The 267,142-nt window shown below is 51.2% G+C and overlaps 10 protein-coding genes across 34 annotated transcripts in view; 3 read left to right on the top strand and 7 right to left on the bottom strand.

Moving 5' to 3' along the window:
• Positions 1-24,681: 24,681 nt before the first annotated feature.
• TIMM29 (translocase of inner mitochondrial membrane 29) lies at positions 24,682-26,407 on the bottom strand. Its single transcript, XM_074350778.1, has 2 exons — positions 26,278-26,407; positions 24,682-26,202 (listed from the first exon to the last, which is right to left on the bottom strand). The coding sequence occupies exons 1-2, from the start codon at positions 26,369-26,371 to the stop codon at positions 25,514-25,516; spliced, it is 783 nt and encodes a 260-aa protein (XP_074206879.1). The 5' UTR covers positions 26,372-26,407; the 3' UTR covers positions 24,682-25,513.
• Positions 26,408-26,507: 100 nt separating this feature from the next.
• YIPF2 (Yip1 domain family member 2) lies at positions 26,508-31,809 on the top strand. Of its 3 annotated transcripts, XM_010966880.3 has the most exons (10): positions 26,508-26,608; positions 26,759-26,814; positions 27,216-27,367; positions 27,450-27,530; positions 28,532-28,619; positions 29,883-29,999; positions 30,084-30,250; positions 30,329-30,511; positions 30,599-30,726; positions 30,821-31,809. In XM_010966880.3, exons 2-9 carry the CDS (start codon positions 26,784-26,786, stop codon positions 30,707-30,709), a joined length of 930 nt encoding a protein of 309 aa, XP_010965182.1. In that variant the 5' UTR covers positions 26,508-26,608; positions 26,759-26,783; the 3' UTR covers positions 30,710-30,726; positions 30,821-31,809. The 3 variants fall into 3 exon arrangements, with proteins under 3 accessions (XP_010965182.1, XP_010965181.1, XP_010965183.1); XM_010966879.2 differs by lacking the exon at positions 26,508-26,608 and having other exon boundaries at positions 26,615-26,814; XM_010966881.2 differs by lacking the exon at positions 26,508-26,608 and having other exon boundaries at positions 26,615-26,814; positions 30,804-31,809.
• Positions 30,916-68,935, bottom strand: CARM1 (coactivator associated arginine methyltransferase 1). 3 transcript variants are annotated; one of them, XM_074350772.1, is made up of 16 exons: positions 68,627-68,933; positions 46,356-46,481; positions 44,329-44,435; positions 43,278-43,382; positions 40,963-41,073; positions 39,716-39,893; positions 38,100-38,190; positions 37,834-37,915; positions 34,342-34,427; positions 34,068-34,157; positions 33,450-33,587; positions 33,271-33,360; positions 33,082-33,194; positions 32,852-32,929; positions 32,558-32,626; positions 30,916-32,431 (listed from the first exon to the last, which is right to left on the bottom strand). In XM_074350772.1, exons 1-16 carry the CDS (start codon positions 68,844-68,846, stop codon positions 32,289-32,291), a joined length of 1,827 nt encoding a protein of 608 aa, XP_074206873.1. In that variant the 5' UTR covers positions 68,847-68,933; the 3' UTR covers positions 30,916-32,288. The 3 variants fall into 3 exon arrangements, with proteins under 3 accessions (XP_074206873.1, XP_074206872.1, XP_074206874.1); XM_074350771.1 differs by having other exon boundaries at positions 30,916-32,626; positions 68,627-68,935; XM_074350773.1 differs by lacking the exon at positions 32,558-32,626 and having other exon boundaries at positions 68,627-68,934.
• Positions 68,936-70,304: 1,369 nt separating this feature from the next.
• Positions 70,305-82,833, bottom strand: C22H19orf38 (chromosome 22 C19orf38 homolog). The gene is made up of 7 exons (XM_010966882.3): positions 79,842-82,833; positions 78,531-78,839; positions 76,485-76,577; positions 75,703-75,730; positions 74,904-74,947; positions 73,760-73,794; positions 70,305-70,925 (listed from the first exon to the last, which is right to left on the bottom strand). The coding sequence occupies exons 1-7, from the start codon at positions 79,870-79,872 to the stop codon at positions 70,779-70,781; spliced, it is 687 nt and encodes a 228-aa protein (XP_010965184.1). The 5' UTR covers positions 79,873-82,833; the 3' UTR covers positions 70,305-70,778.
• Positions 82,834-86,580: 3,747 nt separating this feature from the next.
• TMED1 (transmembrane p24 trafficking protein 1) lies at positions 86,581-89,488 on the top strand. 2 transcript variants are annotated; one of them, XM_010966886.3, is made up of 4 exons: positions 86,581-86,883; positions 87,613-87,710; positions 87,904-88,033; positions 88,458-89,488. In XM_010966886.3, the coding sequence occupies exons 1-4, from the start codon at positions 86,701-86,703 to the stop codon at positions 88,674-88,676; spliced, it is 630 nt and encodes a 209-aa protein (XP_010965188.1). In that variant the 5' UTR covers positions 86,581-86,700; the 3' UTR covers positions 88,677-89,488. The 2 variants fall into 2 exon arrangements, with proteins under 2 accessions (XP_010965188.1, XP_010965187.1); XM_010966885.3 differs by having other exon boundaries at positions 86,648-86,883; positions 87,850-88,033.
• DNM2 (dynamin 2) lies at positions 89,235-171,810 on the bottom strand. Of its 11 annotated transcripts, none has more exons than XM_074350763.1 (22): positions 171,481-171,810; positions 142,983-143,056; positions 132,609-132,758; positions 131,055-131,258; positions 129,121-129,219; positions 125,631-125,791; positions 122,642-122,784; positions 118,193-118,328; positions 116,748-116,815; positions 115,983-116,121; positions 113,552-113,638; positions 111,893-111,963; positions 110,472-110,501; positions 108,619-108,670; positions 107,688-107,699; positions 103,910-104,023; positions 98,531-98,640; positions 95,883-95,994; positions 95,173-95,337; positions 92,920-93,152; positions 91,630-91,884; positions 89,235-89,622 (listed from the first exon to the last, which is right to left on the bottom strand). In XM_074350763.1, the coding sequence occupies exons 1-22, from the start codon at positions 171,639-171,641 to the stop codon at positions 89,583-89,585; spliced, it is 2,616 nt and encodes an 871-aa protein (XP_074206864.1). In that variant the 5' UTR covers positions 171,642-171,810; the 3' UTR covers positions 89,235-89,582. The 11 variants fall into 11 exon arrangements, with proteins under 11 accessions (XP_074206864.1, XP_074206870.1, XP_074206861.1 ...); XM_074350760.1 differs by lacking the exon at positions 89,235-89,622 and adding an exon at positions 90,118-91,038; XM_074350759.1 differs by lacking the exon at positions 89,235-89,622 and adding an exon at positions 90,118-91,041 and having other exon boundaries at positions 171,481-171,809.
• A 2,198-nt stretch (positions 171,811-174,008) lies between these two features.
• Positions 174,009-184,064, bottom strand: QTRT1 (queuine tRNA-ribosyltransferase catalytic subunit 1). The gene is made up of 10 exons (XM_010954258.3): positions 183,772-184,064; positions 183,484-183,552; positions 183,250-183,388; positions 177,908-177,986; positions 177,695-177,810; positions 175,022-175,160; positions 174,701-174,776; positions 174,499-174,608; positions 174,323-174,410; positions 174,009-174,236 (listed from the first exon to the last, which is right to left on the bottom strand). The coding sequence occupies exons 1-10, from the start codon at positions 184,012-184,014 to the stop codon at positions 174,084-174,086; spliced, it is 1,212 nt and encodes a 403-aa protein (XP_010952560.2). The 5' UTR covers positions 184,015-184,064; the 3' UTR covers positions 174,009-174,083.
• An 8,661-nt stretch (positions 184,065-192,725) lies between these two features.
• ILF3 (interleukin enhancer binding factor 3) lies at positions 192,726-217,930 on the bottom strand. 5 transcript variants are annotated; one of them, XM_074350755.1, is made up of 20 exons: positions 217,824-217,930; positions 208,305-208,403; positions 207,501-207,730; positions 207,176-207,353; positions 205,146-205,293; positions 203,604-203,695; positions 203,124-203,219; positions 202,379-202,490; positions 201,861-201,958; positions 201,180-201,291; positions 200,967-201,077; positions 200,409-200,608; positions 199,912-200,079; positions 199,366-199,503; positions 199,112-199,288; positions 198,861-199,014; positions 198,661-198,714; positions 194,918-195,283; positions 194,043-194,171; positions 192,726-193,433 (listed from the first exon to the last, which is right to left on the bottom strand). In XM_074350755.1, exons 2-20 carry the CDS (start codon positions 208,305-208,307, stop codon positions 193,297-193,299), a joined length of 2,703 nt encoding a protein of 900 aa, XP_074206856.1. In that variant the 5' UTR covers positions 208,308-208,403; positions 217,824-217,930; the 3' UTR covers positions 192,726-193,296. The 5 variants fall into 5 exon arrangements, with proteins under 5 accessions (XP_074206856.1, XP_074206855.1, XP_074206857.1 ...); XM_074350754.1 differs by lacking the exon at positions 217,824-217,930 and adding an exon at positions 217,736-217,779; XM_074350756.1 differs by lacking the exon at positions 217,824-217,930 and adding an exon at positions 217,736-217,779 and having other exon boundaries at positions 199,366-199,491.
• An 8,188-nt stretch (positions 217,931-226,118) lies between these two features.
• SLC44A2 (solute carrier family 44 member 2 (CTL2 blood group)) lies at positions 226,119-252,496 on the bottom strand. 3 transcript variants are annotated; one of them, XM_074350770.1, is made up of 22 exons: positions 252,344-252,496; positions 238,623-238,671; positions 235,878-235,951; positions 235,671-235,755; positions 235,013-235,097; positions 234,672-234,782; positions 234,523-234,583; positions 234,294-234,417; positions 234,092-234,175; positions 233,886-233,998; positions 232,405-232,536; positions 232,214-232,313; positions 232,036-232,128; positions 231,782-231,866; positions 230,930-231,192; positions 230,750-230,844; positions 229,988-230,091; positions 229,808-229,881; positions 229,652-229,722; positions 229,403-229,491; positions 228,195-228,279; positions 226,119-227,728 (listed from the first exon to the last, which is right to left on the bottom strand). In XM_074350770.1, exons 1-22 carry the CDS (start codon positions 252,372-252,374, stop codon positions 227,607-227,609), a joined length of 2,130 nt encoding a protein of 709 aa, XP_074206871.1. In that variant the 5' UTR covers positions 252,375-252,496; the 3' UTR covers positions 226,119-227,606. The 3 variants fall into 3 exon arrangements, with proteins under 3 accessions (XP_074206871.1, XP_010952557.1, XP_010952558.1); XM_010954255.3 differs by lacking the exon at positions 252,344-252,496 and adding an exon at positions 239,101-239,312; XM_010954256.3 differs by lacking the exon at positions 252,344-252,496 and adding an exon at positions 239,101-239,312 and having other exon boundaries at positions 226,119-227,349.
• A 7,147-nt stretch (positions 252,497-259,643) lies between these two features.
• Positions 259,644-267,142, top strand: part of AP1M2 (adaptor related protein complex 1 subunit mu 2) — an 8,235-nt gene continuing 736 nt past the window's right edge. For 3 of the 4 annotated variants that reach the window (XM_045516188.2, XM_045516187.2, XM_045516186.2), the window contains exons 1-11: positions 259,644-259,800; positions 261,103-261,259; positions 261,448-261,515; positions 262,947-263,077; positions 263,184-263,331; positions 263,426-263,552; positions 264,043-264,191; positions 264,270-264,341; positions 265,718-265,876; positions 266,439-266,564; positions 266,996-267,071. In XM_045516188.2, the coding sequence (XP_045372144.2) occupies positions 259,759-259,800; positions 261,103-261,259; positions 261,448-261,515; positions 262,947-263,077; positions 263,184-263,331; positions 263,426-263,552; positions 264,043-264,191; positions 264,270-264,341; positions 265,718-265,876; positions 266,439-266,564; positions 266,996-267,071 (1,255 nt within the window). In that variant the 5' untranslated portion in view covers positions 259,644-259,758. The remainder of the gene's footprint in view (positions 259,801-261,102; positions 261,260-261,447; positions 261,516-262,946; positions 263,078-263,183; positions 263,332-263,425; positions 263,553-264,042; positions 264,192-264,269; positions 264,342-265,717; positions 265,877-266,438; positions 266,565-266,995; positions 267,072-267,142) is intronic. The other variant, XM_010954251.3, reaches the window with a different exon arrangement.

The following is a 267,142-nucleotide window of genomic DNA, read 5'->3' as shown; positions in this document are numbered from 1 at the left end:
CGCTGCGAAGACCTTTGAGTCAGGACGTGAGAGCAGTGAGGGAGATAGCCTTGTCCAAGTGTGAAGGCCAGGAGCCTCTAGACGGCCTCGTCTCTGTTTTGAAGATATCTGCAGCCCCACCTCATTAAGTCTTGCAACTGGACAAACGCTCCTCCAGGTTAAGCCCCGCAACCTGTGACTGTCCCTATCCCTGCTTCTCTCAGGCTTGCTCTACTTCATTTTTCAAGTCTCAACTGACTCACCACCTCCACCAGCCTTGCCTCCCTTGATCATTGCCTCCTTTAACTTTCCTTCACATTTCTTCGGTACCGTACCTCTTTATTATTGTCTGTCTCCCCAACTCAAGTAAAATGACACAATATTGTCAATTTTAGTCCCTAGTGAATACCAAACATCTAGTGCGGTTTCCCTCTCTGCCACGTGCTAGATATTTAAGAAAAAAATTTTTTAATTAAAAGAATACTAGAGACTGTCCGTTGAGTGTGTATCATACCTGCGTCAGATCTTTGGATTTTTCTAAGCCCAAGGTGAGTCCCTTGCAGCATAGAGCAGCAGATGAGATCTCAGGCTGAAGTAAAAAAAACCTGGATTGAAAACCTGACTCCATTGTTAGTAGCTGGGGGATGCCAGGCAGGGTTTTTGGACTCATCCACATTTCCCTTTCTTCACCTGTAAAATGGAAGCAACAACAGCACTCACCTCCACAGGCTGGTTACGAGGAATCCGTGAAAGCAGGCCACCTGGGACTTCTCAGAAGCTTAGCTCCTGATGTTGGGTAGTGCATAGTAAATGGGCGAGTGGGGTCTGAACTTTGGTCTCTCTCATTCATTCAAGTAGTATTTCTTAAGCGCCCTCAACATGCTAAACACTGAACTGGTCATAGGCCTGCAGTGATGCACGGAGCAAGCAGGGTTCTGGGCCATGGAGCGGACAGTCTAGCTGACTCCCATGTTGATCACACTGATACAAGGTAGGAGAACCTAAGTGCAGTGGAAGAAAAGCCCAGGGTACAATGAGGTCATAACATGGGGCCTTCCTGGGATTGAGGAGTCAGCTAGACCTCTCTGAGGAAGAGGCGTGTATGCCAAGACCCAAAGGAGAAGGGCACTAGATGGAGAAGACAGATGTGCCAAGACCCTGAAGATGCAAACAGCGTGGGAACAGATGACCGCCGTGTGGCTGTGAGGAGGAGGTCAGTGGCGGCAGGGCAACGGTGAGAATCTGGACCTTTTTCTGGAGCACAGTGGGAAGCAGCTGAAGGCCTTTAATCAGGAGAATCTGGCTGCTCTGGCTGCAGGATGGAGATGGCTGGTGGGGCAAGGAGAGAAAGTGGGGAGTCCTTTTCAGCCATTGCACTGGAGAGGAGTGGAGAGGGTGGGGCTTGCACTAGAGGGAAGGCAGTGCAGGTGGAGAGAGATGGAGGTAGAATGGATAGAAATGGAAGAAGTGAACCTGAGAGGTGAGGAAGGAGGGCCCAGTGTAAATGCCAGCTTTCTCTGCAGCCAGGACACTGGGGACATGGACAGTCTGGCAAGGAAGGATCAAGAGTCCTGTTTTAAGGACAAGATGTCTTTAGAAAGGCAGCTATGCTAACCACTGTATCACCAACACAACAAGATGTCTTTAAGGAGCAATCGTATAGACCAGTGGTTTATGGCTGTCCATACACTGAAATCCCAGATTAAGTAAAACTGATGCCTTTAACAGCTATACTTCTGTCTGTGATACACCATGAGTTAATTTTTGTATACGGGATGAGATGAGATCGAAGTTCATTGTTTTCCATAGGGACATGCAGTTGTTCTGGACTGTCTGCTTCCTCGTTGAATTGCTTTGACACTTTTGCCAAAAATCAGTTGACTGAGACAGAAAGTGTGAGTCTGTTTCTGAACTCTGTATTCTGTTCTTTGATCAATACGCCTCCCCTTGTGCTAAGACCACACTGTTTTGATGACTGTGGCTTTGTAGTAAGTCTTGAAAGCGAGTAGTTCTCCAACTTTGTTCTTTTTTAAAATTGTTTTGGTTGCTCTAGATCCTTTGCATTTCTGTGTAAATTTTAGAATCAGCTTGTTAATTTCTACCAGAAACCACGATGGGCTTTTGATTGGGATTGCACTGAATCTGTAGACCAATTTGGGGAAAGATGCCATCTTAACACAGCATCTTAACAATATTAAATCTTTGAATCCAGGAACATGGTGTATCTCTCTGTTTATTTAGGTCTTCTCTACTGTCCATTAAACTTGTTCTTTTCAGGCCTCTGCTACTCCACTGTCCCTGTCGGAGTCACAGGGACCTGTGTGTTGCTGAAGACAGGAGACAGTTCTCATCTTCACCTTCCTGGGCTGTTGGCCACAATTGACACATTCCCTCCTTAGAGCAGTCTCCACACCGCTTCCAGGGCACCACACACTCCTGGGTTTCTTCCCACCCCATCTTCGGCTCCTCTGTGGCTTCTTCCTCTTCACACTGATCTCAGACCTTGGTCCCCTGTCTCTTTCACCCCCTTGGCTTCTGGTCTTGCAACCTTAAAAAGTCATCTACATCCTAGGTATCTACCCAGAAGAACTGAAAACAGGAACTTGAACAAATACTTGTAAATAAATGTTCATTGTCATGCACTGTTAGTAATACCCAAAAGGTGGAAACAGTCCAAAAATCCATGAGCAGATGAGTGGATAAACAAACTGTTGTATGTACATTTGATGGAATGCTTAGCCATAAAAGAGAGCAAAGTCCTAATATGTGCTACAAAGTGGATAAGCCTCGAAACATGCTAAGTAAATGAAGTCAGACTCAAAAGGTCAGATGTCGTGTGAGTCTATTTATTTAAAATGTCCCAAACAGGCAAATCCATACAGACACGGCAGGTTGCCGGGGCTGAGGGCAGGAAGGGAGGAACTGTGTGAAAGGGTTTTATTTGGGGATAATGAAAATATTTTAGAACTAGAGGGAGATGATGCTGACACAATGTCGTGAATGTGCTGAATATGAGTAAATTGTTTATTTTTAAATGTTTAATTTTGTATAATATGAATCTCATGTAATTTTTTTTAATCTACGTGCTAATTATTACCAAATGTTTATCTCCTATCTGGACCTTACCCAGAAAACTGCATATGAGACACCACCATCTGAATATTTAATAGGAGTTAAAGTTTCAGTCCCACCCTCTTTTGCTAAAAACCTTCCAGTGACTCCCATCTTGCCAAAAATAAAAGGGAAAGACCATCAAGACAGACTGGAAGACAAGTTTATACTGTAGAGCACAGGGAACTATATTCAATATCTTGTAACTTACGGTGAAAAAGAATATGAAAACAAATACATGTTCATGTATGCCTGAAGCATTGTGCTGTACACCAGAAATTGACACATTGTAAACTGACCATACTTCAATATATGTGTGTGTGTATGTGTGTATACAAAAAAGAAAAAAAGGAAGGAAATATTTGAAAAGACATCTGATAAAAGATTGTTATCCAAGTATATGAAGAACTCATACAACTCCACAATGAGAAAATGAACAACTGAATTACAAGCACAAAAACCTAAACAGACACCTAACCAAAGATGGCAAATAAGCATATGAAAAAATGTTCGACATGATATGTCATTAGGGAGTTGCAAATTAATACAGCAATGATATACCATACACACCTATTAGAATGGGAGAAATCCAAAACGCTGAAAGTACCAAGTGCTGATGAGAATGCGGAACAACAGGAACTCTCATTCATCGCTGGTGAATGCGAAATGGTTCGGCCAGGTGTCCGTCAGTGGATAACTGTATAAACAAAACATGGGGTAGCCATTCAATGGAACATTATTCAGCCTTAAAAAGGAAGGAAAGTCTGACACGCTCCAATGTGGATGAACCTTGAGGACATGATGCTGAGTGAAATAAGCCAGACCCCAAAGGACAAATACCATATGATTCCACTTACATGACTTGTCAAGAATAGGCAAATTATAATAGAGGTAGGAAGTGAGTACAGGTTACCGGGGCCTGGGGGAGGGGGAACGGGGAGTGAGTGTTTAATATGGACAGAGTTTCAGTTTGGGAAGACGAAAAAGTTTTGAAGATGGATGATGGTGATGTTTGCACAACAGTGTGGATGAACTGAATGCCCCTAATCTATACACTTAAAATGATAAAATTTTTGTTATGTATATTTTACCACAATTTTTAAAAGTGGAGAAAAAACATGTTACCACTGGGGAAAGCTGAGAAAATGTATGAGGAATCTCTATTATTTTTTTTTACAATTGCACGTGAATCAGCAATGATCTTGAGAAAATTTTCCCTTTTAAAAACTGAAATCAATATGCAGATAACCAGTCGATCCAGCAGTATTGTCTGCTTTGGCTGCTGTAGGAGCCTGCTGTGTCTATGGTAGCGTGTCTCCTTCAGATTTTTTTTTTTTAACACAATTGTGAAGATCTTAAATTTTCCGTGTGATAGAAATTCTCATAAACATACTAACGTGAGGTTAAACGAAGCAGAGCTGCAGTCGCTTGCGTTTTCTTCGACGTGTTTAAGCTGCCACCCAGGGAAACCAGTGAGACGCTTAGGGTGATGTTTACGAGGAAAACGGGCTCGAGGCCTGCCGTATTCCTTTGGCTCTTCAGTCTCTCCCGCTCTTGTGCAAGTGTGTTTGTGTGTAATCACACGTCCTGTGGCCCTTCTGGGTCCTGGCCACTGGAGAACCAGCAGGAGCAGCAGTGAGATCGGTCAGTGCCCTATCAGGATGAGGGGACCATCTAAAGTATGTCACCCTCTGTGAAGGCGTAGGAACAACACACAACATTCTGCAGAACTCACTACCCACCCCCTTTTATGCCACGAGCTGTGTGTCCCGAATGCTTATTTAACTTGACCGGGCTTTCGGCGCTTATACGAATTGGGGCAAATGAATAGATGAGCAGATTGGAGAGGATGCAAGCCCCTATCAGTCCTCTTGTAAGAAACGTTGGGTCCCTTCTCTGTTATATCATACCTCAGTTGCTAGAAGAAAATTAAAAGGAAGGCTGTCTTCCCTGCTGGGAGCGACAGTCACGCTGGGTGGCAAGACAATTCAGTACTAATGACTTAATCCCTCACTTGGTTTATTTACCTGTGCTGTGCAACTTCTCCGCCCCTGTGGGCGTTATGTTCTAGATAAATGCACAGAGATTGAACATTAGTGTGTGTGCTGAGTTGCCGAGGGGGCTCAAGCCTGGAGAATTTTCTGGAGGTTCTGAGACCCTATGGGGTGGAACCCTGGAATTTTTTTAAATGAAATGCCCAACATGAGTCTTACCATCAGTGATTTCAGTGGGGCAAATCCACAGACTCCACCTGCTTACCCAACCTGCTTGCTCATACGAAAGGTGAGGGTGCCTCCAACAAGTAATTCACAACTAGTGTGGCCACGTGATTCATTTAAAATGACCATCTTTTTAACTCTAGATTTAAATGTGTACTGGAAAACACATTTTTAATGTGTTTCTCAGAATCCTCTGGAGGGCCTGTTAACACAACGGCCGCTGGGCCCAGCTCACGGAGCGTCTGATTCAGCAGTTCCGGGGCAGGGCCTGAGAACCTGCATTGCCAGGCCCCCAGGTAACGCTGTGTTTGGTGATGAAATCCTCGCGCCAACCCAGCAAGATTCAGGCTGTTGTCATCCTGGTGCCCTTTTCACAAGTGAGGCAGCTGAGCCCAGAGATTTAGAAGCTTGTTGTGGGTCACACATCAGGGGTAGGGGGTTGGGGACAGCAGGCCCTCTCTAAGCACAGCTCTGGTCTGGTCCCTGGGAGGAGCTACCATCCAGGAAGGCAGACTCCTACACCCTTTGGGGCCGAATGCATGTATTACCCGTTTACTTTAAATGCACCCTTGAATGGCTCAGAATGAGGCCCTGACTTTGTCAAGTGGCCCACAAGGCCCTGCCCCCTCCAGCCTCCTCGCTGGTGGTCCTTTCTCTACCTGCTTCAAAACAGCAGCTGTATACACTTAACTGGGGGCCCCTTTTTGTCCTTTGTCCCTTTCTGGTCTCCTGGCATTTGCACACCATTCTGCAGCCTGTATGCTTGCTCTCTGCCTCCCTCCTTGGCTTCCTACACAAGGACTGGGCTTAGATTTAGCTTCTACCCCTGCCCTAGATGGTTAGACACCCTTCCTCTGTTGGAAGAAATAGGGACATTTAGGGGGGAATCCTTTTTCAAAAGTGTTGGAAGGATGAGCTTAGCAAGTCACAGGGTGTTTAATATTAATTAAAGATATGAATATTAGCAACAATAGTTAACACTTGTATCGCACTTCCTGGGTGCCAACTGCTATTCTAAGCCATGAATATGTAAATTTAAATGTAACGGAAATGCCAGTTGGTACAACCACTTTGGAAGACAGTTTGGCAGTTTCTTACAAAACTGAACACACTCCTATCATCCAGCTCCTAGGTATTTACCAAAATGTATTAAAAACTGAAGTCCACATAAAAACCTGCACGTAAGTGTTTCGAGCCGCTTTATTCATAATTGCCAAAACTTAGAAGCAACCAAGATGTCCCTCAATAAATGAATAGATGAACAAACTGTGGTAAATCCAGACAGTGGAATATTAGCACTATAAAGAAACAAGATCAAACCACAGAAAGACATGGAGGAAACTTAAATGCATATTTCTAAGTGCAAGAAGTCAAACTTCAATGGCTACATCCTGTGTGATTCTAACTATATGACATTGTGGAAAAGACGAAACTGGAGATAGAAAAAGGAGACACACCCCCTCCTCCCAGGTTTAGAGGGGGAGGGAGGAAGAGGTAGAGAGCACAGAGGACTTTTAGGGCAGTGAAACCATTCTGTGGGATACAGTCAAGATGGATAGGTGTCATTATACATTGGTCCAAACCCACAGAATGTGCAACACAGAGTGTGGCCCCTCGTGTAAACTGTGGACTCTGGGTGATGGTGGTTTCTCAGTGTAAGTGTATCATTTGCAACAAATATACCAGGCTGGTGGGGGATGTGGACAATGGAGGAGGCTATGCATGTTGCGGGTAAGGGGTCTATGGAATATCTCTGTACCTTCTGCTCAATTTTGCTGTAAGCTTAAAACTGCCCTAAAGAATAAAGCCTACTTTAAAAAATAGAATATACAAAAACATGAGTGAACCCTAATGTAAACTGTAGAATTTAGTTAATAATAATGTATCAGTATTGATTCTATTGTAACAAATATCAATTGTAACAAATGTTAATTGTAACAAATGTTCCCACATCAATGCAAAATGTTAATAATTAGGGGAATTGGAAACTCTGGGGCAGAGGGCTGATGGGGAGAGAAGATTTGTGGGAATTCTGTACTATTTGCTCAGTTTTTCATAAACCTAAAACTGCTCCAAAAAAATAAAGTCTATTTATTTTAAAACCTATATGTCCATGTCTGGAGGGAACTCTAATTTGTAAAGATCCATGCACCCCAATGTTTATAGCAGCACTATATACAATAGCCAAGACATGGAAGCAACATAAATGTCCATCGACAGATGACTGGATAAAGAAGTTGTGGTATATTTATACAATGGAATACTGCTCAGCCATAAGAAATAAAATAATACCATTTGCAGCAACATGGATGAACCTAGAGATCATCATTCTAAGTGAAGTAAGCCAGACAGAGAAAGAAAAATACCATATGATACCACTCACATGTGGAATCTAAAAAAAGAAAAAAGAGGACACTAATGAGCTCATCTACAAAACAGAAACAGACTCGCAGACACAGTAAAGAGTCTTATGGTTACCAGGGGAAAGGAGGAGGAAGGGATAAAGCATTTCACCTGCTTCTGTGGAAAACAATCAGCAGGAGGTATATTTTTGGGTCTGGCCCACATTGGGCCAGTTTTCTCAAGGGTCTGTTAGAAGATGGTCTAAGGCAGGGGTTCTCGGCGGCAGCGTGACTGTGGGGGCATCTTGTGCACGGGAGGCACTGGAAGGTGGTGAGCAGCAACCCTGGCCTCTACCCACTGTTGGTCAGCACTGAGGGCCAGAGCCCAGGCTTGCTCCCGGGGCCACCTCGGGGCTCAGGACTTTTATCTGTTCCCTATAGAAGCTCCCTCATGGCAGGGGGCCCAGTGTCCTGGGTCCCTGGTCGTTCTCTTCTTTTTGGTAATTCCCGGTGACTGACAAGCACAGGGCTGCCTATCCCCCAGTCTGACAACCTCTCAGGTGATGGTTGGCTCGGTGTGAAGGTGGGCTGGGGTTGGGTTGGCATCTCTCTCCTCTGGGTCCACTCTTCTCTGTGCCCACACTCTAGCATCACCCAGGTCCCCACCATCAGGACCCCATCTTTGGTTTAAAAACACCAAGGAAGGGAAGAGGAGGCAGCAGCCTCAACAACCTCCAACTAGGGGTCCGGGATCAGGAACCACTCTTCAGACACGTCGGCCTCCTTCCCTGCCCTCCCTGCTTCCTCTGGGCATGGGTTCTAGGCTGTGGACCACTGACAGAGATCTGTGGACTGATCTGGGGGCAGAGGCTGAGCCAACCCTGGGGTGGGGATGGAGCGGTCTGTATGTCTTGGATGTACAGAACTTGGTCTAGGAGACAAATTAAGTTATGAAAATTCAGTGGCTAGTATTTAATGCTAATCTACTGTTATAAAGTATCCTACATTTATATAACTTCAGAGGCTCATATAGAAAAGGACACCCTTCCTCCGTTGTCCCACATCCAGTTCCAACACCACAGGGGAGGCAGATTTGCATATTTATTTGTCTATTCTGTAGATTTCCAATGTCTGGAATCCCGTTTAAGGTTTTAGGCTGCCTTCAATACTTTTGAAATACAAATATTTCCTATTTTTAACCCCCTCCCAGGTTCCGACCACCAAAAACTGTCTCCAGACTTGACCAGATGTCCCTTGGAGGGCAAAATCATCCCCCATTGAGAAGCACTGATTTAGGGACCTGATTTAGGGTAGCATCTAAACATCTTTTACCTTCTCTTGTTCACGAGAGGATCACAGCAGAAGTGATCGTCCCCCAGCCCCAGGGTTTGTACAGACACACATGTCACCAGTGGAGCCTGCAGCGGGACATGAGTGGGAGAGAGCCAGCTGGCTGTCCCGCCCGGCCCCTCTCCATCCACCTCCTCCCTTTCTTCCACTGACCTCATTCTGCAGTGCGAATTATGCCTGGGAGTGGCATCTGTGAGACTGTGGCAGAACAGGTTGTCCAACCATGAACTGGAGAAACGAAACCCGTCTCTGCCCAAGCCAGTGTTTCTTGAACAGGGTCCAAGCAGAAGCACCTGTCAGCAGGGGGACCTTGGGAAAGGTGCTGTGGGGTGGGGCCTCCTTGGCTCTGCTTCTGCTAGGGAAGCGCTTCACTGTCCTGGGTTCATCTGGGTCTTACTTATCCTTGGGGCTGCTCACCAGGTGTTCTAATGACTTTATAAACCTGAGACACACCTCCAGGAAGGCAGGAACCACCTCTTAAAACTTGGGAGTAACTACCACCCCACACTAGTAGGATGGCTACAAGCAAAAATAATAATAGTAAAAACAAGTGTTGGCAAGGATGTGGAAAAGTTGGAACTCTGGTGCCTGTGGGTAGGAATGTAAAAGGGTGCAGATGCTGTGGGAAATAGTGGGGAGATCCCTTAAAGATTTTGAAAATGGAACTACCATGTGATCCAGCAAATCCCACTTCTGGGTATATATCCAAAAGAACTGAGAGCAGGACTCAAATAGATGTTTGTACACCCATGTTCAAAGCAGCATTATTCATAATAGCCAAGATGTGGAAACAACCCTAGTGTCCATCATCAGATGTATGTGGTCCATCCATACAGTGAAATGTTTTTTCTCACTTCAAAAACCAGAATTTTATAACTGACATAAGCATTTCCATTGCATCAAAAACAACAAAATACCTAGAAATAAATGTAACCACGGAGGTTACCTATACTCTGAAAACTGTAAAACATTGATGAAGGAAATTGAAGATGATACAAAGAAATGGAAAGATATCTTGAGCTCTTGGATTGGAAGAATCAACATTATCAAAATGGCCGTACTGCCCAAAGCAATCCACAGAGCCAACGCAGCTCCTGTCAGAGTACTCGCGACATTCGTCACAGAACTAGAACAAACAATTCTGAAATTTATATGGAACCCTAAAAGACCCCGAATTGCCAAAGCATTATTTTGTAGGTCTTTTTTTTTTTTTTCTTTCTTCTTTTTTTTTTCTCTTTTCTTATGGTTCAATGACTAGAGCAGTTCCTTTAACATTTGTTGTAAAGCTGATTTGGTGGTGCTGAATTCTTTTCGCTTTTTTCTGTGAAGTGTTTGAATTCATCATCAAATCTGAACCAGAGCCTTGCTGGATAGAGTATTCTTGGTTGTAAGTTTTCCCCTTTCATCACTTTAAATGTATCGTGCCACTCCCTTCTGACCTGCAGAGTTTTTTGCTGAAAAATCAGGTGATACCTCATGGGAGGTCCCTTGTATGTTACTTGTTGCTTTTCTCTTGCTAATTTTAATATTTTCTCCTTATCCTTAATTTTTGTCAATTTGATTACTGTGTGCCTTGGTGTGTTCATCTTTGGGCTGATCCTGTGTGGAACTGTCTGCACTTTCTGGACTTGGGTGACTACTTCCTTTCCCAAGTTGGGGAAGTTTTCGGTTATTATCTCTTCAAGAATTTTCTCAAGTCCTTTCTCTCTCTCTCTCTCCTCTTTCTGGGACCTCTATAATGCAAATATTAGAGCTCTTCATGTTGTCCCAGAGTTCTCTTAAACTATCCTCATTTCTTTTCATTCTTTTTTCTGTTCTGCAGTAGTGATTTCCACTAATCTGTCTTCTAGCTCACTGATCCATTCTTCTGCCTCATTTAATCTATTCTTGGTTCCTTCTAGTGTGTTACTCATTTCAGTGATTTTATTCTTCAGCTCTGTTTGGGTATTCTTTATATTTTCCCACTCTTTGCTAAAAACTTCACTCTGTGCATCTATTCTCCTCTTGAGTTCTCTGAACATCTTCACCATCATTACTCCAAACTCTTTCTCAGATAAATTGCCTATCTCCTCATCACTTATTTCTTCTTCTGGGAATTTATCTCTTGCCTTGGCCTGGAAGATATTCCTCTGCCGCCTCATATCGTCTGTTTTTCTATTTGTATTTTTATGTAGGTTAGTCATGTTTCTCAACTTGCAGAGGTGGCCCTCTGTGGGAGATGTCCTATGTGTCCCAGTGGTACACTCTCTTGTCCCCCAAGGGCCAGGATCCAGCTGGTCCCAGTGTAGAGTCTGGCCTGTGTGTGTGGACTCCTTCCACAGGCTTTGGGATTATTGTTTTCTTATTTCTGGTATCTGCCTCCTGGTGGATGAGGCTGGACTAGAGGCTTATGCAAGTTTACTGGCAGGAGGAGCTGGTGCCTGCCCACTACTGGGTGAAACTTGGTCCTGGACCTCTGGTGGGCAGGGCCATGTGTAAAGGTGTTTTGTGGCTCAGGAAGTCTGCTGATGGGTGGGGCTGTGTTCCCACCCAATGTGTTGTTTGGCCTGAGGCTTCCCAGTCCATAAGCCTACAGGCTGTTGGGTGGGGCTGGGTCTCAGTGATAACGATCCAGTCAAGATGTCAGCCTCCAGGAGAGCTCTTGCAGATGAACACTTCCGGGGTGTCCACCACCAGCTTTTGTGTCCCCTGGGTGAGCCACAGATGTCCCCTACCTCCCCAGGAGACCCTCCAAAACCAGCAGGCAGGCCTGGCCCTGGATCCTATGAAATCACTGCCTCGGCCCTTGGACCTGGCATATGCGAGATTCTGTGTGCACTTCCCAAGGGAGTGAAGTCTCTGTCTCCCCATCCCATGGGACTCCTAGAGTTAAGCCCCGCTAGTCTTCAAAGCCAGGTGTCCTGGGGTCTCTTCCTCCTCCCAATGCCGGAACCCCAGGCTGGGGGGCTGACTTGGGGCTCAGAACTCTCACTCTTGTGGGAGGGCCTCTGTGACTTAATTATTCTTCAGCTTGTGGGTCGCCCACCTGTGGGGTGTGGGGCCCGATTATATCGTGAGCACGCCCCTCCTACCGTCCTGCTGTGGTTGTGTCTTTATGTTTCCAGTTGAAGAAGATCTTTTTTTCTAGTTCCAGTCTTTTTTCCCCCATGATTGTTTAGCAGTCAGTTGTGGTTTTTCCATACAGCAGAATATTATTCAGCCTTAAAAAGGAAGGACATTCTGAATCATGCTACACCGTGAATGACGTTATATTTGTCTTTTGAGTCCACATGGTATACGATTCCACATGGTATACGAGGTCCCTAGAGTAGTCAGGTGCAGAAAGTCAGAAAGTAGGGTGGTGGGTGCCAGGGTGTGGGGGAGGAGCAGTTAGTGTTTAATGAGGGCAGAGTTTCCGTTTTGGAAGACAAAGTGAGTTCTGGAGATGGATGGTGGTGATGGCTACACAACAGTGTGAATGTGCTTAATGCCACAGACTGTAACCTTAAAAATGGTTAAGATGGTCAATTTTATGTTCTGCATCCTTTACATCAATTTTTTTTAAAGCTCATAAGCAGTAATAAATCCAAGCCATACAGCTAACGTCTGATGAGTGGATGCAGCCGAGGTCCTTGGGACCCACACCAGGTGGCTGAGCAACCCTGTGCAGAATCTCCAAAGGCGAAGCCTCAGCCAGAGATAATGAAGACTTGACGCTGCTGGGTTATCCAGGCTCCCTGGGGAACCCTGGAGTCGGTGTTCACCGGCTGGAGATGATGACCTCTGTGTTTATGGAAGGCGCATGCGGGCCCCCATCATGATGCTCGCTACCTGCCCATCTGAGATTGGTGCTGCAGCTCACACCAAGGGATGGAAATACGAAAGCACCAGCCCGGCCCTGAGTCACTGCGCAGGCGTGTTAATTACTGCCAGGGGACCTTGCTGATGAGAGCTGGAGGAAGGAAAGCTAGTTTTCCTTTTAACAATCATCTGCTGTCCCTTTGATGTGCTGTTATCAGACACCGCCAAGTTGCCTGCTGTGTCGTCCCAGACTCCCCAAAGTCCTGGCCTTAGGTTTTTTCCCCTACATTTTTAAAACTTCCAAAATAATAAAGTGGAAGAAGCCATGGATTCTATTTCTAGGGCAAGGTGAAGAGAGCATTTCTTGCCATCAGAGCTTCTGGAATCTTCTTAGGCTGGAAGGACTGGGTCAGTGTCTGTACTGAGCTCAGCTGAAGTCCTGAGCATGACTCTCAAGGCCCCCTGCCCTCATCTCCGCCAGTTCCCACCACTCACTCACCCCAGCCACACTGGCCTCCTCACTGTTCCCCCAGCCTGCCAGGCACAATCCTGCCACAGGGCCTTTACACCTGCTGACTTTATGCCTGGAACCTTCTTTCCCCAGATATCCACACCGCTCCTCCCTCAGTTCCTTCAGACCTTTGTTCCAATCTCAACGTCTCTGACTGCCTACTTAGGGTTGCAGCCCCTCCCTCAGCAGTCAGCTTTCCCGGTCCCCCCTTCTCCACAGCACTTACTGCTTTCTTTCTCTGGTTTCCTTATTTACTATGTCAATAGTGTATTCACTGTGCCAACAGTCCATCTCCCTGTAGCTTGTGCCCTGCCCACTAGCACTTGAGCCCCGAGAGAGCGGGGGCCTCCGTGTTCATCAGTGTGTCCCGTGTATCTGTAATAGTGCCTGGTGTGTAGTAGGTGCTCAGAAAACACCAAATAAACGAATTCATCTGAGTCCTGAACCTGTGGGGGTCTGATGCTATCTCTAGGTGGGGAGTGGGGAGCAATGTGGATCTTATCCTTAAAAATGTGGTTGTGCATTTTGACCTGCCCACATTCCCCCCTCCACCCAGGGGCTAGCACAGAGGCTGCCTTCGGTTTCACCCCCATCAGAGCAGTCCCGGGGCTGGGGCAGCTTCCCAGATGGCATCTGTCAAAAGCTATAAAAGCATATGCTACCCATGGCCCTCTGGGACATGTGATAGCAGAAGGGGCGAGCAACAGAACAAAAGCCTGGGGAGAGGAAATGAGGTTGGAATCAAAATGGCACACTAGGAAAAAAACCAAACACCAAAGAAGGCAATAAGGGAGGAATTAAAAACACGAAACATGCAGGTCATATAGAAAAAATAGCCCAACGCATCTCTCCGCAGTGTTTCTGCAGCATTGACCATGGCAAGACCCTGGAGATCTAACATCGAGAAGTCTCCATTGTTCTCAGGGATGTGTTATCCACCAGGCATCTGCGACAGTTCACAGAGATTGTTGCCAACCTGGAAAGCACACCCAAGTTTCAGTGTTCAGAGTTTTACTGGGGTTTCGTTACATAAGAATCTTTGACTGAATGCTTACCTGATGGAATCATTGCCCACGTGGCTCAATCTCCAGCCCTCCTGCCCACTCTCACCCCAACCCCTGGAGGTCAGGCTGAAATCACATGTCTAATTACATGGTTGGTCTTTCTGGCATGGACAGCCGCCACCCTGAGTCATCGAGTTAGCATAAACAATCAAGTGTGTTCCGAGGGGCCCACCAAGAAGAGCCACCACACTGCTGTCACTTGTAGGATCCCCAGGGTATACAGGTTACCTCTCGGGAGCTAGGACAGAGGCCAGGGCTCTCTTTGGTATCTTCACTATACAATGTTACACTTCAGTTTAAAATTTATTAAGATAATAACTCCATATCTAGACCAATTGGAATAAAACTGTGGAACATCAAAAACAAGGAGGCAGCCTTAGGATCAGCCAGAGTAGCAACGACAGAGAAGCAACATCTGAGGCCAGAAGACAATGAATCCTATCTTCAACGAATAAACAAATTTTTAATTTAAAAAAACCAAAGTCCATCTTGGCCCTGAGAACAATTTTCAAGAACATAGTCAAAGGAAGACATTTTCATTCAAATAAAAGCTGAGAGAGTGCCACCAGCAGCCCTTCAAGGGTGTTCTTCAAGCAGAACAAAAAGTGATCCGATACTATATATAAAATAAACAAGATCCTACCTTGTAGCACAGGGAACTATACTTGATATCCTGTAACAAACCATAACAGAAAAGAATATGAAAAAGCTTATATATATATATCTGGATCACTTTGCTGTACAGTAGAAACTAACACAATATTGTAAATCAATTATACATCAATTTTTTAAAAAAACTTAAAAAGTGATCCAAGAGGAAAGGGTGGAGAACCAAGAAGGAATGTTGAGAGAGAAAGAAAGGAAGGAAGGAAGGGAGGGAGGAAGAAAGAAAGAAAGAAAAAGAAAGAAAGAGAGGAAGAAAGAAAGAAAGAAAAGAAAGAAAGAAAGAAAGGTGGTAATTATGGATAAATCTAAATGCATGTTGAGTTTGGAATACTAGTAATAGTGCAGTGTATTTTTGAAGTTGAAAATAAACAGTTTAGAACAACTTTTTCTTAAGTAGTATGGTGGCCATAGTTGAGCAGAGGTTTCTCCAGCCTAGGAGACAGACCAGGTCTCTGATGTCTAGGTTGGAGACATGACACTAGAAACCTGAATGCACAAATCAGTCTATGATCTTCTTGCAGCAAGGCAGAGGGTGTGGCATGAGGCCGAAGCCTGGGAAGGTGTCCTTTGCTAAGATGATGCTTCAGGTGGCACCTGAAGAAGGACTTCATGCCTTAAGGCAAAGGGCAGGACCAGTGGTAGCTGGGGAGAGAGAGCCAGCCTCTCAGCACAGCTGGGTTGTGGGAAAATTAAGAGCTTCCTGGATATCGCATGTCAGAAGTGGTTTTGCAGCTCACCCTCTGCCCTCCCCAGCAGCTGAATTCATGTATCTGGGTGCACTGGGCTGGCTCCATTTGCATTCTGAGCCCAGCCCAGGTGTGTGCAGGGAAGTTTGCTGGGGTTTTTTGTTTTTTTGGGGGTTTTTAGAAGAAAGAAGTTATCTTTCAGCACAGAAGACAGATAGGAACCAACTTGAACAAACCTGTCATCTGAACAAAACAGGTGGCAGGCGATTAAATAATTTTGCTTACTTTTCTGTCGCCTCAAAATAATTTCGAATTTAAAAATATTTTCTCAACAGCACTAATCATCAGGGGAATGCAAATTAAAACCACAGTGAGAGACCACTTCACACGGATTCGGTTGTGGAAAAATTAAAGTGCTTGTGCATTGCGGGTGGGACTGTGAAAGTGATGACAACCACTGTGGAAAACGGTAGGCAGTTCCTCAAAAAATGAAAAATAGAATGACCATATGATCCAGCAATGCCACTTCTGGGTATTTACCTAAAAGAATTAAAGCAGGGACTTGAACAGGTATGTGCCCACCCACATCTGAAGCATCGTTAATTCACAGTGGCCAAAAGATGGAAGCAACTCAATGGCCCATTGATGGACAAATGGATACAGAAAATGTGGTCCATCCATACAATGGAATATTATTCAGCTTTAAAAAGGAAGGAAATTCAATAGATTTTTTTAAAAGTTTCTGCTATATAGCACAGGGGACTATGTTCAATATCTTCTAGTAACCTTTAAAGAAAAAAATATGAAAACATATGTATGTATATGCATGACTGGAACATTGTGCTGTGCACCAGAAATTGACACACTGTAACTGACAGAACTTCAATTAAAAAAAAAAGAAGGAAATTCTGACACATTCTCCAACATGGATGAACCTTGAGGACATCATACTAAGCAAAATAAGCCAGACACAGAAGGACAAAGACTACATGATTCCACTTATATGAGGTCCCCAGAAGAGTAAGATTCACAGAGACAGAAAGTAGGATGGGGGGTTGCCAGGGGCTGGGGGAGGGGGAGGGGGAGTTAGTGCTCAATGGGGACAGAGTTTCATTTTGGAAAGATGGAAAAAGTTATGGGGATGAATGGGAGTGTTGGCTATACAACAATGTAAATGTGTTTAATGCTGCTGAAATTGACCCTCAAAATGGGTAAGATGGTAAATTTATGTTATCTGTACTTTATCCTACTAAAACTAAAAAATTGGTTTCACAGGAGTTTCCAGACTAGGACACTGGTGTGATATTATTATTAACTTAAGGTTTCACACCTCTAGTCTCCTGGACGCTCCTTTTAACTCCCTAACCACTTAACATTTAAGCAGTTGTCTTCTCAGTAGCCATTTCAGGGCACCAGCTTCTAGCTCTCCCACAGCAAAGCAAGAGAAGAGTGGTCTTATGCAGGTAGCTCTGGGTGTGAGGGTTGCAACGAGAAGCCACCAGGTTGAGTATTTAATCCATCTACACCCTGAACAAAAGATGCCTCCTTCCCGCGGCGTCTCAGACTCGCACCGGGAGAGATGGAGCTGGTAAACCTGTGCTGGAAGTGACGTGGCTGTGGGGCCAGCACGTTCTGTCCCTGCCGTCACTCTTCTTTATTAGCTCCCCAACCCACGCTTCCATCTATCTCCACCACGATCAAAACAAAACAAAACAAACCCTGCAAATCTGAAGAAGGCAAAGCTGGCGTGCAAATACGCAGCACAGAAGGCTTCATCCAGAGTCTGGCGAACTCCAGAATCTCTTCCAAGCAAAAATTCCCTGCCTAGAGGTTGCTGACCACAAATATCAAAGGGCAGATGGGAACAATCATGAGGGAGAGCCAGCATCTGCACTGCAGCAGCCGCTTCTTTGAAACCTCTCTTCATCAGATGGGGTGCTGGCTCCCGGAGGGTCCTTTCCCACGATTTGAGCTGCCAGGCCAGATCCTGCCAGGGATCGCCAGCTCCAAGCCAGGCAACAGCTCATCCCTGCCGTCAGCCTTAGCCCTGCTCCTTTTGGGAGACTCTGCCATCACTCCATTTTCAACAATTTCATATCCCTGATTTTTAAAAAATTGTGTTAAACATCTATAACATAAAATTTACCATCTCAACCATTTTTAAGTGTACAGTTGTTCAGTATATTCACAATGTTGTGCAACCGATCCCCAGAACATTTTCATCTTGCAAAAGTGAAACTCTGTCCCCATTAAATGCTAACTCCCTAGCCCCCATTCCCAGCCCCTGGCCCCCATCGTCCTACTTTCTGTCTCCGTGAATCTGACTGCTCTGGGGACCTCATGCAATTGGAAACATACAGTATTTGTCCTTTTGTGAATGGCTCATTTGCTCAGCAAGATGTTCCCAAGGTTCATCCATGTTGGGGCCTGTGTTTGAACTTCTTTTCTTTTGAAGGCTGAATAATATTCCATTTCAAAATACATTTTGTTTGCCCAGTTATTTGCTGATGGATACTGGGGTTGTTTCCGGTGTTGTACATTTGATGGGTTTTGACAAATACAACTCACCATGATTGTATTGTTGAGGAGGAAGAAATTTTCCTCTGCCTTGCTAGGTTCTTCTGGCTGGTCTAAGAATTAGACTGACATGAGACAGATGAACAGGAGGAAATCAAGCAAAGTTTGATAACACATACACACAGGAGAGACCCAGGAAAATTGACTCACTCGCCGAAAGTATTTTAACTGTAGTAGCTTTTATAACACTCTGGAAAGGTAAGTATTATAGGATTATTTCAACACCCAAATGGCTGTTTATGGAAACGTCAGGAGGCTTTCCATAGCGCTGTTCCCTCAGCAGGGCCACCATTAGCTCCCTCCTGAACTCTGGGAGATGCTATTTACCAAAATTTGGTTTACATTTAGCTTTTCAGGGACATATGACCTGAAAAGAAGTATCCAATATGATGCTGCCTGGCTCTCCTTCATTGTCCTTCTCACGTGTAAGTGATCAGAATTGGGTCCACTTGCAAATACAGTTGACACTTGAACAACATGGCTTTGAACTGCTCAGGTTCACTGCTACACAGATTTTTTTTTCAGTAGTAAATACTACAGTACTACACAAGCCGAGGTTGATTTAATCCGAGGATGCAGAACATCGGATACGTGGGAACCACAGATATGGAGAGCTGACTATAAATTATACTTGATTTTTTAAAATTTTATTTTTTATTGAAGTGTAGTTGATTGACAATGTTAGTTTCAGGTGTACAGCCAAGTGATTCGGTTATACGTATACATCTATATACATATATTTTCAGATTATTTTCCATTATAGCTTATCACAAGAAATTAAATGTAGTTCCCTGTGCTATACAGTAGGACGTTGTTTATATGCAATTTTTGACTTCATGGAGGGTTGGCACTCCCAACCCCCTCATTGTTCAAAGGTCAACTGGTATTCTTTTTTTCCTTTTCCATTATAGTTTATTACAAGATATCAAATATAGTTCCTTATGCTATACAGTAGGACTTTGTTGTTTATTTATTTTATATGTAGTACTTTGTATCTACTAATATCAAACTCCTAATTCCTTCCCCTACTTTCCCCTTTGGTAACCACAAGTTTGTTTCTTATGTCTGTGAATCTCTTTCTGTTTTGTAAATAAATTCTTTGTATCAATTTTCTAGATTCCACATATAAATTATATCATATGATGTTTGTTTTTGTCTTACTTCACTTAGTATGATCATCTCTAGGTCCATCCACGTTGTTGCAAATGGTATTATTTCATTCTTTTTATGGCTGAGTAGTATTCCATTGTATATATACACCAAGTCTTCTTTATCCAGTCATCTGTCTATGGACATTTAGGTTGCTTTCAACTGTATTCTTTTTTCTTTTAATTTTTTTCAGGGAAGTAATTAGGTTTATTTGTTCTTTTTATTTATTTCTTGGTGGAGGTACTAGGGATTGAACCCATGCTAGGCAGACACTCTACCACTGAGCTATATCCTTCCCCCATCAGCTGTATCCTTAGCATGCTCTCCTGCAACCTCCTCCAGGTGCTCACCCTGTGAGCATTTCCTTACTCTCAGCTGGCTGTTACCTTATCGATCTGGTGGTGTTGATGATCAACTAAATCATTGTTGTACATGTATTTTTGTTTTCTTTGAATTTTTGCTCTATTTGACGTTGTTTGAACATGTTTTGAAGCTTTTAATAAAAGGCATTATGTCATGTGCAATGACTGTCAACTTGCTTTTAACTTGCCCTGTTATGGTTGAGTCTGGTGTAGACAGGCACGAGGATATGGTTCATTCCTTCTCACTGCCGTAGGGTACCTGCTGTGGCCTGAGTGTGTCCCCCCAGATTCATAAGTTGAAATCCTCATGCCCAGAGGTGATGTTATCAGGTAGTGGGGCCTTTGGAAGGAGTTTAAGTCATAGCATGGAGCCTTCATGAATGGGATTTAGTGCCTTTTAAAGATGCTCCAGACCAAAAAAAAATTTTAATTAAAAAATAAAAAAACAAAAAATTTAAAAAGCAAACAAAATATAAAAGAAATAAAAAAGATAAAAATAAAAAAGAGAAAACAACAACAACAACAACAAAACAAAAAACCAGACACTCCAGAGAGATGCCTTGTCCTTTCCACCAGGTGAGGACACAGCGAGAAGGTCTGCAGCCCCGGAGCCAGCGCTCACCCAGCCCTGCCAGAACTGTGAGCAATGCATTGCTGTTGGTAAACCAGCCAGTCTGTGACACTCTGTCTGGCAGCCCGAGTGGACTAAGACCGCAGCCCAGCATCTGGCCACACCACACTTCATCTGATTCCCACTGATGGAGACAGAATCATTTTCTTTGGACAGTCTTGAGTGCCTCCAGGCGGACCCGGAGCGCCTCTGGGAGACTCGGATGCGTGCTCACGGCAGTTGCAGATGTGCCCACCCCGGGAGCCATCCTTGCATCACTCTGCACTATTGTCCGACGTTCTCCCTGGCAGCTGCACCAGTTCACCCTCCCCACCGCTGTGAGACCTCCCTTTTCTCCACCGCATTACTGACAATTGGTATCGTCAAGCTTTAAAATTTTTGCCCATCTGATGGAAAACTGGCATTTTTGTTGGGATCCCCTTCCTACTTTTCCAAGCTGACTCAGGTCAGCATGACTGCCCAGGTGAGACTAAGAGTAACCATAAGTGTAGCCTCTGGTTTCCACTTAACTAGCGCCATTTCCTCATCCAGGGACTCACGCGGTGCTAGGAACTGAGACCTCCAAGAGCCTATCAACAGCCTCTCAAATACTTAAAGAATACAAATATTAATCACCGAACAAGCTTTTTGAAAAAAAATCTGATTATCTACTTAGCATTCCTTATTATATCCTATCCAATGATATCCTATTATTGGGGTATCTACCAAGTAACTTACTTGGATAGATTTTTTTTATTCCATTTACTTCCTGTATTGTTAAAAAACAAAAATATATATTTAAAAGGCTCTAGGGGAGTGGGGATATAACACAGTGGTAGAGCGAATGCTTAGCATGCACAAGGTCCTGAGTTCAATCGCCAGTACCTCCATTAAAATAAATAAATAAATCTAAGCACCTCCCCCTAAAAACAAACAAACCCAAACATCCATCTTTGGATGAACGAATAAACAAAATGTGGTCCATCCATACAGCCATTCCTTTACATGGTTGAGTGGAATCTTATTCAGCCACGTAAAGGAATGAAGCCCTGACACACTTTGACATAGATCAACCTTGAAAACATGATGCTCAGTAAAAGAAGTCAGACCCAAAAAGTCGTGTGTTGTACGATTCCATTTATATGAAATATCCAGAATTGGTAAATCCATAGAGACAGCAGATTGATGGTTGACAGAGAGGCTGGATGGAAGGGGGTACTGGGTGATACTATTTTGGGGTGATAAAAATGTTCTGGAACTAGACAGATGTGGTGGTCTAAACACCATTGTGTCGTACACCTTAAAATGGCTAAGTTGATGTGAATTTCACCTCAATAAAAACACCAGCAAACAAGCCAACGGACATGCAGTTTTACCCCGGCTGTGTTTCCCTTCGTCAAAGTGAGTCGCATGAGAGAAAAAGGGGTTGGGGGAGGGAACGTCTAAGGCATCTCTGACAGTGGATCCAAGAATTTCTGGGTGCATCCTCGTATGTGTGCAGGCCCTGTGGAAGCTTCTACTTCCCCTGACTCTAGGCTAGCTCCTGGCTGCGTGCCCCTCAGGTCTCACCTGCCCCAGAGGCGGCCGTCGTCATGGGTATCACTCGTTTGTACTAATGACTGGCCATTTGTATCAGCCGTTCCGTTCAGGTCTGCAGCACCATTGAAGCCGCCCTCCGGGAAACCTCAGAAGGGCACATCCGGGGCTTCTCACATAAATGGCAGTGAGTTCTCCAGAAACTCCAGCTGGTGGGTTATATGCAGCAATGACAGCATCCGTAGGATGCCTGTCTCATCAGCTCCAAGTAAGATTGCAAGAACTGAAGCACCAGGCTCCATTTTTTCGGCCCCTGATAATATGATTGAGTCAAGTGTTGATCAAAAATGATAAAACCATTGGATGGAAAGCCGACAGGAAACCTAACAGGGAAGGGGCCAGTCTTGGGCAGCGGGACAACCAGACATGTTGTGCCTCTCTGTGTGCCGCGGTGGTAAGTCCGAGCACCCACTGGGCAGGAACCTGCTGGAACAGTTGAAGGTGATTTTAATCAACCTCTTGAGTAGTGGTTCTCAGACTTGGTTGGTTATTGGCATCACCTAGGGAGATTAAAAACCTATGGTTGCCCGGGACCCAGCCCAGGAATTGACTTAATGGTCTAGAGGGTTAATACTCCCCAGGGGGAGCCAGTGTTGAGTTGATTCTGAGTTAAGAGCTGATCACAAGATCTGCGGGGGATGAGGAACAAACTGGATGACACAGCAAGCTGGCAAATCCAGGAGGGGGGACACACTTCGAGATGACTGAAGCCATTTTTGAAACAGGTCAAAGGTATGTGTGTGTGGGAACTTCTCTAGATTTAAAAGGGAATTAAAAGACATAGTCACCAAATACAATGTGTGGATCTGGTTTGGAGCTGGACTCAAACAAATGAAAGTGTCCAAAGACATTTTGAGACCATCAGGGAGATGTGATCATGGACTGGCATCAGTTTAAGATGAGCTAATGCCGTCAGGGCAGAGCAAGTCTGGAAAAGCCCACCATGCACATCGGGTGATGTGACTGGCCGGACAGCTGCAGGGCCAGGTGAGGGGCCCAGGGCCCAGGACTTAAGGAGGTGCTTCCTCTCAGCGACAGACTCTGCACTTGCTCAACCCCAAGTCTGCCTGCCTCCTTGAATCCTGTGCCCTAGTCCAGGTCCTAGTACCTTGGGGACCTCCACACAACTTCCAGAAAACTAGGGAATTCACAAGCTTCCAGGGTCAACCGGGCAATCCTGCCCCTCCCTGCTGGAAGGAACGGTCTCCGCTCACAAGGTAGATGCAAGTTCCAGGGATGGAGGTGGCCTCGCTGTGCAGCCCTGGCGTCGGCCACCATCTACTTGTCATCTCTAAAGAGCAGTAAACAGAGAGGTGTGCTGACTGCACTGCCTCCACTTCACCGAACAAAAGCAAGCTGGGTTCAGCGATTCCCATCCGGGCAGAGCCGGGAGGAGCCGGAAAGAGCGAGCCGGCTTCTCTGAGCCAAGCCTCTGCCGCCCTCTGCTGGCCGCTCTCAGTACAGCAGCCGGCACTGAGAACAGACCTGGAGGCCAACTCCCAGACTGGCTTAGAAACGATTAAAGCTCATTCATGATAAATTTTAAGGAAAAGAGAAAACTGGAAAATGTTCATATTAGAGTCAGGTGTCTTTTGGCTCCAGGCTCTGTCGGGCCTCCCTTTACTGAGCACTGGCCTGGGGCAGCCTGCTGGGCGGCAGGTGAGACTGAGTAGCCCTGGTCCCTTCACTGCCCAGGTGGAACAGGGCATGGATGTAGCTCTGGCATCTTCCCTGCTCAGCCACACCATGCAGTTCAAGTGCCTGCTGGGTACCAAGTGCTTTCTGGTGGCTTCTGATTTTTCTAACAACCCTGAGCAGATTCCACTCCTGTTTACAGATAAGAAATTTGGTAACCACAAGTTTGTTTTCTATGTCTGTGAGTCTGCTTCTGTTTTGTAAGTTCATTTGTATCCTTTTTTAAGATTCCACATGTGAATGGTATCATATATTTATCTTTGATTTACTTCACTTAGTATGATAATCTCTAGGTCCAAACATGTTGCTGCAAATGGTATTATTTCATTCTTTTTTAAGGCTGAGTAATATTCCCTTGTGTGTGTGTGCGCTTGCAAGCACACGCACACCCCCCACCCCCCAGCTGCAAGTCAGAAGTGGTACTTAATAACTGACTCAATGACAATGTGCAGTTCACTTTTAATACTTCTGATCACGGCGAGGAACAAGTCTCATTGTGATGCCAGTGCATCATAAACCTTTCCCTGCAGTTGGTTAATCTCTCTTGAACAGAGATTTAGGTCCAGAGCCTTCAGCAGGTAACAGTATAGGACCATAATTTACTATCAGTTGTCTTTTATTTTCATTGCATTATGTATGTACGTATGTATGTATGTATGTCTCATCTGTGGCCAGTGATAGCAGTATTTAATTTCTGCCAGGATGTTGTTAGGGTCAAAGACAGTACTTTGATAGATGAGTTTCAGGATTAAGTCACAGCGTTGGAAATTACAGTTTGAATCATGATTCTGCTGCAGCTTTGGAAAAATAATGTATTTTCCCTTTTTCCTTTGTAAAATGGAGATACTAACATAAAATGTTCCCCTGCCCCCAAAATAAGGATATAAAAATTACCATGTGTCCAACTCACCCCACAGTATGAATGGAAGGTCCAAGTACCAAAACTTCAGAGCAAAACAGATAACCATAACGTCACAACAAAGATGGTTGTTTCAGCTCCTGGTTTATTAGCTAGCCACAGGCCACCTAGGTGACAGAGGTAGCCTCATTCCTCTAATACTTTAGTTTTAAAAATATGACTTCTATAACCCAGCTATGTACACCAACATATTCCTTTCCATGGGATTGTGTATTTTTAGGGTTACTGAAGTATAACATCACCAGAAGCTAAGATTCCATATTGACTTCTAGGTCAGAAAATGCTTTATCCCTCCAAGTCACTTTAACATCACTATCAATACACATATGGTAAAAAGCAGGTTGTTTTTGCAAAAAACTTTCCTGTAAAATCCAGTCATACGATTGTCAATCTCCTGGTTTGTATTGCTTATATAGACCATTACCATTTGGGGGAAGCTGGGTGGAGGCTACCCAGCATGCCTCTTATTTTTCCAGTTTCTGCAACTACAATTATTCCAACATTTTAAAAGATGTTACTCGTGGAAATAGAGGATCAACATTTCAAGTTCTTAGGAGAGCTTGGAAATCACCCAGTAACTGTGATACCTCAGTCGGAAACCGTGAAGCCCAGAGAGGAAGGCTTATTTATGCAGAAGGCTCATCACCAGCTATGGCAGATAAACATTACAGGGCATATCGCTCTGCTCTCCCCAACTCCTAGACCAAGGAGGCGCTGCATTAGCGGTTGGCTTACAAGGAATAGATGAGAGGGAGGCCCCCAACTCTGTGAAAACCCAGGGAGAGAACTCCACACATAATTTATGTCAATCACTCTGCACATGAAGCTCGCTCACACCAATTGCACAATCCCAGGCGAACATTCTGTCGGGTCTCAGAGCCCGTTCCCCACCAGGTTTCATCTCGCGACCTCTGATTTCAGCAACGAGTCGGCCTGGCTCAGGGCGAGCTGGTCCTTCTTCTTCTTCTGTAACATCTGCTCCTCCCACAGCGCCTGGTCCACCTGATCGTCGGTGAGCACCACAGGCTTGTATTTCTCGTCGAAGAGCCGCTCGTTGGCCTCCGAGTGCAGCTGATGCGGCCCGACGACGCGCAGATGTGCCGGCAGGTGGAGGAACTCGTCGTCGTTGATGTCGCAGTCGCGCATCCGGGCCCCCAGAACCCACCAGCGGCCCACGAAGCCCACGTCCAGGATCCGACCCGGGAAGTCGATCCAGCGGGGCTGCAAGTAGCGGCAACGGGCCTGGTAGAGGCTGGTTTGGGCGTCGAAGGGCGCCTCGTACACAAGCGAGAAGAGGCCCAGGCTTACGTGGCGCAGGCAGCCTCGACCCCGCAGCCACAGCAGCCGCTGCACGTGCGCTTCCGAGTCGCGGTTGCGTGTGGCGGGAGCCAGCAGCAGAAGGGTCCCCGACGCGTCGAGCAGCGCCTCCTCGAAGGCCGCCTCGCTCGGCGCCAAGGCGCAGCAGGCCGCCGCGCCACCCAGCAGCCCCACGTAGACCGCCGCCCGCCCAGGCCGGGCCCGCGCCGCTGCCGCCGCGTCCCCGCAGGCCTCGGCGTAGTCCCGGAGCAGCGCCCGGGACCAGGCACCTGAGGGGAGAGAAGCGCGATGGGAGCAGCATAAGGCTTTAGCCACCCACCCCGTCGCCTCCCGCCGCTACTCACCTAACCGCGCCCACACGCCAGGCTTTGCCGCCGCAGCATCAACCGCCTCTACCCGGCTTCGGGACCAAAATCTCTTCAGAGCGGCCGCAGCCATCCTCTTCCGGCTTGGTGTCCTCTCTCCGAAGAGAAACGCCAGGTGTGCGAAATAAAAGGCCCGGCGAGTGCCTTCTGGGCAAACGCCAACATTGCCGGAAGTGGTTTCCCATCGGAATGGGATAGAAGACGGACCCACGCCGGATGTTGCTGTCTGGTCCGAGGGGGTTGTCTGTAGCGGGTAGGCGGGTCGCGCAGGCGCAGAGAGCCCGCGCCACGCCAGTTGAAGTAGCCTCAGGTGAGGGGGGCGGGGGTACACCTGTGGGGCAGGAACGGCGAGTTCACGCCCTGCTGGGTGTGGATCCGGCTCGGGGCTGAGAGCTAGCCTCCAGGAGGGCCGCCTAGTGGGGTTGCGGGTGGGCCTGATTGGCCTCTGTCCTCGGAGCAGGATGCAGTGACGCCCCTGAGCGACCATGGCAGCGGCGGATGAGCTGGCCTTCCACGGTGAGTGCAGCCGCGACCTGGCCCGACTCCTCTTACCTACACTGGCCAGAACCTCCCATCCAGGTTCCAACTCAGATCTAACCCGAACCTCGGTCAGCTGTGAGCCTTGCCCCAGGCATGAAACGCACCCCTAACTCGAGTCCCGCTCCAGCCCTTAACTCAGACCTCTAACCCGAGCCTGTACCTCGTCCCAGAACCAGCCCTCAATTGCGGTCCCGTGGTAGGAATGAGGGAACACACCTCCTTACCACTCTCCAAAATTGAGGAAGCTGTGCCCTGCGTTGGGGGAACACTGAGGTGGTCACGGTTAGTCTTGGCTCCCATATGAGCGGTGGGCAAAACCAAATTGTCTTGACACTTACCCCCCAAGTACACCTGTGCCTCGTACTCCTTCTCAACAGAGTTTGAGGAAGCCACCAATCTGCTGGCTCAGACCCCAGATGCGGCCACCACCAGAAGTGATCAGCTGACCCCCCAGGGTCACGTGGCTGTGGTCATGGACTCAGGTGGCAGCTATGGAGCTGAGGACGAGGTGGAGAGTGACAAGGCCGCGGTGAGTCCCATAAGTCTCGTGCCCCGCCTCTTGTCTAGCCCCCATCGCCTCCTACCCCCCACTGAAAGCGCCCCCTGTGCAGCTCCTACAGGAGGAGAAGCAGCAGCCTGGTTTCTGGACCTTTGGCTACTACCAGAGCTTCTTTGACGTGGACACCTCACAGGTGATGCTGGGAAAGGTGTTGGGATGGGGTTTGGAGTCACACTTGGGGTTCAGCCACTTGTCACTGAGCACTTCCTGTGCACCAGGCCCTGGGCAAGTGCTGGCAGTACACTGGCAGGAGGACAAGAACTCCCCGGGCTGGTAGAGGTCACCGTGGCACACTGCAAGGATTATGACGTGACTGGGACTCTTGGGAACACAGGGGACCCACAAGACATGGTGGGTTAGGGAAAGGCCTCCTGGAGGAGGTGAGGAATTTGCTGAGACTTAACGGAGAAGGTAGACTGGGGCAGGCAGAGTGGAGCGAAGCCTAAGTGTTTTCCAGGCCCGGGGAAGAGCACACACAGAGGACCAAAGGTGAGAGAAGAGGCACAAACTTCTGCAGAGGCTGTCACTCAGTCTGGAGAGTGAGGTGGGGCACAGGTGGAGAGAAGCCAGATCACCAAGGGCCTCATGGGCTATGTTGAGGAGTCTGGGTTTTATCCTAAGGGTGCTGGGGAGTCATGGAAGGGTTTAGAGCACGAGAGGATTGAGGAGCATTGAACGTGGATCAGAGGCCCCAGGCTAGGGTGAAAGATGAGGGGAGGGTAAACTAGGGCTGCAGAGTAGAGGTCGTGCTGGGAGATGTGGGAAGAATGAATGCCCAGGAACTGTTGACTGTCCTTATTGGGGTGGGGGAAGAGAGGAAAAAGGGGACTCTAGGGCAACCAAGCTGAGAGGAGGGGGAAGCAAAGAAGGTGGCAGGCTCAGAAGCGTCCTTCAGAGTGGTGGGACACCGGGATACTGAGTGGGGGCTGGCCAGGGGGAGGGGCTCCAGGCCATGGGAATAGCCCATCAAAAACCCAGAGGGGAGAGAGGGAGGAGTCCTTCCTAGCAGAGGGGGAAGAGAGGAGGTGGAGGCCAGCAGGGAAGGAGCATCTAAGAAGCTTGACCCCTTTCCCTTGTGGGTGGTCAGGAGCCCCAAGCAGGCTTCCATCCTCGGCCCCGGCCTTCCCCCTCCAGGTCCTGGACCGGATCAAAGGCTCGCTGCTGCCGCGGCCCGGCCACAACTTTGTACGACACCATCTGCGGAATCGGCCAGACCTGTATGGTAAGTGAGGGTGTGCGTTCAGTTCATTCGATTCTTCATTCAGCAAGTGTGGACTGAGTGCCAGGGCCTGGTACACAACTGAGAACAAAGCAGCATCACTCCTGGAGAATGTGAAACTTAACACTCCATTCAGGGAGAAAGAGCCAAAAAAGGCTGTGGAGGGCGATGGGGCTGGGATGAGCGGCAGAGGGTTTGGACGGTGAGTTGCCATGGGTTGGTCATGGGGGGCCCTGCTGAGGAGGGGAGGGAATGAGCTGGTTGGTGTGGGGTTGGGGCGGGGAGCCCTAGGGGAAGAACACTATGGAAGCGCCCAAAACCCTGTGGCAGAAACACACCTGAACTGCGGGGCAGCACTGTCACTGGACAGCACTGAGCTGCCTGGAGGCCAGAGGTGACAGGACAGACCACACAGGCCTCTAATACTTTCGTGAGAAGGGACGCTAGTTGAGAGCCCTGAGGTGCTCGGGCCTGTAGTGGGTGAGGGCAGAAGCTGGGAGACTAGGGAGGAGGTAGCTGCCATGGCCCAGGCACAGGATGATGGGGCCTGGCCTTGGAGGGGAGAGAGGCGTGGTTGAAGTCTGGCATGTATCATAGATGGAGCCCACAGGATTTGCTGACACACTAGTTGTGGGCTGGGGGCACAAGAGACAAGGATGCTCCCGAGTGTTCTGTCTGCACTGCAAGGAGGGAGCCACTACTTATTAAAGGGACAACCCAGGTTGATTCTAGGGGAGAGACGGGGTGGGGTAGGGTGGGAGACGCCCACATGGAAACGTTGAAGTTAAACCCCAGGCTCATGGCAGAGGCCCGGACCTGAGACATTGGGGGTCGTCAGCACAGAGGTGGCAGAAGACTCAGAAGTGGGACAAAATCACACAAAGGGTGACCACAGGGAGAGGGCTAAGGGGGCCCCGGCTGGCTCCCCACCGTTTAAGAATCTGGGTGTTAATAAAGGTCGAGCTGCTGCTGTTGAGACAAAAGCAAGAGCAGAAAGTTCGGGAACCACATGGAGAGCGTTTCCAGAAGGAGGGGGTTTCAGCTATAACAAAGGCTGTTGAGAGGCCAAGAAAGATGAGGTCTGAGCACCAGCTCTGGATTCAGCCACCAGGTGGTCACTGGTGTGATGCCAGCTTGATGAGTTGGGTCAATGGAGCGCTGGGGGTGGAGGCGGCCTGGGGCTTGGGAAGCAGCTGGGACAAGATGGGACAAGACACCTGTCCTAGGAGCTCCCGCCCTGGGACCCTGACCACACACCGCCCGCAGGTCCCTTCTGGATATGTGCCACACTGGCCTTTGTCTTGGCCATCACCGGCAACCTGACCCTGGTGCTGGCCCAGAGGAGGGACCCGTCCATCCACTACAGCCCCCAGTTCCACAAAGGTAGGCAAGCAGGCAAGGCCTGGTGCCTGGCGGGGCTGGGGGTGCTGTGGGGCCCTGGGGGTGATGCCCTGCTTTGCCCGACAGTGACCGTGGCCGGCATCACCATCTACTGCTACGCGTGGCTGGTGCCGCTGGCGCTGTGGGGCTTCCTGCGGTGGCGCAGGGGCGTCCGGGAGCGTGTGGGGCCTTATACCTTCCTGGAGACTGTGTGCGTCTACGGCTACTCCCTCTTTGTCTTCATCCCCACCGTGGTGAGTGGGGCCCGGGGACGGGTGGGCCCCGGGGACCGCGGAGATGGCCTGGTAGCCAGCTGCCTGTGTCGCACCCAGGTCCTGTGGCTGATTCCTGTCCCATGGCTGCAGTGGCTCTTCGGGGCCCTGGCCCTGGCCCTGTCAGCCGCTGGCCTGGTGTTCACCCTGTGGCCCGTGGTCCGTGAGGACACTAGGCTGGCGGCCACAGTGCTGCTCTCCACCGTGGTGCTGCTCCACGCCCTCCTGGCCATGGGCTGTAAGGTAGGAGTCCGGGGGGTCCTGGGCTGGGCCTCGGGGTCAGGGGCTGGCTCTCTGGCTCAGACGCTGACTTCAGGGGTCTCTGTTCAGTTTTACTTCTTCCAGCCGCTGCCTCTGGAGCACGTGGCGCCTCCCCACCAGGCCACGTCTCAGCCCCCAAACACCCTGCCACCCACGCTGCCAAGGTCCATGGCAACCTAGGATGGCTGGAGCCACAGGTGAGGAAGTGTTTCCAGCTGTGGCTAAGGGGGTCTCCGTCCCCCTCCAAGATTAGAAGTCATGGGGCCACTCCTAGGAGTTTCTCTCTTTCAGGCCCAACGTGAGGGGACGCCCCTGCCTGTCCTGCCCCCGAGATGGTGATTGAAGTCTCCCCTGAAACCTCAAGATCATCCTGCTACTTTCCAGACTTTTCTTACAAAGCAAACACTTTTATTTTCTATGCAAAGGTGATTCAGAGAATTTATATAAAGGCGGGAGAGGGGCAGCACAGGGAGCTTCCGGGGCGGCCATCACCCCATGGGCCGTCTGCCAGGGCGGGTGGCAAAGGGGCCACCCCAGCCTCGGCTGGGCCTGCTCTTTCCGGAGTTAGTGGGCCCTGGGCCTAGCCTGAGCTCCGCCACGTCCGAGTCTGGGGTGTTAGAAATGGGGAGCGGAAGAAAATTGCCTGTGCTGAAACATACATTTCCTTGTTTATTTTGTTTTTTTGTTTTTTTCCTTTTCCTTTTTTTTTTTTTTTTTTGGAGAGGTCCCTGCAAGGCCCCTTCTTTCCCAGGCTGGGGAGGGACCAAAATGCCATCATGGTAGTAGGGACTGGAGCATCTACAAATACTGAAGGGGATACACAGGCCTAACATTAGCTACGAGGAGAAAGGACGCCTTTCATGACAGACCCTTGAGGTTTCTGCGTCTGCCCCAAGTGGCTGACGGTGACCCTTCCCTCCAGGCCCAGGGCCCATGGGGCCACCTGTTCTAGCTCTTGGTGCGGGTTGGGGAGGGGGCCCTGCAGGGGCTCAGGGACAGGACAGCAGCAAGAGGCAGGGGCCGAGGACGGAGGGCCTTCCCGACAGCCCGGTGGGTTGTACATTCAAGTGTGAGGTGAACCCTTTGGTGGGAGGGGGCCGAGGGGCTCCAGAGGCCCGGCCCCACCCCATCCTGAAGACTCGGCAGGGCCTCCCCTCACCACTGAGCCTCTGAGTGGGGGAGAGGGGCTGCTGGCTCGGCCCGGCCGGCCTGATTTCTCAGAGGGTCTGTGGATTGACACTGGTTCTTTTTGTAAAAAAATAAAATTAAAAAAAGCAGCATGTCACGCCCATTGTGACGAAGGCCTGGTAGTTGAAGGGGAGGCCCCACCCAGCCCAGAGGGCCTGCCCACTGGAGACAGGCAATGGGGGCGGCCCAGGGGATGGGCGGGGCAGCAGCTGCCCACCTCCCTCAGGCCAGGCCTGCAGCTGTCAGGCTCAGACACGCCTGGTACAGAAGATGTCAAACCCAGGTCAGGGTGGAGAGGGCAGGAGGGGGCAACAGGGCTCCCACGACATGATCGTGTGTAAAATACGGCAGCGACACGCTCAGGGCCAAGACTGGGGGGAGGGCAGTGGGGTGGGGGCGGCGGCGGCAACGTTGTGTAAAAAAGTGTTCAAGTTCCCATAGCAAAGAGGGCTGTGACCGGGTGTTTGGGCTTCTCCAGCACAGGGGTGAGAGCCGCCTGGGTGGAGGGGTGGGGTGGGTAGGGTCTTCATTTGGTTTCCTGGTGCTGTCAGTCCGTCCCCACCGGGGGGGCCTAGCTCCCGTAGTGCATGGTGTTGGTCGGGATGGACATGGGCGAGGCCATCGAGATGGCAGGGCCGCCCATGGTGAACTGGCTGTTGACCGCGTAGTGGGCACTGGAGCCGCCACCGCTGCTGCCCTGAGCGCCAGAGGACCCTGCGGGGCGAGGCGCGGGCACTGAGGGGCCGGCTCTGCCCTCGCCCGCCCAGACCCAGGCAGAATCAGAGAGAGAGAGCGCGGCGGCGCACACCCCGGGACCCTGCTCCATCCGCCCGCCGTTACCTTGGACAATCCCCGTGCTCATTATGGAGCCCATCCGAGAGTGGGTGTGATTGACAATCCCCGTGTTGGCTGCGCAGCAAGAGGGAGGAAGGAAGGAAGGGAGACGGCGTCACCGCCCCCAGCCTGCCCAGCCTGCCCGGCGTGGTGGGCGCTCAGACTCAGGCGTGGGGAGGAGGGCACGGCGACGGCAGAGCGAGGCAGAGAGGAAGGGAACGGAGGTCCTCAGCCCCCGGAAGAGGAAGAGGTGGTGCTGGAGAAGGACCGAGCCCCACCGCGCCGCCCGCCTGCACTCACCTAAAGGGATCAGGTTGTTGTGGCCCACGCTGGACCCACCAGCGATAACACTGCTCAGGTCGTAGGCGGTCGGCATCCCTGTGCCAGGGAGGGGGATGTCAGGGGCAGGGGACAGTGTCCTGTGCAGGGGTTGGAGGGGCCTGGGCCACCAGCGTTTGCCCAGGGAGCACTGTCAGGGGTGACCAGGAGGTGGCCCCGCCACCCACCCCGCCCGCATGGGGCCAGCTCACCAGCCACGGCCATCCCGCTGCTGAGGTTGTATGTGCTGCCGGTGTTCCACATGTTCTCCGAGGGGGACGTGTAGTGGGAGCCGGGCGGGGGCGAGGGCGTCGTGCCTGTGTATCTGCAGCAGAGACAGACCTGTGGGCAGGGCTGTGGGCCAGGATCGTGCCCCTGCACAGGCCACAGGCCCATCCTACCTGAAGAAAGGGTTTTTTAGGTCCAGGAGGTTACTGGATTTGGAGCCCGTCTGGTCTACCTGGGCCACAATACTGATGTCGTAGCTCTGTCTGCAGAGAAGGCAGGGAGCGGCTGCCCTGAGCTGGCTGCAGGGATGGACAGACCCCTGCCTCCCCCAGCCCCAGGTGGCAGCTCACACCTTTTGTTGGCAATAAGCAGACATGTCCCTGAGAGCGTGTCCCCGGCCTTGGCGAACAGCGGTGACTGGAACAGGCACCGGACCTGGTACCAGTGCGTCAGGGGCTCCGTCGGGGCCGTGGACAGCCACACAGTCATTCTGCCAAAGCAGGGACAGGCATCCACTTGACTGGGCTGGGGCCCCCAGCATGTGCACCTTGAGCTCTCCCCAGGCATCTGCCCCCTCCCCCCCCCCGGGCGGACCCCTGGGGCCCTGGAGCCAAGACAGGCTGGCTGCCCAGAAAGTCTCAGGCACACACCTGAATGCACCCCCCCCACACACACACACGCAGCACCACAGCCATGGGCACCCACTCACCCTGACATACATGCTAAAAGACACAGATCAGGTCCATGAAGAATAGTCACTCAGAACACGGGAGATAACCCCCCCCCCCAAGAGTCTCCTGCTTGAAGGCCAGCTCCCACTGCCTTTTGGAAGGGACAGTGGAGCCTGGAGGAGTCGTGTCCTGCCCTCCCAGCCCCCAGTTTGTCATCTAAGCCAGCCAGACCCAGGAGCCTCAACCGTAGGCAACCTCTGGGGCCTGGGGGCAGGGGCTACATGCCCTGCTGCACTCACATGGAGCCGATGAAAGCAACGTCAAACCAGAAGGCCAGACCATGAACCAGCCCAGAATGCAGCATGTGGAATTTGAATGGGATTTCTATCCTGGAAGGCAAAGGGCAGTGATTGCAAGGGGAGCTGAATAGGGGCTGCCAGGACAGAAGAGGGGTGTCCGGTGTAGCGTGTTGGGTCCCTGCCCACCCTCCCTGTGGCGCTGCCTGAGGGAACCAGCTGCAGCCCCACACTTGGCGGAGTCAGGTTCAGGGGGACAGGGCGTGGGTGCAGGTACCTGTGCAAATCTCCTTCTTTGGCTTCTAAGAAGTTCACCGTGTACTTGACAGACTTGGCCATTAGGATCCGGATGTCAAATGTGTCCTGGGAGAGATCACAGCTGTGAGCTGGCTTCAGCCAGGGAGGCAGCAAGGAAGGGGAGAGCCCTGCCCCTCTTCCTCAAGTCTGGCCATGGCCTCTAGGCATTCAGCTAAAGGCAATTAGGTGGCAGCTCTCAAAATGACAACCACTCATCTGCATTGAAGACTTGGCGGTTCCACTTCTGGGTTTTAACCTACGGATAAATGTGTGCACGTACAAACTTACACACGTAATTACAGATTGCCTATAGTAGTGACACATGGGAAACCGTCAAATTAAACCAACAATGGTCCATCAATAAAAGACTGTATATGAAAAAAAAAAAAGAAGAAGAAGAGGATGTTTATGAACAGATGGGGAAAGATCTCCAAGACAAATTGTTAAGCAAGTTCACAAAAAAAGCAACTTAGAGAACACTGTGCTGACGTCCACTCCCAGCTATGATGGAGATTTTGCATCAGACTAACGCTCCTGCCAAAAACTACACAAGCTGAATAGAAATAAAGGGGGAAAACCCAGTTGTTTGAAAGCCCTGGAGAGCAACCACAGCATCCACAGCTTTGGGGCCAAGATCCTGGAGGGAGATGCTTTTTGGCCTGTGTCTTTGCTCCTGGGGTGGGGCCTTTCAGCGGCCTCCCTGGGTGGGGAAAGCAAAATGGGGGCTCAGGGTTATCAGGAAGGCAGCTAGGACCAAGGGGCCAAAATGCTAAAGAAAAGGGAGATGTGGAAATACAAGGCGGACGTTCTACACGTGCCATTTGCCAGTTCCTGAGCTGCACGTGGGATGGGAGTTAGGGAAACCAAGCAGAAAGCCACTTCTATGCGATTAAAAAACTAAAGAAGGTTCAGCAGCACACTGGTGCTGGGAGGCTGGTACCGCTGAAGACTATGCCCTAAAGCAGCGGTTCTCAAAATGTGGTCCTTTCCAGAACACCCTCAAGGTCAAAACTAGTTTCACAGTAACATGAGATGTTTTCTGCCCTTTTCGTTTATTTATTCACCTGTGATATTACAGGAATCCAACTGTCTTCTATTAAGCTAGACGTTCAAGAGATTTGCAAATTAAAAATGATGCTATTCTTGCTGAAAAGTTTTGGAAAATAGTTTTCTTTTTAAAAATATTTATGTTAAAATGTAATGGGTTTATTATCTTTAAATTACCTGTAAATGTATATTTTTAAATTTCTTGGGTTTAGTTTTTAATACCAATAGATATTGATGGTGTATCAATCAATATAACGCACATGAACAAAAGTTCTTTGGGATCCTACATGTTCAAGAATGTAAAGGGGTCCTGAGACCAAAATGTTTGAGAACCACTGCCTTACAGGGAAGCCAGGAAATACACCAGCCAAGCAGAGTCTGAAATGCAGCCTCCAAATATCTCAAATGCCTCATTGGACCAACGTGATCTGTCCTTATGGCTAATTGCCTGAAGAAACACAAATCCCTGGAAAGAAAAACAACATTCAGGGCCTCTATAATTTTTCATCCTGGTATTCAATGACCAGGCACACCAAGAAACAGGACCCAAGAGCCAAAACCAAGAATAAAGAACAGAAATACACTTAGCGCTTATCCAGATACTAAAAGTGATCCGAGACTTATAATTAGTATGTTCAAGAAAAAAGGTGAAAAGATTTCACAGAGAACTGAAAAAAAAAAAAAGCAAAATGAAATTCTAGAACTGAAATTAAGAATTAGAAAATTGGAGGTGGGTATTGAATGAAGGCAGTCAAGAAGTACTACAAACTTCTAGTTATAAATACTAGGGATGTAATGTACAACCTGATGAATGTAATTAACCCTGCTGTGTATTATATATGAAAGTTGGTAGAGTAAATCCTAAGAGTTCTCATCGCAAAACATTTTTTTCAAAAAAAAAATTCTGATTAGACATAGCAAAGAGGATTGGAATTAAGAGATCAGGAGAAAACATGAAAATTATGCAATTGGGAGGAAAAAGGACAAAACATACAGAAAAGAGTATAAGAATCATCTGAGACGTGGTGAAAAGGTCTAATGTGCACATAATCAGAATCCCAAAGGAAGAAAGAAAACGGGGCGGAGGTACTGTTTAAAGAGATGCTGCCCTAGAGCCTCACGGAACTAGTGAAAGACAATCGAGAGGGGGAAGCCAGTAATACATACTTCAGTAAAACAGAAGATGGAAAGAACAGAGTTAAAAGGAAACAACACTCAGGATAAATAGAAAAATAGCAAGATGCTAGACTTATAGCCATAAAGACCAGTAATTACATTAAACATAAATGGTCTACATATTCTAATTAAAAGATAAAAAACTGTCAATCTGGTTAAAAAACAAAATCCAAATATATGCTGTTTACATGAGATAAACCTTAAGTAGTAAGGTCATAAAAAGGCTGAAAGTAGAAGGATGGAAAAATATGCATCACACAAAGATTAACTGAAGAAAAGCTAAAGGAGATAAAATGCTATCAGAAAAAAACAGACTTTAAGGAAAGAAGTACTACTAGAGATAAAAAATAGACACTTTTGCTAGGGACAAAAGGCTCAATCCAACAGGAAGATATAAAAATAATCCTAAAACGGTACGCATCTAGTAACATAATGTCAAAAAATACAAGGCAAAAACTATCAGAACTAAATGGAAAAATAAATCTACAATCAGCTATAGGAAAAGCAGAAAAAAAACCAGTAGAGTCAGAGAAGACTGTAAATAAATGTCACCTAAGTTACATTAACATAACAATGTACTCAAGTGATTAGTATACATTTTTCTCAAGCACACATGGAATATAAACCACATACTGGGCATAAAGCAACCCTCAACAGATTTCAAAGGACTGAAATCATGCAGTGTATGTTCTCTGAGCACAGAGACGGTGAGACAGAACAATATATTGATTATGCTTACTTCGAGAGAAGAAAAGTTTAAAAAATACACGTAGATATTTGTAAATGCACATTTAAGCATAAGGCTTCTAGAAAGGTACACAGCAAAGGCTGTCTGCCTACAGGAAAGAGAACTGTGTAGCGGGAGACAGAACTGGGGATGCTTTTCACTTTTATCCTCTTTTGGTTTTTGAACCATGGGTCTATACATCAGTTCTAAAATCTCAATGATTAAAATCAATCAAATAAAATCAGTTTACCAAGGATCAGTTCATCTAATAACAGTCCACACGTACTGCGTGCTTAACGTGTGCTTAGCACTCTACATGCGCTGCCAGTTTATTCCCAGCATCCCTGTGTGAGAGCTCCGAGCAGGGGCAGCTCAAGAGAGACCAGAGGGCGGCAGTGGCTCCCCTATCGCTGCACAGCTTGCATAAAGCCTGACAGGAAAGCCCATGCCCCGCTCCTGTCACCCCAGGGGAGGGCCGTGGCCAGTGCTAACTGCAGTAGTGCCCGTGGGGCCCCCACTCACCACCACAGGCTGCCGGAAATACTCATCCACCGCAGCACCTCGGAGGGCTGACAGGTCCACTCCATGGAAGGATGGCTGGTACCTGCAGAGAGTCCCCCCCCACCCCCAGGGCAAGGTCAGCAGCAGCAGGAGACAGGTGGGGCAGCCTGCCTTCTCACCCAGCGGGCCCTCGTCCAGCCCAAGTCTTTCAGATCCTACTGAGGATGAGGAAGGAGAGAGAGGTGGGGCCAGCCCTGAGAAGGCAGGACACCCAGGGGCACACTCACCAGAAGTTGGCCTTGGTGAACTGCTCCATGTAGAGCTGTTCATCCGTGAAGGGTGCGAGGTGGACATCACCAATGGTGGGGAACATGTTTCCTGGGAGTGGGGGCAGGGAGGGGTGCTGGCGTCAGGGTAGGACATCCAGCAGGGCCTGGCAGAGCCTCTAAAGGGCCCCAGGACCCCAACTCTAAGCCTCCCCGGCCTCTCATTCATTCATTCACTCATTCATGCGACACAGGTATGGGAGCGCCTACACTGCCTGTGGCAGCAACACCTGATGGGCAGTCTCACTAAACCTGGGTGGACAGCCGTCCGGGAGGCAGGAGGGCAGGGCAGGGTCCTCCCTCCATGCGACTCAAGGAACAGGCAGATGGGTCAGAGCCAGTGGCAAGGAGAGCCTGGGCTCAGGAGGCCCCGCCTACTCTGGGGAGGCTAGGGCCCCAAGTCACCTGGCCTCCAGATGTGGGCCTCCCTCCCTCCTTTAATTCGAGGCAGGGGGTCCCTGAGGCACTAGGAATCTGCCTTTTCAAGCCTTCCTTCAGCTGCAGCCACTGGGGTGGGGGCAGGGAGGTGCTCACTGGGCCAGAGGCCACAGGCCAGGCCGCCTGCCCAGGAGGAGCTGCGGGCCCCCTGGAGCACCACAGGCAAGTGTCCCCAGCCCTGAAGGCACCTCAAGTCGTGGCCTAGGGGGAGGGTTCCCTTTAATGTCCCCAAAGAGTTTCCTGAGATGGAAGGAAGCCACAGTCACGCGGGCTGGGGGGATAGTCAGCCCCAGGACGCAGCCGTGCAGGCAGCCTGCCCAGTGGGGCAAGTGAGCAGCTGCCCACCGGAGCCCGACTCCCGTCTGTCCTTCCGTCCCATAAGGAGGAGCCCACGGTCTCCTGGCCTGGCCCCCCAACAGGGCAGAACAGGAGGAAAGCAGGTCTCAGACAACCCTCTGGGCAGCCTGGCTTCCCACTCTCACCTGGGATGCAGGACACCTCCCAGAGCAGACCTCGAGGCCAGTCTCCCCACAGCCCGACCCTTTCCTGCCCTCCTTCGAGTGTCACCTGGCCAGGCCCTCTTGAACCAGACCCCAGTGACACAGATAGGCAAGTGTAAACAGTGACCCAGTGACCCAGAAGCACAGACTGGCAGTACAGTGACACAGACAGGAGGCCACAGACACCCTCCAATGCACAAGACGCCCCCCCCTTCCTCCCTGGCTGAGGAGCACAGGGGCCTCTCAGGCTGAGGGCAAGATCTACACTGCTAGGAGTGAAGACGACAGGTCAGCTCCTGCACCGACCACATCCCAGCTGGACACTGTCCCCCACTGGGCACTAAATGGCAGAGGCAGCCCAAAGGCTCTCTGCAGGCCTGAGGGGACCCCTCCATGCCCTGGCTGAGCAAGCTTGCCAGGTGGATGTCTGGCCTTGTTTGGGGCCCAGCCAGCTGGGGTCAGGTTGGGTGGGGAGCAGGGGTGAAGGCCTGCCACTGCTCCGGGAGCTGAATCCCAACTGTGCTCACTGGGCGGCAGGCAGGGGCTCTCCAAAGGGGCCCCAGTGGGTGCACCCTGGCCTCCAGGCCCAGGGAACCCCGCCCAGGCGGCAGTGGCCTGCGCACCGGCAGGGACACTCACCGCCAGGCCTCAGGTACTTCTTGGCGTGGAGGTAGCTCTCGAGCATGCGCTCATTGAAGAGCATGTAGCCCATGGGCTCCGAGATGATGATGTCCACCTGCTCAGGCAGCGAGACCTCCTCCACCTTCCCAGGGATGACCACGATGCGGTCGGTGAGGTTGTTACTTTTCACCAAGACCTAGGGGCAAGCGAGCCACCGGGGTCATGGGGGGTCCCCCAGGGGCAGGCCTCCATCCACACTGGGCCACCAAATTCCCCTCCACCTCCTTTGTCAGCATCCTAACTATGGCCGTGATCAGCCACGGCCCGCTAGGAGTTCACAGCGGCCCCAGCCCCCTCTCAGGGTCTTCCCTCCTGTGGCTCCCCAGCCCCTGATGTCACCATGGGGGTGAGGACAAGTAGGCTTTGCTACAGCCACCAAAGCCAAACTTGGACACACCTTCCAACCCAGTGAGTCCACTGCTCGGAATGTGCCCTACAGAAGTAATCGCGCACAGGAGAGGGGACACGTGTACGGGGCCTTTGGGGCAGCATTCACTTGTGCTGCAGAGACTGAGAAGCAGCCTAAGTGGCTATTGCAGCCTGTGCCTGCAATAGTCCATCCAGGTAAAGGGATGCTCTGTAGCAGCTAGAAAGGGTGAGAAAGATGACACCGATATATCCCAGACAGAAGAGCAAGTCACGGTGCAAGGTGGTGACTGTACGTTCACGGAGGGGCTGGCGGGGTGGATGGCCGAGGCAGCTGGGAGCCAGGGGTGGGGGACAGAAGCACCCTCACGCTTTACCCTTTGTAATTTTAGGTTTTAAACTTTGTGAATGAAGGCTTTGGTGCAAAAAAAAAGCATCAACCAACAAAATGAAATCCTGTTGTTATCTACCTGTCAAGTGGGGCTCAGAGAGGTGGGCTGCGCGCCCGCTTGCCCAGGGCCGAGATCCCACCCTGGTCACTGTGACTGCACACAGCCCCTGAAGCATGAGGCTTTCAGTCTCTGAAGACCCCAAACCGCCCCTGAGCCTGGCGGGCAACCACCAGTCATGGAAGGGAGATCACCCAGGCCTGACAAGCCCCTCCCCTGAAACCACTCAGTTTTGGGGACGAGAGACCAAAGTAGAGAGTGACATCTCCAGTCTCCCCGGATGCCGGGGTCAGGTCTCCGGGTGGCTCCCCACAGGGCTGGCCTCCCCAGGTTGGAGCAGGCCCAGAGCTGGGGGACGAAGACAGGCGGGGTTCCCAGAGGGCCACTGACCTCGGCATGCTGGGCCATGGTGCTGGCCTCCACTGCGTAGATCTTCCTTGCTCCAGCTTGGGCGGCGAAAAACGACAGGATCCCAGAGCCACAGCCAACATCAAGAACGATCTGAGGGAGGAGGGGAGGTGAGAACAAGAGGGTGAAGTGGCGGCAGTCATGATAGACCCACGTGTCACGGGCACTCACTCACTGCAGACCTACCCACTGAGTGCGCTCTGGGCCCTGCTCCCCCTTGACATGGCCAGCTGCCCACAGGCTGCGCTCTGGGAGCCCCCAGGAGCATGTGGGTGCCCCGCAGGGTTTCTATCGGAAGGTGGTAGAAGGGGACTTCCAAGGACAGCTAGGATGTGAAGACCAGTACACACTCTCAGATATGATTCAAGAAAGAAAGGTTTGGGCCATCTATGCAGCATGTGGGAACGCATGTTCACGAGGTAAGGACACCTCCGAGTCCCACAGCACAACTCCTGAGATGCAGGGCCACCCGGCCAGGCCCACAGAGCGGGCAGGAGGTGAGCAGCCCCCGACCCCAGGTCGGGCATCCCTGCAACCTTGGAGGAGCCCCAAGGAAAGCTCCTACACGGCCCCAACACTGCGGCCCACGGGCCTCTGGATCAGCCGGACCGAGGTCCTCCCCAGACACCAGCACGGAGCTGAGAGGTGTTCTTCCAGGGCCTCTGCAGCCCTCACGGGGAGGAATGGGCTGGTGGCAGCACCTCCCGGCTGCGTGCTGAGCCCCGCCTGGGGAAGCAGCCAGTGGCTCAGCTGGGGCAGGTGAGCAGTGCAATCCCTGGGACCAGCCAGTTGCCCGCTCGAGGGCTGCTGGCGCCCACGGCTCAGGCTCTTGAAGAGTCCAGGCTACTGTGTGGTAGATGGTCCCACATTCTGGATTCGTCTGGTTGTTTCCGCAGGAGTGGAATCAGGATAAGTTTTCTGGCAGTGGCATGCCCGCGCTAAAGGAGACCTGCTTGGGCTGCAGTGGCGGGCACAGGGGCAGCGGGGCACCGGTGCTGTCGGGTGGGAGGGTCTCGGGTGCCTCTCAGAGTTCCAGATGAACCAGGACATGGATCTGTGTCCCAGGAGAGCTGGAAGGGGCTTTGCTGAAGGAACGTGGGCTTCCTGGGCCACAGGTGCTGCCCCAGCACGGCCCACGCCAGCCGCGAGGGCACAGGGACGGCCCAGCATGAGCAGGACTCCTCCCAGGCTGCAGGGCTCAGGCCCTGCGCCCAGGGGCTCAGTGACCTGAGGGGATTCTCAGCAATGCTGCAGGGGTGTGACTGAGGTGCCGGACAAGGCGTTCCAGGTGGATCACATGGAAAGTCCCCAGGATATGTCCAGAAAACCACAAGCTTCTACTTGGTTAAAAAGGGAAAACAAACTCTAGGCCACAGGAAGAGCAGGGAATAAACTTTCACCTCTGAATATATAAATTCGGGACTGCTTGGTCTCTTTTTAATCGGGAGTATACAGTTGAGCCTTGAACAACTCAGAGGCTAGGGACACCAACCCCCTACCCAGTAGGAAATCCCCATATACATCTGGACAGCTGGCCCTCTATACCCGCGGGTCCTCGTCCACAGATTCGCCAGCTGTGGGTTGTGCAGCGCTGTAGGACGCATCTACCGAAAACAGTCTGCGGATCAGTGGACCAGTGTGATTCAAACCCAGGCTGTTCAAGGGTCACTGAATGCTACTTGGTAATAGTAAGAAAATTTTAAAAGAAATTGGATAAGTAACCAGGTTACACTCTATTCATGTAACAAAAGTGCATCCTAAGACATAACATTATGTGGGGGAAAGTATTCTGCAGGAAGAGAATATAGAATACAGTCCTATTTTGTATATATATATTCAGAAAAAGATTAAATATGAAATAACCCTAAAATATATACATACTGATATACGCATGAAGAGTAATTTGTTTCTTATTCTTTTTTGGGGGGAAGGTAATTAGGCTTTTATTTACTTATTTTTTAATGGAGGTGCTGGGGATTGAACCCAGGACCTTGTGCTTGCTAGGTGTGCTCTACCACTGAGCTATTCCACTCTCCCCCGCATGGGAAATAATTTGGAAGAGACCTTTACTGTTGGCAGTGGTCGTTTTGGAGGAAAATGAAAGAGGCCTTTCGAGCCTATCTTATCCACACTGGGCTTTTACAAAAAGTAGATTTTGTTTTTGTAATCCAAAAATATTCAAGACAAAAATCAATGAGCAAAGGAAAAAAAAAATTAGAACAACCAAAGCAGTGACGCGGGCACGGAGCTGGGGGGGAAGGGAGGGTGGCAGGGCAGATGCGTGAGGCCCGGCTCACCTTGTCCTTGAAGTCTGTGTGGTTCTGCAGGATGGCGCGCTGGTAGGTGCCCGTCCGCACGTAGTCCTGCATCATGTTCTGCTGCTGGGACAGGTAGCCATAAAACTGGAACAGAGACAGACCAATGGCACAGGGCACGCGGCGCACAGATGGCCGAGGCCCTGGTGGACCCTGCGACAGGAGGGGCCCCTTCGGGTGGAGATCTCCCCGGGGAGGCCGCACCCCTCTGCCGGCCTGGACTCCATGGCCAGCTGCTCTGGGAAAGGGAGCGGGAAGCTAGAGGAGGCATCCCCCAGGAGGGACACCACCACCATCACATCACGGTGGCCAAAGGACACAGCTGGATGACGCCTTGACCTGGAAGCCACCCAGGAGAACTCAAGATATGCCACAGGCGGAGTTCTGGGATCGAGGGCTACCTGCCCCAGCTTAGGGGCCCCAAAGAAGCAGAGAAGCAGATCGAAGAGAACCCTAGAACTCAGAGCGCCAGCGGGTGAGGTGCTGCGGGGTCTCTCTGTAAGACAACAGGCGATCAGGAGGCAGCGTGGCACCTGGGCAGGGGCACAGGCTTTGGCATCAGGCAGACCTGGCTTCCCATCTTGGCTCTGTTGCAAAATAGCTGTGTGACTTGGAGCAAGTCACTTAACCTCTCTGAGCCTCAGTTTTCTCATCTGTAAAATGGGACAACAATAGCACTTACCTCCTAGAGTTGTTGGGAGGGTTCAAGTGCTTCCGTATGTGTAAAAGTGCTTGGACTAGTGCCTGGCAGGCCCTACATGTCTGGGACACCGAAACTGTGCTATCACTACTCAAAATGCCTGTGGTCCCGAGCTTCACCTGCACTCAAATCCTTCCAGCAACCCTCCTAGGCAGACACTGGCATCTCTGTTCCACAGATGAGGAAACTGAGGCCCAGTAAGGAGGAAACCTGCCCGAAGTTACTCAGCAAGTAAAGGGCAGAGCCAGGACGTGAACCCAGGTGGGCTTGCCCTGTGCTGCGCGGCCTCTGGGGGCCACCGGGGGTGGCCTGGCCCGGGCGGGACATACCCACCTGGAAATACTGCACAGCAGAGGACTCCTCCGTGCGCTCGCTGAACACGGACCGCTCCAGGGTGTGGCCCCGGCAGGTTTTCAGGATGTTATAGAAGGAACAGAAATCTGGAAGGGGGAAGCTAGGTCATGCGTGGCTGTCTCAGGGGTGGTGGTGGGGTCTGTCTAGGTGTGCACCCCGACTTTTTCACCTTGAGCACAAGTGATTTGGCAATTTCTTTCTCCCACCTCAAAAAATGTTGAAGTCTAAGGAAACGAAGAAGGGCAGCCAAGCCTGCCACTTGGTGGCTGACACGGGAAAAGGCAGGCCTCCCGCACATGTTCCGCGCGGCTGGTGGGAGGCAGGGGGGGTCCCTGGGCACTGTTTCACCAAAGGGCAGTTCCACCAAAGCCTTTAAAGGGCATGTGCCCGCCAAGCCGGTGTCAAATCCCTAGGATTCACCCCAGCAAATAACCTTAAGTCCACCCTCAGCTCACATCACTGTCCGTGGGTGGCAAGTGGACACAGGGACACCACCACCTCAGTATCCAGTAAGAGGGACTGGATGGACCCCAGAGGACACAGAGAAGCAGGTCAGAGAACCAGCTGCCAGGGGTCTGCAGAACTAGATGTTAACATGGCAAATGAACTACATTTATTAACACAGAATGATGACCACGGAACTGTATAAAGAAAAAAGGCAGAACAAAACCATGAAGCCAGATAGGGTGGTGGGTGCCAAGAGAGGGGATGGGGAGTCAGCATTTCATGGGGACAGAGTTTCTGTTTGGGAAGACGAGAAAGTTCTGGAGATGATGGTGGGGACGGCTGCACAACAGCGTGAATGTGCGTAATGCCCCTGGAGCCACACGCTTAAAGATGGTTGATGGTAAATTTTACATTATGTGTATTTTAACACAATTAATTAAAAGATAATGTCTTAACATACAGTTTGGGAAGTTACAAAAAAGTTCTGGAGATGGATGGTCGTGATGGTTGCATGATGTGAATACACTAATGCCACAGAAATGTACACTGAACAGGGTTACCATGGGGACAGCCTGCTGTGTACACTTTACCACAATTTTAAAAACTGATAGGATGGAAAGGGAAAAGAATACAAAGATGCACAGAGCAGACAAAGACTAGAGGGATTTACAACATCAGCTCTTAGCGATAACCTTGCAGGTGTTTCTGTAACTTATTTTTTTAAACACAATTTGGGTTAATTACGTACGGAAAGAAGGAAACAGAGGGTGGAGCTGGAGTGAAGGGATGCTTCCAGCGGGAGGCAGTCAGCACTCTGGCTGCCTTCTCCCCACCCGGCCTTCACCCAGCTCTGAAGCGGCACCATGTGAGGGCGGGTGGCCCTGAGGGTCTGGGCCGTGGGGAGTCCCCTCCCTCCACTGGGGGCACTGAGATGGGTACGAGGGCTCTGAGGGGCAGGCGGCCTCTCCACCCTTGGCTCTTCTGCCCCAGCCCCGGCACCGACCACCAGGCCCACTGACCGTAGCTCTGTGGGGACCAGGCCTGGTTGCTGGCCCTTCGAGGGGTCTCCAGCCCCAAACAGCTCACCACCTCCCCTGCGGACCCCTACCCGGAGCCACCAGCAGCACTCGCCTGGGGCCCCATTAGCCCTGCTCAGTGACCTTGTGGGCTCCCCAGACAGGCCTGCTTAGAACCCTCTCTGCACTTGAACAAAGCCTCCGCTGGCCCCAGGCTCTCGTCTCCCCCATCCACTGCTGTGGGAGGGCTGTGCCCTGGGCCCCTCCTCACAGCCTCCTCCCGGGGGGAGGGTGTGGCCGGGAGGACAGGACAGGTCTCTCTGAGGAGGGGACACATGAGCTGAGCCCAGAAGGACCCCATGGAGCCGGCAAGGTCTGGGGTGGAGCGTCCAGGCACGAGGACGTACTCTCTCCACGGACACAGTTCTATGTGGGAATTTGATTTGTGATGTCAGTGGAGTATCTGCCGGGTCAGATGGACAGGCTAGGATTTAACCGGGCTCCGGGCGTGCCGCGTGCAGCTGGGACGGAAGGGACACGTACCACTGGGTGTGGCGAACTGGATGAGGACACTGTTGCAGCCCAGGGTGATGATGAAAGACTGCTTGCCCACACGGCTGCATTCCGTCTCACGGGACACCGAGCACTTGAACACGCAGACATCTTCGTCTATGAGAGGAGGGAGGCAGGCTTGAGCCGACAGGTCCCTGGCCAGCTCAGCAAGGCTCCCTGTTGGCTGCCTTTGTTCAAGTCCTGCCCCCGCCACCCTCGCCCTCCCTGCTCACAGCCCCCCAGATTCCTCCAGGTGACGCAGAAGGGCTGGGGAACGAAGGCCCAACTCCTGCAGCTGGGCCTGGGGGGCCCCACTGGGTTCCTGTGACCCTCTGACCCCGCCAGACTTACCCTGTTCTCACTGGTGTCTCCCCAACTCAGTTTCCACTGAGCAACTCGGGCTCTGGCACCAGGACCTGCTCCACGAGGGAACGTCCTGGCAGAGGTGCCCCCGGCCCCACAGTGCCTGGCAGCCCCCACCTCAGCCCTGGTCACCCTATGGACAGCTGTCCTCTCCCACTGGACGGGCTGCATCCTGTGTCCCCGCTGGGGATGCTGATCAGCTACCAGCTGGTCCTCAGCACCGCCGGACAGGCAGGGCCCAAGGCAGCACCTGCATTCACCAGCCCTTCAATGCCACATAGGGGTATCGTCGGCCTTCAGAGCTGAGCGGGAGTGAGTGGGGACAAGAAAGAGGTACTGAGCGGCACCTCTGCCTCCTCCAGCTGAGCCCTCTCCTTCTTGCCAATCCTGTGAGTGTGGCCACAGAAGCTGGAAAGCCAGGCCGGCATCCAGGCCTTGCCCACGTCACTGAGAGAGTCCCCGGGGCTCTCATTTGTCAAGTGGCACTAATGATGGGGCAGGCGCAGGGCCCAGCAGACAAATGCAGGAAGCACTGCCTCCCCGTCCTGCCTCTACCACTGATACCAATCACTCACTCAACAAGCAGGGGGGGCCCACCGCAGGGGAACCATGAACTGTAGCATCACCAGGAACAGGACAAACCGAGTTGACATTGTGGCCCAGATGTGGGGCGGTAGGACGGACACCTTGGTCAAATCACGAGGGGACCACAGACAGTACCTGATCACGGGGCAGTCTGCAAGACAACCTCCCCGATCACCTCCAAACGGCCAAAGTCAGGAAAGATAATAATTGCTGGGAACAATTCTAGAGTGAAGGAGACTAAAGAGGCATGACCGTCAAATGCCAGGTGTGATCCTGGACTGTGGCCTAATGAAAACCGTTCAAAAGCTACAAAGGACAACTGGGGAAACGTGTGAACTGCAGGTGCTACAACTTAAAATGATCTGGATGGGACAACAGCATTACTCTGGAGAATGCCCGTATTACTCAAAGACGCATATGGAAGTAGAGTGAATCCCTGTGATGTCTGCAACTTGCTTTTGACTAGCTCATCAAATACACAGCAACAACAAAATATATTTACAGAGAAGCATGAGTACAAATGTGACAAAATGTTCCCAATTGCCCCATGACAGCCAAAACAATTTTGAAAAAGAACAAAGCTGGAAGACTCACACTCCCTGATCTCAAAACTTACTATCAAGGTACAATAATCAAAACAGGATAGTACCGGCAAATGGAGAGACGTATAGATCATTTATAGTCAGTTGATTTTTAACAAAGGTGCCAAGAACATTCAAGGGGGAGAAAATAGTCTCTTCAACAAATGGTGCTGGGACAACTGGGTCTCTCTGAGCAAAAGAATGAGGCTAGACCCCTACCTCACACCATATACAAAACCAGACTCAAAGGGATCAGTGACCTAAATATAAGAGCAAAAAGTATAAAATGCCTAGAAGAAATTCACAACAGAGGGAGTAAATCTCTAAGACCTTGGATTTGGCAGTGGATTCCTAGATATGACACCAAAAGCAAGAGTATCTAAAGAAAAACTATATAAACTGGCTTTCATCAAAAGCTTTTTATATTGTTGGACAGTATCAAAAAAGTGAAAAGACAATCTACAGAATGGGAGAAAATATTTACAAGTCATATACCTGATAAGGACCTATTGTCCAGAATATATAAAGAACTCTTAACAAAAAGATATTCCAACTCAAAAATGGGCAAAAGACTTGAAGAGATGTTTCTACAAAGATATGCAAATAGCCAGCACATGAAAAGATGCTTGCCATCATTAGTCATTAGGGAAATGCAAATCAAAACCACAGTTAGATGCCTAGCAGGATGGCTATAATTTAAAACAAGAAAGGAGAAAACAACAAATGTTGGCGAGAAATTGAAACCCTCATAACCTTACTGGCGGGAACTTAAAATGGTACAGCCGCTGTGGAAAACGGTTCAGCGGTTCTTCAAAAAGTTAAACACAGAATTACCACTTGACTCAGCAATCCCACTCCTAGGTACAAACCCAAAAAAACTGAAAGGAGGTATTCAAACGAATACTTGTATGCAAATACTCGAAGTGGGACCCCTCACAAGAGCCCAAAAGTAGAAACAATTCAGATGTCCATCAACTAATGACTGGATAAACAAAATATGGTCCATCCATACAACGGAGTATTATTCGGCCATAAAAAGAAATGAAGTCCTGACACACGCCACCACAGGGATGAACATGCTAAGTGACGGGGGCAAGGCACAGGAGTCACAGGGGTACAATCCCATTTGTATGGAATATCCAGAACCAGTAAATCCACAAAGCAAACTGGTGACTCCCAGGGGCTGAGGGCAGGAGAATGGGGAACCACGGTTTAATGGATACAAAGTTTTTTTTTGGATGATAAAAATGTTTTGGAAATAGAGATGATGGTTACCTGCACAGTGCATGTACTAAACGCCACTAAATTGTATGCTTCAAAGTAGTTTGTTTTATGTTATGTGAATTTTACCTCAATAGAAAAAGAAAAATGTCCGCAGTGGGTGAATCTCAGCATGAAGGGTGATTGCTGGGCCCCCTGGTCTCCCCTCGTGTAGTCTCAGTCCTAAGCCTGGAGGAGAGCCCCTGGGGCCCCAGCCTGGGTTCTGCCAGATGGCCTCACACCTCAGGAGCCAGTGCCACCTTCCTGGGGTGGGGGAAGCAGGGCACAGCCAGCCTCCTGACAGCAGGCAAGAGGGAAAACCATAGTGGCAGGCCAGCCCCAGGCTCACAGCCACGCCACACCCACAGGGGACCCAAGACAGGATGCTCCCAAGCCCAGCTATAAGTGGGTCTCAGGAAGGGACCCCAAACCTTGAGGTGGTACCCGGGCCCACTCTTGGGCCAGGAAAGAGCCGATCTGTTGGTTGCTCTTGTGTGGCAGCGAGAAGACCAGGGATGGCCTGTTTACAGAGCAGCCTGGCAACCTGACCAGTTGCCCTAGGCACCCCCTGCAACCTGGCGCCAGGCAGGCGACCACAAGGACCTGTGGCCAAGCGAAGCTTGGCTGCATCCAGAGGGCCCAGGCTTGGGCCAGGGAAGCTGGGGCTGGAGGCCACTTGACCTGTCCCATCACGGGTGGGACAACCAAAGCCCAAGGAGCCAGAGTTTTGTATGTCACAGCTATACCCTCAGGGGCCAGTCCCTGGCACACAGGAGGTGCTTGGTGAATACTTGACAAACCACAAGAAAGCTGGACCAGGCTCCTACCCCTTTTAAAAGCCTCAGAAGTCCAAGCTCTGGCACTGGCAGTCAAGGACCCACATTCATCAGCCCCTCCTCTCTCCAGCCCTTTCCCATGGCCACACTCAACGGGCAGGTCCTCAGTGGGCAGGGCTCCGGGCCTTTGCACATGCTGCTCCCCCTCTTCCCTCCCCCACCACCCCTGCCAGCTGATCGCTGCACCTGGGGCTCAGGCTTGCCAGGTGGAGCAGCGCTGGCAGGCACAGCCTGACTCCTGTTCCCCCCCAGGAGGCAGAGAGCTTCCCCTACCACCACTCCCAGTGAAAGGGCCCAGAGCCCACGGGGCCTGGACTCAGGAATGGCGCAGCCCTGTCCATCAGGCAAGCTCCTAGCAGACTCAAAGGCTGGCACCATCCTCTCAAGTCCCCCCTTTATCAGCGGGTGAGCATGGAAGAGGCAGAATTGGTCTCTGAGCTCTGCCTCCAGAAACCAATCCAGAAAGTACCACCTGTCACCTCAGCCGGTGGATTAGGGGGCTGAGTGCACAGGGCCTGGAGAGGCGGGGGGCAGGAAGCAGGACAGGGGCTGGCAGGCTGGCATGACGCTGTAACTGTGGCAACCACGAAGGGGGCTGCGGGCGGGAGGCAGTGCTGGTGCTGCTCCTCCCAGCAGTGATGGGGCAGGCCCACTGGCTGAACGGGGCAGCGAAAGGGAAACAAGCTTGGCCGGAGGAGTGTTAGTCACGCCACAGCCACCGCAAAGGTGTCTGCCCTGCTCCTGGACGCGGCCTGACACCGGGGGCGGGCCTGCGCATCTGTCCTGCGGAAGCTCTGGGGCCAGAGGACGAGTGGCCAGAATAGCCAGGGACAACTCCACAGGGTCAGCAGCACTCAGGGTGAGTGGGAGCAGCGGGGTGAGTAGAAAACCACCCCATCCGTCTTGCTCCCAGGGGAGCAAGGCCCCTGAGCATCCAAGTTAGGAACACGGAGTTTCCACGGGCAGCCAGGCCCAGCACCACCCTGCTGAGACTGGGATGGGGCTGGGAGGTCAGATCGTGAGGAACAACCTCCCAGGGCCAGGCCCTGTTCCTGCGCTTCCCACGCAGCCCTCACGGCACCCTGTGCTACATCTACCATCACTGCCCACATTGGCTCAGATGAGCAAAGGCGCTCAGACAGGTTAGGCATCTCGCGCAAGGCCACACAGTGAGTGGCCGAGTGGCCAAGTAGATGGGCCCCAGGTCTGCGCTCCCAGCCAGTGTGCACACAGCCTATCAGTGCTCCCTGGAGCAGGCAGCGGCCAACTTGATCTGTCAAGGACCAGACAGTAAATATTTTCAGCTTTTTGGGACATTTAATCTCTGCTGCTGTCCTCAGCTCCACCACAGACTATGTAAAGGAGCGTGGCTATGCACCCATAAAACTTAATTACAGACTCGGCAGTGGAGTGAGCGGAGACACCCTCCCTGTCCCAGAGCGGGTGAGGACAGCCGGGGGGCCAGACGGATGAGGATCCCCAGATGACAGGCACTGCGCCAGGGGAACCGGGGTACTGTGGGAGGCTCGAGATGGCACCTGCCCCAGCCAGGGAAAGAGGCTGGGAACAAATTCTCCAGCAAAAGGAAACAGCACATGGGAAAGCAGAAGAGGGGGGCTGTGATATGGTAATTCATAATAAACATATATTTTGTTCCTGTTCCTGGCACAGAGCTCCTAAAACTTGGAATTTCCCAAGTGGTAAGAAGGATAAAGGTGTCTTTTATGATTCACGTAAGCCCCTTTCAACCGCTCCGGGGTACGTGACTTTTAGAAAGCCCCTAGGGATGGGGCTGGTTGCCAGGGGGACCAATCAAGTAATCAGAGGGTTGGAACTTTCAGTCCCCCTCTCCTCAGTCTCCAAATCCCAATGATTTAATCAGTCATGCCTGCATAATGAAGCCTCCATAGAACCCCAAAAGGACAGAGTTCGGGAGAGCTTCTGCGTTGGTGAACATGTTGGGGTGCCGGGAGGGTGGCACGCCCGACGAGGGCACAGCTGCCCTGCACTGCTTCCCACGCACCTTGCCCTACACACCTCTCAATCTGGCTGTTCCTGAGTTGTATACTCTTATATTAACCAGTAATCTAGGAAGGAAATTGTTTTCCTGAGTTTTGTGAATTGCTGCAGCAAATTAATCGAACTGAACTTGCGATTGGCATCTGAAGCGGGGTGTGTACAGCCTAGTGGGGCTGAGCCCTCAACCTCTGGGATCTGACACCACTTCCAGGTAGACAGTGCCAGAGAACTGCTTGGTGTGCGGGGACACTCCCCAACACCTGGTGATCGTAAGTGCTCAGTGTGAGTCCTGAGAGCAGGCGACACACACAGGAGCAGTGTTTTTCCTTGTAGGAGCCCAGCAGGGAGAATGGGGGTGACTGGGACAGCATGGCTGTGGCCCAGGGAGGTTGCAGAGATAGACTCCCAGGCAAGATAGGCGATTTGTAGGAAGGCTATGGAGGAGCTCAGAGGGACCTGCGGCTCAGGAGTCTGGCTGCCCCCACAGCCAGGGGCAGCACCAGAGGGACCACGTGCTGGAGAGGGCCAGGGCTGCAGGAGCAGGAGAAGAGGGAGGCTGGGAAGCAGGTGGCTGCTCCCTGCCCAGCACTGCGCCAACCTGGATGCCCCTCCTTGTTGGCTCTCTGGACAGCATCACGGGGACCCAGGACAACAGAACCTGGGGGATGCTGAGGCACAGAGGCTCCCTGCTCGCCACCCTCATTCCTGAGCCTAAACCAGGCCCTGGCACCCAGGAGGGCTTCGAAAGAGCTGGCGGCCTCAAGGAGAGGCAGATAAACTCTCTTGGGGACACTCACCAGATGACCTAGGGGACATGCCAACCTCCAGCCATCTCCCAGTCACAGCATCTAATGCAGTGATTTGCTGTACTCTCTCCTCTCTCTCCACCACTTGCAACTCTCCAGTTTCCTAGAAGCTTCTAGAACAAGCCCAAACTCCTTATGGGGCTCACAAGCCCCTTGACACGTGTCCCCCATCCCCAGCTTCCCATCGAGCCATGCTGACCTCACCAGCCTCCAGACCAGGGGCAGGACTTCTGTCCAGCCTCCGTGCTCCTCTGACCCTCCCTGGCATTCCTGCTCTCTTCCCCCGAGTCCCTGCCACCTCCTCCAAGGTTCTCCAGCACTTCCTGGATGAGCCCCGACTGCAGGGTGGCTCCTTATTTAACAGCCGCCTTGCACAGACCCAGGGCTCTGCACGTGGGTGGCCCAGCACCCAGCACCTGGGGATGCCGACCTGCACATCACCCCCAGGGCCTGGCATCAGGGAGGCTGGGCCCCTTCCCTGCGTGCAGGAGGCAGCTGGAGAGGGGGTCCTGGTGCCCGAGCCCTAATGGCGTGCGTGGCCTGGAGAAGGTCACTTAACTACTGAAAGCCGCTGGGCACTGGGTGGCCCCACGGTGACTACTGTGCTCTTTCCCTCTCCCCTCTGCTCTGGAACAAGCAGGGGGTCCTCGGGCCCTTCAGGCTGGACAGATCCAAAGTGTAAGATGAGGAACTTTGCCTCCCAGAGGACAGAGAGGTGGAACGCAAGATAACAAAGCAGCCACCAGCTCAGGGGGAAGAAGCGCGCGCGCGCACGCACACGCACACGCACACGCACACACACGCACAGAGGGCCACATTTCAAGTCCCTGCCTCTCTAGCGGGAAAACTATTACAACCACAAATGTGGAATAATTAAAGCTATTTATCTTGGCTGACTTGGGGGCGGGGGAGAATGCTCGTTCAAATGTGAGGTCTTTTATTAAATCGCCTCATACTGCCAAATAAAACACAGGTTGTTCACCTTCCAGAGGAAAATATTCCACAGGAGAGGAGAGCGGGGTGAGGAGGAGGACGAGGTGTGGAAAAATCAAGGTGTTCCCCTCGGCCCACCCGCCGGCAGCCCTCTGCTCAGGCCATCGGCTCACTGGCGGCCCTCCCTGCAAGCGTGGTGCCAAGTGTGGGCACCAGCAGTGAACAGGCTGGCCAGGCCCGGCCTTCCTGCGCTCCCAGGCGCCACAGGGAGGCAGCCGGCACCAGGGAGAAGACAGGGCAAGCCGGGCTGGAGGGAGCTTTGGGGTCGGCTACACGGGTTGCCTGGTGCAATCCGGACCATAGGCTGCCTTGGGGAGGTGGCAAGCCAGGCCCTGTAGGACGCAGGGCTCACCTTCCTCCAAGGGCCTCCTGTCTCCCAGAGGCCCCAGGTCCCAATGCCCTGGCAGCAGGAACCGGGTTTCCAAACTGTGAGCATCAGGAGCTTCCCTCTGTCCCCGGTGGCATGGCCCCCAGTGTCCAGGTGAGGGGAGAGACCCTTCCCCGCTCATCCAGCAGGAAAGGCCGAGAGGGCAGTGGTTAAAATGATGGGCATCAAGGAAGACCCGGGATCAGTGCCAAACATGCTGCCCTCCAGATGTGTGGCTGCGGGCCTCAGTTTCCTCCTCTGTCCAATGGTGATCACGGCACAGCCCACCACCTGCCTTCATCCCCAACCTCGGAAGCCCCATCTGTGACATGTGGATAAAATGAAGGTAAAACCCTCCCTGCAGTGAGAATTCCCTGAGATAGTGGAGGTAGTAGTAAGGTACCAAGTACTTAATAATCGGGAGCAGCCATTGTTACGGTCTCAGAAGAGAATCCTGCCCCAGGAATCCTAACCCAGCCTGGCTCCCTCTCCGCTGTAACCTAAGCCGGCTCCTCCAGTGCTGTCCTCGGAGACGCTCCGAGCAGCTGCTGCCACACTGCCCAGTCCTGGGGTATTTGAGGACCATGAGGTCACCCTGGGCCCCTCTGGCTTGGCCCTGTCCCGGGTGAATCCCAGACCGGCACCCCTCCCCGAGCACCCAGAGCTCCCGGCACACTGCGGTAGCCCCGGTCTGGGCATCTCTTCCCAGGGCGATCTCTTTGAGACTTCCAACCCAGAAGTGCCCTTGCGGGGCCTTAGTCTATAGCTCTGCTTATAAATGTCTGGAAAGATACACCAGGATACAGGACTGCTCAAAGCAGCAGAAAAGCCTAAATATCCACTGAATGAGTGAATGAAGGTATAGCCGATGAAAAGACATAGATCTCAACCTGGGGACGCTGCCGTGTTAAGACGACTGAGCCGCACTGTCAGGGGCAGACGGTGTAAACCTGAGAGGCGGGGAGCCGGGAGGGGAGGGCCAGGCGCACTGCGTGCCTGGGGCTTGTCTACAAAGAAATACTGAAATGACTTCAGGGGCCGTGTCTGGAAAGGAGGCGTGCTCTTCAGTGGGCACCCCCTCTCCATTGTTTCAACGTGGAGAACCTTGAGCATAGTGGGTTCCTGCGAAGATTTATGCCCGCAAGCCTGTATGCGCCTGAAAAACCGGGCAGGAAAGTCACGCCAGAAGGCAGCGTGGGGGACAGGCCCGGAGCGGGAGGGAGGAAGAGATGGACTTTTCATGTCACACCCTCCTCAGCAGTTTGAATTTCTACCCTGTTCCCCAAAGATAACCCGACCAAAGGCAATCGTGACAGCAGGGGAGGCCTGGCACCCACTCAAGCGGTCTGGGCCCCCTGGGCCCTCTCGGGAGTGAGCAGGGCTGACTAAGAGCCCCGCTCAGACCCTGCTCAGACCCGGCTCCCGAACTGGTCCTGAGCGAACCCTCCCCTTGTCAAGTCCATGGCTTCTCAGCTGGTGACTGTCTCTCCCAGAGCAGGCCAGCACCCAAGCCACCCCCCTCAGTGGGTGTGACGGAGGATGGGCCGCTGGTGGGGCCAGGCCAGGGGACTGGGCCACTGGAGACTTGGGTTTCTTTAAGACCAAGGCAGTCCCTCTCCCCCGGCCAGGGAAGCCACACAGTGAGGTGCAGTTCCCAGAACTCCGGCTCTGGAGTTCGTTAGACCCAGGTTTGAAACCCGGGCTCTGCCACCTGGACCCCCACCTCCCACGGCCACAAGCCTCAGCTTTCAGGTCTAGAAAAATAAAATAATAACGCATCGCTCAACACTGGCATAAGGACTGACATACCCTGTGCCCAGCCCAAGACTCACAGGCATATAGCAGGTGTTCTGAGCACAAAGCACACGTCTCAGGCCCTATGTCCCCAAGGTACTCTGGCCAGAGGCAGAGATTGGAGGTGTCCCAGAGAGAATTCTGGTCACAAGGCCATGCTGGGCTCAAGACTAGACATCGGGCTCCCAGACCAGGCTCCGCACAGGCCTCTCAGACACAGAAGCAGTCACCTGGCTGAGGCTGAGGGCACCAGCTGCATACCGTGCTAGGGAAGGTCTTTTTATTTTAGGTTTCAAAGGGTCCAGGCTGGGTCTTCAGGCTACATCAAAGGGCCCCTCGTGAAGGCTAACCACCAGGGCCAGCTGAACGTGAGGCTACCTCCCGGGGAGGGGACAAGACAGGGGGTCCTTTGCTCTGCGGGCAACATTTAAATTCTTAATGTGGGGGTGGAAGCTCGTGGTGTTTGCTGTATTATCCCTTATTCCTTGGAAAATATTTCACAATAACAGCAGCCCACCCCTTGGCTGGCAGGCTGACCACAGCCTGAAGGGCCCCCACGCCAGAGACACCCAAACTTCCTAAGTCAGCACTGGCTTCAGCGCTTCAGGGGCCAGAGAGGGGGCGTCAGCAGGGACCCTTCTCAAAGGGCTGGTCCCGGGAGGGGGGCGCTGAAGGGGGGGCATCTCTGCCTTCAGGGGCTGGAGGCTTCTGGTCCTGCAGGCCTGGTTGAGGGGGCCCGAAGATGAGTCTAATTGTAGGGTGTGCAGAAGGGCAACCACAAGAGAAGAAGGACCAGACAAAGAAAAGGCTGGGCTTTCCTGAAGAGACCACTAGGGGCCCCAGCTGGGCGGGAGCCAGTACGTGCGAACGTCCCCCCACCCATGCTAATCAGCCCGCAGCCCGGGGCTGTGTGAGCTACAAAGGGAACAGCAGATGTGCGCCGGGTTCCTGGGCCCCTGAAAGCACGGGGGCTTAGCAGATAATTATGGGGGGTGAGGGGGAGCACAGGCAACAAAACCAGCCGCCACAGACCCTCGCTTCACAGACCCTCGCTCCACAGGGCTGGGCTGCCAGCCCCCTCAGCCCGGCCTTTCTTCTCTGGCCGTGACTTTGAGGCTGTTGCTGTATGTGGTACCAGGCAAATGCCTAACACAGTGCAGGGCCTCAGTTAATGCTCCCAACCACCACCTTCTGGGACACCCCCAGCTCAGTCTCAAGAGGGGAAACTGAGGCACTGAGAACTGACATGCTCAGAGTGGCCCAGCCTGGGGACCTGGCAGCTTGTCAAAGACAGCCAAACCTGACCCCAGGCTCCGGGGAGGACAGCAGGCCTGGGAGCTGTGGGGGACCCTGATCAGGGCTTTGGGAAGGACATGGGCTCTGGGCCCAGGCAGACGGAGGCCTGGTTGGTTGACCGTGGATGGCAAGCGCCAACCCCTGAGCCCTCACTACAGGGAGGTGGTGGTGCCTGCCTCCTGAGGCTGGGTGGCGTCACTGAAGGTCTCCACCACCTGTGACAGCAGGAGCTGGGCAGGCAGTGCTCTATGAGGACCAAGGTGGGCAGGGGAGGCCTCAAAGGCTGGGCTGGAATGAGGCCTGTCAAGGAGCAGGAGGAGACCAGGCTCAGGGTGGTGGACCCACTCTGCACACCAGCTTCTGCTGCTGCCAGGGACGGTGTGCTACGCCAGTTAGTGTCTGGGGAACACAAATGTGTTCCCTCTCCGGCCAGCGGAGGGGCCTCAACCCTCAGACCAGGGTGGCTACAGGAAGGCCAAACCGGAAGAGGCTGGAGGACAGGGCAGAGGAGTGATGGAGGGGACGAGCTCAGGGGACTGAGGCCCACTTGGAGCCCCGGCAGAGCCCCATCTGGACAGAAAAGTCTGACTACTGGCCCAGAGGGGGAACAGGATGTCCTGAGGCCCTCCAGGAGTCCCTCCAGCCCTGTCTCCGGGCTCAGAGAACAGGATGTTTGAGTTAGGAGGGCCCCTTCCCGCCCAGCCAGCAGCTGCCTCACCAGATGTGACTCCAGATGTGGCCCAGGCGGGAGGGGACAGAGGCTGCCTGACATTAGGCAGGAATGAGGAAAGACCGGCTTTGGGCTCCACAAGGGCCACTGCCCTGACATGGGACACGGACCAGAAGGGCTGGGAGCTAATTCTCCTTGATGGCACTGACTCCTCACCAGCGCCCGAGGGACCCAGGGCTGAGCTAGGGTGACAAGGCCAAACCGGAGCTCACATCCGACTGCCACCCACCACTGGGTGCCTCAGTTTCCTTGCTTATAAAACGGGAAAATCTGTGGTCATGCTGGCCCCCACGGGACTGGCCTGACAGGCAAGTCAGTGAACGCAAAGTGCCCAGCACGGCTCCCGTCTGCCCCATGTTCATGCTCAGCAAACGTTAGCCTGGCAGGGCCTGGAAGCGCCAATAAGTAGCGCCTGGGGGTGGGGATGGGAGGGAGTTGAGGCCAGGAGTCCCACCAGTATCCCGACCTGGGGCTCATCCAACACTAGGGACGCCAACCTCCAGTCACACCGAGGGCTCAAACCAGAGTCAGGCTCTGCGGAGGGACCTCCAGGACACATAAGAGAAGACTGAAAGCCCCAGCCTGTTCTGCCTTCCCTTCCAGCTCAGGGAAGAACGTGGCAAGTTTTCTGGAATGTCTCTCTTGGGTCTGCAAGAAGCCCCCCAACCTGCCTTTGATTATTTATTCTCAGGCCCCCTGTGGGGGGTGGTCAGGAGAGCATCCCTTTTTCATTAGAGCACTGATCTGCCAGGGTCCCCGCGGCCCACCCACCAGAATCCCACCGGTTCCTGTGTTGTCAGGGAGGATTCTATACACAAAACCATCGCATGAGTAACACATCCAGCAAAAATGAACGCCAGCCACAGGGACACAATTAACGGGGGACCAAATCTGCCAAACAATCTTAAAGAAAACAGTCGAGACCCACTCTCACCAAAGCTGTGGGTGATGAATCGTTTGAAAGAGACAGACAAAAAGAGGGAATAAAAGGGGTTCTCCCCCCAAACAATGCAAGGAGTGGGGGTGGGGCCCCCACTCTGGCCACCAGTCTGGACCTGTTTTCAAGAATGCCCTGCCTAGAATCAGGGGACAGACCCACCTGACCAAACAAAACCCACCCAGAGGCTGGGGGACAGGTTCTAGGTCTCACTTTGGGTGGTGGTTACAAGGCTGCACACAATCGTCACATGCACCTAAGGCCCGGGCACCTGTGTGTGTTGATTAAACAATTAAAATAGGTGATCTAAAGAATAACCCACCCCAAGAGACATGTGAGGGCCACGGAGTCTCCGTTCCAACTCCTGCAGGCCTAGGTGGAGCCTGGTCTCAATTTCCTTGGTTTCAATTTCCTTCATATAACTGGTTTTCAGGGAACAAAAGCGGTGGATGTGAGAGAGTTAGGGACTTGGGATTCTTAAACCAAAAGTCAGAGCTGTGTAGCGTAACAAGCTCAGGGTAGGCGCCATGGTTTCTCTGTGTAGATGTGAGGGGTGCCAACGGCCCCGCCCTGCACTGTTCCCAGGACCCTGAATGCCAAAGCTTCCCAAGCAAGTCCCGGAAGTGAGAAAACAGGAGCGTGAATGCACAAAGTGAGTCATCGGGACCAGGAGGGGCTTGGGCAGGATCGCCAAGGTCACCTCTTATGCCCCTCCTGGCTCTCCCCCTACTTGTCCCAGGCTTTCGTGATCACCCCCACCTGGGACACAGCGCCTCTTCCAGACCACTCAGCACGGGTGGGAGACCAATATCTTACACCATGTTATTCAGCTGCTGGGTTCGCGGGGTTAAGAGCAGCCCTCAAAACCACTCTCCATTTTCCAGGCGGGAACTGAAGGGAGAACTGGGGTCATTTGGCCGGGGTCACCTGTCCAGGGTCACAAGGTCAGGTCAACTCAAGACTCCAGGCCGTATCTATGCCAATCATGACCTCCAGCTGCTTCTGACCCAGAGAAGGCTGCTGCAGACCAGGAGGGGGAAAGCAGAGCATTCCAGCCCAGCAATGTAAAGCAGGCCTGCCCCTGGGCCTGACGAGAGACAGGGACCCAGGAGAGCACAACTGACCCAGAAACAGAGTGGACCCCAGCTTCCCGGGAGAGGCCGGCACCCCAGCTGAGCCACTGCCCCCAGCCCTGGGAGTTCCCTCCTCCCCACCTCAACTCTCTCTGCCTGGTGGCCTTCTACCCTATTCTCTTCAGGTTGGCTCCTGGGCTACACCCCCCCAAAGCGAGGAGAAGGGGTTCCTCGTCCGCTTTCTCTCTGCTCCCCAAGACTCGGAGTGAGCCGGGGCCGGGGATGGTGTCTGATCGTGCAGGGCTGCGCCTACAGGCACCAGCCAAGCCCCTCAGTGAAACCTCCCCACCAACAAGGAAGCTGAGATTCGGGAGGCTGAATCATGCGCCCAGGACTGCCCTGCTAGGAAAGGACGGGGACAGAACTGGGCTTGAGCCCAGGCACAACCACAGGTGTCAGTTCCCTCCCTGGGGAACACTCTGGGAATAAGCGCCAAGCCCCTTGCTGGGGCCTCCCCCCGCTTGCCCGGCTCCAGCCACACTGGCTGCTGGCTGCCCTTGGCCGTGCGGGCCCTCAGAACCAGCTGGTCTTCCCGCCTGCTGAGCAAGACACTATTTTAAGCACTTTACTTCTATGAACTCACAACTCACAGCAACCCTCCAAGGTAGATGCTACAAAGATCCACATCTTACAGCTGAGGAAACTGAGGCAAAGTTTGCCGTCCCACCGACGGTGAGGTGCTCTTCTCCCCATGGCTTTAATGCCCCATTCTGGGTGGGACCAACCCTGACCAGCCCCCCCGCCCCTGCCCCCACTTCCAGCAGCCCTGCCCCCAGCATTCTCAAGCCTCAGCTCATTTTATCTTCTTCAAGGCACTGACCACCAGAGAGTCTGGGTGACTGCTGACTTAGCGCCTGTCACACACACACCCTGAGACCCCCCAGTGTGGTCCCATGTGCTTACCCCCAGCTCTTCAAACACTACCTGGCGCTCGGCGGATGCTCAGTGTATTTTTGCTGTTTAAAGTTAGACAAACGGTTAAGGACCACGATAAAGAGACAGCAAGTCCACTCTGAATACGTGTTTCCAGTGAAAGAATGAAAGCTGAGGTCTCCTCATCTTCAAGGAACTGCTGATGGGCCCTGCCATCATGGGTGAGGTCAGGCCCCCACTCCCTTCCCACCCCACCCTCCCCAGACCTGCCATCTGCCCAGGTCCACCCTCCCCCACCCAGCCCTCAGATGGCTGCTCCTCTGAATCAGAAATCTAGTGACCTCTCCTTGGCCCTCATGTCCATTCAAAGCCACTCCCGTGTCTGGACACACACACACACAGCCTCCACCTCTCCCACTGACCACCCCCATCCCTCACAAGCCAGGGGCATCGACTCCACTCCCCAATCTGGGGCTGTCCTCCAGTGGCTGACAGACTTTCTCAGGTCCCCCTCTGAGGCCAGTCAAAAGCAAGGGAGTCTCTCCCCAGAAAAATGCACAGAGACCCAACAGCAGGGCCACGACCACAGTTTACCAGAACCACATAGAACTAAGCATCTTACAAGTGTTCCCTCCAGAGAGGTCCTGCTGTCACCCCTGTCCTACAGCCAAGGAGGCGTGTCCAAGGTCACAGCTACTGACTCTGGTCCCTCTTCCCTTACGCAAACTGCATACCATTTCAAAGGATCACGGGATACCACCTCAGGGGCCCTCCAAGGACTTCAGGTTGAGAGCCTCAGCTCTGAGCTGCCCAAAGTCCCCCCCAAGCCTCCAGCCTCCATGGGAGCAGCCAGGTCTGGCCTTCCATCCCTCCCTGTCTGGGATGCGTATTTCTCCCCATGTCCTGGCAAACTCACCATCTCCCAGGCTCCCCGGGAAAGGAACCACGCCTGCTGCCGAGAGTTCCCTTGCCTCCCTGACTCTGCTAGATCTGACCTGGTCCCAGGCCTGGCCCCTCAGAATCACCAGTGAGTTCACGCCGTACTCCTACTTCCGCAGAAAGGCCCCGCAAGCCCACCTTATCCAGACCCCCACACCTACTGCCAGTGCCTCCTTGCCAGGTACTACTCGTGGCGCCGACCACTTTCCACCTGTGGTCTCACATACAACCCATTGTGGGTATATGCCAGGCCCTCAGTCCCGGCCTGAAACACATGGGGCCCAGTGTGTTTCAGATGACAAACTCATCAGCTTCGAAAACAGGTAACAAGGTACCGATAACATGAATTATCCTCAGCAGAGTACAGGCAACATCTGTAACCAATCACGGCTTTGCAGGGAAACGTGTGAATAGTCATCCTGAACTGGATCCACTGAGATTATAGTGAGCCCCATGAGGCAGCTCAGCGGGGATTTTGCCCGAGTTTGGGTCAGGTAAGATCTTGCTGTCAAATGAGCAGGAAGTCAGGTCTTCAGAACTCTGGCATTCCAAATTGCCAGTGAGGGCCTGTGGGCCTACACAGGAGAAGGGGAAGGCGAGGAAGGGGAGGGGCTTGGAAGGTGGGCAGTAGGTGGGGCCCAGGGCTGGGAGCCAGGTCAGCTTGGGCTGGGGTAATAGCCCCCAGCTCCACAGGGCTCAAACCCAGCCACCCAGAGGGAGAACAGGGGCCGAAGAAGAGCGTGGGCTTAGGGTAAGAGATGTTTTCCCATAGCCGATGGAAACCCAGGTTCAGAGAAACATCTCTATAAGAAACAAGTCACTGCAAGTGACAGGGCAAATGGCTAGTGGTGCAAGGCCTGTGCTGGGGTAGTGGCAAGGAGAGAGGGGACTCCAGCCAATCGGGGTGCCTGCCCCTTCTGAAGGTGGCACGGCCGCCCAACTCCACCTTGGGGTGTGCAGGCCCAGGGTTGCCGGCTGTTCTGAGTTTTCAGAAGTACAAAGCCAGATTTTAATGTGAAATCACCCGATTTTAAAAACACCGGGAGTCTCCTTTTATTTTAACCACACAGTGGAGCAAACCCTTCCAGCAGGTCACTCATGACCCCTGGCTGTGGGTCATGGCCTTTGCCATCTCGTCCCCAGTGCCCCGGGCAGAATTCCAAAACACAACTCCTGGCCTCTGACACGCTTCAAAAACAGGCTAAGGCGAAACTATTCGGTTACTTTCCTGTTGTGTTCTCTAGTCGGGAAGCTTCCACAGGCTTCTTTCCTTGTTCCTGTCTACACTGTAACCTGCTGCCAGAGAAACCTTCAGAAATACCCTTCTTATCACGTGAGGCCCTCATGAAAAACAGGACGCAGCTCTTGACCACACTGTTACCCATCCTTCAGTTCCTCCATTCCTCACCAGGCTGGTCCCACCTCCCCACCTGAGCATCTTTCCATAAACCAGTAATATCCTTCCCAGAACTCTGGTGGCTACATCCACGTCCTACCTATTGTGGCCAAGGTGACTGCCTCCCAGTGTCCATTCTCCCTTTCTCCCACAGAAAGAGAAACCCTGAAATTAGCTGAGCACAGGGTCACTCAGACTAAAGACTACATTTCCCACGCTCCCTTGCAGCTAGCGGTGGCCACGAGACTGCACTCTAGCCAATGGAATGAAAGCAGAAGCATCCAGGACCAGCTTCTGGGAACCTTCCCTAACAGATACCTGGCAATGCCCTTGGCATCCTTTGTCCCTCCCTTTATCCTGCTATCTGGAAACCAGGGTGTAATAGCTGGACTCCAGCCACCACGTTGATCCACAATGAGAAGACCTCACCCTAGGACCTGCAGGGTCCTGGGTCCAAGGACTTCCTGGAACAGAGCTTCCACACCAGCACTGGTTCGCCAATCTCTAGACTTTAGCACAAGAAACGAAATGTCTTCTTGCTCAAACCACTGCTACACACAGATAAACTGAATCCTAACCATCCTTTCTCACCGAAGCAGTCTGCAGTAAAACAGAGGGTCCACCAGCTGTGAACTCGAGAGCCAGCTCTGCTGCCTGCCAGCAGTGTTATCTGGTCAAGCCCTTTTACCTCTTTTTTCCCAACAATAAAATGGGAGTAGAGTCCCTGACTCCCAGAACTGTTCTAAGGACCAGTGGTAACACACAACAAGGGTCACACCTGTCAGGCTAACTGGCCCGCACAGCCCAGAAAGTGTACTCTATTTGGCCTGAGCAATCAGGACACTTCACAATCAAAACAAACAGACGTACACAAAGGGCTTTTCGGCTTTTCTTAAGCTCTGGCAGATCTGCCAGCCCTGTCTGGGGCTGAGTCCCCGCGTCCTCCTCCTTCTCCTGCTGCTTCATTCATTCACCCCAGGGGTCGGCAATCTTTTACTGTCAAGGGCCAGTAAGTAAGTATTTTAGCTTTTGCTGGACTCTATGCTCTAGAATATTCTTTCTTTGGGTTTCTTTTTTTTTTTCTTTGTCACTAACCCTTCAGAAATGTATAATACTCCTTTTGCTCTCATGGGTTAAAAAATTAGCCGTAGGCTCCACCTGGCCTACAGGCCATCGCCTGCCCACAGGCCTTGATTTATACTATTATCTTTCCCCAGCTGCTCCCACTGTCAAGCATTTGCATCTGTCACCACAAGTGTAATAAGCTGGGCCAGGCACACAGTAAGTGCTCAATAAATGGCAGCAGCCCACAGTGACTGGCAGGCACCAATGAAACATGAATGCCTTTGATGTGACTAACCTTCTGGGTTGTCATCCCTGCTTGACACTGAATGTCCTACAGGCTGGGCACAGGCGGGCTCTTCCAAGCCCTCCTGCCGCCCCCGCAGCTGTCGGGGTGGGGGTACCGGGAGTGGGACTGAAGGGGGTCATGGGGTGCCTGCCTCTGCAGCAGGCTGCCATTCACTACCTTGCTTTTACAGAGGGTTTTTCTCTGGGGTTTCCGTCCCCAGGCAGGGCCCCCCCGAACTGAAATTTAGCCCCCGTCAGAGCCAGCCTTGCTGAGCATCCCTCCCAGCCAGCGGGGCGGGGAGAGGCTAGTGAACCAAGAAAGAAAAGCAGCACAGTCATCTCCAGAAAGGCCGCCGTGGGGCTGAGGAACTGAGAGTCTGTTCTGCTCGCCACCCCACGATGGGCTTCCCCAAGAGCTGCCTCCCTGCAAGGGGAGGGCAGCCCGCGTCCAGGAACACCAGAGGCCGTGCCAAAGCTTCCTCAAGGCCTGGGAAGCCGGCACGTCTGCCCAGAGAAAATGGCCTGGTTTTGGTGGCTGCCATATAGCCAAGGCCATGGACACGGGCCAGGGGGACATCAAGTGGCAAGGAGTGGGGAGGGTTACCTCCCTGCAGGGTGACTGGGACGGGCCCTCCGCAGCTGTCGTCTCTTCCACACAGAGGGTGCAGACGTCCAGGAACTGGCCTCACGTTCTGCCACCCACACTCATCTCCCAGCCCTGCCGCCTGAGACAGAAGTTGCAGCCCAGGGGTCCCTCTCCCTTCTGCCGGGGGCGCGAGGCGGCTGGGCAGCCCTGCAGTGTAAGGGATTCCCTCCTAGAAAAGCCAGCTCTTCACCATTCCACACCATCCACAGCCAGATCTACCCTTTACAGCCCGACTCCTTGCTCCACACCCCGACAGAACACTTCTCCCACATTCCGGGTCCCCAGTGGCATTATTCCCGTCGCAGATGTGCACCCGAGGCTGAGCACAGGTAAGTGTCACTGCAGGTAAGGAAACAGGTGTTGCTGCAGGTGAAATGACTGGTTCGAGGCATCATAGCTTGTGACACACATCAGTCAGACTCCATGTTCAGTACCCTCACCAGCACCCAAGGACACCTCTGGCTCACCTCTCACATGTGAGGCACTGGGAGATCCGTGCAAGTGTCTTGGCCGACCCCTCACCCCACCCCTACACAGAGTCGAATCCCGAGAGAGTCTGGAATCACAGGCAGCTCGCGGGACCCCGCCTCATGAGGGACAGTGAGCAGAACAGGGCTCCTGATGCCTTCTCACCTGGCCAAGGCATTCAGTTCCCAGGAGAGTCCAGGTTGGAAAATGCTGAGGCCAGGGAAGGAAGTTCATCCCAAGAGAAGGCCTAAAGCTCCTCCCAGCAGCGTGGTGCCCCTTCAGTGCCCCTCGCCCACCCAGAGGTCACATCCCCACACGTCCCCCAGGGGCTAGACCATCTCTGACTTCTCCGGGGAGACGGGGAGACTGTCGGCCAGCCCTCCATGCCCAGCATGCCGGGCCTGCTCTCAGATCCAAGACTTTGCACTCCCCCGGCAGGCTTCAGAGCAGTCCCTCCTGGGGTGCCCGCATTCTTCAGGCAGGCTGGGGACCTATGGCTGCCTCGCCCGCCCCCGAGCAGTCCCCTGGCCAACTCTGAGGCCATCGCCCCTCCTGTCATGGGAGCAGGTGCTGCCTCCAAAGAAGTGTTCGTTTATCGAGCAAACATGCTGTGCCACACAGTCACACAGCTGGTGTCATCACCAACTGCCACTGAGGAAACTGAGGCCCAGAGACCCCACAACTACCCGCAAGATACCTGTCTAGCCGATGTCATCGACCCTAAAAATTATGGCTAAGCCCTAACCCCCGGAACCTGTGGCTATGACTTTATTTGGAAAAAGGAGTCTTTATAGACATAATTAAGGACCTCAAGATCAGCCTGGATTTAGGGTGGGCCCCCAATCCAGTGACAGATAACCTGATAGGAAAAGACACAGAGACACAGGGGACAGCCACGTGAAGACAGTGGCAGGGACTGGATTTCTGTTGCCTCAAGTCAAGCAATGCCTGGAGACACAGGAAGCTGGAAGGGTCAAGAAAGGACTCCCCTCTAGAGCCTCTGGAGGAAGTGTGGCCCAGCCGACACCCTGACTTTGGACTTCTGCCCACAAACTGTGAGAGGATACGCTTCTGCTGTTTAAGCCACCCATTCTGTCATGGCAGCCCTGGGAAACTAACACAGCCAGGCTTGGCCAAGTCCAGAACCCACACTCTCAAGCCCACGCCACCGTTACTAGAGCATATAGGGGAAAAAAAATTCAGACCCAAGACTTTATCATCCTAGACTGAGGATCTCAGTCTGAGAAACATGGACTTTCTCCTCTTGACTAATGCTTTAGTTAGAAACACCTGTAAAAGAGAAGGGTCACCTTTGTAACTAATAACAATTTCGAGTACATCCACAAAACAAAAACACAAAAGAAAAAACTCTCCCAGGGAAATACGTTAAGAAGACAGGAGATTATGTGTAGAATATATGGGAAAACCCGGCACTGTCTTCCTAGTAATTCCAAAAAAAGTAAAACAGTTCTAAGAGCAAAAGAAGTTTATTTACCAAGAAAAGACAAATCCCCTTGAACCTCTTTGAGGATCAGCCATGGGACCCTCATTTGACAAGCGTTGCCCAACTTTGTTCTGTACCCAACTAATGCTTGTCAAATGAACGGCCATACTTATGATGTGGGCGGTCCTGCTGGGCTTAAGTGTCTGTCCTGAGCTCCAATGCCCACCTGGGATACCCTTCTCTCTCATCTGGCCCAAGAAGACCCAGCAGAAAAGAGGTGCAACACTGGGGAGATAGACACAGCTCCATCATTTTGGGTTTTCCAAGTTGAGGGGCAGGGAGAATCCTGTGTGTGAACCCACTGCTCCACTGTCTTCCCTTCAGAAAACCCAGTTCCCAAAGTGGAAAAGAATTCACACAGGCCAAAGTCAGTAAAGACCACCTCAGTGACTCCCCAGGGCATCAATGCAAGAAACCGGGAGAGACAAAGCTGAATGTAACCTAATAACAAAACGTGAATGAGGAATAGACACGCAGAGAACGGATAAGAAAGAGTAACAAAAGAATGAAAAAGGATGGACTACAAAGGCGGGGGACCCTTGGCAAACGCGCTTGTGATTTTTTTTTCCCACCGAAATGTCAGTTTTGAAACTAGCTTCTGAAAATGTAACCAGTTTCTCACATCCCCCAGAAGGAAGATCGGACGACAGTGGCGAGAGAGGCGGCAGTGATACCTCTCACTTCGGAGCCGGGCATCAAGAAGGGGCCCTACCCGTACACGTTTCCACGAGGTGCACATCCAGAGGTTCGCACCACCCTCGCATGGGCCCTCTCCCCAGAGAAGTTTCCCACTAGGGGGTCCGCAAAGCCAAGCCCTCCAGATGGGTGGAACGGGGTCCTCCAGGCCACCCCAAGCTGGGCACCACTTTCCAACCGTCCTTAGCAGTCCAGGGGGTCCCTGAGATGGCCTGAGGCTGCCCAGGTCCCTCCCTGCGCCAGGAGGCCACACCCGCCCCCAGACTCCCACGCCCCAGGCCCCCACCCCTCTCACCCAGCCCCCACGCCCCTGGCTTCCTCTGAGTTCTTACCTTTCACTCTCGGCCCCCCACTTCCTGCCCACCCCTCCCAATCTCAGGGCCCACACTACTCCCCCATTTCCCGCTTCCCTCCATACTCCGGGCACCTCACCTCTGGCCACCACGCACGCCCTCTTTTCTCTCTGCCCCTTGACACCGTTCCTGCACACCCCTAACTCGGAGCCCCCCGACACCTAGCTCCCTCGGCTCGGCCACAAGGACCTCGTACCAGGCCCCCAGGGACCAGGGCCCCTCACCCTCGGGACCCTGGGCCCCTCACCGCGGCCGCGATCCTCCCGCCCCGGGCCCCCGCCCTCCCGGCCTCGTGCGCAGCCCGGCCCTCGGCCCAGTCCCGCGGCCCCGCACTCACGGCTGTAGAGGGCGATGCCCGCCGCGTCCGGGCCGGCGCGCACCTCGAGGCGCAGCGCCTGCTGTTCCGCGTGCCGCTGGATCTCGCCGTTCGCGTCGCCGATGGTGAGGAGGCGGGCGCCGGGGAACACGGACACGGCCCCGCAGGGCCCCGCGACACCCGGGCCGGCTGCCCCCGCGCCGCCCACGCCCGGCCCTGCCGCCGCTGCCGCTGCTGCCATCTTAGATCCGGCTCCAGGCCCCGCCGCCGCCGCGCCCGGGCCCAGGCCGCCGCCGCTGCCGCCGCCGCCGCCGCCGCCGCCGCCGCCGCCGCCGCGCAGGCCGAGGCCGAGGCCGAGCCGGGCAGCGCCGCCTGCCGGCCACGCGCCGCCTTGCCGCCACCGCCACTGCGGCCGGGCCCCGTAGCGCAGCGCCCCCTGCCGGTGGCCCTGGGCTCTGGGAGGGAGCACGTTGGGGGGCGGGGCCGGCCCCTCCTCGCCCCGCCCCGCCCCACACGAACGGTCGCGGCTTTGTGAGGTGCCTCCGCCGCCCAGCAACCGCGCGGGTGGGAGCGTACGTCACGAGTGAGGCTCAGCCGCCCGGAAACGCCCCTAGCCCTGGGCCCCGCCCCCAGCGCGACGCGGCTCGAACCGCCGCGCTTTGTAAGGCGGTGAGGCTGCGGAGGTCCAGGAGGGCGGGGCCGGAGCCCGCGTCAGGGGGCGGTACTCGGCCTGTGGACACGCCCCTAGCCCCGCCCCGCGCAAGCGGTCCCGCCGTGTGAGGTGGCTCCCCACCCACGGGAGCGGCGGGGGCGGGCCTGACGCCGGGCCGCTCCGACACGCCTCTGAGACTGGACTCCGCCTCTGGTCCCGCCCGGCTTTGTGAGGAGGCACGCTGAGGGGCGGGGTCCAGCTGCGAGGAGACCCCGCCCCTATGCCGGTCCTGCTCCCTCCCACCCGGTCTTTGTCAGGCTCTCTGTTCTCGAGGAGGGCCGGAGTAAGGGGCGGGACTAGGACGCAGGGACACGCCCCAAGCTGTGGCCCCACCCCCAGGCCGCCGGCTGGAAAAGCAGTTTGAGGGACGACTTGGCCTCTGCACACCTCTGCGACCCCTTTCGGAGCAGTCACCCGCTCCTTCTCTCTTCCCCATCATCTCCATCCCTTTTCTCCAGCGCCCTCCTCCTCTGTCCTTGGCCCTTTACCGTCTTCTCCCCTACAGAAAGTTCTTGGACCCTTCCTTTGGCCCCTTTCGCACCCTACTCACTCCCCCTTCCCCAGTGATGGCTGGCCAGTGAGTGAATCCAGCAGATCAGGACCAAGTGCCCCTTTCCATATGCACACACACACATACATCTTCCCTCCAAGTACTCCCTCCACTGCTTCAGGGCCCCAGTTCTCTCTGGGGGGTTACAAAGGAACTTCCCATCTCCAGTTGCCACTTTTCCCAGGACATTGACTATTTATTCTCCCCAATGTCCCTCTACTCCCACTCCCCATCATTCCACCTCCTGTACTCACCAATGCAAGGACTTTAGCAGAGACCCCACGTAGCAAAGTCCCCCTCCCCGCACCTCCATGGGCCTCCTCAGCACCAGGGCCTGCACCCTGACTGCGTGCAGTTGAGTGGTACTCCTTCCACCCAGTAATCAGTGACTGGACCTCTGAAATCCAGGGCTTGAAGGATTACACTCCATACAAGCCTTGGGAACAGCTCAACACATTATTATTAATAACTTAGGCATGCCAGCAGGGCACACAAACTATATACCCCCCCAGGTACCCATGCTCCCAAAACCCAGTCAGGTTGGCCAAGTCAGGTGTGACAGGGGAAGGAGGAAACCAGAGGGGTGTGCGGAGAGCTCAGACTTTGTAATGACGTAGCTGAGGGTCAGAAGGGATCCTCACATCACCTTCCCTGGTGATCTGAGAAGCTGGGAATCCAAAGAGAGGCTTCCTGCTTCCTGTCCAGCCTCCAGGACAACGCTTGCACCCCCATTCCCACTCCTGCTCCTCTGTAAGGACGGTTCCAAGGCCAAGGGTCCTCTTCATCTCTTCTGTTCACTTCCCTGAGAAAGGAGCAGCCAGAAGTTCCCAAAGTAGCTGGAAGGCCCTCCATAGCCTAGCCAGCTCAGGGAGAGGGCTGAACAGAGGGCACACACAGAGAGAGGGGTCCCCCTAGCAGGCCCGGAATGTGATGAATTCCTGAGGCTCAGGTGAAGATGATGTGGAGGTGGGTCTCTTCCGGGGACCAGAGTTGCCAGGTGTCACAGTAGAGCCTGAGGGACCATCCAGAGTGGCTGCATCTTCTTCTAAAGACATTTTCTTTGTCCATGAAGGAAAAATAGAGAATCAGGTGATTTGGGGTTTCAGAATCTTGGGTTGCCCCATGTTCTGAGCCTGAGACTCCCCAAGTCCATCAGCTCTCATCTCAGCCCCCCTACACACACACACAGACACGTGTGCACACCACAGTTTCAGAGTCCTGATCCTGCCATCTGTCCTGCCTTCCTCTCTGCTGAATAGGGAATCAGACAGCCTGGGTTCAAATCCCAGCTCTACCTCTTCCTAGTGGTGTGATCAACCCCTGTGTGCCTCAGTTCCCTCTTCTGTACAATGAGGGAGAATGCCAGTACCACCCATCCTGGGTTTGCTAGGACTCATACAGATGAAGATTATATGGCATTATTTCTATACAAAATGTCCAAAATAGGCAAATCCATAGAAGAGACAGAAGTAGAATGGTGGGTGTCAAGGCCTGCAGTGGGGGTGGAACAGGGAGTTGGTGTTTAATGGGGTTGTAGTTTGTTTTGCAAGATGAAGTTCTGGGTATGGGTGGTGGTGATGGTTGCACAATAATGTGAATCTACTTAATGCTACAGAATTGTACACTTAAAAATGACCAAAATAGTAAATATCATGTATATTTTACAATGATTTTAAAAAAGAAACTAGAAAAGATCACTAGAATTTACTGTTAAGGAAAAGGAGCACTGTGCATAACAGTGTGGTTAGCATGCTGTCATTTTGTGTTAAAAAGTGTTAGGATATAGACTTGCTATTTTTGCCTTTGCGTCTATTTGCAAGAAGCTCCTAATGGTAGTTACCCATATGTGTATAAAAGGGGGAAACCGGAGGGTGGACAGGGGTTAAGTAATAGAAGAGAACTTTACTATATGTATAATTTTGACATACAGATGTATTTCATATTCAAAATTTTTTAATTAAGAAATATATTTTTTAAGTCACCAGGACTAAGATACTGAGAAATAAGTATTATTTTTCTCCTTGCTTTTCTCTGTTTTCCATTGTTTAATTTTAAATGCCTTAAAAGAGGAGTGGGGAAAGACAGAAATCACCAGGCTGGTGCCTTGAGCGGTTTGGCTTCTCACGGAACGGTTTAGAACTGGCTCTGCCTGCCAGGTTTTTCTTAACAGCTCAGATTTGTTCCCTGAGCTGAGACTTCAGAGAGCTGAACGGGCCGGTGCCAGGCCCCTTGCTTACCACCATCTGTATACCCATGAAGGGGGCCAGTCTCCATCTGCTCTGGCACATCACCGGGTGAGGTGGGCTGTCTCTTTTTCTCTCCAAGCTTGCGCCTCCCCAGGACTCCCCCATACAGCCCCCTCCCACTCATCCACTCCAAAATCAGTGCCGTGTTTCCCATCCGCTGAATCTACCTGACCTGCATCTGTGCGCTTCTTCCACCTCCGCTGCCAACACGCTAGACCAAACTACCCACCACATCTCACGTGTGAACCATCACTGTCGCCTGCGCTCCGGTCTCTTAGCCTATCTGTCCACGGCCCCCACAGCCTATTCTCCTCGCAGACGCGAGAGGGCGCCTGTGAGCACGTAGCTCGGGTCACGTCCCTCCTCTGCTCTGAACCTGCCCTGGCTCCCACTTCACTTGGAGTAAAAGTCAAACTTCTTCGCGGGTCCCCCCTCGACTCCTCAATCCGCTGCACCCAGCTCTACTGGGCTGTGCCAAGGACGTGTCCTGAGACTGGATCCATCCTCCTGCTTTTCGTTTATCTCTCAGACGTCCTGGGTCTCCCATCTAAGTCGGAAGTGAGCTCCCTGGTCACTCCTACCCTACGTGGCATCGTCTGCCTCCCCCTATAGGATTAAGAAACTCTGAGGGATTGAGGGCCTCATCTTGTTCTTGTTCAGATGCCCAGGAAGGCTAGGTTGAACTCATCCAATCCTCACCTTAGCCCTGCTCCCCATCGTGGTGGAGACACACCCGGCCCCGGGCTCCCTGATGACAGTACCAAAGCATCCACTTCTACAAGTGACACCCTGAGGCCACCTGAAGTGGGAGCACCTGCACCCCAGACCTGAGCCCCTCTGCGTGGAGAGGAGCTAGCTGGACTTTCCCTTCATCCATGGTGTCCATGGGTCAGATATCTTTAATTTAGTTTAAAAAAATTAGTAGGTGGAGTTTCTAGTTCAGAAAGAGTGCGCGCTTAGCATGCACAAGGTCCTGGGTTCAATCCCCAGTACCTCTGCTAAAACAAACAAACAAATAAACAAACAAACAAACAAACCTAGTTACCTCCCCCACAAATAAATAAATTTAAGAATGAAGAATAATAATCTGTACCCAAGGCCACCACAAGATGCAACTGTGCAGAGGACTCCCATTGAACTGGATTCAAATCCCAGTCAGGACGCTGTGTGATCTGGGGGAGCAACACCCCTTGCTAAGAGGGGGATGTGTGGTGAGACCCTTACCGCTGAAAGGGAAACCCATGTCTGGGACATCCAGCTGAAGTTTCTAAAACTGAACACAAAGACAAGCTTTTCTTTATACCAAGAGGGGACCACAGTGTGCGTTGGGTTGTCACAAGGCTCTATGACCCCAGAGAAGCCACCAGGTCGCCCTGAGTCCCCTGTCACCATTCTGAGTGCAAGGGCAGCACAGACCCCCAGGGGCCTGCCCACTACCCCACTAGGGCCTCGATAATGCGGCCACTGCCAGTCCCCTGGAATTTTCCAGAGCCAACTCCCAGCTCACAAACAATTCCTGCTTGGTGATTTTCCCAGGTCCCCGAAGCTCAGGAATGGTAGGTCGGCTCAGCCCAGTGGTAGTCCCCCACATTCCCGTGGTCAGGACAGTCAGCAGAAAACCGGGACCGAGAAACGGGACAACTTACCGAGATGGTAAACAAGGTGTTATCGAAGGACATGTCTGGAACAGAAACAGAGAAAGCCAGGCCAGGGGCCAGTTCAAATTTCCTGCTCACTGCCCTCCCCACACACCCACAGGCCCCAAGTCCACCCTGAGGAAGGGCATGGGGTCCATCACCCAACATCCTCTTTGGCCCCTTCCAGCCCATTCTGCAGGGTGAACCATGCACAGCTACAGATTGAACCTCTTCTGATCAGAACTCTCTTTCCAGGGCCTCTGGCTGCCCTCTGGAAAACGGGTGTCTCGTCTCAACTCTCGTTTTCCGGAACACCCCTCAACTCCTCTGCCACCCTTGGCTCTCCCCCTAATCTCCCACTCATCACCCAGCTACTCCCTGCTCCCCTGTCAGCCTCTGATCAAACATCACTTCCCCTGGGGGACCACCCTCCTAGCCCAGACAGGGTCCAGCCCCTGTGGGGTATGAGCTTGTGGACAGAAACCACCTCTGTCTTGGTTATTGTTGGAGCCCGCAGATCTCAGCACATAGTAGGTGCTCAAGAAATGTGTGGGGCAGTGAAGGAAGTACAGAGAATGGAGTTTTTTCTGCCAGGGGGATTTCACAGGGTGGTGGCCTCTCACCCCCTGGTGGCAGTCGGCCGAACTTCAGCTTCTGCACCAGAAGATGGTGCCAGGCACCCAGGTGCCCCGGGGCGTGGACAAGACAGATGCAGTTCGCCCCACCATGGAGCTGATGGTCCAGTGGTGGAGACGAGCATTACACATATAAGCATGCAATGAGTACTTAATTGTGTTTCTACGGAAGAAACTGTGGTGCTGGGGGCATGGTATTAGAAAGAGCAGACCCTGCCTAGGGAGTCAGGGAAGGCTTTCTGGAGGAGGTGACCTTTAGACTGAGACCGCAGGGAAGAAGAGTGTTCTAGGCAGAGGGCAGAGTGAGTGAGAGGCCTGAGGATAGGGCAAGGAGAAGTGAGAGGTGAAACCTGGTCAGTAACCAGGGGAGGAGGGGAAGAGGGAAGAGGGGAAGGGTGTGTTCTCTACTCTAAGGGAAGTGAGCAGCTGAAGAAGAGATTCAATAGTGAGCAGTGAGACCTGATGGTGTTTTGAGGCAATGACCCCCTGGCAGGGGATGGTAACGGGGAGGCACACACCTGTGGTGGCGAAGTTAATCTGGGCCCAGCAGGATTCTCGCTCTCTGCAGAGGCATTTGGGAGAAGATGACGACTTGTCTCCGGCAGGAGTTTTGTTCTGGGAAGCCCTAGGCCCAAACTTGGCCCTTCCTCCCCACCTACCCCTGCATCCTCCTGGAATCCCCTCAGATGGAAATTCTCTTACAGGAGCCCCACCACTAGGTGAAGTCAGGATTTGATCCCCAGGGCTTGCTGGTTCTCGGCCACTAGGCAGCGCAGTATCCACCTCTCTCTCAGAGTGGAGAAACCGAGGCCGGGGCCAGTTGATGGATGCCCAGGAACCAGGGCCACTGCCTACAGGCTACACTGCACAACCCCAGGGGCACCACTCACCTCCCCCTGGTCCCCCACCACCTGTGGATTTCTAGCCCGATTACCCAACACTTTTTGACAGCTGGCAGTAAAGAGATGTAAGGAAGTCTCAGCCTCCTCATCTGTAAAATGGGACTATTCACAGTGCCTGCTTCCGGAGCTGCTGATAGGATCCTGTGGGCTCTGGGCCCAGAGTCTCCGAGCACAGTGCCCGGAACACTGCAGGCGCTGCATAAATGGCACCCTGTTGCTATTAAGAATCACTCCCACCGAAGGACGCTGTTTTGGGGGAGGTTTCCATTCCCCCCTGGGGGAAGTACCCGTCTGTCCCCTCCTATCCCCAGAACCCCATCAGCTCTATCTTTAACATCCATCAGGAACTCCTGCCTTGGGACTGAGTTTTCTTCCCCCCAAACCGCCCTCTGAGGGTCTCCAGGGATGGTCTCACCGTTTCTTCTGCAATTGTTTTACTTTAACTGGGAACAAAAAATAAAAAAATAAAAAAAATAAAAAGCATTTGTTAGATTTTGGTCCTGGTTGCAAAAAGCCAAGAAACCAAAAAGCCCCCGGTACACTTTCAGCCCAGCCTTGCCTTCTCCCCTGGCAAATTTCCCACTCAACAGGAGAGCTGCTGAAGACATTTTTTTTCCCAATTGCATGAGTAATGTGTGTTGGTAAAAACTTCAAACAAGGTACAAGCATGTTAAAAAAAATTTTTTTAAATACTGATTTCAGTAAGTGCCAGGGGCTGAGGGGAGGGAGAATGGGGAATCAATGTTTAATGGGGACAGATTTACAGCTTGGGAAGATGAAAACAGATGGTTGCACAAAGTAAATGTCCTTAATGGCACTGAACTGGACCCTTAAAAAGGATTAAAATGGTAAATTTTATAACATGTATATTTTGCCACAACAAAAATATTTATATTATATATTATAATATATATTTGTTATTACATATATAAGTATATATTTCATAATTATACATTATATATAATATTATGTATTATATAATATATTTATTTATGTTATAATATAAATATACATATATATGTACATATACATACTATATTTAAATTTGCCCTGCCACCACCATCATAGAAATTATGGAGGGTTCTTCAGTGCTAAGTTTTTGGATTAAGAACTCCCAACTGTGTGCCTCCATGCTCCTAAAAATGGTTGTGGGTGGGAGAGCATTTCCACATCCCGGTGGGCTATGCCTGCTGGTACCTTTCCTGACGACCACGGCAACAACCACCAGCCCAGCGAGGAGGAGGAAGGCTCCAGCCAGGCTCAGCGAGAGTGCCAGGATCCAGGTGGGCACTAGAGGAAGATAAGAAAAAGAGTGGGCAGCTCATGGAGTTGTGGGGACGCAGGGAGAAGGTGGGACATCCATCATTCCTCCAGGCTACCTTTGGAGAGCCAGCCCTCCCCCTCTACGCCCTGACCATTTTGCTTTGGTGTAGCTAGACCCTGGGGATGCAGCAAACCTGTGTCTGGCCAATTAGCATATTCTCTCCCCCTGGCCATCGTGATTGGTTCAGGGAAAGGCAGATTACCCCAGCTGAGCCAGTGAAGCTAATTCTGGGCCTTCGGCTAGACCACTGGGAAGAGAAGTCTACTCCTCAGGCCAGTATTACAAATCTGGTAGGATATATACCTGGAGCTCCAAGGTACAATTTTGACACTATGAGAGGGAGGGCCTGCCTGAGAATAAGACAGAGAAGAAAGCAGAGCTGAGAAGTAGCACGTGATTCCTGACATCTTTGAGCACCTGGATCCAGCCATGCCTGAAGTGGGTGCTGTGAACTGATTTCAGTTCAGTGAACCAATGAATCCCCTTTTGTGGCTGAGGCCAGCCTGAGTCAAGTTTTCAGTTACTTGCAACCTGAAGAGTCCTACTAGCTTCAGCCTGGGGAACAGGGGGTCAGACAACACCCAGCCGCAGCCACAGGGTGGGCCCTGGCACCCACACAGAGGTCAGCCGCAGAAGCATGAATCTTCAGCTCCAGGGTTTGCATCTCTGCAAAAGATTCAGCTGCCCCTCCCTAGAGAAAGGGTGGATCTTTCAGGGGAACTGGGAGTAGACGCTGTGACCCCAGCAGAGGTCAGGACTAGCCAGGAGGGGAGAAGCTTACACTGGGTGTTCTCTGTGTTAGCCCTTGTTATTCATTCATCTGGGGCAGGAGGGATGTTGTCACCTCCCCACTCTGAGACCACAGGACCAAGGTGAGAGAAGGGGGCCTTTGATAGTGGAACCTGAGGCTGGGGATGACACAGAGACTGTTCTGTCATCACCACCTGTGGGCCTCCGCAGGCAACAAGGTTGTCTTTGCAGCAGGAAAGTTCTGACTGATGGTGGCGCAAAGGCTCCTCCCTCCCTCCTGCTCCTGGATCCAGAGCCCAGGCCCAGCCCCTCTCCTGGAAAGACCAGAGGAAGTCATGGGCCCTTCCAGGGCTTCTGTATCACTCAGATGAAAAGCCAGGGTCCTTGCTGCAGCCACAAGGCCCCACACAATCCTCCTCACCGCCTCCCTGCCCTTGTCTTCCCACCTCTCCTCCTTGCTCACTATGCTTCAGCTGTGTGGTGTGCTTCCTTGTCCCTCAAACACACCAGGCATACTCCGGCCTCAGGGCCTTTGCACAGCCAGCACCTGGAACACTCCTACTCCAGGACCTTCCATCCTCATCCTTCAGGTCTTTGCTCAAATGTCACCTCCTCAGAGAGGACTTCTCTGGCCACTCTCCTCTCTGTTTAAAAACGACACCCCTCTCAGGCTGTATTTCATCTCTGCCACTTTCCTTGTCCTCAGCTGCCAGACTGAATAATTACCAAACTCCTTATTCATTGTCTGCCCCTATTCCCTCGGAATGTCAACTCTGAAACGGGAGGGACTTTGTTTCATTCACTGCTGAGCCTGTGGGCCCCAGGACGGTACCTGGTGCCTACCAGGGGCTCAGAGATGTTCGGTGGCCAGGAAGGGAGGGTGCAGCAAGGCCTGGAGGTTTAATGCGGGACTTCAGAGTCCAGGAGAATCCCAGCCCTGCCACCTGCGACTGGGTGAGCCAGGCAAGTCTCATCATCGTTTGTCCCTCAGTTTCCTTATCTGGAAAATGGGGAGAATCACTGTACCCATCGCATGGGGTGACTGTGTGGATTAAACAAGGAAAGCGAGTAAGTCCTGGCAAGTTGGGAGCCTGGCTTGTTCTGTGCTGACTTCCAGGTGGAGGGAACAGCACCTACGAAGGCTCAGTGGTGAGAAGATTGAGACTTACCTGGGAAAGAGACGTGCACAGGCTCGCTGAGGTTCGACAGCTGGGGCTGCCTGTGCTCACCGAGCGTACCATACTGGCAGCGGAATGGTCCCCTTGGAGCCTCCCTGCTGCCGCCACTCAGGTTGAAGGTGACCCCGAGCTGGTCTGAGGGGGCCTGCAGGAGCTGCACCACCTGCTCCCCTTGGTACAGTGTGAAATTTGCCCCCCGGAAGTCCCCAGGGGCCACGCACGATATGTGGATGGGGTCCTCTTGGCTGCTGGGGTGGGGAGGCACCAGGAGGATGGACGGCGCTGGGATCGCCAAAGAGCCTGCAAAGCAAAATAAGGGAGGCTGGTGAGTGGGTGGTTAGAGCAGAAGCCACCCTGGCTGTGTAGCCTTGGGCAAGTGGCTCACCCTCTCTGGGCCCTGGTTTTTATGTACAACAGGAGGCTAGCTGTCCCTACCCTACCGTGATGTGGAGGGGATCAAGTGTGCGGCCCATGGTGAGAGATCGCTGCCTCTGAGTCATTTTATTATAATAGCCATGGGTATTACACAGTGACACATATACTCATATTACTACGATCGAGAGCACTGACTACACGTCAGGCCCTGTTTAGGTGCGGGGAGCACGGCTGTGGATGAGGTAGACAGACAAGACATGCCTGCCCCAGGGGAGCTGATGTTCCCAAGAGGAAACAAGGGTGCTGGGAAGGCTGGGTTAGCCGGGGTGGCCACGCAGGGCTTCCCTGGAGAGACAGCACAGGAAGAGTTGGGGTTGAGCATTCCAGGCAGAGGGACCATCTGGACAAAGGCTGGAGGTTGGAAGGGGTGTGGGGTGTTCAAAGAGGCTTAGAAGGGGGTGAATGAGGGGGAGGGGAGGGCAGAGGGGTTCTGTCTTGTTTCCCAGGCTGTGGTGAGGAATAGGATTCGGGGGTACGGCTTCCAGCAGGAGGGACCAGCGTCTCCCCAGCTGGTGAGGTCTACACCAGCCTTCCTTTGCCCAGATTCCCCCGACCCCCCAGCAGATCCTCCTGCTGCCCCAGCCCTGGAGATAGAAGTCTGCAGAGGCCAAGCAGGGCTGAGTCATGGGGCGTGGGTACCGCTGTCTCGGGTCGGGTGGCCTATCTGATACCCTGAATGTGTGGGTAATGAGGCCGGACAAGAGAAACCCGTGCTCCGGGGGCATTTCCAAGGCTCTGGGGCAAATCTGTCGGGGCTCAGCCTCTCCAGCACCTGGTTTCTGTCCCTTACCCCCTGCCCCCAGCACAGGCAAGGTGGGCAGGGGTTGGGGGGACGGGGTAGGGGTAGTGCAGGGGCATCAGGCTCACCGGCTGCAAAGAGCAAGACGGTCCAGGGCATCTCTCCTCCCGCGTTTGGCCGGGAAATCAGGCTGAGGCCAGCGCGGCCCACGGCTCACTGCCAGCTCCTCCTGGGAGGCCAGAGCAAGGAAAGGAGAACCAGGGCTGATTTGAGCCTACTGTTTCCTCACTGGCAGGAAGTTGCACACACACACCCGAGCACTGAAAGGGACTCTTTCCCCTCCCAACCCCTTCCACAGACGCACATCAGACCCTGGCACCTCGCGGCCCCTTTAGAGGCCGAGGCTCTGCAGTTGGGAGGGGAAAATGGACTAGGCTGGTCGGGTGTGTGTTTATGTACGTTCTCCCCCTGAGAGAACTCCTGGGAAGTACGAGGATTGCGGGTTGTTTGGGAAACCCAGGCCCAAGACACCAAATGTGGCCCAATCACTGCTGAAAGTTGAAATGTGGGCTGGAAGTTGGTAGGGCAGGGTGGTTAGGGCTTGGCCTCTGACCTCAGGCAAGATCCGGTCCTTCTTTGAAGCCTCAGCTTGCTGCTCTGCAGAATGGTGCTAAGACTAGTGGACGTTAGCTTCAGAGAACTTGTGGCACCAAGTGCAATGCCTAGTGAAGCCACAGGAAAGAAAAGCCTCGGGAGCTTCATCAGCCAGATGAAAAGAAACACTAGCTCCAGAACTGAGGAAATGACACAGTTTACGGCATAAATTGCCTCCTCTGCATAGCCCAGAAACTTCCAAAGGTCTGTCTTACCAGATTTGCTTTGGTCTCTAAACATTTCTGTTTCAAGTCCAGCAGGTCCACCTGGAGGTTTACACCCAGGAAGGATGTAAGCAAGTTTGGGTACATGAAGCTCATTTCAACCTCAGGGCGTTTGCACATGCCACCCCCACCCCTGTCTGGAACACAATTCTATCAACCTGGTAAAATCCCACTTCTCCTTCAGGTCTCTGTTTAAATATCATTTTTGGGAAATCTTTCCAGATAATCTGGACTTAGAAAAATCCCCTTCCTGAATCCTCCTACAGTGCATTCTAATTTTCTTTGATTGCACCCAGCATGCTTGTATTTTCAAGGAATTTGTCCATTTCATCTAAGTGATCAAACTTATTAGTATAAACTTGTTTATATTCCCTTGTTATCCTTTCTTCCCCTAAATTCTTTAGTTTATTCAATGAAAATATAGTCTACTGGGGGACCACTAAGGTAGAGACCTTGTTATCCTTTTAGTGTCTGTAAGGTCTGTAGCAATGCTTCCTTTTTTGTTCCTGATAATGATAATTTGTGTTTATTCTTTTTTTCTTGATTAGTCTTGCTAGGGGCTAATCAATTTTATTAATCTTCTTTAAGTACCAACTTATGGCTTTGTTCTTTTTCTCTCTTTTCTGTTTTCTATTTCATTGATTTGTGGTCTTATCTTTATTTTATTCTTTCTTCCAGTTACCATGTGTTTCATTGGCTCTTCTTATCCTTGCTTCTTAAGATGGAAGCTTAGGTCATCAATTTTAAACTTTTATCTTCTAACAAGGACTGAAAGCTATACATTTCCATCTAACCACTGCTTTAACTGCATCCCACACATTTTGATATATTGAGATTCATTATCATTAAATTAGAAATATTCTGTTTCCCTTGTGGATTTTTCCTATGACCCATTGGTTATTTAGAAGTGTCACTTAATTTCCAAACATTTGGGTTTGGATAGCTTATTGTTAGTGATTTTTAATTCAATTCCTTTGTGCTCAGAGAATATACTCCATGTAATTTTAATTCCTTGAAATTTAGTGATACTTTTTTTTTAAATGCACCTAAAATGAAAGTGCACTCTGTAGTTGCTTGGTATAATATTCTGTAAATATCAAGTAGATTAGGTCAGGGTGGTTTGCAGAACATGCTTGAATTTACTGAATTCACCCAGGGTGCAGGGAGGGGTCTGCAATGTCTCCTGCAGTTTCCCAGTGCCTACCAGAGTGCTTGGCACACAGTGAACCATATATATTTCTTGAATGTCTGACCTGAAAGCCAAGAACATTCATTCAGTCTATTTTTGTGGCTCTCATACACTCAGTCTATTCCTGGGTGTGTACGAGACAGAGTTAGGAGAGACTCCTGGTTTGTTTTATGCCATCAACTGATTCATGAGTGTCACCAAGGGCTCAGGATTGTGTTGGGTGCAGGGGATGCTGTGGTGAAGGAAACATCTCCTGTACTTGGGAGATCAGAGTTCAGTGAAACAGTCAGACAAGTAGACAATGAGAGTCTGGTTGGTGAAGTGCTGTGATGGAGGCTGTCACCGAGGGGAGTTCTTCACTTAGTTTCAGTGAGTTCAGGGAAGGCTTCTGGGAGGAGGTGATATCTGACTCTAAAAGCCTGAGAAGGAGACGGAGGAAGGACGTTCTAGGTAAAGGGAATAGTATGAGGGAAGGGCCTTGGATGTATGTAAGGACTTCATCCTGGGAGTGTCTAATATGGTGCAGGAATCTATAAACTTGGAATTTTGAATTCAGAAAAACAGCCACATATACCTGTCCTGGTCGGCTGTCACACAGATGATGCCTTGAAGAGACAGGACTGAGGAGTCATGGGAAAGGTAAAGGGGATGCAGTGAGGGATGGTGACTCTCTGGGCTCAGGGGACTGTTAGCAGCCAGGCCTGAAGTTGCTGGGGAGGAGAAAGCAGTCCTGGAACTTGGAGAGAGCTGGAGTGGCAGGCTTGGGTAGAGAGAGGCAGACCAAGAGGGCAGGAGCCAGCGAATGTATACCTAGACTTTCCTCTCCTCCAGCCCTCAGATCTCCTACCAGGGCTGAACCCAACTTGAAATGAGAGGAAATGCAGCCAAGTTGACCTGGCGTGTAGCTATCAGCCTCCCACCCCACCCTGGCCACAGAGCAGTACAGGGAATGGTGGAGAATAGCTCTGGTGGGACCAACACTGCCAAGTACACACCGAATCCTTTGGTTATAATTTCAAGGAATCCCTGACCTCCAGAAGCCACTCTGCCAACTCCCCATAGTCATAAGAACCCCAGGCTAAGATTTTAGGCCAATATGACAAAGGGCAGAGGGACCCTGGACGATGTGGCCTGTGCTGACTGCTCCCATCTCTTCTCTGGCCACTCCCCTCACCCACCCCATTCTCAACTCCCTTCTGCCCCTTGAACTTTGAGTGCCTTTGACCTCAGAGCACTGTTCTTTCTACTTGCTGCTTCTCTCTTCTACTTCAAATCCGAGCATCAATGCCCCCTCCTTGGGGAAGCTTTCCCTGACTCCACCCAGGTGAAATAAGCCTCTCCAGCTACCCACCTAGTGTTTACTTCTTGGCACCTGCGACTACCTGAAATCATTTAGTGGAGCAGGACTAGGATGACAGCTCTGCCAGGACATTGATGGTGTCTGTTTCATTCACAGGGTCACTAAGTACATTTTGTTGAATACTTGGGGAGGGAGAGGAGGGTTTTATTTAATTGAGGGAAACAAGAATTGCCTGTTCACCCCAGACAACAGTGAAAATGATGGAGTCAGTAGCTCGACGGGCCTGTACCTCCACAGAAACGTCACCAAATCGAGCAAAAATAGTAAGAATCATAACAAGGAACTTCTGCATAGCACAGGGAACTATATTCAATTTCTTGTAATAATGTATAATGGAAAAGAATCTGAAAACTGTATATATGTATGTATATGCATAACTGAATCGCTTTGATGTACATGGGAAACTAAAATTGTAAATCAACTACACTTGATAAAAAAACCAGTTTTAAAAATGCTAAGAATCAGCTCTAACCCAACTCTGGGAAACAGCTAAAGGTTTATACCAATTAAAGGAAGGCTGAATCAAGAAAAGGCACCTTGAATGTGGCAGGAAAGCTTTGCGGCGTTTCCTCTGCTCTTTCCTCATCTCCTTCCCCAGCACAGTGGAGGCCTTGAAGACAGCAGCCTGTGTCCCCAGGATGGGGCCCTGGTCCCCCAGTTCCTGAAAGCAGCCCCCATTCTCACAGTTTTGTGTGTGTTCTCACATGTCTGGGGGTTACATGCAGGATTAATTTCAGGTACTTGTCTGTTTAACCGAGAATACATTCCTGGAAAACACTGTCAGGCAAAGGAAGAACCCACCACTCTCTGGGGCACGAAATTACAATTGAGAACAACAGAGATTCCAAAAGCTGGGACAAAAAGCTGGGATGAGAGTTTCTTTGGGTAACTGAGGCATTCAAATCACCCACATATTTATCTTATAGTAACCTACAATGAAAAAGAGTATGAATGGCTGAGATATGCTGTACACCAGAAATTAACACAACATTGTAAACTGACTATACTTAAATTAAAGAAAAGAAAAAAAGTTTAAAAAAACCCTGAATATACTGGGGAATTTAGAAAGCAGTGTGCATGCTCAAGGCAGGACAAATGCTCAGAGAAGACCTGAGAAGACCCTACTGTTTCATCTCTGGCTGATTTCTAAGCTTGGTGTAATCAAGAAGAGAGGGCTAATGCAGAGTTGTAAACACCCAGGTGAAATACTGAAGGTGTGCCCCACCATAGATCAGCAAAGAGTGGGAGAGGTTTTTTATCATTACTTTTTCTTTTCTCCTTTTTCTTTCTATAATATATAAATAATTCTTATAGTTAAACAACAATAAAAACATGCCAATTTAAAAATGGTCAAAAGCCTGAAAGACATTTCTCCAAAGAAGATATATGAATGGCCAATAAGCACATGAAAAGATGCTCAAGATCCTTAGGAAAATGCAAATCAATATCACTATGAGATACAATCTAACACCCATTAGGGTGGCTATACCAAAAATAAAATGGAAAATAACAAGTGTTGATGGGGATGTGGAGAAATTGGAACCCTCATACATGTTTGGTGGGAATGTAAAACGGTGCAGCCACTGTGGGGAAGTTTGGCAGTTCCTCAAGAAGTTAAGCATAGTATTACCATATGACCCAGCAATTTCACTCCTAGGTATACATCCCAAAGAACTGAAGGCAGATACTCAAACAAATACACATACACATGTATTCCTAGCAGCACTATTCACAATAGCCAAAGGTGGAAATGACCCAAGTGTCCATCAACAGATGAATGGATAAACTGTGGTATATCCATACAATGAAATACTATTCAGCCATAAAAAGGAATACTGATAGATGCTATGATGATGAACCTTAAAAACATTATACTAAGTGAAAGAAGCCAGACACAAATGGTCACACATCCCATTTATATGAAATGTCCAGAATTGATAATTCCACAGAGGCAGAGTTGTGGTTGCTAGAAGCTGGGGTGATGGGGGAATGAGGACTATCTGTTTAATGGGTACAAGGTTTCCTTTGGGGTTGATGAAAATGTTTTGGAAGTGGGCAGGAATAGTGGTTGCATAGCATTGTGACTATATTAAATGCCAGTGGGTTGTTCACTTAAAATGGTTAATTTTATGTGATTTTCACCTCATTTTAAAAAATCCACTTAAAAAAGTTATCACCCATTCTCCACAACAACTTCAAAATGTCCAAGTAGTGAGTCTGAATGATAGAAAAACTTGGAATAAAAGGAATAACAAATGTGACCATACATAATCCTTGGCATTACAGAGTGGTTTTACTTCCCTAAGCTCAACAAATGCAAGTAACAGCTGACAGCCACCGAAGAGTAACTGTCACCACCTGCCAACCTGTCTGTCTTCTCTTGACTCAAAATTTCCATCTGAACATTTTTTTTTATCACCAGATTCCATTTCTCCAATGACGTCTTTGCTTATCTGTTTGCTTTCCAGAGGGAGGTCGCCTCCAAGTCCTCCTAAGTCAGACTGAGGGAGAGGTTAACTGGCGGCAAGACCAGTGGAGGGCGATAAACCTGGAATATAATAGATGATATTCACTGAGGGCCTATGATGTGCCAAGCACTAAACAAGCATCATCTCACTTAATCTTCACAACAGCCCAAAGAAGTAGGAGTCAGCAGAGAAAAGCCAAGAAGAGTGTGTGCTTGGGAACCATGTTGCCTAGTTCAAACCACGCCCCATGCTTTACTTGAGGCCATCATTCCTCTGGGCCTCAATTTCCTCATCCGTAAAATGGGGGTGATGCTAGTCCTGCTTCATTGGGTTGTCGTTCTTCTTACCCTGGGCCACTTCAATCATTGTTTACCTGCTGGCCCCCGAGCTTGAGACCCTTGGGGTGCAGGGTGAGGCCGTATCCCTCTACTGACTCTATACAAGAAATGCAGAGCACTCATCAGCCACGCCTCACCTAATTCTCATCACTCCCAATTTACAGGCGAGGAAACTGACAACGTGATGGTTCTAAGGTTCAAAGGTAATGAGAAGTCAGACATGGGACCTGGGGCCAAACTCACACCAGAAACAAGACGAAACCCTCGTTAATATAAGAAGTTTTCCACCTCGTCTGTTTTTTTTAATGTGCCAACACTACGGTTCGCGTGCAGGGCCATGCCCAGCCTCTATTTTCTACCCGCTATACCAAGACTGGATATCCCAAAGGTCGTCGCGCGCGGGGAACTCTGGGAAAACCGCAGGAAGGACCCGGCCGCCTCCACCACAGTTGTCTTAACTTTAGCCTGGGAAGAATGTAGGCTATGGTATTCATTTATGTAATTTTCCCCCACCAGATTTTGAGAGTAGAAGTGGAGGCTTGTCAAAGAAAAAGTCTGTATACGGCCGAGTGTTTTTAGGCACATCAGGCATTCACTCGGGCAGCTAGGCTCTCCGGGGGTCCTTCACGCCTGGCTCCGTGGGCTTCGGACTACGGAAAGAAGCGGCTGCCAATGAGCTCCGCCGAGTAGCAGAGGGGGCAGGGCTAGCCCTTAAAGGAACCACGACCTGTCAGTAGACCAGAGGGTGACCCGGATGATGGCGGCCAGCGCGGCCCTAGCCTTGGCCCTGTGGCTATTACTACCGCCAGTGAGGGTAGGAGGGGCAGGGCCCCCGCCGATCCAGGACGGCGAGTTCACGTTCCTGTTGCCTGCGGGGCGGAAGCAGTGTTTCTATCAGTCTGCGCCGGCCAATGCAAGCCTTGAGACTGAGTACCAGGTAGAGGGTCCCGGGCCGAGGAGCGAGCCGAGCCAGGGAAAGGGGGCGTGGCCAAATAGGCAAGCTTTGCATGTATTAAAGAGGGAAGGGGGAGGAGCCTGTGCGTAGGAGCGCGGGGGCGGAGCCAGGGAGAGCGAGACAGAGGGGGCGGGGATGACGCGTGGGAGCGGAAGGGGTGGGAGTAATGGCAGAAGGCGGAGCTAGAATGAGAGCCTGAGAGGAGGGGCCATCGGGAGAAAAGAGGGAGTCCTTCAGAAGGCAGGAGTCTCGCGAGTGGGCATGGCCAAAAAGGTTGGGTTGATTGAAGGTGTAGAGGGTACTTGACCAGCATGCCGCACCATAAAAGGCGTGGCCAAACTGAGGATTTCTCGGGGGTTGGCCTAAGGGGAAGAGGTGGGGTTCAGTTATCTCCTTTGGGTGTGGCCAAACCGAGGCGTGGTCAGGTAAACGTAGATCAAGGACTTTCGACGCGCGGGGTGTGGGGGGGTGCGTGACCAGATAAAAGAGCTGATCGCTGGGCCGTGGTATCAATACGGGCGGAGCCAGGACAAGCGCAGCCAGAGGGGACCGGGGAGGGTAGGACTCACTTGCAGGTGTAGGTGTCAGAGTTCAGGTAGGCCCCTGGTGGTGGTCTGTATGGGTCTGTGCTGGTTGGTCCAGCCCTGGCCTTCTCTAGCAGGTGTCTTTGGCCTACCCCTAGCCCTCCACCCGCTCTTACCTGCCCCCCAGGTGATCGGAGGTGCTGGGTTGGACGTGGATTTCACGCTGGAGAGCCCTCAGGGAGTGCTGCTGGTCAGCGAGTCCCGCAAGGCAGACGGGGTGCACACGTGAGTTAAGTCCTGCAGGCTGCCCGGGTTCAGTTACAACCCTACCCCTCCCCAGTGGCCTCGGGTTACTACTCTGCCTGCCTGGCGAAGTCCGGCTGGCTGGCCACTGAGGGTCATGTCTGTGTGTCTATCTGCCCAGGGTGGAGCCCACGGAGGCCGGGGACTACAAGCTGTGCTTTGACAATTCCTTTAGCACCATCTCAGAGAAGCTGGTGTTCTTCGAACTCATCTTTGACAGCCTGCAGGATGACGAGGAGTTGGAGGGCTGGGCAGAGGCTGTGGAGCCCGAGGAGATGCTGGATGTCAAGATGGAAGACATCAAGGTGCGCCCAGGTTGAGCTATCTCTGGCATTGGGCCCTGCCCTCTTGCCTTAGCTGGAGTCTCCCTAGGCCTGACCCAGACTTTGTTACATATTGGTGCCTCCAGCTTGATAACGGAACATTTCTAGGTTTACAAACCTGGTTTTAAGGGCTTAAATAACTCATTAAATCTCCATAACCATCTTGTACATAGGTAGTGTGCTCTAATTATACCCTATTTTACAGTTGGAGAAACTGAGGTCCAGAGAGATTAATTAACTTGCTCCTGGTGACACAGCCAGTGAGTGGCAGAGGGAGGATTTAGACTCAGGCAGCCTGGCCACTGAGTCTGTGCTCTGGGCTCTCCCTCCCTCTCCCCTGCAACATGAACTGTCACCCCATTCTACAGGACAAAGGCTTGACCCTGCTTCTCCTTCTGTGCCATAGGAGTCCATCGAGACTACAAGGACCCGGCTCGAGCGCAGCATCCAAATGCTGACTCTGCTGCGAGCCTTTGAGGCACGTGACCGCAACCTGCAAGAGGGTAACCTGGAACGGGTCAACTTTTGGTCAGCCGTGAACGTGGCCGTGTTGCTGCTCGTGGCCGTGCTGCAAGTCTGCACGCTCAAGCGCTTCTTTCAGGACAAGCGCCCAGTGCCTACGTAGCCCCCTGCCACAGAAGAACAGGGGAAAGGAGGGGCAGCAAGGCACATGTGTGTGCAACTTTGAGGAGGGTCCCTTCTCTAACTGAGTTTCCTACGAGAAGGGAGGCTGTGCAGTCTGGGCCTGAGGTGTGGCCCTCATGCAGCTCCTCCCTTTCTGGGGCCAGGCAGGGAACACTGGCTGGCTCACAGGCCTGGGCCCTCCAGGAAGGGTGGCTTAATGGCTGCACCTGTTTTCCTGGAAGTTGTGCATGGGGGGCACTGCAGTGTTTGAATGCAACCCTTGAATTTTCTGGCCCAGCCTCTGTCCCCTACTGTAATTGTGCCTTAGCTGGAGTCTTCCAGCCTGCACCAGCACCGCGCGGTGCGGAGCGGGGCCCAGAAGCAAACTTCCCCTTCCTTTCCCCACTGGCTCTCTGAGGCAGATCACAGTAGGAGGGGGCTTGCTGCTATGGGATCCCATGCCTGCCTTCCTTCTCCTTGTGGCTCCACCCGAGGCCTGTGCTGCTGCTGGGGGTGGCCTGCTCATGCCAGGGTCTGGGAAGGAGACGTGGCTGCAGTGTTCTTGCCAGAACAGTCACTTTATTGACAGGAAGGGGCCTGGCCCCTCGGCCCAGCAGGGGGTGGGCCTGGTGTGAGGTCTGGTAATAGAACTCCAGGATCGGGGCCTGCAGACCACCCGCCCCTCCCGCTCTCCCTGCAGGGGCCCCAGACAGAGCTGAGGGTGGCCCAGCCAAAGCCTGTACAGGAGCCTCACAGAACAAAAGGCGGTCTGGCTTGGGCACCAGAGTCAATAAATTATGGTCAGAAAAATCACAGAGCCTGGTGACTGGGGCTCAGGGACACTGGCCGGGACAGACCTGCCCCCAGGGGGGGCAGCCAGGCAGGCGGGAGGGGTCTCCCACGAAGCTCAGAAGAAAGGTCGGGCAGGAGCCGATGGAGGTGGTCGCCTGGGCACAAGAGAAAAATCAGAAAGCAAAGTTTAACTGTGTCCCCGGCTGGGCCAGAAGGCCTGGGACCCCAAGAGGGCGAAGGGGGAACCTCTGGGGTAAGTCCTCAAGACTGCAGGGGCGGGGAGAGGCCTGACCATTGCAGTTTGAGGTGGAGGGCCAGGATCCCCTCTCCCCTCAGTAATTTGGATGCCCAGCCCAGGCCCCCACCCTGGCCTCCATTAGCAGTGAGGTGGTCAGGGGCTCCAGCCAGGCCTCTGTGGGTGGGGGTAGAATGTGGGGGAATACTTGCTCCCATTCCTGAGGTGTTAAGGAGAGTAAAGGCTCTCCTCGCTAGAAGAAGTGAACCCTCCCAAGAGCAGCGCCCCAGTGAGTGAGGTGTGGGGGAGCCCCTGGTGGGATGGGTAAGGGGAGTCCTTGTGGGAGGCCCTCTGGGGGAAGGCCAGCACCCACGCCCTCAGCCTGAACATCAACACAAAAGGCTCACACAGCAGCCACCAGAAGCGTCTTCCCTTTATTTTAGTTTATTAATAGGATACAGAGCGCAGGCACTTACAGTGGTCAAACTGAGCGAGTGAGAAGATCTACTCACAGAGAGGCCGCCTGGGGCCCACCCCGTAGGGGAGGCCTGGGTGGGAGCCAAGAGGCCCCCAAAGCTTCCCCACCCACTCAGCCCTGAGCCCAGGCCGCCCTGGGGACCCAGGAGGAGGAGGGGACCCTGGGAGGAGAGAGCGAGGTTGGCCGGGGCCGAATGTTTCGGACCTGGCAAAGGCACCTCTGGCAGCCAAGGCTGGGCCGTGCGGTTAATACAGCCAAAGAAGGAATATGTACAACCTGGGCAGGCGGGTGGCGCGGGGCCCACTGGGCCCGGCTCACCACTGGGAGCTCCCACTGCTGAGAAGCAGACACGCTCCTTGTGTCCCCAGCGAGGACTGGGGGCTACAGACACCCTTGGTGCCATTTCTAGAAGGCCTGGTCTACTTAGGCTTTCCTGGCCAGAGAAGCCCCTGAGTGAGTCCCCTGACCCCAGCCTGGATCCCTCATTCAAGATGGCACGCAGGATGCAGGTGCCGCCTCTGCTACCCAAGACCCTATCCCCCAAAGTGCAACACCCCAGCTCCACTCATCCTGGGGCTACAGGGCCCCTCCATTCAGTGCTGTGTCCAGCTGGGGATGGGGGCCAGGCCAGCCCCTACCTGGGGCCGGGGTTAGGGAAGAGTCAGGGGCTGCCTGCAGGGAGCCTGGTCCTGCATGAGGATGGGAGGGCCAGGGGTGGCAGATGGGCCCAGACCACCGAAGCTCCTGCACCGAGGGTGCTCGAGGACCCCTGAGAACATCCCCCCCGCAGCCTAGTCGAGCAGGGATGGCTCGGCTGGGCGGATAATGGTGGGCCGGCTGGGCGCAGCAGGGGGTCTTCTGCTGCAAAGAGAATAAAGACAGACGAGGGGGAGACGGCAGTGAGGCCTGAAGCAGGGCAAGGACAAGGACCCAGGGCCCACCACCCCGCCCCAGGGTGCTGCCTGAGGCTGGATGCTCCTCTGAAGGCTGCCAGGATGCTGGGAATGAGGGCGCCAAGCCCAGGTATCAGTACCCCCACTGCCACTCCCTTGTTCTGTGGCCCTGGGCAAACTGCCCACCCACCCTGGACGTAAGGTTACTCACAGGAGAAGCGGGGAGGAAAGAGCCTGGCCTGCAGGGTGGGGCGAGGCAGGGCAGGGGTGTGCAATGACTTGACATATGTGTCCTCAGAAGGGAAACAGGTCAAAACCAGAAGAAGGGGCTCTGTGTGAGGGGTTGCGAGCTATGTGGTGGGCCCACTTGCTCAGGTAGAGGACGGGCCTGGGAGCCCAGGAGTCACTGTGACTCCACCACTCTGTGAACTTGGCCTCTCTGGGCCTCAGTCTCCCTACCAGCCCAATAGGGATGCCAGTGACTCCTCCACTAACTGCAGGGCGGAAGTGGGAGGTTCTAGAGGCAGACAGCAAGGGGGGGGGGGTCCAGCCTTACCTGGGCACTCCGGGGGGGATGCCAGGTGGAATCCGAGCCGGCCGAGATGGGATCTGAGGTGGGGCCGAGAAGGGGTCATTGTTGGCAAACACTGCAGGATGGGGTCCGGGCCGGGATGGGATGGGGGGTGCTGAGAAGGAGGCTGCTGCTCCCACCGGCACAGGTATCAAGGGTGGCCCCGGGGTGGGGCCCCTCACTGCTGGGGGCCGGCCCGGAGGGTGCACGCTGGACAAAGGTCGGCGCTGCGGAGTGGGGCTGTGGAGGAAGAAGAGGGTGTGAGCTGAAGAAGGTGGGCGGGAGCACTGGCCATGGCAGTGTGGCTGCAGAAGCCTGAGGCGGGGCATGGGGTGCTGGCCACCGTGGCCTCCTCTGTCACATGGGCTGGCACCAGCTACCACCCAGGGAGATGCAGGTGAGTGTCTGGTCCGGGCCAAGGGGCAGCACAGGAGCACTGGGACCCTCCGTCCACCCCTAAGCCCTGAGCCAGGAGTCCAGTGCCTGTCCTTGGCCACAAAGGGCTTCTGTTTCCCTCTGGCCTTACTCCCTCAGGCATTTCCCTCTCACTGGTCCCACCTGGGCCTCCCTACCTCCTCCAATCCATCCCCTGTAGCCAGAGATCTTTCCAGAGCCCAGCCCTGCCAAATGCCTCCAGAGGCTGCAAACTGTCCAGGTGCCCCACAAACTCCCCCCGGGACTGAGCACCTGCTGCCCCATCAGGCTGGATGCTGTGCCCTCTTCCCAAGGAACTCCAAGGCTCCCTGAGGTCTTGGTAGGGCTGGGACCTTCTGAGTTTTCCCTGACTCTCTCCCCCCGCCACCTGCACTGTCACTGCTTAGGTGTCCCTGCCTGATGCTCTGGCTTGCCCATGCCAGGGCCTCACTTCCAGCTCAGCTCTAGGGTGGTCAGGGCAGGGGATGCTGGGTATACTCATGTGTCCCCCCAGATCCTCCCCTGCCCACCGTTCTTAGCTGTGCTTTGTGCTCCAAGGGGCTCACCCCTATGGCTGGGGTCGCTCAGGCCTCTTGCCCTCTTTGGCTTCCATGTGGGCTTAGCCAGGGGAAGGCACAAGGAGACAGGCAGGCCTTAAACTCTTCTCTCTCCCAGTCCCTCCAGGCCTAGGTGGGGTAGCAGCCCCCAATGTGGCTAACCCTGGGTGCTGTGCCATTGTGGTCAGAGCCCTGCATCCGGCCCACCCTGTGTGTGCCCTGACGGACACAAGGGAGGTAGGGGGGAGCTGGGAACCTGCAGGGGGCAGTGTCTGCAGCCTGCTGGTGACCGGGCCTCACAGACCTGTGGCTGCTGCTGCTCTGGAGCCAGGTGTCGTCAACGGGCGGGGGGACAGGCGTGGACACGGTGCTGGTGCTGATGTCCCCGATGATGTTGAGCGCCTCCTTGAGCGCGTGGTACATGCGCAGCATGTCGTCCCGCCGCTGGGCCTGGTCAGCTGACTCCTCCATGAGGCTGCTCTGGTCCGCCGACGAGTACAGGTAGGCCAGCAGCTCGTGGTGGATGAAGGCCTTCGTCTGGGGGCAAGGGGCGGAGAGGTCAGGGCTGGCCACCACCCCGGCCAGGACTCAGCTGGGCACTGTGACTGGCTGCAGGAGCAGCGGCACCCTCGGCGGGGCTCTGTCTTTAACTTAACCGCAGAACGTGGGAGAGGTTTACAACAGGATGCGTTTTCCAGTCGGTTGTCTCTCGGGTCCCTCAGGGGTGCCTGCAAGTATTCTTCCAACCCATTTCATGAGATTCCTATGAAACTTTCTCCTGATATTTTTTCTCTGGCTTTTGTTTAAAAACTGCTAGTTTCTGTTCATTAATTTTATACTTTCTCCCTTCCTGAATCTTCCTGCAGGATATAATAGTTTTTCAGTTACTTTTCTTGGGGTTTCTAGATACACACACTCACACGTACATGACCTTCTAAAAATAGGAACAATTTTTCCTATTTTCCTATCACACCTTTAAATTATTTTTCTTGTCTAATTGCATTGGCTAGTAATGCTACAGAAAGGTTAAATGAAAGTGGAAATGGCCAACTTCTTGATTTTGGAGGAGATGTTTCCAGAGCTTCCTCATTAGGGGCAAGACCGGCTTTGAGACTAAAATATATCAATTCAATGGATATATGATATAACAGAATTCTTTTTCTACAATTGTCTTTTTAAGAATGGATATTGACTTTTCTCAAACTTTCAACATGTGGAAATATGATAATGCTGGATAGTTTTTGATTTGCAAACCATGTAAATGCATTAGCTACTCAAATACTAAGATTTTGAAAAGCTGGTAAAAGGGAAAATAAAATATAACCAAAAGATACAGTGAAAACTCCTTTGTCCACTCTGGCCTCCTTAGGCTCCCTGAGTTTCCTTTCTAGAAAGTAACTGGTCACCAGGTTCTTACATAAATTTCCAGAGATCTCTAGGCATTTCCCCTGTGTTTCTTCACAAATGGAGCTTTCCTGATTATTCTCTTATATCCCATACCTTTTCCACTTAATAATCGAAGTTATTATACACCTGGAGATAGTCCTCAACCTTTTGTTTCTTGGGGTTTTTTTGGGGGGAGGGTTGCAATAGAATGGATATTTATTTAATTGATTATAATAAATGGATAGAGATATCCAATCTTTGGCCATTATAAAACAATGCTGAAAAGAATAACCATGCATGTGCTCAATTTGCACAATGGCAAATGTCTCTGGGAAAAATTTCTGCAAGCAGAATTGCAACTGCTGGGTCAAAGCATACGTGCATTTTACATTGCATATCTGCAGCACACCGTATATCACAAGTACCACCTATATATCAACTGCACCAGGACACCCATGAAACTTAACACTGATCACCAAGGAGGAGACTGAAGAATGTAGTGAAAGGGAAGGGACATGGGATTTCTGCTTTAGACCCTGTCATGTTAAGAGCTTTTCCATAGTCTCAACACAAACCAAACCTGATCTATATAGCTTTCTGAGTGCCTGGTGCTGAGCCCAGGGCCTGGGGTACGAAGCCCCTAAACCCTCCCAGCAGCCCACAGCAGGAGACACTAGTACAGCTGTATTTCACCAAACAGAAGCCTAAAGCCTTGAGAGGCTCGGGAGCCCTGTGGGTGGCAGGTAACACCCTTGGGTGAAGGCAGGCTGGGCTGCAGGCCATCAGGAGACCACTGCTGGGGACAGACTCAGCCTGGGTTTGAATCCCACCTCTCACTCTTCTGAGTGACTCCGGCAGGTTTCTTGACCTGTCTAGGCCTCTGTTTTCCTGTTTATAAAAGGAGGGTGATAGCAGTCCCTCTCCTAGGGTTACTGTAAGGCTGAAAAAATTTAGAGAAACTGCACATGCATGATGTTAGCTTCAACAACCTGATTAAACAGGGTGTAAGCCCTGTGCGCCTGGACCTTCCTGCTTCCCAAGAGAGGCTGGGGATCCTGATTTTATGTTTAAAAGGTGGTGACCCACTCTAGTTTTTAACTTTATACAGATTGTGTTCAGGGCAAATCTGGCAGTGGCTGGCCCTGGGGTCCCTGGAGAGGCAGGCACTCACATTGTTGATCATGAGGTGCATGATGGTCTTTGGCATGAGGTCGCGGATGGACTTGTTGATGATGGCCACGTACGAGTCCACCAGGTTGCGAATGGTTTCCACCTGCCGCTCCAGCTGCGGGTCCATAGAGAAGGTGTTCTCCTGGGCTCCATCCTCGTTTTCTGCCTGCAAGTGGGGAAGGGAGGCAGTGAGGGGTGACTGAGCCTAAGATGAGTGTGGGGAGCCCCATTCGCTGGGGATTGCTTGCCCTATCCCACCCACCACTGACCCCCTGGGGCTAGCCCCTGATGGCCACGTTGGCACCATGTGACCCTGCCTGCCCCTGGCCTAAGCAGTCCGGGCCTGGGGTGGCCACAGCCCAGGCAGGTTAGATCCTCTCATCCAGGGACTGGACCATGTTACTTTGGAGGCCGTGTTCACTCCACCTCAATGACAGGCCAAAAAGAGAGAACAAAGCCAAGAGGGGTCCCAGTCCATGTGTATCCCTGTCCTAGACTTCAGCTGGAGAGCTTTCTGGGTGCTGATGACAAAACCCTCTCCCCTTTCTGCTTTGTTTGTTCAAGAGGGTATAGGCTACTTGCCTTCAAGGCGTTCTGGTAAACACAGCCTGAAATGACCCATCCCTGGAGATGCTGGCCCCCTGTCTTCTCCCAGGTGGAGTCAGCTCAGCTCAAGGTGTGTGGGCTCGGCCAGGCTGGGTGGCCCCTCACCTGGTCCTTCTCAGGGTAGACCCCGGCTCGGAGGAATGAGGCCTTCCAGCTGTCCACATCCTCCTGGGAGTCACAGGCCAGCTCGATCTGCCGCAGGTCTTTGTAGACATTCCTGAGGTGAGAGGGAGGGAGGAAAAGACATGTGCTTGACCCTGCCCACAGGCCCGGCAGGTGCAGTGAGCTGGCGCGCAGGCTCTGGGGTCGGCCTGACAGACCATGATTCACATGGGTCTGGGCCATGTGACCCAGGCACTCAAGACCGGAGGCCCCATGATGGCAGCAGCCCCTGAACCCCATCGGGCCAATGGAGGTGCCATAAGTTCATGCCTATATCACCCAAAACCGTACCAAGAGCAGGGGGTGCTCAGCGAGTCCCTGCATCTAGCAGCATCCACAGTGTTTTATCTGTGGGCTCAGTCACTCCTCACTTTCCCCTGGGAACAGCCCATCCTTCCTTTATGCTCTCCTGTGGGGGCCAAAGGCTGCCAACAACCCCCAAGAAGTGGGCAGTGTCCATGACACCCTCCCCCAGTTGGGAAGCTGGCATGTCTGTTTTCATAGAGGCTGCAGCGACGTCATCCAAAAGAACGTTCTGTGACGGTGCAAACGTTCTCTACCTGCGCTGCCCGACGAGGTGCTTGTTTCTGAGCACCAGGAATGGGATCAGGATGGCCGAGAAAGTGAATTTCAATCAATTTACATTTAAGTAGTCATATGTGGCTAGTGGCTACTGCCTTGGACAGTGAAGATCTAGCTTGGGCCCTGATTAGGTGGGTGGAGCTGTCCAGGGACAGGACCAAGACTCCCAGCAAAGGCTTGTGAAATGCTGGGCAAATATGGGTCTGTGAATGGAAGAAAGGTGCAGAGCCACAAGGCTGGAGGAGAAACAGATGGACACCAACCAGCGCTTATGGACAGTATTCTGTATCTACATGCCAGGACTCATGCCATCCTGTCCCAGAAGGCAGGTGTGGCTGAGACGGCTAAGCTGTTGCAAAGCCTTTGAGTGAGACTTGGGTTTGAGGTTAGGCATAAATGGCCTCATGAGAGTGCTCTGGACAACCGGCAGTCAAGTGAGTGGTTGCCCTGAGCCTTCTGGAAAGAGTTGAGAGTGAGGCTGGGGGGCACGCCTTTGTTGCTCCTCCTCCACCATCCTGCTGCCTGAAACATCATCACGATGGCTGGAGTTTGGGCAGCCATCTTGGACAAAGAGGAGGAAGTCCGAGAAAGAAGGAGGAGGGCCTGGGCCTAGATAACTGTGGAGTTGCTCAGTGTGCCCAGAATAATCAAAGGCTGGGCTTGATTTATGTTAAAAAAAGATAAATAAAATAAAGAAAAAAAACCTTCTATCTTGTTTCCACTACTATCATTCTGGGTTTCCTGGACTCATCCCTAAATGATACATTAGGTAGTATCTTCACCCCCCTGCACTGGGGAATCACAGGGCCAGGGAGGTGGGATGGCTGCCCAACATCACACAGCCAGGAAGAGCTGGCCAGGGGGCCCGTCATATCGCAGAGCCTGGGCTCTCCTGCACACCCTAGGGTTTCTCAGGCAGGGGAGGTGGGGGTGGGGAGCGATGATCATAAACGGGCTATAAAGGTTTCTGGAGCTAGCTGATGGCCAAAGTGGGGCTCAGCATTGTAAGCCAGTCCGGAACAAATATTCCTGCACAAAACAGGTGACTCAGCTGGAAGTGGTGGGCGTGGACGCGCAGTGCGGAAAGTGGTCCTGGGGCTGGCAGGGAGGACGTCAGTGCCTGCCGGCCAGTCATGAAGACCCACCAGGCCCTGGCTGACCTGGGTGGTCCCTCGTTCCCGGATGAGGGTGTGAGTCTGGGCAGGCCCCCTTCCGAGGTCCATGCTCAGCCAAGCCTCCTGCTCTCAGACCTGCTGCCACCTGGGTCTCTTCCTGAGTGACAGAAGTGCCTTTGCTTTTGCTAAGTTTCCCACCAAAGGCACCTTGCGATGGATTGACCGAGAGCCTCTCGGGCCCTTCTCTTCTCTGTCTATACTGGCCCAGAGATCTCATCCCATCTAGACTTTAACACCACCACAAAATGAGGACTCCCCAATTCGCATTCCTACCTGGAGCGCATTCCTGATCACCAGCTCTTGTACCTACCCAGCTGCCTCCTCCACGCCCCATGTGGTATCTCACAGGCCTCTCTCCCTCAGCATGGCCCAAACCTGCCTCAGACTGCCCAGGCCTACTCTGCCTCTGCCCCCTCTATGTCAGCCGATGGCAGCCCTACAAGAGCTCAGAGTCTGCAGTCACGCCTTTCTCGTTCTCACACACACATCTACCAGAGGTTCTACTGGAATCCGCCCTCCCCCACTTCTCTACGTCCCAGGCCCCAGCTGGGTCCAGCCCCACCATCTCCCACCTGGACCTGTGCAGTCGCCGCCCTCATCCTCGCCTCCTCAGTCTGTTCCACTCAAGGCCACCAGAGGGCGCGAGTGAGTACAAGTCAGGTCTGGTCGCTCCTGGGTTCAGAAGCCTCCACTGCTCCTGTATCATTTCATCTTCATCTCAACTCAGAGGGGTGTTCTCTGACCACCCAAGAGAAGCATTTTTCTATTTCTTGACTGACTCCCTTTCTGGAACGTGAGACTCAGGGTAGGGACTGTTCAGAGCAAGCACCTCACCTCTGCTCTGTGTTGAAGATGGCGAAGACGTGCTTGTTGGACATGAAGCCCTTCTCCACGTCGCGGATTTTGAGGTTGTCCAGAGGCAGCATGTACTTCTTCTCTTTCTCCTGAGGGTGGAAGGGGAGGGGTCATCATGGGCTGTTCAACTGGGGACCTGAGGACGCCCTGGGCTGGACTCCACCACAAGCACCACTGCCAACATCGGACACCTCCTGTGGTCCTTGCTTTACTTGAACTCATCCGCCACCACCCCTTGCCCTTGCCCACCTGTCCCAGTCACTATGGCTTCTCTGGACATCTCAGAGGCCAGCTTCTACGCCAGGGCCTTTGCACCTGGAATGCTCCCCACCTCCTCATGCCCACATGGTTCCCTCCTTGCCTCCTTTGTGCAGAGGGACCCTCTGGGCAAGGCCTGCCCTGACCCATCCCAAACGCTCCCTTGACTTTTCCCCTTGGCGCTTCCCCTTACATATACACACCACTAATCTTGCTTATTGATCTAGGCCACCATCTGTCACCCAGACCGACGTGTCAGATCCTAGCTGGCAGGGGCTCCTGTCTGTTTGGTTTACTGCTGACACACATTGGATACTCAAAACTGGCTGGGTCTGACTCTCCCCAGAATCCAACCACTGAGTGAATGAAACCGTTAACTGGACTACATCTTCACAGTGAGCCTGTGAGTGACTCACCAGTATGACTCCAGTTTAGAGGGGGAGACTGAGGCACAAAAGGGCAGGCAGTGAGTAGGGGCAAAGCTGGAAAGTGAGGCCCCCTCGAGCTGATACCTGAGTCCCAAAGCCAGGGTGGCCCTGTTTAGAAAGTGCTAACTAAGGGCCAGCATGGCAGTCCTGATGGCGGTGGGGGAAAAGCAGCTCAGAGAGGGCCCATCTCTCAGCCAAAGGCACAGGCCTGGTGAGTCTCAGAGCTGAGAGTCGAACCCCAGAGCCCAGCACTCACCCACCATTGTAGACTAAGCACATACAATGGACCCCAACAAGTGCACCGTCATTAGTCTTGTGGTGGGGGTGGTGTGCAGTGCATTAACTAGGTTTTCAACATCAGGAAACCAAAGCCCAGCGTCAGGGTCCCCCAACTCCCACGCAACCCACAGTAGCTCAAAGAACCCTCTTGCACATCCCTGTCAGGGAAGCACGGTGCTCAGAGAGGGAGGCTGGCAGCCCAGGGCCACACAGCAGGGACTTCCAAAGCCAGGTCTGTGTGCTGTAAAGCCAGGTTCTCCCCACTGCCCTCCTGGCCTTTTACCTCCTGGGTGTCTTTGGAGGAGGGAGACCTGCCTCCTCACATAGCAGCTTGCTTCCTTCCCCCGTCTTACCCTGTCCTTTGGAAGGCCCCAGAACAAAGTCTGACCTGGCTGTTGCTTCCAAATTCCAGAGCAATCACAGTGGTGGAAGGGAAGGGGGCCAGGGGCTCCCAGCCAGTGGAGCCCCGCTGAGACTTTCAGGACAATGGAATGGGAGGCAGGAGTGAGTGACAGGCTTGGTGCCGGGGCTCAGTCCTGAGTCATTAGGAGCCTGTATGGGCCCGGCCCCTCCCCAGCCATGTGACCTTCAGCAAATCACTTCCTCTCTCTGCCTCAGCTTCCTTAGCTGTCAGAGGTGAGCAGGAGTCTCACCCTCCTGGGGCGAGGTGAGGACAGGCACAACGTGTGAACGTTCTGAGCACGTGCCCATCCCAGAGCTGGTGCTCACGAGGCACCAGGGGGTTTCTTTTGTCTGTCTGTCACCTGTGGGGCTCCAGGGTTGGTCCACCAGGCTCCGGGCAAGGAAGAAGCAAGGCAGAGAGCTCCTCCAGGCCAGGCTGCAGTGAGAAGGAAGAAGAGGAGCACAGTGGCCACAGAAGTGGGAGCCCCCATTCATGCTGCAGACATCGGAGCCCAAGTGGGCCAGGTAACGCAGGGCCCAGGGCCCTCCAAGCTCTCAGTGAAGAGTCTGGGGGGCTTTAGAAGGGGCCAGGGCAGGAGATGACGGCTGGGAAGTCTGTGGAAGAGCCAGTGCTGCCCCCGCCCTATCGAGTCATGAGGCAGGAAGCTTCTAGTCGGCTGGCCAGGCCAAGGAACTGAGTCACAGTCCATTCCGGCCCCGAGTGAGACGCCACATCTGGAACTGTTTATAGTGTGATTCCGCCCAGAGCGCAGCGGCGGTCTTCCTGATGCTGCCGGCATGCACACTCACACACACACACACAGACGCGTGCATGTACCCCGCCCCCGCTCCGACCCCCAAAGAGACCTTCTCCTGCGCACAGAGGCCACGGACCCAAACCCGCCCTCCCGTCCACCCCACCCGCTTCCCCCACCCCCACCGCCTCCTTAGGATTTCCTGAAAACCCACAACTTTCTCCAGATGCGAGCTGGCTCCAGCCCTGCCACGTCAGAAGAGACGGAGCAGATCGGCGCGGGCGGCGCAGGGGCTTCCTCGCCTGCTCGGAGGGGCCGAGGTGCGGTGGCCCTGCTGCTGCCCAAGGGGGCCCACGGGATGGACAGCCGGCCCCGCCAACCCAGTGTTCAGACTACCTGTTCAGGGGGCTCTGAATGTGTACAGTAGTCTGCACATTGGTTAGGCTGGGCTCGGGCAAGCAGCGCGTCGGGATGGGCCCCCCAAACTTGCTGCCACCTCCAGCCCCAGTGAGGCAGACCCGGAGGTGAGTGTCATCGCCCACCACCCTGTTTCCCACGGGGTAGAAACTTGGACAGAAGATTCTGGAATAAAGAAGAAGGGCCTGGGTGGGAAAAGAAGTGCCAGGGAAAGGCAAGGGAGCCCCGACACTGGCGTAGGGGTTGGGAGTCCTGGCCAAATCGCTCCCCTGCGCCTACCCTCCTGTAACCACCTCTTCTTGCTGATTTGTTAAATAAAGAAATGCTGCTGTCTTGCCTCTCTCTGAGGCGTCTCTAAGAAGGCGGCCTGACCCCAGGGGTGGCCACCCACCGTGTGATTCTGAGGGTCCTTGCTAGGATCCTAACTTGGGGGGTGGGGAGGAGGATGGACAGACAGACAGGATTTCGCTCCTGCCCCTCCCGATCTCAGGCTGCTTTGTGTCTGGGGCACGCGCACACAGGGCCCCATTCACGGGTCTGCTGGTTCTCATTACTGCCGGCGGGCGTCCGACCCACCTCTCAACACTTCCCCTGCCTCTGGGCTGGGCCCCAAGAGAGGGTCTGGGGTTCCTGCTTTCAACCCCTAGATGGAAGGAGAAATGAAAGGCCCCTTCTTGAGCTAAAAATGGGGCTCGCCATGGTGCCATGCAGCACACCACCAGGCTGGGCTTTGGGCCCAGAAGCCCCTCTCTAAGTGCCCAAGGCTGTCGCGGGGCCTGGCGTTCCCACCCTGGGAACCCCAAAGTTGCAAACCAGCTTTCGGCTTGCCTGACAGCTGACGCACTGCAGAGCAGACTGGGTTTCAGACTGCGGGGGCGGAAAGAGAGGGAGAGAATGTGACAGCGTCATCCTCACCGCCCCCGTTCACCACGGCCATTTTGAGGAGCAGATCTGGCCACGCAGGTTCCTTGAGGAACGCCTGACCCTGCCCTTCCTCTGTGTCTCAGCCTGGGACGGCTCTGGGGTCCTGGAAACCGTATCCCCTCCCAGTTTAGAAGCAGCCACCCACAACAGGCCCCCTGGGAGACATGGGGCTCCCCAGACATTCCAGGAATGGGTCTTTGGCCTTGTGGAGTGGGGTGGTGATATTTCACCCAGAAACACCCTCCCCTCAGTGGAACTCCTCTGGCCTGGGTGGTGGGGAAAGGTCAGGTGTGGGGCTGAAGTGCCTCAGGTCAGAGAGCGCATGCCTTGCATCAACCATGAGGGGACCCTTCCCCACTCTGTGACATGGGGCAAGTCCCTGCTCAGAGCCTCAGTTTCCTCACCTAATGGAGTGTGAGGATTCACTGAGGAGGAGGAGAATGCCCTCCACATGTGGCCATGGTGGCCTCTCCTCACCAGTGAGCTTGGCACGGGGCAGGGGCTTCTTAAACAGGAAGGCTACGCAGAGGTCCCGACAGAGTTCTCCCTGCCATCTCTCTGAGCCTGGAGGGAAACACACATGGCCGGGCAAAGGCCTGCTGGTCCGGGGACAAGGTCAGCTGCCAGTGAGTCCCAGGTGTGGGGGTCATCCCAAGCCCCTCAAGATGGGACAGCCAGGTGGGGCAGCTCCAGGGGTGACGAAAGAAGCCAGACCTCTCCTCCGAGGGCGTGTGGGCCATGGTGGGGGCTGTGCCGGCCCAGGTGAGTAAAACATACAGTGGCTGTGTGACCAGACTTGGGGACACGTGAGCAGAGCGATGTGTGTGCCTTCCTCGTCAGGTGCCTCTTTCCCTACACTGGGCCACGAGGTGATGGGCATAGGGGCAGCCCTCCTGGACCACAAGGAGCAGCTACGTGTGAAGGCGGCAATGGGAGGTGGAGCCTGGGCCCTGGACAGCCTCACACTCATGGGGATGCAGGCGAAACAGACTGTCTTTGTAAGTGCCTTCATCTGGGGGCCTCTGCCCCAAAGCCAAATCGACAGCCACCTAATAAATACCACCTTGACGACAGGAAGAGCCCGTGGGCCTCTCACAGGGCAATCCAGGAAAGTGAGAGAAACACGGGGCCCGTCACTGGTGACCCACAGAAGCCTGGGGCAGAGTGGCGGCAGCGGGCAGTCACACCAAAGGAGTGGCTTCACTCCCAGGCCGCTGAGTCATGGTAACGTTCTGATAAGAGAACTAAGTGATGAAACGGACCACTCAGGATGGGCTAAGGCAGAGGAGGGACCTGGACCGAAGCGCCCGGGGGTGGGGTGCTCATAGCCCCACCCACAGGCTCCTGGAGAGCCCCGCCCAAGGCGGCGGGCAACCCAGCTCCCTGTACTCATTAACCCTGGTGCTGTTCCCAGAGGCCTCCCTATCCTTGACGGGGACAAGCACATGTAGAACATTCTAAACACAGGCACTGTGACTAAGCACCTCACGGCTGCAAGGGCCATTCTACCTCACTTCGCAGATGGGAAACTGAGGCCCAGAGAGGCCAAGGGCCTGGCTGAGCCTGTGTAAGTTGTAGACAATGGTACCTCAGTGGCCTGGCTGTGAGCCTGAGTCCCTGACCCCAGGCTGTGACTTGGGAGGGTGGGATCAGTTTCGAGCCTGCTGGTGGCTCCCCTCCCCCCACACCCCTTTCCTCCTCAGGGAGCCCAGCCCCCATGAGGGGCTGGGACACAACGCATTGCACCTTCACACACCCCCAAGCCCTGGCTGGTACCATCCTAAGGGTGAGCTCTGGGGAACAGTGGTGCTCGGGAAGCCTTTTCAGAATGAACAAGCAAGTGCGTGAGAGAGAAGCAGGTGTGGGGACCGCCCCACCCCCCGCCAGCTACTCACCTCCTCATCCTTGTACCAGGACAGTGACTCGGCTGTCAGCACGAACCAGTACTCCTTGGAGCCGCCCTTCATCAGACTGATGTTGTTGATGGTCAGCCAGCCCCTGCGGATCACCTGGGGGGGAGGGCGTGGCTCAGCGAGGGACAGCAGCCACCACCCAGCCCTGCCTGCCCCAGTGCGGTGGCCAGCGCCCTTGCCCCCAGCAAAGTGGGAAACCAGGGACCACGGTAGAGACACCTCCAGCCCAAAGCCAAGCAACCCAACTCCACCTTGCCCCAAGCACTTCCAGCCAAAAACCAACGTGGGGCCCTTGGGCAGACAGATGCAGACTCCCTCACAGGACTTGGGGTGATGGGGCACTGGGTCTCCGGGGAGTCCCTCTGCGCTTGGGGTTAGGTTGAATTAGCTCAGGTGGCAAAAGGTAGGCCCAGCTAGAAGGGGCCCAGAGGAGGGGTTCTCAGGCTTGTGGGGGAATGGGCCATGTCACGTGGGATGTGACACTGAAGGAAATACACTTGTCTTGGAGACATTCGGGTACCAGGGACACCCTGGGGCTCTGCCCCTCATGTCCTCTGGAAGGCAGCTGTTGATGGAGGCTTGGAGGAGTTGCCCAGGCAACGGAGTAGCTCCTCCTCTCCTTTCAGGGGCCAGTCGGCAGAGGCTTGACATGCGGCCTCAACTATGCTGCCCAGCTCACTGAGGCAGGCGCTGGGTGGGCACAGGGACCCACTCTGACTGGGAATCCAGGCCAGCCCCCGCCCCAGGGCTCCCCTCCCCATAGGCTTTTTTCAGAATATAAAGATAAAGGGAAACTCCGCCCAGAGAGCTGGGCACAGAGGTTTAAGCCTGGGGGACTTGCCAAGGGTCTTGCCCCACGCTGGCTTCAAGCCAGGTGTCAACACATCTGGGTTCTGAGCTGGGAGACCCACTGGATGGGGCTCATCTGGCAGTGGCTGTCATCTGAACAGGAGGCAGAACCCAGGCCTGCACGGGGCACTCACCTGACAGCTAAATGAAGTCACCCTGGGTGGGGGGCACACTCCCAAGTTCCCTCAGCCATGGAGACACTTGTGGGCCGGAGTCCCCCACCACTCTGGACTGGGGACCCTGGGGCAGCGGGAAGCAAGCGGAGGCACAGGCTCGGACGCTTGGTGCCAAGGCAGCAACAAACTGGGCCAAGCTGCAGAAAGTGGGCTGCGAGGGGCCACGGATGGCTGGGAACGGCTACCACTGCAGCCCCTGGGCGGGGTGGGGCAGGGTACCCAAGATGGGGCTTTGCGGCTGCCTCTGGGGTCTCAGGAGGGACGCTTCATCCTGTCTATCCTGAACCGCCCCCCAGGCCAGCAAATTTTCACAGGGCCACCACCCTCTTGTGGCTAGAAGTAAGCTCTGAGCCTCAGAGACCATGAAGGCAGAGGCAGCCACAGGGTGCCCAGGGACCCCTGTGCGACATAGAAATCCCTACCCAGGTTGGGGACACCATGAGATGCCACCTGGCAGCCCTGGCTAAGGCCAAGGGTATAGACTTCTCCCTCCCTGGGACAACGACAGCATCTGGGACTCTCACGGCGTCAGGGAGCAGGGCGACTGACACCCTGGTTTGCCCAGGATGTTGTGGTTTAGCGCTGAAAGCCCTGGGAAGGAGCCCCCCTGCATCTGGCAACCACGCCCAGCGCCAGAGCTTTGCGGGTGTGGATCCATGCCTGCTTCCTCGCTCCCCCAGGAGCGGGGCAGGGTCTGCCTAGTCTTAGTCCAGGCCCAGAGTGAGTGCTTCTAAACTTCAGTCATTGATCGATAGCTATGGGGCGGGGGAGGCCATGCGTGCTCTGCAGAGGAGAAATTCTCACATGGCAAGGCCTCCACGTTCCCAGGCCCAGCCTAGCTCTCAAGGGGGCAGACGTCTCCCTCCCTCACCTAGGTGGCCTGGTTCGCCTGCCTCCACCCTCGGTTAGTTGAGGTTAGAGCTGGCAGACAGGGGCCCTCATCATGCTCCAGGGCATGGGGCAAAGGGTAGGGGAATGGCCCTTCTGAGTCTCAGGGCAGGATGCTGCCAGTCAGGCCTTGAGAAGCCCAGAGGTCCTTTTGCCCTTGAGCCACTCAGAGAGCTGCCTGCATGAGAGCCCAAAGGGACCCAGAGACAAAAATCCCACCCTGGGGAGGAGCAAACTGCAGGCGACAGACACAGGCGCTGAGTCTAAAGGAAAAGGAGCGATTGGGTCTCCTTGTCTGAAAGCCAGACTTGTGCCCAAGGGGCTGGGCTTAGGAAAGAGGAGGCAGTGGGGGAGGGGCGGGAGAAGGGTAAGTGGGGGAGGGGGGAGATGGAAGAGGCAGGCAGAGCTCCCAGGCTCCAGGCACATGGGGGGGGGGGGCAGGAGAAAGGGCGGCCCAGAAGCAGCAAGGGCAGCAGGCAAGAAGCAACACAGCTGGGCCCGCCTCCTCCCTGGGTGAGGGTCCCGCCTGAGTCTCTTGGGCAGGGACGGAAACCACGGCTGGGAGACCCAAGAGCCACAACCACGTACAAGGCAGGGCTGGGTTTTGTGGCTGGGGGTACGCAATCTGGCTGGAAAAGAAATGACTAAGCCTCTCAGGGTCTGGGGTGTGGAGAGAAGCACGTCCCTGGGCTGTCTGGAGGGTGGAAACCATCCACGTTCAAAGGGGATTAGGGATGACACATGGGGAAAGTGGGGAACATGGGCCCGAGGACAGTCTATTCCTTCCGCCCCTGCCTCCCCTCATGCCAAGCTTGGGCCCTTTTGTATCTTCCATGTCCTGGTATAGGATCAACTCAGCTACTGGAAAGATCCTGGGGTCACAGAAGATCCCTGCCAGATGGCAGCAGTAGGGCCTACCCAGTGCCTCAGTGGCTGGAGGTGGGAGAGCATCCAGCATAATGAGGCCTCTGTCAGGGTAGGTGGCCCAGGCTGTGATCTCCAAAGTGGAGTGCTGGGGCTGAACCCAAATGTGAGCACCTTGAAAAGAGCTCAACTCTAGAACGTGAGCAGTGCCTGCTCCCTGTTAGGCTGGCTGGGCTGGGCTACACACAGAGGAGGTGTTACCTACAACAGGGATGGCAAATACCATTCACCGACACCAGTGGGTAGGAACTGCCTGAAGCACTGTGGTGAGAAAGTGGGCACTGTGGGAAAGGATGCTAGGATCAATGAGTGATGTCTGCCAGAGGCAAATGGACAGGGGCAAGAGGAACAGAACAGCCTAATCCATCTCCACCTGTGCTATGGAGGCAAGAGGACAGTGGCAGCAACAAGGAGAGAGTTCCCTGATCAATTAGTCACATCTGTCATAGGTACAGAAGGGGTGTCATTTGCAAAGCTATTAAGTGGGAAAAAAATGCTAAGATTGATTAGTGATGTCTGCCACGGACACAGGAGGTTCTCCATAGTGGCATCTGCACTGGACACACAGTGGTCGCAGTGGCAAGAACAAGTTCTAGCAGAGCTTGAGTAAAATCTTCCCACCGCCAGGAATGTGAAAGGAGAAAAGCCTGGGGTGTTAGCTGAGTATTTGCCATCCCTGATCTATAGGAAACTAGGTAAATGTGTCAGGAGCAGGCAGTCAGGTTAGTGTCCGTGTCACTTAGCTTACGCCCAGGGCTCCGTGAAGTCCAGCATGTATCAGCCACAGCAGGGGGTTTCTGAGTTAGCTTGATTTTTAGTTGTTCTGTTATTTGGGGGCGGGGGCAGGGAATATTATGGGATGGCAGGGTCTCCACCACTACCAGGTTCTCTAATGTTTGCTTCCACACTAAGTGAGTACTTACCAAGATCTCCCCCTTTGAAAACGCAAAGTTAGGGTTGTGGGTAAATCAAAGAAGAGCAGGCGAAGGAAAAGAGACGTAAGGGACATGAGGGAATGGAGAAAAAGCAGGAAAAGCACAAAAATGAGAAGAGAGAAGAGCAGGGAGAAAAAACAGCAAAAGAAAAAAAATTACATGCTATTAATTATACTCATGGTGTTAATATTTAATTCATTATCATCTCCCGAAACAAAAAAGCAACAACATATGTATTACCCATGGCAAGCGCAAAAAATCATGCAGTGGTTACATTGCTCTTTTCCAGAGGGCTCTGCGATCGTGCAAGATAAACAGCAGAGCCCCCACCCCAACCCCGCCCGATGTGGAGAAGACAGGGGACACCAGCAGAAATTTTTGCAAAGGTAATTTGTTTTCCTAAGAAGGAAAAAAAAAAAAAAAGGCACCTAATACTGGCATATATAAAGCTGCTCATATTTCACAACGTCTCTGGCTAGGGCATGACATCAAGGTAGAAAACCCTGTATATTGCTCTGGCCTTTGGGTACAGGAATCAAAGCACCCCCAGACTCCCAGAACCGCTTGTCACAACCAGCCTCCTGCCTGACCCCCTCGCACCAGCTCCGAGTCTCGGGGCCGGGAACCAAATGTGGCTGCACACACCACAGGGACTGGGCTGGCCTTGTCCTTAGTGTCAAGTTCTAGCCGCGGCTTTTGACGTCAGACAAGGCCTTCTGCGTGTGAGCAATTTGCCCCCTGCATCCTGCTGGGGCTTCCGCTCAAAGAACAGTTTCCCAAAATAGCAAAAACTAAGTGGAACTGAGAGGCTAGAGGGGAGGGGGATGCTATGAGCCAGGCACTATCACTGGACTCAGTGGTCCCCTAGCGCCCTCCCGTCCCCCAGGGTGGAGCTGCGGGCCGCGCAGGGGTGAGCTACCTGGTTGGGAATGGCTCTCTTCTTGTTCAGCTGCGTGTTCCTCTGCTGGGCGCTGAAACCAAAGCACAGAGAGGGCTCATGCGGCAGGGCGCCCAGGGGAACGAGGAGCAAGAGGCCCTCGTGGCTCAGGTGGGGTTCTCTCTCCAATGAGGGTGCCAAGCCTGTCTGCACACAAAGGGCTGCCCCAGGGAAAGAGCGCAGGCCATGGGACAAGAAATCGTATTGAGTTAAACCGTGGCTTTGAGGCCCTGATCTCAGCCACCCCTGAGAGCTAGAGCTAATTCCAGGAGTCCCCGGGTCTCGGAGCCTCCAAGAGGGCCCATGGGAAGCTGGAGTCCCAGGTGCCACCTCCATGCTGGCTTCGGAATAACCTTCAGTGCTTGGGGGTCTAACGTGAGGCTTCTGCCTGCTTTTTCCTCCTACCCCTGACCTGGCACCAGGTCCCGAGGGGTCTGACCACAGGGCTGTCTGGCCTGGGAGGTCAGACTATGGGACAGCTGCTCGCCATGAAACTGCCACTCCTCTTCTCTTGGATGGCTCCTGACCCAGTGCAGAGGACAGTCAAGGTCAACGTGTTTCTACAAGGTCCCTTATCTACCTACAGTCCGAGATCTCTTTTCTTCTTCATCTACGCTGTCTCCTGACTAGTGTGTGCCAAAGTCCCCTGTATCATGTACACAGACACCTGCTCAACTCCCTCCCTCGACTGTCCTAATACATCTTCTACTTGGACTATCGTAACATCACCTGCGAACAACTGATCTCTCCTGTTACTCAGGGGTCATGTTTTCTTTTCTTATCGTACTGTTTTAGCTGGAAATTTGGATCAATATGAAAAGGCAAAGCACCTTGTTTCATTCTTTTACTGACTGCCTCTGGGGTTTTACCTTAAGGTTCAAGTTGGCTGCTGGATCGGGCAGAGTGTGTGTGCGTGTGTGTGTTAAGGAAATAGGCTTCTGTTCATAGATCAGTAAAGGGTGGAACCTTAAGAATGGAAATATAATTTTATCCAGTGAGTTTCCTAAGAGTCACCACATTCACTATAAGAGCTTTTTCTCCAGGCCCTGTTCTTAGTGTTTAGAGGGCAGTGAGAAAGCACCCGAGAACCTCTAAGCACAGGAAGGAGTTTCATCAACAGTGTCTGAAGGAGACAGAGCTACGCCGCTCAGGGCTGGTGATGCTGAGGGCTGGTGAGTACCCAGATGCCCTACTTCCTGGGTTTTACCCATGCCTGGCAGCCCACATGGTTGCCCCTGTCCCGTGCCTGCACCCACTCAGAGATGGCCCACTGCTCCTGCGCATGTGCATGGATGTGTGAGGGGCCAAGTTCAAAGTCTTCCCCCTGGCCTGCAGGTCCTCCTGGCAATGAGGCCTTGAACTCTCACCTCCACCTTGCCTTGGTTTCCCCACACTCCTGCTTCTCAGCCTTCCTTCTCTACCTCTGATGCTCTCTGCCCAACTCTGTCCCTGCCACGTGGCTGTCATGACTTCCTTGGGAAGGTGTCTCCAAACCTCACCCCTCACTCCCCTTTCCCACAGCCTCTCCACCTACCCTCCTTTCCAATTCTCATTTTCCTTAGGACAACTGGCTCAACGACCATGTGTTCTGAGCCTGTGGGTTCTGAAAGCACAAGGCCCAAGTCTGGGGCTTGTTCTCTGTCCTAGTCCAAAGGCCTGGCGCTAGGCATGGCGTTGAGACAGTGTCATGGCTCTTCAGTGGGCCCCTGCAATGTCCCACCCACGGCTGGGGCCTAGGCCCGGGCCGGGTGGAGCCAGGCACCCTGGGCCCCGCCCCCAGCCAGGCATCCCCCATTCACACACCAGGGAAAAGGCACACAGCAGGCAATACCCACCCGGTCACCAGCTGCTCAGTATAGTAACAGCTGGGGGAAGTGGGAAGGCCCAGGAATCCAGAGGAAAGAGTGGAGTGGTCAAAGGAAAAACAGGAGAGATTGTGAGAAGGAACTGTGGATGAAGTGTGAGAAGCAGAGACATCAAGGTGAGGAAAACAGCAGCAAACCGAAGGGGGGACCAGCGTTTTCAGCCCCCATGCCTGGATGCTGAGGGAACAAGAGCAGGAGGGGCGGCCTCCCCAGGCTTGGAGAGCCCACCTGAGAAGTGATCCCCGGCCAGGGCCCCTCAGCCCTCCCCAAGCAGGGACAGTCCAGCCAGGGCCCTCGGCTCATCTGAGCTGGAGGGGCAGCTTCTGACTGTGCCCCACTCATTCTCTCATTCATTCGTTCCACTCACCTACCACATGTCCAGCACAGAAGAGCTGTGTGCACTGATAAATGTCTACCCAGGTAACTACGGGGCCAGCAGAGACCCTGGACGGGGAGGCCCTCTGGCCCAGCATGCTAGCCTGAGACTGGATTCTCCAGGCCCCTCGACAAGGCAGCCTCCCTGTACCCTCAAGGCCAGGCCGCAAGGCTACCCTCTGGATTCCCATGGGCCGTGCACAGCCCCCGCCCCAGCACTGACCACACTGCATCTTAACTGCCTGGCTGCATGTCTGTCCCTGGCACAGGGCCTTCCTTTGAGGATGGGGACCTGGGTCTGTGCTTGCTCAGTGCTGTATCACAGGGCCTGGTGCAGAGAGAGCACACCAGCAGCATTTGCCAAACAAATACCAGGAAGCTGCCTGCCAACGCCTGCCCTTCATCAGCTCCAGCAAGAAGACCTTCATGAGCCATAGGCACAATCTGTGTGACACTCAGGCTCACTGAGGCGGGGGCCCGGGGGCTAATGCCTGAAGCCACCAGCGTTTATATTTACATCCTGCTGAAATCAGAGCTTCCCGCTCCGGCCCCTTATCCGGGTGCTATGGAAGGTTCTGGTTTTACATCTACAGTGTATGGACGGAAGCCAGGCAGATCGTGGAAGCACTTCTGAAAGACCAGCCCGAGATGCTCCGTGAATGGGCCCAGTGCGTATGGGGAGTCTGGGAAAGGCTCTGAGAAGTCCTGCAGGAAAGGAAGCACTGAATGCTAGTTAGTCTCGCTGGTTCTGGAAGCACGTGACCATAGCACTGCCCTTTCCTCCTTAAACTAGCCACTGGGGTGCCCTGTAGGAGGTGTGTTGGGGATAACGAGGATGGGGACTGCTGTTAGCCAAGGCAAGCTTCCAGATACGCAGATGGCTCCATTCTTCTCCCGGACAGAGGCCCCTGTGCCCTGGCCCGGGGGAATCCCAGCTCGACCACCTCCCTCAGGGCCGGGCTCTGAAGGTGGACACTGGTGCCGCCTCACCAGCTGCTATTCTGAAAAGTACATACTTGGCAAATCCAATGAAGTCCTCATGGTTCGTGTTGATGTAGGACTGCTCGATGTCGATCAGGAGAAGAATCTGGGGGGAAGCAGGGTTCACTGTCAGTAAAGCGTGGAGGGAGGGGCAGCTGTGGGAGCACTTCCCGCACCTGCCAGCAGGGGTGGCCCGGAACCACGCTGCTTCCCACGCAGGAGAACAGAGGTCCCCCACCCCTTTCTATACCCTGGGGTACACCTGCATGGGTGCTTCCAAACGTCAAAGCCTCACAGGTAAGCAAGCCTGGGACAACAGAGCAGAACGAAGCAGCCCCATGTGGTGGTCACAAACATGGCCTCTGGGGCGGCCCACTGGGGCTGCAGTCTCTGGCCAGCCTTGTGAGCTTGGGCCTCCTGTTACTGAGGTGTGGAGTGGGGCAACAAGACCCAATGGCAAAGGGTTAAGTAAGTCAGAAATCTGTAGTGTTTAGAGTAGCGCCTGGCATGTTCTAAGGACCTCATTAAAACAGCAAAGGTCATCTGGCCAGGTGAGGACAGTAAAATGAAACACACTGGCACACAAGCACCCACCAACCAGCCGGGATGTCATCTCAGATAAGGGACCGGCCCTCAGTCCCCTGCCCTTCCCGTCACTTCAACTCTCTGAACCCGCAAGCATAAAAGGGGCCAGACACTAGGTTCTTGGGGGATTGTTGGAAAATGCCATGTGCTCCATCCGTGGGAGCGACTGTCACTGGTTTAAAACGCCTGAGTCCTATTGCCCTGGAGCCCTCAGATCAAGCCCGGCAGTGTCGACAGTGGGGCCACCGGGGGCTATGGTGTATCTGGAAGGGACAGTAGCTTCTTGCCAACGACAACAAAGCAGACTGGAATCACTCGAGCTTTTCACAAAACTCCCAGGTTACAGAAGCTACAAGGGAACGGGGTGCAGGCTGACTGGGGGACCCTCCGAGGAGCAAATGACCAGTTCCTCCTGCATCAACATCAAGGGGAGAGGGACTGTTCCAAACAAGGTGTTCTCACAAGTAGGCTTATTTCGGTTCCAGTTTGAACAAACTGCCAGGAGATCAGAGTGGACCACCAGCAGCAGTGACCCAGACCAGGTGTCAAGCCATATGAAGGCAGAATGAGTGACAGCCCTGAGCTGAGTAGGTGACAGCTGAGACCCATGCTGCAGCTGGGTGGGGGCACCCCACTCTCTACCTTGTATGGGCTTGGACAGTCTTCACAAAAAAAACTTAAAACACAAAAAGCTCCCAAACGTGTTCTGGTAGGTGAGAGGATAAACAGGCTGCGGTCCATGTGTACCATTTAACCCTACCAGGCGATCAAGGATGCACTTTGGATGCAGCACAAACATCAGGGATGAATCCCAAGGCACCATGCCAAGCAGAGGGGACAGAGTCAAGAGGCTGCTTGAGCCGGAGTCCATTCACACGACATTCTGGAAAAGGCAGACTGTGCGGACAGGGAGTAGTCCAGTGGTTGCCAGGGCCTGGGAGCTGGGGAGGGACTGACGACAGAGGGACACAAGGATGGGGATCTTGGGGAGTGACAGAACTGTTCCATATATGAGTGAAGTGCTGTATGCATTTGACACTCACATAATTGCACAACCAAGGTTCACTGCAAATAAAACACACCTGAAAGATGAGACAAAAAGCCAGTACCTGGTCCTTGGTTCTCCCCTCCCGTTCCCGGATGTAAGTGGTGACAATTCGTTCTGTCTCTTCTCGCAACCGGGGGTAGGAGCTGAGCTAGGGGGAAATCAGAGTGGCAGCATTGGCTGGGTCCCCGTGGCACAGAAGCAATGTGAACCAAATGGAAAACACAGGGGAAGAGGGGTGACAGGGGGTCCCACCGAGTCCCCACCCCACTCCCATCTCACAGCTGCTTCAGCTGGGAGACAGGAAGGAGATGGTAGGGGGACGGCGGGCCCGAGAGACTGAGAATGCCCACGCGCAAGCAGGGATGCTTTTCAGGAATGCAGTTCAGAGGAGGCAAGTGGCAGAGAAAGCAGGTGACGGCCATCCTCCCACATCCCCATAGCACTGGATGAGCATGAGGACACAGTTTAACTAAAGCCGCTGGGCCACCAGGGCGGGGGCCCCCGCTCAGCACTTGTTCTAGGAGTAGGGGTGCAGCATCCGGGCCGTCTACCTCAGAGGGACCCCCCCCTTGCGGAAAACCCCGATCAACTCTCCTTTGGGATCCACTCCTCCCACACCTCTACTGCCCCAGCCTCCGCAGCAGCAACCAAACCCAACACACAGGAGCCCACCTTCCACGGACTGGGTTAAGTCCACAAGTTGGGGAAAACTGAGCAAGTGGTCAAAATTACTTGTGGAAAACCTCCTAATTGCCCCATGATGTCAGAGTATGGAGGTCTGCCACTGGTGATGTGTTTCACCACGCTGGTGACAGGTTAGAAACCTACTTTCTCAAGGCGTTCCAGGGATGGGCACTGGACTCTCATCCCTGCTGCCTGCTTAGTGAATGCATTTGGCAACAGCAAAGGCTTCTTGTCCCCAACAGTGGCCCAAACGGCAAAGGTGGAATCCGCGTGGGATTGGACCCCCCACCTTGTGTCTGCTGAGGCAAAGTTGAGATGTCACCGTGAAAACATTGGCCCGCGGAAGGGGGTTCCTGCTGAGGCAGAGCTTCCCAGATGCTTGGGTTAAGACTAACAATAGGAAGGAGAAAATGAGGGACAAATGCGTAGGTGATAATAACGAAACCTTCCATTACCTTCTCGGCACACTTTTTAATGACTGTGGCCAGTTCTGAGACCACGAGATCAACACACTTCAGACTCGGCTCTTTGAGTTTTACAATCTGTTTTTTCACAATGGCTTCAAAGGCCATGTCGGGGGTGAAGAGCCCCGTCCTGGGTCATGCGGAGGGCAGGATGAGGCAGAAAGACACCCAGGGGAAGTGCGGGCCACACACGCAGGACGGGAGACAGAGAGAGAAGAAACGAGAGTCAGCTGGTTAGTGACATGCAAGGAGGAGCCTGCGCCCGCATTTGCCCCAGAAGCTGCTTCGGATCAAGAGATGTCCTCGGTCCAAGGGGTGGGCCTGGTCTGGGGTTTACCTGTGAAAGTGCTACGGGTCGGTGTCAGGGTACGGACAACCCAGGGCAGGCGGAGGCCCTTCAGTTCTCTTATTTGTGACAACAGGCTCTGGGACAGTAGTCTCCAAACCACCTATATTTCTTTCTTTCTTTCTTTTCCCAATCTGGGTTTCTTTCCTCTCCTTTTTCCAATCGAAGAAGCTTAAGAAGCAAATGTGGGCTTTTCCAGACTGAGAACAGAAGGATCAAGCAGATATTCTGCCTCAAAGGCCGACCCAGAGCTCCATGGCCATCGTGGACGTGCAAGCGCAAACCGCCCACCGGGAAGCGCTTCAGCTGCTTGGCCAAGGCGTGCCCCCCGGGCAGCGGCCCGTGGAGAGCCGGTGTGTCCTGCCAGGGGGAAGCAGTGGCCTGTGAACACTGGCACAAGGGTGCTGGTGACCTAGGGGATCTGAAGACAGGCTGCCTGGGGGGACAGCACCGCTCCTGAGGCTGAAGGTGGAGGGCAGGGGAGCTGGTGGAGGCCATTAGGGGCTGAGCCTGGGACGGAGCACTCATCATGCTGTTGGTGTCCCGGCCTTTCTCAGCATCTCCGAGACAGAGAAGTGGCTGACCCCAGGAAAGCCTTGAGGGCGCCAGGCATTTTCAAGGGAGGGGTGAGGGGCAGGGAGGCTCAGGGAGCTTGGCCTCCAGCAGGTGACGCGAGGTCCCTCTCCGCTACCCAGAAGACAGCAAAGCGACAGCCCAACAAAACCCCCATCACATGCTAAGCTTGGTATCAGGGTCCCAGGGAGCCCCGTCCACCAGTCTGGAGTCTGGAGGCCTGGTACCCCCAGAGTTGCACCCAGGCCGAAATGCTCCCGCCCCAGCCTCTGGGAAGAGGTCATGTTCTTGGAAACGGAGCCAATCTGGGAAGGAGAGGTAGGGGACTAGCGGGGCAAAGGCTAAACAGCACTGGGAGCCTGATACCAAACCCCCGAAGCCCCGTTTCCACAAGGCCAGGAGTCACCCTGCCGAGGGTCCAATACCTTACTGGTACACTGCCTAACTGTATTGATTAGCTCCTGGATAACCAGGTCGACACATTTCAGACAGGGCTCTTTCAGCTTGACGACCTGCTTTTTCACAATGGCCTCGAATGCCAAGTCCGGGGTGAAGAGCCCGGTCCTAAAAGCATCCGTACCCGGGGGCAGGGGAGATAAGTCAGAGAGAAACAAAGCACGGTCAGCAATTTCACAGGCACCAGCCGGGTTCCCGAGAAAGCCAAGGTCACGGCAAGTCTAGGGGTTTGACGAGGACGCCTGCGTCCACTACCTAGAGCCCCCGGGGGTGACATGAGGACCCCGCGGTGATGCAAGACAGGAGGATGGGAGTGATGATTTTTGCTGGAATACGGTGGGGACCCAGGAGGCTCACGGGGCACCCGAGATGGGGACAAATGCTGGGTTCCTGCGATTGGATCCTGACTCAGCTCTGACTCCCTCCCCACCCCCCAGGGCACTTCTGCAGTGAGCTTTCTTACTTCGCTGACCATGGTGACTGGGTGGTTTAACCAATGTTTAACCCAAGGGCAGTGGACAGCCTGGGGACCTACGACACCCACGCAGAACTAAGCACTTCTACCCTCAAGTGCCCTGGGAGAGCCAGAGGGAGAGACTTGCAGCTACTGAAAACCACCTTGGTGCCCTCTCCAGGTCTCACAATCGGTGCCCAGAGGTCTGGGGAGACTGACTGGCTGCAGGATGGCACCGTGAAGGCAAAGGGAACATGGCAACTCTCCCCGTGGAACTTGCCTGACTCCGTGGATGTTCTTAATGGCGTAGCTGATCTCCCGCCGTAAGTCCTTCTCATCGAACTCCATCTGAGAATAGACAAACCAAACACATGCAAAGAGGTCCCTGGGGCACCCCAATACTAGGCCTGTATTCGGGGAATGTTATCTTCTGTGTACCATTCGTATTCACACGGTAGAATATATATATTTTTTAATTTGTTTATTTTTTGGTGGGGGAGGTAATTCAGTTTGTTTATTTAATTAATTGGAGGTCCTGGGGATTGATCCCAGGACCTTGTGCATGCTAAGCAGGCACTCTACCACTGAGCTATACCCCCACACCTAGAATATTTAATTGGCCAAAAAATTTAAAAACACTAAAACTCGATTTCAGCAAGGATGCTCTGAAACTAACACTCATGCTCGTTTGGAAAGAAAATCAACTCGTAGAAATTTCCTTCTGTGCTATTTGACAGTACAAAGAAAGAACCTCTAAAAACATACCTATATAGACACCAGATAGTTTCAAATGCTCTAGAAATTTATCTTGAGAAATTAATCAAGTATTAGCGACATTCACAAAACTATCCAGAATTGCCGAAAGACATGCAAACACCGTAATGTCCAACAATGGGAGACTGGTTAAATGCATGATGAGACATCCATAAAATAAGATAATATTTTGCGATTCACAATGCAAAAAATGTAATTTGAAAAGATGGCCGCCATATGGAAGGACCAAAGTACCAAGATACATGTTTTTTTTATAATATATATGCACACCCAGGCATGGATGAATGTAAGTGCTGTGTCTGTGGAGATTTTGCCTGCATTTGCACAGGAATGATTCTCCAAGGACACACCCATGTGCTAAACGGCATCATCTGTGGGTATTAGGATTATGGGTGTTTTTCTCCTGTTAGCTTTTGTTCTCCTATTGAAAAGAACTTGACTGGTGTTCACAAGGGTGATATGTGCTCACTGTAAAAAGTGTAAAACTTCAAGCAACTAAAAAAAAAGAAAAAGAAAATCTCCAGTCCTAGCTAGCACCCAGAGCTGACACTTTTGTGAATATCTTTGCAGCTCTGCTCTGCAGACACACACATCTAGATGCGTGTGTACAATTTCATACAAAGGATGCTATAAATATCATCTGTACTTTATGCTGTGCATACTGGCTCCAGAATCTGCTTTTTCCCTTTCAACCACATGCTGGGAACATTTTCTCAAGTGACTTCACCTCTATTTTTTACGTATTCTGCAAAGAATATGTATTGGTTTTTGTCAGAAGAAAAAAATGGGACTCTTCCCATAGCTCTGCTGGAAACCTCTAAGCTGCCCGCTCAGGGAAGGAGGCCCATGGGGATACCTCCCCAGAGCTGTACTCGGCCCACAGCAGGCTTGGGCCTGGAGGCAGGGGAGTGCCTGCCCACTGACAAGAGGTCCCGGCCCGTGGAGCGCTACCTTCACCAGCTCGAAGGGAAACCGCTCATGGAAGATGCGATTGATTCGGGCGCCCCCAGAGAGCTCCAGTGTGTCCACTTGGTCTCCAGAGCCTTCGATCCGCTTTTCGAAGTCCACCCCAAACTGCTGGACCATCCTACCAGGAAAAAGAAAACCCGAACATCAAAGCAGAGCTTCTGGATTATGTCCCGAGTCAAGTCACAGTTTACTTTCCTCTTTTCAGTTTTTAGCAGCGAAATGTATGTGTGGGTCCCCAAAATAAAACAAAATCCAGGAGCTGCCAATGGCAAGTACTTGCCACACATCAGGCCTGCTACAATTCTTCATTCACTGAACTGGGGGTGGGGAGTGGTTATAACTCCCACTTTGGCAAGAGTGAGGTGCGGGGTTTGGCGGGGTGGTAAGGGTCATAGCTTAGCAACCTTCACCCTGAGACTTGGCCTGATCCGTCAGGACCACGACATGAAAAGGCAGCCCCTCCACACAATTCAATTCTACTGGTTCCTGCCAAATTCCCAGTCTGTTAAGGTCCGGACTCCACCACTGATGGGCTGGGAGGCCTTGGACAGGTGGCTCTGTCCTCTGAGCCACAGTTTCTTCATCTGCAAAGTGGGTTGATTGTAACAGCACATCCACACAGGGTCCATGGAAGGATCTAAGGAGTTTCTAGATTTCATCAACTCAAAGAAGCTACCAGCCCTCATTAGTCCGTACACCCATGAAAAAGGAAAATGCTGCCAATTAATAGTAATTCACCTGAATCTTCTGATTTGAGAAATTAAAAGTGCACACATCATTGATGAAATGTGGTAATGCCATGCATGTCCCTTCAGAACCCAGCCCTTAGGAAGTGTCTAAGTGCTGCTGGCTAGTACCGTGACAAGGTGAGCAGCAAAGAACTAAGGTATTTATTAGTGCTCTGGTTTTCTTTAGCATTTCTCACTGCTTCCCCTAATTCCTTGCACTGTCTGCTTTAATAATTTCCCCACTTCCATTCTTCAAATTCTCAATCTCACGTAGTGTGTGGAGTTTCCCCAGAAGGGGAGCTGCTCCAATCGGCAAAAGCCCCCCTCTGGGCCTGCAGTTCTCCAGCACAGGGAAGTCCAGCTCTTACGGGAAAATACGGCTGGATGCCTGCAGGCTGCCAGGGCAGTGAGGCTGGGCCACCAATGAATGGGGTTCTCCCTGAATACCCAGGGGGTCACTCACAGGCTGTCAGATCCTGTGAGTGATCTCCAGATCCCCAGAAGCAATCTGCCCACTGGAAGCAGACAGTGTGCACATCTGACTTCCTTCCCAAAGACACACAACGGCCTATGTTAAATGCTGCACTTGGGCTTGGGACCTTGAATGGTGGCTAAACCAGGGCCAAGGTTGTAAAAGGCTTAGTGCTACAGCAAAGACAGACCACAGAGCGGGAGAGTGGTTCAGGGCCAGGATGGAGACTCCGCCACCTGCCGCCAGCCTCGGAAGGGGAAAGATGCAGCACACATGAGCCCCAGCCTCCCGGGGGCCCTGGAGTCGGAGCTGCACTCGTGGAGCCTCTTTACCAATTGTCATGAGTTGAACAGTGCCCCCCCCCCCAAGTTCACGTTGATGTCCTAACCGCCGGTACCTCACAATGTGACCTTACTGCAGACAGCATCTTTGCAGATGTCATTAGTTAAGATGAGGTCGTATTGGAGGAGGGTGGGCCCCTGAGCCAATGTGACTGGTGTCCTTAGTAAAAGGGGAAATTTGGACACACATTTTAGGGATAACGTTATGTGAAGATAAGACAGAGACCAGGAACCTCAAAGTTGCCAGTAAGCCACCAGAAGCCCTCAGAAGGAACCAAGCTGGCGGACACCTTGATTTTGGACATTCAGCGTACAGAACTATGAGATGACAGCTCTCTAATTTAGTTTAAGCTACCTAGTTCACGGTACACAGGAGCCACAGCAAATGAATACGCCCAAGTACAGGGCAAGGAAAATACCTACAGACGACCAGCAGGCACTAGAGACGGACAGTCCTGAGTTCAGAGCCACAACTGCACGTCTAGGGAACACGCATTCCTGCTCCGAGTTCTAGAAGGAGAGAGTGCCAGATGCAAAGCACAAAAGCCAAGGGACAACGGCTGGTCTGAAAAATTCCCCCAATCACCCAGCTGGGGAAAGAACCTGACAGGGTTTTAAGTGACCTGTGTTCTAGTCACAGGATGGAGCGAGGGGTGAAGGTCATGCTGGTTCCCTGACACAGAGCAACGACTAAGCTGCACCTGGGAGGAGAAAGCCAGGCCCAGAACAATCTATCACGGTAATAATGTTGATAAAAGTAAAAGCAGTGAGCTTTTCCATCACTGGCTCCGAGTGAGACCCATACTGTTCATACTGGGCCCATGTGGGAGCCAGGAGAATGCGCCCAGAAACCAGTCCGTGCTATCAACTCAAATTCAAGTGCTCCTCAAGCCAGCCATCCCTCTTGTAGGAGTCAGCCCTGCAGAAATCCTCGCCTTGTGCTCAACGGTGAACTTGAGAAGCCTCTCCTGAAGCAAAAAAAATACCCGCATGTCCCCTACGGGCAGCCACAGGAAATGCAAGGTTCTCAATGATGCTTCCACCGCCTACAAAATGGCAGAACTGGGGGAAGGTCTGGTGCCACTGCTCTCATTCTCTTGTAAGGCAAGAGCCTGAAGGCGGGAACCAGGGTGCGGGGGGGGGGGTAGGGGGAGTTTTCAAAGCCAACCATTTGTACACGTGAAGGCAGCCATCTTATAACAGAGGCCGAGGAGGATGTCACCCAACAAGCCATTCAAAGGGACGCCCGCTGGCAAGGAAGGGAGAAGCAAAGGCCCCTGCTCGCCGCTGGTTTGTGCGGCCCGCAGCCAGCAGGAGGATCTGGGACCACAGATAAATGCTAAAGCAGGAACAGCAGGCCTCACTGAGGGGCCGCAGATGACAGCCATGCACCCCACTGTGAGGTCAAAACCACCCAGGCAGGGCCGCAGAGCACTGGGGAGAGAGGACACAATGTGTTAGGCCCCAGGGGATGGGGACCGTTTGTGGAGGGTGTTCCCTGGGCAGTCTCGGTCAAGGGCCCCAAGAGCAGCATTTTCACAAGGTTCCCCAATGGCCATGTGATATGATGGCTGCTACTGTCTTCCTTTTAGGGGCGAGGAAAGCAAGGAAGGCCCAGAGACCTCTGGCCACCGGCCTGTGGTCGCCCAGCATGGGCTCTGCAGAAAGCTTTCTGGAATGCGTTGAAGTTGTCTGATTCTCACCCTGGATCCTACCACTGTGAGTGGCCACGTGGCAGAGAGGATGGGGGGACATCAGGTCTATGATGGCCATAGAGGACAGTGTCCCCCTGGTGTGCCTGTGGGAGGGGTCTTGTGCATGGCACCATCTGAACTGCCAAGGAGCTTCCGGATCCCACTCTAGTGCTGAGGGTCCCTGGCAGGGCATAAACCAGGAATGTGGAAGCAGGAGGGGTCCTGGGTAAGAACCCAGGATCGTGGGGCACACCCACTCCTCCACCTCATACCTACTGCTCCATCTCACAGCTGGCAGCTGCAGCAGGGAGCACTTTCTTAGATTCAGGGTGAGGATTCTAAGAAATCAAGCAGAAGTTGCCGACAACTCGACATGGCTCCCTCCCCCATGTCTGTTCTCCCTACAGCAGCCAGAGGGCGCCCGTGAGCATCTGAGTCAGGCCACGTCCTGCCAGTGCTCAGAAACCTCCATGGCTCCTACCTGACTCAGAGCAAAAGCCAAAGTCCTCCCCGTGGCACACAAGGCCCTGCACGCTCCACCCTATTCCCTCCTTGCCTTTACCTCCTCCCACTCTCACCTTGCTCACTCTGCTCCAGCCACATGGGCCTCCTCTAACAGCTGGACACAGTTCTGCCTCAGGGCCTTTGCACTGGCTGGGCCCCATCCCCAGGACCCTGCATGGCCCCCTTCCTCACCTCTTTAGGTCTTTGCCTACCTCACTATCTCAGGGAGGCCTTCACTGACCACTCTATTTTATTTATTCATTTATTTATTTTTTTAATGGAAGTACTGGGGCTTGAATCCAGGACCTCATGCATGGTAAACATGTGCTCTACCTCTGAGCCATATCCTCCCCCCAACCACTATATTTTAAATGGCATCCCCATGTCTACCCTTGCACTCCTTAGCCCCTTTCCCCACTTCAACATTGCACCATTTAGCACACATGATACATGTTCTTATTTACTTATTTTGTTTCCTCCCTCCTCTTCTCCCCTTTCTGAGCACATGGGGTACCTGCCCAGTTTGCTGGGGTAACCCCAGTGCTCCGGACAGGGCCTAGCACCCCGGAGACTCTGGACAAGTCTTTGTGGAACAAAAGGAGGGAAGACTGAGGATGGGCGCCCAGCCTGGCAGCGGGAGCCTGTGGCTGGGTGGAGGCCCCTGTGCGCCAGGCTGGGGGCCGGTCACGTACTGTAGCAGGGCTTTGGTCTTGCGCGTGGGGTCATCGGGCCGAAAGTTCTTGTACTCCTCCACCTCCTTCTCCAGGGACAGCAACTGGCTCTGAAGCTTGCTGCGCAGGGCCGGCAGCGACTCCCGGATGTGATTGGTCAGTTGCTGTGGGAGAGAGGCCAGAGGTCAGAGGTCAGCATGGGCAGGAAGCTAAGAAAGGGCAGGCCGGCTCCGCCTGCCTGAGGGCCCATTCATCGATGTGCCCCCAAGCCCAGCACAGTCTCCAGCCGCAAGAGCTGGAGTCACACTTGCACGAGGGGCAGAGAGATGGGGCACAGCTTGGCCCACAACCATGAGATGCTGCCAGCAGCTCACGAGGCCTTGGAAGGGCAGATCAACTGGGCTGCTCACACCACGGACCACAGGTAACTGTTTGCAAGTACCAGGCAGAGGGACCCAAATGCTGACCCAGAACAGCCTCCCATAAGAGCAAATTGCCACTCAGTGATAAAAGCCTAGGAAGCCACCGCAGGACCCAGGCACGGAAGGACTGCCACATGGACGATGATGCGTCCACACCATGGGACACTGGGTTGGGGGAGGTGCACAGGCACAGGCCAAACTGAGATGGAAACAGCTCACCAAAAAGGGCAGAAAACATACATATGACGTGCTCCCTTCCATAAAGACAGGGAGAAGGTCAGAACATCGTTTCATTTGCTCAAACAGAGTGAGGGATGGGTCACGAGAGAAGGGCAGAACGGAGCAGGCGGGCAGGAAGACCCCTCACTGCCGCCCCCTCTCCTCTGCAGTTCTGCTTCTGAACCACGTGGACTTGTCAATTATTCACAGATTTTAAAAGGAAGCAGTGGTGCAGAAAAGGTTAGGCAGGCAGCCTCAAGATGGGTCAGTGGAGAAAAAGCTGGATACAGAACAGTGGGTAAAGACATTGCTGTTCAGGTGGGAGAAGGGAAGGAAAAGAAAGGCAGGAGGAAGTGGGGAGGGCAGGAGGGGCACTTTGGCCTCTCCAGTGTCTGGACTGTCTCTAGGAGGCCCGGGAAGTGGTGACACTGGCTGCCTCTGGGGAAGGGACCTGTCACAGGGTGGGAGGAAGTGGGACATTCACTATATTTGGACTGTCTTTTTTTTTTTTAACTACAATAAAAAAAGAGAAAAAGAAAATGGCAAAACAAAAGCCATAAAATCAGTTAAAACCCATAAAATCAGCTAAAACCCCAAAAGTGAGGAGCAGCGTTCTGTGACCAACTGTCGTATAATACAAAAGAAATTACAAACTATCCATCAAGCTGGGAAAGAGGTATGAAGGAGACTCACACTCTGTGGCATGCACCAGATGGTCACCCCAAAGTCCCGTGGCCCCACCATGGAAGCTGCAAGTCCCCAAGTGTGGGGATCCACTCCGGTTCCTGAGAGCATCCCGGCCCATTACAGCTGCCCCACTTAGCTCATGGGGCACCAGAGGGGCTGGGGACCACTGCTGCAGGAAGCACCAGGATGTGGGGCCAGGCCCCCCGGAGGCCAGCTGGGCTGCTTGCCTGCAACTCTGAGGAGGCCCCAGACACCTGCGGGGAGTTTTACTTCCCTTCGTCTCCCTCCACCCCCTGCCCAGGCAGACCCCCGCTTCCTTTCCTGGAGGGCCCCTTACTTCCCTCTTCGTTCTCCAGAGCTGCCTTCTGGCCACCCTGCTCCACACCAGCCCTCTTCCCGGGCCCCGTCACTGCCAAGCCCTTGATCGTGTGTTTATCTGAAGACCTGTTCCGAGTCAGTGCCCCCAGTTAGAAATACACCTTCCCCAAGGACAGCGCCTAGCTCCCACGTTGCCACATGGCCACTGCACGCATGAGGGACTCTCAGGTTGTCGTTTTTAGGCCCTGCCCCCATCCAGGGTGCTACCACACAGCATCAAGGGGGAGTTCCTTGCGAGCCCAGGACACTCGAGACAGCTCTAAGAACCTTGCTCCCTGCTACCGTGCAGCTACGTAATCCCACTTTGGGGATTTCACTCCCCGGAGAAACCAACGGACTGGCACATGTGCAAAGTGATGTCGTTAACGGCAGCCTTTTACTGACTAGGAACATGAGAAACCATCCAAGCGGCCCTCCCAAAAGAGCCTGGGTAAACAGACTAGGACCTATGTGTTCAAGGACGACCACACGGTCACGAAAAAGATGGGGAAAGGTTTCTGTTCAGCAAGGACAGAGCCCCAGGAGACATTGCTGAGGGAAAAAAAAAAAAGCCAGGGGGAGGGTACCCACAACTATGTGATCATCTATAGTAAGAAAGGGAGAAATGTGATTCTCAAAAGTCCTTTTAGATTTTATGGACAGAAAGAAACTCAGGCGGTATTAACAGTGGTGACCTAAAGGGAAGTGTGGGGCGCTTCACCACAGACTTTTAAATACTGGTTTTGTTTATGAACCTTGTGAATATACTACCTGTGGGAAAAAAGAGTAAGAGAAAAGCAATGAAATACTCGAGTTGCTGGCACTGGATATGTCCTGCATTTCATGCAGCACATGCAATGAGCACTTAGCTGCCAGCCTGAGGGGCAGGGATGGTGATAACTCCCAATTGATGGACAGGGGAGGGAGGCTCAGAAAGGCTGGGCTAAGCTTTGGATTCAAGAAAGTCAGGCCCTAAAGTCCTCTTGCTTACCTACCATCTAGTGCCACCAGCCTCTCTGCCTTGGTTCAGGTGAGGCATTCATAACCCAGGTCATCAGTGTCAGGAACTGTAGGCAAACTTCTGGGTATGTGACTAAATAATTACAGTGGTAATTAAAATAACAGTAACCATAGTAGTGATGGGAATAAGAGTACTACTGGTACCAACTTCCTGAACACCCACTCTTCACCAGGTCCTGAGTCCAATGTCAGCTGAACCTCTTTTGCTAAAACAGGTGTTGCTCTAGACCAAGGCCAGTGCCACTGTGGACTGCAGCTGTTGTGCAGTGCGCAGCCTGAACAACTGCACAGAACCTTCACTGTACCTGGTTCAGAGTCTTCTGCAGGTGTGGGGTGCCCATGCGGTCAGCCATGTGCCGGTAGGCCGGGTGGGAGAGGAAGAACTTCCTCTCGGCCGCCAGTGCTGCGCGGATGTCCTTCTTGCCCTCGATGTCCTTCTGGCTGCGGTTCACAACGCCAATGTAGCCTGTGGGGAGAGAGAGTCAGGGCAGGGCAGTGCAGGCCAGCCAAGATGCCCAGACACCACTACGAACCAGCCACGAGGCCGGGCAAGGTGCCAGTGGAGACAGGGATCCTGCCCTACAAGTCACTCACAGACTGGATGACAAGCCATATGCATGACTCGAAAGCAACACAGAGGATGCAGAACATAGTCCCAAAAAGCAACATAAGTGCTGGGAAGAAGGAGATACCACATCTGGCCTGGCATGAGGGGCTGGAGAGAGAAAAGCTTTAGAGAAGATGAAATCCACAGACTGAGCTTTAAAGACAAAAAACAATTTTAGAGAGAAGGGCAATGGGGGATGGCTAATCTTGCTGGTACTAATAACTATTCTGAAGCTACTATATTTGAAGAAGTTGGGTTTGTCAGGTCATGTAGGTCCAGAGAGATGCATGGAACAGAAGAGAAAGTCCAAAACCACATCCACTAACTAAGACTCAAATCCAGTGGAGGAAAGCTGGATTATCCAAGGGTCACTGTTGGCAAAGAAACCCAGTTGGGGGTGCCCGCCAAGATGAACTCTCAACAATTCATAGATTTACACATAAAACATAAAACTAGAAATACTTGAAGAAAACATGGGTGACTTTTCAAAATTACTGTATTTGTGTTCCAGTCTTCTGAATGGAAATAAGAAAGTTACTGGTGACGACGTTAGACGTGAGACTTGGGGGAAGAGGGGCAGAGAGACAGCTTCCGGTACCATTCTGCAATGTTTTTAAGCATGAAAAACTGTTTTTAGGATAAAAACGCCAGTTTGAAGAAAAGAGCTACAATATTTAGACATAAGGGAATTGGAAGAGGAAGAGGGAAGGAGATGGAATTAAAAAAGCCAGAACACAGGGCAGCCCACAGTACAGGGGTACAGATGGGAGTCGTGGGAAACAGAGAACTTAGCCCTTAGTGGCCCACCCGTGGCGGGTGCTCAGTACAAATGTGGCTATTGTTATTCACACAATTAAAGTTGGAAAGTAGATTGGGCATAGGTGGCAAAAGGCCTGAAGTCATAAACACACGTATGAACCCCCTTCTCTTAGTGGGGGTCATTCGACGTTTTGGGGGGCGGAGGGGGAGTGGCACTGGCTGTTTCTTGTCAAGTCTTGTGTGGATCTGACTTTCTGTCCTCTCCGTGACTGTCATCATGGCCATTTCACAGATGAGGGAATCGAGGCACACCAAGGAGGGGCCCCTTGCCCAAGGTCTCGGAGAGGATCAGGAGAACCCAGATCTGTGGGAAGCCCAAACTCACAACCGCCTGGGTAATAGGGAGCAGAAAGAAACAGCAGGGGTAGAGACAGTGTCTGCTTTGGTTTGTGTTTCCTTTGAAGGAGCAGGGGTCCTGAGTCTTTCGTAAGCCAAGAAAAAGGATCCAGTTGGAGGGATTTGGAAAGCCATGGGGCGAAGGAGGAAACAGAAAGCCTGAGGTTGTAAGTCAGGACCAAGCGTGCAAGGGAGCGGGGAGAGGATGAGTCATTGTTCTTGGAAACAGACAGGGGGGCAGAGGAGGGAAGACGAGCACAAGTGTGAGTGGAGGAAGGAAGCTGAGAGGGCCAACACAGCCACCTAACTCAGGGGGCAACGCTGAGCCCAGCTAGGGTCACTCGCGGTCTAAGATGCTGGCCGAAGACAAGTGCAGGGAGTGCAGGGTTGGGGTGACTGTGGAGGGCACGGGGGTGGGGGTGGGGTCCTGCTTTCCTCTTTAGCACTGAGCCTTCCTGCCTAAACCTCCAAACATGGGCTCGCTCTTCAGCCCCTGATCCCCGCAGCCAAACGGAATTTTGGGTTTTGCCCCTGACCTTGCTCTGTCCTGATCCAGGGCTACCCCTTGCTGCTCATGTCCCCGCAGAGAGGGGGGCAGGTGGAAACCAGGGTCTGACCATTTTCCCACACCTGGGGTGTCACAGGCACCCCAGGAGCAAAAGAAATGACCTAAATGATGCTGGCAAGGCCCGAGGGCCAAAAAGGGCTTACACTGCGAGCAGATCCCAGACAGGAGGACAGGGAAAGGGAAACAGTCACAGAAGAAATGGCCTAAAGAACAAATAAAAACCTCACTGGATACTCAACACTGCGCCACTGTGAAAAACGGGAATTGACCTAAGTGTCCAACAAACGGGGACTGGGTACTGGCCCATGCACCCCCATATGAAGGACCCCGCAGGACTTTTAAAGTCATTTTGAAGAGGGTTTGCCTCTCATGGGGATATATTCTGCTAAGTGAAATGGTAAAGCAGGTCACAAGGTGGCATGGCACTGGAGACGATGGCGTCCAAACCAGCTTTGTGAGCTGGTGCAAGGGATCTAGCCTCTCTGTGCCTCAGTCATTTCATCCATAAAATGGGGATAACAGAGCCACTGCTTTGGATCATTATCGGGATTAAACAGGTTCTTCCACGCCAAGAGCACAGAACAGTGCCTGATATGTAATAGATACTTAATGTTTGCTAGTCTCATCTTTTGAAAATAAAGTTCCTTAGGCTACTCCTGTCAGAAGGTCTGAACCTGAACCTGAGTCTAACTGGGCTCCCGTCTAGGTCTAATGTCCCCTCACAGGGAACTACAACTGGCCAGATCCTGAGTGTGCGACACGATCTGGTTTCTTCCACAAACAGGCCATAGAGACAAAGCAGCTGGAGGGGGAGCTGTTTGCACAGAAACTTAGGTATTTATGTGCAAAACGATATGCTGCCTAGGATTTGCCCGGGAAGGAGAGGACACCAGGAGTGGGTATGCCAGGGTGGGTGCGGTCAGGGATTGAGGATTAGCTGTGTGTGACAAGCACGGAGGCTGGGCCAGGAGCTCCTCGCACTTTCCCTTCCACTTTCGAGACTGAGAATGTTCCTGATAGAGAGCATGTACGAATGTTAATAAGAGTCAAAATCCCAGGAACTTCTGGGAAGGAGAGCCGCAAGGTAGTAACTAGGGGGAGAAGTCGGCTGTGGACAATTTCAGTTTCCTTTCTCTGGACACCTGTTTATGTTCCCAAGATGAGTAGCTGTTTGCCTGGCAACTGAAAAATGAATGTATACAGATTAGGAGAGACAGATACCTGTGTTCACTTGGGCAGAGAAAAGAGAAGGGTTGACAATGGAACGGAAAAGCAGCTCCTTCTGGGCAGCGGGGAAGGGATGTCACTGAGTGTATCTGTGAGCATTTGCTGAGGTTTCAATAAAAGTAACAAAAACTGTTTTCCAAAGAGAGGTGCACCAGCTCTCCTGCCCCTCCAGCCCACCTGTCTTGCATGACCTCCCCGCCCCCACCGGCCCCCTGACCCCGTGGCCCCCCAGCTGTACCTCTTCTCAAGGGGAGCAGTTTGTTCTCCAGGACGTCCCTGGCATCGGTGCCTTCGTCCATCAGGTCGAGCTTGGTGATGACGCCGATGGTCCGCAGGCCTGAAAGAGCCGAGATCAGAGGGCGCCATGAGGAAGCAGCACGGGCTGGCGACCCTGGGCCAAGTGGGGTCCCCCCACTTCCACGCCATGTAATCAGGGACAAGCCATAACATCACCTGCCTGGACCCTAGTTTCCCTCAGGTCAAATGAAGACAGTAACACAACAGTCTCAGGGGGTGGTCCATGAGGATAAGCCTGGCACGGGGCAAATGTTCAACCAATAAACGCGGACCACCACCGTCACTGGTACGATCAGCACCAGCGTTTTGCTGCTGCAGTGTCAGAGAGTAACCTCATGGAACTTGAACCCCAGGTCAGAATCTCCATGCTGTGCTCTCTGGGTTGCGTGCAAAGTCCCAATGTAATGTGCAAACCCACGACGACTGTTTCTAGGGTAACTTCTCACCTGAATGGCCAAAATTCCACTCTGGAACCCATGGAATCCCTCCTTGCTGCAGTTTGCCCAGAATCAAGGGAACCCTGCCGATCAGCTGCCCCTGCCGATCAGCTGTCCCCGCCGGTGCCTGAGGGGCCCTCTGTGCTAGCTGTGTGTGTGTGTGTGTCGGTGCCTGAGGGGCCCTCTGTGCTAGCCGTGTGTGTGTGCGCACGCTGTGTGCTAGCCGTGTGTGTGTGTAAGTACATACGTACGTACAGAGGGAAGCCTAGGGAGACCCCTGGTGGGTGCTAAGGTGGGTGTTACAGGGGTGATGGCCATGCTCTACGTGAAGCCCCTCCTGGCTCACGCTCTGCAGAGAGAGTGGGCGCTGGCATCACCTTTCTGGAGGGTAAAGGAGCCACCACCATGAATACCCACGAAGTTCGTGCCAGGTGTGGAAGGGAGAGGCAGCTCGAAACAGAGAGATTTAACTGGGGAAGGGGTCTAGGGGTATCGACTCTATAGAAAACGTCCACCTCCCCTGTCCTTCCTCTTGGTCACCTGGCTCTAGCCACGCACCAGCCTCCCTGCTGTGTCCTGGGCACCCCAGGCTCAAAGCACACCCCTCTTCTTTAGCACCCACTGTCCGTCTTCCTGAATTTTGCTTCTTTTCATCATTTTGGTCTTGTCTAAAACCTTGTATCTTCAGAGGCTCCTGACCCCCATCCCACCCTGGCCACCCTTAAAGGGTTCTCTTTTCTTCCAGTGCTGTCCACCACCTGAAGTTATCCCAATGGCTTATTTCCTGGCTGGATTCTGTCTCCCATACTAGAAGGGCCCCAGTCAGTTCTGTCCCCAAGGTGGAAACAGAGCCTGGGACATAGCAGGTGCTTAACTGACATTTACTAAAAGAATGGCCAGGGGAAAAGTTTGACCCAGAATGCCCTGAGCCAGAGATGCCACAGTCTCTACTACTCCCTATTGCCCCAACTTGCTCCATTACCTCATCATTCTTTTCCCTTCCCTGCCTGACCCCTGAGCAGTTATGGCGAGATCTCCAGTCCTCTCAGCAGCTCTACAAGTTAGGATTGCTGTTCCCACTCCTGCAGGAGGGACCAAGCCTCAGGGAGGATATGAAACTTCTAGAGGTGGGATTTGGACTCACACTGTACCCAAGGAGGGCTGAGCTTTTCCCAGCCCCCTAAACTAGCTTTCTGTACAGGTGAAGCAGGGACCACCGTGTCCAAGGAGGAATGCCAACTCTCACACAATGGCCTCCTAGGGGAATGCCCCCTCGTCACTGCCGGCCCTCGTGGGAAATGCTGGGTCCCAGGCTTTTTCCCAGGGAGGCCATGTGTCAAAGAGAACGCTAGTGACTTGGAATGAAGGAAGCAGGGCAAGTCGCAGTGCTCCAAGGCACCAGGATGGGGGAGAAGCTGCTGTGGGGCTTGGTGGCTACCTTGTGGGTCGACCTCCTTGGCCAGCTTGAGGGCATCTGAGTTGGCCAGGTCCATGTTGGCGGGGGTGACGGCGAGGATGAGGCTGCTCTCCCGGCTGATGAACTGCAGGATCATGTCCTTGATCTGGTACTCGATGTCTGGGGGCTGGTCCCCTACAGGCACCTTGGTGATGCCCGGGAGGTCGATGAGGGTCAGGTTCAGCACTGGGAAGGAAACCAGAGGGAAAGGCCATCAGAGCCGGGGGAGGGGAGGCATGCACAGCCCTGCAGGGACCTTGCCCCCTTCCCCAAGCACTGGGGGTCAGGCCTTAGGACTTCTCCGGCTGCTCCAACTGGATCCTGACTTTTGACCCAATAGCTCCTTGTAGGATCCCATCCTACAGACACCCTCCCTGCACTCTATTTCAGTGATACAGGTTTCTATTGGTGGGGGAATTAGGTGTTATTTATTTATTTAATGGAGGTACTGGGGATCAAACCCAGGACTTTGTATATGCTAAGCACACACTCTACCACCTGAGCTATACCCCTCTGCCCGGTTTTTTTTTTTTTAACGAAGTGACTCTGTATTTTTTTAAATTGAAGTATAATTGATGTACAATAGTACATAAGTTACAGGTGTACAACACAGTAATGCAGAGGTTATACTCCACAGTTATTATCAGTGTCAGTTTTAAACCTGGACGTTTGCATTTGCAGATTGCAATTGCTCTCAATGGCTAAATAAACTGCAGCTTGTCGATTCAGCCAATACCAAGCAATTATTAAAAACAAAAAGACGACATTCTGGTAAGAAACACACTGAGATGCATTTATACAAAAAAGAGGCATCAACGATTTTTATTTTATGCTACGATGTGAGTAAAAGTGGTGGCCCACACAGAACTGCCTACTTATGCATCATGTATCATTTGAAGAACATAGAATATATCTGTAATATCGGGGGTAGGCTAGGTTTTTGCTTTTATAACTTTTGAATATGAGCCAGGTACAGGCATCATTTGTTCAAAAATTAAAAACATTTAAAAACTCATCACAGAGAACCCACAGTGAGCCGTTAAGAGCTGGCTGGAAGATTCACCAGATGCCATCTCAGTTAGCAATCCCTGCCACCGCGCCAGAGATTGTACACGGTTACAGGCTGCTTGTTCTGTTTAAATGATGCAGTTTTCAGATCAGGACCTTATGCAGAAAAATTTCTGGCTTTCTGGCTCCTTTTAAGGAACAAAAGGACCTGGCTGCCTTGGGCTGGCATCGCTGTGTGGCCATCATTCACTTGGGAGCCAAGCCACAGCTGCCTCTTTGAAAGGAACAGACCAGCTGCATTTCGCCCCTGTCCCCACCACTCCCTACAGTCCTGGCATGCTGTTTTTCTTCGAGCTGCGATTGATTTCTCAGTACCGTGTTCTGATCACAAGTGGGAAGATACAGATCAAGAGGGCTGCCTGCAGGTGAAGGAAAACAGGAGGGGGCATATTCTTTGCGAGAGTGAGGCTGACCTGACCCATGACCACCCGGGACCTGCCCCCACGTGGCAGGCCCCTTGCTGCCTACCATGTGGCGAGTAGACCCGCAGGTTGATGGGCACTGGGGAGATGCCTTTGTTGGTCCCCGTGACCCTGTCGGTCTCCGTTTCGATCTCCTGTCGTACTTCATCAAAGTCTGTAAACTTTTTGGACTTGCAGTGCAAAAACTCGGCATATTCTGAAAAGGGAGGAAAGATGCTCAAAATGAGGAAGAGAAGCGGTCTCACTGTCGGTGGGGAGCAGACAGCCTGGGACATGTGCTTTGTCCAGCAGAGAAAATGAAGACTCAGTCCCAGGCCCTCTAGGAATGTGGGGAGCAACAGATTCATTCTCTTGGCAAGTATCTGAAGGGGTCCTCCTTAGACCGAGCCCCCTTCTAGACCTTGGGGATTCCACAAGGTACAAAACTGGCAAAAACCATAATTCAGGGGAATGGACATTCTCCTGAAGCATTCTGCAAAACTACATGTCATGACATATTATGAGTGAAAAAATAAAACAAAACCACCACCACCAAGGTAGGTGTGACCAGCACTTCCTCTTTTTTTCCCCTCTTTTTCTTCCCCTCTTTTTCTTCATGAATGGAACACAAGAGAAATACAAGCATACATCACCCGGAGCATGGTGATGTACGTTTGATGATGGTGACGGAGCATCTCCCTCGCTGTGGGTCAGTCAAGAGAGACACGAACCGCTGCCCTACTGGGACTCTGAGCCACCAGCGCCCTCCAGTCTCACGAGCTCCCTGGCTTATGTCCGTGGGATTCATTGTCCTCCTTCCCCAAGGCCCTCGTGCACGATGGGGAACAGGACGCCACTGCTGACCTCGCTAAAGCCCATCTCACTGTCTCTCCTCTGCCCCGTGATTGTTCATGGGGCCCCCTTGACCTAGATGTGAACCCCTCAGGAGACATGTTTTCTGGCCTCTTCAGGGCTTCTGAGCCCAGGGTGTCGGAAAGCTGTCATTAACACTGAGATGAAGGGTAATTTTAAAAGTGACTAAAAGTTCTGGTCCTACCATTAAGCTAGAGAAATCCAAAGCACAGATACAGATAAAGCGGGAATTAAAAAACATTCATCACAGGCGCTGAGTCTATAGGCATTTATTGTATGGTTCCTCGACTTCCATAGGTTTGAATTTTCATAGTAAATATTGGAGAGGGGGGACCTTCTAGGCCCAGAGATCACGGCTTCTGTAGTGATGACAGAAAAAATGGAAGTAAGTCTCGCTGACCAACAGCCTAAAAAACTGGCCCACAGCAGAGACGCAGAGGTGTGCACTGCAGCTCTGTATCTAAGAGTGAAATAGTCTCGATGTCCACCAGGAGGAGACCTGGCTACAGAAATCACAGCACAGACAAACCAGCTGCCTCCAAAGGATGCAGAAAGAGCCCTGCGACTGGGAAAGGCCAGGCAGGACTAGAATCTCTACCCAGAGGAGTTAACACAGCGTAAAGAAATGAATGCAAGGAGGTTTGCCATCCCACCACCAGACCTTAACAAACTGTGGCCAATAGTCAGCCCTTGCTTCTGGCCAGGACCTGCACATGGTCCCCTTTGCACCTCACGAGTGAGCACCTTAGCAGGTAGGCATCTCCATAAAGCCCGTATCACAGATGAGGACACTGAGGTCAGAGAGTTCGTGAAGCGATCTGGCTCAAGGTCAATGGTGGGGCTGGGGTTTGGAATTCAGAGGTTATCTGTCTCCAGGAAGTGATTCTCAAGTCACATGCCCTTTGTGAGGCCACAGGAAGGCTCTGCACCTCTCTGAACCTCCACTGCAGGGCTCAGGGGGACTCTGTGGGCTCAGGTCACTGAGGATCTTGTCCGATATGGGCACTGGCCACTCAGGAGCAGGGCAGTGAGGACACTGGCTGGAGGGTGCAGGATCAACCACCCCACCCCCATCAGCTGACCCAGTTCCCAAAGACAGTCATGCTCCAGCCCTCCACAGGGACAAGAGGAAATACTCAGCTGCTCTTCCTGCAGCAGTCACCAAAAATGGAACAGTCCCCCACCCCCCAAAGCAAACCTCAGCTCTCTTCCGGTTCAAGGCCCTGGGCTCAGCACTTGTAAGATACCACCCTCCTTCCAGGACTGTAGGGGAATGTAGGATGAGACAGGGGCTGGGTACCAGGACACAGGCCCTGCTCCTCCAAACCTGCCAGGACTCACCTCCTCCTCCTCCAAGGCCAGCCTGCCTGCTGCCTCTTCCAGGGAGCCTTCACTGACTCCACACCACCTGGCACCCCATCCTACTTTTTGGGCCTCATCCCCTGTCAGAACCAGATTACCCTGGATCGTGTTTATGGGACCAGAACCTGCCAGCTGAGGCCTTCCAGAGCCCAGTGTGCTGGCAGCCTTCCCTTCTGCTAAGCCCTTTATGCGAGTGAAAGATGCGCGGGAGACGGCGCTGTAAAGCCACACCTTCTTCCCCAGAGGGTCAGTGGACAGCAGAAACCATACCCTCTGTGCCCAAGAGGAAGGTCCAGGAGCCAGCCAGGCCCACCCTCACCGCCTGCGGTCTTTACTGGGCTCTTCACTTTGGAAACGTGCTAGATTCCAGGGTCACATCAAGGTAAGAAAGCTTCCACCAACCATGCTTGCCCACCGCCCCCAAGAACTGACCCCTCTTAAAGCCAGACCTTGGCCTCCTCTACTTGAAACCCTCCACAGCTCCCACCTCAACCCAGTAAAAGCCATGTGCCGCAGAGCCCTGCAAAATTTCCACCCCCTACCCCCAACTTTGGACCTCAGTTCACTCCCCTCCAGCTACACTGGCTCCCCTGGTTTCTCATACTCCCAGCCCCCTATTCCTGCCTCAGGGCCTTTGCATTGGCTCTCCCCTCTGACTATAGACACCCTTACGGCCCCTTCCCTCTCCTCCTCAGGTTTCTGCTTGAGTGTCACCTTCTCCTTTGTGAGACCTGCCCTGACCCCTAAGTGAGATGACAAACCTCTTCAGTCTCTTTCCCCACTCCCTTATGATATTCCAAGCACTCGCCACCTTCTAATATAGTTTACCTTATGATTCTGCATATTTTCTCTGATCCCCATGAGAAGGTCCACCCTACGGGGCAGGGATCTGAATCCGTGCTGTTTTGTGTTCCAGGGAGGGGCACAGTGAGCTCACAGTAAGTGCTTCATAATTATGAGCACAACTGAATGGCTCTGCCAGCAAGGTAATACGGCTCCTACTTCAGCTTTTGAGGTGGCCTAGCACCCCCAAGGCCACCAAGCTGGATATGTGGGAGGCTGGACAGGAATAGGGTCTGGTGGGGACACCTGCTGCCTTCCCCTCCCCACCTCCATCCCAAAGCACTTCCTGACAACACAGGCCCAGCCTGGAGCCGGGCTCTGAAGGGGAAGATGGACACAGCACAGGCGAGGCACAGCAGGTGCCAGAGGTGCTCAGAAAGGAGACCTAACATACCAGGAAGCGGAAGGTGCCTCCTGGAGGGGTGGCCTGTCCGACTCAACCCTGGTACCCCCCAATGTGAAGGAGGCAGGCAAGGGCAGGGGTGGGCAGTGGGCCCGTGCCTGCAATGACCACTCTGAAGTGGGGTCAGTGAACACACTTGTGGTTTACTTCTAGAAGGAGGTTCTGCCCTCCACCCAGGACTTGCTCCCTGCCTTCCTCAGGTCTCGGCTGAGGCCCCCACTGAGCACATGGGCTCCAGCAGGGCCACCACCCGGCCCTGTCGCGGCTCTCCACACACCAACATACCATGTGCTCGTGTGTCCCCTGCTAAAGGCAAAGTTAGTTGCAAGAGAAGGACTATAGGGGAATTGGTTTTGGTCTCTGCTCTCCCTGGTTGCCGCTTAATGAAACGGAATTACCAAGTGGCCTGCTACAAAGCATCAGGTGCTTAAGTCTAGGAGGACACCCCCAACCCCGTGACTCCCACGTGGGTCCCCACGGTGCTCAACAGCCAAGCCCCCACCTCAAGCAACCCCCGGGCATGCTCTTCAAGACGGTGCTCTCAGAAGGGAGGTGACAAGCGCAGGCCGCCACCTTCTGGGGGTCAGGCACAAGGAAGCAGCCCCATGGCAGAGGCCACGGCTCCCTCAGCCTGACTTCTCGTGGGGTCTCTGGGCCATCCTGGTTTTTGTTTTTGTTTTTATTGAAGTACTGTTGATTTACAACGATGTGTTAGTTTCTGGTGTACAGCAAAGTGATTCAGTCATATATCCATTCTTTTTCAGATTCTTTTCCATTACAGGTCATTACAAGAAATTGAATATAGTTCCCTGTGCTAGGACTCTATTGTTTATCTACTTTATATATAGTAGTTAGTACCTGTTAATTTTCAGCTCCTAATTCACAAAACACAAACAGACTCACAGACATAGAAAACAAACTTATGGTTACCAAAGCAAAAGGGTCGGGGGAGGGATAAATTCAGAGCTTGGACCCTCCTGTTTTAAAGGGCTCAAGGAGGCACAGTCAGCTCACCCTCCCTACCCTAAAGGCAGACCAGGCCACGTGCCCCTTAGCATTTCTTAAGAATCACCAAGTATCAAGGTTCTGGTGGGACCACTTGCCTTCAGCCCTGCCCCTCAGGTGTGGAGAGGGCAAGTTGGGCACCACAGCATGGGGAGGGGACAGGAAGAGAGGGACATGGGAGTACCTAGCCATGCCCACAGTGGAACAGGACAACACAGAACCCAGCATTAAGGGTTATGTGATAAAGCAATCGAATTCCATAGTGCCTGGGCCACAGAGGGCGTGCAACTTCCGAGGCTGTCTGGGGTCTCAGTGCTTTGAATGGGGTTTGGGGAGGTTCTGCCCTGATCTTTGTGGACATATTCCATGCTTTATCCACTCTCAACCCAGCAAAGAACAGAAGACCCAGGGTGACCCCTGGCAGCAGAGATGGGGTCTGCCTTCTCCAATCTGTCAACGAATGTGCTGGTCTGGTCGATACGATCCAGGAGGACCAACCTGGGGCTCAAACACCCTTGGGAGACCCCAAGGACCACATAATCAAAGGGACCTGAACTTGAGGGACTTCCAGAGCTTTTAGTCGACCAGAAAGGGGGCAAAACATGTGGCATTTCTCGTGTTTGAATCCGTTTGGTTCCCCAGATTTGAGACAATCCTTGAATACCTCCCATTCTAGGATGCCACCGGGAAGATGTGACACTGCGATTTACAACAAGAAGTATGTACCTGGTCTTCCCTCCACTTCTGACCCAGAGCTTCTAAAATCCTTGCAATGTTCCAGTGATAGGAGTGATAAAGGAGTCTTGATATTCACAGGCCCCTTTCAACCACACCTGAGTTTATGTTAGTGCGGTAACTTGGAAAGCACCTGAGGATGGGGGAGTTGGTTGTCAGGGAAACCAAGGATGTGATTAGAAGGTTGGAACTTTCAGTCCCTTGACCTTCGGGGCTAGAGGCTGAATCAAGCACTAAAGGGAATGATTTAATCAACATTCCTACCTGATAAAGGCTCCATAAAACTCCAAAAGGATGGGGTTCAGAGAACTTCTAGGTTGGTGAGCAGGTGCAGGGGCTGGGGAGAGCGGCGAGTTCAAAGAGGGCATGGAAATTCCGCAGCCCTTTCCCTATGCCATCTGGCTCTTCCTGAGTTACATACATTCTTTTATAATAAAATGGGAATCCGGGGAGTAAAAGGTTTTTCTGAGTTCTATGGGCCATCTAGAAAATTGACCAAACCCAAGAAGGGGCTCACAGGAACCTCTGATCGACAGCTGGTCGGTCAGAAGCACAAGTGACAGCCCTGGCATCTGAAGGAGGTGGGGGTACAGCCTGGTGGGACTGAGCCCTTAAGCTGCGGGATTTGATGCTGCCTCCAGGCAGGCAGTGTCAGAACTGAGTTAACTTGAAGGACCCCCAATCAGTGTCCACTGGGAATTGGATAACTGCTGGGAGATGTGGGGAAAAACACACACCAGAGAAGATGACAGCCCCAGGCTGCCCCCCCAGCTGGCCCCCACCTGACCCTCACCAGCTCCCAGCTTGGTTTCCTCATGGAGACACAAGGCCGTGCCCCGCCTGCTGCAGGGTCTATAGGTTTTATAGAACGGGGGCCCTGCCAGGCCCAGGCTCTCAGGAAAGGTGCAGCATGCACAGTTGCAGATAATCCCACCTCAGGGGCACAGCAGCAGCCCTTATGGCATGCCAGGCACCAGCCCCAAGCTGATGGGGCCTGTACAGCATGGGAGGCCCTGGGCCGGGCATGGGGGAGAGTAAGGGACAAAGCGATCGGCAGCCCTGCTCTGGGGGCACTGATGTTGAAGCAGGGGGAGAGAGAGACCATCAGAAACACAAAAGAACAGGACATTGTCTCATAACACACGCTGCAGAGGAACTAACGCAGCAGGGCTGGCAGTGGGGCTTGGGGTGGGGCTGACCCGCGGGAAGAGGAGGAGGAGGAGGACGGGGCCTGGTGTTCCAGGCAGGAACCAGAGTGAGGGCGAAGGTCCGGAGGCGGGAACAACCCAGTTGGTCTGGAGGATGAGATCTGGGCACCAGGAGGAGGTGAGGTCCCAGAGGCCACGAAGCCTCAAGAAGAAGGCCGAGAGCCAAGTCCTGACACCTCCTCTCTGGCTCCTGTGAGCCCCGGCCAAAGTCAAGGCTGGGAGGGGAGCCTTAGGAGGCCTGACTGTCCACATTCCACACAAGAACAGTCTCCAGCACCCAGGGTTTACAAGGCCTAGGAGTGGCTCCCAAGGAGGAGCAGGTTCACCCATGAGCCACCAAACTTCCTGGTGGCTGTGGTCTGAGGTAATTTTTAAACCAAGCCGATTAGTAATGGCTCACAGAGACCCGCCTGGATGGGGAGAAGCTGGGTGCCCCTAGGCAATGCAGGAGTCAGAGAGTTAGGGCCCCGTAGTACTAGGGACACCAGACCCCACAGGATGTGACGGCCACACCACAGCCTCATGGGGTACCACAGGGGGTGCCAGGGCCACAAGGGTGTCACCACTCTCACCCCCATTTAACAGATGAGGAGGCCAAGGCACAGAGGGAAGCCACTTGCCTGAGGCCCCAGATAGGTAGGGGTGGCAGCCTGGCTCTGGAGTCCTGTCCCTGAGAGCCAGCTGAACAGTCCAGTCTCTAGCAGCAATGCAGCCCCGCTTAGCCCCAGCCCTCACTGCACCCTGTGCTGTGCTCAGCTTCCCCACTCTTACAAGCAGGGCGTCTTCCCCAGCCCAGGGGCCTCGGTCATCCATATCTGGGTTCCCCACCATGAGGTCACTCCAGACTGCCCTCACCCCCACTGTGACACCGCCCTGGGCCAGGCCCCATCACCTCTCACCTGGTGCCAGGCTAACTTCTCCCTGGCCTCCCCGCCCACACTCCTGTCCCTGCCTGTCCCTCCTCCACAAGGCAGCCAGTGGGCTAAGGCAGTCTCTCCATACCCTTAATGCCACTTGGGATCCTAATCCCTGAATTCCCTCACCACACCTGCCAGGATGTGCTACCTCCCACTTGACCGCTCCCCAGCCTCACCTCGCAGCTTCACAACACAGTTGTTGCCCTGCCTAGAACGTCCTCCCTGGGCCCCTGGCCCAAAGCGGACCCAACGCGCGATATACTATCCCACAATGGCCTGAGCTTCACCCTCCTAGCCCGACCATAGCAACCTCATGTCTGCCGCATCCAGTAGGCTGAACTCAGGGAGGGCCAAGACCCTCAGCATGCTCACACTGCCTCCCTGGCTTTTGGTCGAGGCCCAGCAAAAATCTACTTGGGGCATTAAGAGACTGGGAATGCCATGGCCAGGCCAGGAAGGGGGGGAGTATGCAAGCTGGGACACAGCAAGGAAAGCTTCCATGTAGGACACCCTGGACCCTGCTCCCCCATCGCTCCCCCCCAGCACCAGCCCAGCAAGATCCAACTACGTCTCCATCTCCACGGATGCCACTCCACCCTCGCCTGCCTCAGGGTACCTGCTCCCACCTCCTCTTGGGTCCCTCTGCCCCAGCGCAGCTCCCTGTGGTCTCTCCTCCACCAGTGGCCACAGAATCTGGTCAAATCACACCTTGGCCTAAGGCCACACCCCTAAGAATGCGTTTAAAACTTTCAAGATTACCGTCCTGTGTGCCCTCAGGCAAGTGGCTTGGAAGTCTGCTCCCTCCTCTGTAAAACAGGGTGGCAGGAATGGAGATTTCAACATCAATCCAGGTTAGGCACTGGGTAGATGTGCACCCACAGTTCCTGCCCTCAGTGTTCCCACTGGGCTGTCACTTGTCATGCGCTTCTCCTCCCTTCCCCCATACCCAAGGAATTTCAGTTCCTCCACGGTGGGCCTCACACTTCAGGGTCTTCACACATAGCACTCTCTGCTAGGAAAGAGAGCTCCCCCTGCCCAGACACACCCGGAAACACCTGTCAGCCTCAGCTGTAACATCACCTCCTCAGACAAGCCCAGTGATACCCCCACCCCTCCAGGACGCAGTTAGTCACCCTCCCCCCCCCACCACACACACTCCCATGTGGTGAAGGTCATGCCTACGTGTCTCCCTTCTGGACTCACCCCAAGTCTCCCCCTGTATTGTCCCCCAGCACTGACAGGAGTGCCAAGAGAGAAGGTGACAGGTGGTGGCAGAGGCCCTGGACCAGCTCGCGGCATGCAGTAAGTGCTCACTGGACCACCACTGGGTGACAGCCACTGTGGAGGTGATGGGGGAGCCCTCCCGCTATGACAACACCAGAGACCTTCTAGTGCTGGAAGCCAGCCAACCTGTTCTCCCAGCAAGCTGTCTCCAAACAGACCAGCAGCAAGCACAGAACACTGGAATGGCACCACTCAGCAAGGGGCTGGAGTGTGCCAGGCACTGTTCTACAGGTTCTACGTGTACAGAGTAACACGGTCTTCACGGCAACCCACAAAGGCGGTACTATTATTATCTTCACTGTCCAGACAGGAAACACGGCTGTGACCAGCAGTCCTTCCCCAGGGACCAGACAGCCAGTAAGCCACAGAATCAGGATCTGAATCTGGGCAGTATTAGCTCCCAGACCCCACCCACCAGGGCAGAGGTTTTCCCAGTGTGGCCAGGGCCCAAAAGCATCAGCATCACCTGGAAATTCATTAAAAATGCAGATTCTTACTCCCTACCTCCTACCAACAGACTGAATGGAAAACAAAAACCCAACAGGACAAGCCCTACATGACTGTGATCTCGCTGGCATCTGAAAACCACGGCTCTGTCACTGCCCTTCCTGGCACAGCTGACTGGACACCGGAACCCAGAAACCCAGAGGAGGCAGCCCATCACCTTTCCCCTGGCCTATGATATGGCAGAGCTCACAAAGGGGATGTACTGGACCAATCAGCTGCTGTCTCTCACTAGTGCCACGCCCCCCCCCCCCCACCCCGCAGGTGCGTTGGGCAAAGTCTGAAGATGAAGGCAAGAGGGTGCGGCTAGGGCCAGCTCAGAGTGTAGTCGGAGGCCTGATCCAGCCTGGGCGCCCACTAGAAAGGCAGGTAACCTGGCTAAGCCTCAGTTTCCCTGTCTGTGAAATGGGAGAGTATGTCAGCTGCCTTCCCAGCGTGGGGGTGTTTAACATGACCTGTGGTGCTGCTGGCACACACCCAGCGCTGAACAGATCAGTGCTGATACTTCAGGTCAGTGGGGAAGCAGCACAGACACCCCTGGGGGCCCTGGAGAAAAGAAAGGCCCCCTCCCCAACAGCTCCCCCCTCCCCTTCCAGCTTCTGACTTGAGATGCTTTCCAAGGAGGCTTGACTGGGTTTCATGCTGGGAAATATGCCCATTATTTTTTCAGATTTGTGTGGGAAGAACAGAAATAAACCGAAAGGACAGTAAAAAAATCTGTATGTGGGCCATTCTATATTCAACAGGCCGAGTCTCTTCCAAAAGTCAATGTTGTAGTCAAAAAGGAAATGGTGGGAATGCTGCTCTGATGAAAAGAGGAGACTGGACAATGAAGGATAACATGGATTGATCGGAGCAGCTGCAGAACCAGCCAGGGAAGATATGCAGGGGACAATTGGCAACATGCTTATGGACTGGGCATTAGATAACATGCAGGAATGACTTTTCTTGGGTGTGGTCTATGAGTGTAAGAGAGTGTTTTTACTGCAAGGGGAGGTGCACTGAAGCATTTTTGGCTGACATATCACAATGTCTGCTACTGATTTTGAAAGCGTTCAGCAGAAACATGTCATCTTCAATAGAGCAAGAAACATGGCACCTGGTGGCCTGGTCACAGCTGAGGACGCTAGGGGTGGGTGGAGGTGGAATCAACGAACTGTGCTTCAACTTCCCAGCACATGTGGGAAATGTGAACCCAAACCCAAATGGCAGCCCAAGACCCGAGGCTCATCATAAGCCCCCTGGCTCCTGTGGGGCACTGCATCCACGACCGTTTCCGGTTGCAGCTGTGAGCCTCCCCATCGTACCTGTTTTTGAGTAGATGAGCTGCAGAATGAGAGGCCGCCGAGTGACAATTCCTGAACCTCGGGGAAGGAAGTCCCTGTGGGAGGGGAAAGGGACAGAAATTACTCACGAGGCCGGCTTGTGGGGGCAGGAAGTGTGACCACATATGGTGGAGCAATCCCCTCTTGCAATCTGGGTGACCTCAGCAAAGACACCAACCCCAGCAAGGCACCAGGAAACACTCTGGCCTTGGAGGGTTCTGAGGCCAAGGAGGGGCAGTGGAGGGACTGGATTGAAGGTTGGTGACAAATGGAACCATTTCCCTCTGGCTGGCTATGCTCCAGTCCCAGCATGCCTGAGGGGCCCTTTCCTTGACAAATATTTGGAACATCTCCCCCAGGCCCAAAAGAGATCAGTACATTTTTTACATACACTTTTAAGATTAATATAATGCCATATGTCTGATATAGAGACTCAAATAAAAGAAAAGTACTTAATGACAAAATGTGATGTGTTTCATGTCCCAGAAAGGCAAATCGATAGAGGCAGGAAGTGGATCAGTGGTTGCCCCGGGGGTGGGAAAGAAAGTGGGGGAGCTTTCTGGGGTGATGGAAATGTTCTAAAACTGCACTGCAGTAATGTTTACTAACACTTACTATAAATTTACTAAAAACCCACAGCATTTGAAATGAGTGAATTTCCTAGCACGTAAATGATCCCTCAATAAAACTGTTTTATCGTTTAAAAAATCCTATGTACTTCACTGTGGAAATACTCAGGCACTGCCTGCACTGACCTACACTAACATGCCTACAGTCACGCAAAGTGGGAAGACCGGAAGCCACCCTGGACCACTAAGCAAGGAAAGCAAAAGAGCGGGGGTCCAGGTGGGCACAGAAGTAGAAGAGGCATTTTCAGAGATCACTAACGCCATGCAAAGGATTCTTCATTGTTTTGTGTAAAATGGAGAAAGGTTCTAGACTCAGGGAATTTTAAACAAGGTTTGCACCCAGATAAATGTTTAGATTATGTGGTATTTGTGCAGAACTTGGGCAGGTGCGTCTCGCAGAGGCAAGCATCCTTGGTGCTATCTTGCTCCCCAGTACTGTGACAACCAGTGTTTCACGGGCCCCCCTGTGTCTGGAACCTCTGATGGGGACTCTGAGGAGCCCCAGAGGAGGTTGCTGGTCCTCAGTATGGGCTGGGAGCCAGAACCCCTGAGAACCAGTTATCCCAATGGGCGGATAAGGGAGGAGGCGCACCCTCACCACACATCACACACTAGGGGATGCGAGCCCCACTGGCCTTTGGGCGCTCCCACCACACTTATACAGCACCTCCTCTGGCTGGGCACGAGGACGTAGTGGTGACCACACGCACAGTAGGCTGGCCTGCAAGATGAGGAGCCCTCCACAGGCTGCATGGCTCTGGAGGTCCCATGGGAGCATGGCTAGTAAACAGAGTAGACAGGACCCAGGATGGGTGGCAGTGAGCAGAGAAGGCAGTCAGGAGGCAACCGTGCTGGTCAAGGCAAGTGACAACAGGGGCTGGATTGGGGGATGGCAGGCACAGAGGGCAGTCAACAGACATTGGACAGAGTCAAGAGGAGTTTCAGAGCCAGCCGGCCATGATGAGGGGACAGGTCGCATGGAGAACCTCAGAGGAAGGGAAGGGCCAAAACAGAGGGAAGAATGCTGCAAGGCACATACACGAGCCCCCGTGGGGTGAAGCCCGCTGCCCCTGGCAGCAGTCAACCTTCCACACCTCGGGTGCTACCCACAGGGCCACGTTCCTGATGATGACAAAGCACCCAGAGGCCACAATGGCCCTGCTCAGAGCACTTCCCACCCACTTCACATAGCACAACATACCCTGAGTGTGACTCCCATTCTCCCATTTGGCAGATAAGGAGATTGAGGAGCAGGGAGGATTCGTGACCTGGCCAAGGTCACGAGCCTGTCCTACTCAAGTACCACTCACATCTATTGAGCACGTGGAAGGTGCTGGGGAGACAAGCACAGAAATCCTGACGGGGACCACATGAGACAGGGGGGTGGGGGCCAAAGGAGACACACTCTGGGGGTAAGAGGGCTTGGGGGCCAGATGGTCAGAGAAGGCCTCTCTGAGAAGGGAAAACAAAGGACCTTTATGTAATTGGGTGCGGAGTGGGCAGGGCTGGGAAACAGCAAGGGGCCACGTGCAGGTCACCAGACCCCGAAGTCAGCTTTTCACCACCGCCCCTTCACAGCGCACGCAGCAGCCCTGCAGAACACCTGGAGCACAGGTGGCCTTGGTCCTGGCTCCCTGGGGCCCTTGGCCACCTGGCTCACAGGCAGAGACCCAGGAGGCAGGGACAGGAGACAACTGTGCATCAGAGATGAGGCAGTTCAGAAACCATGGGCGCCGGTCTCCGGCACTGAATCACCAACAGCAGCATTGACCGTGTGCAGGCCCTTCCCAAGAATCTCCCACTCCACCTCTTCCATGTGAGTGGAATGTTTGTCAACGACCAAACAAGACAGGAGCAGTGTGGAAGTAGAATCCCCAGGGTCCCACCGACGTGGCTCCTCCTCGCTGCTGTGCGTCATCAGAGACTCCCTTTCCTTGCTGACCCACTCTCCACTGCAAGGACGGACCACAGTTTGTTCATCTGCTTACTAACTGATGGGGTTTGGGAGTCTTCCCTGTTGGGGAACAAATAAAGCTGCTATGAACATTTGCATGCATGCCTTTGGTTGACATACGCCCTTGTTTCTCTTGCTGAGTCATAAGGTAGACCTGACCTTGATCAGGCAAAACTCGTCTCTGTTGATAGGTATCAGAGCAGTTGGTTCCCTCTGGGGGAACAGAAGAATTTTCTGGCATGAAGACAAGGCCCTCTATCTTGATCTGACCAGTACACACATTTATTTCAAAAATGAAGGTATACACTTAAGATTAGGACAATGTACCATATCTAAATTAAATCTCAAGAAGGTCACAAGTACAAACAAGTCCAGGAAGAAATGTACATGAAGACTCAGATACACAAGCAGAGAGAGAAGACGCCGTTAAAATTTTCCCAAGGGGGAAGGACATAGCTCAGTGGTAGAGTGTGTGCCTAGCATGCACGAGGTCCTAGGTTCAATCCCCAGTACCTCCATTAAAATAAATACATAAATAAAATAAAACCCAGTTACCTCCCTCTTCCCCTAGCCCCTCCCCCCAAAAAAAGAAAAGAAAAGAAAATTTGCCCATGGAAACAGCACAATCCTGCTAGTTTCCCGGTAAGAAGAAAAGTTCAGATCCAAAGAACTTTAAAGCCCCTGGGGGAGACTTAACTAAATAAATGATGGCCCATCTACGTCACTGTGCAGCCACACACACAAAAATGCTCTTTATCTCCTGACACAGAACGGAACTTCCTTCTGGGTGTACTTAGTGATGAAAACAAAAGGTGCAGAAGAGCGTGTGTCTGTGTTTTGCAACTGAAGAAAATAAAAAGCCTCAAAACAGAGCCCAGGGAGGCTGGGGCCCGCTGGGAGGGAGAGTCATTGCGTGTCCCGGAACATCTTTGAATTCTGCATCATCCACATGGATTACTGACTCCAAAAAAATCATTTGTTTTAGAGTAGCTAACAGTTGTTGAGAGTTCCCTGTATGCCAGGCAGAAAGCTGAGATCTTTCTGTGGATTTAACCCATTTAATTATGACAAGATCCAAAGAGGTGGGTCTGTGAGCTCCATTTTATGGATGTAACCAGGCCCAGAGGTTGGGCACCTGCCCAGTCACTCAAGTCCAGGAGTGGCAGGGGTGTGGACTGAAAACCAAGGGTCTGAGCCTCTGACCACCAGGCCCACTGGCCTCTGGGCCTGTCTGTCCGCTGTGGAAGCCGCAGGCATCTCCCTGGCCAGGACCACGCTTTCCGCCACTGGCGTTGGCACGTGCTGTCCTATGACTGCTCTGGGTGTGTGTGGGGGCCCAGGCCCCGTAAGCACATTGGTGACACCACAGACAACAGACAAGGAGAGCCTCAGAAGAACACGAGGGCCAGCGTGATGCCCAAGAGAACTCCAAAAGCTCTGGGCCCTCGCAGGGGAAAGTGGCTTTCTGGGGCTGGGATGCGGTGGCAAGTGGGACCTTGCACACCAGGCCTGGGAGTGCCAGGAGCCCTGGGATTCGCCCAATTGTGTTTCCAGAAGCTCCCAGACTGTTGAGTAAAAAGAGCAGCACCACCTACCCTTGGTCTGGACAGCAGCCCCCCCCAGAAATCTCTGAGGGGTTCAGTGAGGAGGGGACTGTCCAGCTGTGCCACCCAAAGGGCTTCCTGGCATACGGCAGCAGAAATACTCTTGGGGCTTTCCTGGCGTGGATGTTGGAAAGAAACTGCCTCCCCTAGACAGCTCTGCCCAGACACAGAGTGTCTACTTATCTGGAGGCAACTTTCAAGCCTCAGTCATCTACTTCCTCCTCCTCCACCCCACCCACACTCCCCAAGTCACCAAGTCCCTCCCTCTGACTCAAGGTGCCCAACTCCTTCCTCTCTCTTCCCTGCTGCCACAAGGGCCACTGTGCACCCAGGCTGCCCTGAATACTGTGTGCCCTTGGGCCAACTTCCCTACCTCTCTGATCTGCGTTTCCCAGTCAGTAATGGGGAAACTCCTCCCACCTCAGAGCGCAGCTGGGTACCAGACAAACAGGAACCCTAGGACTCCCCGCTGCTCTGGCTTGAATGACACCTCTCTAGGGAGATTTCTTCCACTCTCATTCACATCTCCAACCCCTCATATCTCCCTCCTGCACCTCATTTTTCTCCAAAGCACTAACCCTCTAAATGTTACCTACCTGCCCCTTTCTGCCCCTCCCCGTCATGTCAGCTCCCCAGAACAGGATCTGGGGTTTATTCTGCTCCCTGACACACAGTAGGTGCTCAATAAGTGTTAACTATGATAATTTCTGCTCAATTTCTGGTCTCTAATCCATTGGGCCCAGGCCTGGCCCCGGGCCTCTGACCCATCCTCCTCCCAAGTTATATGTGTTTATCCTCCTAAAACAGAGACCAGGGCCTCCAAGCCTTCCTAATGCAGAGGCCACATGCCCAATTCCAGGACTGGCAGGGTCCCCCCCGCCCATACCATGAACCCCAGTGCTGTCCCATCCCTAGCTGCCGCCCCCAACCTCAGCCTCTGGATCTCCCTTGCACTTCTGGCCTCCAAGCCTTTGCAAGGGCTGTTCCCTCTGCCAGTAAACCCTCCCCTCAGGCTCTGCCCTCCTACCTGCGGGCAGATGTGGTGGACTGCACCCCGCCCTCCTAAATGTAAGCCCCTTCCCACTCCCACCAACGTGGCCTCCAGTGGAGGTCTAGTCCTGTGACAGGACTTTACCCGGACTGGTCACCCCTGGCTCCCCAGCACCTAGAACAGTGCCTGCCATACAGCAGGTGCTCATTAACTATTTGTACGAGGGACAGGAGGAGGAATGTGGACTCTGGAGCCAGACAGCCTGGACTCAAAGCCCAGATCTGCTCCCACCCTGGGCAGGTCTCTGTCCTCTATGGGAACTAGATCGGCCATCTGTGGGACAGGATGCCACCCATCCACCAGGATGCGTGACCTGGCATGAGTCACTCCATACTCTTGGAGCCTCAGTCTCCAGGCTTAACATGGGCCACCTCCCCCTAGAAGGTGATGAGGGCTCTGGGAAAGGCAGCAGGGGCAGGGAGGGAAGGGCCTGGCAGGAGGCAGCACCATGGGCCAGTCAGAACTGCAGGCTGTTTGTTTACTGTCTTCTGAGCAGAGCACAAAGCCTCTCCAGGAACCCTTTGACTTCCAGCCCCCAGGAGGGTGGAGAATGCAGGAACAAAGGAGATCAAAACCCCAGGAGAGGGGAAACATACAGATAGGCCAGCAGAGGACAAGTCAGCCACCCTCACTGGAGCAGCCTGAGGGCAGAAGGCAAGGCAAGCACCCTTGATTGGGATGCCTTCCTCATCATCACAGACTCGAGGGCTCACCTAAAGCCTTGGTGTGGCTGGAAGACCTCCAGCCACAGGAAGAGCCCCTGGGCCAGAGCCCCACGCCCAGCCTGCTCTCTCAGGCTCTGACAAGAACCCATAAAGGGAACAGTGGCCGCCTGCCCAGCCCAGCTCCAACCCCATCTTGGGTAACATCTCGGCAAACCCGGTAACCCCCAAACACCTGGGCGGCCTTTGTAGTTTTGCTAAAACAGAAATAGAGGTAGTCACTCAGTCTCCAGGGCCTCAACATTCAGCCTGTGCACACTCCATCGGTCCTAGCCCCAGTCCTGCTTCTTTATCCTCTCCCCTTCTCAACACCATCCAACAGTAACCATTGGTAGCCCAGAGCCCAGCCTGCACTCAGTGTCCCTAGGCAGGTGCCGCTGTGTCCTTGTGGTCACCCCAAGGGCCAGGCAGGGTGGTTACGCCCTGACTCAGACCACAGACCAGGGGATCCTCCTGCCTCTCACCCCCAACCCTGCTCAGCAAGTCCTGCTGGGTCCACCTCCACGCAGCCTGAACAGGCCCATTTCTCTCCACGTCCAAGGCCTTGGGCCTGGCCCACCAGCACTTGCCTGGACCAGCACAATGGATGCCTATGGACACCAAGTCAGGGCATGGTCCCCTCTGTTCAGAGCCCTCCCAGGCTCCTATCTCACTCAGGTTAAAAGCTCAAGTCCTCCCTGCAGCCCACACAGCCCTCCCCACATGATCTTCCCAGTCACCTCTCTGCCCTCTCCTCCCCCTACTCTCCCCTCGCTCACTTAGTTCCTGCCACACTGGCCTTCTCCACGTTCCCCAAACACACCAGGCATGGTTCTGCCTCAGGACCTTTGCACTGGCTGCTCCCTGGACCTGGAACCCTCTCCCTGCAGCATTCACAAGGCCAGCTGGCAACTCCTGGTCAAATGGTCTCCTCCCCATCCCCACCCCTGATGTGGAGCTGCTCCCTCTCCATCATACACCGTCCTGCTCAGCTCTCTTCTCATCACTGCCATCTTCTAGTGGTCTGCCCCTTCCCACCCAGCTAGCCATTAGAGTGGCAGCCTCACTGGGACTGGCGGGTTCTCAGGTCTCTCCCCAGATCCCAACACAGAGCTAGTCATGAAGCAGGTGTTCAATACTTGCAGGATGAAGGACCGAACCTGCCATTGTACAGATGAGGCAACTGAGGACAATGGGACAGGTCATGGGCACCTCACTGCCTTTCACAATCTCACACCGGGGTGACACCCTTCACAAAATCCCCAGCAGGCGCTTCCCTGCTCAGGAATCCTGCAGGTTACAGAGCCAGCCCCGCCCTGGGCACTCAGCCAGAGTGTCACCTGCTCCATGGTCTCATATGGCAACCAGGCCAGGAGCAAAAGCAGGAAGTGGCCCTGGGCACCTGGCAGCCCTGACTCTGGGCCTCTCAGACCCAGGCTGGAATCCAGGGGCTGCCATTTCCTTTCTGGACACTCTGTGCAGGTCAGGTCACATCTTTTTGTCTCAGTTTCCTCATCTGTTAAATGAGGACAATGTCACCTGCCTTATAAGGTAGTTTGAAGGGTTTAGAAAAGTTCTTACCATGGTGCCCAAAAGAGACCACCTGCCCCAGACAATCAAAGGAAAACTAGACACAATATGAATCAGATCACATCCCTCCTCTGATCCAAAGTGCTCCCCGTGACCTCCGAGACCCTGAGTAATCACCCTATTACCTCCCTGCCCTCACTCCCACCTCTATCTTGCTCACGACCTTCGGCCACACTGGTGGTTAAGGTACAGCTAGCAGGCCAAACTTACTCCTGCCTCAGGGCCTTTGCACATGCTCAATCCTTTTCTGCCTGGAATGACCGTCTCCTCTGAGCCTTTCCACAATCCCGGCTTCCTTTGGTCACTCAAGTCTCAACTCACCTCCTCTCAGAGGCCTGACTGTCCTCTACTGACCCTCCCTGCCCCATGTCACCCGGGCTTCACTCTCCTGAGTGAGTTTGCAAGGACGGCCACTCCCTGAGGCAGTGCTTTTCAGAGTGAAACTGGTTAACCACCTAGAGGTCCATCAGCAGGGAACTGGCTAATCAACCTTGGAACTGGCCCAGGGAGCAATCCAGGCTAAAGCGCTGATAGCAAAGTGTGACATGCAGAACACTGCGTGTCCTCCAATTTTTATTCCCTGCCTTTGTGGGGACAGTAAGTTTGGAGGTGACACCCTGAGTCCTTCACAGAGGTTGTCTATGGAGTGAGTCTGGGAAACTTTCTGTTCTATAATCTCCAATGCGATATGGATTTTGGTCTTTTAAATTTTTTCAAATAACTTTTATAACATGCAAGTATTAATTTGTAACTTTTCGGTTGTACCAAGGCCCCAAAGCAACTGGTCAGCCAGTCTGCATTTCCAAAGGTGATAGGGAAACCACCAGTATTTTGGGAGCCGAGCTCTCAACCCCACCCTCCTGGGGGCTCCACAGAAACCACCCATGGCTCTGCTATGTGACCTTGGCAGCAAGGTCACTGACATCCTGGGCCCGGTGTCCTCATCTGTGAAACCAGATGTGGTGGGAGCAGGTGGAGACAGTGCAGGTGCCAGGGAGGTAGTGAGCGCTCACCGCGTCTCTATAGCCAGTGAATGGTGGTCAGCCCCACGTGTATTTCTAGCTTTTCGTATGTGATCGCCCAGAGGGGCCCAACTGAACCTGGGCGCAGGATGCTCGTAAATACATAGAAAGGAAAGCCAGGCAGGGCACCGCCCTATTCTCAGCATTCCAGAACCATCCTCCTTGCAGGATTCCTTCCAAGCAAGAGTGTGGGCATTGGCCTCCGGGAACAAGTGCATCTCTCCCCTCCTTCCCAGAGCCTCTCTCAGCACGATGGGGTGTCAGGCTATGAGGAACTGTCAAAGCAGACAGGGGCACAGGGGCACACAAGACAGGACGGCCTTCCTGCCTTTCCCGGGGTCATCTCTTTCCCATCCCCGAAGCCCATCTCTTAGCAAATCCTGTCGCTACCGTCATCATAACCAGATACATCCCCTTCTACCCTACTCAGTCCCAACACGCTTAGTCTAAGTTCCCTCAGTCACAGCCACACTCCCCCACCCCCATCTCCCTGCTCCTGCCCCATGTGTTCTCAGCCCAGCAGCCAGGGAGAGCTTTCCAAACCAGAAGTCAGATCCCGCTGCACAAGTGCTTAAGGCCCACCTGTAGCTTCCAGCACACTTGGGTCAAGGTCAGCGTCCTCCTGGCAGCCCACAAGGCCCTGCCTGCAACAGCAGCCTGTCACACTCTGCCATTCCCTGCTGGCTCCCTCCACAAGCCCCTGCTGGCTGATGCCTCCACCTGGGCTCCTCTGCCACCAGACACCCCTGCAGTGTCCTCTACTCTGCCTTTGGACACTGGATGGATGGCCACCTTGTGAGAGGTGACCACCACCTCAGGCTGGGCTCTGTGCTCTCTTCATGCTTCCTTCCTGCTTACTGGTCTCTTCCTAGGCCATAAGCTCTACGGAGACAGGAATTCCTGTCTGCTTTGTTCACTGCCGATGTCTGGCACACAGCAGGTGCTCAACAAATGATTGCTGAGGAGTGAACAGCAAGAGCGGCTGGCATTCCCGGGGTACACATGACACACAAGTGCTGCACTGAGCTCTGTGCATGCAAGTCCCACATCACTCACGGCATGCTTACCAACCCCATTTGTCAGCTGGGGAAACCGAGGCGAGAGAGGTTAGGTTACCCGAACCTAAGTCACACCCCTTCCCCAACCAGCAAGGCACCAATCCATCAATTGGCCTTGTTCCTGTCCCTACTACCGGGCACCATCCCAGTTTACCACACTATATATCCGGGAATGAAGACAGAAAGGAGCCCGTGAATGCTGAAGGCAGGATGGCTGGTTGTGGCTGGTGAGCTGACCACGATGGCAGAGAACACAGAGTCTGCAGCCGGACAGCTCAGCCACAGCCTTGCTGTGTGACCTGGATAAGGGTTGTCACTTCCTCTGACCGCAGTTTCTCCTGGGGTCATAACAGTGCCTACCCCATCAGGTCACTGGCAGGACGAGAAAAACAAGTCACATGAAGCCCAGTGCCCGGCACGTACAGTGCACGAGGGTGGTGAGCCTGGTGGGAGCTGTCTCCCCCGGCTCCACAGACCCTTCTCCTTGGCAAGATGATTCTAAATCCACTCCCTCTCCAACACAGCTACCCCTTCCAGGGGTCAGCCCTGGGCCTAGCAGGCACACAAGCCCGTGGACCCCCAAGGCTCTGTCAAGAGGTGAAAAATAGAAACAACCTAAAAGCTCACGCAAGAGAGTGACTGGATTTAGTGGGACCAAGGAATACTACATAGCCATAAAGAAAGCAAAGGGCTAGGGAAATACAGCCAAATCAACAATACTAGCTGGAGATGCCAAAACCCTACCTTCAATAATGAATAGAACACTGGACAAAAGATCAACAAGGAAGCAGAAATCGGGAACAATACCATAAACCAACAAGACCTAACAGACAGGTACAGAGCACTCCACCCAGCAAGAGCAGAATACACAGTCTTATCAAGGGCACACGGAACACTTCCCGGGATAGGCCATATTTGAGGTCATAAAACAAGACCAAATAATTGTGGAAGGGTGGAATTAAATCATACAAAGTATGTTCTCTGATCACAATGGAAGGGAGTGAGAAATCAGTAACCGCAGGTATGGAGATAAAGGGAACCCTTCTACATTGCTGGTGGGAATATATATTGGTGCAGCCACTATGGAGGACAGTATAGAGGTTCCTTAAAAAAACTAAAAATAGAGTTGCCATATATCCCACTCCTGGGCATATAACTGGAAAAGATGAAAACGCTAATTTGAAAAGATACATGCATCCCAATGTTCATAGCAGCACTGTTCACAATAGCCAAGACATGGAAGCAACCTAAATGTTCATCAACAGATGGTTGGATAAAGAAAATATGGTGCATATATACACAATGGAATACTACTCAGCCATAGAAAAGAATGAAATAATGCCACAACATGGATGGACCTAGAGATTATCATACTAAGTGAAGTAAATTAGAAAAAGACAAATACCATATATCACTAATATGCGGAATCTAAAATAAAGAATACAAATGAACTTATTTACAAAACAGAAACAGACTCACAGACAGAAAACAAACTAAAGGAGAGAGAGAGGCAGGGATAGATTAGGTTTGGGATTAGCAGACACAAACTGCTATATATAAAATAGATAAACAAGGTCCTACTTATATAGCACAGGGAACTATACTCAGTATCTTTTAATAAACTATAATAAAAAGAATATATCTGTCTGTTTAACAATCATTTTGCTGTACATCTGAAATTAACAGAACATTGTAAATCAACTATACTTCAGTAAGAAAAAAAAGAAAGGAGGGAAGGAAGGAATCAGTAACAGAAGGAAAGTTTGGGAAATTCACAAGTATTTGCAAATTAAACAACACATTCCTAAATAATCAATGAGTCAAAGAAGAAATCACCAGGGGAATTAGAAAATACTTTGAGATGAATGAAATGAAAGCGTAATATACCAAGTGGTATAGGATACAGCGGAAGCAGTACACAGAGGGAAATTTATAGATGTCAGCACCTATCTTAAAGAAGAAGATTGAGGTTTTTATATATCAATTATACCTCAATAAAGCTTTATAAAATTTTTTAAATTAAAAATAATTTTAAATTTTTTCTAAAAGAAGAAGAAGGATTTCAAATCAAAAATTAATCTTCCACTTAAGAATCTGAAAAAAGAAAAGCAAACCAAACCCAAAGTGAACAGAAAGAAAATAAACACTAGAGAGGAAATAAAAGAAATAGAGAGAATAGAAAAATAGAGAGTCAGTAAGACCAAAGTTGGTTCTTTGAAAAGATTCACAAAACTGACAAACTTAGCTACATTAACTAAGGAAAAAAGAGAGAAGATTCAAACTACTAAAATCAGGAATAAGAAGAGGGGATGTTACTGTCAACCTTTCATAAATAAAAAGGATTATAAAGAAATACTATGTCAACAAATTAAATAACCTAGATGAAACGGACAAATTTCTAGAGACACAAACTACTGAACTGACTCAAAAAAAAAAATAGAAATATGAATTGACCTATGACAAGAGATTGAATTTCTGCTCAAAAACTTTCCCACAAAGAAAAGCCTGGCCCAAATGGCTTCACTGGTGAGTTCTAACAAACAGGTAAAGAATTAATACTGATCTTTCAGAACCTTGTCCCCCAAACAGGAACATTTCCTAACTCATTCTGAGGCCAGTATTACCCTGATACCAAAGCTAGACAACAACATCACAAGAAAACAACAAACTGGTACCTCTTATGAATAAAGACGCACACACACAAAATCCACAACAAAATAGTAGTAAACAGAATCCAGTAACATAAAAAAGGATTATGTGTTATAGTCAAATGAGATTTATTCCAAGAATGGTGGTTCAAAAATGGGAAAATCAGTCAAAACGATGCACCACATTAACAGAGTAAATGACAAAACTGTATGATTGTCTCAACAGATGTAGAAAAGGCACCTGACAAAATCCAACACGCTTTCATGATAAAAACACTCAACAAACTAGGAATAGAAGAGAACCTTCTCACCTTGATAAAGGGCATCTAGACAAAACCCACAGCTAACCTCACACCTATTGGTGAAACGCTGAAAGGTCTCCCTCTAAGATCAGGAGCAAGACGAGGATGTCCACCCTCACCTCTGTTCGACATGGTACTAGGGGCCTCGCCAGAGAAGGCAGGCAGAAAAAGAAGCAAAGCTATCCCATGCAAGAAGGAAAACCATTCACAGATGACGTGATCGTGTCTACAGAAAATGCTAGGGAATCTCAAAATTAAAAAATAAAAAAATTAGAGATAACAAATGAGTTCAGCAAGGTTGCAGGATACAAGATCCATAAACAAAAATCAGTTATAGTATTACACACCAGCAGTGAACAATCTAAAAATGAAATTAAGGGAGAAATTCCACTTACAGTATCATCAAAAAGAATAAAACCCTTAGGAACAAATTTAACAAAAGGAGCACAAAACTTTTACACTGAAAACTAAAAGACATTGTTGAAAGAAATTAAAACCCTAAATAAATGAACACATCTTATGTTCACAGATTGGAAGACTTAATACTGTTAAGATGACAATATTCCCCAAACTGATCTAGAGACTCAATGCAATCCTCCTCAAAATCCCAACAGCATTTTCTGCAGTAATGAATAAGTTGATCCTAAAATTCAGATGGAAATGCAGGGGACTCAGAACAGCCAAAACAAGCCTGAAAAAGAACAAAGCTGGAAAACTCACACTTCCCAATTTCGAAACTTACTACAGGCACAGAAATGAAGACTGTGCGGTACTGGCATTAGGGTAGACATAAAACATCAATGGGACAGATTTGAAAGTCCAGAAACATACTCTTGCATTTATAGCCAAGTGATTTCTAACCCAAGATGCCAAAACTATTCAATGAGTAAAGAATGTTCTTTTCAACAAATGGTGCTGGGACAAACTGGAAAGCTACAAGCAAAAGCATGAAGTTGGACCTCTACCTCATACCATATATAAAAGTTAACTCAAAATGTACCAGGGATGAGGGGTGAGTATAGCTCATGGTAGAGCACATGCTTAGTATGGACAAGGTCTTGGGTTCAATCCACAGTACTTCCATTAACAAACAAACAAGGGATAAATTTGGGAGTTTGAGATTTACAAATGTTAGCCACTACATATAAAAATAGATTTTTAAAAAGTTTCTTTTGTATAGCACAGGGAACTATGTTCAGTATCTTGTAATAACCTTTAATGAAAAATATATGAAAACAAATGTATGTATGTATATGTATGATTGGGACACGCTGCTGTATACCAGAAATCGATACATTGTAATTGACTGTACTTCAATTAAAAAAAAAGTGGAAAAAATTGATCAGGGACCTAAATGTAAGAGCTAAAACTGTAAAATATTTAAAAGAAAATATAAGAGTAAATATGACCTTCCTGGTTTCTTGGGTAGAACACCAAAAGTGTAAGTGGCAGAAGGAAAAAAAGATAGGCTTGGTTTTGATACCAGATGTAAAGAACTTGTACAAATCAACAATAAAAAGACAAATAACCCAATTTAAAAATGCACTAAGGATCTGAACAGACATTTCAAAAGAAGACATCTCCAAAGAAGATATACAGATGGGCAATAAACACACAAAAAGTCATCATTAGTCATTAGGGAAATTAGGGGAAAAAAATCAGAATGAGCAAAACACCACATCAACACCCATTAGGAAGCTGAATTCAACAAGACAGATAACAAGGAGTGTTAAGAAGGATGTGGAGAAACCAAACCCCACTACAGTGCCGGTGAGATTAAAATGCAGCCGCCATGGAAAACTGGGGGTTTCTCAATGTTAAACATAAGGACTACCAAATGACTCAGCAAGTTCCCTCCCAGGTAGAGACCCAGAATAAATGAAAAATTTGTAGAGCAGCACTATTCCTGACAGCCACAAAGTGGAAACGACCCACATGTCCCTCAACTGAGGAATGGATAAATAAAAGGTGGCATGGCTATACAATGGAATATTATTTGGCCATCAAAAGGAAGAAAGTTCTGATAGATATGGATGAACCGTGAACACATTATGCAAAGTGAAAGAAGCCAGACACAAAAAGCCACAGAGTGTATGATTTCATTCATACGAAATGTCCAGAACAGGCAAATTCATAGACAGAAAGCAGATAAGCTGTTGCCAGGACCCAGGGGTGGGGAGGGACTGCTGAATGAATACAGAGTTTCTTTCTGGGGAATGAAAATGTTCTGCAATTAGATGGTGGTGATCTTGAACAACTCTGAAGATACTAGAATCAGCTGGACAGTACACTCTAAAAGGATGAATTTTATGGCCTGTGAATTGTATTTCAATAAAGATGTTATTTTAGAACAAAAGCACAAGAGCAATCCATGTACCAACAAGGCCCATCATCCATCTTTAGGATAAAAACTCCTGCAAACCCACAGAAACCCTCGCAGGAAGGCTCCGGCCTCTGACCACTGCCCGTCCTCATCCTGTCCTCCTGCAGCCTCATCCCCTGTGACCCTGACCTTAGCGAGAATCTCCATTTCCATGGTGAGTCTGACTAGTGTGTGCCTCCCTGATCTGGCCTAACTCCAAGAGATGACCGGGTCTGTTGGGCCCCAGCTGAGTGGCGGCCCTGGTCACAGTTTGGCACAGAACAGGCTCAGCTACCTGTGCTGAGAGCTTCCGGCTCAGTAATTGAGACGCAGAGGGGTGAGTTTACACACAGAGAGAGATGAGTTTCTAGAGCATCTAATACACGCCAGGCACCGTGCAAGGGACAGAGGCACACCCAGGAGTAAGGCCCCACCATCAGGGCACTCACCTACCTCCGGGTGGAGGTGGACAATAAACCAAATAGACAGGTGGGACAAGGGCATGGAGTGGCAAGTGATTCCAAGAAAAATCAAGCAGGGACAGAGGATGGAGTAGTAAGTGTGGGGACATTGTAGCTGAGTAGCCAGGGAGGGCCTCTTGAGGAGACATCTGAGCAGAGGCTGACAGAGCTGATGAATGAGCCACAGGGCTATCAGAGGTAAGCAGCTTTCCAGGCGGGGGTGGGGGGACACGTGCAGAGGCCCGGGGGTGGGGCTGTGCTTAACACATCTGGGGAACAGTGAGGAGCCCAGTGTGGGTCAAAGAGCAAGTGAGAGAGGAGCAGGGGGAGAGGTGATGGAGCTGGGGGAGAGGGGTAAGAAGATCACGCAGGGCCTTCTGGGTGACAGTGAGGACTTTAGTTTTTATACTGAGGGAGCTAGGAGCTATGGAGGATTGTGAGCAGAGGAGGAGCATGTTCTTAAGAGGCTCCGTCTGACCACTGTAGGGAGAACAGCCTGCGGTGTGGGAGCAGTGAGGTCAGAAGATGCAAGATGGAGCAGGAGGCGACTGCACTGGTCCAGGTGAGCGCTGATGTTAGAGGGAGTATAATACAGTTACAAAAACTAATAGCAAAGCTCTGCCTATACCAACACACAAATTTTTGTGGAAATCAACAAGCTGACTCTAAAATTTACATGTAAAGGCAAAGAAAGTAGACTGGCCAAAACAATTTCCAAAAAGAACAAAGAAGATGCGCTGGCCTGATTTCAAGACTGACTATAAAGCTACAGTAATAAAGAAATGTGGTTCTGGCCAAAGGACAGACACATTGATCAATGTGGGAGAACAGAGTCCAGAACGGACCCACACAAACACCGTCAACTGATTTCTGACACAGGCAACTCAATGGAAAAGGATGGTCTTTTCAATACATGGTATGGGGACAACTGGACACTCATACGCAAAAAAAAATCATAAACCTCAATCTATATCTCACAAGTCTTACAAAAATTAACTCAGAATGTATCACATTTATAAGGCACACAGAAACTTGCATGTGAATGTTGATATCAGCATTATTCATAATCGCCAAGGACTGGGACACCCTAGCATCCTTCAGAGGAGGGAACAGTTCAACAGACGGTGGACCAGATACACCATGAAGCAATCCTCAGCAACAAAAAGGACTGAACTACTGAGGCACCTGGACTGGATGGCTCTCAAAGTGTTATGCAGAGTGAAACAAGCCAGACTCAAAAGACTACTTGAGTACACTGACATATCCCAGGAAAGGCAAAACCATAGCATGGAGAATCCATCGGTAGGTCCTGGGGAAGGCGGGGGCAGCAGTGACTGCAAAAGGGCACGGGAATTTTGGAGGGTGATGGCAGTGTGCTCTATGCCGATTGTGGTGACAGTTACACAACTCTTTGTGTGTTTACTATATGTAGATTACATCTCGAGGGTGGGGGAAAAAAACCCCACGAATGAGCATGCTCTCCGTGCTGATACACTAAGATCTTCAAGAAGTACTGTTAAGTGACAACCTCGTTGTTCAGAACAGGGTGTAAAGCTGGACAGGAGAGGGGAGAATCCACACACATTCGTATCTGCCTCTGTTTGCACTGAGAAACCACGAGGACACAGGAGACTAGCGAGAACGGTCAGCCACGGCTGTAGGAGCAGGTGGGCAGGAAGCAGGCTTCTCTTTCCATCCTCTCAGATACTTTTGAACTTGCTGCCATGTTGGACATATTACCTATTCAAACAATTATATTAAAAAGGACCCTCGATGTTTCCAAAGGATAGCGTAGAAAAGGAGAAAAAGAGTAACTCTGCAGCAAGGAAAGCTGACAGATGCCACCTCAATCAAAAGACCATGGTCAACATGACCCACAATAAGCCGGGTGGGTATCATGGACACCTGACAGGGTGTGACGAGAAGGCACCTCATCTTCATGGTCTCCTTCTCCAAAACCCGTTGCCCCAGTCTAATCACGAGAAAATGCCAGATAAACCCAAACCGAAGGACACTATAAAACAGCAAGATTATGAAAGGCAGGCCGTGGCGCTGTCATGATGGGTGGAGACTAAGGAGATGTGACAATTCAACGCAGTGTGCGGTCCTGGAAGGGGTCCTGGGGTAGAAAAAGGACATAATAGGGAAAACTGGGGAGGTCTGAATAAAGCCTTGCTTTCGTTAATAACAATATTACGCCAAGGTGAATTTCTTAGTTGGGAGAAATGTACCAAGGCAAGGTAAGATGTTAACATTAGGGAGAGAAGAGTGTACGGGAGCTCTCTGTACTATCCTCGTAACTTTTCTGTAAATTTAAAGCTTATTTATTTTCTGTGAATCTAAAATGATTCCAAAATTAAAACTTTCTTAAAAACAAAACAAAGGCAAAAACCCCTCGAGACAATAAATAGTTAAGAACCTGGCATGAGGTGGACACCTTGTGAGGCTTTGGACTTTGAAAGTGAGGCTTTGGACTTTGAAAAGACAGACTTAATCATGGCAGTTGGGGAAGAGGTGTGGGTACAGGGGAAGTTCACATATAGAAATATAGAAAAACGATATGCCAAGAGTCACAAGCTCATGAAGGTGGTCCCAAGCAAAGGGCACTAGGCACCTCCACCTTACTCTTCCTAAAGGAGAGAATTTTATTTTACAATGAGTCAATGGTCCAATAACACTCAGTTAAAAATCACGCCAGCACAACATTTTGCACTTAGTGTGGGGAATGTATTCCAGGTGGGGCCTCCCCACCTCAGAAAGTGGCCTGCTCTGAGCTCCCTGGTGACCTGTGCCAGGCGGTGCCACTGGGAGATGTCACCAGGGCAGAAGCCGCAGGAGGCGGGCCTCCGTCTGAATGGCTTCCGCCCCGATGAGGGGAACTGAGTGTTGCAAGACAAGAGGACATGCCAGCCCCAACCACAGGCAGCCTCCCTGGAGCTGAGTTGGCGGCTCACCACCTCCGGTCACAGGCCCCCAATCGTGATTTATAGATTTCTGGGATGCCATCGCCCTGCTAATAAGAAAAGAAAAACTTCTAAGGGCATCATCCTCAAAGCCACTGGTTCCCTGGCTGCAGGGCAGCTGGGGCCCTTGTAGGTAAGGAGGCTGTGATCCTCCAGAAGGATCATAGCCATCAGCACAGAAGACACAGGGCCCATGGCTGGGACAGAAGGGACTGTGTCCCTGACCCACCACAAGGCTTCCTCCAGGGTTGGCCGTGCCGTGCCAGGGTGTATCACTCAGCAGGCAGGCGTAACCCCAGCTGGGACTGTTCCTGCCTGCTCTGCTCGCTCGCCTGCCTGCCAGTCCCTGTAGACTCTTATCACTGGGAAAATGTGTCATGGGGCAGAGTCTCCAGGGCTCTTTCTCCTCCATGAGGAGGAGGGTTTATTGGGGCCTGGATGACTCTGCTGGCAACGTGCCTACACCTCACGGGTCTGTGGTCCAAGCAGGTTCAAGGTTAGCCACAGGGTCTCCTGTGATAAACAGAGCAGCGGTTCTCTGTGCTGTGGCACATGCCCGGAACCCCGCCCTGGGGAGGTTTAGGTTGGTCTGCAGAGGGGTCTGGAACTGGGCACTAGTATTTCATGACATCTCCCCCAACAGGTACTAATGGGCTGCCAAGACTGCGAAGCCACGAGCCCAGCAGCTTCCTTTCCTTGGTTCTGAGCACTTGGGCATCCATGGGCGGGGGAAGGCGGGCTGCCTTCAAACATCGAGCCCCTGTTGCAGGAGTGCTCAAGTGCCTGGACAGAGCAGAGCCACTCCTGCCAGGGCCACCTGGCACCCAGGCAAGAAGCAAGAGTCAGAGCGGGCACCTCCTTGGAAGCCGTGTGGACCCTTGGTCACCAGAGCCCGGGGAAGGACCCTGCTCAGCCCCATCTCATAGCCAGGAGGCCAGTCCAGAGAGACACCCATGCCTGGCCAGCCTCGTGGTCTTGGCCCGTTACTGGTATTACTCCATGCTGGGAGCAAACCACAGCCCTCCCTATAAAGAAGACACACTTGCCTCTGTCCTCCCTGGAGCACCCCCAAGCCCCTCTTCTGTTCACAGGGTGGGCTGCAAGCCTCCTAAGACAAGTCCCGGGGCTGTCCTCTGGCCTCCTTCTCAGTGCACATCTGTGCAGTGAAATTAATCCAATTCTCGTTTCTAGGTACAATCATGCAGCAAATACATGGTGCCCCTACTATGTGCCAGGATGGCGAGGAACACTCTAAGATCCCTGCCCTTGAGGATCCATCGTTTGGGGAGTGGGGAGGAAGCAACACAAAATAGTTTCATGTCCTAATGAGAGCTCTGACGAAAACACATCTCCATCTAAGCACTGGGACCCTGTGTGAACCAGGGTAGGTCAGGGTGAGCCTCTCAGAGGGATGAGGGTGGAGCAGGGGCCCGAGAAGAGAGGGGCAGGTTGTGCGGAGCTCTGGACAAAGAGGAAATGCAGAGGAAGGAAGAGAAAGACTCTGGGTAGGAATGAGCTCAGGGGGTTCAGGGGCAGCCGTGTCTGGCGGGATGAGCATGGCGGAGCGGGGAGCAGGTGAGGGCAGGGAGGTGTTGAGGGCCACAAAGGACTGACTGGGACTTTCACCCCAAGTGAGGTGAGAGCCACACAGTGTGGTGGGCAGAAGAGGGACATGCCCTGACTCGGGTGTTCACGGGTACTCTGTGAACGCCACAGGGGTGAGAGCAGGTGCCAGGGAACCAGGGCAGAGGCAACTGCATTGGCCCAGACCATGGAAGAGATCAGGAGAGGGTGAAGTGTGGTGAGGACATGCTGATGTGGGGGCATCGGGAGGGACTGACCAATCCCAAATCCACCCCTACAACCCAGGTGAAGCAGCTGCTGGGCAGCAGCCTGGCTACCACACACAGGGAGGTGAAGCCCACATACCCAGTGCTGGCCACCAATCTCCCCATGTCCTCCTCACTCACATTCTGCACTGGTGTCCCATGTCTGTAGGCAAATCCTGAGGCTGGATGACTGGAAACAGCTCAGCATACATCACCAAGAGGCTGGTGAATGAACAAAGGTGCCTTTGTACTGTGGAGTACTATGCAGTTGTGAAAAAGACAAGAGAGACTCCTTTGGATGACAGGGCATGAGCCTTGAGCCGGGGCCCACAGCCAGGCAGGATGAGCACAAGGGAACAAGTTCAGTGGTCACCTGTCTGCTTCCAGGCAGCTCCTGCCTGTCCTCACCGAGGCAGGAAGATGTACTGCCTCCTCCAAGAAGCATTCCCTGTCCACCATTCCTGCCCCAAGGCTCCCTATCAGGGCCTCCATCTTCCACATGCCTCCACTCACTTCTCACTGGAAGGTGCCCCCTGAGAAGAGAAGGACCTCTTGGGCCTTGCTCACTGTGACATCCCCATTTAAACCAGCCTCTGCTGCTCACTTTGACTGCACCACCCTGCACCAGGGAAAAATATGGTAGAGTGACCAAGTGGGTGAGGATGGAGCTGAGAGGCCCCCACCTGCCTGCCCCATTTCTGACCCTCAACTGTCTCATTTGTACAATGGGATTGACCCCAGGTGACAGTACTCAGTGCCTGGCATGCGGCGAGTGTGTCAAAGACACGGAAAGTCCATTCAGTGCAAGACCAGAGCCACCCCCCAATCACCACTGAAAGGGGCAACTCGAGCTGCTGAGCTGTGGCAGCAGGGACCCCAACAGGCACTGCAGGGACCCCACAAGGGTTTAGGTTATTCCCCAACACCTGGCCTTGTTCCAGAAACTTCTGAGGCCACTGAGAGGTACAAGCACAGCACAGGAGGAGTTAACACTAGACCCTGAAGCCAGGCCACGGGGAAAAGGAAAACCCAATGAAGCCAGGGGTAAGGGCGCTACTCCAGGGACAGGCCAGCAGGCCCAGGGGGGAGGCCTCCATGATGGCTGAGGCCCTGGGTTCAAGTCTGGCCCCTTGGGCAAGCCCCTGTGACTCAGTTTCTTCATCAGCAAACGGAGATCAAGCACTGGCCTCAAAGTGGGCAAGGTGCCTTGTGCCTCGGCCCCAGCAAGGATCATGACTCCTGCAACAACCCCCGTGGGCCCCCTGCCTTCACTCTCATCCCTCAGGGACAGTCTGGAAGCCCCGAGCAGCAGTTATAAACATTCCAACAGAAGGACCTTCTAGGATGTGTTGAGTGGCTGGAAAACAAGTTGCCAAACGATATCATCAAGGTGGGACCAGTTCTGGAAAACATACCAAAAAAGAAGCAACCCGAACCATGCTGTGAATTTTCTACAGGTACCGACCTGCACTACCTACATCAACACATGAGAGGGTCTGGCAGGACAGACCCCAAACTGGCAATGTTGTTTCCACATGGAGCTGGAAGGGAGGGACAGGGTGGGCAGTGCGTTCTTCCTCATCTGTCACGGTGTCCCTTTTTACAAGAACGCTGTTCTCAGTGTTCTATATGTGACTGAAAATCGAGGAAAAGCAGGCCTCTGACAGGCAGCTTCCTGACTGCTGGGTGCCCATCGGTCTTGCCTTCACTTGCCTCAGTCCCCTTTCCACATCTGAAGGGGGCACCTGCGGAGCCCTCTGTTCCTACACATCCCTCTGCCTGGGGCACTCTTCTCCCGGGGCCTTCGAGGGCCTGGTTCCATAGCAGGGCTCACCCTGACCGCCTGGTCTGAAGCAGTCCCCGCCCAGCCCCTCTCTTGCTCCACCCACCATTTTCACTGCACTTCTCCATCTTCAGAATGTTGTTGCTCATTTAATCATTCTCCTGATCTCCGTCCATCTCGGTCCCCAGCACCCAGCACAGAGTACGGACTACTTAAGACCTGCTGTCAGACACATGGCTGATAACCACTAAGGACCCTGAAAGTCAGAAGTCGCTGCATCCACCCCCAGGGTACAAGTGCCAGAGTGTCCACTACCGACCCCACTGCCGAAAGCCACGGACACAACTTCCCAACCCCACCATCCCCGGGCATTGGGCTCTGGAGGAGACGGGCCCAGCTCAGGCCCCGCTCCTGCAACCCTCTCTGTGTGACTTCAATCCAGCCCCCCCGGGCCTCAGTTTCCTTACCTGTAAAGCAGGGACTGCTGGGACCACCCGGGCAGATTTTAGACCTGAGTCCCTGGGGCACAGCACAGGGCGATTCTCCACAAACATCAGTTCTTACTGTGTCATAAACACCCAGCAGCAGGTGAAACCCAGAGGGCCACCCAGCCCCCTGCCCAAGGCGAAGGGGCTCCAAGGGGGAAAAATCCCCAGCACTGAGCAGGGACCGCGCTGCCAGTACTAACAGGAACCCCAAATGTACCTGGAAGCAGGACTCATTTCTCTCCAGGGCCATTCTGCTTAAAGGTAGAGCAATTTTTTTCTTTATTCGGATCGTAGCTAATGGCCTATAAATACCTCATTATTGGCTTGCATTTTTCACACAAGCTTTAACACAATAAGGGCTTAATTACAGCATGCGGTTGGCAACCTCAGAAAATTAAGGGTTAGATGCTGTCCCCATTTTTTTATGCAGTCGAGGAGCCTGTAATTTTGGCATTTTCATTCAAATCGGGCAAAAGCTTGGCAGATGCGGCTCTGAGCCAAATGCAAACACGAGAGAGAGAGAGAGAGAGAGAGAGAGAGAGAGAGAGAGAGAGATGGAGATAGGGTTCCACTCAGTGACAGCCCCTTCCGCCCCTGCTACCTTTGAAAACTCCAAATCTAGAACTGTCCATGAGGCCGTCCTCTGCCCTCACCCACAATCAATCGGACTTACAACCAGGGGATTTCAATGTGTGTACCTAGCGAGGGCCATTATCCCCAGACAAATAACTCTGAAAAGCATTTGGGCAGCCCAGAGCTGAGCTCTGGAGAAATCTGTCTTCCTGGTTACAAACATAATCCCAAAACGAAAAAAAAAAACAAACCAAGAATCACGTGGGGAGACAACCCATGTGGGGGGTTCGGGGCCGTACATCTTTCCAGGCTTTTGACTACGAAAATACAACCGTTTTGAATAAGGTGGGGTCACACGTCCACTTGGTCCAGGCCCTAGCAGGTCTCACGGCTTTCTGGGTCATTAAATCCTCTTCTAGATCACTCTGGGGAGCTATTTCCTAGCTGGCTGTCGGGACACATTGTTTGCCTAGCCAATTCGCTACTGTTAGGCCTTTTTACTCCCAATTTCCCACCATCACACACTAAATGAGCGTAAAAACTCTCAGGGCCAAATATTTGTTCTCAGCCACCATTCCCACTTAGAAACAGCAGGAGCAGGCTCCCACTAGCATTTCAGGACCTGGTTCACCAGCTGGTTCCGGCTGCATCCCAGAGCTGAAACTACATCGATGGGCACTCAATGAGTGTTTGTGCTAAAGTGAGGTGTTACTTACAGCAATAAAGTAATCATGAACTCCTTCTCTTTAAGGAGAAAGAAATTAACAGGGGATCTTCAGCGTCCTGACCAAGGGCTATACAAATGCACCAATCTGATATTTCACAAGGATTATAGCTCATTTGATGCTTAACCCGCTCCCAAGAGAGAGGGACCATCACGACCCCCATTTTCCCGACAAGGAAACTGAGATCCAAGAAGTGAGGCCATTCAAGGTGATGGGCGGCAACGCCACCACAGCCACATTCCCACAGGCTCCTCCAGACTCCCCCTGCTCCGGGTGGCCCGGGTTCTACAGAACACACAGAAAAGGCACTTCGGCTTTACCCAAAAGGAAGGACAATGGGAATAGGAGCTGTCATTTCCAAGATCTGTTGAGGGACAAAGCAACCCAAAGGGCAGCCCATGTGCCCACCCTCAGTGCGGCAAGGACATGAGCCAATGGTCACCTGACTCGCATTCATCCAGCGCCCACTGTGTGCCTGGGGGCAGCCCCATGAGACAGCCACATCCCCTCAAGGACACATCACTGAAGACCGAACGGAAACGCAGCTGGAGATGGTGGAGTCCGTGAGCAGCTGCTTCTTGTTAAAAGAAGAACAGCATCAGGCTGGACATGTGTCCGCAGGTACTACTCACTGAGAACATGGAGGTAAAGCTGCAAATCAAAGGCAAGAGCGCTCACCTTGCCCAGGCCCAGCGGGAGAGTAACAGGGCCACCGGCAGCTTTCCCTCTACTCAGGGCCCTCCCTGGTCCCCAAGGCTTGGCGTGGCCGGCACCCCACCCTACCCCATTATCTACCCAGCTTCCACTCCCCCTACTCTCCCACTATACTGTCCTCCAGGCACACTCTCAACTCAGGGCCTTTGCACTGGCTGTTCACACAATCTGGGATGCTCTTCCCCCAGATCTCCGCTGGTGGGTCCTCCCTCACTTCCCTAAGGCCTTCCCTGACCTTCCCCATTTAAAACCTTTGAAACTGCAATGTCCCCCTACCCTCTCCATAATCCTGCTCTTTTTTCCCCCGGAAACAGTTATCACCTTCTACCTTGTTTCTTCTTTATCTGCTCCCTGCTGGAAGGCTAGCTCCCCTAGGGCAGGGGTTTTGGTGTCTTGCTCAGGGCTGTGTCTGCAGCCCTACAACAGAACCCTGCACAGAGTGAACTTGCTCAGAAAACATTTTTCAATTAACAAATGAAAAATGCGTGCCATTTTAAGTGCTTTTTCTGCGCCACTCTTCGAAGCCCCCTAAGTGGTCTCATTTAATCCTCACTCCACCCTCAGTGACAGGCAGGGAATGCACTTATCTGCCCTGAGAGATGAAACACACCCAATCTAGTGCCCTGAATGGGGCCCAGGAGTTGATACTGTTAACAGCCCCATTTCCTAGCTGGGAAACTGAGGCTCAGAAAGGAAAGGCTCACAGGATCAAGCCCATGCCTGGGAGGCCTCAATCTCAACTTCAGCCTCTCCCTCCTGCTCTTTTCCCTGAGGAAAAACTTCCAAACCCCTTGCTTCTTGCCAGCTCCCAGAGACTAAGTAACAAGGCACCAGGGAGCCATATCCCCCGCCCACGACCATTGGCCGGTCCAGGGTGGGAGAAGACTTGGGTCTTAAACTTAAAGGTTCCCAGGGCCAGGAGCCTCCAGGCCAATATGAGATGGGCCCGAGAAAGCACAAGGGAGGAGTGGGGACTGTGGCAGCTCAAGTGGCCACTCCTAGTCTGATAGGGCAGCCCATGGCTTCTGAGATCTAGGCAGTTGGTGGCAGGAGAGACACAGGCCCAGGGAGGTCAGAATACTATGACTATTAACAGCAGCAGCCACGCGTACCAGGTCCACATACCCAACACCGTTAGTTCACCCAGTCCTGCTAGGAGGGCCTAGTTATCACCCCATTTTCCTTGGCCAAAGTCACCCAGCCAAATGTGTTGGAGCCAGGCCTAGGGCCCAGAGCCTGTGCGCTATGCCACTAAACTCTAAAGATCTTGCGTATTTGCTAGCGCTACCAAAATCCAATTTTGATGTGAGATCTCATTTTTAAATGTTGGCAGCTAATTAAAACAAAACATGTTAAATACCGTACTGATGGGGCAAGCCAGCTTCAGCCCCAGGGTGACCAACCTGCAACACCTGGTACAGGGCTGAGCCATCCGGGCCACTCTCACTCGGACCACATTCTTAGAAAACCCACAAGGGGGAGGCAGGGAAACAGAGCAGCCCATGCTGCCCCCCCAGGCCCAGAACCTTGACACGCTCTTGTTTGTTCCCTGAAACTAGCTGGAAGAGCCTCTGTGTGAGTCCACGGTGCCAGGGAGGAAACGGTCCTCAGCTTCAGCACAGTTCAGCCAAAGTCACGAAAAGAGGGATTCAAAGCGAGGCCCGCCCGACATCCCCCGGTGGCAGGGTTTTGTAGCTGAGAAGCCTTACCCGCACTCCAGAAACAAAGAGCAGTTGGCTCTGAGCACCCCATACCCAGAGAAAGGCCTTTGTACAGCTTTGGTTCTTGAGCCCTGTATTAACGCCCTTAACTACCTAGGTCACACTGTAGGCTCAGGGAGGAGGTTGCCACCAGAGCCAGCTCAGTAGCAGTTGGCAGTGGCCAGACGCCCAGGTGGGTGGGAGGGAAAGGTGAGGGCCAGAGGGACAGAGGAGAGGTGGGGATGGGAGTGAGACCTGGGGTCCCTAACCCAGAGCCCTCAGTCCCTCACTGGACAGCCTCAAGCAAGAATGCACAGCTCTCTGAGCCTTAGTTTTCTGCTCTGGAAAATGGTATCACAGCAGTGCCGGCCACAAAAGGCTTAAATGAAGTCCAGAGGGCATAACTTTAGGGCACTTTAATTCGGACTGGCTTCTGTTGTCGATATGAAAAGAACCAGACTGGGGAATAAAAGCCCCATCCGTGTAGACCTACTGTGTGCCAGGCACCATGCTAAGTACGCACTTTCAACACATCATCCTTGCAACAGTCTTGTTGAGGGTCCATCACCCCATTTTTATGAAGGGAAACTGAGGCTAAGAGAGATCAAACACCCTGTGCAAGGTGACAAGGCAAAGGAAATGAACAGACCTTTGCAGACACCCACTGGAAGCCTGGACAGGCAAGAAGATGGCCAAGCAGGGGGCCCAGAGCCCAACCAAAGGCTCAGCCCAGACCCGGCGGATCCCAAGTCCACACCTTTCTGCCACAGTGGACAGAAGGCAATGTGCCAAAGACAAAGAGGCAAAGGAGGAAATTCATGCTGCTGGGAACAAAACCCCAGGTCTCTGGGAAGGCAAGGGTGGGGATGGGTTCCCAGCTGGGCTCCACTGAGCGCCAGCCTGGTGGCCTTGGGCAAACAGCGAGTCCTTTCTGAGCTAAACCAAGAAAGAACTCAGCCTGGGGCCTGCTAGATGAATGTTACCTCTTAACACTGATAGCAACAACAGTAACAGTAACGGTGACTATGACATTATCATTTGCAGCCAGTCTCAAATGGAGTCCTTCCCAGAATGGAGAAGTGGCCACCCATCTGGGAGGCAGAAGGGCAAGAGATGGGGGAAGGGAGAGGGAAGAACCAACTGCCCTCAATGGCCACAGGAACCATTCTCCTCCTTTAGCTTCCAGAATCCTGGAAAGAGCCCAGAGAGGAATTTGCCCACTGGACAGATGGGCAAACAGACTTCTCAGGGCTGCGCAAGGAAGGCTGTGTCCCAGTTCTTGCCACTGAGGCCTGATCAGGCAAGTTTCTTCCCAGGATCCAAGAAAGGCCCCCAATTTGCAGGTTTTCGCTTGAGGGCTGGCCCCTATGTTCCAGTGCCCCAGAGACATCCCAATATGGGCCAGGAAAGAGTCCTGGAGAAAGTTTCCCCCAGGGTCCTACTTTCAATTGAGAGGAGTTCAGGTCCCATCCTTCAGCTCCCTTCTCCTCTGCATGCTCCCACCACTGCCAGAGGTTGGGTCAGACAGTCAAGGACAGCTAGGGCACTGACAGGCAGCCTAGAAGGACAGACACCAGAATAGACAGACAAAAGGATCCACTAGGAAGAAGGAGCCAGCGTTCACCAAGCACCAAGCTGACGAGTCAGCCCAGGACAGCCAGCCAACAGGGTCCCCTAGGGTCCAGCCAGCCAGTCAGACTAGGGTCCAGCAGAGGCCAGCTGGGGCAAAGCAACAGAAGAATAGCTCAGTGTTAAAGTCTGTGAGGGGCACGGATGGGCAGCCAGACAAGACGGGTCATCCTGAACAGCTCGCCAGGCAGCAGGGGTTTGCCCTGCGGTACTGGACAGATGGACAGCCAAATGATGGTGGCGGAGAAGCCTGTCCAGGACAGAGAGACAGCTAACCAGACGGCAAGAGCTGCTCCAGATAAATGAACAGCCAGCCAGACTGCAGGGGTCGGCCCAATAGATATCTAGGTGACAGGTTTCAGAAAAGGGAGACCTACACCTGGCACACAAGCAACCAGATGGCAGAATTCACCCACTAGAGCTAGGGACCAGAGAGCAGGTGGAGGTCCACTGCCCTTCCTGGCCCACGCCCCCCAACTCGTGAGACGCCCCTGGGGTCTGGGCCGGCTCCCTAGCCTCTGCAGGAAGCCCTCCGCCCAGGACGTCCCACAGGGCCCGCCTCCCTGTCCCCGTCCCCGTCGCGGGCACGCAAGCGCCGCAGTTACGCCGGCGGCGCAGGGCGCGCCATTCCCGGTCCGCCCTCCGCGCCCTAGGCCGCCGCCGCCCGCCAGCCACCGCCGCCGCGCTCGCTCACCGGCCCACGAAGTTCTCGAGCACCGAGCTCTTGCCCGCGCTCTGGCCGCCCACCACGGCGATCTGCGGCAGGTCCAGGTGGCAGCTCTGGCCGATGGAACTGAAGGCATCCTGCAGCTTGTTGACCAGCGGGATCAGCTCTTCCATCCCGCGGTTGCCCATGGCGCCGGCGGCCCCGGCCCGAGCGCCCCGCGCTCCCCGCCCGCCCCTGGCCCTCAACGACGCGGCCCCGCGGCGTCTGCGGCCGTTGCTCCCCGCCTGCCCGGCCCTCGGTGCGACGCCCGCTCCCGGCTCGGCCTCACGGTCGCCGCCTCATCCGGTTCTCAGGCGACACCCGACCCGAGCGACCTCCCGCCCGGGCCCTGGGGCTGCGCCCGAAGCCCTCGCGCCGCCTCCAATTGGTCGGCCGCGCCGTCACTCCTGGACATAAGCCAATGAAAGCGAGGCACGGGCCTACGGCCGAATGAGCCTCCCCACGGGGAACCATCTCTCGGGCTCATTGGAGGCAACAACTGTCGCTGTTGTGCAAGAGCCAATAGAGGCGGGAAGCGAGTTGTCCAGGCCGGGAGGCGGTGTTTCGGGAAAAGCATGTTGGCCCCGCCCATAGGGTGGAGTTCCCGGATGACAAGAACATTCGCCAGTCTTATTGGTAGGAGGACCCGTCAGTCAAGGAAGCTGACCAATGATACTGGGATCGGTTCTTAAACCCTGGTGTGTCACTTGACACTACTTAGTTTCCTAAAAATGTCCTATTGGTTTATATAAATATCACTCTGTTCCATTAGCCAACAAATCAAAAGAGGGTGGGCTCTAACCGCTGAGTCTTGACTCCGATTGAAAACTGTATCTGTCAATCAAAGAATATCCCGTTCTTACTTGTGCTTGTTGAATGTCAGTCTTCTGGAGCAGAGGGTAGGCCGACAGTACTCGCCAACACGCGCCACCTCGTGGTAGGACTCAGTCATGATTGTCACTTGTGAGTTTTGGGGCTGTAAAGAAAACTACAAGTCCCAAAATGCATCTCGGCCCTAGGCTTGCAAATCAGCTCCTTGCGCGGGGTCCCAGTACACTTTGAAGGTGAGGCGCTGTTAGTGGTTCCTAGGGGAGAGGCAGTCTAGCACGCCACCTGGTTCCCACTTTCATTACTATTAAGTCACGCCTCCAGGACCTTGCTAGGCCCACCCCTAGGAATATCTTCTGCTCACGCCTGTCCTGATGCAGCTAACGCTCCAACGCTGTTTCCCTGCCTCTTCAACTTTAGCACATCTTGGGTATTTTTGAGTACACAATTGAAAGGTAACGGATCCTCTCCCCAGGAAAAGACACGCTATTTTGTAGGCAATGTTGGGGGTTCTGGAAACTGGGACTCTTGGCCACTTGGAAAAGAGGCCAGGGATAGGTGGAAGGATTTGAAGACAACTGATTTGATTCCTCTGGACATAGAAGGGCCAAAGAGAAGCAGCCCAGTAAGGAGCCAGGAGCAAAGGAGGTGGGGAAGTGGGCTGACAGGGCACAGTGGTAACAGGAGAATGGAGAAACAGTGAGTAGGAGGATGGCAGAGTGGCCAAAGTTATATGCCTGCTCCATGACCCAAAACCCCAGATCTCAGAGATAGGCAAAAAAAACAATCAACAATGTCTGGCACTGCTACCTTAAGCACAATCACAGAAACCTGGAAACACCCTAACTGCCCATTTATGGAGCTTATTAAATAAATACTATGCAGCAGCTGTAAAAAAAAAAAGACTGAGGAAGTTTTCATGTACTGACATGTAAACAATTTGAGATATACTCAGAGAAAGGGAAAAAAGCAAGGTAGAGAATTGCATGTAAAGGATACTGACATTCATGAAAAAATATGTACATGTGGAAAATTGCTGAAAGAATATATCAGTTGATCAAAGTAGTTGCATTTTTATGATATTTGAATTGTAGATCCTACACATGTGTTACTTTTTCAATTTAAAAAACCTTATCTTCTAAGAGGACCAGCTCTATAATTGGCCATATTTGGATTAGATCCTGAGCCTGTTTATTTGCTGGGTGATAATGACCAAGTGACTTCATTTCTCTGACCTTCAGTTTCCTCATCTGTAAAATGGAGCACTACAAAGTTGCAAGAATTAAAGACACTTGACAATCGTTTAGAACAGTGCCAGGCACAGTGTAACTTCTACTGATAATGAGATTAAGCCATATGTCTGAAGAGTCAGGCAAAGAGCAGGTGTTCTGGGGCCTGACTGCTACTTCCTTGATGGTGACATTGGGCAAGCAACTTCCCCCTCTCTGGACCAATAAAAAGGGGAAGGACCAGAATGCCCACCCCAAGGATGGCTTGGGGTACCGAGCAACAGGAAAGGGATGCAGATCCCACTGTGGGCACTTCCTACATGCTAGGTTTCCAATAGCAGCTGTTGCTATGGTTACTTGCTATTATCTATGGGGGTGGGGGGTGAGGGCTCATGGACCCCAGTAACACTCAGACCAGTAAAGGGACCAAGACAGGCCACCTCCCCAAGAAGACACGGACACATTCTATATTATTTATATAAAAAAAAAATCCTTCAATATCTTACATCCTCTCCCTCCCTCCCCAAAGTGAGGTCAACCCAGTGTGATTCCCACAGAGGCCAGGGCTTCAGTGGCCCAGGCGGGACAGAGGGTGGGGTCCCCATACATGGTGCCCATGAAGTCCCGTACGAAATCAGGGAAGCGCTTCTCCACGATGCTGGCGCGCACGGCACTCATCAGCCGCAGCTGCAGGGCGGAAGTGTCAGCATCAGCCATTCGCACAGGGGAGACCCCCGTCCCCCTTGCCTTACCCATCCCGGCCACAGGCCCACCTGATAGGCAATGTTGTGGACAGTGAGGTGGTGCAGAGCGGCCGTGTTGTCGCTATGGAGCAGTGTGTGCAGGAAGGCTCGGCTGTGCCTGGGGACAGAAGGTGAGGGCTCAGTAGTCCGGGTCCTGCCCCGCTCCCGGCCCTCCCCCTACCCCCCAAGGCTCCGTCCTCCCCTACTTCTGGCAGGTGGGACAGGTACACTCGGGGTCTATGGGGCGGAAGTCTTTCGCGTACTGCTTCTTCTTCAGCTGCAGGTTCCCCGTGGGCACCAGGGCGGAGCCAAAGCGCTGGAGGGTGGGCAGGGGGAGGGCAAGGTGGGTCAGCCAGCTCTTCACCCTGCCCAACCTCACCCCGGTCTTCCTCCTGCCAAAGGCCTCACCGCTGTCCGTGTGGGGAAGACGCAGTCGAACATGTCGCATCCGAGAGCCACGCAGACCACCAGATCGGTGGCATAGCTGGGGGTGGGGCCAAAGGAGGGGGAAGGGGAGAGAACCTCAAGCCCTCCTCACACACCCAGGCCCCCCTCAACCCTCAGCCTCCCCAGGGGTTGACACGCGCAGAACCTCCCAAAGCACAGGGCCATGTCCACCTAAGTCCCCTCCCAGGCAGGGCTGTGTCCTTCCCGCCCCAGACCCCTAGAAACAGGGGTCCCCAGGAATCTAACCCCTAGAGGTTGGGCTGTCTCCCCTCCTCCACATACCCGACCCCCATCAGGTATCGGGGCTTGTCCTTAGGCAGCCTTGAGGTGCTCAGTGCCACCATCCTCCAGAACTGGCTCTTGCTCTCGCCCCCGCTCAGGCCCCCGATGGCAAAGCCTGGCACATCTCTCTTGGTCATCTCTGGGGGTGCAGGGGCAAGGTCAGGGGCCACCGGGCAAAAGGAAATAGAACTTGCCCTCAGAGCACACCCTGTCCAGACCTCCACAGGCCCCCAGAAGGGAGAATGTGAGTGTGAGTGTGAGAGAGAGAGAGAGAGAGAGAGAGAGAGAGAGAGAGAGACTGTGTGTGTGTGTGTGTGTGTGTGCGTGTGCGTGTGTTGGAGCTGCTGGTGATCTCAGCTACATTTATCCAGAGCTGGCTGCATGTGAGGGCCTCTCCTTCAACACTCAGGAGAGGCCCAGGGCCCATGCTCCCCTCACTGAAACCTAAGATGAAGCCAGATGTGTTTCAAAATCCAGAATTTTCCAGATTTTATTCTTTTGTTTGAGGGGGGAGGAGGTGCTAATTTTAAATTTTAAGTTAATTTTTAAATAATTTTAAACCTAATTTAAAATAATAACTTAGGTTTATTTATTTATTAATATCACCTTTTTTTAATGGAGGTACTAGGGATTGAACCCAGGACCTCTTGTATGCTAAGCACAGGCTCTTCCACTGAGCTAAACCCTCCCCCTAAGAATTTCCCTTTTTTTTTTAAGTTTATTTTTGGTGGGGGGAGGGTAATTAGGTTTATTTATTTAATTTTAGAGGCGGTACTGGGTATTAAACCCAGGACTTCCTAACATGCGAAGCATGTGCTCTACCATTTGAGCTATACTCTCCCTCCTCCCAGATTTTAGAACAGCGCACATCCTATCTGGTGAATAACAGCCTGTCATCAAACTCTGTAACATTTCTACAGGAAAATGTGTCAAGACTCATAACTGGGGTAAAGAACCATGGAGGTCTGCTTTTGCCACCAAACGACTTGCAAATTCCAGCAGGTTTCGGATGTTAGAAGTGCGCAATTAGGCTCCAGAATTGCAGAGAAGGGGCTGCAGGTATGCACTGTGGTTGAGGCGTGCAGAGTTTAACCCACTGGCCCTAGGCCACACATGCCAGAGGCTGGATTCGAACCCGAGTCTGGCCTCAAAGCCCAGACTTGTCTCTGGCCCCAGCTGCCCAGTTCAACCCCAGGGAGGCCTCAGCACTGACAGAACAGGCCCAGTTTGGGGCCAGGTTTTGAAGCTGGAGCGAGCAACAGAAACATCGGGGGTTGAGTTGTTCAAATACAGCTTCCCAGGTCTGCCTTGGCCCTGGACTCAGATCCAGTCATGGGGTGAGCGCAGGTGGTTCTGGTGCAGGCGAGCCTCAGAGCACTGAGGGGCGCCACCAGGACCGGTGCTTGTGAAACTGCAGGTGGCCAAGAAATGAGTTTGATGGGGCGAGACCAGGTGGTTTTTTAAATGAAAGAGAATAAAAAATATCAGAGAGGAGCCCATGTATGAAGGTAAACACTTCACAAAGCCTTGGTTTCTACTTTCATATATGTCCACGCATGAAACATACTTCTGACTGTGGGTCTCCATGAAAAAGAGTTACTGGGGGGTGGGGAGGGGCGAGTATAGCTCAGCGGTAGAGCACGTGCTTAGCATGCACGAGGTCCTGGACTCAATCCCCAGTAGCTCCATTAAAAAAATAAAAAGACTTTGGGTCAGGCGTGGGGGACACAGTTTGAGGACAAAAGGAATTATCAACAGAATAATCTTCACAACAGCACACACTGATGCCGGGTGCAGGTGGGACACCTTGAACAAATATTCCCATTTATTCCTCACTCCAACCCCATGACATTGGGAGTATGCTCCGATTTAATAGAGGGTGAAAGCGAGGCTCGGAGAGGCCAAGCCACCAGCTCAAGGGTGCCCAGCCATGAAGCAACAGATCAGAGGTTGGATCCGGCAGACTCCAGAATCCAGAGTCTTGCCCATGACACATCACTGCTTTTGAGCCCCCACCTCTGCCTCCGCTTTGTTTCTATGGCCACAGCCTTGGCTCAGGCCTCATTGTCACTCTCCCCCTAGGCAACTACTCCAGCTTCCTCTTTGGGCCTTCTGCTTCCTATCCTACTGGGATTTTTCTCCCACTCTCCCCCTCAACAGCACTCCATGGCTCCCCAGAACCTTGGTGTGATGTCCCAGGGCCTCCACTGTCAGTACAATTGCCCCTGACAGCATGTCTTACTCCCCAAGAATGGAGTGGCAGTGTACCAGTTAATGCTTAGGTTCTAGAGTCCGAGGTCTGGGTTCAGATCCCAGATCCGCAACATCCAAGCTGTGTGGCTGGGTGTAAGTAACTTAACAGCTCTGGGCCTCAGTTTCCCCTTCAGAAACGTGGTAGTTCCCGCCTTACAGGATGGTTATGAAAACTCGATGGGTCAATCTCTGACCAGCGTTTGGCATACTGCCTGGTGAACACCCCAAAATGGATAGCTATTGTTGTTCTCCAAACACATTCTACTCCACGCTGCCTCAGGGCCTTTGCTTCAACGGCTCTTCCACCTAAGGTGCCCTTTTGCCCATTAACAACCACTCTCTCAGCACCATCGCAAACCAGGCCCACATGGGGCCCCCCCGTGAAGGAAAAGCCCTGGTCATGTTGACAGGTGGCTTTACCTTCAAGGCAGGTGGCCCGGAGATCTGCATCCAGCCCTCCTTGGATGATGGCGAAGAGGTTCTGTTTGTCTGGCTGCCGATGAGCTGCAATGCACCGGTCCAGCCAGCGGACTGATCTGCAAGAGGACCGCAGTCACCAGCCATAGGGGCCTGGTAAGGGGCATGGAGACAAGGCTGCAGGACCAGCACGCCCTCGTCGACACATACACACACCTGCACATGGCCTCTTTCACGCGTGGCCCCGTCACAGTGCTGCTGACCACATCATCCAACTGCATGATGATGTCTGAGCCTGGAGAGTGAGACAGGAGCACAGTCACTGGGAAAGCCCCCCACCCACCCGCAAGGGGACAAGCTGGATCCCAGGAGTCCCTCTCCAGGTCTTGCTGACTCCCACTTAATCCCCTAGTCTGTTTATACAGGAACCAGAGGGAGCTTTTCAAAATGCACATCTGTTCTTGCCACCCCCCAGCTAAAACCATGCCCTGGCACATAGAATAAAATCCCACCTCTGCAAATTCATCCTCCAAGAACAGAATGATGTGTACACAAAGTGATTCATCGTGGTAGGATGGGGAGTAGCAAGACAGGAGTCCAAGTGTCCATCAACAGGGGTCTAGTTGAATGAAGCATGGTCCAGCCCTTAAGGGAATATTCTTTCCCCTAATCCCAAAATCCAGAAATTTCTCAAAATTAAAGGATTTTTCTTATATTTATGGCATATGCAGAAAAACCTGAGACAGTTATAATCTTTTTAAAAACAGAATATAGTTTGAAGATTCATAAGCATAATGCAATAAAAATGAAGTGTATGCCATATCCAGCAACTCCACTTCTGAGTATATACCCAAAGAATTGAAAGCAGGGTCTCAAAGAAATATTTGCCAGCTCATGTTCATAGCAGCATTGTTCACCATAGTCAAAAGATGGAAGCAACCCAAGTGTCCATGGACAGGTGAATAGATAAGCAAAATGTGATACTGACATTCAATGGAATACTATGCAGCCTTGAAAAAGGAAGGAAATTCTGACACATGCTGAATGTGGATGAACCTTGAGGACCCATCATGCTAAGTGAAATAAGCCAGTCACAAAAAGACAAATGTTTTATGTTTCTACTTACATGAAGTGCCTAGAAGAGTCAAATTCATATAGTAGATGGGGAGTGCCAGGGGCTGGGAGAGGGAGAATGAGGGGGTTAGTGTTTCATGGGGACAGTTTCACTTTGGGAAAATGAAAAGAGTTCTGGAGATGGATGGGAGTGCTGGCTGCACAACAATAAGAATGTATTTGATGCCAATGAACTGGACACTGAAAAATAATAAAGATGGTAAATTTTATGTTCTGTGTATTTTACCACAATTTTTTAATTGGAAAAAAAAAAGTCAATTGCAATACCACAAGGCACTTGCCCCAGACTCTACTTAGATATTGTGTAATAAATGGTATATAACTTTTACTATCTTTCTGAAATGTGAAAACTCTGAATTCTGACACCTATCTGGCCATAAGAATTTCAGATTAGAGTTTGTGGATTTATAGGTTAGGAAAGCTCAAGGAAATATGCCAAGATGTGTCATTATAGGGAAAAAGCACAGCGCACAAACTAGCCAAAGATCAGGCGATTTGATAAGCAATAAAGATTTTAACTGCAGTGGACTGAGACACATCGAATACATTTAAACCCCTGAGTTCATGATGATCCTGAAAAAACAACCATCAGTTTGTCATTGCTAGAGGATGCTAAGAAATCAACCCATGAAAACTAGTAAATGAGGGGAAAGAATTAAATCCATTCTTCCTATGTGAACTTAAACTACTTGGTCTCCCAGGAAAAAGTGAGAACAGAATGTTTTCTGTTTACAGAGGTAATCTGGCTAATAAATGAAGAGAGAATGACAGAATTAGAAACGCACCAGTTTGCAATTCCTAGTAATGGTTCCCAGGAGGCAGGTGTTAGGTGCCCCCTGGTGGACATACACACTGTGAGCCCTCTTGCCAAAAGGAACAGGACTCCAATGTGGCTCAAACCTCTAGAACCAAGTACCAACCTACAGGAAATCCAGAGGGTGGAGGAAAACTGTTACGTGACACCCTGGGGATGTGATTAGCAAAATTCAGACCCTGTGAAACACTATAGGGCTAAGGAACCAGTTTCTTCAAGAAGTTAATTGCTTAAAAAAAAATTGGAGGGGGTAGGGTATAGCTCAAATGGTAGAGCGCACGCTTAGCATGCATGAGGTCCTGGGTTCAATCCCCAGTACCTCCTCTAAGAATGAATAAATGAATAAATAAATAAATAAACAAACCTACTTACCCCCCCAAAAAAACTTTAAAAATAAAAATAAATTTAAAAATTGGAGGGAGAAACTATATAATATGTAATTTAATGTAACATATGAAAAGAGACTTAAGAACAACAAAGACCTACTGCATAGCACAGGAAACTATATTCATTTTCTTGTAATAACATATAATGGAAAAGAATCTGAAAAGAAAAAAATATGTATGTATAATGAATCACATTGCTGTACACCTGAAAGTAACATTGTAAATCAACTATGCTTCAAAAACATTTTTGTTTAAAAATAAAATAAAATAAGGGACTTAAGAGATCTTTCAAATAATTGCAGTATTTGCACATTACTTGGATCCTAAAATAGATAGTAAGAAAAATTGACACTTATGAAACAACTGGAACTTTGAACACTGGCCAGATATTTGATGTTAATGAATTACTGTTAATTGTTTTTAGGTGGGATGACAGTACTGTGAATTGTTAAAAAAAAAAAAATCCCATGTTTTTAAGATACAAAATAAATACTTATAGATGAAATGGTAGGGTGCCTGGGATTTGGTTTGATTTAATACAGATGATCTAAGAATATTAAGCTAGAAAAAGAAAACCAAAGCAGAAATAGTTAAAAATTAAAAAATAAACAGGATACAGGGAGAGGGTATAGCTCAGTGGCAGAGCGCATACTTAGCATGCAGGGGGTTCTGGGTTCAATCCCCAGTACCTCCTCTAAAAATAAAGAAATCAACCTAATTGCCTCCCTCCCCATAAAAATAAAAAAAAAAGGTAAACAAAGTAAAAATAAAACTTCAAAAATAAATAAATAAATAAATAAACCTAATTACCTCCCTCCCCAAAAAACAAACAAAACAAACAAGAATAAATGTAAGCTTGCAACTATCAAAAAATCAAATCAATGAAGCATATCTATTAATTGGTATGTTATTTAGCTATAAGATGGAAAAAAGTACCAGTGTATGCTACCTCAAAAACAGTGATGAACCTCAAAAACATTATGCTTGTCCACCAACAGATGACTGGATAAAAAAGCTGTGGTATATTTACACAATGGAATACTACTCAGACATAAAAATGAATAAAATAATGCTATTTGCAGCAACATGGATGGACTTAAAGATCATCATTCTAAGTGATGTAAGCCAGAAAGAGAAAGAAAAATACCATATGATATCACTCATATGTGAAATCTAAAAACAGAAAAAAAGAAGACACTAATGAACTCATCTACAAAACAGAAACAGACTCGCAGACATAGTAAACAATCTTATGGTTACCGGGTGAAAGGAGGTAGGAAAGGATAAATTTGGAAGTTTGAGATTTGCAAATGTTAGCCACTGTATATGAAGAAATTTTTTTAAATTCTTCTGTATAGCACAGGGAACTATATTCAATATCTTGTAATAACCTTTAATGAAAAAGAATATGAAAACAAATATATGTATATATATGCATGACTGGGACACTGAGCTGTACACCAGAAACTGACACATTATAACTGACTATATGTCAATCAAAAAAATTGTGCTAAGTAAAAGAAGCCATTCTCAAAGACCACATATTGTCTGATTTCATCCATGTGAAATGTCTAGAATACACAAATCTATAGAGACAGAAAGGAGATTAGTGAGGGCTGGGTAGTGACTGATAATGGGTATGGGATTTCTTTTGGGGGTATAAAAGTGTCCTGAAATTAGAGTGTGGTGATGCTTGTATAATTCTGTGAATATACTAAAAACCACTGAAGGGTGCATTTTAAATGGGTGAACTGTCTGTGTATCATAAGTCAATAAAGCTGTTTAAAAAAAGAAAGAAATCAATAAAACAGAAAGCTGACAAATGGAGAAAATTAACAAGCCAAAAGCTGGTTTTCGGAAAAGATCAACAAACTCAAAATCAATAAACCCCTACTAGACTGATTGGGAAAGAAGAGATCACAAGTTATCAATATCAGGAATGAAAAAGGAGTCATCACTACAGATTCTATAACATTAAGAGGTTAATAAGAAAAAGACAAAAAAAAGAAAAAAAGAGAGGTTAATAAGAGAATATTATGACCAACTTTATGCCAAGTAAGCTGAAATAAAAGTTCAAGGAATGGCCAAATTCCTTGAAAAATCCAACTTACCAATTCTGACCCAAGATGATAACACAAAATCTGAATAGCCCTATCAACATGTCAAATAAATTGAATCCATCATCAAAAACCTTCCCACAACTGTAGGCCCAGGGGGGTTTAATGGAGAATTCTACGAAACATTTAAAGATGAAATAGCACCAATCTTAGGCAAATTCCAACAGAAAAATTACAGGAGAAGCAATGTGGGCTGGGATATTGATAAAACATAAGGGTTGTGACCTCGTGATTGTTGAAGCCAGGTGACAGGTCAGAAGGGTTGTGTCTGTTTTGGTATACACTTGAAATTTTCCAAAATTAACAAAAATACAAGGTACAGAAGAATGTGCCATAAATGGCATGCTCTCATCATGGAAAAAAATACAATAGATTTGAACTTGCTTGTATTTGAATAAACTCTGAAAGAATATATAAGAAACTCGAAACAGTGGTGACCTGTGGGGGTGAAAGGGATGGACAGAGGATGGGCATTGTTTCCTGCACATGTTTTTACATAGGAAATATATACAAAATGCATTATTGTTCAGTTTTCTTTTCCTTAAAGACAATTCGGGGGGAGGGTACAGCTCCCTGGAAGAGTGTGTGCTTAGCATGCGTGAGGTCCTGGGTTCAATCCCCAGTACCTCCATTAAAACTTTTTTTTCAAGTAATAATAAAATAAAATAAAGGACAATTCAAAACTCATGAGTCCCTGCAGGATCTGCCCCCAACACCTCTCTGTCCTCACCTTCCATGAGACTGAGAAATGTTCATTGTCCTTATCAAGGAATGGGGGATATTGATGCAGATAGGAGGGGTCTAAAGCCCCCCCAATACCTCCTTGTTGCCCCCATTATTTCAACATCTCTTTGACCAGCTAATTTGCTATTTAGGAGAAATAAGGGAGATAAAAGTAATACTAAAAGCTACTACATGTCAGGCACTGTGAGAAGAGACTGACATTAGATCATTGTTTTTGTGAACTATCCTCATCTGGGTTGGCCCAACTGAGGCTCAGGGAGGGGGAGTGATTTGCCCAAAGCCAACCAGCACGTAAGGAGCGGGCCCACCTCACCACCACCTCCGAAAGGTAGGGAGAGGGGCGGCTCCCTGGGATCCGCTCACCCAGCGCGTTCTGTATCTCCACGGACTTCTCCGGGCTCAGAAGGGTCTCCTCACCGTCGTAAGGGGATCGAAAGCTGACACCTTCCTCCGTCACCTCGGATAGGGACACCAGAGACACCATCTGGAAGCCGCCGCTGTCCTGAGGGAAACCCCACCGCGGGGCTGTCAGGAATGGAACTGGTAATACCCATCCCCAAGGAGTGCCCTTGGATCCCGGTTCAGACCCCACCTTACCGTCAGCAGATTGTGGGGCCAATTCATAAAGCCGTGGAGACCGTGGGCTTTCTGGATCAGCTCAGGGCCCTGGGTTGGGGGAAGGGTCAGGTTAGAGGGCTCATGTTGGAGGCAACAGGACTGGCCAGCTTCGTTCCTCACCGGTCCCTCACGCCCAGCACAAGGCCTTGGCCACCCGGGATGCTCGATAGGTCTTTGTCGATTGACTTTTGGAGGCGTACCCGGACCTAGGGAATGCCTGGGCTGCCCGCGCTCCGCCGCCTCCCTGCCCGGGCAGAACCCACCCACCGGCCTCAGACCCAGATGGTAGGTGTTGCCCAGGCAGATGCGGCAGCCCAGGGCGTCCAGCTGCTCGGTCGTGATGCCCTTCATGGTGGCCTGCGTGCCCACTGGCATGAACACTGGAGTAGCCACGGGCCCGTGCGGCAGCCGCAGCTCGCCTGCCCGGGCCCTGGAGCGGCTACATTCTGCCACCAGCCGCATGATGCGCGGGGCGGACTCCAGGGAAGTTGGGCTAGCGGCTGCCGCCATCTTGCCTGCCGGAACCACGTGGGCAGTGGAACACCCTGGGCGGCGCCATGTTGGCTGGCGTCACGTGACGCGAGACGAGGGCAGGAGCCTTGGAAGAGCGTCAGACGAACCATGGAAACGGACGCCGGCGCGCTCCTCCTCGCAGGGCGTCCAGTTCCGTTCCACAGGCAGAGAGCACTGCCGCGAAGTGCTAAAATTGTATTGGTTTGGAAGCCCATTCCTTTCACCCCCTCGCAACCAAACCCTCTCTAATCTACAGTTTTATCCTCCATCAAATGATACTATTAGACATAAAGGCATCGTGAATATTGATTAATATGGATGTATATTGATTTTTTACATAATGCCTGAGACAGGCTCTTGTCTCTTGAACATTACCTTGCTCCAAGGGCTTAGAACAGGACCTAGCACAGTATGTACTCAATAAACATTACTTTGTTCAATGAAAGAAGAAATCACAGATTTACAGAAAGGGAGACTCAGGTCCAGAACCTGGTTTCATTAATTCGGTCATTCATACAGCGTACCCCTACATATACATCCCCACTAGTGTCAGCCTCCATGCTGCACAGGGATGAGAGAGGCTGGGTCACGGGTTTATTAAGCACTGGCTGTGTTCAACTAATAATAATAGCAATATAAAAATATATAGTCTTACGGTTGGAAAAAGAGCCGACATCCGTCATGGCCAGCAGAGGGCGCATATGCCCCAGAAGCCTTCTCAGGATCACCGGCCTGAAGCGGCCTGATCTCAGCAAGACTCTAACCTAGAAGCCTTGGGCTAGTAATACCAGTTTCTCAGGGTGCTTGAGTCCTCACGAGGACACGTCTGGAAAACACCCAACAGTGAGGCCCACCTTACTGCCTGTTGCTATTATCAGCAATACTCCTCTGATATTCCTGTGGATGCTGGCTCATATCTTCACCGTCAGTTGCTCTGAACTTCCCCAAAGTTAAAGAACCCTTCACTGATACCCATGACTGTATATCACATCGCCTGTAACTCATATTGTGCTTTTAAGAACCTCTATACCTTGACAGGCCCAGCATCGTCCTCTTTTCTGAACTCTCATCTTCTCTTTGGGAGATACCTCCTTGACATCCCCACTGGGTGTCCAAAACAGAACTCATGATTGTCCCCCCAGGCTTGCCTACCCACCTCCATCTTCCCCTTCTCGGTAGCAGCAGCACAATCCTTCCAGGAGCTCAGACCAGAAACTTTGGAATGGTCTTTAAGCCCTCACTATCTCTCATCCCTACATCTGATTAATCAGCAATTCCTGGTTGCTCTTCTTTCAAAATCTATCCAGAATCTACCACTCCACAACCCCTCCCTAGCTCTCACACTGGTCCAGTCACCAGCATCTCTTGCCTGGCTAGTTACAGTAGCCTCCTCACTGGTCTCTTGGCTTCTTTCCTTTACTCCCTACACTATATACTGGATTTCTTGGATCTGAGGATTGGAGTCTTTCCATAATTTTGAAAAATTCTCGATTATTCTCTCTGAAGATCTGCAGTTGCCTGTAACTTAGCCTGCAGCACAGGTAACTGTGAGCATGATGAGAAATGCTGACTTGCTTCTCCTCCTGAGAAGTTAGCCTTGCAGAATTCAACATGTCTGAACTGAGAACTTCTTAAAAATATACATATGTGTGTGTGTGTGTGTGTGTGTGTGTGTGTGTGTGTGTGTGTGTGTATACACTTATTTCCATAAGGAACAAGAGTACAAAATGGTGGTCTTTGGAGTTTGTAACTATGAGAGTTTTCATTGAACTGTACTTTTATATTTTATGCACTTTTCTGCATTTGTAATATTTCACATTTCCAAATGTATAAAAAATTCAGAAAGGGTAAAAGGTGGACAAACCTAGTCCCACCTCATCCCCCATCCACCCACTTTCCATCTCAGCCTTCCCTAGACATGTTTTTATCAGATTCTTGTGTCTTTATTCTGTTTTCTCATGCAAACAGAAGCAAATATTAACTTAAATACTTATACATATCTCTTTAGACACAAAAGGAGGCTTGCTAGTTACCCTGGGGGATGCACTTCACTTTTGGTTTACACCTTGGAGGCCATTCCATGTCAGTACATTGTTCCCTTGTTTGTTTTTGTTTTTTTTTTTAACAGTTGCCTAGTATCCCAAAGTATGTGTAGACCATCACTCACTGTGGGATCTCCTTTCAATTCTCTCTTGATTTGTGAGTAATTTTTTGCTTCTACAAAAAAGGCTACAACGAATGATCTTGTATTTAAGTCATTTCACATGGCAGTAAGTATATCTTTAGGAAAATTTTCCGGTGACTAGGTCAAAGAGTATAATGAGATCCTACCCAAATGCCCTCCATATGGTTGTGGCATTTGCTCCTGCACCAGAAAGCAGTGTATGGAAGTGCCTGCTTCCCCACAGCCTCTCCAACACAATTTCAACTGGTAATTCCGTGTCATTTTTAATGTGCCTTTCTTTTATTTCCAATGAAGTTTGGTATCTATTCTTCACTTCCACCTTCTTGAAACATACTTCCTATAGCTTTTCTGGCCTCATTCTCCTGATTTGTTAAAATATTTCTTTTTAATTCTCCTAAGTAGTAATAATAATAATAATAATAATAATAATAATAATAATAATAATAATAATAATAATAATAATAATAATAATAATAATAAGAAGAAGAAGAAGAAGAAGAAGAAGAAGAAGAAGAAGAAGAAGAAGAAGAAGAAGACGAAGAAGAAGAAGAAGAAGAAGAAGAAGGAGAAGAAAGTGATGATGATGATGATGAAGAGCTAATACTGCCAACACTAATGGAGCAGGCGCCACTGTGTGCCAGGTGTCAGGTAATCCATACATTGTCATTGCCTCATTTGGACTCTCACAGTACAATGTGGTGGGTATTGTTATTATCTCCATTTTATGAATAAAGTAATCGAGGCAGAGATATTTACTGACTTACTCATGGTTCCTTGATTAGTAATCAAGGAACAGGAATTGAAATCTAGTCCTATCTGAGCGCTGTGAAGCTACCCTCTTATACAACTTCTTTTCCTGAAGAAGGTAGTGGTAGCGGTTGTGGCCCAGTGCAGGGGTGAAAGGGTTACAGCCAGAGGAGGAACATGGTGGGGGGTGGGGATTCAGGCTCTGCCACTCAGAAACCAAGTGACTTTAGTCGGGTGGTGGCCACTCTGTGAGTCTCATTTTCTTCATCTTTAAATTGAGGCAGAGGGTCATTATGAAGGTACACAGTAAATGCCAAAATACACACATGAGTATATATGCAGTAAACATTATGGAGCACCCCTACTCTGTGTGAGACACTTCTCACTGCTGGCACTGTAGCAGTGAACAAGCAGACAGAAACCCATGCCCTGGAGGGGTGAACAAGAAAAATGTGTAAAATACATCATGCCTCAGGTGGTTATGAGTATTGGGAAAAAAGAAATCAGGGAAAGAGAGGTGACAATTTAAGTAGGGTGGTCAAGACCAGATCTACTGAGAAGGTGGGATTTGAGTTAAGGCCCGAAGGATCTGAGGGAGGCATCAAATGAGAGGGCATTTCAGGCAGTGGGAACAGTGAGAGCAAAGGTTCTGGTGAGGTCGGAATGTGCCTAGATCACTTGTAGTGCAGCAGGGAGGGCAGTATGGCTAGAAGGAGTGAGAGAAGGAGCGGAAGATGAGGGTCAAAAGATCAGAGCGAGAGATCCTGCAAAGCCTCTGGTTTGCGGTGAGAATTGTGGCTTTCCCCTGAACTAGATGGAAGACTGGGGGTTTCTTAGAGGAGCGAGGAGTGAAGAAAGCTTTTTCTATCACCAGAGGTAAAATGGGGGATGGAGGTGGGGTACAATCTAAGTTCAGTGGCATCTGTTGTAGGGTTTTGGCGCCGCTCAGCAGGGAGTGTAGGGGACGCCACGAGGTCTCCCCTTGACGCGGCCTCAGCACTCTGGACAGCGCCGCACGCGTCGCCCAGAGACCAGAGAAGCGGTAGCGTTAGGGGCGGAGCCTGCGGAAGCGGCCTATTAAAAGCGGCGAGCTCTTCCCAAGGGCACACCCTGCAGGGCGGGGCCGCGGGCGGAGCTTGATAAACTATCCAATTACAAGCGTTTGCTGACAGCTCAAGGAAGCAGCGGAAGACGTTAGGGGGCGGGGACACATGGGGGCGGAGCCTGTGTAAAACTTCTATTTCGACCGGGGCCGGTTGATTGGGCACCGAAGAGGCAGCGGTGCGCACGAGGCGGTCCTAGGGACTATAGCAGGGAGCGGTTCTTGAATGGGTGATGGTTGCAGAGGCGGGGGTTGGTTTCTGAGCTCAAGTGAAGGCCCGCGCACGAGACCCGGGTTGGGGATCTCAGTAGATCCTCCAATTTCCCCTTCCTTAGGGTCCCAGCAGATGCGCAGAGGAGTCCCCAAAACTAGAAGCAGGGGTTTGGCCTTAAGGAGTGGGTACTAAAATCCTGGGACCCAGAAAGGAAGGAGTCGGGATTCTGGGTACAGAGTGGGAAATCCAGAACCTCTGGACAAGAGTTAGGTGTTGGAATATCTCCGACGTTGAAATAGGGGTCCTTGGAGGCCTGGGGTCGAGTGATCGTCCCAAGAGCCTGGCGGTTTTCTCTTGTTTATCCAGCCGAGGGTGGAAGCTGTCCTGTGATATTCTTGCCCTCCATAGACCTGGTGCCAAAGGCTAGCTTTTTTGGAAGACACTGCGAAGGCTAGGGCCCCAAGACGGCGCCCTCTGTGAAACGACCTCCGCGGCAACTCTCTAAACGTTCCTCCTTGTCTCCCCACAGCAGAGCTGAGAGCTAGTGAGTCTGGACCCCTCTCCATCCCGTATCTTGGACAAAGTAATGTGTCTCTCTTGGTCCCAGTCAGCTGTCTGGGATATGTAGCTTTAACTCCTCTTGGGCCTGAAAATTGGTCTCTCACCAAGTTCAGGGGACTTTGCCACAAAATCACTCTGAAACTCAGCTCAGATATTCCAGAACTCTGCTTGTCTCCCAGTCTTCATTCTAACCTCTCCCACACACCTTGTTTTTGATTGTTCTAAAGCACCACTCTGCCTGGGTTCTTCCCAGCTCAGAATCTTTTTGGAGTTCCCCACTGCTCTCAGGATAAAGAACTCCTCTGCTTGCCTGCCACGACCCAGCGCCAGGCAGCTCCTGGCTGACATCAAGCAATACTTTTTCCTTTTTGCAACCAAATGCCTCACCCACCTGACTTCAGCAACCTGAAGTTCTTTCCCACTACCCAGTAGGATTTTTGCACATGCTGTTCCCTCAGCATGGCATATCCTTTGCTCACCTACCCCAGCACATCTTTAGGTCCCAATTCAACAGCAGTGTCTCGCTTGAGACACAGAATGCCTTCCCTGACACTCCCCGCCCTAGTTGGGACAGGGCCCTCTTGGTGCCTGGAAGCTCCGTAACGGCCGGGACCAGGGTAACTGCCGTATTCCCAGTGTCTAGTACAGGACTGATACGTAACGGCCAATAAATCCATGTAGAGTGAATGGAACAAACAAACACATGAAGTTTCCATTTATTCCGCGATGGGTTAGAATGAGCATCCGAGCCAAAAAAGCTTGCTGCATTGTTGCCCAAAATTGTGTCCAGAGGTCTCAGAACAGGCTTACAGAGGGAAGGAACGGCCAGAGTTGGGCTCACACGTGGACACTGAATCCTGAGGCTGGACGGCCCAGCTGCACAGGTCCAGGCCTGGGTCCTTAGAGGCAGGGCAAGCTCTGCTACTAAAAAATGGCTAATGGTCAGAGGGAGAGCAAATGTTTCCCAGCCAGGGCAGGGGGTAATCAGTCGGCTGGGTGGTAACTTGAGGTCAGGGTGGACACCAACCTAGAGGAACAATCAGGGCCCCAGTGACTCCTCTAAATCTAGAGAGGTGGAAATCCTGCATTTGTCTCCCCTATTACTGCTCAGAAGCCTCCTTTGGTCCCAGGTCACTAACCCCCAATCACTCCCCACTGGAATCAGTTCCAATTCCTTGCAAGGCCCTATCCCTCCCTGTGACATTATCTCAACCCACTGTGATCTGTCAGTCATGTGCTTTTTCTACCTTCCCTCCAAAGGCATCCTGGGCCCTCCAGGGTGGTCTCCATTCCTGAGTCATTGATACCTATGACCTATCCACCAAGTACCCTATCCTGATCAACTTGCCGAGTGTGTGGGCCACTGATGCTTCCTGCTGGTGCTCCCGGTGCTCTGTTGGTGACTGAAGGATGCATGACATCATCCTCCAGCAACATGTGGGCCAAGACATCTCTCCATCATAGGCCAGCTATTGCCTTCCATGGTCCTGGCTGAGGAGGAGCTGGAGAAGCAGCTCTGCCAGGCTGGCTTCCTGGGCTTGGAGGACAACAGGCCTGGGATGGCCTTAACCAGCTTCGAATGGGTGACGCACCAGCAGCAAGCTCTTCTCCGTGCTCAAGGTGTCAACCTCATCTTCCTCAACCCAGCTCCCTGCGGTGGCAGGTCCTGAGGGTTGGAATGCTGTCATTGGCCAGCTGCCTCACCACCACTGAAGACCCTGAGCAGAGTTACCGTGCCAAGGGATCTGTGGTCATGAGCTGTCTTCTCAGGACTGGTACCCACCATGCTGCAAAGATGCTGACTCCATGCTGTCCAGATCTGACTACCGTAATCCTGACGGTGGCAAACAAACTCCTAGGGCTGTGCTAGCAGCAATGGGGGTGAAACCTTCACCGAACCTTGTATTGGGTTGAATGTTGTCCCCCAAAAGTATTATGTCCAACTCCTAACCGCCGGTATCTGTGACCATGACTTTATTTGGAAATAGACCGCTGTAGAGGTATTTAAGGATCTTGGGATGAGCGCATCATAGATGAAGGTGGACCCCAGATCTGATGACTAATGTCCTTATGTAAGGAAGGGGGTCTGAGACACACTCAAAGGGAGGTCATGTGAAGATGGAAGCAGAGATTAGAGTGGTGCTCCCACAAGCCAAGGGACACCTGGAACCACGTGAAGCTAGACAAGGCAAGATCCTGCTTGCTCCTCAGGTACTGCTGTTTTTGGCCATAAACTTGTCCTGGTCATGGGAGAAACTCAGGCATCCATCAGAGACAAGCCGCCCTGCCCTTCCCCATAACAGAGGAACATGGCACCAAGTCCTGGCTCTGTGTAGACTTGTCACTACACCAAGGTGACCGGAGACAACTTTTCCCACTGCCTTCTTTGACCTTGAGATTCCTTCCCTTGTGCTGGTCTGCATTCAGAAATTTGAATGTGGTGGTGGTTCCTGCCTGGAAAACCAACAATGAATCTGTACTGAGGATGCACATCCAGAGCTGAAGGCATTTGACAGGTGGTGCCGAGGTGTTCCTCCCAATGGATTTCTCAGTGACACTGCTTCCATCCAGTCTTCATCCCCTCACCTCAAACACAAAGTCCAAATGATTTTGTGTAGGTCTCTTTGTCCCAGACCTTGGACATGTCTGGGAGAGGAGTTGAGGTTGGAAGCCATCCGTCAGGTCTGTCTCTTGTCTCCACTAATACACACACTTGACGGATCCCACGGGAATTCTGGTCCACCTGAACGTCTGCACCATGCGCCCCGATCCCCAAGCTGGGAGATTTGGTATTGGGGTCTCCCCGACTCCAGAAGGAAACAAAACTCCTTGAATGTTTTTTTTTTTGGGTGCAGAACACTTTCCTTTCACCTCCCCCAAGGCAAATCTTCATCATTTGAAGGGACACTGGACTTTCTGCCTCAACTGAGTGATTCTCAGTCAATAGTTTGCACTTCTATCAGTGGCCATGGTTACCAAGCCCTGGAACCCAGACCTCGAACAGCGCCTGCTGAGCAGGTGAAGAGACAAGATGGGTCCCTGCTGAGATGCAGCCCCAGGCCTCACCGCAGGGCTCTTTCCAGGCAGGTGGAGTTGGAACCTGGGTAAGGCCAATCCACACACTGTCCTGACTCTCTCCCTGAGGCAAAGCCAGAATCGAGAAGGGTTGCTTTGGGGGTGGGTTCCTCCACCTGTGCACTGCTGATATTTAAGTGTAGAAAGTTCAGTACCATCCTTGGCCTCTACCCACTAGGTGACAAATGTCACTCAAGCACTGCAAAATTGCCCAGGATCAAGAAGCACTCCTCCAGAGAAACCTGTGAGAACAGGGCTGAGCCACTGAAAAGAACCCCAACAGTGCACTGTGCAGAACACACTCGCGGGGGGGTGGGGGCAGTACCAGGGAAAAGGCTGTGGCCGCTGCAGACACAAAGTGCCATCCCGGCTAAGATGGTCCTGTGGCTAATTTCCCAGACCTTGGGGTCGTTCAGCCAGATTCAACTGGGGTTTTTCAAATTGGGTTAAGTGGAACAAAACTGACCAAACCTTTATTCCATAGTGTCTTGAAACTGCGCTTAAAACTATACCAGAATTAATGGAGCAGAAAACAAAAAGCATGCTGAATTGTGTGAGCAAACCCGCCAAAGCAGTGTGGGCCTCCGCAGGCAGCTCCACAGTCCATCGGGATAGCTGGCACATGAGGTGACAAGCTCCCAGTTAACTGGATTTCTGGCCCGAGCCACTATGAGTGAAGGTGTCTAGAGGCCTAGAACTGGACCTTCTCTGGTGACCAGGGACTGCCCTGCTGCCCCCGCCCCACTTTCCTGTGCTGGGAACAGAGTGGAGGAACCTGCCCATCCCGCTGCTGGTGGGCCAGACACCCAGGCCTACGACCGGCGCGGAGTTTTGTTTTCTTTATTTGTCTACATTCAGCTTAATTCAGATGTACTGCCTGAATGATCCAGACATACAAAAAACAAAACAAAACAAAAAAACAAAAACAAAAAAAAACCTCACTCTTTCCCATTGGTTTTTAAAATAAAATTTTCACTTATAAAACTGAAACACTAAAGCATTAAAATACAGAAAGCTCGTTTAACTCACTTCACAAAAGCATTAACAGATAACGTATCCCTTCTGTAACTATTTAAAGACAAACTGAGTTAACACTAACACCAATTGTAAATAGACAGAGGGATACTTAACTGCGAAAACTGAAAAAACTATTCAGACAAAAGTCGTAATGGCAACTAACAAACCACTGAAGACACGGAGTCCCAAACACAGCTAAATATGGGTCACAGGACGGGTCACAGGAGTGACCAGCTGCACCTCACAACACGGCAACGTGGACAGGGTGGGGCGGCGGGGGCCTGGAGGGGCCGGTTGACATGTTAACTGTGATGAATAAACTGAATCTTACAACGGGGGGTAAGTGCAGAAGGTACAAATCTTCACCCCTCAGGGGCTTTATCTGTACTGGTAGTTCATGCTGTGATCTGCATTTCTGCCGTAGCCCCCTTGTGATGACTGGTAGGAGCTGGGAGGGCCGCTGTAATTCTGGCCGGACCCCGGGGAGTTGTAGTTCGACTGTGACGAGTAGCCTCCTAAGGGAGAGAGGGGTGGGTTAGAGGTGAGGGGCACAGGCCTGCCCCAGTCAGAAGGCAGGATGCCAGCCAACAACCTCAGCCGAGTCTCACAGCGAGATCGCAGCAGGGCAGCTGAGCAGACTCCACTCTGTCCTGCCAAGTGCCTTTCCAGTGTCACTGGGTCTAGCTGTCACAAGAGCCCTGAGAGGCAGGACCGTCAAACCCGGGTTTATGAGAGATGGGGATCTGCAGTCCCAGAACTGTAACAGGGGGCGGCCTGACACAAGGCTGAGCACGCTGCCCCAAACCAGAGCCCCAAATCAGGCTTTGCTTGGCCCTCGCTGCTGTTTTCACGCTGGTGCCAACGTTTAAGAGCAGAGCAGTTTCTGGATGTCTGGCTCAGGGAAGAACCCAAGATTAGAGGTGCGTCTGAGCCCATGTTCTCACAGGGTCCTGCATCTCCCACTCCCTGTTCTTACCCACCTGGAAGCCCAGCGGCAGCTGCCCCAGCGGCCCCGCCTGTGCTGCTATCTGCCCACCCCAGGCCACACCCTTTCTATGGAATCCGTGTTGTGGCCCCTGCTGACTCAGGTCCCCCTGCAGAGCGGCCTATTGCCCCAGGCCCACCTTGTTTGCCTTGGTATGAGGAGCCGCCCCCAGAACCTCCGCCGTAGCCCCCGTGTGACCCTGGGTTGTAGGACGACCCGCCTGAGCCGTAGCTGTTCCCGCCGCTCCGGCCTCCACTCCCACTGTAGTCTGGGGGAGAGAAGACAGCGCGGTTAAGGAGCCTTGACCAAGACACAGCTGAGGCGGTCTAGGTTCCTCGTGTGCGGCCCTGGAAGCGGCAGGTCCTCGGCAGATCTCCCTGCCTTGACTGCTTAAATCTGACACACCTCTGTCCAACCAAAGTGCCAGGGACCATGGAGCCCTGCAACGTCACCACGTTCTGGAGCCCAGTTCCATCCTGCCTTCCCACCTGTTCCTCCAACCTCTCCTCTCCCACCCGGCGCCCCCTGCCCGGCCCAGGACAGACAGAACAGCTGTCCTGTCACTAGGAGCGCACACTCATGCGCCCCCAGCCGGGCCACCAACATAGCCACAGCCCACTGGGTCTGTGCATGAGGTGGAAGGAGGGGTGGAGAGGGCAGTTAGTAATTCAGGATCTGCTAGGGGCTGGGTGCAACACTTCTCCAGCCCCCATCTCTGGAGGTGATCTTGCAGTGGCTAGCCGGGGCTCACAGGCTCCATCTACCCTTGGGCCCCAGCCTCAGCCCACTGCCTCCGGGACCTTGGAGAAGGCAACAGGGAGGAACCGCAAAGACCTGGGCTGGGGTGACTCTGCCTCCAGGATTTTCCTAAGGCCTGCCCTGCAGCCAGCACCGCCTGACATTCTTCCAGTCCCTCAAACACAGGTCGGGGCAGTGCTGAGCTTCTGCCACTTCATGGGATGCGCCGCCGGCCCGGACCCCGGCCAGGCCAGGTGGCTCTGGAAGCCAACTCACTGAATTTGCTCTCGTAGCTGTAGTCTGATCCGCCCCCACCTCCGGGGGAGCTGTAGGAGTTTGAATAGGAGGAGTAGTTGCCTTGTCCATGATTATAGCCTTTCTGCTTGCCCTGCGGGGGGCCGTAGTTGCCATACTGGCTCTGGTTGTAGGACTGCTGCTGGCCTTGGTGAGACTGGTAGCCTGAGCCGTAGGAGGGCTTCTGCTGGCCCCCGTGCGGCTGCTTCTTCCCGGCATGTTTCGGGGGCACCGGTGAGTTGTAGTTGTCACCTTGGTAGTAGGAGCCGTAGCCAGAAGAGCCACCACCTCCCCCGCCGCCGCCACCACCGGCATTGCCAGAATGCCCTCCGTTGCTGTAGAACTGACCTAAACAGGAAGGCAGTGGATCAGGTGCAGGATTGGGGGGATGGGGGAGGGGAAGGATAGGGAAGGTAGCAGCTGTGGGCCCTGAAGGCTGACCCACAAGCCCACTGCCCAGGCTGGACAGAGGGAAAGAGGCTGGAACACGAGAGCAGTGGCTCTGGTCCTTCAAACAGCCTGGTATGGGCTGGCCCAGCCTTCAGCTCGACTCACCCATTGGCTGATGACAACAATGGATCTTTGCCAAGCAGCGGTACGACAGCAGCTTTTGCAGTGGATGTCAACATCACAATGACATGGGCTCCGAGAGCGATGACATTCGCCACTAGCTGGCTGCTACCCAGAAGTCCCCAACGGTGACACGAAAAGCAAAGCCCCAGAGAAGCAGCTGGCCACCGCCACCTCCCCGATGCTGTGCTGGGAAGAGGCTCTGCAGTCACAGGCCTGGGTGACCCCAGGAGATGCTCTTTAATGATGCCCCTAATACCAATGTTTTCATTCCAAGAAAACCAAACAGTCTGACTTGGTTCTGGGAGGAGCGAATGGAGACTCAGCCAAATGACTTGGGCATCTCTCTGCTGTGACTGCACAAACACCTAATTTATGCAGTGATTCCAGAGCCTCACGGGGAAAGGAGACTAAGGCTGGGATCTGAACACCCAGGCAGGGGCCTCAAGGTACTGCCTTAGGTGGCCCTCCAGAGGGCCCCTTCTTGTTCCCAGCACAGCTGCCGGGCACAGGCGGGACTGAGCAGCAGGACTGACAAGCGTGCAGTGAGGATGCCACATTCTCAGGCCCTGGAGCCGAGAATGTCACAGTGGGTACCCCCCTCCTCTGGTCTCCAGGTACAGACCCCAGAAACAGGTTTGTTAACACACCGCCCCCACCACTCAGATGGACCGACGGGGGATGGGTCAGCTAAGGCAAGGGGGGAGAAAGAGGACGGGTCACGTGCCGGCACTCTGGCCCAGTCGGGTACTCCCCAGTGTTCACGCAGGGGCAGCGGAGCTCCTTGGGTTCCTGGAGCAGGTGGGCCTGGGCACACCTTTGCTGGTTGGTGCTGCCCCTGCCACAGTGGGGGCTGGTGCCTGGTCCAACCGCTATGCCCAAGGAAAGGGTAGGGGATGGGGACACCCCCGTACAGCCTGTCTGCCCTTCCCATATTTAACACCAATGGTCTCCTGCCTTTAGGATGGGGTTAATTTGGGAATCCTCAAGGGCCTTCCACCCGCTGGAGATGTACACCCCACACCGTTGTGCTTTTGGGCGGTTTGAAAAATAATTTGGATAGAACTGATCTCTGACATCAGTTAATTTTCTCCAGACCCCTCACCCCTACCCCCCAGCCCACTGCTCAACTCACAAAGGCAAAACACCAAGGGGAAGGATGTGTCCCACAACACAAGGGAGCAAACATGCGAGGGCTCCGAGAGGAGGCTGGAGGACAGGACGTCCCCTTCAGACCCCCTCCTCAGAACCCTGCCACCTCTGCTGCCCCGCAGCCTGCACAGGAATGAATGAAGACGCCAAGTACTGAGGGCTTGTTACTTTAACATGTATTGATTTAAAAAAAAATAACGGGGAGGGGAAGTTTTCAACGTCATTTCAGGATAACTATTTCCTGGTATAAAAAGACATTATTCTCAAACAATAACTTTCTAAAAAAAAAAATACATCATGCAATCCAAGTTTTAAAAAGTTTCACTGAATGTTTCAAACCCCTGGGAACAAATTATGCAGTAACCGTTTTGACCAGTTTTTTTTGCCTGAATAAACGCAAAATCTTGCAAGTCAACACAGAGGCAGGCTTTGCTGCAAAAAGAACTGCTAACCAAAGCCCAAACTACACTCACTCCCTAGGGGAGCTGCCGCCAGGAAATGGGGGTCTCAATAAAGAGCCAAAATGCCTCCGTGTGCCTCTCTACACACAGGGAGATGCCACAACTCAAGTGTGTACCCTAAGGTGAGAGGGCAGTAGTTTTCCAGCCTTCTGGAATCTGCTTTGGCCATGTGCCTAGCAGCACAAGCCCCACTGAGGCTCGGCTCTTCACCGGGGAATTGCCCTAAGTATTAGGCTCCTTCTGCTTAATTATGTGTAAACCCCATTTAGGAAAAAAAAAAAAAAAAAACCCTCTAGAATCGCATGCATTTGCAGCTGTGATTAGGACTTGCAAAATTCCACGTTCTCTCTTCCTTAAAGCCTGTCTGTTTCTTGCAGTAATGATGGAAGCACAGTTTTGATACCTTTGAGAGTTCACCTCTAGCTAAAGCAGCCACAGAACATCGCATCCCCGAACAAGAACCCACCAGAGCATTTACAAGAGGCGGAAGAGGTTAACTTAGCACAATATACAATTCCCCAAGGTTTCCAACGTTTTACATGCTTTTAAAAAAAAGGCCAGCTGCTCTGGATTCAGATGTGGTGAAATCGTTACTGTCAAAGGCATCAATCAGATTTGGGAATATGTTAAAAGGTTAAAAATTCATACAAAACCTGCTGTAAATTAAGACAAAGGTAGATTAAAATGCATTATTATCTGTCTCTTAAATAAAGTAATGCTTTCCATAAAAAGCAATGGTGGGCTTTTGCCTTGATGCTGACCAACGCTGGCTCTAGAATTCTGTGCAATTCTGCACAAAAACGCATTCTCAGAAAATTGTTTTCCACTTATTGTGAACTTCAATATGACCAAGTTCAAAGGCAAATCACGATAAAAACTGCCATTGTCTTAAATTCTGCAGGCTAAGAGTTTCAGACAAGCTGCGGTGACAAGCCACGGTTGAGAAACCCAGTGAAGCACAGGGCACAGCACGGACACTTTGGGTTTTGGAGTTCGAGAAAATTGGAGTAAAAAGTTGATTTTGTGTGCAATACTTTTAGATGCTCTAGGAAGACCCAAAATCATGATAGCCGTAGCAGTCTGTGAAAAAGTCACCTACAAAAGGGGGAGACAGAGCAGAGAAAAAAAATTAGAATTCTTTCGAAAAATGGCACAGAGCGCCACATTTGAAATTCATGTTTTAGATTTCTCTGCTCCTGTAACCCCCCAATGAAGGCTCCTTCTCAAGACAAGAGCTGTGCACTGTCAGAAAAGCATATTCACAGGATTGGTGCTTCGCATGGCTTAAAGCAGAGAAATTTAAAATTTTGACTTTTAACGAACTTTCAAGTCACACAAGTGTGTGTTAACATTTAAAGAGTAAACTACGCTTTCGCAGGATGGGGGCGATGCAGGACCGCCTGACCTAACCACTGAGAACAGCTGTGAGCCGCCCTTCAGCCTCAGGGAGGCTGCTGAAGTGGCCGCCCTGCTCTAACTCAGGCCACAGGAGCTAAGTTGCTGCTTCTTCCCAAGCTCAGACAAAGAGAAACACACACTTACTGTAGCCGGCGGTCGCCGAGTTGCCTCCATACCCGTAGCTGCCGTACCCGGCGCCTGGAAGGGAAAAGACAGGGTCACCAGGTGGGGAGGCTGGTCTGCCTGGCCCCAGATTCTTCAGGCATCTCAGCCGACCCCAGGGGCCCCACACACCCCAGGGAGCAGGCCTGGCCCACAGGGACACTCAAGACAAGGGTCCTCACCAGCATTCAAGTAGCCTCCATGGTTGGCGCCACCAAATCCTCTCCCTCTCCCTCGACTGCGGATGTTCCCTCCTCTGCCCCGGCCTCGAAGGTTGGGGGGCGGGGGCACCTCATTGTGCATGGGGCCCCCCATGCCGAACCCAGGGTTATGTGGCTGGACAGGAGAGAAGACACACAGGTTACATTCACCTCCCACTCAAATCACCAGCAAATACATGCCAAGGCGAGAGATCTCAGGGGCGACCGCTCACCTTAGCAGCAAATTTCGGTCCACCTCTCACAGGCACAGGGGCTCTCTTCTTCTTGTTGGCCTCAAGGGCGAGAGGGGCATCAGGGAACAGTTTTTCTAGTGCAGCAAGGGCGGCATACGCTTTGGCCACCTTTTTGTTTGAGCCAGCACCTTGAAACTTCTGTCCGTCCACCTCAACCTGGGGAAAACAGATGCGTGTTGGGAGTGACAATGCTTCCCTTGGGACAGGACTTTCCATGGGAAGGAACCACTCACCTCCATGACAAAGCGCTTGTCATGGCTGCCCCCTGTCTCTGAGATGAGCTCGTACTTGAGGCCACGCCTCTTCTCATTAAGCTCCATGACAGGGTTCTTGCCGTGCTTGGTCAGGATCGGCCCCTGCTGTTTTACGTTCTCAGGGAAAACAGAAAAGAAAACCAACAAACTCAGCTAAGGGCTTTCCAGCAAGTGGGGGAGGCCCCTGCTCCATTTACTCTGCTGTTCCCCTCGCCACTCTTGTCTCCAGAAGTCATCTGTGGCCTTCCCAGCAGTGGGACCACCTCCACCCACACCCTATCTCTTGGGCAAACAGCATGTCCTTCACTGAGGGCTACCTCAGTGTAGCCCCAGACACTAGGTCAACACAGCAAGGCCCTCTCAGTCATGGCTCAATGGCTCACACCCAATTCCCTCCCCAGGCTCCTGGACTGGAAGGCTACTCTCTTCGGGAAATCAACAAGAATCAGTAACCATCCCGGCTCATGGCACACAGGGCTGCCTGCTCCTTCCTGTTGCTCAGCCCAGTACCCACCACGTGCTCACCTCGGCAGTGGGGTCCGAGGGGAAGGCAGCGCTGGGGGTGGAGACAGCTTCCACCACAGGTGGAGGGGCCACCACGGCCGGCTTCGCTTCCGTCTCCTCAGCTGAGTCCTCTCCCTTGCTGGAGTCTCTGCCTTCGGCACCCGTGGGCAAGCCCATGTCCTGTAACACCTATAGAAGGAAGACCCACAGAGCCCCCGGTGAGGAAGGGCTCACACACACAGGTCCCCTTCTGAACCCAAGATCCTGAAGGAGACCCTGGTGCCCAGCCACATTTGGGGACCATGTTGCCTCTCAGTCAGTGATGATGGCATTCTTGCCACATGTGACTGGCCATCGCTCAGAATCTATCTATCAGTGTTCAAACACCCTAAGCCCTGTGCTGGCCACACCCAGGACCTAAATAGGGAATGATGGCTCTACATGGGCCCAAAACCAAGGCCACGTCTCGCTGTGTGGGGGACAGGCACACGTTGCACATCGCTGCCGGCCACACTCACCTTAACAGCCACATGCAGCTTGGCAGTCTTTTTGGATGGTCCAGAGGCCTCGAATGAGTTGCCGTCTACCTCCACAGACATGGTGAAGATGGGGGCATGGACTGGGCCAGTCTGGGAAACCAGTTTGTACTGCAGCCCTGGCTTCAGCTGGTTCAGTCTCATCAGGGCATTCATAGCTTGGGGAGGCTCTGCCTTCTCCTCTGCAGAGAGAGCACAGCATTGTTCTGGAAAGTCAGTCAATTCTGAACCCAGGAGGGGGAACTTCTGACGGACCCCTGCTGCATGACATGGAAGAGCAGGCAGCAGACTGGGCAGCCACACGGGCCCAGGTCCTGCCTGCACTGCTCCCAGGCACACAGCAGCATGCGGTCACCAGCTGAGGCACATCCACCCTACTTGTGTCCTGTACCCAAGTTACATTTAATCATTTTTAAAAGGACTTAAATACCACGTCTGAGAAAATGAATGCAAAAGCAGGCATCTCACCACTCTGGGGTGAACCTTAATTGAAGCCGGATGGAGGCTAAAACTAAAAGGACTATGAATGAATGCTTGTACCTTTCTTCTGAATCTTCTTCTTCTTTTTGCTGGGAGACTTTTCCTCCCCATCCTCCTCCATTGGGCGTTTCATGGGCGTAATGGCATAGGTGGTACTGGGGGGTATTTGAACTGAAAGGAGATCACAATAGAAGCAGCTGAGAATCGAGTCTGGCCTCTACTGGGCATCCACAATGACATGGCTCACCTGGGCATGGCCCACGGCATGCTTACCTATGTAGTCCACTGGGTTTTCATTCTTTGGTTTCTTGGGCATCTTAGAAGGCAGAGGGTCCATACCCAGGACTTTATGGAGCTGGCCAAACGCAGCAAGTCGCAGAGCGTGCTGGAGAAGGGGAAGAGGAATTTGACTCAGCCGCTCTGCGTCCCCAGCCAACCTGTGTGCGCTTACTAATGCCTTCTGGAAGGGGTGGGAGCTGAGGGAGTTGCTAATGGTCTCCCCTATAGCAGCAAGGGGTCCCCCAACAGCCAGGGGAGGGCCTGACAGCCAGGGCCCAGCCTTGCTGTGGGGGAAGGCCAGCCTGTGACCACCCCCCTTGAGAGGAATACAGGAGACCCCAACCTGGGGACTGGTTGCCACACGGAGCCACGTGGTGGGCCTGCAAGGGGAGGACCCCTGAAGCAGTCCACACAGCAAATACATCTCCCCACTGAACTCGGTGCCTGAAAACAGCACTCGAGCAGGCTAAGGGGGCAGGTGATAACCACGCGTGGCGCCAGGGGAAAGAAGCAGCCCAGATTGGGGCGCCCTGTATCAGGCACAGTCCCTTCACCTTCAATCCCCGACCTGAACCTACAAGTCCAGTGGCTACCCTGAGAATACCCAGTAATGGAACTGGAAGCCAGTGATTACAGACTGGGTAGGGCTCACGTTGGCAATGGCGATGACTATACCTGCGCACTCTGTGTGATATCTTCCCGTTGCTGTCTGTCTAGATGCCCAATAGCATCAGTGGCTTCTTTTTCACAAGGGTCATAAATGCCAGAACCATCTGAAGGCAGGAAACAAGGAAGATATGCAGAGGATTATCTTTTAGCATCTCGGAAGAGTTGTGCTGGCTGAGGGATCCAAGTGCGTTACCCCCCACGCCCCATCCACACCCAGCTCTGGAAAACACACCGAGCTCGGTGACCCACTCAGCATCCAGCCCGTGAGAGAAATAATCCACGTGTCTCAGAGCAAGGAGCTCGCGTGGGAGTGGGTCACCACTGCCCCGGATCCGCCCTGAGTCACAGCTGCGGAGCCGCCACAGGGCTGGATATGATGGTGCAAGAGGGTAGTCACATGCTCCATCCCTAGGGGGACACGGGGCTGCTGCTGCCCTAACCCGGTCAGGGGACCCGCCAGGACATGGCCTCAGGGCCTCAATCCCTGTCTTTTCCCTACAACTTGCAAAGCACAAGGCCCCAACCTGGCATCACGATGCCTGACGCCAGGCATTCCAGCACTCTCCGCAGGGCCTCGCCGGCACCCATTGGTCTGTTGGCTGTGCCAATGGACTTCTCACAGAGAAGCTCGAGGGGCTGAAAGGCAAGAGGGACAGTTAGCCAGTGTCCAAGAGGGAGTTGGCTGATACTGGTGCTGAAAATGTGTGTGCGGATGTGTCAGAGGCTCAAGGGGAGTCATGGCCCTCCAGGTTCATGAACTTGGGACTAAGCCAAAGACTGGCCTCCTAGAGCAGGGCTCAACCAACTTTTCCTTAAAGAGGCAGACATTAAATCTCTCAGGCTGTGGGGCCAAGAAGCAAAGTCGAGACTTTTATGTAGGTACTCCCTTTTAAAGTGTAGCCATTTAAAAATATAAAACCATTCTTAATTAGGAGCTGTAGAAACGCAAGCAGATGGCCAAAATTGGCCTGTGGGCCTCAGTTTGCTGACCCCCGTTCAAGGGTAGCTGTAAAAGATTCTTGGTGGAGGGGAGCCTGTCACAGTAAGTGTGTTGCCTGGCCGGCTCCCACCTAGGCTGAGATGTTCACCCTCCACAGGGGTCCCGGTTGCATTCACCCCCACCCAGGGTGTCGCACGCAGTACTTGCTGACAGGACACATCAGCCACACCCCGAAGGGCCACTCCAGCCTAGTTACCATAACACATTCTTGGGATCTGGGAGGTCTGCACACATGACCCTGGGGTGGCCATAGCTACAAGATGCCTTACCCATCCTCTGAGGGGACCCCAGGTGGGCACGCGGGTGCACAGGTCCCTCAGGACCCGGATGACAATGACACAAGACTTCAGCCCGTTGGCTCTGGCCTAAAGGAACAAAGTACAGGCTCTTTACACTAAAGCACCTCCCTGAACACAAGGCAAACATGAAAAACACAAGTCTCAGGGTGCTACTTTGCCAAGGGTAAAACGGTGAACATTCACGACCATCAAGTGTGTGGTCAGCAGTGACTTCACCGCGTGAAGAATAACATCACTCTTGACACAAAGCAGCAGCTCCCCATCTACTCAGTCGCAAGCCTCCTCTGGGGGTGTCAAATTTGTCTATGCGCGCTCCTTTAGCAACTGCACACCTGCAGGTGTTAAGTGCAGCGCAGTGATCTTCAACGTTACCGAAACTTTATGGTGAGTTAGCCAAGTTAAAACTTAGGAATCTCTACCAAAAGACAAATAGAAGAACAAAATGCAAACCTGGAACCACTTGGCGTGTCGGAGGGACGCCAAGGCAGCAAGGCATTTCTGCCTGTCCAGAACGTCCGGGGGATCGTTGACTGATAGCGTTTCTATTCATGGATGGAATAAGAAGACAAGGCACAGTTTGACCAAGGGGTTTCTGTCAGGTGGAAAGGGGATATGGCAGCTTCCTAAAGGGCAGCTGAGGCTCCCAGAATCTCAAGTCATCTCCACCCTTGACCAGGGAAGGAGACGCTCGAGCATGTTTAACTCCGCCCTGAGAGGAGATCGTAAAAATCAGAGGCCCCTCCAAAAAAAACAAAAACAAAAACAAAAGTGGGAAGTTACTCTAAAACGAATAATCCCGTGGGGGAGGGGGACAGATAGGTGGATCCTATCTTCTAATAGGCAGTTACCTGGCTTCCTCCCCAGGATCTCCCAATAAATTAGCTATGCTAAAAATTTCATTAGCAAAAACAAAAAAACAAAAAACAAAAAAACAAAAAAACAAAAACAAAAAAACCCAGCAAAAAACAAAACAAAAAAACCCCCCAAAAAACCAAATAAAAAACAAAGAAAACAAAAAAAATAGATGGGGGGGGAGTAGAAATGCACTCCCTCTCTGCTTCCCACAGGCCATCCCCTGAGGCGTCTACAGCAAAGGGGACCACCTCCGCCCACCAGGCGGGACTGCCCTAGCCCCAGCCCTTGACAGAGAGAGTCCTGTTGGTCAAAGGTCCAGCGTCCCTACATTGATAAACTAGAAGGGCTCTAGTAGTTGGAATCAGGTATGGAACCAAAGGCACTCAAAGAACAGCAACAAGGGCGCGAGTGTGAGCCTGTGCTGCAGCGAAGCCGGGGTGTTTGTCATTTCTGCCATCACGTGTGTGTCAGGGGTTTGGATAAGGCCTGTTGCCCTTACCTGGCTGTGTGAGAGTTGACTGAAAAACAGCCACCCAGAAGAGATGTATGAGGGGCCCTGGGTGGACTTTGACTCGTGAAAGCATTGTCAGAGTCTGAGGTTCAAAATTTGGTTTGAAAAATCACTCAATTGTTTAAAACTTTATCCAAAACTCTGCATCAGCTCTTTGCTTTTCGATCACTGCGACAGATAACAGCAGCCAATGGAAGAGGACAAACGAAGAAGCCCTCGGTTCTGCTGCAACACAAGCTGTTTGCACAAGTCCAACGTGATGTTCATGCAGAAACCATCTGGTTGTCTTCCCTAATTTAAAAAGCCTAAAATCACCAGGGACACGCTTTTCCAAGGCCAAACGGCTCAACAGAAAAAACACATTTAACACCAATGAGAACATCCAAGGATTAAGACAAACAAAAATGGTGCAATCCTCTAGGAAAAGTGCTACTCACTTTTAGTGCAAGTGTTTTGTCAAACTCCCAGTACTGAAACTGAATGGGAGATGTGATCTCAAAGTAAAGGTGGTCAGAGCTACACCGCTAGATCCTTTTATCAAAGCAGTCTAAAACTGAATAGCACATTTGAATAGTGAGGGAACACCAAGTTTCCAAAGTCCTGCTGGCCTTTCTAAGCCTCCCTACCTCCAGCTAATACTTTCTCCATTTCTTCTCTGACAACAGGGGATGTCAGGTGGATGGTCAGGGACAATGGAGGCTCTTTTGTGTTTTTTATCACAATCGCAGCATCATCGACAGATTGGAGTATTTCGTACTTGTCTTCTGTAACAGCCTACAAAAGAAAATGCAACTCTCACACACACTTTCTCACAGTTCTGTTTCGCTCCTGGTTACTACAGGAGATAGGCCAACTTCCTAAGCTGTGACTGATAACAATGTCCTTAGCTATGGTTCAGAATCTCCCTCTTGCTGACCATTTTCCAAATATCCCAGAGAGGAGGTGATGGACTACTTACAGAGCAAAGTGATTTTCATGGGAAGATGTATCACGAATTCTAAGAGTTCAGGCTCTGAGGGGAGATGAGGGTGTGAATCCTCCTTTTGTTACTTGGTAGTTGTATATCTTTAGACCAATCACTTAACCTCATTAAAACTGTGGTCTCTAATTTGTAAAACAGACTTACTAACAAAACTACACAAGACTGCAGGGCACTTAAACCAGATATTGCATGGAAAGCCCAGCACCCAGCATAGAGGTGGCACCCAGCCACTGCCATTTCCACCCCGGGCTGAGCAGCTGTCACAGAGCGTGGAATGAAGACTGTGTGGAATAAAATACTTTTATCATATGATACGTATAAAAGCATGTACTTGCTGCAAATGAGTATGTCTAAAAAGGATGTTCACAATTGTGTGACGCTCACTTTTTTACACCAGTTTATATGCCTTGAGAAAATTCAAGCTTTTATGATTTTTGCTAAGTAAATATCAACATTACAGGGAGGACAAAGGCACTTCGGAAAATTTAAATTGGTATTTCTCCACCTTGGCACTATGGACATTCTGGGTCAGATCACTCTTGGTTGTGGGGCTTGTCCTGTGCTTTGCAGGACATCAAGCAGCATCTCCAGCCTCTACCTAGTCAATGCCACTAGCACCCGGACTGCCCCCTCTGCCGCCGCTGTGACAACTAAAACTCTCTAGACTCACCAGCTGTCCCCTAAGGTGCAAAATCACCCAGTCAAAACATGTTAAGTTGATGATACACTTTATTTATGTCTCCTTAACTCTTCACAAAAGTTGTCATTCCTTCAGAAATATTTCATAAACTTTTTTCACTTCATATATTTTACAGACTAGGAAGATTAACTTTAAAAGCAGACTTCCCACGAACACAGAAAAGCTTAGCGCTTCACTCACCTGCACAGGTCCCCAGGGGTATCTACTGTATTGTATTAGCTTCACATTTCGATTCTAACCTCTGCCCTAAACCCCAAATTCTCAGTCACATAAGACAAAATGTATGTTTACACATGAAAATGAACACTGTATGTAAGGAATGAAATTTTTTACTTTTGTTTTCACTTTCTTGTTTATTCTGTCACTAAATCCAAGGTAAATGTGTCCCGAGGAGGCAGAGCCTGGCAGTGACACTCAGAGGTCCTAAAGTCCCAGGACTCACCAGGCTGGGATGTGGGGTCAATTACTGAGCTCCCCGCACCTCAGTTACATCTTCCAAAATACTCAGACGATAAAGCCCTATCTCAGAGAGTAATTACGATGAAATGTTATGTGTAAAGAGCACCTCTGGCCTAGAACCTGGTGTAGTAAATGCTCAAGAAATGTCAGAGGCTACTATTTATGTAATACTTTTGTAATGAGACAAATTGGTTTTTAAAAAGCTTTTTTAATGTCCAGGTTTGGATCAAGAAGGAAGAGTTAATAACTGTACTGTCTACTCATCCTCACCCCCCCATCACTGGAGTCTGGGCGTGAAGGTCACGCTCAGTGCAGCCTGGGCCCTTCCTGAGCCAGAGCTTTTGGGTGGTTCTGCAGCCTCCTGCCTGCTGCCTATGGAGAAGGCGTGAGCACAGCAGGTGGGTCTGGAGCATGCCTCTTAGCGCACAGAGCAGTTGGGTACCTCTTCCTCTGCCCACATCCTCAACAAGCACCTCCTGAGCTCCCCCAACCTCAGTGGAGGCAGTGACACTCACAGCAAGCTGAATGGCCAGGTTGTCAGCCACCTTGTCCAGGAGGGTGGTCGTGGGTTTCTCCTTACACAGCAGCACCAGCTCCAGGTCCAAGTCCCCCTTGAGCAGCAGGCCCTTTGCCACGAGGCCAACACGCATGACGCCCCTCAGGGTTCTGGTCATGTGCTCTGTCTTCTGCTCCCTGAGGGACAGCCCAACACAGGCTCAGTGAGGGGTTCAGTCTGGCCAGAACCCAGAGGCCCTGGAAATGCTGGAGTTTCTTAGAAAAGGAGATGCTCAACCCTACACTGGCCAGTCTCCTTAAAGAAAAATAAAACCCCCAACTTACCCGGCCCCTTCTTTGCTGTCATCCTCTGGGGGTACGTCCACGTTCTCAGACTCGGCATGATCGCTGCTGCCTTTCTCCTGCTCATCGATCCAGTCGGACACGGCTTTGAGAGCCCGCTCCGTGTGGGAAACCATGTTCTGGACCGCCTCCAGCTCCTCTTGTGTTGGATAAACGGAAGAATGCTTTGCCATCACATGGCGATCATCATTCACAAAAATTCGCACTGGACGCTAGATGTAAAAACTCAGTTAAAAACAATGCAGAGAGAGCAAGCAACTCGATGCTTATCTTTTAAGTTTTACAATTAAGAATGGTGCTTTATTAATCATACGAAGATGACTGAAAATAAAACTATATCTGAAGATCTGAGAAGGACAACCAAACAGAACAGTTGTTCGTTTTCTAGGCCATGGGAGGGAAAGGGCACTAACTACACATTTCTGTATTATTTCAACTGTTACACTAAGTACTATTTTATAAATCAAAATGTCTAATAAAAATGATTACAGAATCAAATGGTGGGGGTACAAGATAGGTGAAGGGGATTAAGAAGTACAAGCTACAAGATACAAAATAAGTTACAGAGATGTAATGTACAGGGCAAGGAATATAGCCAATATTTTATAATAATATGGAATATAATCTATAAAAATATCAAATCAGTGTTGCACACCTGAAACTAGTGTAGTATTGTAAATCAATTATACTTGTTTAAAAAAAATCAAATGCTTTGAAGAAATTCAACAAACATCTTTGTATATGAATGAAGAAACAGTATCTGATTAAGAAAAAAATCTTTCTTACCATTGTTACTCTTTTTTCTGTAGTGTCTGGAAATCAAATTTTTGCTTATGTTTTCAAACTGTGACAGATTTCCTTGGTGTTATCAAATACTTCAACTATCTATAAGATCAGAAAATCTTTTTAGTTTCAAATACTTCATAGACAGATGAATCTCAGCAGTCAGATATTCAGCAGGATGAAAGCAGTGCCGCCTCAGGAAGGAGGTCTGTTCACACAGCAGGACACATCTTTTATTTCCAAGTAACCACCACCAAGCCAAGGGACAAACAACTAATTATAAATTCTCCAAAAATGAAAACAGCTTGTTTCTAGAAGTCATGTCTTAACTTCAGGCCCCCACTAAGATGATTTTTACTTTTTTAATTGTCTTTCATCGTTTCTTCATATAAAGTATGCCAATTTTTATGAATATATACAAAATGGTACAGGTAAGAATGTTCAGCAAAATCTTCTGATTGAAGAAGGAAAAGAGGGGGAAGAAGCTCTGGTCCTTGAGAGTCATGAAGAGATGGAAGGAAAGCAGGAAACAGAGGGCCCAAAAAACTGTCTATAAACTGGAAAGGCAAGAACCTTCCGAAACATCAGGTGGATGTGGCCACTGCACCACGTGGACACACCCATGGGTTCAACTCTGGAGTGGCTGAGACAACTGAAATGCACAACAGAAGCCTTCAAGACAAACGCAGCTATAATTACAATTTTGGACTCTAAATAACATGCTGACTACAACCTACTCAATTCCCACTCTATGCAAACAGTCTGGTCCACAGTGAAATCTTCCAAATGAGTAAACAACAAAAAACCCCCATAGCATAAAAGGCAACAGATGATCCACCCGTTCCATCTAACCATGTAACAGCTAGCTCCTTCAATCCAAGCCAGTTACCAGCCAGGGCAGTAGGTTTATCCTGGAAAGGCATCTGCTTCAAAGATAAACTTTGACATGACTGGCCCAAACAAGAAATTTCCACAATGCTTCAGGACTACCTAGCAACCTAATTGGAAACTTAAAAGGTTTCAAAGTAGAACTTGAAAATCTAACGGTGGAACCAGAGGCGATGCCCCTGCAGAGCCAGGCAAGAGAACAGGTGGGGGCAAATGCTTCGTGACAGGGGAGGGGGAGGAAAGGGAGAAGTGGAGGACCAGTCCCTGGGCTCAGCTCCTGGATGTGCCTGGGCCCTTGCTGAGCCACTTACAGGAGTCACCAGTGGGAGCTTTTGCAAAGACGTGGCCTGAAACCCGGCCTGCTCAGCCACAATCCATGTGTCCCTGAAGCTCCTTGGAGCTTCCTTCTAACCTGCAACACGGAAGCTACCCTTCTACCTCTTCAGAGTGACTGAAAATTAAATGAGTCAACCTACGGAAAGCATGTAGCGCAAATCCCAAAGACCCTCAAAATCAGGATGGATTTCTACTACCGACAACATGTACATCACCAGGCTGTTGTGAGGACTGAGCTCATGCAAAACACATCCTGTACTAATGAATGACTGTTCTATCCAGTTAGGAGCAAAACGATATTGTGGTTTTGTTGGAAAAGAATGTCTTTTACATATTCAAGATAAATTTATGGCTCAAAATACATGCCTGGTATTTGCTCTAAAATACTCCAGTGAGGCAAGGGAGTGGAGAATGGAACAAGGATGAGCCAATACTGCAAAATGCTGATACCTGTTGAAGCTGGGGGGTGGGGATATTGAGGATCATTTGTGCATGTTTGAAAATTTCCATATGGTTTTTAAGTGCATAGTAAGAAGTCTTACAGAAATGCAGCCATGACAAGTAATCTAAAATTTAAACTAAAGCTCAGAAAACCAATTCTAAACCAGCAAGCAGCAGGCCATCAGAAGTCACAGCTGAATGGTGAGGAACTCATGTTAAAGAGCCACCAGTTCTGGCCACATCTATACTGGAACTTCATCAATCTGACACTGAAGGATGATGTTTAAAACTACTTATTTATTCAAAAGTATTCAGCATGCACTTCCCCCATGCTAGATGCAGGGACAGTGATGAACACAGCAGGTAGGACCACTAGTGCACCCCAAATAAAGGAGAAATGCATTCCCACCAAGTCCAACATGGTGCCAGGAGCCAATGCATCAGTGTGCACTTACCATCTCTTCATCTTACATTCTTTCTCCACCCCAGATATCAGATGTAGAGACTTTAAAGTAACAAAGACTTTAAACCGAGATCCCAGGTGGCTAAGGTCTTCTTGTTCAGGGCTTTGTAGGACTGATAGTCTAAAACTTACTAAAGGAGCTTCTGGAGAAACTGGCTGATTCGGCACCTGACACAGAAACTATGGTGGGTGAGCCTGGGCCACGCTGAGGTGTCAGAAAGCAAGGAAGTGCTCAGAGATTACTGTAGGCTTGTCCAAAAGACAAGGGAGCTGACTTGTGAAGGCTCCCACTGGCTACCTTTGGGGCAACTGAATATCCAAAAATAAAAAAATAAAAATATGCTTCCATCTGTATGGAGGTCTCGAATCCAGCAAAACAGCCAAACTTAATCAGTGGTTGCTTCTGGGGCATGGTGGTAGGGAACACCTGGGAAGGGGTCCTGGGAGCTTTCTGGGGTGATGGTCATGGTCTACATCTTGGTAATATTGTTGGGGATATGCACTGGGCAAAACCCACTGAATGATACACTCAAGAACTGTGCATTTACTTCAAAAGAAAAAAAGACCTGTAAATAAATACTGGACTCCAGTAAATATTTAGAGGAAAGACTACAATTTTCTGATACTTTGAAAAGCACCATAAAAACAAAGCAATCATGTTAACTATATTTCAATAAAAATAAAGTGGACTGAAGGATGAACAGGACAGATGAAGAGATGCGCAAAACACAACTTAAGTCAAATGTCAATGGCTGAACCCAGGGTATGTACACAGGAAGGTGTTCACTGCAAAACTGCATCACCTTTCCTGTATTTTTGACATCTTCATAATAATGTGTCACAAATATACAACTAACATTGATTCAGCACATTAAACATACACATGAGTTCATAATGATACTTCTTTGCCACCACTGGAGATGTCTATACCCTAAGCCCATACTCTGAAGGGACTGAAGTTCACCCAGAGCTGACTTGGAGCATCTCTACGAAAAACACCATCTGACAAACAGACAAGGCCAGGAATAGAACACCACTCTTCTATCTCTGGGGGACAAGATACTCACTGTGTAAAACATCAGCCCACCAGAAGCCCTCAAAGACATGCACGTGCCCCCAAATGCTCCTGTCTGTAGCAAACATCTTGCGTGGAGGTTTCCATTTGCTGTATTCACTGTTGAAACTCAGGAAGGGACCCCTAAAGGGATTCACTGGGCTGTGGCTGGCTCTGACCACCACTCTCGGCCCATCTGTGATCCTTTCATCCCTGGGTCCACCTCCCTCAGACAAGGCTTTCGTGGTGATGTAGGTAGAAGCACTTATTGAACTAAAACTTTAAAAACTGGAATCAACGTTTCTTTGCAGAGCAACAAACCCGGCTTCACTTGTCTCTATGTAAGCCTCGATCTGTCATCCCAATCAGCCTCTCAGAAGCCAGCTGCTCTGGTCTTAAGTACCAGAGGATACATCTCATTTAACCTCATTTTCAAGATTTTTAGCAAGGAACACTGCTGGTGAGAAACCCACCACACCCACCTATAATAAGCAACACTCCAATGCCCCCCGCCAATCTAACTTTAAACAGAAGCCATGAAAGGCTGCCCAGAGCTGCTTATGCAGCCTAATTCAGGATTCAAACCCGAGCCCAAGCAAAGACTGATTTTTACCAGCCCAGCCTCTCTGAAAAGAAACCCAAGGAAAGAATAAGTAAAGAGGCAAGAATCAGGATCTTAACCTCTGTGTGGTTTGGCATGTTCTAACACGCAGGGATCAGGTTTCTTTCTTTTGTTCTCAAAACCAGCCCACCCACAGCATGCAGACTTACAGAAGTTTAAACCACAACGTGAGGTGCGATGACCAGCTTTCTGACCTCTCACTAATTAGAGTAAGACTATACTGACATTTGCTGTAGGGAAAGAAATGTGCCCAAGTCAGCATGTATGGATCAACAAGTGTTTGTAGACTGCGTGAACAGGTGTAGCTACAACACCTTAACAGGTATGGCCTCATCTATCTTCCAGAGTGGCTTCCCTGACCCAGGGTATTTCACAAAACTTTAGAGTCCAAGCCATTCTGGAGAACTGTCCTTAAAGTGTATGCTCCTCTTAAAGAGACTGGATTAGGCTTTGAAACCTATAAGGATCCAATTCAGCTCCTGGTTCCCTGGCCTCTGGATATAATTCTACCCTGGAATGTGAAGTGAAATACACACATGCAACTCTTTAGTGACTCGAACTTTTAAAAATTCACATCATCAAGGACATATGGAAAATAATTTTAACAAAGCAACCAGTAAGAAGATGTCAATCTAAAATCTGGTTACGGATACCACTCTGAGAAAGTTTTACATCTAAAACAAACGTAAAATCCAGTGTAATGGTTCCCAGTTCTGTCTGCAACAGTGTTTTTACTGGTCCATAGGGAGGTATAAACATTTTCACAAATATTTTCAATTTAAAGAAGTATCCTTTACTCTAAGTGTTTTTCTTTCTTTCTCTTTTTGCTTATTTTCTTCTTATATGTTGGTTAAAACATTTTTTTCTTATGAAAAGGTGGAAATGGTGTATGATAACTAATTTAAAATATATTTTAATTTGCAAATACATTTTGTTCCCCAAAATGATTCTGGAACTCCAACTGGTCTGTGACACCCAGGCCTCCAGGCTCAACTGTACTGTGGAACATCCACAGGTCTTAGAAAGAGAAACCCCAGCTTTGCGCCTACCTGGGCTCTCCAACCTGGCTGCTGTGGGACCTTCAAGACATCGCTTTACCTTTTCAGAGCAAGGTCAAAAATGAGATTAAAACACTACCTAGACCTCAAGAGCTGCAGATAGTAAGACTTAAAGGTGACACAGTGAGAAAATGCTCTATCAACTATAAAACTACAAATGCAATGTATAAAAGGAGTAATTTTAGCTACTCTTGGATGAATCAACAGAAATGTTTGAAAATTTGCCTGTGAGAAGACACGGTATCACAGGAAAAGATTTAACATGACTCTAAGTAGCAATTATCAAACTCTCTTTGCAACATGCCCTTCAGGCAGCAAGGCGGTGAGAAAAGGCAGCTTAGAAATCTTCCACACCTGGTGGTGTCAGGGGCTGAGGCAACCTTCCCATGTATCTCCATGGGGAAGCCTTAGGTTTAAAAAAAAAAAAAAAAGTTTCTAGTTAAAAAAAAAAAAAAAAAAGACTGCCTCTCAAAGGATGCTAAACATTAACATGAATTTTTAGTAGGAAAGGGTTTCTTTTTTAAATGAAACTTTTGAGATAGTGTAGCTTCTTGTCCGGTGTAAGAAACAACAAAGAGATCTTCAGTGTACTCTACCCAGTATACCCCAATGGTAACATCTTGCAGACTCTAGTGCAATATAACCACAATACTGATATTGATACAATCAGATACAGGCTGCTGCTGTCACAAGAATCCCTCCTGTTGCCCTTGTACAGTCACATTCACCTTGCAACTGTGTCCCCCATGCTCAACCCCTAGCAACCACCAATCCATTTACCATATCTGTGATTTTGGCATTCCAAGAATGTTATATAAACGGAATTTTAGAGCATATGACCTTTCAGGACTTGTCTGTCTCATGAATACCTGCCCCGAGAATCATCCACATTGTCTAGTTATTGAGTTTGCTCTTTTTTTTTTTTTTACTGCTAAGTAGTATTCCATGACAAGGATATATTATAGTTTATCTATTCATCCACTAAAGGGCATCTGGCTGGGTTCCAGCTTCTTGGCTATATAAATAAAGATGCTATGAACATTTGTGTATAAATTGTGTGAACATAAATCTTCATAACTTTGAGATAAATGCCCAGGAGTGAAACTGCTGGGTCATATGGTAGCTGGTAGCTGCCTGTTAGTTCCATAAAAAACACTGAAAATGTTTTATAAAACACTGAAAGTGTTTTTCCAGAGCCAAAGTCTCAGATTTTATTTTTTTGCTGTTTTTTTTTTTTTTGGTAGAGGGGAAATTAGGTTCATTTTATTTATTTATTGCGGGGAAGTAACTAGGTTTATTTATGTATTTATTAATGGAGGTACTGGGGAATTGAATCCAGGATCCCATGCCAGCTAGGCATACACTCTACCACTGAGTTCGGTTTTTATTTTCTTTAAGTCTTAGGTTTCAAAAAAAAAAACAATTTCAGTAACTTCATCAAAATCGATTCAAGTCACCTTCTCTCCACTGAGTTCACACATCCACTCTGCGAAGCAGTGGTCACTGGTGAGGTCTCAATGGGCAGCCCACAGACCTCACCTTCCTGTTAACAGGGCAGCTAGTATTCCCTTCTGCAAAGATTCTGCACAGCTCACTCACAGAACAAATATTAAGTGCCACTATGAACCATGGAGCCAGGCTGGTCATTTCCATATTAGGGACATTTAAACTACTTTTTAAAATTATATACACATACTAAGGATTATTAACCTGTAAAAAAATCTAACTGTACCACTGACAAGCAAGCGTAATTTGCCACGTTCATTCTTTACACACACACACACACACACACACACACACACACACACACACACACTCAGATAAGAGGAAGAAAGTAGTTCAAAGGCAACCAGCAGAAAAACAAGCAGCCTGGAAAATTATACCGAAAAGACCTTATCCTTGAGCTTGAACCACAATCCTAATAAAAGCAATACAAATGGCTGTTTCCAAGGAAAAGTATCATGAACCTCAAATTGGCCAATAGCACCACTTCTCACTGATCACCTCAGATTGTAAAAATAACCTGGAGCAAATTTACACACTCTAATAAAAGGATGCACAGTCAACTTTGTAACTAAACAATCCTTTGTGATCATATATGAACAAGTAAATTCACTTTTGCATTAAAATTAGCAGCTACATTTTCAATTACTTCATTACATGAACATTCAGTGAGAAGAGAAAAAAATCAAATTTCAACTGCACATCATTTCACAAAACATCTGAAAATAGGAGATGTTAAAAGTCTTGACTGAACTTCCAACTGCAATTTATAATGGGATCACCTATAAAGTGCTGTCTGGGGAAAAAAAAAACAACCCAGGGATTTAACAGAACATAACTATGGCAAGAAACAATTTTTTTTTAAAGTCAGCTCACTAACAAATATAACAAAGACTCCCTAACAAAAATATGCCCGCCCTGCTTTCACTATTATTTCTGTAATGCTGCTAGCACCACAAAGAGGCAGCACAGACATACCCTAAGTAACAAAGTAGGAAGAAAAGTAGTTGTTTCAGACAAAATTGTCAAATGCTGCAGCAGGGAACTGAAGTTAGCCTCATCCCTTCAGGGCCCCAACCCCATTTCACTAACTGTGTGCAGACTCCTGTCAAACCCCTTTTTGCCTCTAACTGCTGACTCCACCTCTCCCTCGGTGGAGAACTTAACCAGGGGAGCATGAAAACAAGCACATTTGTGACAACAAAGTATTAGCAGCCACTTGCCAATGTGGGTTTTTTTGACAAGAAAAAAATTTTAAGGAAAGTAACAGATAGCCTGAGACTCCTCACTCCCAGGAATATGGGCCTCCAAAAAACCCTCAAATACACTAGAAGGAGCTAAAAGAATTTTTACCTGCAGGCATAAGTTCAATCAGGAAAAACAAAAACTGCAAACAATTAGGCACCACTCCACTTCAGGGAGAGGATGATTCCCAGGCTTGCCAGAGCTCCAGGAGGATAGGGAGACTCTGATAAATCAGTGCCCAGTGCTGGCAAGGCCAAGCCTGGCAGTAACTGCCAGCCTCCAATCAACTCCAGACAACACTAGGGTCTGCACAGATTCCATTCACAAATCCCAGGGGCCAGGAGCTGTCCACATGGCCAAGAGACATCTCATGGGTAAAGATCCCAGGGTTAGGGACAGGGATAGTAGCACCTGCCAGTGCCCTGGGCCTTCCTCCCCCCATTCCAGCTGTGAATGAGCCTCTGGTTCCCACACTTCATTCACAGCCTGAGAGGCTGCTGTAACTACATCCCACGAGACCACACACAAAGCATAGTGGCAGCACTGTGAGCAATCCATGGAGATTCTCAGCCACAAATACCTGAGAAAAGGAGCCCAAAGTCCTAAATTTGAGTCCTAACTTCGAGTTGCGTTTCCCATAGACATCAAATTTGCTCCCAAACCACTCATTTTAAAGAGGTCAGAACCCTGAGCAATCAAAAAGATTCAGAACCACCGAAATAACTAAATTCAATAAAAGGTAACTGATGCTCCCTTGCTGATCCATCAGGTCCCCTAGGCAGAATCCCAAGCAACTTTCAATTTTGGAAATATTAAGAAACGGCTTACTCCCCAAGTTTAGACACTTAACTAGAGGAGCGCACGCTGATCACTGTACACCCAAAATAATTCCTCCAGGTGGAGGACTACCCGGGGTCAAGACAACCCTTAGAATCTCAGTCACTCAATTACTTGAGGAAATAGGTAGAAAAGGGTCTTAACCTCTCACGTTTGGGTCTCAAGTCTTTGATAGGGAACCCAGATATCGCACCAGCTCACCGTTTTGGGGGAGAATGCAAGTCCTAAGCAGTATGGAAAAAAATTCAACATCAATGAAACACCCCAATTTAAAAATGGGAAACTTAAACTCTCAACTAAATTTGGATCCTGATCTGGAGGAGGCCAGGCCAACCAGAAATTTGGGAATCCCATGAACTCACAAAGGCCTCCTCTACAATCCCTGTTAAGGACAGGGTTCCAGGGAAGGGGTCTGCCTCTCCGCACCACGTAAGGACAAAGGCGGAGACGTTTCCCGCCTCGGCAACCTGGGACCCTCCTGAAACCCGGGGCGGGACAGGGACAAAGAGGAGGAGAGGTGGGGGTAGTAGTCCCTGCTGCGCGGGGCAGGACGCTCCCTGCCAGAGGGGGGTGTGTGCTCCCGGCACGTGCGCGCGTGCGCGCGTGGCGCCGCAACAGACAAAGCCCGGCCCGGGGGAGGCGGCGGCCGGGGGCCCCGTGCGCGCGCACCCCCCGCGAGAGGCGCCGCCGCCGGCCGAGGGGCCGCGAGGGGGGGCAGATGCGCGCGCACCGGGCCCTCGCCGCCGCCGCCGCCATTTTGTTTCCTCGGCACAATGGGGGAGAGTAACGGCTGAGCGCGGGAGAAAGGCTGGCAAGGGAGGAATGAGCCGGGCGCCGGGGCGAGAGAGCCAGGCGGAGGTGGGGAGCGCGGAGCGCCTCAGGCCTTGTCACCGCGACTCCTCAGCAGAGCCCGCGCTGAGTGGGAAGACGGGCGGGGGGAGGGGGAGAGGCGGGAGCGGGCCCGGCAGCCGCCACATTGACGCTTACCTTGTCCGCGTCCCCTTCCCCGACAGCAGCCGCCGCCCTACTGCCACAGCCCGCCGGGGTCTCCCCCAAAAAGCCACGCGGTACGCACCGGGCTGCTGAGTCCAACTGCAATGGCGAGAAGAGGAGGAGGAGGAGCCGGGGCCGGGGGCGAGCGGGCGGGCGGGCGCGCGCCGGGGAGGTGCGGGGCCACGTGACTGGCAGGAGCCCCGCCCCCTCGCCGCCGCGTTGCCGCTCGACGCAGGCCCAGCCGGAGAGGGAGGGAGGGCCAGAGGGAGAGAAGGAGGCGGGTCCTAGTCACGTGACAGGAACGTAGACGTTACGTATCTTCGGGACGTTTCCCTCCCCTTTCCACGCCTTTGCTTGATCATGTGACAGTGACGAAGTCAGAGCTCTCCTTGGCCACATGATAAGGGCTTTGGCTGCTTCCCTTTACCTTATTGGTAGGCCTGCATCATGTGACAACACCGCCGCTCTTTTTTTCAATTGCGGTTTTTGAGCGGCCATTACCACGTGACACTGAGTGAGGGGCGGAGCCTCCATGCGGCTGCAAGTTTGCACGCCTGCGCGGCCGCCATTTTACACCGGTCTCCATGAGTACGTTGGCGGAAACAGCTCTGAGAGGGTGGTGCGTGAGCGTCTTCATTGGGGTTAGATCTCTGTAGAGGATATTCGGCCTCCGTGGAAGGCCGTCCCACGGAAGTTCCTCCCCACTGCCCGAATCTCCCGCGAGAGGCCGAGCCGACCCGAGGTGCGTGTGCGAGGAACAGCCTAGCCGAGCTGTTTGCTTCTCCAGGGCTGGAGCCGGCGAGCGTCCCGGCTCTTTGGTGTTGCGAACTTTCTCTGGTGTAGCGTCCAGCCGGACTGCCGTGCCGGGAGCCTCCGAAGGGCACAGCTAATTTGGTCTTGATCTTCCAGTCCCCTTTTCACAGATGGAGAAACTGAGGCCCGGTCCAGAAAAAGGCCCGGCTGGAGGCTTAACGATCTTTTGTGGGATCGCGAGGGCTGCGACTGAGATGTTCGGCCAACCACATCCCGGACCCATAAGTAAAGGCACGGGGGACCGAGCGCCTTCTCTTTACAAGCTTAGTGTTGTTGAATCCTCCTGGACGCCTCTTGAAATCAATCCCCAGTGTACAGTCTATACCTAAACTAAGCCCCGCTCCGCTCCATTTCAGGATCAGGCTGGCACGTGCGAGGCTGTGATTCAGACGCTGCCGAGATTCGGAACAAGTAGTTGGAAAGGTTTCCTACCTGAAGAAGATGAGAGGTCGTTCAAGACTTACAGCCTGTTAACGGATCTTCCTTGTGAAAACATAGGCATGGTGCGGCTAACCTGTTAAGGATTCAAGAGCCAATGTTGCCCTAGGTTTGAATCCCCCGGTGTAATAAGAATAGTGCACTTGTCTGAGACTCCGTTTCCTTATCTGTAAAATGGTGATGACTTTTTTCTTAAAAGCACCTGGCACAATTCTTTGCACAGTACAAATGCCCCAAAATTATGGCTATTATTAAAAAGGTAAGATGTAAAAATAGAATTACAGAATGAGTGCACGCTGTACCTATCGCGTTTCATTTTATTTATACTTTAGGCTCTTGAACCGATACTCTGTTCACACGGTGTAAAATGTTAAATGTGCAAAAGGACGTGAGAAGACAGTTTGACTCCTCCGGACACCCTCTTTTTTGACAGCCATTGTAAAGCTTTTTGTGTATCTCTACAGAGAGGTTTTATTTCCAGAGATGCTTGCTTATATCTTTATTGGTGTTTTTAAGATAAATAATAGACATTCCGCATCTTGCTCTTTTTTTTCATCTACTTGGAGATCTTTCCTAAATAAAGGTTGAGATTGAAAAAAGTGTTGGTCAAATGAGTGGGTCGTGTATTCCGACAAAATTAGCTAAAATAAATTTAGGTTTTTCAAGGTCACCATAACAATAAAGGTGATAACTGCCTTCTGCACTAAAGTTAGAGATCAGCTACAGTTAGAGATCAGCTACCTCTCTGACACTTGAGACGGGCTCAGAGATGGGGCAACTTGACTAAGCTAACAGCGCTACCAAGTGGCAGAACAAGGAAGGTTTCTAGTTTTCTGACCTTTCTTGGGAGGGACCCAAGGTTACATTGCTAAAGAAGTTACTTTTTGAGCCTCTCATTCCTCTAAGGCATGATAGGGGTAGAAAGAATCATGGTTACAAAGGCTCCATGGGAGAGCCCAGGATGGATCTGAAGAGTTTTTGAACCTCAAAGAGTTGCTGGAGTGGCTGGTATGGAGTGAATGCTGAACAGTTGTGGTCATGATTGTTACCTATTGGACTGGTGTCCAATAGGGTCCTTTTAGTGAGTGAGGTGATTCATTGAGATGACAGCAAAACCAGAACTCTATTAAAAGTGTATTCCCTGTGGACCCACATCTATACCCCACCCAACAGGAGCTGCTGAATAAGAGGTTTTAAGCCCAGCCTTCTTTGTCCATGTTCTTGGTCACCACTGCAAGATGGAGACCTAAGATGCCATCTGCCCCTTCTCATTTGTGCATCTCCACCCTGACCCAATCTCCCACCCTTGCCTTTCCATTAACCCATGGTTAACAACCCCCCTGTACGCATAACCATTCTGTCACCTCCTTACCTTTGCTAACACCCTCCCCGCCCCTGTAATCTGGCTAAATCCCCTCCTCTTCCTCCTCTCTCTGCTACACCTGCCCCCTCATTGGTTGAAGAGAGATCTGACCCTCTCTTGTTGTCCCTCTATCTAAATAGGTTCTGCCATCCTCCGGGACTTCAGTGTCTTCATGAACATTCTCTCCATCCCTTACCTTCCTCATCTTCAAAGATTTCTCCTCCTTCAGTTCCCCCCAACCCCAGAGTTCCCTGATCACACCCAAGATCTCCACTTGAAAGTTCTTTGAACCATGCCTGCTGCCTTCCCACCCTCTGAGTAGAGTGGACATAGACTGACCACAGTGCTTTGGAGAACCACCCCGCTCCCTTGCTCAGTCTGTAGTTTAGTTGTCAGATCCCCAGTGCTGAACACTGAATCTAGGCCCATGGCCTAGCCACAGTGATTGACTTAGGTGTAACTGGCCAAAATCAGGCCAGTCAGAGCCAGTGAGCACCAGCCTTGGAATTTGGGGGTAAGAGAAGCCATCATTTCTCTGATCTGGAAGCCAGGGAAGTACAAGGTATGGTTGGGGGGCAGCGAGTGTTTCCTTGATGAAAGAACTTGACAGACTGAAACCAACCTGAAAGAGCTAAGCCAAAAGACAGAGCAAGAAAACAGCACAACGTTTCCTCCAAAATTAGACATAAGATTAACGTATCATTCAGCAATTTCACTTCTGAGTATATAGTCAAAAGAAATGAAAGCGGGGACTCGAGATACTTGTACACCCATGTTTATAGCAGCAGTACCAGAGAAAAGATGGAAGCAACCCAAATGTCCATCAGTGGATAAATGAATGGATAAACAAAATGTGGTTCATCCATACAGTGGCATATTATTCAGCCTTAAGAGGAAATGCTGACACCTGCTACAACATGGATGAGCCCTGAGGACACTTTGTGAAGTGAAATAAACCAGCTCCCAAAAAGGACAAATACTGTATGAGTCCACTTACATGAGTTCCTAGAGGAGCTAAATCCATAGACACAGAAAGTAGGATGGTGGGTGCCAGGGGCTGGGGGAGGGGTGGGGGGAGTCAATGTTTACTGTGGACAGAGTTCTGGAGATGGATGATGGTTAACCCAACAATGTGAACTGCACACTTAAAAATGGCTAAGGTTTAATGTTGTGTATACTTTACAACAATTTTTTAAAATTTTAAATTTAAAAAGATGAAGGGGGGAGGGCATAGCTCAATAGTAGAGTACGTGCTTAGCATGCATGAGGTCCTGAGTTCAAGCCCCAGTATCTCCATTAAAATAAATACATACAAACTTAATTTCCTCCTCCCTCAAAAACAATAAGTAAAAAAAAAAAAAATTAAAGAAGAGGAAAAGAGCAAGAGTGCAATCACGTTGTGGCCACATCTTTTGAGCCCCAGAATGTTGAGACTTGGGGAAAATAATGCACATAGCCATGCACAGTGATGCTATCATTTGGGCTGTGTGTAGGACCCTGACCACCTTTAAGGTCATCATCTTCACCCACCGGGACCCTCCCTGCCACCCTGATATTCCTGCTGCTCTTAATTTTTGCTCTCGCCTCAGAGCAGCTGTTTGTGGCTTTGACCAGCTTGGCCTTCTTCCATTTTTGTTCTGAGAATCAAGACTTGCCTTTGGGGAGTCACCTCTCTGCTGCTTTTTCCCATCTCCCAGTCTCTGCCCAGAGCCTGTCTGATCAGAACTCCTGGCCCAGAGACTGGTTCAGAGATGGCATTTCACCAAAACCAGCCAAAGGAGAGGCAACTCTGGGACTTCCCTCTGATCATCTGAGAAAAAGAAGTTCTGTTGGGGCCACTGGGTTGGGAGGATGGAAGGCCAGGGTATAGTTTGATGTGTCCTTTCACACTTCGTTCCTTCCTTCATTCAAGCACCCTCTCACCCAAGGGCCTTTGCACTGGCTGTTCCCTCTGCCTGAAGCACACTTCCCTCAGTATTCAGAGCTCCCTCCCTCCCTCCCTCACTTCTTTCTGCCCTCTGCTCCAGCATCGCATCCTCAGAGAGCCCTGCCTACCCTGACCACCCTTTCTTAAAGAGCATTATCCTGTTAACCCACTTTATTTCTCCTCAAAGTGTTTATCACTGTCTATTTTGTTTTGTTGTTTATTATCTGTCTTCCTTGCTAGAGAGTGAACTCTGAGACCAAGAACAGGGTTCCTGTTCATTCCCTTATATCTACTACATGAAGTGCTTGGCTTAGAGCACTCGAAATGGCCAATGCAAGGAGCACTTATGCATGGGTCACCAACTGCCTCCCCCTCCCCTGTGCCCAAGTCAGTCCAGTTTCACAGGTAGGTAATATCATATTTATCCAATCCTAAATCTACAGCCTGGTAAATTTTTGCAGAGTATACATCTGTGTAACTACCACCCCACTCAAGATAAGGAACATTGTCAGCACCCCAGGAAGTTACCTCCAGCCAATCACCAGGCCTCTTCTTCCATCATGTTCTAAAATCTTATAGAATTGAAAGACATCTTTGTGGCTGTTCATTGCCTGGGCCACTATGAGTTTTCTGTCAGCCTGTAACTGGCTGGAACACCGTGCCTGCTTGCTTCTTTTCTAAAAGGGCAGCGGTCCTCTCCCCCTGGCCTGGCCTCATCCTGGATCATTCTGGAGCCATACGTCTCAGAGAAGCAAACTGCAAAACTGAACGCCCACCACCAGAGCAGAGAAGAGCTTGAGTAAAGTCTGTTGATAACTCACAGACTGTCCCTGGGTGCTGGAGGAGCTGGCTTTGGAGGGCTTCCAGCCAGGAGCAGCTTCTGGGACACAGTGAAAAAACCATCGCATGGATCTGCTCTTGTGGAGCTGACCTAGAAGTGGGGGAAGGCAATAAACAATGAGTGAAGTATATCCTATGTCCACAGTGGCAATGGTGAAAAAAATTGGGGATTGGTGGGCAGGGCTGGGATGGCTGCAGTTTGAAGTCAGATGGTCTGCAGGAAAGTCATTCCAGGGAGTCAGATGACCTTGTCAAGCAGTTTGCAGGATGGAGGATGTTCTAGGCAGAGGGAACAGCCAGTGCAAAGTCCCAGAGATTGACTGTGCTTGTGGAAGGAGCAGCAAAGATCCCCAAGGGCTAGAGGGAGGAGGGGAGCAAGCACCATCCAGGAAAGGTCAGAGAGGTCCTGTAGGGCCCTAGAGACCCACCTGGGGACAGTGGCTTTCACTCTGGGTGCATTGAAAGCTATAGAAGAAATAGGACCCCTCCTGCATCACTTGTGTACATGCGCTCAGGTCCCTGCTCCTCTCCGACAACCCCAACTAACTCTAGCTTTCCGCCTGCACCTCACACCTCAGAGAGCCTCAGGAAAAAAGAAAGAACCCCCACAACCCTTGTAACATTCCTTGTTCACGCAGTGCTCTCCCATGCTTTGTGCGCAAAGATGACTTCTCACGCCTTCATTCTCTCAGCTTCCCACATCTCTCCATGTGCTGCTCTCTGCCGATGACCTTTCGTCTTATCTGAGCAAACAGTTGTTCCCATTCATATTCTTCCACCACGAAAGCCAGGAGTGCTTATACCCACATCCCTGTCTTCCCCCGTTCCAGACACCCCTCTCTGACTCTCCCCACGTGCACTTTTTCTCCTTCTCCTCTCCCTGGGGCTCAGACCTGCCTCTCTCTTGAGGGCAGATGGTCTCAGCCAGCCCTGGGACTTAAAAGACCACCAAAAAACTGGGCACTCCCGATGGCCTGCCTCCACCCTGCAAGTCCCCCTGAGGTCCAGACCCACACGTGCAACCATCTATGTGACAGCTTCCCTTGGAGGTGTTGTATTCAGGGAGTCCAAAATCAACCTACCTGCCCGGATCCCTTCGGGTCCACTTTATCGTTACTCCGCACCCTTGCCAGGGCTTTGTGTGCTTTTGCTCAACTGCCTGTACCTGCACCTATTCTTCAGAGAACTGCCGCTGGGCTCTGGGCCACGTTGCCAGTGCACACTCAGAGAATCAGAAGTGCCTGGGAGCTTACATTTCCCCAGGCTGCCTTTAATCAGGAACTTAGTGCAGGATGGCTTGGAGACATCACTCATCCTCCGGAGCTACCCCACGAGATCAGGCGATGTCTGTCCTCTGCAGGACTCCGCCTGGGCTTGCCCTCTCAGCGCTGCTTCCTCCTGCTTCTTTGGAGCCTTTCACATTCCACGTGTAATCAATCAGATCATCTCCTCTTCCAATTATATCCCAAACTGCATACTTTTCATCCCCTTCACCAAGACATATCATCATGATTAGAGCAATAGCTTCCTCACTGGCCTCTGCTTCTACTTTTGCTAACACTGTGCACTTCCCCAGGCCAGGGACTGTGCCCAGCTGTTAACGTTCATTCAGCTGCCTGAATACTGAGTGCCTGCTGTGTACCAGCACTCCGTCCTGCCCTGGGATAAGGTACTATAGAAGAGGCAAGAACCCCTGTCCCCTCTGAGCTGACATCCTGAGGGTGGAGGCTGACAATGAGAAAGGGAAAACACAATGAAATACTTGCAGATTGTGACAAGCACCACGAAGAAAATAAACAGGGTGATGCCAAGAAAATAAACAGGGTGACACCATCGCCAGGAGAGGCCGACTTTAGATGAGCAGGGAAGGCTTCCTGGAGGTGATCTCTGAGCTGAAAGCAGGACCGTGAGGAGCTAGCCATGGAGTCAGGTGGAGAGCATTTTAGGCACAAGGCCTGGGGCCCGGGCAGCTGGATGAGTCAACAAGGAGGAGTAATGGGGCAGATGGGGCAGGGCTGACTTTGGCTTTCACACTGAGGCAAATGGGAGCCATGGAGGGTTCTTGAGCAGAGGAGGGATGGAATTCATTCAAGGGTTTGCAGGCTCCCTTCTGTGCCTATGGGGGGAACAGTGAAGGGGTGGATGGCAGGAGCTGGGGACTAGGGCAACAGACTGCACTGGTCCCGGGGAGTGATAATGAGGGCTGGGAGCTGAAGATCTGGGGAGAAGTGGGCAAGTTGAATAGTTATTTTGGAGGCAGGGCTAACAGGAGCTGGGAGTAAAGAAAGAACAAACTCAAAGACCTAGGTGAACAAGCAAACCCTGTCTGTACAGGGTAGAGGGTGAGGGCTTTGGGGTCAAGGAGATTTGAAATTCTCAGCTCCTTTTCTACTGGACAACCTTGAGGCACATCACCCAACTTCCCTGCCTTAATTAATGAGTGGGGAGAGCATGTGTGCAGATAAGAATTTCTCCCCAAATGGTAGGTATTCCAGAAAAAATTCCGGGGTCAGTGATGTCGGTTGTGGGGAGAAAGGCAGTTAACATGGTTGGGCAGTTGGCCCAGAAGCGACTGTGACAGACAGCTGGCACCAGGGGGCAGTAGCGAGCCTCCAGGCAGCAGGGTAGGACGGCTTTGTAGGTTTGAAGCCCCTGGACTAGACTGTGGGTCCCAGATGCCTTTGCCCAGGTGCTTGGCCCAGGACGGGGACAAAGCAGGCCTGGGGGCACGTGTCCAGGCTGTGCCGAGAAGGTAGGCAGGTCATTGCCGCCTTCTGGAGTCTACAAATCAGAACCTAATAAAGGGCATTTGTTCAGGAGAAACTTGAGCTGCCTGCAGGGTGGAATTTAGGTGGAGACGGGCCAGCAGACAGAGGGCTTCCTGCCCTCCCTCCTTCCCCTGGGGAGAGTCGCCCCAGCTTAGAGGATCCCCGGGCAGTTAAAGCTGGGATTCCCCACTAGCCTCCCACTCCCCCAACAAGCACTCCAGGCCTGGGCTCTGTACAATAGGCACTTTATTAGTGGTTGGAATGCAGTTATATGTAGGGGTGTGCAGACAGAATGGGGGAGGAGGGGCAGCAGGCACAGGAGACAGAAACCCCAGGCTGGGACTTCTCTCTCTCTGGGATCCCAGATCTGGGGGCCTTGGGATATGGCGAATGGGGAACTGGGACACCAGTTCCCCTGAGTTTAACAAATTTGGCAAATCACACTCAAGGCGAGGTGACTGGGCAGGGAGGCCCCATTTGCCCATCCCCTCTCCCCCTGAAATCCTCCCTTCAGTGGATTCAGTTTCTTTTCTCTCTTACAAAGAGAGCTGTGTCAATAACTGGCATAGAGAAGGGGGAAATTCGGTCCAACCCTGCCAGCCAGCCAGCCAGCAGGTTTCCATTAAGCAGTTATTAGCAACCTCCTCCCTCCTGCTCCACACCAGCTGCCCTCCCCCAACAGTCCCACTCCCTCTTCTCCCATCAACATCGCCCACTACTGCCTCCTGTGCCAGGGGACACCCCCACCTGGGCACACACACTCCCACCCCTGTCACATCCAAGGAAGGGACATCGGAAAGCATTCCTTAGCAGTCCCATCTCAGCCGTGAAGACAGAAAAAAGTTAATAGACCCTTTAATGCAAGTCCAGGCTGAAAAAAAAATAATAAAGAAATTCCTGGAGTGGCAAGTAGCCAACTGCTCAGCCCTGGAGAGGGTCCTGGCATCCTGGTCAGAGCACATAAGTGAATGGGGGGGACCTTAGAAGCTGGAGCTGACTATGGCCACCGCTCCTGCAGATGCAAATGCTGTCCTGTCATAAGAGGGAGACAGGATGCGGGAGGCAGCCCACAGAGGCCAACCCCCTCGCTGGGCTTCTTATCTGAGCCAGTGGGGGCTGAAGAGACTCATTGCACTGTCTTGGGGGGGCCACCGTGAAAACTCCAACTGGCCTTTGGCATAGGGAGATGCCCCAATCCTCCAGGTTCCCGGAAAGTGGTGGTAACTAGATGATGGGGGGCGGGAAGGGGCGGCAGTGATAGGACATCAGGTAAGCCCGAGGGGCCGGGGTTCTGATCCAGCTGCCGAGCACCCGCTGTGAGACTTCAGGGGAGGTGTGGGAGGGCGGGGCGTTTAGGACTCTGCCGGCTTCTTGTTGGTCTTTTTCAAAAGCCTCTTGAGGGTGGGAGACATGAAGTAAGGCCTCTCGGCAGTGCCATCGTTCCTCTCCAGGTCCTCCACTGCAGAGAGAGGCCCCAGAGCAGGCGGTGTGAGCAGGGCCCACGGGCAGGGGCCTCCAGGGACAGGGCAGGCGGATGGGGGCCACAGAGAAGCCTCAGAGGGTTAGGAAGCAAGAAACATGGGGATGGGAGGCGGCAGACTGGGAACGGGACACACACTCGCTCCCCACTCCCAGGCCAGGAAGCCCCTACATGCACCCCGGGTCTACAGGGAGGAAACGAGGAGGCCTGCCTGGCCCCCAAGCCAGCCTCCCCTTCTACTCCTCCACGTCGGCCCGCTTCCCCTCCTCCGCACTCCCCTTCAACAGGATGTCTCTCAGCTCGGGCGACATGAAGTAGGGTCGCTCCTGAGAGCCGTCATTCCTTTCCAGGTCCTCACCTGGGCTCCCCCCAGGAACCAGCAGGAGGAAAGTGGGGTAGTCAGGAAGGGAGGGGAGGAGGGAGGCAGGGAAGAACAGGGAAGCCAGCAGGCATGGAGGAGAGGCAGAGAAAAGAGAAAACAAAAACAAAAGAAAACAACAGAAAAAAAAAAAACAGACAGATGGAGAGACCAGAGTTAGTGGCAGCCACAGATCCCCCCAACAAAGCCAGAAACTCCAAAGCTGAGGGCCCAGGGGCAGAGAGTTCCAGCCACAGCCTGGACCAGGGGACAATAGGATGGAGCAGCTCTGAGTGCAGAGGGAAGCCATGGGGGCATGCCGGGGCCCTAGGATGAGGGACAGTCAGGCCCTGGGGTGGCTGGGGGCACCAGGCATGCCAACGTGTAGCCCCATCGGAGGGAGATGTTCTGCCCAACAGGGAGAAGGGAGTCAGGGCCCATCGAGGGTCAGGGAGGGGTCACTCACAGAAACAGAGGAACAGTGTATCCACACACATTCCGTAGACGCTGAAGAAGCCATGTGCAATCAGGTAGGAGCCGATGATTACCGTCTGGAAGAGGAGAGACAAGCTGTTCCCACCCCTGCTCCTGCCTAAGGCAACCCTCCTGGGTTGGAGTCTCGCCATTTCCTTGCTGATAAGCCCCTCCTCTGAGGCCTTCCTCTGGCTCCAATTTTATGCAAGTTTAAGACATGACAGGTTTAACACTAGTCTGTGTCTATCCCATTTATTGCTAGATCCCCAGACATTTGGAGACTCACAGAACCTTGCTAGGTACCTGTAAACATTTATGGGCTGAAGTGAGTGGACTTCAGAGATTGGCCATAGTCACTCATCTTAGAACTAGTAAATAGAGAACGAAGATAAAAATCTAGGACACTGGGCCCCAAGGCCTGCACTCAGATACTGTACTGCCCTTTGAGTGATGCCTTAACCCATCCATGGCCTCATCATCTCCCTGCCCCTATCTCCACCTCCTCACCCCTTCACTACCTCCACACCAGCCACATTGATTTGCTCACTGTTCCTGGCATAGTCCCTGCACGTCCCCTCTGCTTGGATGCTGCCTGCATTGCCTTCAGATCTTAGATGTGATGTAACTTTCATGGTGAAGCCCCCGGACTCCCACGCCTGCCCAATCTTCCACCACAAGCTCTAATAGTCAGTTCTCTGTAATTCTGCCCTGCGGCACATACAAGTTTGCAATCACACATCTACACACATCAGCATCAACTAATGTCTATTTATTCCTGCATGGTAAGGCCTCTTTCCTCATAAAGGAAAAGGTCCATCTCATGCCTGGAACAGAGGACGCACTTAATAAATGTTTGTGGCCTGAATTAATCACCAGTTCCCCACCTCTGAACCCCATCCACATCTGTTTATTTTTTGAGGGGGGAAGGTAATTAAGTTTATTTAGATATCTCATTATTATTATTATTATTATTATTATTATTATTATTATTATTATTATTATTATTTATTATTATTATTATTTTTTTTTTTTTAGTGGAGGTTCTGGGGATGGAGCCCAGGACTTTGTGCATGCTAAGCATGTGCTCTACCACTGAGCTATACCCTTCCTGCCGATCCACATCTGTCTAGTCAAAGGAGGCCAGGCGAGTTCCAACAACTCCTTCTCCCCAGACCCCTGTCCATCCCCAAAGGTTCATACCAATATAGGGACCCAGTAGTAATTGAGGGGTGGTGCTGTGTCCTGCACGATCCTGATTCGATGGGTGAAGAAGAAGAAAGCCAGGATTCCTGGAGAGGGATGAGGGTTCTGGATAAAGGAAGTAGCCCCCCCAACAAGACCCCAGGGGAGAAGATACTCATCACAGAAAATGTGGGGGCCCAACAGCAGTTCACAAGTCGTCCCCAACAGGCTCCCTGCAGCTGGACAGGCTGGGTGAGCGGCACTCACCCACACTACCCACGATCAGAAGTTTGCCCAACAGGAAGAGGAAGTCAGTAACTTTGTCCAGGACGGCCACTCTGCAGGGGACAGAGGGAAGCAGGCATGAATGATGGTTCAGAGCCCTGAGGAGGAGGGAGTTGGCGAGAGAGTGTTTTCCCTGACCTGATGATGTTTCTCATGAGCAGGAAGAAGGCGTTTCTGGCCGAAGTGCAGAAGTTGGTGCCATAGATGGCAATCTACAGGGAGGTGGGAGGGATGAATCAGGCCTACCGGGTGGGAAATGAGGGCTTCTCCCACCCAGCAGGAGCTGCGGGATTACTTCCTGGCCCCAGGCCTACTCACCATGATGTAGGCATTTCTGTTGAGGAATTTGATGAATTTCTCCAGGCACCAGAAACAGCATTTGAGACAGGTCATGAGGAACTTGGCAAACTTGTTCTCCGCAGCTGGCAGACAGGGGAGGGATGCAGCGGTGAGAGGGGACCCCACTAGCCTGGTAAGACACCCCCCAGACCTCCCCCTTACAGGAACTTGCTACAGCCCTGGACTCAGAGCCCACCTTCTCCAAGAGAAGGTGAGAAGAGACTTGATCCAGGACCCTTGGGGTCCTGCCCCACACCCTAGTAGGAGCTAACCTGGGCTGGGACCCTCAGCCCCGCCCCCCTTTTTAAAAAGGGGCACTCAGCCCAGTCTCCAAGACAGGGCTCAAAGACAACCCACAACACCACCCCGGCCCCACCTTCCAGACAGAAGCCAATTCTTTTTTTTTTTTTTTTTGACATAAGTCAATTCTTGATGCTTCCCTGGCTCTACCCAAAAGGTCAACCAATCCCATCCCAACCCTCTCTTCAGAAGCCAATGGTGGTTCAGGACTCTTGTTCCTGCCTCCTCAGCAATATGAACACCACTCATTGGGGCTCTCAGCCACGCCTCCATCATAGGAACCAATCACTCAATCCCCTCAGCCCCACCCTTTCCCCCTCTTTGGCAGGAACCAATCCCTGCCTCACCATCTTAACCCCACCCCCACACAAGAACCAAACCCAACCTGCCCCTTAGCCCCACCTACTATGGGAGTCAGGTCCAACCACATGTGGGCCATACCTTTCAGGCGCTGATCCAAGTATTCCAGCATCACTCGGATGATCTGCACAATGGCCAGAATGAGGGCGCCAAAGGCCAGGGAGCCTGTATGATACCTTTGGGCCAAGAGGGTGGTCAGTGGCCAGGCCAAGACTCTTCCATTCCATCTCACTCCCACCCCCAGCCCATCTGGGACCCCACCTGAGCGCCCGGCCGAAGGCAGAGAAGAGCGGGAAGGCAGGTAGGTCATCCGGCTTGTTCAGGGCCCAGTAGTAAGAGGCGAAGGCCCCAGCCAGCGTGACCTGGCCCAGCGCCAGCACAAAGTTGGCCAGCCAGAAGAACATGAAGACATTGAAGATCTGCAGGCCCAGGAGGGCTCGATGGTAATTTGACTCACCACCATAGAAGGCGAACTGACAGTAGGCACCAGGGCACAGGCGGGATTCGTTGGAGGAGGGGAAGGTCTGTGGGAGGGACACAGAGTCACATCATAGGGGCTGGGGTTCAGAGTGGGCTCTGGGCATCAGGTCCTGATCAGGTAGACAGTAGGGTGGGATGGGAGTCATAAGGATCAGAGTTAAGTCAAGAGATTGGAGGCTTAGGATAGGGGTTTGCAAAAGGGGTTCTAGAAGAAAGATTAGGGTTCATGGTTTCAATGGGCATCAGTGAGGTGGCACAGGCTATCTCGGGGCTCAATGGAGTGACCATGTGGACAGATCACGTGTGGCAGACATCAGTATGAGGACCACAGGGGTCAGGTTAGGGCCTTGTGAAAAGCAAGGAAGGGGTTCTAGAAGCAAGAACTGGCCATTAGGGTTAAGAGAGGGGTGTGGGAGCAGGAAATGAAGTCAAGGGGGAGAAAGGTGGATGGTTCAGCACTTGGGTGGGGGCAGCTGCCAGGTTGAATCCTTCCCTTCCATGCCCCCAACATCCAGCACAGGACATACAGCAGGCACCAAATGTTTGTTCAATGGTCCCAAGTGGAGATGAGAGGCTTCAGATCATCTGTGGGCTGCTAGGGAAATAGCCATCCCCCCATCTCCGAACACCCACCTCAGGGTTGCAGGTTTTCCCAGCAACTGAGCAGGCAGTGTCACTGAAGATCTTATAGACGGCTTCGTTGGAAGTAGACAGGAAGCTGGAGGCTTGTTAAGGAACCCAAGGTCTGGGATTAGGGATTCCAGGGGCACCTGGGGAAGAATCCATTCCCCCACCACGTTCTGGCCTTGCCCTCAAGCTGCAGGTCACCTCCAAGTTAGGCACTTAGCCACCCCCAGGGTGGGAGATCGGGGTCTGACAGTGGATACATAGCAGTGCTAGCCCAGTAGGCGATGCAAAGACACAGCAGGAAGAAGGTGACCAGTGGGTACAGCAAGGAGCACATGACGTATCCCACAGCCCTGTGGAGGAGCAGAGACACAGGCATCAAGGCCAGAGCAGCCCTGGGACCACCCTAGCCTGATCCCCTGGCACCCTGGCACCCACCTGCTGGCTTCTTTGATGAGTGCAATGGCGATGAGAATTCTCTTCCGTAGAAAGATGAGCAGCAGGATGATAATAACCTCGAGGATGCTCAGAATTATCACTGCAGGGGGCAGAGGGTGACCGAATCTGCTACCTGCCTGGGATCCCCACCCAGGCCTCACTGGGGGCAGGAGTAGGGAGCTGGGACTCACTGAAGGCCATCCAGGTCTGGCGCAAGTGCAGGTATACGCGGAGGTCTGTCTGGAAGCCAAGGTCCACCAGGGAGATGTCGGAGCCGGCCTCACCACGCAGTCGAGCGTACTCCATGTAGCAATGAAATATTCCTGCATGGGGGAACCACTGTGCTACGACTGCCCTCAGCCCACCAACTGCTCCCCAATGTTGCAAAGCAGGTACAAAACCACTCCCATTTAACAGAAACAAAAACCAAGGCTGAGAAGGGTTGCCACTGCTTGCTCCTGCCTCAGGGCCTTTGTACTTGCTGTTCCCACTGCCTGGTACAGTCTCTCTGCAACAGGATCCCTCACATCCTCCAATCTCTGCTCAAATGTCACCTCATGAGACCTTCTAGGATCCCTTCCCCCATGTAGAATCAGACCCTCTCACACTCTGATTTCTCATCTCCCTTCACTGCTTTGGCATCCAAGAGGATTTCTGGTAGGTTTCTTGTCCATCTTGCCCATATCCTCAGGAATATAAGCCCCACGAGAGTAAGGATTTGTCCTGTTTTATTCATTGCTATGCCTGCTAAGCCCAGGACCTAGAAGACTGCCCAGAAAACAGTAGTCACTCATTAAATGAATGAATGAATGTCAGGATACTGTGTGGTCTGAGGCTTTACTGACCACTTTGCCCCCTTGTATAATGATTCATGGGTGAGGGGGGAGGATATGGGCGCTAACATTCAGTGGGGCAGCTTTAGGAATTTTCAGAATTCTCCTTAACTCTCTGTAGAAGAAAATTATAAAATACAGATAAGTACCAAAGAATGAGTCACCTAAACTGCCAGCACCCAGACAGAAGCCACTATTAATACGAATATTTTAACATCTGTATCCTCTGATTTGGTTGCATTTCTGGCATCTTTCCTCCTGGAAAGTTTAAATAAATAAACAGAACAGGAGGCACTGGGATCTGAGCACGGCCTCTGGGTTCCATAGGCCTCAGATCTCCAGGGCCCTCCTCCATTTCTCCTGGACACTATCTTCTTCTCATTAAGCCTCCTAACAAGTAAATACTAATTATGCCCATTTTATAGAGGAGGAAATTGAAGCATGGAAAAGTTGAGTCTCTCGCCCAAGGTCATAGAGCAAAGAATTGGCAGAGCCAGCGTTTGAAACCCTGGACTTCCTAGTGCCACAGCATATGGCCTTAACCACCGTGCTAAATGGTCTGCTTGAGAAGGCCTTTACTCTTCGATGAAATACAGATCCCCTCCTGTTTTGGAAGATTATGATTTAACCCATCTCGCAGGGATGAGCACTGAGGTTATTTCCAAGGGTCTGCTCTCATAAACAAAGTTGAGATAAACATCTTCACAAATATTTCAGATCAAAGATGGAGGATGCCTGATGGCTCAGGAGAAGATTCTCCATGGGCCACTGACAGCTCAAAGGGCCTAGGCATTTTGCAGACGGTGGGGAGGGGAGGGCGCAGGGAAGAGGAGACGCACCATAGCCCAGCACCAGAATCACCATGACGATCATCACCCAGACCATAATGCCAGCCAAGAAGCGGAGCAGGACGATGAACAGGAGGCTTATCACCATGGCGATGACCAGGCCTCTGGGGGATAAAATGAGGGCATGAGCAGACCCTTTCCCCTCACCAGTCTCAGACAGGGCAGCCCAGGGAGGGCTACCTTCTCTCTCCACTTACATGACAATCCAGTACCAGGAGACAGTGTAATCTTCAAATATCCGCATGGCCAACTGTCGGGCCTCCAGGACTCCATTGGCCTTCCTGGGGGAAGGCAGATGAGGATTAGGTCAGACCTGCCTCCCTGCCTGGGCCAGCCCCAGGGGATGCCCTGTCCCACCCAAGAAAACGTGATGTGGGCATGGTAGGTTATGGTCCTCACTTGGCGCCTTCCACCAGCTCCGTGACGTTTTTCCGAGCACCGAGTCCATCCTCATAGGTTGTCTCGTTGCCCACCATGAGGACTCCCTTGTGGGTATGGATGGCGGGGAAGCATCGCTGGGCCACTGCATGGAGCAGGGGATGGGACCAGTCAGGCTGAGCCCCTGAAACCTCCCCATGCCCCTCCTGAGCTCACGGGACCACCTGAGCTCATGGGACCCCAGACTCACGGGGTTTGCTGGGGGTGAGGACAGCGGGGCAGTCGCCATCCCGGAGCACCTCAGCCACACCCTGCCAAGAGAGAGGGAGTGGGTTAATTCTGCAGGTCGGCACTCTCTATCTGTCCCTGCCCGGGCTCCAAGGACAGCCACCCGCTTACCTTGTTGTTCTTAAAGCCAGGCACACAGAACTCCTTATAGTATTCAAAGTCCTGGGATTTGTGAGCGTTCAGGTAGGTGAGGTAACGGTTGGGGCATTTCTCCACACAGATCTTGGAAGGGCAGAAGGCAGGATTGGGTAGGGTCAGAACGGACACCTTATCCCCTCTCAAGACAGAGGTTCCACCCCCTCCCCCTTATTCACCAGGGAGAGAGAAAGGCCTGGGATTCACCAGGGAGAAAGAACGGACTGTGAGAGAAGCTCCAGCTATAGAAGGAAAAGGACCTGATGATGGAAGGAGGGGTGAGGGGACGGGAAAGAGGCTGGGAGGGGACAAGTTACCTGTGGGGTGGGACACTGGAATTCCAGCAGGACCAGAGGGCTGGCACACTTCACAATGTTGAAATAAAACAGGTAGGGTTTGTTCCTGGGGTTGGGGAAGGGAGATGGAAACTGTCAAGACTTCTTAGTCAGCCTATGTAATATACCTTAATGAAAACAACAACAACAGTAATAATGCTGCTGCAGCAACTCCATGCTGGGTGCTGTTCTAAGCACTGGACATGTATTGGCTCATCTAACCATCACAACAGCCCCATGAGGGTGAGACTGTCATGATCCCCACTTCAGAGATGAGGAAAATGAGGCCCAGAGAGGTTGAGACACTTGTCATAGGTCACACAGCCAGGGAATGGCACAGCTTAGATTAAACCTGCTCTTTACCTCACCTGTTCATCACCACCTGACATCAGATTGGGGACTATCTCCTCTCTGTCTTCCCCCTAATACGTGGGCCACCAGAGGACAAGGCTCTGAATGTCTCATTTAGTGCTGTGTCCTAGAGCAGAGGCTGGTGATGGTGGGAGTTTTATAAATACTTGTTGATCAAACTAGTGGATGGATGGAGGTGGGGGAAACCTAGAACCTTCTCCCCATTGCTGATAAAGGTCTCTCACCCATTCCTCCCCAGCCCCAGCAGGCACCAAGGAGACAGACTCACGCGTTTTTTGTGCCCTTCTGCCCGCAGAACTCGCCTCGGCTATCAGTGGGGTAGATCACCTTTCGAGGGTCCCCATGGGTCCAAGCTGTGGAGGGATCCAGGGATGCTGAGGCGCTGCCACTCCTTAGCACCAGCCCCACTCTGCCCCAGAGGCTATGGCTTGCCCTCCCACCCTGGAACCCCAATACCCTCCCCTCCTCTGCTCACCTATGATGCCTACAGCCACATAGCCCACAATGGCCAGGAGGAGGAACACACAGCAAATGGTATCTGTGCAGCCCCTGGGGAGCAAGGGACCACATCAGGGTGGGAGTATTGGTGTCCTGTATATCATGAATTCATCCTACCTTGCACACATACACATATCCAAGGGCTATTTGGACACATGTTCCTGAGGGGTCAAAGGGCATGTGTATTTTAAATGTTAACACCTTTCACTGCAGCACTAGTTACAATTGCCAAGATATAGAAGCAACCCAAGTGCCCATCCATAGATGAATGAACAAAGAAGAAGTAGTGCATATATATACATATATAGGAATGTAATATATAACACATATAATATTATAATGGAATACTATTCAGCCATTAAAAAGAGTGAAATCTTGCTATTTGCAGCAACATGGAATGGACTTGGAGGATATAATGCCAAGTGAAATAAGTCAGAGAAAAACAATGTATGTTATATGTAAAATCTAAAAAACAAAACAAATGAACAAACAAAACAAAACAGAAACAGACTCATAGATGCAGAGAACAAACTGGCAGTCATCAAAGGGGAGGTAGGGGGGACAGAGGAAACAGGTGAAGGGGATTAAAGGTACAAACTTCCAAGTATAAAATAAATGTCATGGAGATACAATATACACATCAGGAATATAGTCAATAATACCGTAACAACTCTGTATGGTTACAGATGGTAACTGGCCTTATTGCAGTGACCATTTCATAATGTATAAAAATATCAAATTACTATGTTGTATACCTGAAATTAGTATATTATGTTAGTTATAACTCAAACCCCCCTCAAAATAAATTTTAATACCTAATGCTATATTGTCCTCAAAGCAGGTTGCAGCAATGTTCAGCTCTCTTTGGATTGAGTGCCTATTTCCCCACATCTTTACCAGCATTACATATCAATGTTTTTAAAATTTAAGCTATTTTGTGGTGATCATTTTGCAATGTGTAGAAACAATGTATCACTATGTTATGCACCAGGAACTAACATAGTGATGTAGGTCAATTATACTTCAAACAAAATTCATAGAAAAAGAGATCATATTTGTGGTTACCAGAGGAAGGGCAGGGGGGCATTGGATGAAGGTGATCAAAAGGTACAAATTTCTAGTTATAAGATAAATAAGTACCAGGGATATAATGTACAACATGATTAAAATCATTAACACTGCTGTAGGTTATATACAAAAGTTGTTAAGAGAGTAAATCCTAAGAGGTCTCATCCATAAGACTTCCTCAAAAGGAAACATATTCTTTCTTTTTCTTTTCTTTTCTATCTATGAGATAATGGATGTTCACTTAACTTATTGTGATAATCATGATATTTGGAAATGAAATTATTATGCTGTATACCTTAAACTTATACAGTATTATATATCAATTATATCTCAATAAAACTGGAAGAAAAATGAAAAAAAAATGTTTCACAAACCATGTTAGCACCTACTCAAGTTTTTAAAACTATTTTTTTATCATAAGATCAAATATGAACATGATAAAATTTAAACCATACAGGAATGTATGTAATTAAGAAATGTCTCCCATATAATTCACCTCACCATGAGTAACCTCTATTAATGGTTTCTTGTGAGCCCTTTATTTATTGGTACAAGTGTTTTCCAAAAAAAATTTTTTTTTTGCTAGTGAGGGTATAGCTCAAGTGATAGAGCGCATGTTTAGCATGCACAAGGTCCTGGGTTCAATCCCCAGTTACTCCTCTAAAAATAAATACATAAATAAGTAAACCTAATTACCTCCAAAAAATTTTTTTAAAAATTTAATTCAAGCATGATACATCCACTGTTTACGTCTTATTTTTTCACTTAGTAAATTGAGAGGGATCCAAAAGAAAAAAAGATTTAATTAAAAAGTTTTTTTAAAGAAACAAAACAAATCTTTTAAAGAGATGGATCCACATCACTACTTAGAAAGACTCAAGTACACTTTACCAGCTGTGTAATACTATAACCTAAGGATGCACTGTTGTAACTAGTATCTAACTAGTTCCAAGAGATGCAACCCAGATTGTTGGTTTTCACCATTTTCAAAAAGGCAGCAGTATCATACATTTTTGTCCATGTATGCAAGGTTTACTAGGAGAATTATTTTCCTAGAATTTTAATTGCTAAAACAAAGAGCTGAACATTAAAAAAAAAAAAAAGTTGTATTTCTAAGTTCCCTCCAAAAAAGACTATCAACTAGTTTCAGAGCAGACTATAAGTCAATCTTTTTTCTTAATTGATGTAACAGTGATTTATAACATTATATTTCTACTTCTGTATATTCTAGTCTGTCAATCTTCTATGTATGTGTGTGTGCATGTGTGTGTGTGTGAGAGAGAGAATATTTTTAACCTCTGCCAATCTGTGACAGGGAAATTCTATTTGGTTATTGTTTTGTGTTACATTCCATTACTTTCCAGTGAGTTTGAGCATTCATTTCTCCATTAACTCCATTTCGACAGCATTTCTTGTTCTATAAATGATCTGTTCCAGTCTTTTGCTTGAATTTTAAAAGTTCATTTGTAAAGGCTCTTTGTATATTAAGGAAGTTTTTCTTATTGTTCTTTTATCTTTAAGTTTCTTTATCGTTAAGTTGCAAATATTAATCACTAGTTCGTTGGCGAGCAGATGTGGGGCTGTGTGTAAAGAAACAGGGGTGGAGGCAGTGTTAGCAGAGACCCCTCCCCTCCCAGGAGCCCAGAGACCTTACCTGTTGTAAATGGGTCCTTTGAAGGCGGGGTCATACTTCTGCGGTGTTCCTGAAAATCAGCCAGAGGTACCAAGATGGGACTGGGAGATCACCCTTCCCCAGAGGTCCCTAGGGGTGTCTTTGGCCACGGGAGGAGTAAGATTCAGATATCCTGCGGATTTTCTATCACCTGGCGACCACTCACTGGGAGGGGGCTGGAAAGGGGCCCGTCAGTGAGCCCGGTGGGGAGGGGAGGGTCCAAAATAGGATCTGGAAGGTTCCCACAGGAGTACTAGGGAGGCGGCGACGAGGCTCTTCGGAGGAGGGAGTTTGGAGGGACCTCCGGGTGAAGACTGGGGTGAGGGATGCTGGCAGGTGATGATGAGGGGCCTACAGGAAGAGATCTGAAATTCCGCTCGCCCCTCAGCCCCCATCCTCGTCCTCCCGCTGCCCCCCTCCAAGTTGCCAGGCCCGCGTGCGGGCGGCGGGCGCTGCCTACCGTGCTTCCCGTAGTAGTGCTGCCGCTCGCCCGCCATCCCTGCAGGTGCCCAGCCCCGCCGGCCGCCCGCCTGCTCCCGTGCCCGCTTGGCCCTCGGGTCCCGACGCGCGGGCGTCCCGAGGGAGGGACCGAGGGACCGACTGGCGGCGGCTCCTCCCAGCAGAGCCGGGCGGGGCGGCCCAAACCGGTCAGACCGGCCCTAGTGGAGCGGCTGCCTCCGGACAGACTGGACCGCGAAACGGAGGGAGGCAGGGAAGGAGGAGGGGGCCGGGCGGGGCGGCAGCTGCTCCCGCCACTCACCCGCCGGCCGGATTTAGCCCTCCCCGCCAGCCGCCCAGCCCCCACCCCGGGCACCCTAAGGCAGCGCTCCGTGGCCTGGGTTCCCCCCACCACCCACCAGGCGACACCGCCTAGAACAACCCTCCACCCTGGAAGGCGCCTGATAATTGTCCCATTCTCAAGGTACGGAAACTGAGGCGCAAGGAGGTTAAATCTCTAGCCAGGCGCCACAAAACCGGCAGTTGGTTTTGCTGAACTCAAACAACCAATTATAGCCTATTCAGGCTGAAAACTCTCAAGCCAGTGGTGGTGGGGGGGAGGGTGTTTGTTTCTTCTGGTCTGCATTCTTAAAAAAATTAAATGCCAGGAGTTAAATATTTGTAGTCTATTTAAAAATCCACATCGCCAGTCTCTTTAAAACGGCGACTTACAGTCCCCATGTCACATCCCTGCCTGGCTCTGATCCCTCTGTGGCCCCTGAGGCTACACACCTGAGCTAGCCATCCCTGCACACCCTCACAGTGGATAATCCTGAAGCCACTGTTTTGGAGAACAAGTATTTACTGAGTGCCTACTGGCTGGGCACCAGGAACAGGGGCAAATGAGAGAGACCCAGTCTTGTGGGTCTGTCCTGGTGGAGCTGACATCCTTCTGGGTGCATCTGAGCCAGAGGATAGTCAGGCCAGTGCCTTCCTTTCCCTGAGCCTCAGTTTCCTCAATTGTGATATGGGGCTAAAGCATAAAGGCAAAATCAGCCAAAACTAGGTACAGGTACCAGGAGATATTCAGTTAGCGCAGATGCACTATATTGTCAGTGTAGGGGAGTTCAGCGGATGTGGGGGTATACAGTAGGTATGGGGGTACTGCCAACATGGGGCATATAGCCCACATGGAGGTATACAATTAGGGGTGTTTAATCAGTGTGGAATATACAGTAGGGTAGTGGTATACAGCTGGTGGAAGGTATATAGTCAGTGTGGGGTTGCACAGCTTGTGTGGGAGTACACAGCCCCCACGGCTGTATCCTCCCTTCATCATGTGCCTGTTCTCACTGCATCTCTCAACAACCCTTGGGCCCAGTTGTATACTTACAGTACAACCAACTATACAGAGCATACAGCAAGCAAGGGTCATAAGTGTGGTTATATACAGTTGGTGCTTAATTGTAGCTGCTGCCTCAGAGTCAGGCACCCCCTTGTGGGGCTCTGGTCACCAACTCAGCTTATCCTGAGAGAAATGTCACCTCCCCCTCCTAGTGGCTTCCAGCTGTGGAGGCCCACCTGCCCCCTGGCCCACAGGCTTGAGCAAACAGGCAGTCAAGGCCCCAGGCTCAAAGCCATGCCCTTGAGTGACCAGGCCTCCCAAAGTAGTCCTCTGGTTGCCACAGTCCCACCCAGTCCGAGCGGTGCCCAGGCCACAGCCTCTCCTCTTCCCAGATACACTCGGTCCCCTGGGGACACACTGGCAGACGCAGGCCTTCAACCACCAGCTCCACCCTGATGATGCCCAAATGTGGACCCCTGGGAGTGGGGAGGGCATAGCTCAAGTGGTAGAGCGCATGCTTAGCATACACAAGGTCCTGGGTTCCATCGCAGTACCTCCTCCAAAAATAAATAAGTAAACCTAACAATCTCCTTCTCAAAAAAAATTTTTTTAAAATGTGGACCTTTGGGGAGGGCCTCACCCCAAGCTGCATGTCCCTGTGACTCTGCCCGCCAGAAGCCCACAAGGGGTCTCATGGGCACCTCCCACTCAGCATGGCCACATCAAGCCCTTGCGTGTCCCCCAAGGTGCCCCAAGTCAGAAGTGCTCAGGCTGGAAACCTGGGATACCTCTCTGCTTTATATCAGCTTTGCCTTCAGAATTTGTCTAGAATCCAACTATTTCTCACCCTCTCCTCAGCCCCCACCCTTGTCACATGGCTGTCATCTCCTGTCTGGACAGTGCAGCTCCCACCCTTGTCCTGCACTGTTCCCCCAACAGCGGCCAGAGGAGCCTGTAAACACCCAAGTCAGGGCACATCCCTCCTCTGCCCCGAACCCGGAGGAGACTCCCATCTCACTCTGAGGAAAAGCCCAAGTCCTCCCTGCAGCCCACGAGGCCCTGCCTGCTCTCCTCGTCACCTCCCTGACCTCACCTCCTTCACTCTCTCCTCTCCTCGCTCTGTTCCAGCCTCGCTGGCCTCCTGGCCATACACAAGCTCACCAGGCACAGTCTCCCTTCAGGACCTCTGCAATTGCTGTTCCCTCCACCTAGAAAGCTCTTCCCCGTGGAGACATCTACATGACTCCACCTTTTTCATACCTCTGCTCAAACATCACCTCCTCAGAGACTTTCTCTGACTGTCCTAAGACAGCGCCCTTTCCCCCTTTCCCCTGTTACCTGGTTTCATGTTGTTTCTTACCACCTAACACCACTCATTTATATATTGGTTGTTTACTGTCTGCCCGCATGTTTACTGCACAGGGCAGGGACTGATGTCCGTTTTGTTCAGAACTGTGTCTCCAGCGCCCAGCATAGCACCTGGCATAGAACAGGCCGGCAGTCAGGGTTTGTTAAATGAATAACCACAGCATATAATCCATGTATGCATAGCTAAAACTGAAAATAAAAATGCAGCTTTAAGGGGATGGGGGATAGCTCAGTGGTAGAGCATGTGCTTAACATGTGTGAGGTTTTCAATCCCCAGTACCTCCGTTAAAAAAAATTTTTTTTTAAAAGCAAGGGAAAAAAAAGCAGCTTAGAGTTTTCCAGGTGCCCATATTAATTTGCAAATTTTATACATATAAGAATTTAATATATATTAAGTGTGAAATTTCCAGTTGGCAAGGAAAGGATAATCAGTCACTAGCTTTGACTGTGCATTTGGAAGAAAATGAAGTTAACTCCACCTCCAACACCTTGCAAAACAAATTCCATGTGGATTAATCATGCAAATATAGAAAACTGAAAACTCACAAGTATGAAGGGAAAACACAAGAGCATATTTCAACCTTCTGATAAGAGGTGGGACCAGTAAGATGGGTGGAGGAGAGAGAAGGCAGCTCAGGAGGTTTCTAGTATCAGCCAAATAGCAGCCAGATTGGCAGTGGGAGCTGTCAGATAAGAACGGCTTGTGCTAACCAAGGAGTACGTTTCAGACCCTGGCTCAGGGCTCTTTACCAAATAGGCACTCCTATTAACAAGCCATTTTACAACAGAGAAAACCGTAGGTCAGGGAGAGGAACCTGCATGCCCAGTACCCTAGCAACAAGTGGTGGGTCCCTTCTCCAGTTTTGATGGGTGAATGGGAGCCACTGAGGGTGTTTGAGCAGGAGCATGACAGCATGTTCAGGCTAGGGAGGCGAAGTCTCAGTCAGTTCTCAGGGAAATTTGGTGGCTGTAGCTGGGACAGTTGAGCTATGGCCTTGTAGTGTGAACTTGTCAGATGGAATTAAAGATGCAGAGCTAGGCGCCTGGTGTAGCCTTGGCTCAGGGCCTTGCCTTGTGGGTGGCTCAGGAAATATAAGAGGGAACATTGGTACTGTCATCTGATGGGTTCCATTAGCTCTCATTTTAACATTAGCCAAGGGGGGACAGAGGGAGGGGCAAAGCGAATCCTAATGGTTTGATAATTGAGCCTGATTCAAACCCTGCAGGGTGGAAACTTGCTGTATCTTTGCAACAATGCCCCAGTGCCTCCCTATCACTGGTTTACTGAGTGCCAGGTGCTCTTCAGAAACATTACGCGGTTTACCTCAATTCACCCTTATAGCAACTTTGTGGGTTGATCCCATTTGACAGATGTGAAAACTGAGGCCCAGAGAGACATAACATGCTGGGGCCACAAAGCTGGTGAGCCACAGAGCCAGGCCACCCTGCTCCCGAGTTAGTGCTTGTATGAGGTTCCTATGGCTGCTGTAAGCTGTGACCACCAATTTGGCAGCTTAAAAACAACACGAATTTATTATCTCAAGTTTCCAGAGGTCAGACATCCAAAGTACATCTCACTGGGCCAAAATCAAGGTGCTGGCCAGGCTGCAAGCCTTCTGCAGTCTCAGAGAATCTTCTCCCTTGTTAGGTCTCCTCCTCTGACTCCCCTGCCTCCCTCTTTTCTTTCTTTTTTAATTCCTTTTTTTTTTGTGGGGGCGGGTAGGTAACCAGGTTTATTTATTTATTTATTTTTACCAGAGGTTCTGGGGATTGAACCCAGTACCTCTCGCATGCTGAGTACACACTCTACCACTGAGCTATACCTTCCCCCTCCGTCTTTTTTTTCTTTTTTCTTTATTTATGTGCTTATATTACAATATATTTTAAAAAATTGAAGTATAGTTGATGTACAATATAATGTTACAGGCATACAATATAGTAATCCACAATTTTCAAAGGTTATACTCCATTTACAGTTATTATAAAATATTGGCTACATTCCCCATGTTGTACAATACATCCTTGTAGCTTATTTTATACCTGATAGTTTGTACCTCTTACTTCTCCTGCCTCTATCTTTCTCCGCCCCCTTCCCTCTCCCTACTGGTAACCACTATTTCCTTCTCTACATCTGTGAGTCTGTTTCTTTTCTGTTATATTCACTAGTTTGCTGTATTTTTTTAGATTTTCGCATGTTAAGTGGTATCTTACAGTATTTGTCTTTCTGTCTGACTTATTTCACTTAGCATGATTCCATCCATGCTGTACGCCAGAAACTAATACATTTTAAATCAACTGTACTTCAATTAAAAAGCAAACCAACAACCAACCAAGCCATTTAAAATATGGGCAGAGCCTACCCAGCTAGCTCGGTCGGTAGAGCATGAGACTCTTAAAATATGGGCAGAAGAACTGAACAGACATTTTTCCACAAGAGGAAATGCAGATGGCCAACAGGAACATGAAAAGTTGCTCAACATCACTAGTATCAGGGAAATGCAAATCAAAATCACAATGAGATATTATCTCACACCTATCAGAGTGGCCATCATCAAAAAGAACACAAATAACGAATGTTGGCAAGGATGTGGAGAAAAGGGAACCCTTCTACACTGTTGGCGGGAATGTAAATTGGTGCAGTGACTATGGAAAACAATATGGAGGTTTCTCAAAAACCTAAAAAGAGAACCACCATATGGCCCAGCAATTCCACTCCTGGGCATATATCTGAGCTCTCTTTTCTTTATAAGGAAACTTGTTCTTGGGCCCACCTGGATGAGCCTGGATTAATCTCCCCATCTCATGATCCTAAATTTAATCTCATGTGCAAATTCCCTTTTGCCACGTGAGGTAACAGAGTAACAGGTTCCAGGAATTAGGATGTGGACATCTTTGGGGGGACCGTTATGCTGCCTACCGCAGTGTGTTAATCATTCAGGCCAGGGTTCGCAAACCATCCCCCATGGGGCAAATCCATCCACCATGGTTTCATAGGGTTCAAAGCTAAGAATGGTCTTTCTATTAAAAAAATTTTTTTTTAATTTACGATGTATCAGTTTCTGGTGTCAGTGTAGTGATTCACTTATCTGTGTTGGAATGTTTGTAACTGCTGATTCAGTTAAATATACGTATATATACACACATACACGTACTCTTTTTCATTTTTTTTTGGAGGAGGGAGGCAATAAGATTTACTTTAATGGCCATATGGGGGATTGAACCCAGGACCTTGTGCATGCTAACTAAGCACACACTCTACCACTGAGCTACACCCTCCACCTGGCCATATTCTTTCTCACTACAGGTTACTGCAACCTATTGAATATAGTTCTGTGCTCTACAGTAGGACCTTATTTTTAAATGACTGAAAAACATCAAAAGAAGACTATGTCTTCATGTGAAATTTCAAATGTCAGGGGCCGTAAGTCTAATTCTCTTGGCCCAGAGCCATGCTCATTCCTTCTCATCTTGTCCAGGCTGCTCGCTTTCATGTTGTCTATTGCCTATGGCAGACTTAAGCAGCAGTGATAAGAGACTGTATGGAGCCCTTAGAGCTGGAAATATTTACTCTCTGGTCCTTTACAGAAGTTTGTTGCCCCCTGGTCTCTAGGCAGTGAACTGACATGTGTTGAGCCCAAGTCTGCGCCCCGCCACCCTGCTTCATGGGCTCTGCTGACAACGACCAGGAGAGGTAAGACGTGTCATTTATCCCCCTCAACACTGGTGGGGGGGGGAATTGACAAGCCCTCTCCCTCTCCAGGCTGCCATTTTCCCATGTGGAGAATGGGACTCAAGTTTGCATTTCCTGGTAGGTATTGCCAGGACCTGATGCAGAAAAAACCAATTAGCACAGGTCTGGGGTCCAAGGCTTCCAGAAACGCTAACTAGGAGTGAGGCCCCATTTGACAGAGGGGGTAAACTGAGGCCTTGTGTTCCAACCACATAGCTGGTGAGCTGTGCATCGAACCAAGGCCCTGCTGGCTCCAACCCAGGCCACTTCGTTGGCAGATGCTGGGAGAGATGTGACAATGGTGTGGGAGAAGGTCTGGGAAAGTTGGGCCATAAGACCAGGTTTGGGGAGGGGAGGCAGCCCTTGGGTCCAGGCCTGGCTGGGCAGGATGGCCGGTCCACCCAGCTCAATGGGCGTAGGAGGTAAGAGAACAGAGAGAGGCTGCCTGGTCACGATCCTCGTGCCAGGACATCAAGTGGCACCCAGCCCCCGCGGCTTCTGGTTACAGGCCAAGTCCACAAGGCCTGCAGCAGCCCCAGGCCTCGCCCACGCAGCCAGGCCGGCTTACCCCGCCTTCCCAGAAATCTGTGTATGGGTAATGGACATCTCAGCTGCCCAGACAAGTCCCTTTGACAAAAGGTTTGGGGACAGCATCTGGGTAGGAAAACTAGAAGTGACTCCACTGAGAGCAATGCTGGGAGCAAGAAATAGAGCACCTACTGTGTGCTGGGCACTGAAGCAGACATTTCCTTCCAGGAACTCATTTGATTCCTACAACAAGGCTCTGAGGGTAGATGGCATAATGGAGAAACAGAGGCCCAGAGATGCTTCATGACTTGTCTGAAATCACCCAGTCAGCGGGAACTGGGATTTTGAACGCTGCTCCTTTTCCTCAGCTGTGTACTCTGCAAAGAACTCCGATTAACCGGGCATTTACCATAGACCCAGTTCCAGTGCAGTGCTAGACCCACAGGAGTTCACTGGTCCCTTGAGGTAGACCTGAGAGGGAGCGGACACTTTAACCCCATTTTCTAGACTGACAGACAGGCTCAGATATATGAAAGGTACAGACACAAAAGGTTCAGGGATACTTGAAAGGGTCTGTGCTGGTACAGAGCTGGGAACAATGGAGCTGGTGTGGGGGGAGGAATAAATGAGGAGTTTGGGACTAACATATACACACTTCTATATATACAATAGACAGGAGGAGGGTACAGCTCAGTGGAAGAGTGTGTGCTTAGCATGCACGAGGTCCTGGGTTCAATCCCCATGCCTCCATTGTAAATAAATAAATAAACATAATTACCTCCCCCAAAATAAAAATAAATGGAATGATAAAATATAAATAAATAAAAAGAGAAAAAACAACCTGAAATGACCTTTTAAAAATTTTTAAAGTAAAATAGATAACAAGGATCTACTGTATAGCACAGGGAACTATATTCAATATCTTGCAATAATGTATAATGGAAAAGAATCAGAAAAAGAATATATATATAAAAATCTGAATTACTTTGCTTTTGCTGTACACCTGAAACTAACACAACATAATTGTAAATCAACTATACTTCAATTTAAAAAAGGAAAAAAGAATGGAGCTGGGACTGGAACACAGCCAATGCTGGGTTCCAGAACCCAGCTGAGAGTCAGAACTCTGGTTTGCTTTTTTGTATGTCTGTTCATTTATTTAGCACCTTGGTAAAGGCAATTCATGCCCCCTGACCAATGCTATCACTTCTGGGCTGGTCGCCTGGCTTCTGCCATTGCACCCTAGAGGCCAGAGGGCCCTTGTGAACCGGAGTCAGGTCAGGTCCCTCCTCTGCTCAGAATTCAATGACTCCTATCTCTCTCGGAACAAAAACCCAAGTCCTCCGGGGGTGCACAAGGCCCTGTCCACTCTGCCCATCCCTTCTCTGCCCTCACCTCCTGCCATTCTATACCTCAACCTCTCCACTCCAGCCATGTGGACCTCCTCACGGCTCCTCAAACATACCAGACACACTCCCCCACCCCAGGACCTTTGCACAGGCTTTGCCCGCTGCCTGAAACATGACTCTCTTTCTTATTCCATTAGTCAGGTCAGTATGTGGCCTTCTCTGATCCTCTGATTTGAAATTTTAAACCCTGCCTCCAGGCCCTTTAGATCAGGCCCACCCTTCCTTCTGGCTACACTTTTCTCCAGAGCCCTTCTCTGATATTCTCAGAATTTTCCTCAGTCATCTTAGTATGTGGATCCCTTGCAAGAATGTCAGTTCCTGGCAAGCACATTGCCTGCTGTATCTCCAGGGTTGAACCTGGCACTTGGGACCAAGTATTTGCTGAAGGAGGTTATCAATGAACTTGTTTACGTTAAGTAACCTGTATGCTTATCAAGATTAAACAACAACAACAACAAACAACTTCTGGCAGCACAAGCCTTTAGACTAAGAAAAATCACTCTCCCTCTCACCCCTGGCCCAGAGCCCACACTTCCTCACATTGGGAGCAGTTCCTCTCACTGGTTTCCCTTTCCTCCTTCCAGAAAATGTCTACATACATAAGCAGATATGTAGCTATTTATCCCTTACCCCGCTGTTTTGTTACACACCCTGTTTCCTACTTTGCTATTTCGCAGACTGACATCATTGGACTTTGTTTCCCCGTCAGCAAGGTTAGACATACTGCATCTTTTTACAAGGCAACATAGTATCCCACCCTAGGAACAGTACTGTTTCTCAGTAAACCAGCCTGAGGAGCTTTAAAAAAAGATACAGATGCCACACATACACAAAGAAATGAATAGTCTAAGCTCGGGAAAGAGACTTCTTGGCTGTGTTACCTCTGAGCTGGGGACAGCTAGCTGAGGGTATGTGAAGGGTTCTTTCACAGGGAAGGCTAAAATCTGTGCGGTTGAGGGCTTATTTTTAATTTTCAGCCTCCCCCACCCCAACAGAGAGAATATATTAATTTTGTTATGTAAGAGTTTAAAATCTGATTTAAAAATAAGCTTGGGGAGGAGAGGGTAATAGCTCAGTGGTAGAGTGTATGCTTAGCTCGCACGAGGTCCTGGGTTCAATCCCCAGTGCCTCCATTAAAAAAAATAAACAATAAGCCTCCCTTTGGGGATTGACTGGAAGGAGGCAGGAGAGAACTTTCTAGGGGCGATGAGAAAGGCCTTACTTGACATCTGCAAATTTATTCTAAGGGCCAGATATTAAAGGTTTTTTTTAACTATTTATTTTTATCTTTTTTTAGTGGAGGTACTGGGGATTGAACCCAGGACCTCATGTAAGCTACGCATGCGCTCTACCACTGAGCTGTACCCTACCCCCAGATATTAAAGATTTTAAGTTTTGTGGTTCACATATCATCTCTGTCACATATTCTTCTTTTAAGAACCATTTAAAAATGTAAGAGCCACTCAATCCATTGGCTTTACAAAAACAGGCCACAGTGCAACAGTGTAACAATACTTAACACTACTGAACTTAAAAATGGTTAAGATGGGAAATTTTGTTATGTTTTTTAACCACACACACAAAAATAAAAATAATCATAATACTAATAGGCCGTCCTTGGGCATAAGGGACCTCTGGGGGCTGGTAATGTTTTTTTCCTGACCTGGGTGCTGCTGAGATGTGTGTACCCTTTTATGTACGAATTTTCTACTTCAATAAAAAGTTCAAAATATTCCCCTCGATTGGTTCAACTTAAGATGGTCCACCCACAAATGCACAACTTAATGCAACTGTCCCAAAAGACTGAAGAGGTTTCCAGGCACTGATGTGAGGGAGAGATCACCTCCAACACATTAAGCAAAAAAAAAAAGCAACACAATGTGAAACACACAACTTTTCATTCAACAAATGTATCTGTTGAGCACCGACTTTGTTACCATGTGACAGACACTGTGGATACACCTTCAAACTAAACAGATATGCATTCCTGCCTCACAAAGCTAGCACTTTAAGGGTTTCTTAACATTTTTGTAAAAGAGGGGGGAAAAGCCACTAAATAAAGAATATGTGTAGTTGCATGAGAAGGTCTAAGGCCTAGACCCTGGAAGAAAACACAACAAGTTGCCATGCAGATATACTGCAAGAAAGAAGTGTGATATTGGGAGAGGGAGCAGGAAGCAGATTTTATAAAGCTATAAAGTCTTTTGTATCTTTTTTTGTTTGGAAGCATGTGAATGTGTTATCTCTTTCCAAAAAAAGTTGCAATTAACAATACCCTCTCCCGACAATGTTTTTTAAAAACTCAGATGCCAGCGCCCTGCTGCTGGCTGAGTTGAATTCTCTAGTGAATGGGGCCATGGAATCTACTTTTTAAACAAGCACTATTACTTTTTTCCCCTCACCCCATCAGTCTATTGTTTTAGGTTACCTAGAATCTTTTTCCATGCTGCTCATGTCAAGGGTGGGCTGAGAAGTTTGGCAGTGCCCCTTGCTGACATCCGCCGGGGCCAGGAGCCATTTCCTGGCTTCCTCAGAGATGCTGCTTTCCTCTAGATAAGGTGTCTGCTAGGGAGGGAACTTTCTGCCCTTATCAGTCCAGTCTAAGTATACACCCTGACAGAGGGCTGCCTCTCCATCAGCTCACAGAAAATCCATATCCCCAGTATCCCCAGTCCCAGAGGCCTCGGAGCACGTAGAGGTCACCTGGCAGTGTGCAAAACACTTCCTACCAGTCAGCACGGTCTGCCCAGCCCTACTGATGAGGATATGGAGTTTCAGAGAGGTCACCAACTCACCCATGGCCACAGAGCTCATCTGTGTCAGAACAAGGATTTGAACCTGTGCGTGTCTGACATTACCCCCTAAGTTGGTGACTGATGGGAAGGCACTAGGGCACAAGGGAAGGATACCTGAGCCACTCTTTGCACATTGTTCCCAAAGGAAAGCTCCCCGTTATCTGGCAAAGACTTCACAGGGCAGCCTGAGGGTCCTCAGTTTTTGGGTCTGATGAGAATGGACCATGTACAAATTAAGCAAGGATCACCCCCCGACACACAACTTGGAGGATTCAAGCAATGTGGTCCCTCTAGAGGAAGTGAGGGCCTGACTGCAAGACCCAGCTGAAGTCTCCATCTCACGATCCCCTGGGCCTCATAGAGATAAATCATTAAGCAACTGCATGCTTTGTTTGCTGTTGTCACTCCCTAGATCACACTTCTCTCAGATCTTCCCACGGCTGGCTCAACCCCCAGCCTTTGGTCGCCTAAAATAATCCCAGATGACCCTACACATACACACACACACAGTGTCCTGTTCATTGCCTCACTACACTGACAACAACCTAAAATTACCTACTGATTCAAGGATTTTTCTGCTTTGTTCACTGCTATGTTGTCTGTGTCCGGATGCTGCCTGTAGGATGCTCAGTACATACTTGTTGATGCAATGTTCTCCCAGAGCCCAGGACCAGGTCTGTTAGGCATGTAGGTCCCCTGTCTCAGTGTGGTCCTGGCAGGACCTGGGAGGGTTTACTCAGGCCCATCCATAGCTGGCTCCTTTTGGCCAAATTCAAGGCTGGGTGAATCCCATCATTGTCTACTCTGCCCCAGCCTTGCCTCAGGGAGACCAACGATCTCTCAGGTGCTGCCCACAGGCAGGCAGGACCCCAGATGGATAATCCCAGATCAGAGACAGCCAGCCACACCCAAGGGACACACAGCAAAGACAGCCACAGGGTCTGGGGCTTGGGCCAAAACCAAGAGCAAGGAGGCCCCTCAGGAGGTTGGGGCTGGCAGCTTCAAGCAGGGAGGGGAAAAGTTGGGCGGCTGCCAGGTCCCAGTGCTTCCCTCTTGGCTGGGCTGGGCGTGGAGAGCCTGGCCTCCCATATCTGTTTCTCTTTGCAGCCTCTGGAGGCCACAGTCCCTGGGGGTAGGGAGGCACTGCTCTAGTCCTGTTTAAGCTTGTTTATGAGTGGTTTCCGGCCCCCTCCCCAAGGCTCTTCAGTCTCACAGTTTCCAGGAAGTTTCAGTCACACAAGGAGGGGTGTTGGGATCCCCTGCCCCAGGGCAGTGCCACATGGGGCGTGTGCCCAGCTCAGCCCTGGGAACCCAAAATGGGGAAGAAAAAGGAGAAACTGAGGACCACATCACCCCTCCATTGGAACCAGGGGAAGGAAAGCACCCTAGAAAGCGGGTGGAGAGGAAGCCTCATCTTGGCCTCATCTGGGCCGAGAGGGAAGGCTGCCTTCAGAGGTTCAAGGGAGGGGGTCCCTGTCGCCAAGACTCCGTGAAATGGGAGCTAGCCCCACCTCCCTCGGCCCTTTATATAGGGAGGGGAAAGTTTCTCAACTGTTTCCTGCTTTCTTCTTGCCCCTTCGCCGGTGGGGCCCTCGTTTCCGCCTTCCCTAGGGGGAGGGCGAGACCCAAGGGGCTCCCACATTCGGTCTGTCTAGTCTGGCCTCAGTTTCCCTATCTGACCAAAAGCCCAGGACAGCTGACATCTAGGGGGATGTGCGCAGGAGGAAGACGTGTACAAAGGGGAATGGAAAAGGAGGAGGATTTGGGGAGGTCGGGGCCCTGGTCTTCTTCCCAGCCCCAGTTGCCGTACCTCCCCTCCCCCGCCCTGCATCCGAGCCGCCCAGATAACGGGACCTCCCCTGGCGGAGCATGCGCCATGAGTCCTGGCCCATCAGCCGGAGAGGGAGCGGGGGCTCCCGAGAGGGGACGCGGGGCAACCCGGCGGAAGCAGGGAGGCGTGGGCTCTGCGCAGAGCAGAATTCAAGGCCGGGAAGCAAGAGGGGGGCCCCGGGCTGCAGCGCGGGTGTTTAAGATCACGGACGTCCCCCACCCCCAAGGCCTCCACACAACCCAGCAGAGGCAGCTCCTACCGTAGACTTCGTCCTTCCGCTCGTCCACCATGGCCGCGGCGGGCGGGGAAGGGAGTGCGAGCCAGAGCGACCCCAGCCCCGGAGGGCGGGAGGCTCCGCCGGCTGCAGCTCCCCGCCCCAGGCCCGGCCCCGCCCCTCCCGCCGGTCGGCCCCGCGGGCCCCATCCAATGGGAGCTCCGAGCGGGCGGAGGGGCGGCACCCGGGGGGCGGGGCCGGGCTCTGGATGGGGTGGGGCCCCAACCTTTGTTTCCCATCTGGGCTTAGGAGAGACTCTCTCCGTGTGTTTAGTGGGCAAGAAGCAGTCGTCATTCGTTCAACCATCTATCCATCCATTCATTCGCCAAATAGATACTAAGCGCGGACTATGTGCCAGTGAACAGACAAAATGATGCTATTTTCATTCATCATATTGGCAAGAATTTTAGTTTGGTAACATCAAGCTGGGTGAGCTGATGCTGTGGGTCAGAATGTTCTCTGGCAGAAAGATTAAATCCCAATCGTCTCCACCCTGTGCGGTTCCTCTCTGCCACTGACCCTGGAGAAGTCATCGCAGGTGTGTATGTATGGGGAGTACGTGCCAAAGAGTGTTACCTGAAGCTTTGATAGTTATTGTAAAAATGGGGGAGGGTATAGCTCAAGTGGTGGAGTGCATGCTAAGCATGCGTGAAGTCCTTGGTTCAATCTCCAGTACCTCCTCTAAAAATAAAAACAAAACCTAATTAACCCCCCACCAAAATTTAAAAAATAATATTTTTTTAAATGGGGGAGAACTTGTGTATTCATCAATACAGGGGTGTATACAACACAATAGACACAATGGTATCATCACCATGCAACAGATAAAAAGAATGAAGTCATCTGGGGAATGCAAATTAAAACCTTACAATACACCTCTACACACCTACAAGAATAGTTAAAACTCAAAAGATTGAGGTGTTGATGAGGATCTGGAGTAAATGGGGCTCTTCCACACTGCTGGTGGGAATGTGAAATGGTACAACCACTTGGAAAAAGATCTGGTAGTTTCTTGTAAATGGGTGCCTACCATATGACCCAGCCATTCTACTCCTGGGTATTTACGGGTATTTACCCAAGAAAAATAAAACCACAAAACCACTAAAAAAAAAAAAAAAAAAAAAAAAAAAAAAAGAGAGAAAAGAAAGAAAAAAACCTTGCAAATCTATGCAAATGTTCAAAGTAGCTTTATTCATAACGGCCCCAAATTGGAAGCAACTCAAATGTCCATCAGCTGGTGAATGGCTGGTTCATCAAACTACAATTCATCCATACCAAGGACCACTCCTCATCAATTAAAAGGAGAGGAGTATTGGTACTGCTAAACACAATAGCTTGGATGAATCTTCAGGAAAAAAAAAAAAGAAAGAAAGAAAGAAAAGAAAAAAAAAAAGAGCATTATGCAAAAGGAAAAAGAGCATTATACCAAAGGAAAATTTGGTATCAAATTCTAGGACAGGCATAGTTAATCAGTCTATGGTAACAGAACATCGATCATCGGGGGAAAGGGGAGGTGTAAGGATAAATTGGGAGTTGGGAATTTGCAGATACTAACACTATGTATACAATAGATAAACAGCAAGGTCTTACTGATAGCATAGGGAATTATAGTCAATACTTTGTAATAGCTTATAATAAAAAAGACTATGAAAAGGAATATATACATATATGTATAACTGAATCACTATGCTGTACACCAGAAATTAACACAACATTGTAAACCGACTACACTTAAATAAAACTAAAAATATAATAATAATAATAATAATAATAATAATAATAATAATAATAATAATAATAATAATAAATTTTGGAGGGAGGGTATAGCTCAAGTGGTAGAGTGCATGCTTAGCATGCACGAGGTCCTGGGTTCCATCCCCAGTACCTCCTTCAAAAAAACATAAATAAATATGTAAACCTAATTACCTCCCCACCTAAAAATTTAAAAAATAATAAATTTCCATTGCAAAGCTAGAAAAAGAGAAAAGAACATAGATCAGAGGCGGCCTTTGCAGTTGGTTGGTAGTGACTGGCAGGGCCATAGGGTGGCTTCCGGAGGCAGTAGGGGTGGAAACAGATCTGTGGTTAAACAGGTGGGTTCGGTTTCTCACACTTACTTGACATCTGCCCTTTCTTAACATATGTTACATTTTAAAAGTGGGTAAGTTTTTAAACAGTTTAAGAAAGAAGGAAGTGACCCTGCAGGTTAGAACAAGAGTAAATGTTTATAGGAAGCTTAATCTGCATCAGATGAGGTGTTAAGTCCTTTACATTAAATCTTTCGAACAATTTTCCAATTTGGGAAAGAGAGGTTAAGCAATTTATTGTCTTTTGTATTACTTCTTGTAACCATTTTCTACTTGTGGAAAGTGACACAGAGAGGTTAAGTCATTTACCTAAAATCACACAGTTAATAAGCTTGGTGTTGTATAAGAAGCTGAACCCACAGAGCCTGACTTCACAACCCACACAGGCACCACACCCCTCAACCATAACCCTGCAAAGTAGCTCCGCTGGGCTCTCAGGTCCTATCGTGAGTAAAAATAGCACGTTTTATCTAGTCAGTTATGCATGGCATGCACAGGAGAAACAGCAAGAGATATATCACATAGAAACACGCATCTGCAGGTAACAACAGATCTGAACACGTCAGCAAATGTCAGAGGGATCAGGGTGGGGGGAGGGGAGAAAGGGGAATGTTTCCTGATCTATAATGTTCTATCTTTCTCCTTCTCTCTTAAGTGGGAGAGAAAGTAGTCCTAAGGTTTTTGGGTGATTAAAACTCCATTTCAAACAATAGATTTAAGCAAGCCGGTCCCGTAAGGACCAAATACTGTATGGTCCCACTTATAGGGTGTCCCTAGAGGAGTCAAAACCATAGACAGAAAGTAGAATGGTGGGTGCCAGGGCCTGGGGGAGGGTAAGTTATTGCTTATTGGGGATAGAGTTTCTGTTTCAGAAGAGGAAGAGTTCTTGAGACAGATGGTGGTGCTGGTTGTGCAACAATGTGGAGGTACTTTATGCCACTGGACTGGACACTTAAAATGGATAAAATGGAATAAGGGTATAGCTCAATGGTGGAGTGGGTGCTTAGCATGAATGAGGTCCTGGGTTCAATCTCCTAGTACCTCCATATACATAAATAAATAAACCTAATTACCCTCCTCCCCCCCCAAAAAAGAATAAAAAAATGGATAAAATGGCCAATTTTATGTGAGATATATATATATATATATAACACCACAATAAACATTTTAAATAGATTTTTTAAAACACAGTGCAACATGGGGGAGGTGAGGGATAAATTAGGAGTATGGGATTAACAGATACACACTACCATATATAAAAGAGCTAAACAAGGATGTCCTGTATAGCACAGAGAACGATATACTCAATATCTTGCAATAACCTATAATTGGAAAGAATCAAGAAAAAGAATATATGTATACATATAACTGAATCACTTTGCTGTACATCTGAAACTAACACAATATTGAAATCAACTACACTTCAATTAAATAATAAATCAGAACACACAAACAAACAATTCCAACTAGCTTTGGCATTTACACCTTGAGAAATAAAAAGTATGAATTGAAAAAAATATGGTGCAACACAGCTGTGTTGGGGGTCACGGAAGACTTGGGAAAGTCTAGAGGAGGGATCTGACCTAGATCCTTAGTGGGTGGGAGGTCAGAGGGTGCTTCAGAAGAGGAGACCTGGGAACTAAGTAAGGATGAGGCAGAGAAAGCAAAAGGGCAGACGTCATGCACTGAGGGAGTCATGTGGCAGAGGAAGGAGAGAAAGAGAGAGAGGAACTGAAATTAGGGATGTCATTGTGTCTGAGTCTATGGTTTCAAGCCACACATCGTGGGAGAGGTCAGCAGGGGTGACTGCTAAGCAGGGCAGCTTGAGTGTAATGGGGAGCCATGGGCGATGTGAGGGGGAGGGAGGGCTGTAGGAGCTGTGAGTTTCAGGGAGATCCTGTTAGTGATGTGGAGAGAGGGTTGAAGGGGATGCCTAGAGGCAGGGTCCCTGTAGGCGTCTGGGAGGAACTGAGGCAGGGCCCCAGCTTCTGCGGATAGGGGAGGTTGCAGCTGCAGTGGGGCCACCGTGTACACAGAGCTGCTCTGTTCTCTGACCCCACAGAAGCTTTTGGGCTCATGAAATTTTCAGCCAAACAGGCTCTGAGTTTCAGATTCCAGGGCGCTTGGCCCAGGCTTTTGGGTCCTGTTTACTGCTTGAAAACTTCTGGGGCCCCAGGAGAAGGGCCCTTGCAAAGTTCAACAATGCTTCAGCTGGGGCAAGGGCCTGGCAGTGTCCACAATCCATCTGGGTCACCTTCTGAGCAAGGGGCTGATAAGAGCACGGAGGACCTCCATTTTTGGGGCAGAGAAAGCATAAAACCTCAGGCTTTGTGGGGCTAGAATTCCAGGTCTACCTCTGCTGGCTCAGTGATTTTTGTATGAGTCATTCTCTATTTCTCAGCCTCAGTTTTCTTATCTGTCAAATGGAAAGAACAGGGTCCCTAACTCAGAGAAACAATTGCTCCAGGAAGATTCCCACATGGGAGACTTTTAAGGCAGCACCTGAATATAGAGAGCACCAAATTGGGGTTAGCTATTGTTCTTAATAGTAATACTTGTATCCTGCAAGGTAACAGATAAGTTGGAAGAGGGCTGGGACCCAGTTCTCAGACTCCACAATTCAGGTTCGGGGGGAAGGGTATAGCTCACTGTTAGAGTGTGTGCTTAGCATGCACAAGGTCCTGGGTTCAATCCCCAGTACCTCCATTAAAAAAATAAATAAACCTAATTACCTCCCCCCTAAAAAAAAGAAAAGAAAAGAAAAGAAAAGAAAACAAACGCAATTCAGTTTCAAATTCTGTCTCAACTGCTGTGTGGCCTTGGGCAAATGGCTTCACCTCTTTGTGCCTCTGTTTCTTTCTCCATAAGACAGGAAAGTAAGTGCTCAGAGAATGATGTTAGAAGCAACTGAGAGGTGAGTGGGTGGTTCTGATAGCTGCTGTTCTCTCTTCTCCCTCCCTTGAGACTCCTGCCCATCTCACCGTCAGGGGCTGATAAAGGACTGGGGCTGAGTTTGGGGAAAGAGAGAGGATGCCTGGAAGAGCTGAGTGCCTCCCCCCAACCCCAGGCCTCGCAGGACCCTCCCTCCCTCTGGAGCAGATCCTTCCCAGACAGGTTGAGATTCATTTTCCGATTCCTTCGCCCCACTACCAAACTTCCCAGTGAACAGTCCCGGGATGGAACCCAGGGTCTGCAATAGCTATTGAGTGGGGAGTGTAAGTCCTGTGCCAGGCATTGAGTTGTGCCCAGTAACTCAGTGATGCAGCCTGAGGAGACAGCACCACAGCTGTCATACCCATTTAACAAAAGGAGAGACTGAGGCACGAGTGGGGCCATCCCTAGCCCAATGCCTCACAGCCAATGGTGGAGTCAGGATTCAGACCCAGCTCCTGCACTCTTAACTGCCATACAGTAAATAACAATCATAGCGAGTAATAATAACATCACTGAGCACTGGCTCCATCCCAGGCACAGTTCCAAGCATCAGGTTGTGCATCATAACACAGTCGAGTTGGGAGGGTATAGCTCAGTGGTAGAGCGCATGCCTAGCATGCCCAAGGTCCTGGGTTCAATCCCCAGTGCCTTCACTAAAATAAAAAAATAAACCTAATTACTTCCCCCCAAACAACAAACAAACATAATGCAGTGGAGCTGGACTAGAACCTAATTAGGAAAGTGCAGTATGAACCGTATTTCACAGATGTGCAAACCGAGAGCCAGGGAGGGGAGACCAGGTGCCTGAGGCCACTCAGCTGGCTGCTTGCAGACCCAGGACTTGAGCCCAGTCGGTAGGATTCAGAACCCTGGCACTCAACCAGCACACACATAAACACAACAAAAGCGATATTAGTACCAGTTTTGTGCCAGGCTCTGCACTGGGATTCTTTCTCTTGGATCATCTCTGCTCCTAAGGTTGTGGTGGAAATTTAGAAAGCCCTGACTCTCTCAACGCAGTTAAAGGGCTGGGCAAATAGTCACTGGCAATAATGTGGTCTTATTGTGTTGTGTCTCCATTTACAGGTACCCTCGGCCTTTCTCACATGTCAGCACCTTTTCTGATTCCCTGCCTCACAGGCAGCCCCATTCATTCTCCAACTCTGGCACCCCAACCTCCTGCCACCAAATCAGCTGCCTTTGGGGCTCCCATCCACCAGGGATAACCATGTTTTTGGTTTTCTCTTTTTAGGGGGAGAGGTAACTAGGTTTGTTTGTTTATTTATTTATTTAAATGGAGGTATTGGGGCTTGAACCCAGGACCTCGTGCATGCTAGGCATGTACTCTACCACTGAGCTATCCCCTCCCCCCGTTTTTTTGGTTCCCAGTTGTGTGCCTCTCGCCCTCCCTAGAACAGCAGTGGAATGGCTTTTCTGTGTCACCATCCACAGTGCCACAGTGGGGTGCTCAAAAAAAATTCACTCCCTGAGAACCATCATCAAGTTTCATCACCATCACCCTAATGAAAGCAGCTTCCATATGTCCAGTAGGTGCTCAATGAATGTTGGTTGATGAGTAACACGATCACAATTATAGTCACCATAATAATGACCATTTATGTTTTCAACATTTTATCAACATCTTCAATGTCACATAGTAGGCGCACCCTTTGATAGCTCAGCTGGCGAAGCAGAGAACTACAGAGATAATGTCACATAGTAGGAGCTTATAAATATTTTTGGAAGGAATGAGTGGCATTAGGAATAATCATAAAAGCAGCTGCATTTGTCCTACTCAGAGTGCAAGCCACAATTCCCGTCACTGCGTGAAAGTATTTGCCTAAGTAAATATTTGAGTGAAAGAATAAATTAATTCATAAATATGTATTGTATTAATTATTTAATTAATTGGACAAATATTATTGAACACCCAGGGCTGGGCACTGGGGACACAGTCATGAAAAGGACAAAGTCCCTGCTCTATTGGGGCTGACAAGCGTGTAGGAGTGACAGGAGAAACAAGATGAATGGAGAATTGGATGGATGAATGGATGGATGGTTAGTTGGACGGGTGGATAGATGGATGGATGGATGGATGGATGGATGATAGATGGGTAGGTGGTTGGTCTGGAGTCTCCGCCCATCAGCACTCCAGGGCTCAGAGGGAAAGTGAGGCAGGACAGCTGTCACATCCGAAGCTCCGCCCCTCCCAGCCGTCGCAGCGTTGGCCGACAGCGCCACTCACCTGGTGGCCTCCCCTTTAAGACGGCTCACCTGGGTGCTCACCTGCGAGCGGGCGCTTCCGCAGGAAGAAGGAAGCGGCACCACTGTCGCCTCCCGGCGCTCCCTCCCCACCGCCCAGGTCCGCCGGTCGCCACCATGTCTGCCTCGGCTGTCTTCATCCTCGACGTCAAGGGCAAGGTGAGGCCGGGCGCTGGGCAGCGGGGGACGCACAGGTGAGGCTGCGCGCTCCCGGACCCAGCGGCGGCCCCTCCCCGCGCGCCGCGCGGCCCCAGGGAGCTGCGGGGACGTGGGAGCGCCCCCTCCCCCAACCCCTGGGAGGCCCGCGTCCGTTCCCTCCTCCACTGTTCACCGGCCGCGTGTCCGGGACAGTGAACTCCACCTTTCTGGGCCTCAGTCTCCCTGTCCGTACAAATGGGAATAACAGAGGGGCCCACTCAGGAAGAATTCACGTAACCTTACGCGTGTACACGACCTAACACAGGAGCTCTGTTGCAAACATCAGGCATTCAATCAATTGAAATTATTTCTATCACCACCATCATCCGCTGTGTTAACATTTGGGGAATACTAATTCTGGGGCAGGGGCAGGAGATGCTAATTCCCCTTTGGGGCTGTCTTGTCCCCTTTGACTTGTCATTCAATAGCAATGATAACGGTGGTGATGAGAACAATATTCCTGATGGTAACAGTAGTGAGAGCTACAGGGTGTGAGGACCTGCGGGGTGCCGTCCTGGTTCTAAACACCGGACTAAACAACCTCACCATGTAGGTATTATTGTTAGTGACTGCTTACTGCCTGCCAGGCAGAGCTACGTGAGTTAGGAGAGTCGTGTGGATAGAATCATTTCAATTCTTTCTCTCTTTCATCCTCTCAGTTCTTTTTCTTTTTTTTTTTTTCCTGGAGGGGAAAGGTAATTAGGTAAACAAACCTAATTGTTTACCTAATTGCCTTATTTAAGGTTTTTTTTTTTAAATGGAGGTACTGGGAATTGAACTCAGGCCTCATGCATGCTAAGCACACGCTCTACCACGGAGCTATACACCCGCCCCACTCTCATCATCTCTACCTCACTGATTCGGTGAATTTGAAGCCTTAGGAGGAGGAATCCTGGAGCAAGGGCACCTTGATTCAACTCCCAGCGTCCCCACTTCTTTGGACATGGTTCATAGCTCAGTTTCCCCATCTGTAAAATGAAGATGATGATACCACCTACCTTATGGGGTTGTGGTGACAACTGAACAAATCAGCAAGTATCCAGGCTTTAGTAGAACCCAACCTAGACATCAGCCGGGGCTTGAGTCACTCCAGCTGTTGTTCTCACGTGCCCATTTTCAGAGGAGGAAACTGAGATGCGGAGAGGCAGAGCCTTATCCAAGCCCCTCAGCCAGCAAGTAGGGTCAGAGCCCAGCCCTCTGATGCCCCCAGGGAGAGGGTACCTGGATCCCAGCGTTGACTGGACCTTCTCTGCCCACCCTCAGCCCCTGATCAGCCGCAACTACAAGGGCGATGTGGCCATGAGCGAGATCGAACACTTCATGCCTCTGCTCATGCAGCGGGAGGAGGAGGGCGCCCTCACCCCGCTGCTGAGCCATGGCCGAGTCCACTTCCTGTGGATCAAATACAGCAACCTCTACTGTATCCAGCCACAGGCGGGTCCCTGGGGGCCTGGGGTGGTGGCCCAGAGGTGGCAGGGTGGGAGAGGAAGTGCACAGCACATCAGTGGCGCAGGCTGGAAGGTGAAGGTGGATAGGGTGGGGGTTCCAGTTCTGTGCTCCATTCAAACCCTCCAAAATGACACCCTTTCCTTGACTTGCTGCCCACAGTGGTGGCCACCACACTGAAGAATGCCAACGCCTCCCTCGTGTACTCCTTCCTCTACAAGACAGTGGAGGTAGGTCCTGGCCTTCCACTGGCCAGCTGGTCTGTCTACCTGTCTTGCCCGCCTCTTTCAGTATCCATCTCTCCTAGGAAGCTTTTCATGATCTCCCTGGGGGTGCCCCCAGTCAAACCCCCATCACTCCATGCTCTCTTTGGCTGCTGTGGGATCATCTCTCCCTAGAGGGCAGAGACCAAGGAGGTCTCCAAGGGGGTGTACTGCTCAAATCTGAACTGGAGGGAACTGAGTTCCAAACCCAGCTCCCTCCCGGCCTGGCTATATGACCTTGGACGAGTCATTTCTCTCTGTGCCTCTAAACTAGGGGTTACAATATGTCCTGCCTCAGGGCTGTTGTACAAATTAATGAGATCCATGCCTCTGAAGTGCCTAAAACAGTGCTCAGCATACAGTAAGTGCTCAATAAAGATTGAGTATTATTATTAACATTATGACTAATGTCACATTGCACAATCAAATAGTGATTGGGTGCTTAGTATAGGCCATCCTTGATGACTGAGAAAGTGCTCAGTAAATACTTTTCAACAAACAAGAGATCTGTATTTGATTTGTCTCCTCTGCACCAGGCAGAGGAGGGACCCAGTGGTGCATGAGACAGGCATGCTCCCTGCCTGTGCTGAGGAGTTAAAGGGCATGAAGGAGATTCATTGTGACAACCAGTGACTGGGTACTAGTCTCACTGTGATACTCACAGGGGTTGAGGGATAGCGGTGGCTTCACTGAGGAGGTAACATTGGAGCTGAGGACTGTAACAAGGAGCCTGCTATGAGGAGAGGGTCCTAGGCAGAGGGGATAGCATGTGCAAAAGCCCTGAGGTGGGAATAGAAAGAAGGCCAGAGAGGCCAGAGCAGATGTTCGATGGCTGACAGGTTCTCTGCTGTGGTCATGTGTACTAAGTCTCAGGGGCTCTTATCTTGGGTTCCCTCAAGCCCCAAGGGCCCCTGGATATAATTCAGGAAGTCCATGAACTTAGACATCTTTCTGTTTACTAGTTTTCTTTTGCCATCCTGTGTATTTTATTTTTTTGCTTTTACAGGCCTTATTCTAAGGTGGGTCCATTAACATCACTAGATACACAGGGAGCCATAGTCCATAAAACAAAAAACAAAAACATTCTGAGCCCTTCCAATCCCTCCTCCAGGAAGTCTTCCTGGACCTCCCTGCCTCTGGGCTCCTACTTTGCTTGTATTTTTCTCATTATTGCACCCAACATGTTGGATGATATTATTCTCACTACCAGTCCATTTACCCCACAAGACTGTACCATGAGGGCAGAGACCCTGTTGGCAGTGCCATTATTGTCCTGGCACTGGTATACAGTGGGCACTCAATAGTTACTTGTTGGATGGCTGGATCAGTGGGGACCCAGCCTTGGCCTGGGCTACACCAGCCACATCTCCATGGGTGTCGGTCTCCCCACGCCCCCAGGTATTCTCTGAATACTTCAAGGAGCTGGAGGAGGAGAGCATCCGAGACAACTTCGTCATCATCTACGAGCTGCTGGATGAGCTCATGGACTTCGGCTTCCCGCAGACCACCGACAGCAAGATCCTGCAGGAGTGAGTGGGCCTTGGGTTCAGCCACAGAGTGGGCCACGGGTGGAAGTTGGAGAGGGCCGGTGAGTGTCCCTGGGCCCACCTGCTTGTTCCCCTGCCCTCCTGCCAGGTACATCACGCAGCAGGGCAACAAACTGGAGACGGGCAAGTCGCGGGTGCCACCCACCGTCACCAATGCTGTGTCCTGGCGCTCTGAGGGCATCAAGTACAAGAAGAACGAGGTCTTCATTGATGTCATAGAGTCGGTCAATCTGCTGGTGAGCCTTCACACCTCCGCCCCAGCCCCACCACGGTCTGGGGGCAAGAGAGGGGACCCTATGCCTGTTGACCCCTCCATGTGTGCATCCTCAGGTCAATGCCAATGGCAGTGTCCTGCTGAGCGAGATCGTGGGCACCATCAAGCTCAAGGTGTTTCTGTCGGGAATGCCCGAGCTGCGGCTGGGCCTCAACGACCGCGTGCTCTTCGAGCTCACTGGCCGTAAGCTTATAGAAGAGGGCCCACAGGGGACCCCTCTCGCCCCATCTGGGGACCCACAGAATCGCAGTCAGTTCTGAAATAGCACTTGCGCGCCCTCTGCTGGGTATGATCAGTACTGCAACTGCTGGTTCCCTGGCAAACAACGCTGCTTCATTGAGAGCCAGGCCCAGGGACACCATAGTGAAACAATCAAACAAACAAACAAAACAGAACAAACCCCTCCCTCATGGAGCTGACATTTCACTTGGAGGAGGAGACAGAATAGCATTATACGTAACAATTATGTGTATGGCAGCAAGAGCCAGATTCCCTGAATTGGCATCCTAGCTTTGCCCCTGGCCAGCTGGGTGACCCTGGGAAAGTTACTCAGCCACTCTGGACCTCAGTTTCCTCATCTGTAAAGTGGGGGTGATAGTAACAGTAGACAGGAAAGGTAGGGGTAGGGACTCTGCCCCGGGCTTCAGGGTCACTCTGCTAACTCGGCTCTGAGTTTCAGGGAGCAAGAACAAGTCCGTGGAACTGGAGGATGTGAAATTCCACCAGTGTGTGCGGCTCTCCCGCTTCGACAACGACCGAACAATCTCCTTCATCCCACCTGACGGTGACTTTGAGCTCATGTCCTACCGCCTCAGCACCCAGGTGAGGCAGGGTCAACCCCATAGCAAGGGGCAAGAGGTGACCCCAGAGCCTCGGAGAAACTCCCTCTTCTGTCTATAGGTCAAGCCACTGATCTGGATTGAATCTGTCATTGAGAAATTCTCCCACAGCCGCGTGGAGATCATGGTCAAGGTGGGCCCTGGGGAATAACTACTCTCAATGCTTAGTCTGCCCCTTCCATCACTGCCAACAATCTAACCTCATCTCCCACCTCCCTACTTCCTTCCAGCCACGCTGGTTTCCTGGCTGGTTCTGAGACATGTCAGACATGGTCCCTGGCTGTCCTCTCTCCCTGGATCACTCTGCCCCCAGCCACCCAGATATCCACATGGGGCTCCTTCCTTCACCTCCTTCAGTTATTTGCTTAAATGTCACCTCCTCAGAGGAGCCTTCCCTGATTTCCTCACCTCTCTTCTTTGTTCTATTTTTTCCTTATCATTTACCATCATCTGACACATGATGTGTTTTACTTACTTACTTTCATATACATATACAAACCGCATAGTGTATTTATATGATTTAAAGATTAATAATAAGCCATCCAGCTTATCTGACCATGCTTGGCTTGGCCAGAGCCTCTGAACCCCCACTTGTCTCTCCCTCATTTACACTCCTCCCTTACCCACAGGCAATTGCTGTCTTGAATTTCACATAAATTATTGCTTCGCTTTTCTTTGTAATTTTGCCACCCGTATTTGTAACCATAAATATTTCATTCTGCCGGTTTCTGACCTTCATATCTACGGATTCGGGCTGTATGACTTTTTGTGTAACTTGCTTTGCACATGTGATGCTAATTTTTAAGAGGAATCTCAGGAGCCATAGCTTAGAGCATCCATTTCTGTGGCTGTAGAATATTCTACCATGAGAATCTTTCATCCCTTCTCTTTCTCTCTCTCTCTTTTTTTATTGCATTTTTTTTTTATTGAAGTATAGTCAATTTACAATGTTGTGTCAATTTCTGGTGCACAGCATAATGTTTCAGTCATACATACACAGACATATATATGTTTTCATATTCTTTTCCATTATAGGTTACTACAAGATATTGAATATAGTTCCATGTGTTCCATCCTTTCCCTTGCCTGGGTTGTTTTCAGTTCTTGGCTATTTGGGGTCACATGGCCATGAACAGCTTTGTGCACATCTCCCAGTTCCCCCATTAAGAGCTTCTCCAGACCATATAGTTAGTTCTCTTTTACAGGTGGGGATTCTGAGGCCCAGATGGATGGAGATGTCACTCATCTGCCTGCTCAAATGAGGGGTCCTTTTGAAGCAGGCAAAGGCGTTTCTCATGGGTGTGGACCCCAGATCTGCCACTTGTAGGCTGTGTGTCTCCAGGCAAATGCCTTAACTTCTCTGTGCCTTTGTTCCATCATCTGAAAATGGGAAGGATTATGATCCCCACTTCAGGCTGTGGAGGCTTTTGATGAGATGGTGCATGGAAAGAGCTTGGTGAACATTTGCATGAGTGAATTCTGTGTGTCCTGTGCTCTCTCCACTGACAGGCCAAGGGGCAATTTAAGAAGCAGTCGGTGGCCAACAGTGTGGAGATATCTGTGCCTGTACCCAGTGACGCTGACTCCCCACGCTTCAAGACCAGCGTGGGCAGTGCCAAGTATGTGCCGGAAAAGAATGTTGTTATTTGGAGTATCAAGTCTTTCCCGGTGAGCACTGGGGATGGCCGGGGATTGGGGGACCTGCCCCTGTGGCTTGAGGGCAAGGCAGAGAATAAATTGGAGAACCACGTTCACAGGCACATGGCTAGCCTTTGATGGGTGATAGAGGTGGAAACCAGGCCAGCATGGTGGTTAAACTCTCCATGACCCAGGTCTTGAGGAGACCAGCCCTGGGTTCAGATTCCTCTCCCTTGTCTCTGTGAGCTAGACAGCCTTGGGACACCCACTTCCCCTCATGCAGCCTTGGTTGCTCATCTGTGAAATGGGCAGGATCCTGTTCGCCATGTCTTGGGCTGCTAGAGGATCTGGTCTGTCCCTGGGATCTGGGGTGGGGGAGTTCATAGGGGTCTGGAAAATGGGGGACGATCATTAGAAGGCCCCTGATCAGGCTTTGCAGTCAGAGGCTTTGGCAGTGAGTCTTGGCCAGGAGCCTTTACTTTCTTGTCTGTGAAATGGGCTGAGAGCAGAGCCAGCCCTGGGGGGTGTTGTGAATATGGTCTGGGGTATATAGGGTCCCCTCAGTGTGTCTGATACCCCCATGTGTCCTCAGGGGGGCAAGGAGTACCTGATGCGAGCCCATTTTGGCCTCCCCAGCGTGGAGAAGGAGGAGGTAGAGGGCCGGCCCCCCATTGGGGTCAAGTTTGAGATTCCCTATTTCACTGTCTCCGGGATCCAGGTGAGAGAAGTGGGAAGGGTGACCCCTCTCCTTGACCTCAGTGTGTTCCCCTCTCTCTCATCTCTTGGCTGGGATCACTTCCGTTCCCTGGGCTGGGTCATCTCTCCTTTGCAATCATCCTTACCTTTTCCTGGAATAATGTTGATTTTTCTGCTCTCAGCCTGGGTCCCCTCTCCCTTCACCTCTCACTATGCCCTGTGCCCAAACTATGTTGTGTCTATTCCCTTATACAGTGGCATCTCTCCCACTGTCCTGGACCACCTCCCCCCAACCCCCCACCATGGCCCTTACCACATCTCTGCCCTGAGCCATGTTACTTCATTACTCCCAGCTGTGCCATCTTATTCTCCCAAGTCATGGTACATGTATTCCCCTGGCCCCAGCCAGCTCTCTCCCCCTAGCCTGGGCCACCTCCTTTCATCCCCTTCCAGGTCCGATACATGAAGATCATCGAGAAGAGTGGTTACCAGGCCCTGCCGTGGGTCCGCTATATCACTCAGAGTGGTGGTAAGGCAGCCTGGCTCCCTGGAACAATGGGGGCAAAAAGATGAGAGGGGTGGCCCTGGGGCTTTGATACA

Source organism: Camelus bactrianus, chromosome 22 (assembly GCF_048773025.1).
Source record: "Camelus bactrianus isolate YW-2024 breed Bactrian camel chromosome 22, ASM4877302v1, whole genome shotgun sequence".
Lineage (NCBI taxonomy): Eukaryota > Metazoa > Chordata > Mammalia > Artiodactyla > Camelidae > Camelus > Camelus bactrianus.
The sequence above is the reverse complement of the archived record's forward strand: the minus strand, read 5'-3'. Positions and strand labels throughout refer to the sequence as shown.

Coding starts and splice junctions, on each gene's coding strand:
- TIMM29 (XM_074350778.1), bottom strand. CDS start 26,371: ATGGCTGCGGCCGCTCTGAAGAGATTTTGGTCCCGAAGCCGGGTAGAG. Junction 26,203..26,277: donor TGGCGTGTGGGCGCGGTTAG/GTGAGTAGCGGC, acceptor CTCTCCCCTCAG/GTGCCTGGTCCCGGGCGCTG.
- YIPF2 (XM_010966880.3), top strand. CDS start 26,784: ATGGCAGCGGCGGATGAGCTGGCCTTCCACG. Junction 26,815..27,215: donor GGATGAGCTGGCCTTCCACG/GTGAGTGCAGCC, acceptor CCTTCTCAACAG/AGTTTGAGGAAGCCACCAAT. Junction 30,000..30,083: donor CAGCCCCCAGTTCCACAAAG/GTAGGCAAGCAG, acceptor TTTGCCCGACAG/TGACCGTGGCCGGCATCACC.
- CARM1 (XM_074350771.1), bottom strand. CDS start 68,846: ATGGCAGCAGCGGCAGCGGCGGCAGGGCCGGGCGTGGGCGGCGCGGGG. Junction 43,383..44,328: donor CTGCTGTGCAGTATTTCCAG/GTGGGTATGTCC, acceptor TCTCTGTTCCAG/TTTTATGGCTACCTGTCCCA. Junction 34,428..37,833: donor ATTTCCGGCAGCCTGTGGTG/GTGAGTGGGGGC, acceptor GATCTCTCCCAG/GACACATTTGACATCCGGAT.
- C22H19orf38 (XM_010966882.3), bottom strand. CDS start 79,872: ATGCCCTGGACCGTCTTGCTCTTTGCAGCCG. Junction 78,840..79,841: donor CGTCTTGCTCTTTGCAGCCG/GTGAGCCTGATG, acceptor TTTGCTTTGCAG/GCTCTTTGGCGATCCCAGCG. Junction 70,926..73,759: donor ACACCTTGTTTACCATCTCG/GTAAGTTGTCCC, acceptor TCATGGACAAAG/AAAATGTCTTTAGAAGAAGA.
- TMED1 (XM_010966885.3), top strand. CDS start 86,701: ATGATGGCGGCCAGCGCGGCCCTAGCCTTGGCCCTGTGGCTATTACTA. Junction 86,884..87,612: donor GCCTTGAGACTGAGTACCAG/GTAGAGGGTCCC, acceptor CCTGCCCCCCAG/GTGATCGGAGGTGCTGGGTT. Junction 88,034..88,457: donor TCAAGATGGAAGACATCAAG/GTGCGCCCAGGT, acceptor TCTGTGCCATAG/GAGTCCATCGAGACTACAAG.
- DNM2 (XM_074350759.1), bottom strand. CDS start 171,641: ATGGGCAACCGCGGGATGGAAGAGCTGATCCCGCTGGTCAACAAGCTG. Junction 122,785..125,630: donor TGCAGAAGACTCTGAACCAG/GTACAGTGAAGG, acceptor TCTCTCCCACAG/CAACTGACCAATCACATCCG. Junction 91,885..92,919: donor CAGAGCAGCAGCAGCCACAG/GTCTGTGAGGCC, acceptor CTTCCTCCACAG/CCCCACTCCGCAGCGCCGAC.
- QTRT1 (XM_010954258.3), bottom strand. CDS start 184,014: ATGGCGGCAGCCGCTAGCCCAACTTCCCTGGAGTCCGCCCCGCGCATC. Junction 183,553..183,771: donor ACCATCTGGGTCTGAGGCCG/GTGGGTGGGTTC, acceptor CCCCCAACCCAG/GGCCCTGAGCTGATCCAGAA. Junction 177,987..183,249: donor GGAGATACAGAACGCGCTGG/GTGAGCGGATCC, acceptor CTCACTCTCCAG/GCTCAGACATCATCATGCAG.
- ILF3 (XM_074350755.1), bottom strand. Junction 203,220..203,603: donor GACACGCCAAGTGGTTCCAG/GTTTGCATTTTG, acceptor TTGTTCCTTTAG/GCCAGAGCCAACGGGCTGAA. Junction 199,015..199,111: donor GACCGAAATTTGCTGCTAAG/GTGAGCGGTCGC, acceptor TCTCCTGTCCAG/CCACATAACCCTGGGTTCGG.
- SLC44A2 (XM_010954255.3), bottom strand. CDS start 239,137: ATGGCGGGCGAGCGGCAGCACTACTACGGGAAGCACG. Junction 231,867..232,035: donor TACTGGGCTAGCACTGCTAT/GTATCCACTGTC, acceptor ACAAGCCTCCAG/CTTCCTGTCTACTTCCAACG. Junction 228,280..229,402: donor ACTACTGGGTCCCTATATTG/GTATGAACCTTT, acceptor CTCCTCTTCCAG/ACGGTAATCATCGGCTCCTA.